General features: G+C 41.1%; 2 protein-coding genes across 28 annotated transcripts; one reads left to right on the forward strand and one right to left on the reverse strand.

Moving 5' to 3' along the window:
- Positions 1-30,287: 30,287 nt before the first annotated feature.
- Positions 30,288-64,499, reverse strand: PDCD6IP (programmed cell death 6 interacting protein). Of its 2 annotated transcripts, none has more exons than XM_084280059.1 (18): positions 64,206-64,499; positions 57,027-57,081; positions 55,228-55,297; positions 50,168-50,295; positions 49,633-49,786; positions 46,564-46,664; positions 44,000-44,089; positions 42,535-42,757; positions 41,670-41,793; positions 40,766-40,943; positions 40,255-40,366; positions 39,412-39,581; positions 38,543-38,791; positions 36,669-36,803; positions 35,666-35,760; positions 32,299-32,431; positions 31,742-31,953; positions 30,288-30,959 (listed from the first exon to the last, which is right to left on the reverse strand). In XM_084280059.1, the coding sequence occupies exons 1-18, from the start codon at positions 64,409-64,411 to the stop codon at positions 30,791-30,793; spliced, it is 2,604 nt and encodes an 867-aa protein (XP_084136185.1). In that variant the 5' UTR covers positions 64,412-64,499; the 3' UTR covers positions 30,288-30,790. The 2 variants fall into 2 exon arrangements, with proteins under 2 accessions (XP_084136185.1, XP_084136184.1); XM_084280058.1 differs by having other exon boundaries at positions 44,000-44,116.
- Positions 64,500-88,828: 24,329 nt separating this feature from the next.
- Positions 88,829-234,924, forward strand: CLASP2 (cytoplasmic linker associated protein 2; the record flags this gene model as incomplete). 26 transcript variants are annotated; one of them, XM_084279686.1, is made up of 42 exons in its annotated part: positions 88,829-89,121; positions 102,014-102,092; positions 112,711-112,814; positions 116,300-116,391; positions 116,718-116,793; positions 118,281-118,378; positions 125,843-125,913; positions 145,640-145,786; positions 163,877-163,956; positions 168,045-168,137; positions 169,000-169,145; positions 170,337-170,472; positions 173,685-173,755; positions 175,657-175,716; positions 177,828-177,905; positions 178,483-178,650; positions 181,248-181,303; positions 182,439-182,609; positions 185,829-185,852; positions 188,622-188,639; positions 190,562-190,663; positions 190,798-190,824; positions 193,790-193,816; positions 195,810-195,980; positions 196,919-197,026; positions 201,116-201,178; positions 201,862-201,968; positions 204,309-204,332; positions 204,784-205,028; positions 205,491-205,554; positions 210,721-210,884; positions 211,663-211,741; positions 216,757-216,900; positions 220,763-220,906; positions 221,347-221,453; positions 222,271-222,424; positions 223,132-223,360; positions 228,585-228,778; positions 229,594-229,722; positions 231,240-231,446; positions 232,531-232,647; positions 233,724-234,924. In XM_084279686.1, the coding sequence occupies 42 exons, from the start codon at positions 88,927-88,929 to the stop codon at positions 233,808-233,810; spliced, it is 4,656 nt and encodes a 1,551-aa protein (XP_084135812.1). In that variant the 3' UTR covers positions 233,811-234,924. The 26 variants fall into 26 exon arrangements, with proteins under 26 accessions (XP_084135812.1, XP_084135793.1, XP_084135813.1 ...); XM_084279667.1 differs by lacking the exons at positions 190,798-190,824; positions 193,790-193,816 and having other exon boundaries at positions 163,859-163,956; XM_084279687.1 differs by lacking the exons at positions 190,798-190,824; positions 193,790-193,816.
- Positions 234,925-250,357: the final 15,433 nt, after the last annotated feature.

Here is a 250,357-nt window from a genome sequence, read left to right on the forward strand (position 1 = left end):
AACTGCAATCCCCCAGGTGCATTGGTCTCTTCCAGCATCTGGTAGTCCTTGCTGGTCCCTTCTGACACACAGACCAAGGACTTCAGAGACCCAGAAATCTCCTCAGACAGGTTAAGCTCCTCAGACACCCCCACAGGTACCTCTCAGCTCGTAAGTGTTGCCATCACCTTTCAGCTTCACAGAGCTGACAACTCTGGCAACATCTCTGAAATTAAGCAGGCCAGGTAAAGCATGGTCCTGTGTTTAACAACTACCAAACAGCTCCAGGCCCAGGCCAGAAGGTATTAAAGACACCTAAGGAACTGTATGGAGGGTTACGTGTTAAAGCACGTAATACTCAAGAGCAGCCATCTACTTTCCAGTGGAACCAGTAGAAAAGCTGGAAAATGGAAGCTGAATCAGGTGCTACCTTGCAATATTTAGGTGAATATTACAAACCTGTAGAGCTTTACTGTGCAGGCTGAATTGATGGAAACATCCTTTACTTCCCTGTCGTCTAATAGTATTAAAAAAACAAATGAAAAAACCCACCCACTGGATTAATGATGGACACAGACCAGGGACAATCTCTTCATTTAGGAGCAGCAGAAAGTTTAAAACAACCTTCAAGTGTCATCAGAAAAGCAGCGTAGAAATTCTCCCTCTTCCATGACACAATTCTGTCAATTAACTGAAAATAGCAATTACTGGCCCTTTTCTTTATTATTTGTGAGAAAAATCAAAACTTTCTGAGGATGATAAATGGCTCCTCAGAAAATGCAATACTCAGTTCTGCTAAATTTGCACTTTTCTGTTGATTTTTTGTTGGGTTTTTTTAAACCATTCTTTCACACAGGCTATGCAAAGAAAGAAGTGGGGGCTGCTGGGGGAAAGAGGAGCGGCAGGACACACATCATGGAAGGAAAATGCCAAGGAGTGGTTTAAAGAAGAATACAGAGCTTTTCTCATTTAACTCACTGACCAGGGCAAAGATGCTTTCCCATACCTTCATTAATTAAACAGGGAAGTTAACATTGTTAGCACCGTTAGGAACAAAACCTCATTTAAGTTGTTCTGAAACAAAACAGAAAGAAAAAGCCAATGCATTCAGAGGATGACCTTTGAGAGTTCTGGCTTCATTAACATTTCAAACAGCACAGCACAAAATTAAGACAGGAAATAGACTTGCAATGCTATCTGACTGCAGAAACACATATCATTAACATGCCCATAATTACAGGATACCGATGTTTGTGTCCCATTGTCTCTCCTAATAATCGTGTAACATGCAAATGGGATTTCTCCTAACAAAACAAAAGGGGATTTTTAAGTTTATTCCACCTCTTCAGCATTCTGAGAAAAGCCAAACGAGCCCCTGTTTTGGGCTTTGAAAGGGATGCTCCCCATGCCTGCCCTCCCAGGCTCAGGTAAAATATTTGCAGAAGGTAGATACAGGCTGCACATAGAACAGAGAATCCAGTCATCCTTTCCCTTCCCAAAGCAGCAAGCTAATTGGGAAGCTACTAGCAGCCCACGGAGACCTTACAGAAAGAGTTCAGATGCTTACAATCACCCCTTCCACTTGACCTGATAGCATTAGCAGATCCCATTCTGCAGAAGGGGATTGTTTTCCCCAAGACCCGACAGCAACACTCTGTCCATCCCTAGCTGTTCAGAACGCCGAGCTTTCGGGCCATTTGCCAGTGCCTGCTGTGTGCCAGGCAGAGGCAGCCACACTGGGCATGAGCACATGTCCCTGACTCTGCCCCACTCCTATGGGGCAGGTAACTGAGCCTGCGCTTTTAGGTGCTTTGGGATTTGACATCTTGGAGTAGAAGGGAAAACAAGCCATCTAAACCAAGTTTTAACAGGCAAGCTGAGTATGGACACATTGCCAAATTGCTTCTTGAGTTCCCATGAACTTCAACCTTCCCTTGGACACACAAGTGATAATCTCCAACTCTGTGAAACAGGTTTAGGCCCATCCTGAGACTGCAATCAGTTAACTAACATATAACTCACTGCCCAGACAGGGAAGCAAGCCGCTTCTGTGGCAAGCAGCTGCCATCACAGCCAGCTTAGCCCGGGTCTGGCTGGTGCGTGTTTCCAAGGCAATGCCCGTTCATGCCTAATGGCATGCTACAGCCCTTTATAGGGTGGCACGCCAGCCTGAACACTCATAGAGACACCCCACGTAACAGCATTTCTCCTACTGTTTTCCCAGAAGTATCCTGCAGCCTGTTAGACCTCACTGGTGGGAAATACCAGCCCGAAATTCAGCCCAGACTCAATTTCACTCTGTGTTCCTGTGTTAGATCCATCCTTGTATTCCCAAGCCGTGGCACCTGTAGGCTGCTTGGTCACCCACCAGCAGGTTGTAGGACTTGTAATCCCTCTTATGTCAGATCAGCTTGAAAAACCTATTAAGAACCAACCCTGCCTTAAGATAGAGAAGACAGACACAGTAAGACATTCTTGAAAGGGTCCTGTCTTTTCCCGGGGCAGAATGTAGGGCTGGGTGAGACAAACTCATGAAGTGTCACTGGCAGCCCTACAACTCCATGATGAAGTCAAAAAATGCATATTTTCAGCCTGTTCCCCTTTTCTATGCAAAGTAACTGAAAGAACAGGGTATGCAGTTTCCTCTCTTGTAAGGGACTAGGGGGGATTATCTAACCTCCCCCTCTCTATATTAAGACATCGTTTAGATTATGAGCTTGCTTACAAAGTCACAGAAGAATCAGACAGATATTTAGCTGGCTGATTGTTTTGGTCATATAATAAGCATGGATAAAATAAAATCCCATGATCAAGCTGTTCTACAATTACTGCTGTGCCACAGATTATGTCACCAACCTACTAAGGGCTAAGGAAATAATTATCATGGGGCTGAGAGACTTAGTAAACAGCAGAAGTTCAAGGATGAACCAGATTTGTTGATCCCAGCAGAGAACTATAATTAAGATGCAATATTTCCTTAAGTCCATCCTCCCTTCCCCCCCCTTCCCCCCCCCCCAGTGTTTATCTGTATTAAGGCGGCAGTTTATATTTTGCTGTTCTCTAGATAGCCAGTGTATCTTACCAGCAGGCAGGTAAGATTAAACTGTCCATCACAACAAGCTGTCCTCTCCCTGTTCTTATATTATCAAAGCCTACTGAGATTAAAGCCACAGGAAACTGGAGTCAATGTGTTCATTTGCTCAAGTTCATGGTCTTAGGAAGTTAGAGTCCTACACACCTGTAGTCTTCTTTAATAAAAAAACTCCACAAAATCCCCTAAATTCCCTTATCAGTAGTGAAAAAGTTTGAGAAACATTACGTGCATTTGCTGAACTCACTCATGAACATCATCCAGTATCTTCCCAGGATGTCCTAGCGCAGCAGACAGCCAGAAAAGAAACATTTCCAGGGCTGATCTGTTTAAAGAAGAAAACTTGACAGGATGAAGTAGCAGCAGCTTTCCTTTCCACAGGACTCTTACCCAACCTCTCCTGCACATACTGGTCAGCAGAGTAGTCCAAAGGCGAGAGGCATTTCAAAATGCTTCGCTGCTCCACACACCATGACCCCAAATCCCACATACTTCACTAAAAGTCATTACTACAGCTTTACTATATCAGTTACACATGATTAGTCACTATTGATCTCAATAATACATGCACGAGGTGCTTCTTGATTCATTACTAATGAATCCTTCCTAGGTTTGAAAACCAGAAGAGTCTCTGTACTACGCAACTGCCTCATGTTTGCTCTCCAGTCTAATATTCCTGTTGTCCATTTGCTTCACTAACACTCTTCAGAACTACAGCCATTGCTCCAGTTGTAAATTCACTAGGACCAGAACATCCCCTCCTCCTGTGACATACCACTCCTTGACAATCAATTGAGCTGATTTAGGAAAAAAAATAAAAAAGGTCTTTGTGCTTTCCTTGGGATTGAACAGAGACTACAAAGCCCAAGATGACCACACTAGAATTTAAAAAAATACATAAATACCTCAGCATTGCTGGCTAGCTCAATGTAGCCTTTCACAGCCAAGGCCAAGCACTCCAAAGGTATTTGAAGCAAACTTTTGTGACTGGGTCCCAAGTGGTGTTGAACACCTGCAGTGAGTCACAAGCACCTGTACCTCAGAGCCTTCAGGTGAATTAGTCAGTGTGAGCTAATTCAAGTGGCAAAACTCTCTGGGGCCTCCTGACACCATGACTGTGGGAACAACCTAAGGGACAAAGGGAAGAATAAGTGGCTGCACCGAGAAAGCTACTGCTGGGAACTCTCCATAGAGCTCCACGGCCGAGCCCAGGTACACCCCACAGTTTTATTTGTGGTGTAAATAAGATCCATCTCTTTCACTCTGGAACTGCACACAAAAGCCGAGAAGCCACCCTTCCAAGCTCAGAGTGATACAGGGAAAGGAGGCCCTCTAGGATGCCTGCATCTTTTTGTGCTGCCTCTGCAGACCAAACTGCCTTTGGATGCTCACTGACACAAAGCCCTATTAACACACAATGGAAGGAATTTAGGGGAGCATTTTTCTTAGAAGCCTTTACTAGATACCCTTTATCATTCCCAGTCAAAGCCACCTTTTTCTACTCACTAAAGCCCCCTGCTACTTAAAAAGCACAACTGCCTCAGGATAGATGTGTCCCTACATAAAGAAACTGCAGAACGCAAACTTTGCGCCCATCCCTTCACTGATGAGTCACGTCCTCAGGGGTGACAGTCAAACATAGATAAATGAAAAGCTTTCACAGCTCAGAGGACAGAGTGAAAAGGCAAAAGAGTGGAAGAAGGAAGGGCTGAAAATGTTTGCTCCTCAAAAAGACTGATATTTAAATTTGCTGCTTCACCCATATTAAGCAGCAGCATTAAATCTTGTACATTCAGACGTATGTTTGAGTCAGGAGGAACAGGCTCAGCAATTCCAGCAAATGGGAAACTGCTGAGGACAGGTAGGCAGAATTATTTTTTCAGCTCTCTTGTGCTAATCAATATAGTATATAACCACCTGTGGGTCAGTTTTCTCCCCCTTTTAACAGGGATAGCAGTAGCTATGCATCCTTATGAAACTCCTCAGCAGCTTGAGACTGTAAAAAAAAAAGGGGGGGGGGGACACGACTGAGGAAAGCCAAGCCTTCCAGTTTAATAAACAATTCCCAGTACTGCAGTGGCTGTTATTTCTGCAGGGTATGGCTGCTGAACAGGATCGAAATCTAGATGCTTCTGGATCAGAAATAGAGAATTTCATGTCCTTTTCTTTTGCCCATCGACCCTCATCAGCATCCCTCCCACCCTTAGGTCTTGTAGCCCACATTGTAGGCTCTTTTTGAGACCCTCTCTGGTGGGAAAAAGCATAGCTTGTAGCAACCGTGTTAAAGTCGATTGCTGTTGTGCTTAAGCTCAACATTGACCTGAAGTGCCCAGAATCATAGAAGAGAATCACAGAATACATTAGGTTGGAAGGGCCATCTAGTCCAGCCCCCCTGCAGCAAGCAGGGACACCTTTAACTAAATCATATTGCTCAGAGCTTCATCAAGCCTGACCTTGAATGCCCCAGGGATGGGGCCTCCACCACCTCTCTGGACAACCTGTGCCAATCTCTCACCACTCTCATAGTAAAGACCTTCTTCCTAATGTCTAACCTAAACCTACCCTGCTCTAGTTAAAACCATTGCCCCATGTCCTATCACCCCATACCCTTACAAACAGTCTTTCCCAAACTTTCCTGTAGGCCCCTTCAGATACTGGAAGGCCGCTATAAGATCTCCCTGGAGCTTTCTCTTCTCCAGGCTCAACAAGCCCAACTCTCAGCCTGTCTTCATAGGACAGGTGCTCCAGCCCTCTGACCATCCTTGTAGCCGTCCTTTGGACCCACTGCAAGAGGCAATGTGCCACTGCACACAATAAGAATTCACTGTCTTTCCCAGGAAACTCAGCTCGAAATTTCACTGTCCATGTAGCAGCAATTTTTCTCAGAATCTGTACTGACTTAAAACTCAAAGAACAGCATGCCCAGTCGATGATTCAGTAGTAGAAGTGCAGAAGACCAAACGTACAGAAAGGGATTCCTCAGTCCACATCACATTTTTCTGAAGGGAGCATTGCTAAAACATGCACGCTTTTGTCAGGATAAGACTAGCTTTCACTACTGGTACAGCAAGATGTATTAGTGAAAAACGTTTTCAGCAAAGGATTCCTTTCACAAGATGGCCAAGGACTGATAGGACAGAGGCCAGTTTATAAAACAACAAAAAAATCCCAACCAAAAACTGTGAAGAATAGGAGTCTTCTGTTTCTTGGCAGGACTCAGCAAGTGATATGCTGCTCACCACCATACATGTAATTACTCACGCCAAGCACAAACAGAAACAAGGAGACAAAGCCAAGAAGAGACTCTGGTATAAGTTTGTGGGAAGCTTTTACACAGCAGGGGGTCATGCATGAGATTTACAGAGAAGCCAATGAATGGTAAACCACCCCTCCACATTCCCAGCAATGTGGAATCTAATGAACAGAGGCAATACCATAGCAGCAATCCACATCAAATCACAACAAGCAGAGCACAGGATCCCAGAAAAGACCCCAGGCCTCAAGGGACACAACTAAGGGTGCACTGAAACTTACTGCTAATCCTCTCTGCCCATCAAACGTTTTCCAGCAGCAATCACACAGAAATCAGTCTACCTGTTAAAGTACAGAGACAACAACAGCAAAAATGTTTCCAGAAAGAGAGCTTCCTAAAAGAAACCCAGCAGAAAAAAAAAAAAGAATTTAAAAAATTTAAAATCCCCATCCAGCCCTGCTGAGAACCAGCTTCCCTGCATAGATGTTAATGGGCAATAATCGAGAATTTTAATTCCCACAGACTTCAGGTGTTCAACCCTAATCAAATATACTTACAGCAACATAAGGAATGAGAAAGAAAAACAAAACCCTGCGTTGTGACAGACATCCATAGCACTTTCCTAGTCAGGTTAACAGCTGGACAACCAGCAAAGAAACCAGCTGGGAGGTGGCCAGGCTTGTTATCCTGCAGCAAAGCTGCTGTAATTTAGCAGGCACCGAGAGAAATCAGCAAGATTTGAGACACCTGAGAGATGACATTTTTGTGATAAAGGAGAAGAAAAAGCCTGATTTCTCAGGTGATGAATGGAAGGGGTAAGAGTGTGATGCAAACACCTGCAAACATCAGCAGCTCGGCAGCCACCAGCCTTTCATACCTTTTGTGGAGCCACAAATTAATCCACAAGGAACCCCTACGCAGGAGTGCTGGATCCAGCCTGAGCTCTCTAGCTCCAAAATGAACTGTAAATGACTAATTAAAGGCCAAATAGTATTATCATTACTCACATTGCCCAGTATTTTACGCCATGAGTGGTCCCTTTGGCTTCAATTAGTTGCTATCCTGATGGGTGCTGACTAAATAGCAGATAAATGCCCAGACTTGGCAAATTCTGAAATACGGCCTTACTGAGCAAATTTTACTGCTGGATTCCTGGTAGTTGCCTCACTTGAGGCAAGCAACCCAGAGCTCTGAAAGCTCCCAATGTCACCCTTCTCCTTTGCAGAATCAGCTTTTTTCCTGGAGATGGACCCTATATGAGCCATACCTGCACCAGTCTCGGTGGGACCTGAGGAAGCAGCTGGCTCAGGTGCAGCCTCAACACAGGGCTGCAAAGTTCATGGAGTGCCTTCCCCCCACCTCCTGGCAAGAGGCAATTTTGTTAAAAACCCCCAGTGCTAACAAACAGCAGCATTTGAAACATGACATGGAGGAGCACACTGGAGAAGGTTTTTTTATGTTTCACTTTTAACTGTGAGGAGAGGCGGGATAGATGCCATGATGTCAATTATGCCTCAGTGCAAAGCCTGCTCAGAAACCTCCAAAATGTTCCAAAGAGGCATTTCAGAGCTACTCATCAGATGTATCTTCTGCACTGGGCTGTCTGAGTGCCAAGCACAGTCCAAACCAAAAATACCTATGATAGCTATAAATCCCCAGGAAGGAAAATACATAAGAATCAGTTGATATTGTTAAATTTCAAAGTTTCTTTTAGTAACTTCAGCAAAAGGGGAAAGAAACCTTATTTTTATGGCATCTTGTAGCACATTAAACACAGGCTGAATGTTTTGTATTTATTAAGCAGCCATTCCAACTTGCACAGGAACAAGAGATTGGTCTGCATTCATTTCCCTAACATCTGTAACAACACAACAAAAAAACACCCTAGTTTTTTAGTTTCTCCTCCACCCCCTCCTCAATAGATAGAAAGGTTTTTCTGGCCCCTGTGTGCACAGGCCAACAGAGGGTCACTGGGAGGGAAAGCAGGCTTGGGGCCAGCAGCATTACAGGAAAAGTCGAATTATTTGATGAGGAGTTCCCCTTTTCATCTGCCACTTCCAACCCTATCAATTGCTCAAACAGCTTTTGCCACCTCAGGTGATTTTTGCCAAGCAGAGTGGACTTAGTTCAGTGCCAGAGTGCCCAGGACCACCCTGGAGGTCCCCATAAAGCTCCAGGCAACACCTCTAAGACAGGAGAGGGCCAAATATGCTCCCTGCATCCCCCTCAGGGACTGGGCGGTCACGCACAGCTTGTTTCCAGCTTTACCGCTGGGCTTATTTGACAGTTGGGTAAGAGGATTTGTCTCCCCTGTGGTAAGTAGGGGAGCTACATAGGAGCTCAAATTACAGAAGTTTTAAATATCTCATGAGCTTTTTTTCCAGCCTGAGTCTTAGCCGGTTGTCAGACAAGCAGCAGGTGCCTTTGCTCATGAGATACAGGGGAAAGAGGGAAAGCATCCAAGCGAAATAAGAGCAAAGCAGGCTTGGACTACCCTCATGCGTCCCTTCCTCAGATCTTCCCTGGTTGGAGGCTCACCATTAGAGGCCAAGCTGCCTATAAACCAGGGACAGCAGTCCCACTAACCAGCCCCATCTTGAAAACAGTGTTTTCTTTTTTTTGCCTTTGTATGACTGAGCCAGCAGTCAAGAAAGCTGCCAGTGAAGACCTAGAGGTCACGTTAGCGACACCACCTGGGGTAAGGAAACCGAGCAGGTAGAAGTGTGAAATTTGTGTAGGTGCATCAGCAAAAGGTCATCAGAATTGTCATCAGAAGCTGAGGAAAACACAAGTTATTCAAAACATGAAGCAAGCACTTCCTAAGCAGCCAGTCACAGAAATCGACGGACCCATTTTGCTTCTCAGCCATTTATAATCACAGAGAAGAACGAAAGCCCTGTTACTTTTGAAGCCTGTAAACACTTAATCATGCCAAGCCTCACCATTCTTCAAAACAATCAGCCAACTCTCTCCTTTCCTCAGCTGTTGTCTCCCAAAACCCTGAACCTTGGGCTGCGCACGCACAGCTTGGATCAGAGCTGGGAGATCTGAACAGCCCCAGCAGTGACAGAGCATCATCCTTATTCACAGAGGGCTTTGGATGACTGAGGAAAGCTCGTAAAACAAGACAAACATAGCAAAGATTTTCCTAATTAAATGGAGACCATCAAAAGTAATTTAAGTTTTTAAAGAAACATTACAGCGTTTATAAAGGGAAGTTGATGCTGTTCAAATGGCTCCTGAGAGAACCATATGAACACTAAGTTTGCAGCATCTAGAGTATGTTTGTCTACTGGATACTTAGTAATATATCAATGCACACTTATTAAAAGTGAAAACATACAAAAACCTTGGCAGTCTAGACACCCACTGTGGATTTAACACGTACTGTTCCTAAGTCTATTTATTTTCTCACATGCCTAGAGCACCCCCAGTAAAGCCCAGAAGGCTCCAAGCAAAATCTTCTAGGGTGGAATACTACTGTCATAGGCAGAGGTAGAAAATAAATGACTTCAGGTGCTTTGGGAACATTAGTGGTGCTGCAGGCAGAGAGGCAGGCAGTGGAAAATAAATACAGCTAAACAGTAGGAAATAGATTACTTTTGCTCCTTCAGCTTCCCACTGGGGAAGTGGATGGCAAATACAAAGTTGGAAAGGGCTCCCAGAGTTACCAGCATCCCCAAACGAGGACACTATCCTCTTTCCTTCTAAAGCCTTCAGTTCACCCTGCTCACATTGTGAAAAAACAAACAGCAAGCTGTGGTGAAATCCTGACTGCCACCACAAGCAGCACTTGGGTTGCCTGAGAAAACCAGGTCCCCAGAAAAGAACAACAGCAGGCTAAAATCTCCTTGAATTATAAAGAAAATGCAAAGGGGGCCTACAGACCCTTTGTAAGCACCCACCCTTGCAGGCACTGTCATTCTGTAGATAGAAGAGAGACAACACCCACCTTCACCTCTCCTGCAGGGACCTCTGGACCCTTTTCAGAGGGAAATCTCATTTACATCACTAGATTTCATCTATAGAGACCCCCTTAACAGCTCACACATCACCACTGGCAGCACAATGCTGGCTGGTTCAGCCTTAGCCCAAGCAGCCTGGGCTTTTCAGAAGACAGTTCCTACACAGCCACCACCGTACAGGGCACACACATGCCAGGCCTAACACAGCAAGCAAACTAAGCACTGTACTCTGCACAATACAGACCCCAGCCCAAACCTCAAATTGCAATATACCTGGTCAGACTTTGCCCTCCACATTGGGGCCAGCCCCAGCATAAGCTCAGTGAGACAACACACCCGCACATACCTGCATAGCTCACAGTAGCAGAAACCAGCTGCTCCCCAAGCACAAACAGCAACCCGGGCTGGGTGAAAATGGAGCTTCTCCATCGTGGTCGGGGGTGGAAGAAAAACCTCAGGTGAGGCCAATTGGGTCCATTAAGGGGCTGAGGGCTTGGCCATTCCCAAATATTCAGGCACTTCTGCCTCTTCAGGTTTTTTACATCAGGTAATTCTACAGGAAATGTAACCACCTTTTATAAAGGAAAAGAGAAAATATTCCCATGTAAAACTTCAAACCAAGGGTGAGAATGGCCAGTTTGGTACTTCTCTTTAAAACCTCATGCTAGGCCAGAACTTGGAGTTGGCAGCACACTCACAGGAGGCAACAGAGAAGCCTCAGTGAGTACTGCAGCATGTTTTAGTGGTGCCACAAGCAACAGAAAAAGGAAATATGTGATCATTCCCAGGTTTCTCTCTGTGCTCCTAAGGTCTTTGAAGCAGACACCATCAGCTTCTCCATTAAGATGCAACTTTTCAAGTTGCATTTCATTTTTTTTTTTTAATTTTGAGTTGTACTTGATTTTTAACCTTCTTTATGGAGAGATTTTTTTTTCAAGTAGCACTGTAAAAAACATAGCAAGGAATTTTTAAAAAGTAGCAGTTTGCATTATTAACATGAGTGAATTTTAAAAGTCCAGATTTACTTTTAACTTCTTTGCTTCTCTATTATTAACTTTGCTGTGCGCTGTACTCGCCATAGCCCTGCGTAGAAATGTGCTGAAGTAATTTAATATGAAGATGGAAAAGGCTTGGATAGTTAGGGCGAGTTCACATCCATCTGTAGAAAAAAGTGGTCTTGCAATCTCTTTTGACAACTAGAAATGAAAGAACATCCCTGCATCTATTCTTATCCGGAGATTTCAGAGCAACTGAGGATTGAGCAAGGTTCGGGAGAGGCTGTCGGCATGACCCTAAATCAGAGGAGTGCAGAGCAGTAAAGTCCATTCTCCCAGGAACAGACAGACCCACCTTTACTCAGAATAAGGCATATCACACCCTCTGCAGCCAGATGGGACTGAAAAATGGGTGCCTGCAAAGAAACAAAAATAAAGAAATACTAGATAGGCGAAGCACTGTGCTCGGGGTGACTTTTCCTCTGGGAGCATTCAGCAGTTGCCTGTCCTCGCTCCCCAAGTGGCTCTGATTCCAGCTACCACCTGTCATAGGGAGGTGCCTGGTTGGCACCCTCCAAAACCTGGAGGGTCAGGTCAGTGTGGTGGTAGGAGCCCCTGGGGCGAGTGAGCCCAGGCACCGTGTGCTATTGGCACCCACTGCTTCCAGTTCAAAAGCTGCTCCCAGCGCTGGGGGAAGGTCGGCTGCTGGAAGGTTGGGGCTTCCCACGTGCAGTGTCGCAGCGTGGTGCAGACAGCCATGGAGAGAGAGTGGGTGGACAGCCAGCGGGGTGCAAGTGGAGAAGACCTTCTGTAACTTCAGGAAAATGTGATTTCATTGCACCATGCTGCTAACAGGCAGCAGCGGTGAGGCTGGAACAAGCTGTGTGTGTTTAGGGATGAAAGGGGTTTTATTTTCTTACGAAAAAGGGAGAAAGTGCTCCATTTATGAAAATTTTACTTTTAAAACTGCTTCTCATCTAGAAGGGGAAGCCAAGAGGTAGCTGTATTGAAACAACGAGACCGAGAGCAGGCTGAATGCCTCTGCAACAGCCAGAAAGTGTTTGTTTTCTGGGAAAGAGAAGGTTAAAAAAGGCTTCATGTGGAAGCGGGAAGACTTTATGGCATTTACAGAATTAGCACAAAGAAGATGTCAGTGGTTCAGGATATTGCTGGGATGGACTGAGGTAGAACTGCAGGAAAAAAGAAAATGGAAAAAACAAAAGCATTTAAAATATATACAGTTAAGCTACCTAAACAGTGACAACCAAAACACTCAGGTGGTGTAAAACTCTCCACATCACAGTGGTTAAAGAAAAACAATTATAAGGAGATTTTAGACTAGGTACCATGCCAAAATAGAGCAAACATTCATTAGTGGCTATTCAAGAAGGGTACTCTGAAAAAATGTTAATTAAAAAGGGCTTTCGATTAATAGAATGCAATTTGGAAGGAGATGCTTAGGAAGAAGATCAAACCTCTGCTTTTGGGTTTATCGAAACAGTCATGAGGTCTAGTCTAGGAGCCATAATCAAACTGTGTTGCTCATTCCTGATCTGCTGGGACTCTTTGGGGGGAAAAGGTGATCCAAGCTTTCCAACAGTGGAGAGCTTCCGAACCACCCTGTTACCAGGAATAAGACACTATTAAGCTGAACCTGCAGCCCCAGGTGAGCGACAGAAGAGAAAGATCAGCATTTTCTAGTCTGAGCATTTGATCTGAGGCAGAAGTGTCATTTGCTTCTCAAGGGGCTGACTACAATCTGAAGTAAAACCCTGCCATTCTGCAAAACACATTCCTCCCTTCAGTCCTGACGTGACCGCAGCAATGGTCATACTCAGACACCATCAAACTTTATTTCAAAGCGAGTCCACTTGCAGATGAGATGTCATTTGGGAAGCTGCATTCTGCTGTATGCAATTCGTTAGAGAAAAATACCTTGAGAGCTAAGTTCAGGCACTGTGAAAATGTCGTAGCTCTAATATGAAGGAAAACAGGGCAGAGGAAGAGAGCGTCTCTCAGGGGGAAAGCAGGCTCAGCGATGAAGGAGATAAGACGATTAATAGCTGAAGGAGAGCAGATCAAAGGCTGAAAACTAAAAATCAAAGAATTAAAACAAGCTACCCAGGCAGGTGCCAAAAACACAGAGCAGGGGGTACACAGACCAGAGCAGGAAGGAAAGAAAACAGCAAGTGGGCTCGCTTTTGACCTCTCTTGAAGATGAGAGAAGAAAGAAACCTGAAAGTCAGGCTGCCGTGCAGAGGGCTGCAGGGAGAATTGCAAGTGGCAGAGTCCAACCGGAGCGTGTCACAGGCAGGTGGCAATAAGTGCCCTCCCTGCCTTTGCCATCTCACAGCCAACCCAAACGATGTCACTGGCTTTGCCAGTGAAAGACATTTCATGACCTTTCCTCAGGACAAAGAACATCCGAGCCTCAGGACACCGGCGTGCACACGTGTGCACGGTCCTGTGTCTGAGCGCAGATCACCTCCCAAAACGGACTTTGGGAAAGTTGGAGACTTCCTGGGGGAAGGGCAGAAAGTTTGATTTCAAAGCTGTCAACAGAACTGGCACTGGAGAGCTTGATGCACAAATATGCTTTAAACAATAATGCTGACGTGCACTGGACAGTTAGTAACGAATACATATCAGAGAGAGAAAGCACACACCCCCTCAGTACTGCTGGGGCAAAAGGCTCTGCGAATGTCATAGGGTGGAAAGATGCAGGCTGCAGTGAAACGTGCACCTCAGCAAAAGACAGGCTACAGTGGTATCTTCAAAGATGAAAAGAAATAAATCACATGGGAAACACAAAACTCACGTAGGTTTCGCTACTGAAGCTCAGCAGTACAGACACAGCTGCTCATCGGCCTTGAGTTTTGTACACAAGAAGCACAAAAGCTAGAGGATTGTCTTGCCAGGTAAGCATCCCTGCTAAGTAACCCTGATTAATCCATCATATTATGACAGTGTTCTGAAAGGATGAGCAATGCTGCGAACTTCATGGTTCAAGGCTTCACAGTTGAAAGAAATCATCTCTTGTCAGCTTTCTGCAGGCTCAGTCAACTCCACAGATACTGTATCACATAGGTTGAAATCTCATTTCAGTTAACAAATGCCCTTGTTGGCTGACTCTAGAAGAGTGCCTGGGAAAATGTATGAATGACATATTGTGTGCTGAATGATGCCCTCATGCACAGCAGTGTCTTTGAGGGATGCACAGAGAACATGAGAAAAATAGTCACACAATAACAAAATGGTTTGGGTTGGAAGGGACCTTAAAGATCATCTAGTTCCACCCTCCCTGCCATAGGCAGGGGCACTCTCCTCTAGACCAGGCTGCCCAAAGCCCCATCCAGCCTGGCCTTGAACACTGCCAGGGATGGGGCAGCCACAGCTTCTGTGGAGCAACCTGTGCCAGTGCCTCATCACCCTCAAAGAGAATCATTGCTTCCTAATATCTAATCTAAATCTGCCCTCCTTCAACTTCAGCCATTATGCCTTGTCCTGTCACTATATGTCCTTGTAAACAGTCCCTCTTGTAGGACCCCTTCAAGTACCGGAAGACTGCTATAAGGTCTCCCTGGAGTCTTCTCTTCGCCAGGCTGAAATCCATTGGAGAAACAGGATCTTAAACCATCTTATTGATGGTTTAAGTCACAAGAGTGTGACATGGGCATCAAAATGTCTGCTGAAGGGGGTTAGAGAGCAGAGCAACACGGCACATGGGATGTTCGTGCAGAGACACCACCAAATGTCACTGCAGTCTTTCCTGGTCGCTGGATTTCCTCAACACCAAGCCCCAAGCAGCAGAACTGTTGCATGAGTTGGTGACTTGGAACTGGGACTGGGTACTCAATGCTGGATACCTAGAGCAGACTTAGAGAAAAGAAGCCTCCAGGGAAAGGTTTGAACAGAGGCTATCTAGCTGGACTGTACAAACTACACGCTACACAGTTTGAACACACTAATAGAGTCAGAAAAATAGCCTCTATCGGTCCTTACTTCCCCTGTAGCCTACACACAAATGTTTTCATTAAGGTATTAGGTACAGCTCATTATAATGGTGTCAGGATATTTGATCAAGCATTACTGTTTACAGCAAGGGAAGAGCACTAACAGGAAAATTGGAGGTGCCTTTTCAGAAACCCTGTGACTAACGAATTGTAGAAATCCATACTCTCTAAAAAAAACCCCAAAGCTTTTCCAGAGGGAACAGCATGACCCCGTTGTGACAGTGTGGAAGTCTCCCCATTTTGCCTGAACTGCACACACCACAACAGTTTTCAGTGTGGAACTCTCCCCATTTTGCCTGAACTGCACACACCACAACAGTTTTCAGTGCAACAGCGTTTACCTGTGTATCTTTTAGTCCTCTGAAGAAAAAAGCACCCCAGATTTGTCAGATTCCCTGAATTTCATACTGAACAGCCAACCAACTTCAGAGAAAAACAAATTTATTTGTTTAGGGATTTTTTTCCCCTGGCAAAGCAATGTGGCAAGTTCTCAAGCAACATCTTGGAAATAAAGTCACAAAAGAAAAGTGTGATGTGAATAAAGGCAAATCTGGCCTGTACTTGGAATCTAATTTTCTACCAAGGACTTATTTAAGGTTTCTCTGAGACACATTTTAGCAAAGATACTACTCATGTCAGAGACATGAGCTGCATCGAAATACAGCAAGGTATTCCAATTAACTGTACCTTTCAGACATCCCTTAATTGCAACATCCAATGGCCGACTTGAAGAGAGCTGCCTGCCAAAGGGGACCCTGCTCTAGGCTCTCCCTCACACCAGTGATACCTGCAGTTCATCAAGGTGACATGTTGAAGCTTCAAAGAAGGTCCTGGGTCCCCAGTTTTCCTCCTTTCTTGCTAGTCAGTTTACAGAGGCTGATTGCATTTACAGCCTTGATGAGCTCGGTGAGGTTGTGAGCCCACAAATTAAACGTTGCTTCAGCCTGGGAGGAGATATAAGAAGCCATTTTGGCACTTGGGTGCTTTACACCCACTCTGGCTGGAGGATCACCTTTCCAACCCCTCTCCACATACACACACACACACACACACACAGATCTCTTGTGTTACATTAGCAGCTCACTCCTGGATCTGTAGTAACTAGTAACTTGTGTATAATGAGAGAGATCTGTTCTGAGAGCTCTCTCAGGCTGAACCTGCTTAGGCACCCCCCTGCGGTGATCCCTCTATCAAAAAATCTTATTAAAAATTGTGAGTGATCTAAAAAGTACAGAAAAAGGAGGTGTAACAAGAGGTATATAGAAAAAAATGGATAACAAGGAAAAAAGCAAGCATGTAAGCCTCAGAGGATGGGTTTCTTAGCACAGGCGAACCTTACATGCTTTGTCAGTAGGGCCTGTACCCACATCCAAGCACAAAGCAAACCCCCACAGGTCATCCATAGTGCCATTAGGTAACTTCATCACCAAAGTTTGGGTTAGAAGATAGTTCATATCAAGGAAAAGGGGAAAAAAAACCAACAAACCAACAGCAAAACATAGAAATACATTTTTGACACAGACCACCAATGGGCTTACATGTCTTGCCTGAAGCCAAACTGTCAAGTAAGACTGTGGCAGGCAACCTCTTAGATTACCTTGTTTTGAAATTTAGTTTCCTGAAAAGGATCTGTGATGCTCTGGAGTGGGCAGAATTTACAAGCAACTTCATGAGAAAGCTGCTAAAAAACCCAACATCTGACACAGGTGTCAACAGCTCGCAGATGGAAAGGGTGAGCAGCCAGCTCAGGCTGGTTTTGCTGAGGTTTTCACCCATTTTTGCATGACTTTGTCCAATGGGAAGTAGGTCTGTACTTAGGTTTGGCAAGAGGTGAAGGGATTGTTATGTGCCTGCGTTTCACAGGGACGAACTTGAAGCACACTTGGCGACTCCGCACTTCGCTTACCTTTAAACTCTGTCTCTACCTCTGAGGACCACGAAGCTCGTGCTGAGAAATAAAAACAGCAGAAGAAAGAAGCTTCTGAACCCACATCAAAATATTTGAAAAATCTGATGGGGAGGCAGAGAGCACAGGAACTCACAGTGCAGCCCTCTTGTCAGGAGTGTCTTGGAGAGGTAGATCTGGCAAATTAATGTTACTGGGATGGGTAAAAATTATATCATGCTGGGAAGAGAAAGGAAAAAGCCCAGTAGCAAAAACAGAGATGGAAAAAGATGTTAAGAGTTCTTCACTGCAGCACTTTACTTTCTTGTAATGTTTTCCCTGCAACTCCACGTACTGGCGTCTTTTGATCTATGTGTCCTCCTTGATGTTGGCTCACAGAGGGCTGTAAGGAGACGTGCAGCGCAGAGCCAACCAACTAGCTCACATGCAGACTGGAAGGAGACAGGAATCCGCACACCAGGGACCAACACAGCAAGAGTAAAAAGTGCCTTGGCCTTTATCTACTGGCATCCTGATGTTGTCTGGAGCACAAAAAAATTGTGAACCAAAAAGCATTTTCATCTCCATTTCAGGAATGCCCGTGCTATTGATCTGCCTGACTCGGGAAGCGCCAAGTAGACTGATCAGGCATTCATGCCAGCTACTGAAAGGCACGTTTGCCAGAGCGATAAGGCAGAATGCAGGACTGGTGGTGCTTCAGAGAAGAGAGAACAACAACAACCCACCGACACTAAAAGGCCATCTGGAGAAGGGAAGAGGTGCTCCAAACCCACCAACAGTCAGCCATCACAGGGTACTTACACAGTGTTTACACCCAAAGACTACCCCAGGCTCAGAAACACCTGTTTTCCTTCTTTTTGTATTTTTACTTTTTTCCCCCTTTTACTCTTCTCTCTTTTTTCCTCTTTTTCTCCTTTTTTTATTTTTTTATTATTCTTACCCTTTTTACCTTTTTTTTTTTAAATCTGTGACACTAACAAACAAAAGCAACTCCTGACTATGCTGCAGAGCCTGCCTTCACCTGCCTAACCTTTGCCACCCCACACACGCAGTGGTAAGCAACCATGGTTCTTTGCTCTTGTGGGAGACAAGACACATCCCTTGTGAGCTACAACCAACAAACCACACGACCGCCGCTATCTTGAACCTGAACTCCCACCTGACATCCTGCTGGCTAAATATTTGGTATGGGTGGCAAGTTATCAGATATTTGGGAAGGATGAGGAAAACTAGAATATTAAGGAGGGTCAGTTCAGCTCTGGCCCCAGGTGGTAAACGGTCCTGGTTAGCAGAACTTTAAGAACTTAGGAAATGTGCAGGTGACTGGGAAAAAAAACCAAGCCAATAATCCCATTCTCTGCTAGTGACAGTGAGCTGCTGTGCTGGTGATCCGATGGGTAACTCAGTGGCACAGAGACACTGCCTGAACCTGCTCTGCCGAGAAGCAAGTTTCAGCTGCTGGTCTGCGTGTTGACTTTACCCTCAGCTTTTCACAAAACAGCGCCCTAAATCTGGTAAAGCTGCTGTAAGTGAGTGAAGAAGAAACTTCTGATTTTTTTTTGATTTTTTTTTTTTTTTTCGCTCAACCCCCTACTTCTCTAAACTGCCACAGAAGAAACGCTGGGGTTTTGCTCCCCGAGGAGGGAGGCTGGCTGCGGCGTTCCCCGGGCACCCCCTGCCGCCAAAGCCCTACCGGCATCCCAGCAAGCTTCATCCCTTTGTTTAGGTCTCTTAACAACAGCTCTGCAGAGGAAAGACAGACCTTGTCCAAAACATATTTTTTTCAATTATTTCTTTATAATTATTTTTTTAAAGCTACCCACTTCCATCGGGAAGTATCAAACATTAAATTTTTGACAGTCATTAACAAAGGCATTTGAAATCTCATTGCGGCTTCGAAGTGTTTTAGCATCTTGAAGCTCAGCTATTCCTCCAAAGGTCTGCCGGTGCAGAATTAACCAGAACATACATCATCTCCTTTACAGGCAGCATCGTTTCTGATATCTTCACAGATAACCGCATGGATCAGGAGGATTATTGTGGCATTAACTGCTCTGATTACATTCCCTACAGTTTAATAACAAGAGCGCTGAGACTGTAGGTGTATCAACAGAGTTTTGGATTTGTGAGCAAAGAAAGTTGGGGGTTATTAGCAGAATGTGAGAAAAGAAAAGGTCACACACTCAAATGTGCCTCTCAGGATATAGCTGATATAGTCCGTGGGGCCAGAAAAGTGATTTCTCAATACAACATCATGAGTTTTCTGATAAGAAAGCAATAGGGACTTTGTTAGGAAAGCCATAGATCCATCTTGTCACATCCAGAGTGCTTTGGCTGTGAACTTAGCCCATAAAAAATATAAGGCCACAACATTTTGCAATATCTGCCTTTTAAAAATATTAGCTAGGGTACGCACACGGTTTATGTTGCTGTTTATCTGCTGGTGTCTGCAGCCATAACTGCAGTAGCTCCTGGATTTTTATTTTAATCAATAAGAGGAAACTTAACTTTAGATGGAAATAAAAAGCTGGAAAATGGGGTCTGGGCAAAATGGCGGCTGTTAGCTGCACTGTTGTTCCTTCCCTCTCATGTTTTTCCCGAGGAAGTATCCTGCCCTCTCCATGGAAAGTTTTTGTCAGTACTTCGTGGAGGAAAGCAGCAAGGTAGCTAAAGAACCTTACAGCTAAAATTACAACCTACCAATGAGATTAAACTTCTTTTTCCCAGGCACATTTACCGTAGATAATACAACAGAAGTTTACAATTCTATTGTTCCAGCTCCCCAAGCTTGCTAAAGTGCAGAAGACAATCTGCAGTTGCTTATTTTGTATCTAAGCAACTGTCAGGCTCTATATCTACTAATAAGAAAGGGTGTAATTATATGCTGCTACTTTAATTAGCAGCAGATGCCTATGTTTATGAAATAAAATGTAAGATTTTTCTGAAGTGCAGAGTCTTGCTTATAGGCAATCTGCAAGAGCACTTCTGTCAGCTTCCCAAGGCGTCGTGCGGCTGGGGCAGCTTCCTCGGGGCAGGGCACAGGGCACGCTCAGCCACCCAGAGCCCAGCTGTCCTGAACCCCTGTTTGGGAGGGATGGAGGGCAAGGAGACATTGGTGTCTCACATGCCTTTCCAACACCCCCTAGTGCTCTGGCATGAAGCAGGTGCTCACCCTTGATTCAAAGACCAGCGCTACCAGCCCACAGTCTGCTTTGGGCTACCTGTTCCAATGCCCCTGGGACTGCTTTGTGCGGGACACGGTTGCTGAGCAAACAACACGGGGTGGGGGGGGGGAAGAATCCTTCACACGAATTTCTGATATCATCGAGGTGCTTCAGCAGCACGTAGTGATGCAATGCAGCATTTTTCTTCAGCAGGAATAAGAACAGGGGATGTTGCTGAGGGTCTGGCTTTAAGTGTAAGAGAAAAGAGTGGCAATGAAACAAAATAAAACCCACAGTCTTTCAGAAACCCATGAAGACACATGCATACAGATCATATAGATGAGCATAACCTTGCCCAGGATAGAAAATACTTGTTAGATGAGTCTCTAATTTCCATTATTCAGTATTTTAGCCTTGTTTCCATGGAAACAGCACTTGTGCAATGATGCTGTCCTGCAAGGGAATGAGTGGATGCGCTCATGTGTATGTACATCTGTGTATTCTCCTCCTGGCCTCCAGCAACTTGGAAAACATTTGCTAGTAGAGTTGAGGTTCTGAGGATAATTTGATGCAAGGAGTTTTGTGAAAGCATCCAGTTAAGGAGAAGTGATGTTGTAAGGTCTCCAGCCAAATAAACCTCATTAGACTGTAGAGATCATGCATGAGAGGAGAATGAGAGAGGCACCACCGCTGTAGCTGCTGCATCTCCAGAAAATTTCTTTAACTAGGAAAGCTCATACATTTTTGGACATCAAACACTGTGGCACACCACCTGCCACAAGGCACGGATCCATGGGAAATCTGTTCTTGGGTTGGGAAGTCAGGGATCCTGTTGAGAAGCTGTCAAAATGTCAAAATTCTGCCTGAAGGCTTGGGATGCCAACAGAATAACCAACGTCTGCCGTGCCTGTTCATCTTTTGGGGTGCTTTGCCCTGCCACCTGCACTCTTCAGAAAAAAGGAAATGAAGGAGTCGACCGGCCTTGGCCCATCTCTTCATTCAGAACGAGCTGCTGTGCTGCCTCTCAACCATGCACCCAAGAAAAAAGACCAGTTGGATCATCAAGCTAAACTAGGGGGAAATTCTGAGCATCCCACGCAACATTCCTCATTTCAGGCAGAGATGAAATCCTATAGCATACCTTTAAATTCATAGTCTTCATGCCCCTCTTTTGCTGTGGCTAATCCAATTACAAGACCCAAATTACACAAGACGGCGCCCTAGCAGGCTGAGAGAGCACACAAGCATGTAAGCCCCACCTTTGTCTCCTATAGCTGCACTTCCTAATCTCTAATCCGCTCTCCGCAAGAACTGGCAGCCATTTCTCTGCTCGCCGCGGCAGAGGCTGTCAGCAGAGACACGCACCAGATGCTTCCCCACAGAGCCCAGTTTTGCTCTCGCCCCGGCTCTGTGGCTCTCAACTACAATTCAAGGTCGTTCTGGTCGTGGGTTCCTGTTTGGATTCGGCCTTCCCCACGCACAGCGGTAACGCACGGCCGGCGAGGCAGCGCTTCCACGTCAGGTATCGCTCAGAGCACGTATGGAGGCAGAAGGGTTGGGTTGAATGAGGCAACTACTGCCTGGAGCATTCGCATCCACTCAAAAGCTGTAGGGGTTAGTTCATCACGTAGGATGTTCGTCATAAAGCCCCATCATCAGCCTTATCTGGACTATGTTTAAAGAAATTATCCACGCTTAAGGTTAGCTGCCTAAAACTGCTGGGACCTGTATTAATCAATGTTCTAGAGGAAGAAAAATCTGTTTACACCCATGGTCATTTTCAAAGTGACCTGTATGACTGTTGAGCAGTATTTCAGGGCTCTCCACAACAGGGGCTTCGTACCTCCTGCTACACACATACAGACAGTTTCAGTAACCCCGTGTGCAGGTAATGGTCAGTAACAGGTAAAAACCTCCCGAGTCTGCTCCAAACCCCAGCACATTTTCTGCTCTGTGTGATACAAATGTTATTGCAGCTGTGCAGGGAAAAGATCTCCTCCCATCACCCCAGAAGCCAGCAAGCACGGATCCAGGGAACAGTACGCCAAGGCACAAGAAGTTCCTACTTACTTTCCCCTAAGTTTCCAGCTCACCTCTTCACATTCCACAGTGGGTGAATTTCTGCACAACATGCAGCCACCATGAAGTCTCAGGAGGTAAAGAAAATTAGGTACCCAGGTAAATTCACCCTGGGCATGTGCTCTTCCTCTGCCATAACCAGCCCGTTAGTGTGCAGAGTATTCAGGGACTCATTGTCAGCTCTACATCATGGTAGAAACACGTTAGGTCTCCAATAGCACGGCCACCTTCAGGACTCTGCTTTGGCTACCCAACAGCATCAACAGTTATCCAGCGTAGTTGCCTGTATCTAGTAGAGGGGGAAGGGGAAGACTTCTGTGTCTGCTGTTACCTCCTCATCAGAGCTTTGGAGAAATATTTGATAATTGCAAGGTTATTAGCTGATGATGTAAGCCATTGCTTTCAGTATTTCACACAACCTCCTGCCCCCCAGTTAAGAATAATGGGGTGTAATTTCATGGAAAACTGCAGTGGGAGCAAAAGGACTCTGTTATGTGCCCCCCTGGCAGCTCTGCAGAGAAATACCACATGCTTAACACAGCCAAAGGTGTGAAAAAGACCTCTAAATCCAGCAAACAGTCTTCAAGAGCCTCGCAGGTAGCGTTTCAAGGGCTCTAGTATCTTCACAACGATCTCTCTCCGTAGCACGGCAAAACTTCTTTCTTCCATCAGCTTCTATCATTTCATCTTGACCCTTAACAATGCTGCTCGAAAATTTTCCACACAAAGCTGGCGATGCCGCTGAGATGCGGGGATTTAACAGCAGTGCAGCAGGGTGTTGGACAAGTTGGGTTTAAGTTATGCCTTTCCACATGATGCCACCTAGTGTGCGCTGTGCAGGAGCTGCCAGCCGGCCTCTGTCACTTCTTCCCTGAAAATTCGGGGACAGGCAAGCACACCACAAAGTTTTGTTGCCTTGAAAGCAACAAGAAAAATGTTGCAGCATCGCTGTATGAGACCACTGGAAAAAAAAGAAAACCCACCATGCCGGGAAAGGTTGTTTTTCACTGGATCTACATCTGTTCCTGGGCTGGATTATGTCCTCCTTATGGAAATGAATACTTCCCGGAAACCACTGACTAATGAAAAATTTGCCAGTAGGATATGAAATATAACTAGTGGCACCCAGAGGCTGAAAAGAGAAGAAAGTCAGCTTGTGTTCTGAAATAAGAAGCTCCATTTCCCTTAAGACACTCCTATCTACCAGCAGCTCTTGGGCTCTTGCACCTTGACCTGCTTTCTCTCCTTTGCTGGCTGCGGGGTTCACATCGCCCCTTTTTTACCTACAACACTAGAGACTGGCATGTAAGCACCTACCTTGATTCTTCTACTCCAACTGGTCACTCGATGGATGAGCCTACCCATTTCTAAGACCCAGCTCCTCACTGCAGCCACCCTGTGCCAACGCTGTCAAACCCACCTGACCTGCTGCATCCTCCCACTTTCTCCTCTAAAAGACCCTCTCTGCTCATTGCCTATCCCTAGGCTTTACGCAGCTCTCCAGACACACTGGAAACCACTTCTTGGAGTTCTTTTCTGTAACGTTACTTCTTCCTTCACCCAGGGCAAAGGGGAAAAAATAATTAGTGTCCTGCACCTTTAAATTGCTTTTCTGAACTCTCTCTCCCTGCCTGTACAGCTAAAGCTCCTTTTCCCCTTCCTTTTACCACCATTGCTCACTCTCCTCTTTCATTTACTTCGCGAGCCCTTCCAACGTGGTTCCTGTTTTCCTTGTACCACCCAGTGTGCTACAGTTGATGACTTTGTGCTGCCAACATCTTAGGGCCTTTCTTCCACGTTCTCTCCTTTTCCTACTCATTTGACAAGCCCGCTGTTTCCTCGGCCACCAGCTGTCCCTCAGCTTTCCTTCCATATACTTCTACCTCCTTCTCCTCTCTGACCACTTTGGCACCTTCCCTCTCTGTGTGTTTTTCATCCCCCTGGTGCAACATCTGCTGTCAGCCTTGTGGCCACCCCACACTGACAGAGGCGTTGCTGCCAGCGTGTTTTTCTCCTGCCAGCAACATGTGCTCCTTCTTTTGGAAGCGGGTCACAGTAACACCCACCACCTGCCTTACGCCAGCGTCACTCCCTGACAGCAGTGATTTACACCAAATCAGGTAACTTTGTGCTGGGGCAGGTAAGGAGTGCACGCGCCATCTCTTGCTTATCATGTCAGATGAGGGGTGGGAGCTTAAACCACAGTGGGCAGATGCAGAAGGAGATGCAGAAGGAGACTGTCCAGGTGTGCAGGCCAGAAGTAGAAAGTACCTAAAAGCTACTTGGCTCCTGCAGAGCGATAAAGCAGTTTAGGATGACTGTGAAGTCCTGCCTATCTCTTCACCTTCACAGCAGGGCGCTCTGAGTCCAGTTTGCAGCTGGTCAGGATGGTGGGTGCGGGCAGGTGACGCAGTTGCCCTTGCGCGTGGCTCGTTCTACAGCTCAGGCTCCAAGTCATCGACCAAGGAGCCTTCCCGTGCCTCCACGCGTTTAAAATCAGCAACGCTTCACCAGAAGCGATTTGCCCGTCCTTCTGACGACACGAACTCACAAACCTCCTTTCGCACGCAGCCGCGCGGCGAAGATGATGGGCTGGCGAGGCGAGACGCGTCTCCGTTCTGTGATTTCAGCCTGCCCTCTGCTGCAGGATCGGCACACAACACTCCGGTCCGCTCACCCCCACACCTCTATTTCCTGGGAGTGATGACGGCCGGGGCTCTGCCCACCTTCCCCAGATACTCAGCTCAGAACAGTTTTGTTTAACCCGGTGGAAATTGAGAGCTCCGACACGGTGTGACAGCGAGGAGAGTTAGAAGTCCTTGGTAGGAAACACAGAGCGAGAACTAAGGGTTAGGCAGGCACAGCTTCGCAGAGGCAGCGCTGCCCTCAGAGCTGCAGGTGTGAGGGAGCTGATGCTGCACCCACAGTTGCCCCTCGGTGGCGTGTGCTGCACCCACTGCCCCTGTCCCACACTGACAAGCCGGCAGGCCGACAGCAAACCAGGGTCGGATGCAGTATCCTGTTGGCACTGTACCCACCAAAATGTAGCTCTGTCTTCTACTTCAGGCCACTGCTCTGTTCCAGTTAAAGCCAGTTTGGGAAACGGGGACAAACTACCACCGCACGAGAGCACACCCTCCTGGTGTCTGCAGAAGAAATGGCTGCCAAGGTTGAAGGCAGAGGGCAGTCCCACCACTAGCAACATCCCAGAGGTGGGGTGGGAGAAGCCGTTGGCCCTGCCTTGCTTGTACAACAGCCCCCGCACTCATTCGCTCACATCAAGCAACCAAACCCCCCTTCTCTGCAACTTTGAAGCCCTCCATGCTGTGTCACAGGACTATGGTTACTTGAGATCTCAGGACGAAGGACACCTGAGGCATCCTCCACTCAAGGTCAAGGGTTACTTGAGGTCAGAGGTTAGGTGATGTATCTTTCACTCCAGGTCAAGGGACAGAGGTTATAAATCCTTTAGGGCACAGGACCAAGAGTAATCTATGTCAAAAGTTGCTCAGGATCAGGGGACAGGTGTTGAGGTCAAAGGTTACTTAAGGTCAACAGAGATCAGAGGACAGAAATTACTCTAGGATGTTACTTCAGATCCCAGGACAGAGGTTACTCTAGGTAAAAGGTTACTCTGTCAAGGGTTACTTGAGGTCTCCAGCACCCACACTGGAAGCCAGAATGAAGTCTCCAATAGGTGTTTGAGACCCTGGGACTGTCAGCTGTGGACATGCACAGACACATGCCCAAACCCTCATCCACTCTCTGAGCCTGCAGACAGGGAGGGCTGCAGGGACCACCCCTTTGACTGCCCTGCCTGCTCAGTCACACCCTGCACACAGCTGGCAGGCACAGGGCTTGGAACTGGCAACCTTCCCACCAGGAAACATGCCGGCAGTTTACCCACATGGAGAAGGGCATAACAGCGCACAGGGGTGCTGCTTTTAAGGTAAAAGTGTAAATGCAGTGAGACAGGGCAATGCCAAACACCTGATGGGCTGGACACTGGATGCTCCCCAAAGGCACTCTGTCACTCCCCTCCTCAGCTGGGCAGGGCAGAGGAATTGTAACAAAAGCCAGCCTCATGGGTCAAGATAAGGATGGGGAGAGGTCACACACCCATCACCACCTCCGGCAAAACAGACACGACCAAGGAAATAAATCAATCTAATTTATTACCAAGCAAAGCAGGATAATAAGAAATAAACCCAAATCTTAAAAAGCCTCACCCAACCCCTCCCCCTTTTTCCTGGGCTCAACTTTACTTCCAGTTCTCTCTGCCTCCTCCCCAGCAGCACAAGGGGACAGGGAATGGGAGCTGTGGTCAGTTCAGTTAGTCACACATTGTGCCTGCTGCTCCTTCAACCTCAGCAGGACTCATCACGCTCCTCCCCTGCTCCAGCACAGGGCCACTCCCATAGGAGGCAGTCCTCCAAAAACTTCTCTAACCTGAGTCCTTTCCCCGGAGCCCCAGAGTGGGTCACTTGCACGGAGTGCAGACCTTCAGGACCAGACTGCTCCTGCATGGGTGCCCCACAGGGTCACAAGTCCAATCAGCACACCTGCTCCAGTTCAGGCTTCCCACAGGGTCTCAGCCAGGTGTCTCCACCTGCTCTGATATGGGGTCCCTTATGGGCTGCAGGTGGGAATCTACCACCAACCTCCACGGGCTACAGGGGGACAACCTGCCTCACCATTATCTTTCTCCATAAGCTGCAGGGGAATCCCCACTCTAGCACCTGGAGCACCTCCTGCCCCTCCTCCCTCACCCACCTTGGTGTCTGCAGAGTTGTTCCTCTCACATAATCTCACTCCTCTCTTCGGATGCTCTTCCCCCAGCTTTTTCCCCTTCTTACCTCAGCTACCCCAGAAGCACTACCACTGCTGCTGATGGGACCAGCCTCGCTCAGCAGCAGGTCAGCCTTGGAGCCAGCTAGCATTGGCTGAGAAGTTTCCAGCAGCCTCTCACAGAAGCCTCCCTTGCAGCCCCCCACTAACAAAAACCATGCCACACAAACCCAAAGCAGGATTTAAGGTGAAAAAGCTGAAGGAACCAACAAGAGCAATTTGTGCTGGAGACTTGGTACTGATTTTGCCATGGAAATCACTTTTTCATGCTTGGTAGTAGGTGGTTTTTCTTTAAAACCTAGTTAATAAAATTGGTGGCCTTCATCTCCCAAGGGTTTAGAAACATCACCCCATTTTATTTAAGAAGAAAACACAACAACTGATACATAGTTGTTACTGTCAGGGACTATTACACTCAATTATGGGAACAAGAGGCAAGTCATCATTCAGGATTCACAGTAACGCTGATGTTTGCCAGCAAAAGTTACTATAGTTCCACATTTTGAGTCCAAACAAGAAAAATCTCAACCTCAGACCAGTATTTGTTTTACTATTAGTAGAACATAAAGGCATAAGATAAAGTACTTAGAATGGGGGTGGGTAGGTGTGATTTTTTTTTTTAATCTATCAGTATTTAACTACGACAAACAGGATGTCATTTTTAAAAAAGAATAAATTAAATTAAAACCCCAAGGAGTGTCATTTATCTACTGTGAAAAATTAACTGCCCATAGAAGCCTCCAAGTGCTTTGCCCAGCAGTCCCAAGCTGCCTGAAGCCATGAAATCCAGCCCAATGTGAGTTTGTGGAAACCAACTTGGAACCCCAGTTTCTGCAGGCAGGATGACCTCACCGTTCCCTCCTCATACAACCAAAGGTTTTGCAGATAAACACACCCACCAGGACTGTGAACACAGCTGGTATTCCAGAGCAGTAGTTGTTCCTGTGCACACACACAGGCTGCCATTTCACTATGCACAGTGCCTTCACCACAGCACAAAGAAACACTTACCTGGGGGCCTGTAGCTTCTTTCCATCCTTTCCAAAACAGCACTTGCCTGAAACCAAAGGACTCCAAGAGAAAAAGCCATGAAATCAGGTTTTCTAACTCAGTTTTTTTAATAAACTATAGAAGAACATGATAATATTTCAACCAAAGTCATGACAGCTGCATGCTTAAAAGCAGATACATACATGTCTCTGGAATTTTAGGGTGGGGAAAAAGAAAAAAGAAGGAAAATGTTCATGTGAAAGCTGAACATAATGCATAGATTTCTATACATACTCAAACAATAGCAGACTAATGCAAGCAGTAACACAACGGAAAAAATAAAGAGTTTTAACAGTGATTCCAGAACTACAAAATTTTGAAAAGGAAATTTCAGTTCTAGGAATCTTTATGCTCAACCAAGTTACCTTTTCATACAGCATTAAAATAAAGCTCCATAAATCGAGGCACTAGAAACAAACTTGCTTACAGGACAGCTTGAATGCATCTAATGTGCAAACCAAAAAAATAGTCTACAGGCCACCACGTACTAGAAACTTGGAACTTAAAAGGTTGCATTAGGCTCGCACTCGCTCACACTGACACAGTGAAATTAGTGGAAAACTACTGTTTTTCTCAGTTAAAAGTAAAATCAGGTTCTGATTGTTGGTTCCAAACAGTTAGTTACACCTTCCTAGCTCTTTCTCATCGTCCTTGCTTGCCTCTTATGTATTTTCATCAGGGGAAAAAAAAAAACCCCAACTGGAGAGGTTCCTGTGCCACCCCATTCAGCAATGTTTGTGAAGAAACATGAAGCACCTGTCCTTGTGCACAGCTGTATTCCCTTATTTCATCCTGTTCCCCCACATCACTGAGCATCTACCAGGTTAGTAGGGATGGTTGTGTCATTTTTACCTTTTCTGTGGGGGTCAGGGAGTATTAAAGACCAACAGTCTTCCCACAGTAACTGGAATGATCGCACAGCAAGAAGAACTTGAGACAGAAAGAAAGAAGCTCATATGGATACATACGCTGCTTTCTTCAGGAGGAAGAGTATTCAAGATCCAGTGAGGTTTCCACCCAGCTGCTACAATAACTGGCACCCTCTAAACCCCCTACATTAAAACATACCTCGACATGTTAATCAGGCACTTAAATAGGAAAAGAACGCAGGAACATTTAACATAGGTATTGTGATACCTGTTCTGTAAGGCCAGAACATCTTGGATGAAGCACTCTGGGAAATTAACTGTCCCACAGAACCAAGCAACTCCTGCCAAGGGCTAAAGCAATGGAGACTCCCTCACCAGACAAGCATGTTAATAAAAAGACTGAGAGATGGTTAGTAAATATTTGGTAGAAGCCATTAAGCACAAACTTCTATTTTTCACTATCTAATGCAAAATGTAGTGCAAGGTTATTGATCCCTTGGAGAAGATGGATCCGAAAGTAAACATTCAATGTGCTTTAATTTACAAGTTGTTTTGTTTTTTTCCAAAAAAAAAAAAGTTTCTCCACTGATAACAAGCTCCCTGAGGGAATACATTTTAACTTTTTTCATGGGAAAAAAAGCAATCATTTAAAAACATAATCTGGAAAGCTCCAACCACCAATAGTTGCCCTATTTTGAGCCACAAAACATTTCTGATAAATGTTTCTTTGGAAAACATGAGTTAGACCAACAAGTCACCATTCCTGTAAGAGGGACCCTGATCTCCCTTAAGCAGTATTCTGCAGATGAGATTAACCATTCTTTTAAAACGCTAACAAACATATTTTTGTCTGATATGCTTCAAAACTATATGAAAAGTCTACCTGCAAGACTTCACCTGCTAATGGTTCATTCTAGACTCTGTCACAAAAACACAGAATCATGGAAGAGAGAGTGGAAATTTAGTTGGAAGGCTAAACACATGAGAAGTTACCTTTATGTTATGCAAGTCAAGGGACAAATGGAAGAATCCACAGACACACAAAACATTTTGATGGTAATGAGAATGCCAAGTGTTTAAACCATTCTTAAGTAATTTATTTTTCTTTACTGACAATTTACAAGGCCTTGATTATTAGACAAAATAGCGTATTTTAACTAAACTCAAAAAAAATACAAACTAATAAAGAGTGTAGAAGGAAACGCTATATGGTTCCATAGAATATCTCACACCCAGTGCACACACCGCTTCGTTTTTCTCCTCTGAACCCTCCTGCTGCTTCTAGGATTTTTGCTAAGAAACCTTTTGGCCTAAGCCACCACACAGTGTAGGCTTTCAGACCACTGAATTAGGATCTAGTTCTGGCATTAGTCTACAGTCTAAACCACTGTGGCAGATCTTTCAAAGTGTTTAGTGTAATCAAAGGCTGATCTAGACATGTTTGAGCAGTTAACAACACACGGGAGTTACAGGCTGCATACAGTTCAGGATGGTACGTTAACCGAAGCTAAAGAGTTTTAGTACATTTATTGCCAATTCCTCCCCAGTTTTAACAAGCAGAGCTTCTTCGTAGGTACATTATTGCTGAGAGTAATAAGGCTGTTGAGGAAAGGGGTATCCAGGTTGCTGAGGTGCTGGATACGGTGCTTGTCCAGGGGGTTGATACACAGGTGAGGGTGCATATGGTAGATTATATTGACCATACATGTACGGATTATAGCCCATTGGCATCGGCATCTGGCAATATCTGTGTGGGGGGATAAAAGAAAAAGCACACTTTAGTTGCCAAACACTCATGATGATAGTTTGCAAGTAACAACTCATTAACAGATACAAAAAAGACACAAAAAGACCAGCAATAACTGCAAAAGCTTTCTTCTCATTTTCCTTTTTGTGCAGCAGGAAGCACGGTAACTTTCAAGGATCAAACATGAAAATACTACAGAGCATGGGACAAAGGCAGACAGAAGGTGGAGTAAAGGCAACTTGGTGGAACTAGAACCCATCTAAACTGAGTCTCTTACATTTTGTATCACTGTGCACATTTTGACATTTGCTGAGCCTGCTACTGAAGGGCAGAGCAGCTGCCTTCAGTTCCTCATGACTCCAGAAAGACGGAAAAAAGCATCAGAAGCAAGCACACTACCCAACTCAAATTTTTTTCCTGCATTTTCCATCCTCTTTACCAAAATGTGAAAAATAAGATATTCCAACACTTCTGAACTGGCTATGCAAGGACTGGCAACAGTCAACGAACCACAGTTCAAGAACTGCAGCCTTGTCTCCCTCTTCCTTTAAAAGAAGCCAAACTACAAAAACTTTGAAGTGAACCCTCCCACAAATGGTACCAGCAAATGATACCAACAAGAATTACATGATTAAAACTTTTTAAAAATAATCATCTCACTTCAAACACAGAGCACATCTTCAACTATAACAATAACTGATTTTAAATTGTTTCATGCAACAAACAAGTGTTTTCAGAAAACAGGAAAGCAAAAGGACTGCTGAAATATTCCCACTGCTTACCCTGGGTAACCTGGGTAAGTTGGGTAAGGAGGTCCCTGTGCCTGTGAAGGCGCAGTGCTTGCTGCAGGTGCGCTGGCTCCTGGGGGAGGAGTAGGAGCAGGAGCAGGAGCAGGAGCTGCAGCTGTTCCAGAGGGAGCTGATGCTGAAGAGGAACTGCTTGATGCAGAAATCACTGGTGGTGGTGGTCGTGCTGGTGGCTGTGGTTTAGTTCCCTAGGAAGAGAAAGTGAATTAAGCTGGAGGTTCTTTCAGTAAGTACTGGAATCAAAAGCTGTGGTTAATTAGTTTATTTTAATTTTAAATATAAATTCTATATTTAGGCTATATATATAATAATGTGAAGCATCTGAAGAGCAATAAACTCTCAAATTCAAATCCATAAATTATGGACACCAATAGTACATAATACACTTCTCTGCAAAGTCTTTATACTTGGCCCTCTATTTCACTTCTATGCGTTTCCAAATGTACCAATATATTAAGGAGTCCCGATCACTTTGGAGTGCCTAAGTACAGACCACCTATTTTCTACCTGTTAATTCCATAGCACATATTTACCACCATGGTTCTGGGTGCTGGAGTAGGAGTTGATGATGCAGCAGGCTTGGCCCCTCCAGCTGATGTGGTCTGATATGTAGGCAGAGGAATAGCAGGAGCACTGGGTTCCCTAGCAATGCTTTGCTGCAAATCTCTATTAAAAACAAACATACAGCTTCGTTTAAGAACTGTTTGTTACACACTTCAGCAAGCTAAGCTATACAGATGAACAGAGCAAATCTAGTATTTAAAGCACGATCACTGAGCTAGCTGAAACTAAACCTGCAGGTCCAAGTTGCTTCCACAGAAACAATGCTCTAGCCAAGCCTCTGATTAACCAATACATTAATTTTCTTATAATGTCTTTGTGTTCAATACTGGGTATAATCCAGTGAGAAAAAGGATAAATTGTAGTCATTTTTGAAATGTAAAGAGATGTTAAAATAAAGAAGAAAAGCAATGCTGTATTTCTTGCAGATTGTCCTGAATTAAATACCATATATCTCACAGACCCGTTCCAAAAAAAAAAAAAACCACCCAGAGAGACGTATATGAAAAACTGGCAAAAATCTGAATGGCTCTGCACAAGCATTCAAGTTTTCTATTCTATTACCTCTACTGTTGGAATTACTCTTGGTAAGGCACTTTGGCATGTGAATTCGGAAGATATAAAGGGAGCTTTGGTGTCATGTTGTACTACAAGTTGCCACTGAACAGCGTAATTCTACAGTCAGCTGTAATTCTACAGTCAGCTGTACCTCATTCCTCCAGAGGAATGTGGTGCTTTTCTCAAGGCAAAGATTGAGTATTTGAGATTGGGCAGTTTCTTCAGAGATGCCTTAAGAAGCATTTAAAATTTCAGACAGTTTTGTGTTAAAAAAAATGATAGGTAAGCAATATATAACAGCCAGAACTTGATAGCTGGCACTCAGAAGACAGAGGAGACAGAAAAAGGCATAGGTTCCTGTTATATAGCATGAAAGTAGAGCTCCAAAGGAGAAGAACATAACTGACAACTTTTCCAGAAACTTAGTAGAAAAAGCTAGACTGGAATGAAATCTTCAAGAACACTGTCCTTCAGAGTTAACCCTGCAGTAAAAAGGAAAGGTGAAGAAAAAGCTGGAAATAATGTTGATACTCTGTTACTTATGCATATCTCAAACTATTTCCTGCAGACAACAGAGTAGCTATTTAGGACTGTATTACAGTGAAAAGAACAAAACCAAAACATCTTAGACAATGATACAAGGGACCAAAGTAACAATTCTCTTTAAACTACACTGCAAAGACCTATGGCTAACAGAGCAGTGATACCATTCCAAGTAAAGTATATTCTGGCCACAAAGTAACCAAGCACATGAAATGTGAAGCCTGAAAGACTATTAGAAGTGATCCTGGGCAATCACGGGCAGAGGGGAGGGGGAAAGGGCACGCAGGGAGGAAGTATCTCTAGTTCTAAATGAGAAACCACCTAAACAATTTTTTTTAATTGAAGATGCAGCCCAGGCAATTATTTTTAAGAAATTCAGACCTAAGCTTTGGCTAGGCAGCCTACAGCTTCCAAACTGCACGACTGCAGGAAGTGGAAGGGGTTGCATACAGTTAGCACGAGTTCCTGTGCAAGCACCACGCCCAACTGAAACAGGACGGTTCTACGGAGGGTGAAGTTGGGACAGGTAAAATTTGAGGGCCGAGCATCCCGTTCACAAAACGGTACATGCACAGCACCACTGTGGTGTCACCACCTGAAACTTTGGTACCACCCAGCCCGTTTTATACAAGGCTATGTGCTTGGCTAACGCCTTCTCAGTCACACCTTCCTCTTGAGGAGCACCTAACATCGTGGCTGAAGCATATTATAGTAGCCTGATCCCACAACAGGGGGAAGGGAGAACGGCAACCCTGGGCATTCTCCTTCACACGAAGGATAAAACACACTTCTCAGCAGTGTAGCCAACCCACATATCTAAACTGATGAAATATCAGATGAGATCAGGCTACGGAGCAGAGGTGGAGTACCAACATTGCCCACCACCATAACACTGGGCCCGTGGAAGACAATTAAATGCTGAAGCATCTAATTTCTGAAACCAAAATGACACCAGGAGACAGATGCAGTAATCAGATGGATTCCTCCAAGGAGAGAGCAGAATTAAATAATTAACAGGCGCATGCCAACAAGAATCATAAGACGAAACAGATTTATGCTGAGCTGTACACAAGAACAGCAGAGCAGACTCCAAAGTAGATTTTTCCATTTATTTCTCCTATCAAATGGTGTCCCTCAAAGGTCTTTGCTGGGACTGGTGCTCTTTAATATCTTTATGAATGATATTGACAGTGGGATTCAGTGCACCCTCAGGAAGTCTGGTGATAACACAAAGCTGAGTGGTGAGGTTAGTGTGCCAGACAGACAGGATGCCATACAGGTGGACCTGGACAGGCTGGAGAAGTGGGCCCAGATGAACCTTATGAGATTCAACAAAGCCAAGTGCAGAGTCCTGCATCTAGGTCAGGACAATCCATTATCCATACAGGTTAGGAGATGATGTGCTAGAAAGAAGCCCTAAGGAAAAGGTCTTGAGGGTACTCATGGATGAAAAGCTGGGCATGAGCCATCAGTGTGCATCTGCAGCCCAGAAAGCCAACTGCATCCTGGGCCTCATCAAAAGAAGCATGGCCAGCAGATTGAGAGAGGTGATTCTACCCCTGTGCTCTGGTGAGACCTCACATGTAATACTGTGTCCAGCTTTGTGGCCCTCAACACAAGACAGACGTGGACCTGCTAGAGCGTCCCCAAAGGAGGGCCACAAAAATGATCAAAGGGCTGGAGCATCTCTCGTATGAAGACAGACAGAGAGTTGGGCTTGTTCAGCTTGGAAAAGAGAAAGCTCCAGGGGGAGCTTATAGTGGCCTACCAGCACCTGAAAGGTGCCTACAAAAAAGCTGGTGAAGAACTGTTCACAAGGGCATGTAGCAATAGGACGAGCGGTAATGGCTTTAAACTAAAAAAGGGGAAATTTAGGTTGGATATTAGGAAAAAAATCTTCAATATGGGGGCTATGGATTACTGTCACAGGCTGCCCAGAGATGTAGTGCAGGCCCCATCCCTGAAGATATTCAAGGACAGGCTTGATGGGGCTCTGAGCAACCTGATCTAGGGAAGATGTCCCCGCTTACTGCAGGGGGGTTGAACTAGATGGCCTTTAAAGGTCCCTTCCAACCTAACACATCCCATGATTCTATCACTTTCCCAGTTTTTCAGGGGAGGGAAGAGCAGGGTTAGCATTAATGCAAAGAGAAGGCGATAAACAAACATGTCCCCAAAGGTTAATTTGTAGATAAAAACCTGTTTCTACAATACTTAAATAAAGCACTGAAATCTTACTTCAACAGTTCATCTCTTTCAGTCTTGCGAGCAAAAACAATGTCACTGCATTTGTTTTGGAATTTCAGCAGGATTTCTGTCAGCTCATTGTAGAACTAGTGGGAAAAAAAAACACGACACCACACCAAGAGGCTCAATCAATACTTTCAGACTCTGTGATAGCATATTTCTACATATTGATCCAGCTACAGGCATTATATTTTTACAGCACCCAGAGCTTGACATTCTAGGGGTTCAGTAGTGCCTTTCATTCTGCTGTTCAAAAACAGTTGTTTGTTGTCCACCTCCACTTTTTTCAATTTTTTAATATATATGTGTGTGTGTGTGTGTATAAGTACACAAATGGTTTAAGACAACTAGAAAATATATTGAAACCAGAACAAAACCAGATCACTTCTGGTGATTATTTATTTTCGAAGGATAATAATTTTGCCCTTTAATTTTACTGCCCTCAGTTGCATGCATTGTATTTGTATAGACATTGCAGAGCTTTATTTCCTTATTTACTGAGCTGTCAGTAAACCAGGAAAAAGTATTTAATACAAAAGCAGTAGGACACATTCCAGAAGCCCAGATCAAAACAAGCAAGTTAAATAAAGCCCTCCTCATCTCTCCTTATATATGCAGTAGCAGCATATAAACCACAAATTTTATAAGGTGATTAAATACCATGGGAGAACAGATGAAAGAATTCCTCAGATAAAATGGCTCTTCTGGGTACTTCTGCATCAGTTATTCAACTGTAATTAACACCTTTTCCTATTTTAACATAAAGCAATGCTCATAAAAGCTTACTTCTCAGATAGGAACAAAGAAGTGTTTCACAGCTGTCAAAACAAATCACAACTGAAGCAACTCACTGTCCTCACTTCAGTAGCAAAGTCCTCAAAAACGTACCTCTCATCTAGCATGTCTGCAAAGTTCATTGTGATTTTTGATTCACGTCTCATTGTGTAAATAAATTTTTAAAAAGTTTTTTCCAATCCTTTAAGCATTACCATACCTTTGTGCCTTCTTTTAAGTTGGCTACAAGTTCCACAAAGTTGTCATTTGCTACAGCTAAGTTCTTCAAAACTTCTTCTCTTAAATTAGATTCATTGTTTGATTGTTTCATCTTTGAAAATTCCTGATGTGCATTCTTAAAAGAAAGGGAGGAAAAAATAAGCAGTGAGAACAATGCAAGCCAGTTCCACCCATGATTCTGTAACTTTTTTTTTCCTGCTGCTCGCTGCTTCTGTCCCCTTTTTCCAACACCCACTTTTCCTCATTTTCCAGCCACATCCTGTACTTCCCAATACCTGCTGCCTACCAAGCACAGTGGCTAGTTTATAACTACACAAGTATTAATTCACTGGCAGTAGGTATCAATTAATTATCTGTTCTGTTGTGGGTTGCCTTCAGCTGCCAGCAGCAGCCAAACTTGGAACACCAGGGCATTCCAACTGTCCTGTTTTTGGCTAGGATGGAGTTCATTTCTAATAGTGGATAGAATGCCATGTTTGGGAGTTAGGCTAAGAGCAGTGCTGAGAGCACCCTGATGTTTCTAGTTGTTGCCAAGCAATCAAGGACTTGTTCAGTTGTTGGTATTTCCCTACTAACGAGAAAGGAGGGGACACAGCCAGGATAGGTGACCCCAACTGGCCAAAGGGGCTATTGCATGCCAATTTATGCTCAGCATAAAAGGGGGGCTGGCTGGAAGAGGAGCAGGCGGCTCCAGGATGTGCAGTTTTTGGGGACAGTCTGGTTTCTCAGGACAGCTCTGGGCTGTACGGCCTGAGCTGTGCAGTTTGGTGAGAAACTGCATTGTGTATCACCAATTTCATATATCTTGTGCTCTAAAGTCCTGTTACCATTGTTATATCTATCTTTCTGCTATTCTAGTAAACTATCCTTATCCCAACCTGCGGGGTTTGGGTTTCTTGGGTTTGGGTTTGTTTTGTTTTTTTTTTTTTCTTTTTCTCTTTCCCTTCCCTTCCCCCCCCATCCCACCCCTCAACTTCCCCCCCTCTTCCTTTTAAAGAACATGCAACTTTGTGGTGCTCAGCTCTCAGCTGGGGCAAAACCACAACACCAACGAAGTTCTCTCTCACAAATATCTATGTTCAAAGATATCTGAATATAAAATCCTTGACAAACACAGGCCACATGATTGTTTCAAAACATTTTTTCCCTTTTGGAAAAGTGTTTTATTCTTGCAAGTACAAGCTGCAGTCAGAAGTTGCAAGTTAACTTGTGCACAAATAGGCACCATTGTTCCTCAAGCCACTATTGCCACCTGTCCAAGCACTAAGACTTTCTCTTTTGCCAATGTTTCTGGCATTGAGACATTACCTTTCTCTTATAAATTTAGCCTTGTCAGCAACATTAATCAGCTCTGGGAAATTCTATTTTTTCACTTTGATGAGCTTTGTACAGGTTGGAATTAAAGCACATTGTAAATAACAATTAGGAATAAACCAAAATATTTTCCAAAGACCCAAAATGTCTTCTAGTAAATAGTAGACAGGTCTCCTGTTATCCCAAAAAGAAGCATTAAGATGGAATGAGTGTAAAAAAACAAACCCAGAAACTTCTTACCAAACCATTTAAACTTCTTTCAAGGGCAAAGCCAAATGCAGGATTGGGCCAAGCAAAGGTCTGAGACAATTTACACTGGAGCTATGGGAATGTCTGCTAAAAATTCACCTTCTTTCCAGGGAGCACAAAAAGACATCCCTGTATTTTTCAGTGATCAGAGAAGTAAAGCAGTATCAACTGGCCTGTGACCAAGTAACAAGCAAAACACAGTAGAAAGCGAAGTGATATTTCTCAAGTACTGGAAAGGTAGCGGAATCATCACCTCTTTAGTTTAAGATGATGACATGCAAGGTGTTGTACCTGAATGTTTTTGAGAAGCTCTTCCTGCTTTTTCAGGGACTCTTGCACTTTCTGTGTGTAACTTCCATAAATTCTGTCCAACTCAGTGACAGAGATAGCCTCCTCATTTATAGCGCCATCCTGCGCAAGCGCAGTCAGGAATTTACTTGTCATGTCAAAATTCACACTTTTCAAGTCATTTTCCAGTTGTTCTCTCTCCTTCTTAACTTCATCCAGATTGGCCAGCAAAGTTCTTAAGACATTAACCACCTAAGCAATAAAAATCATCAGAAGTTAGCATCATTTCGCAGTCCTGACTGATGCTGGCAGCACTACTCGACAAGTTTTTGTTTTTAAGCATGTGTAAAATGACAAACCAAAACAAAATGCAAAGGAACAGATATGTGAGCATTTCTCAAGCTATATTCTCCTCAAAAGGTCTGCTTCCACTAATAACACTGAATTGCTACAAAGATTTTTAAAACTGCTTTGAAAAACTGATCAGATACCTTCCAACAGGGCATTCTAAAAATGGCAGCCAGATACACTGACTTCAAATCCTTCCTATTAGAAAAATACTAGCATTACTGTCAACGAGCCATTACTTTCTTGGAAAAACAAGTTGATGTTAACTGCCTAATACTCTTGTAGCAGTCAACCAGTCTTGCTGTCCATGGCAATTGAACCTGCTATCACAAAGTCTAAAATATCACTCTAGCAGATTTTACATAAAAAGACAACTTATTTTCCACATGTTAGTTACCTCCTGTGTCAGTTGTTAGAGAATCAAAAGCAGCTAGGGATCAGCACCCACACCAATTCTTGTAAGTTTACTTTGTCACACAAATAGCACCTCTATTCCAAATAATGAGACAAATGTAATGCTTTACCTCACTCCCTTGTAACGTTTTTGCCGGGTTGGCAGAAGGAATGGCTGCGTTCAGTTCTGCCTCTGGCTTACACAGCAGCGCAATCGTATCCCGGTGTGACTGATAGCGCTCTTTCACCTGGCCATCTGCTTGCACAGCTTTATTCAAAATACTCTGGTAATTGGTTCCCTCTGGTGGTGGGAGGGGAAAAAGCATTTGTATCATTTCAAAACTTGCTTTTTTAATTGAAGTTTAGCAGCTTTCATGCTTTTCTTCATACACTTTATAAGCCCTGCACATTCTCACGATTTTAAGACTTCGAAATGAAACTTATGCTCCTAAGGTAGACACCTAAATTAATTCTCCAGAGAACACCACAAAAGTATAGGAATGAACACTGGTTTGAGCTACTCCCCAAATTTAAATCCTTTTAACTTTTCCAAACGAAGGCAGCAGTACTGGTTCCTCGTTAGCTTCAAAACATTGCCTATTAAGTGCATTAGAAAACATGCTATAAGTCAAACTACTTGGGGCCATCACTAACTGCTGTGGAAGAAAAATAAAACACAAAATCAAGAAGAATGCCTTGATGAAGAAATACAAAATAAAGATGTTAATACACAAAGACTAATACACTAAAATATTTAAGAGGTAACTGCAACCAGATTCTTAGGAGGGCAGCCATTTTTCGTTACATATCGTCCTGGTTTCAGCTTGCGGGTAGGACATCTTGGCATAATTATCTCCTAATTTGAAATTTGTATCTTTAAAGATCAGAGCATTATAAACTACTTCAACTTACACAATGAGAATGAATATTTTTAGAGCAACTCCAGAATTCAAGGCAAGAAACATGAACTTTACCTGCCCTTAAAGGCTTATAGAGTTCATTGGATGGTGTTCTCTGCCAGCGTTCTTTGAATTTTGTTCGCAGGTCATTGTCAGTATTTTCTTCTTCATCTAATAATCTTAGTGACTACAAGAATAAAAAGAAACGTTACGTGCATTACAAGCCATTCTAAACATGAAATAGCTACACAATATACAAGTAGTATAGAAAGTACAAAGAATGATTGTACATGCTTTAAAAATTTAACTGGGCAAATAAAAACCAGCCATGAAAGGCACAAATCACCCAAGCTCTTCAAAAAGCTTCTCCTCCTCCCTCACAACAGTTTTTAAAAGGAAGGGAATATCCACATGTGACAGCACAGTTTTGTACAAACTAAACACATAAATGGCATGTTTTCAGAGTACTATCAAGGTTACAAGTATTTGGGATAACTTTGTACTTTTTTCCTTTTGAAATGACAAAAACTCAGTAATGGTGTTTTATAAAAATGTTGTACTGTTGTACTGTGATTGCTGAGCTTACTTCATCTAAAATTTCTTTGTTCCTTTGTAGCAGTTCAGGCAGATCTTTGATCAGCTGATCAACAGTCTGAATTCCTCCCTGTTCGATCACCGACTTGGACTTGTTCAGAATAGACTGAGGAACGGTATCTCCAGACACATCTTCGATAGCAGCAGGAAGATTGAGGGAAGCCAGCACACTGAAAAAAAGTCAACATGCTAAATAGCAACTGGTTTGTACTATTAGATCATTTTATCCTGTAAATAACACTGCTACCCAGCAATCACACAGACAATTGTAATGGAAACAGAGTATAGCATATGCCTGGGCAGAAATTTCAAACTGAACACTCGGAACTTATTCCTAGTGTATACCTCACAAAAATGAGTTTCAAAGCTTTTAAAAACTGTATAAATCTTAGTCTTTTAGCACTTATAAAACATGGCAAACATTTTCAATAGTAACTATCTGGTAGATAAAGAACCAGCTGCTTTGACTTACATTCCTGTCTTTCAGCTTGATAGAAATAATAATAATAATAATAATAATAATAATTTTAAAAGACAGTATTTTGGCAGGAAAAAGTATCATTTACTGTGTCACTGGTACAATCAAGCTGACTGTTGGAGAATGTTAAAATCCAAGATTAATGGAACCAAAACTTTTTCTGAGCAAGTGTCAGACTGCTAAAGAATGAGGAAAAATTAAAGACAATTAAATATTATTTGTTTTTTAATACGTCTTCAACCTTAACATCAGCAGCAAGTTGGTTCTAAATACCTCAGCTACAGCCTGAATTTGCCAGCCCTTCATATAGTAATAAAAACTGCTGCTGCAATCTGGATGTCGGCAGGCTGCAAGGCAACAGGTGTTTATAGGCTGCTCCATAACCCCTCTTGATAAATTTACAAGAAGCCATACTTACCCATTTGCCAGATTTGTGGCTTCTCTCATCTGGGCTATTAACCTGTTTACTAGATCTGCCTTTCTCTGGTTATAAACGCTCACAGACTGCTGAACTTGCAATGGAACCATCTTCTCAAACAGGTCTGCAATTAAAGTAATATAAATTAGTCCAGTTGCACTGTGAAGGTAGAAGGACACAAACGTCTTCATAGCTGTTGTGCACAGACTGTACTACAGAGACTGATCTAAACAATTTAAGATACTCTCCTTATTCTGCAAGACAGCTTAAAAAAACCTATTTCTACAGATCTTTAGGTTACACTTCAGGTTTTAAGACGGATTTAGAAATAATTTAAAGGTCTTACATTTAAAACAACTGTATGATCACAAATCAGATTTTCTTTATGGTTTCATTTCTAATTCTGGGGTTTTTTTTAAGGAAGAAAATGAGAAAGGATAGGGGGGATCATTTTTTTTGTAACTCCCCTGTAGAGCACACAAACTGCATTTTTTCAGCTTTATGGAAGACCACCAACTATATTTGTGGAGATATTACAGTTTGATCCTCTTCCCTAATATTAGTGTCCCTTCTGAAATTAAAAACTTGGTTTAATATAGAAAATACAGATGCTGAGAAAATCTTTAAGAGAAGGGCACACTGAAGAGAATTATTTTCAACCTGTAGTTGAAGATCTCCCAATACTTTTTAATCTTCCAACAGTAGAACAAGCTGGGAAAGACAAATGGCATTTCAAAACCACTGCTGTGCACTGAATATAGTTCAGAAGTAAAATGATTACTTTTTTCATGGTACAAGTAAACTTTGGTGACCACGTGTTTCATGAGGTAACAACTACCCTGTGCACTCCACATATTTCACTTACCAGTGAACTTCTGACTGAGGGGAACCACAACTGGTGTAGACTTCACAAGACTGGCTTTGCCAATAGACTCCAGATCTTTCAGGTCAGGAACTCGGTCATGGTAAATGAAGTCATTGTCTTTTTTGGCAGCTGTCAGTGCACGGTTGATTTTGTCAACCAGATCTTTAACATTTATATATTCATCGTAACGAGATGACACTGTTTTCACCAAGTCTGCTGCATGCTAAAACAAATGTTAGAATTAAAACATTAGCTTTTTAAATTTTCCCATTCATTTATACTCAGGAAAACAGAGAAGTTTCCCTATTAGCCAAATAACTACTGCCAACACATATGACCAGTATTATTATTTCTTTGAGGAAGTATTTTCCCTCTTACATATGAAAAACGGAAATTTTGTTCATCAAAATAATTCAGGTTCATTGGGGAAAACAAGCCAATCCCACAGTAACAAAAAAAAAACCCAACCCCCAAAACTGTAATATAAATTAGTATCTCACAATAGCTTCACTATGAGTCCCCCAAAATACTACGGAAGTACTCCTGAGTTAAGAGGCAATAACACTTAAAACATCAATTTAGGGAAAAGAAAAAAAGGAGACAGAGAAGCTGCTGTCATTTCCACACTTCATGAAACCCACAGCTGGCTTTTGCAGGTACTGCAAATTGTTTCTCAAACCTTGCTCCCATTCATGAAGGAAGGAGCCAGTACCCACATCTGCCACTGACACCCATTTTGCTTTGAACTCATAAGCTACAGAAACTATTCAGAAATCCTACTGCACGTTAAAACAAAACACAAGGTCTGCTGTCCATACACTTGTGTCTGCTCAGCCCAGATGAACCCTGAGGTATCTCCTTGTCCTAAATCCAATTTACTGCAGAAGAAAAGCAAGACAAAACACTTTACTTTGACTGTATCTGTTCGATCCTGATCACATTTGTGTTGTGGATGTGTAAAACCAAAATGCTACAAAGCGATGTCAGCAGAGGCTTACAGAAGCTCACAATTAAAAAATGCAAGCTTCTTGGGATTGTGAAGTAGAACCAGAACTACATTAGAAGTGAAGAATATCTGAAACATGTTGAGATTTTTTGCCACTTTCCATTGTGCCATAAATCACACAGCAGTTGCCAGAAAATCAGAGAAGAAACATATATACTTTAATTTGGAAGAATTTACATGAATCTCTCCCACACAATTTAATCCATCTTTCTTCTAGCTTTTAAAAAGCAAAATGAGTGTATTACCTTATAGCAACTGCATTTTTCAGGAAGTCGTAAAAAATGTTACTAACCCTCTAATTTAGATCAATTATGGAAACAGTATTTTAATAAACTATGGAGAAAAGGATTTAAGTTTCATCTTACTAAATGCATTAAATGAAAAGACATGAGATTTTAATTTCTGGCTACATGCTGTTCATTAAACTGTGCTAAAATAAGTAATAAAGAAGTTACCCACCTGCAACCTCCCAATTTCTTCACCAAATTTCTTCTGCTGTTTTGCCAGGATGGACTGGTGATATTCTGCATTGGCCTGCATAATGCAGTGCTTTGCAGCCAGAACAGGAAACACCTCCTGGAAATAAAAATACTGACCAGGGGAAAGTCCAACCACATTAACCACCACAGACAACATGGGATGCAGGAAGAAAAAAGGAAGAAGAAAAGGAAATTAGAATCACCCAATTAATGGTTTAGATAGGTTAAAACATTAGAGGTAAACGTCAGAGACCACGTGACTTCACATGGATTGAATCCAGTCTTTTTTGTTTAATCTGTTGTTGCAAAAATTCTCACCATTATTTTCGGTGGACTACAATTTCAATTCAAGCCATGAAGTCACAACATTAACTTCAAAGACTAGAAATGCATGCATATATTAGAAAGGATAGTTGCAAGAACACACCCAAACGCTCCCAAGTCAAAGCCAAGAGAAAGTGTTCTTAGAAGAGGAGGAAGAGGGATAGACAGCACACATCTCCTCTTTTTCATGTGGCTTTTTTTTTTCATTTGTTTGGTTTTTTACACAAAACAATTACACCTAAAACAGCAGCTGGCCTACCAAGACAGTAACTCTGAAATTATGAAAGCAAAGAACAAACGAAGAGAACCAAATAGCTATTTACATGGAGAGCAATTTAGAAAACTTAAGAAGTACTTCTTAGACTTTTACATAAATACACTTATCTTTGCAGATAAGAAGTACCAACCAAGGCATCAAGAAAACATTATGCTGCAACCCACAGAATATGCATGGTCTTGAATCAAGGATTAGTGTTTTATTTCTGAAATCGAGAAGCACCGGAAGACCAGAGTGATGTTCAAAGACCTCAGGATATCAAGACCTGCATCACATTTGTGCAAAGTTGCTGTCTCCCCAGAGAGATATGGGGAGAAAAAGAAAAAAGGTGTAAATTTGGACAAAAAAGCTTTCTGGGAGGCTTTGCAACTGGAGCCTGATGCATCATCAACCTCTATTTCTCACTCCTAAACATCTAACAGTTCTCAGAGCTGATGTTAATTCATGGAACCAGCAAATCTTACTATGTTCTTTCAAATACCCAACTGACAGTTTACTGTGCAACTGGAAGGGGAACAGTTGTTACAGCCCCTTCTAAGCCATACATCAAAAGACAAAGCAATGACTTCATTATATCTCATTGCCTCTCAGAAATCAATCAGAAACATAATACCTAAGCGAGAAATTGGCCCTACCTGTAAAATGCCACGGAATGCCTGAGAGGGAACATGGGCATACATAAGAGAACCTGGGCAGTTGCAGCCAAGCAAGATACCAGTTTAGCTTTAAAGAATAACTTTTGTTTTACATCACACAGTAGCCTTTACCCATATAGTTCCTATCCTTATCAAGATTCTCTTCTGCATTAAAAAGAGGGGGGTAGGTAGGGAATTACCCCATTTTCCACCAGCAGGAACAAAGTGCCTTTAGCAAATACTGTGGCAACTGTTTGACTAAAATTGCACAGAACCAGACATCAACCACTTGCATTTGCTACTAGTTAAAATATCTTTGGTGAGTTTTCTTGTGTATTTTAAGTAGACCTACTCCATTTCACATTCTATTTGTAACAAGAAAAACCAATGCAAGCTGGAGATGTTATTTTAGAGTTTTGAAACTATGAATACATAACTGAAAATTAACCACAAGGAATGTATCTCAGGCACACTCACAGAAAAAGCACTATGGATTCTGTAGTATTTTCTACGTCGCTAGACAGAAATTTCAAGAGTCTAACAATGTCAAAAGTAAATCTTAACCAACTTCTGTAACACTGCACTAAAGTTTTTCTCCTACTATACAATTTGAACAGAATTTATACATGTGATACGCTGAAAACTCTGTCATTTTTAAAGTACTCATTAGACAGTACATAGCCAAAGGAGTACGGGGGGGGAAGGGGGGGAGGAATTCCTTCTGCATCTCCCAAAAACAACACTCAAGTGAACAGACAAGACTAAACTGAGATAATTTACAAGTATCGAGATTGTTTTGAGGTGGAGGAAGAGAAGTCAGGCAGAAGGACAGAGGACACACACAGACTTCCAGTCGTGTTTTTCATTAACAACAACGCAAACAGCACCGCTGTATTCATGCTGTCAACATCAGAGAAGATTTCCATTAAAACATTAAGACTGGAAGCCAATTAAGGCCCATTAGAAAGCGTTAGTTTCAAAAACAGGTTTAGTAAAGCATTAAGTACTAAGAAGGCATCCCTGAAAGCTACAACAGACATTTCAAGTTCACTTTACATAAAACATGTGGCCAAGAAGCTTACTTTGAGTATTAAAATTTTACTTATTAAAAAACCAACCCCCAGACCCTATCTTTTGCCTAAATTTGTCACTGTTTTTCAAATTACAGATTCATTTCCCTTCAATGTAGCAATATGTTAACATTTCCTGATGATAAGTTTTAAGTTTATTTCATCAAGTTCATTGTAAAGAATGACTGTTATTCACAGTAACAGCAGATCCCAGATTACTTCCGTGAGAATTACTAACCTTGGGCAAAGTATCTTTATATTGACATTGTTTGTAAGCATCACCATAGTAATCTGCAGCTTGATTAGCTAGTTTAGCTATGATGGCATCTTTCATTTTATCTGAGGGGGAAAAGGAAAAAAAAAAAGAAAGAACAATAACGATTATTATACTTTTACAGGCAAACAGGTAAGTATGTTCTAGCAGCACCAACTGTATGCTAATGGTGTAGCTTTACATTAGAGCTCAAAGTTAGGTTCCCATTCTCCTCTCTTGACATCTAGCAGCAGTTTCCACAGTTTCTACTTTAATCATGACCCTGAAGGTTCAGTCAGCTGTGCAAGAAGTCTTTTGGCAACTGCCAGCGTTGATGCAGGATTAAGAGTGACGCTTTACCTCAGTCTAAAGGCGAACTGCCAATAAAAGTCAGTCCCATTCTACCCCCAGCAATTTGCTTCCCGTCCTTCCGTTGTGCCAGTGCAAATATTTGTGCAGCCACAGTCAAGTAATTTAGCTGAAATGTAGTTAAACAGCTATTTTTTCAGCAAGATCTATTATTTAACCCAACTGTATTTCTGGACACAAAAAATTTGCAGAATTGCAACGGAAGAGAAGGGACCGGTCCTTTCCACAACAGTCCATGCCACTGTTGTTAGCTTAGAGTGAGCACGTAAAACTGTTCCTAAACATAACCACAGTTTCTTCAAGTGCTACTTCATATCAGAGTTGCATGTGTACTCCCTGCCTCACATCGTCACCCTGTTCCTGCAGCCAAAATAGTTGAAATGGCAACATGGTGCTATTATCTTTACCCCCTTTTATAATCACCTCCGGCCTGCACTAGCAATTTGGCTTTCTAACAGAACGGGCAGTCAACGCAAGCTTTGGCCATGCACTCTAAATAGCTGCCCTTAACCAAGTATCCTTTGATTCGGGTGTTGATAGTGTACTGGCAGGTTGGTAAGGGTGAGTGTGGAGTATGGGGAGATTACAAAGGAAGTCTGCAGAGTATGCTTAATTGCCAGAAAGAAATCAAGAGAATTCCCAACTGGTTTGCTTATTCCAGCACATTCACACAACTATCTATACCACCTCAGGTATGAGCTATGTCGTAATATATTTACCCATGTGATAAATGCATTTAAGGTATACTAGGGCAAACTTTTCTCTGTGGAACAGGATTTAGGTGATTAACAGATAGAAAGGAACTTATTCCTTACTTCACTAAGTATTGCTTTGCTAAAGCAACTTACTTCTTGGCTAAAATGTTTCTGTCTAGTGTACTAACTATTTAATAAAACCCAGAGAGATAAATGAAAACCTAAATAGATAGATCTTTCGCCACCAGAACCTTTAGATTTATTCGCCTATCTTTAAAATATTGCAGGTACAACACAAACCTTGAGATGGAATAGAAACCACATAGAATCAGACAATGATTTGGGTTGGGGAGGCCTAAAAGACACTTAAAAAATAATTTCTGAGCTATTCTTCAAGTTAAGACTTGATCTGTAGTTATGCAGTGGAGTCAAATCTGACTGACCAGTTTGGGTTTTGCCAAACAATTCAACTTAATTTCAACTTAAACTCAGTTCTAACAGGAGAAGACACTACCAGCTGCTAAGCTGATAAATTGACTGCATCACATGACACAAAAAGCCCCCAAAAACTTTCAAGCATTTCAACCTGAAAAACAGATTTCTGGAAGTGATCATGTTGTCAAACAAAATCATGTTCACAAACATCTTTCCTGCCAGGGAAAAGAGCTCTCTACATCTGGAAAAATCTACAGCCTCCGTAGTCAACTGAATAATTAACCTTACTGTCCTTCTAACACTGTTAATAAACCTGGGAACTTTGGAAAAGAGACAAAAAATTTCCATTTGCTGGGCACATGCAGTTTTGGATCAGCCTTGCTATTTCTTTCATGTTTTGAATAATAAGATATGAGGTGAAAAAGAAAAAACTAACAGAAAGATCTATTTCCTACGCAAAATGAACTAAACACATGCTTCTGCTCTGGAGAAACATCAGAGTATACCGAGTTGGAAGGGACCCATACAGTTCCCAGCGTGATAAAGGTACATAAACATCATTATCAGTTGGCTGAAGGACAAATCTCATGAGCAACAAATCTCACTGAGATTCTCCTAAAGACAGTAAGGCTACAACAATTTTCAGGAATCTTCCCTGTGAAAAGAATAATCATCCCAGTTAAGATAACCCCTGCTTTCTTCCACTGTATTCCAAACAACATGGGGAGAGGAGTTGGCAGGCAATCACATGTGACCTTTATGGCAGTTCTACTTTCAGATACTTCAGTTTCTAGATACACAACTTCCTGTAAATACGGAGAGAAGAGCAGAATAGTAAAGACTAAGAGCTCTTGTACCAAAGATAGTACTGTTCCACATAAAAATTCTTTGAAGCAAAACTACAACAATATGGTATTTAATAGTTGTGTTAAAATATGCAGCCTCTGAATCAGTATTTCACGATCAGTATTTAACAGTTGGGGGTGTAATTCTTGGTTATACTGGCAGAATTTCACTTCCCAAGATAAATGGGGCATTCTCAAAGTTAGACTGGATCATAAAGCTCTTCTCAAGAACAGAAGGAATCAAACATAATTTGTTCCTCCACAGCTCTTAGGAAGCTTCCTTTGTTTCCTAGCACAGGCATATCTTTCCATCTAAACTCTCATTAAATCATTCCCCAGACAGAGGATAAAGAGTTGTGCTAAAACCCCTATGCACCATTTGCAGTGCTCTCAGTTCTTTAGAGGGGAAAAGGAAGAAATGTGACCGAACAAAAGCCTTTGTACAGGTGAAGACTGATGGTTTTGTACATAAAAAGTCAAGGCAAATGGGACAACCACATTGTCAGGTGAACCTTAGACAACTTCTTAAGTGGAATCTGCAGTTTGTGGTTAATGACCTGAAAGAAAGAGGTGGGCAGGGAATCAGAAAAGGGAAAAAAACACCTTCTGAAAAACCCCCTTTGTAAGCTCTTACTAATTTAAAACACTTGTAAGTTCTTGTGGAAGTTATAGGGAGCACACAAATATGTAAGCAGAAAATTAAGATATACCTCTTGTAGCTTTCAAGAAAAAGACTTCTTGGGCTTGAGCCAACATAATAAGACTGAGAGTTCCAACTGTATCTGGAGAGATGTCCACTGTAGGTTCTCGATTCAAGGCTGACAAAACAGTGTCTTTAATGTGTTGGAAAGCACCACTTGCAAACTAAGGAAAACAAAATAATATACTATCATTCATGTTGTCAAACAGATTTCTTCATCTTACAGATACAACACATACAACAACTAAAATTAAAAAACCAAAACACTTTAACTACATAAATTGCTGAATCTTAAGCTGAAAGTTACCAACATATTTGGTAGGAGGGGTATGGGGAACTACATGGAATTAAATCCCTTAAAGCTGGTAAAAATATGAGTGAAGACTCAGTAGTTTGCCAATCCACCTTTGCAATTAAGAGGGCAAAATGTGCATGTATATTTATGTATGTGTACGTATGTACAGCTTTAAAATTGAGAGGTACTTATTTCATGTTGTAAGATAAATAATTCTGAATTCCTAAGCACAAGCAGGGACCCTCTGTACCTGATAGTGCTTGGCAGCAGCTTTCAGTCCTTCATCGTTATCTAGATTCTGTTCTGCTGCAATCTGGCTTGCCAGTGCTCCACAGTTGAACAAAACACAGGTCTTCTCATATCCCAAACTTGCCAGAGCTGCAATCAAGACAGTTACCCATACAGTTAAGAAAATAAACTTCAGTACTCTAGTATCCTACCCATGAGGCCAACACTACTAACATCAGTACTTACAAGTAGTAACAGCTTCAAGAAAAACATACAAAACCAAACCAAAACCCCACAACCAAGAAAGCCCACACAACAACCATACTAAACTTTTAAGTTTGAAGTCATCTTCATTCCGAAGGCATTAAATGGTCTAATTTAGTACTTCCACTAAATGTTTCAACACCAAGAACTACAGAAAGTGGCATAAAGCAAAAATTGGTAGTATGAAAGTCAAACACAAAATAATTTTCAAGTCTAACTAGAGTGCAGTTTTTTTGGCTCCCAAAAATACAGAAACACAAGCATTTCTGAAGGATAATCTGAAATAGAAGCTTCCAGGTATTAATCACTTTTCAATAACTGCCCAATTATGTGCTCTTACTGCATCTTGAATGCAAGATTAACTGCTTTTCTCTCACTGAGGCCAAAGATTTTTTCAACGCCCTGTCTTGCTATCAGTTCAAATGCAGGGAATTTTTCACCTCCCAAAGCTCTTGTTTCAGACTGAAAATGCTGACAACTCTGTTATACACGTACTGAAACAGCTCAGGATTTACCTAAAAGTTGTGCTCACTAGACAGCAATGTGGCCTGTTCAGACTCAACTCCTGTAGTACTCCATAGTCCCAGAGGATGGAGCCCACACTTCTAGAATGAAGAGTACCTGAACAGGAACCATTTTGAATCTATTAATTGCTTTCAGAAGGTTATTAGCCACATGCAAGCACTGGAAAAAAAAAAATCTAGAGACTGCAGATACTAGTTCCCTACTACTGTTAAAATGTATCCAGGCACTCCTCTTGGAGAATACAGAAAACTCAACTAGTCGATTCTCAATTTCACAAACCCAGGTACAAGTTCTAAGTTTTCCTTACAACATGAAGGTAGTGAAGAGGCACATTTGTTCAACTTCACTAACACCCAGCCTCCTTATACCTCTACATATTTATCTATCATACCTCCAGAGCTCCTGTTAGCACTCCCTGACCTGTGTTAAATTTTCAGACAAGCAGCCACAAATCTGACATGCCGTTTTTTGCCATTTTGCTTCTGAGTAAAAAGTTGTACAGTCTGTACACTGAATTTCAAGAGAAGTCATTTATCTAGATCATGTCTCTTCTGTAGCTTATTTTACAGAATTTTTCTACAAAAGGCTATCTTGTACAACTTGCACATCATTCAAAAAAAACTACGACACAAGAAAGAAAATATGACTTTAAAGTTTCTGAAGTGCAAAATTACTTCATGTGCGGAGTTACTTTATACTCTGGACTGCATCTCAAGTATGATTTACTGCAGTGAGAACAGCTGCTTAGCAATATAGATTTTCCTCAGACTCATCTGCTTACAGCTCTACCTATTAACTTAAGCCAACAACATATTTCAGATTACATGCCATGCTGTGAACTAGTCACTTTTCTAGCAGCCACAGTATGTGTCAGCTACCCCAGTGATAAAGTCAGGCTCAGTGAGAGCCAGAAATCTCCAGTCACTCCCCTGCATTTTGGTCCCATGAAGTCAAAGGAGTTTTACACTGAAGTTCCATCTGGAGACAGCATTGCCTCCTCTTAGAGGTCAACAGAAATTCTGTTCCCTCAGTAACTGAAAACTTTGTTTCACATTAAAACCCCACTGCAAATTCTGATCTGAAAGAGGTCCACCTACACTACAGTTAATGTGGAGAGCAGCATCTGGGTAATGTGTGATACAGCACTGTAAAGGTATATACTAATAGAATCCTTTTGTTAATTTCCTTCCACTGAGACCGGCTTCAAAGTTTCAAAATAAAATTTATTCCACTGCTTGTTAACTGAGCATCATACATCTCAATTAAGAATTTCTTTGATATTTCACATGGATTGTTGCATAAATCTCTGGCCACCTGCCTCACAGATAATTTAGACAAGTATATAATTAGGCTGCAGACAAGAAAGCCTTCTCAAGCTGCTGTAACACGACATTCATCCAAATTCTCAGGGTAATTATCAACAATGACTATTGATTCTTTACCTCACAATTATTATTGGCAATTCACAAACTATATTGAAGTCACAGTTAAATTTTCTGAACTTTACTAAGAAACAGGTTCAACCATTAAATGGTAGCCCCAACAAAGACAGGACCTACCAAATTCTGAAAAAAAAACCCCAAACCCAAAACCCACAGTGTCTTGAGGAATGTGTCCAGTTATCCATAAGAACTTAGAACAGTTAGAAAATAAAGCAAGGAAAGGTGTGCACCACCTACTTACAGAGAGGAATGCAGTGTGTTGTTACACACATAGTTCACACAAGCACATATATTCAGAACATGGAAAACTACAAAGACTTTCAGTAGTTGCTAACAGACAAGTATATGAGAGACACAAAAACTTGGAAAAAACCTAAAAGAACACAAGTACTCTATAGAGTTTTTTCAGGCTTTGTCTGGAGCTTTGAAACTGCAGTGGTCATCCTGCAATAGTAGCCATGATGAACTCAGGTATAAATAGAAACACTAAAGAATGATGACACACAACTTAAAACAGCTCCTCACTTAACTGAAAAGGTCTTAATTTCTCTACTGGCAAGTGTTCCAAATCCATTTAATGATCCTGAACTTGCAGTACAGAATTGTCCCTACATGACTGAAACAAAGCATATACTCCAAGTCCTTACATTCCAGGAAAGATTTTTTTTTTAATTTCCAAGTGTTCAAATCTGTATGAAAATGTTTAAGAAGGGAAAGTGAATAATCTCAGGGCACAGTATGATCCTTCTATTCTGATGAAAATGTGATACCAGACTAGGTTACTGAAGCCAGCTACTATCACTCCCCTTCTTCTGGTGGGGTATCACTCATAAGCATGTTTCATGATGATCTTATCCATTTAGAACTCCAAGAGCTGGATTATCAAAAACATACTGCTGAAGCTTAACATTAACTTGAACTCATCCAGCTCTGGGCTGTCCAGTTCAAGAAAGACAGGGAAGGATTAGAGTCTCCAGCAAAGGGCTACAAAAGTGATTAGGGGATTGGGGCATCTCTCCTGTGAGGAAAGGCTGAGAGCTGGGTCTATTTAGCCTGGAGAAGCCTGAGAGGGGATCTTATCAGTGCTTACAGATATCTAGAGCGCAGGTGTCAAAAGGATGGGGACAGACTCTTTTCAGTGCTCCCCAGTGACAACAGGCACAAACTGGAACACAGGAAGTTCCATCTGTATTTGAAGAAAGACTTCTTTACTTTTGAGAGTGACAGAGCCCTGGAACAGAGTGCCCAGAGGGGCTGTGGAGTCTCTTTCTCTGGAGGCATTCAAAACCCACCTGGACATGATGCTGTGCAACTTGCTCTCGGTGATCCTGCTTTGGCACCATGTTGGACTAGATCTCCAGAGGTCACTTTCACCACCTAACATTCTGTGACCCTGTAGTTTTGAGAATGTCAGCTGGGGTTGCTCCCAGAAAAAGTTGAGAGGAGCATACAGCACAACTATTATCAGACCGCACATTTATTTGTGCCTCTGGAAAGCTAATATTAAATCTCAATTTTACAGAAATTCTTTGCATGGTGCCCACGTAATCATTACCAATGTTGAAGTGATTAATCTGTTACCAATATAGTTGAGCTCAGCTGTAAGCTATGTTGAGAATACTAGAAAGACTATTAGCAATTGTGGGTATGTGTGGCAAGGTTTGGGACAGGGTAGAGGGGGGGAGGTCTTCTGTAAGAAGCTTCCCCCGGGTCTGAAAGCGGAAATATCAGCTGGCTGAAGGACAGACCTGCTGCTGACCAATGCCAAAACAATCCATGATGGTGGTAGCACCTCTGGGATCACAAAATTAAAAAGGGGAAAAAAAACCCAAACCTGCAAGTAGCTGCTTTTTGCCACCAGGGAAAGGAGTGAGAAGATTTTAGAAACTGCGCAGACACCAAGGTCAGTGAAGAAGAGAGGGGAGAAGGCCCTCCAGGCACTGGAGAAAGAGATTCCCCTGCAACCCATGGAGAAGACCATGGCAGAGCAGGTTGTCCCCTGCAGCCCGTGGAAGATGATGGTGAGCAGAGATTCCACCTGCAGCCCAATAAGAACCCCATGCTGGAGCAGGTGGAGATACCTGAAGGACACTGTGACCCAGTGGGAAGCCCATGCCTGGGCAAGCTCCTGACAGAATCTGCAGCCCATGGGAGAGAGGGGCCCACATTGGAGAAGGTTTGCTGGGGGAACTTGTGACTCCCCGGGGAACCACAGTGAAGTAGTCTGTTCCTGAAGGTCTGCACCCCATGGAAGCCACACTGGGGTAGTTGGTGAAGGGCTGAAGCCCCATGAAAGGACTCATGTTGGAGAAGTAGGAGGAGAACTGTCATGGGTGGGACACTATGCTGAAGCAGGGCAAGAGTAAGGAATCCTCCCCCTAAGTAAGGACGAACCAGCCGAGACAACATGGGATGAACTAAATGAAACCACCATCCCCCGTCCAACTGTGCTGCTTGTGGGGGGTAAGAAGGGAGAGATATCATGAATGAAGCTGATCCCAGGAAGAAGGCAGGGGCAAGCAGAGGTGTTTTACGATGTAGTTTCAATTCTCTTTATCCTAGTCTCTTCAGATGGGGGTGTGTGTGTGTACTAAATTACATGCACTTTATCCTGCGTAGAGTCTGTTCACTCATGACGTTGATTGCGGAATCAGCTCTCCCTGGCCTTATCACAAATCCTGAGCCTCTCAATATGTATTTTCTCTCCTGTCCAGCTGAGGACAGTGACAGAGCAGCTTTGGTGGGCATCTCGCCTCCAGACACGGTCAACCCACCACCACAATTCAGCTAAATAACAATATTCTAAAAAGTTAGTAGCATTAATACTTGTAGTTTCAATACAATCACATACCCAGTTTGGCAGATCCTCCAAAAAGTGATCCTTTATCAAAAGCATCTTTCCATGTAAATGTTACACAGACCTGAAAGTTGTGAAAAAGAAAGTTCTTTATCTCTAAAACTACATATGAAATCTTCAGAAAACATCCCAAATTCACTTATCTATCCTTTTATTCTCCAATTGCATAAAACATTTATTTGTAACATTAAGACATTCTGGAATTTTCAATAAAACATCAACACTTACTTAAAAAACAACAAATCCTACCTTCTTTCGTTCTTGTTAGCTTGCTTAAAGCATTTCAAGCAGAGAAAACAGAAATTCTCAATCTTTTAGCTCTGTTCATATTGCAAGTGACAGATAAATTTATTTCCAAAACAAGATATTCCTCTCCCAAGAAGTCAGACAGTCTGGTATAGTCAAAGTTAAAGGAAACCACCCAATCAGGCCATTTCCATTATTCCAATTTGGTAGCATATTTGAAACTGTTCTGTAATACCAAAAGTCACTCACTTCAATGAATGAATTTAATAGCATCATCAAGAACTGCACTCAGGAGAGAGATGGCAGGCAAAACCAGTGTGTTAATATTACACTTTCAGCATGTATTTCATAAACGATGCAAATACTTTACAGAATCTACTCTAAAGTTGCACAATTTGATTCCTTATTCCGCTGCTCACACTAGTTGTACACAACAGACATCAAACCATAAAAGATAGCCAAAGTCCTCATTTTAAAGTAGCTGGGGAGTAGAACTTCAGAAAGAGCACAGTTCTGTTTGATAATGTGTTTTCCTCTAGGAGTAATGCTACTTCAGGAAGTTCTGGTCCCCAGCTGTTTACTGCTGCTTCCACTACTTCTTCCCTTTGACGTGACAGTTAAAAATTCTGCAGAACTTGCTTTTCAAGTTATCCACTTTTCCATGTCCCAGGGTTTGCTGAGAACACCATATCAAAACATGTGCACACCAAAAACTGAAGTGCAGTTCTTGGATACATGTGAACACAATTACAGGCAAAACTCAAATCAATTTGAGCCGTATTAAAAAATATTCCCTTAACCTGTAACCCTGAAATAAACTTTTTTCGTTTAATCATAAAATTATCATTTAAATATAACTTCATTAGTAAACAAATGTAAATTACATCCTATTTGTAAACACACCCAAAGAAAGCCTACATCTTTGTCCACCAAAATACAGGAGCCTAACTATCTATTCTAGTCTCCATCTGAGGAAGACTTCAATAGGCAGGAGCTAAGCTGATTCTTCCTCTGAAGAAATATAATAGATAAAAATCCCAACAACAGCCACAACCCTTAATGAAACCTTATCAATATAAAAATTGGTAATTTATAGACGCAGAGGCAGGAATAAAGTGGCACACTCTGAAGTGGGTTATTCTGTTAGTTGTTGTGAATGAAACATCTGTTCTGCTTCAGAAACCAAAGATAATATTCCATCCATTACTAAACGTTTTCCCATATAAATAATGTTTTTAAAAGGCTTTTTAACTAGTATGAAATAGATTTCTTGGAAAAAGTCTATCAGCACACCACACTCTTTCTGACCTAAACTGAAGTGATCACTAGTCAAAGTCAAAACATTATTATATCTGTGAAATAAAGGCAATTAGATATATGTTTTAATATAGAACATATGTAAGCACCGACTAGAAAATAAACATCGATTAAGAAAATGAGGCCTAAAGGGTAAATGCCTTGCCCAAGAAAAGTACTGTTTAGTGCTTTAGGTACAGGCTTGGAAGTCATACATCATACGTGCCATACATGAGCTTAAATCTTCTTACCTGATTTTCAGAGAAAGGAAATTTTGGTTCAATTGAACACAGCTGATCATAGTATCTACAAGGAAAAAAAGGTAAGAAGCAACTATTAGATAAATCAAATTAAGAGCTTTGTTCTTTACACTGACACGTAAGGAAAAATGGCACAGAAATAAACTGTGAAGCTCATTCGTAAGTATGGAGCAGACAGAAATTTTGCCTAAAGGGATTTTTTTTCAGTAGGGGAACAAGTTCAATCAGAGGTAGTCCTCCACAGATCAAGTGGAAACTCTGTCTCAGTCAGCAGAAGAGAAAAATAAGGCTCAAAGAGATTAAATGCCTTTAATTAAACATGAAACTGACCCATTCCACTTCCTGATGAAGGGTGGATTAGAAAAGAACGTCACATAAAATATAATGTATAAATTGTATAATGTATAAATGCAGGAAGACAAAGAGTACACAAAACATTAAATCATGCTGCAAAGGTAATTAAATACAGCATTTAACAACATGAACAAGCTACACTGCACTCTTGATCTGAGCATGACAACCCACTCCCCTACAATTCCTGACTCATCTGTTTAAACTTTAACGTCTTAGAAACAGGTGCCATTTGCCTTGCACAGTATCAGCTGGAGAGCCTTATCCTTGATAAAATTCTTTAGTTGTAAGCTGTTTTCATTACGTATATTGTAGCAGTCAGTGAATTAATGCCAGTATTTTGTCTGCTCACAGTGTTTAGAAAAGAATGCCAGAAGATAATATAGCAAGTATAGCCTAGTCCCCCACGCCACCTTATCCAGGCAACAGCCTGCAATTCAAAGTCTCCTACACCTGCCCTACTTGTTAAACACAACAGGCTGGATGCACAACAGAAAACCTTTAAACTGCCAACTGCTGAGAACATGTAACACATGAAGCCTGTTTCCTGTACTTTTCATGTAGCACTTGCCATATGGGTGGATGCCCAATATTATATTGGTCAGATTCTTTCTAACAATTTACATTCACTGTACTAAGCACATTGTAGCAATGAGTTTCACATTGTGTGAAGCAGGGTTAACCTTGTTCCTGTATCCCTACATTATTAAATATTAATGACTATTGATCTAGACATGAAACACATGTACAAGGCCTATGTTCTGCAGGCAGTAAGTGCTGGTTTAAGAATTCAAGAAGCATTTTTAGGAATCACATAAAACAATTAAAGCTGTGTTAGCATATTCTTCAGTGAATTGTACCTGCCAATGTAGATAGGTTTATACATATACTACAGGTTTCTGACATCAACTGAGCCACTGCAATTTAGAATCACAAACTGGTTTGGGTTGGAAGGGACCTCGAAAGATCACCTAGCCCCAGCCTCCCTACCACGGGCAGGGACACCCTTCACGAGACCAGGCTGCCTAAAGCCCCATGGAGCCTGGCCTTGGACGCTGACAGGGAGGGGGCAGCCACAGCTTTTCTGGGCAGCCTGCACCAGCACCTCACCACTCCCTCAGTGAGGAATTTCTTCCTTCTTTCTAAGCTAAACCTGCTCTCTTGCTGTTTAAAACAATCACCACTTGTTCTATCACTAAATGCCCCTGTAAACAGCCCCTGGAGGGACTGCTTAAGACACAATATACATATTTAAAACACAATGTACTGAGCTGTACCAAAGCTACAATAATCCCTAACAGCAACTCAGCAGGACTTCCAGTAAGAACTGAAAGAAATTGCTCCTAAAGGGGGAAAAAAAGTCTGCACATGTTTACTGTAACAGCAGTTTGATCAAGATTTTTACTTTTAATAACTTACCAAGTATGTAAAAGGCATAATAAAACCAAAACAAACCCCAAACTTCAATGTAGATTTTAAAGCTAGCGCTTCTCCCTGTCTACACAAATCCACAAATCTGCATCCTACCTCACCATACTCCAGCATTAAGGCTGCTAATACAAGAGCAGCCATTATGAAGTCAGGTTTTAAACATACCTCCCCCAACTTAACTTTATAAACCAACAGTGTTTTTTCAGAAAGAACTAAAACTTTTGCAATAACTAAGTGTGATAGTTTGATATTATGTGATAGCACAGTAACTAATTTCTTCCAACATTTATGAAGCTAGCATGTGAAACATACCTGGCTGTATTAGAATGACGATGTATTTTTTTGTAAAATGTTTTCATTTGTCTTTTCTTCATCTTTCCTTTGACAGCCACACATTGAAAATACATACCACTTGAAATGAAGCAATACTTAAACATAAAAAATTGTAACTAAATCAAAGTGACCTACTATCCACAACTTAATCTATACAAATCATACACAACAGCATCCTTTTTGTTGTTTAAGAAATGCAGCTTTGCATGTTGGCATTCTCTCATCTGTTTGGGTTTGGTATTATTTATCACACAGTTCTAGTTTTTCTTTCTGTTTCCTGATCAGTTTCAGTGATACAGATTAAAACAAGCAGTACAAAAATTATTCCCAATACTAGCATTGAGGATCACTTCAACTGGCACATTTAAATGTACTGCCTTCAGCTGGCTGCAACACTGTCATTTTTCACACAGTATCACAACGAAAACAAGACTTTCCACGCTGCCTTCTCCTGCCTCAATTTAATTTGGTTAGCAAAAGACACCAACCAAGCCAAGCTGTCTTCCCACATTCCACGACTACCCTGTCCTCATCTGCCAGGAGCCAGGAAGCAAAGGTTGCTAACTGGCCTTGCGGAGTCGGGTGCACCTAAATGCTGCCTTTCTGCGAACAGACTATCCTTTGTATGTCAACTGAACCACAAAGAGAAAATAAACCAAGGAGGTTTATGTTCCTCCCAAATATGCACATTGCTGCATTTAACACCAAGGAATACCAACAACACAGGGCTTTTTGTCTGGTCGGTTTTAAATAAGTTCAGAACTTACATTACTATTTTCTTTACTATTTTAAGCATGTGATGTCATTTCTTTTTATTACATAACTCGAAATTCTAGTCAAGATTTAAGAGGTCCTTAAAACTCTGCAGACAAAAAAACCCAACAAACATGTCGAATCATTTAGTTTTGTTTAGCAGTAGCTAAACACATATAAAGATAAAAATATATAAACTAAACATATATAAATAAAATGGTAAACAAACATGTTAACCAGAGAACAGCATAAAACCAGCAGTACAAAGACAGAAAATAAACATTTAAAAAATGCCTACAGCTGATGCACAAGTCAGTTAACACACTGACTGAAGGACGAGGGTAAACATAAATGTGTTATTTAAACCAAAATTTACAGTCATCCCTTACTCTCAAGACACAAAGAATTGAAGTTGCCAGGCAACACAGATGAGCATTGTGCCTTTGGCTGTGCCAGAGCAATGAACTAGGGAAAACCAACCGTGAGAGCATATCAATCGCCTGAGTTCCCCACTGCAATGAGAGGGAGGGCAGGCTTCAGCAACACAGATCTAGTTCTCCAAGTACAGCTAATCCTCCACGACAACAGGCATTACACACACCTAAACACTAGTAAAACATGAGTTACAACAGTCAGGTGAGTTGAAAGTCGAGGTTTAAATTAGAATTTTAAATTAAAATATACGTATTGCATCTAGAATCTCACATACTGCTCATAAAGAAAACTCACCTTCAAAAGAACTACGAGACCAAGATCTGCTCTTCTAGGTAAGAGCTGGAGTCTTGAACTCACAGCTGGAAACCAGAACCACAACTTCTAGCCCCCAGAGATTGACCATTCAAAAGAAAACCACACACCCCTCCTTCCCTTCTAATCCCCCCCCCCCACCTTATTCTTTAAAAGAACTGCAAGAGCTGTTAGCAAAATTAAATCAATTAAACCACCACCCGACCCCTCCAGAAAACGGAAATTAAGTCCAGGCTATCTTTAATAGTAAGAGAGGAAGCAAGGAACCCCTTGAAGCTATAATTATACTCAAAAGAAGGAAAAAAAGAAGAGAAAAAAAACCCCACTAAATGAAATCTGCTATGACAGAATTTAAGGGGAAACATCTGTACTAAACTCACCTACGTCACCCTTCAAAGCACTCATTCTCAGAAAACAAAGAAGGCTTGGAGGGAAGCTGAGGTCTTTCCCAGTTACACTGTGCCCCTTTTAATTGGTACCTCAAATACTTCTCCAAGGGAAGCACTTGTGTTCCTCAGTCGAACCACAGCGCACCACTTTCAATGCTTTCCTGGTTAGCGTTTGGCTAGGAAACAGGACTGCAACTGAATTCGTTTCTCTTCCAATTCAGTTCTCTTCCATGAAAGAAAAAATTCTGCAGTAACTACTCAGCAAAACGAGGATTCTAAAGATTACAAAACCGTGGGCAAATCCAAGATTAATTAGCGAAAGATTAAGCCCTGGTTTCTCAACAGTTAAATGGCCTGCAATGCTCTACTAGGTATTATAGGCTATAAAAAGCCACACAGAAGAAAATGCATGCAAAGGGTATCCACATCATAATCAGCACTTCCAATCTTACTTCACTAACAAACTAGTTTTAAACTCCAAATTTAAAGAAAAATCTTGCTGAATTTGTTACTTAAACATAGACTGAAGACAAATCTTAAATACCATGAAGAAAATCCTGGAAGTTGGAGAGGGAATGGAATTTTCAGAGGAAAAACAAGACACTCAGATGCTTGCACTCTTTCAATCACAAGGCTCAGCTGAATAATTCCAACTTTAGGGTGTGCAGACAGACTGGCTTTTTAAAGTAACTGCACCTTACAAAGTATTAACAGAATATATGTCTGAATAGTCCTACAGAATGAAGAAAAACTTCTCTTCCAGGAACTGTTAATGAATAAGTGGTCAGGACAAACCGCTCAAGTTCTTAAAAGCAAAGGCAAAAATAAGTATCTCATTGTTTATCTAATTTATAGTTAATTCAGAGCTTCATCTTATCTCACTTCTACTGTAAAAGCAAAAAATATTCTAAGGTGATACAGTTTAGAACACAGGTGTTTTACAAGAGGAGCTTCTGTGACACGGGGACATCACTTGTTCACACATAGGATGGCACCAGTGCAGAACCACACTCAACACCTCCTGACCACTACAACAGCACCTGGGCCAGCTGAAGACATCTGCTGACAACTGATCAAGAGCAGGGAGAACAGATCCCTGCATGTGAAATCGACTCTAAAGGCAAACTGGCAATTATGCAATTGCAAGTGGTTTCTCTTCATTATTCAGAGAGAACACTAGAGATGAAACTGCATACTATGGCTTGAAATAATTTAACGACCTAGCAGCATTAGAAGCAGGAGGTCCCACACAGCCCCTTGGCTTTCAAGCAACACTACTTTTATACCCCCTTTTGTGCCAGCCCTGATGTTCACCTGACCTTCTACTGAATTCACTGAAGTTGATAACCTGTCAGAAAGCCACATACACCTTTTGCCTTCCATTTCTGGTGTTAAAAGAAGCACCAGAAATGGAAAGGGTGTTCTCCTTTCAGCAGTGCAGAGCTGTCAGGGTGAAGTCATATGATGTGGCTGAATTTCACAAGTTGGTCATAAATCTGATTGGTACCATCAGGAAAAAAAAGAAAAAGCTCAATTCCAACCTTCAAGGGAAGATAATAACATGCCTTTAAATTTAGCAAGCAGTCTCCCTTTCGGTTCATAGCTGCTTATTATTTCCCTGACCTTCAAAAGCCCATACACAGTAGCACCTCCAACAGCATACACAGCAATAAACAGGAATAGAACAGGAAACTACAAAGATACTGTAGAACATCATCAGTACAGTCACAGCGTTTGTAGCCCAAACACCCAGCAAAGGGTTGATAAGCTCAAAAAATATCACTAAGTCATTTTACAAATCTTGCCTCCTATTTAGTACGTCACTTGTTTGTTTTCCATTCCTCATAATTTTTTAAAGTTTATAAATAAAGAAATTCTAGTGGACATCAAATGTGTTTCTACTTTCCACTTGTCCATGGTATTACAAAACTGTGTCATGTCCAGAAGTATAATTTCTCCCTCTATTTGAAAACTATCTTTTTTCCTTCTAAAAAACACACAAACGCAACCCAAACTTGTTACCCCTATGTAACTACTCATATTCTGGAACTGCAAATCTTTTGATCCCAGCTTCACAAACAGATGTGTGTATTTAGCATTAACCTAGTGAATTAATCACAGTGATCTCAGTGAGCAGATGAGCTATAAATGGGCTCACAAGGCTTCCAGGGTAGAGAAACAGAACAGGATTACTACACTGAGTCAACATGCAACCCATAAGTGCTCTGAAAAGATAGGGAAGAGCAAATGCTTGCGCAGACGGCGGAGCAGTTAGTCCTAAAGCAGGTTGTATGCAGTTTACTGGGCAGAAGGCAGATTAATCTTTTGCTCATCTGACCTATGATAATCCCAGTGCAACAAAGGCACCAGTAAACTTTCCGATAACGAGCTATTTGTGTTAAGTAGAAAAAAAAAAAAAAGGATGTGACTTTGCAAGTACATTAAACTGCTAATCACAGAAAAGTGAAGGAAAACATGGGAGTAAAAAAAAAAAATAGAAGAAAGCTATAAAGCTATGAGGTGTAACAGCAAGATGTAACACCGGGGGGAAAAACCACACCTGCTCCCTCCTGACAGGCAAAACAGCCTGTTATCTCTACCTAGATCCAGCCGGGACTGGCACGTCACGAACCCTCGGCAAGGGAAGTTGGTCGGGACAAGGCCGCCTCGCAGCGCCTCCCCCGCCAGCCCTGCGCTGCCGTCATATGACACCCCACGTCGCACAACACCCGAGCCGCGCGCGGAGTGTGGGGGGGGGGGGGAACCCCGGGGATGCCACAAGACAGTCAAGGGCTAGGGCGCCTGTCCCAGGCACAGGCCCGCGGCGGGCACGCAACTCACAGACCGCCGGAGCCGGCCCGGCAGCCCCGGCCGCTTCCTCCCTCTCGGCGGACGGGCCGCTCCGCCCCGCGCGGGCCGCCCACACCTGGGCCCGCCCGCACCTGGTTACAGCTCCGCCGCGCCCAGGGCCTGGGCCCGGAGATACCGCCGCGCCCCTCAGCCGCACAGAGCAACCGGGGAGGGGGGGAAATGCGCTTCCGCCCCGCCGGAAGCGGGAGAGAGGCAGGAGGTGGAAATGGGGGCCAAGCTCGGCGCAGCGGGCAGCTGAAGGGCCTGCAGCGGCGCGGCCCGGCCCGCCCCCCCCATCCCTCCCGCTCGCCCCTACCTGAGGAGGGTCTCGAGCGCGCTCTCGTGCTTGTCGAGCGGGCGGCCGAGCGCGCTCTTGCGGAGCTTGCTGAGCTCCTCGGCGGCGCGGCAGTGCTCGGCCTGGGCGTCGCCGCCCGGGTAGCTCTGCTGAATGAACTTGCACAAGGGCTTGGCTAAGTCCACCTCCGAGGCCTTCTTCAGCTGCACCGAGATGAAGTTCGTCATGGCCGCCGCCGCGGGAAGCGGGCCGCCGTCACCGCCACTTCGCGCTCCTTTCCCCTCTGCGAGCGGCCCGGGCCGCCGCGCGCTGCCTGCCTGCCTGCCGACACCCCGGCCGCAACCCCCGCGCTTCCGGGATCGGCGCGCGCGCGCGCTGCCCAGCCCGACGCCGCCCGCTCGCGCCCCGCCCCTCGCCGTGTCCCCGCCCTCCCGCGTTTACTCGCGCAGACGCTGCTGCCGGCCTGAGGGAGGCGCCGCGGCGGCCGGTGAGGAGGGGAGAGGAGCGGAGAGGAGCGGAGAGGAGGGGCAGTAGGGGGAGTGGTGTCAGCCCTGGCTCCGCCGCGGAGCTCCGGGCCTGCTGCCCGAGGGGAGGTGGGCACGGCACGGCGCTTCTCAAGGAACTTCCCCCGCCTGTGTTCGTGGGTCGGTGCAGCCGGCGGGAACCGCGGGTCTTTGCCGAGGGGAGCGGGCCCGGCTGCCGCGACGCGGGTGGGTGCTGGAGGAGGGTGGCTTGGGGGCGTTTGGAGGCCCCGGCCGGCGGGCAGCTGGGGTGCCGCCTGTGGAGAAGCGTTCTGTGGCGAAAGACGCGACCGCCGACCTCGGCGGTGGTAAGAGAAATTTGGCTGGCCGGCGGCATTAGCTGCCACCCGCCGGTAAAAGCGGCGGCTCCCGGAAAGCAAAGTTGGTGAGAGGCCCGGCTTGTAACGCCGGGGAGGGAGGGGGAGACAACTCGCCCAAAGAATCGGTTTTTAAACATTAAATGTAAAAATAAAGTGAAAACATTCTCTGTAGCGAATGCTGAGACGTCTCAGTTGGCAGTGAAGGCACAGATTCACACGTTGCTGTAATTACGGACCTGTCACCGACATCACACTTGCTTTCTGCTGACTCAGCCCAGCGTAACTGACATAGACAAAGCAGGCAGTCTGCACGGCTGTCTGGTCTGAAGATGGAAAAGGAATGTTCAGCCCATGTTCTCGTTTCCCCCTTTCTTCTGCCGCTTTTTCCAGACAGCTAAGCCTTTTCTTGCTACGTAAGCCTCAAGGTGATGATACCATAAAAAGGAGTGGTAAAAGTGCCTTTTAAATTATGTAAAAGGGTTTGGTCTCATGTAGCAGACCAGGAGTTTTGCTGCAAAGCCCTTGATCCCTCCCTACTGCAAGCGTATTATATTAGGTAGAGCTGTCTTCTGTGTCATCTGATGAATGCCTAAAGTGATGGCATAAGAGGAGAAGGGTAGAGCCTGGGAAATCAGTCTTGACTGCTCCTGTCGCCACTGGGAGGGGCAGCTCCTCCAATATTAACAGTCCCTGTTAATATCCAGAGATGCTTTGGCAGCAGCCCAGGCACTGCTGTAGGGAAAGAGGCCGATGGAGTTGTCTGCAGCTTCCAGTCACTTTCAGTGGGGCCCAAGTGGTTAACCTTCAGAGCCTTTGCCAGGTTGCTTCTGTTAGAAACCTTTATTAAAAGTGAATATATATGTTAACTCTTCCGTGGTACACTCTAGTCTCCCTGCACTGAGTAAACACTCATCTCAATTTCTCATAGAAATAAAATAGAAGTTGACATAATTATATATATATATATATAAATAAGGTGGTTTTATCATACAGTGAATACAGAGAGTAAGCTGTCCTGCCTTGTTCGTATCTGGAGATATGAATTCCTTACTGGTTTGGGTTTTTTCCCCCAGGTTTGATTGCCCACCTAGCACTTGTAAGCATTTGGTCTCTTAACCTGAGTCAGCTTTGCACTGACTGCATTTTCCCTTCCCACAGAAAACCTCCACTATCACAAGCTAGCTTAGATCCTGATCAGCTTTAAGATATATATTCAGCCGGGCAGTTGCCCCCCTGTGTTTCCAACATCAAGACCTTATGGAGTATTGTTAGCCTACACATCATAGCAAGATACATGACTGTCTATATGTGGAAGGTGGAAGCCATTAATACCTTCCAGCGTAACACTCATAAACACGGAAAGGGTGTGAACAGGGAAGGGCAGAAACTGCAGCTATGAGATCATAGTTCTACTTTGGAGCCACGGTGACCTTTAGATAGCCATTGCTTAACAAATGCAATGACTGATATTTTGCATTCCTAAACTGTCCACCAAGATAGAACAGAAATTTCACCGTGTCTTAGAGAAAGGTCACCAGAACTTCAAACATACAGATGATGTCCTTCTTTTCCAGCAGATTTCTGAAGAAATCAGTACTCCTTGGAAGGCTTTCTACTGATTCTTGCAATTGTAATACTGTAGGCAGTAATGACTTGTAGCCTTGTTACCTCTGACTAGTTAAGTACTATTTCCCAATTTAGAGATGAGGAGGCCACGTAGTAGTTATCAGTGAAGGGGCATAATCTACATCTTCTGACTCAGAGTCCTGTGCTTTAAACAGACCGTACTTCCTTCTTCAACAAATAACAATAGTACCTAAGGGAACCACTTTAAAACAGATTTCCCCTAAAATGTTGGAAATAATACAGCATGAACAAGTTAATAGCCATATTTAGACGTTACCAAGGTCACTAATAGATTTTAGTGCAGGCAGATCATTAGAAGTCACCAGTTTCCCTCTTTTTTCCTAAACAGCCATTACATATATATAGATCACTGCAGTTCTGCAAAAGCATTTCTAAAAGTTAGATTTGCTTTCAGTATGCAAACTGGCTGTTGTGCACGCTCCATTTTTACACAGAAAACTGAACTGGGATGTTCTATTTTATGCTTGCTCTCTGTTCACAAGCTCTGTGTACAGATAGTTCATTGGTGCAGGATTTTATTCTGCATTTCCTGTATTTTATTCTGTAGGTTTTGATCACAATGCTTTATCCACAGTGTATGGGTTGCCCTGTAGCAGTGGCAGTAATTGGCAAACAGATGCTATACTAAACAAATCAAAAACTAGCAAAAGGAAGTGATAGGTGACCTAATCATTCATGTCATTAAATCTGATGGCCTTTTGCTTAAAGCTTCATTTTTTCACTCTGATCCTATCCTATTGTGATACTTCTAATGTTGTCTTTTGTTGGCATGTGGTAAGACCAAATTGTTTATCACTGTTGTCTTTTGACTGTGAGTTTCAGGAGTGATTATTGTCAGTTACCTAAATGAGAGAGTGTGGAAAACAAATTGTATGTCAGAAGCAGCTCTTCTTGGATCCGAATAACCCATCTAGTCCCACTGCACATGTAGAATAAAATGTAAGTCTTATGACCCGTGAATGAAATTTCTCCCTAACAGTCCATAATCAAAAGCACAAGGAAGGATTCCTACAAGTTTTGACACTCATTTACCTTTTGTTTCAAAATGTAGAGGAGGAACTATTAATCCTGTTTTCCTCAATTTGGATTTATTAGAGTCTTCTGCTTCTCATAGATGAGGAGGGACTTGGACCAGAAGATATATATCGATAACAGATGCAGCTGAGGAGGAGCTGTGCCTGTCTTTGTGCTTGTAGAGCCACGTTCACAAGAATGCTCGATATACCATCCTCCTGCTGTTCCAGTGCTAAGTCAGAAAAGCACAGCTTCAGTCTAAATGCCAGGTGTGATACAGGTCAGGATAAAGAAATGAGAGCCTGGAGAAGTGGGGAAAAAGGTCTAAATCAGTACTGTCCATAAACTTAAGGTAGACACTTACGTATAATGGTAATTATAACAAAGTTGCCTTTCACCCGCAAGCTAAATAAGGGTAGTGACTATGAATCACAGAATCACAGAATCATAGAATCATAGAATGGTCTGGGTTGGAAGGGACCCCAAGGATCATAGAGCTCCAACGCCCCTGCCACAGGCAGGGACACCAACCTCCAGGCCTGGATCTACACAAGGCTGCCCAGGGCCCCATCCAACCTGGCCTTGAACACCTCCAGGGACGGGGAATCTACTACTTCTTTGGGCAGCCTGTTCCAGCACCTCACCACTCTTTCTGTAAAAAGCTTCCCCCTAATATCTAATCTAAACCTTCCCTCCTTTAGCTTTAGTCCATTCCCCCTTGTCCTGCCATTATCTGCTCTTTTAAAAAGTTGAATCCCCTCCTGCTTATAAGCTCCCTTCAGGTACTGGAAGGCTGCAATGAGGTCCCCCTGCAGCCTTTTCTCCAGGCTGAACAAGCCCAGGTCCCTCAGCCTCTCTTTGTAGGGCAGGTGCTCCAGCCCTCTAATCATCCTTGTGGCCCTCCTCTGAACCCTCTCCAACAGTTCCACATCCTTCTTGTATTGGGGGCCCCAGATCTGGACACAGTACTCCAGATGGGGCCTCACAAGGGCAGAGTAGAGAGGGACAATCACCTCCCTGTCCTGCTGGCCACTCCTCTCCTGATGGAGCCCAGGATACCATTGGCCTTGCGAGCTGCAAGAGCACACTGCCTGATTTTTGCTTGAGAGTGTGCTGGCAGAAGGGTCTAGAATAAGAAGGGCATCACATGCATAGCTAGTGGCATGAAAAGAACCTTGTATAATGAAATAAATGGCAAGCAAGAGGAGGAGTGGGGATCAGAGAAGGCTAAAGAGAAGATGGAGAATATGAATTTAGATGACATATGAGAGATTATGCAAGGCCTGGCAACTGTTGACCTAGGTAAATATTTTTACCTGCTGCGTTCTAGATAGACAAGAGCAGAGCAAACAGGGAATCCAACCAGCATTAGTGCATTATTTTCCAGAAATGGTTACAAGAGCATTACCTATTAGGCCAATTACAGTGCAGCTGTAGCATTTTCCTCAAGTCTCAGCAGGCTTCAGAAATGTGCCATGTTACTGATGGCATAATAATAGTTAGTGCCTGTGCTTGTTACTCAAATATATCATGTAAACAAATGTTACTCAAATATACCATGTAAACAGGAAGAAACAGCTCCTCACTGTCCCACGTCATGGTTTGTATGAAGTTATGAAGTGGGTCTTCATAATAACACCAAAAGCATTGCTAAAGTTTTTCATGTATCCTGTTAAAAATCTGTGGTAAAATTATGTGCAAGATGTACAAGTAAAAACAGAGAAAAAGCTTATTTACAATGCATTGAATAAAACTATTTAACTGCTATCACCATAGTCCTGTATACTGTATGTTAGGATACAGCCACATTCTGTCTGCAAGATACACACTCTCTGCTTAAAAAAGTCAGTGTTTACACAAGTAATTATACTGATACAAGGCACTGCATAAATGTGTGGTTCTATAGATATACAAGTCAGGTAACCCTCAAAATGGGCACTTTACTCTTAATGAGAGTGTGAGGATATAAATTTTCACCTGTTTCCTGTCTTACTGGTTATGGGGCTACTATGCATTAGAAGAGGTGGATGTAGTAAATGTCATCATTTGATCCTGGGCAGATTGCATAGATACTTAATCCAACCTTCTGTATAAGTTTCTGAAAAATCTAGAATCATACATGGGTATGTGACTCGGATCTTTGCATGACAACTGTGTAAGTAACACATTTTGGTGCAATATATTGGTGTGCAGTTTGAAAAAAATTCAGATCCTTCCTCTGAAAGTTTATTGCAAGAAGGAGAAAGATCTACCTTGGTTCAGCACTGAACTATTGATGCTACTTAGAAAGCCATTAATTCTACTGTACATATATAAGCTATGGTGTTTTAAATAATTTTTACTCTTAGGAATGGAAAACAAAGTACCCGTCATATTGCATTGAAAGCAGATGCAAACATCTGCTTTTTGTAATAATGGACTAAATTTTGCCTTACCTTGCAATTACTCTGGGTATGAACACTTCCTTCAACTGTCATAGGATTTCCGAAGCCCCAAGAGGAGATGGGCAGCTTTCTATTGTTATCACATCTTTAATTAAAAGTTAAAAGAAGAAATTATTAATGACCTTGAAGCACTCGTTCTTGCAATGTATCTTTTCCCTAATGATGCTGTGTTTTTACTGCTTCTAATTTTAAAATAGTAAACAGGTGAGAATTAAGTATGTGATGCTATATTCATTCCAGAAGAGTAATGAGTCTTAGCTTTTACAAATTGTTCTTACAAGCTTGGCTAATTAAGGTACCCCTTAAGATTTGAAAGTTAGAAAGTTTTCACTTCTGTATTACTAAATAATGTAAATGTATCTATAGTAGAAAGTAACAAAATAGATGAAAGATAACTGGGTAACTTTGAAACTCTTAATTATTGCAATATGGGATATACCTAAAGCCACAGCTTGATTTTATTGACTTTAAAACATTGCTTTCTTTATTTAAAGCATTTCATAAGGGATTTTGTCCAAATATGTCATCAATTCAATCCAAGTATTTTTGTGCACCAAAGGACAGAGTAGCCTTCAAAGAAGCAGAAATTAACATTTGTCTTTTGCTGGCATTTTGCAATATGTAATTAAATTTTACATTGGTTTTGCCTGTATATTCAGTGCAAGAAAAATACCTTTTCCTATTTGTTACATTACAATTACAAAGTTTGTCTAGAAAACTCCATATATAATTTGAAAACTACTAGGTTTATTATATTGAAGATATAAATTAAATCTGGTTAATTGAGAAAGATCCTTTATAAGTCATCAACTTACAGTTTATTTCAATAATATTTTCAATTTGGAGTATTTCTTATCCCAAAAGTATTTTATAACTCTGTTTTTGGCAAGTGAGAGGTTTATACCACTAAAAAAATCCTCTCTATTGACAGTGAGGTGTTTTATTGTCAGCATTTTAGGTGGAGAAGTAACATCTGTCCTTTGGCTGGGGGCATGTGCTGCTGCTCATGTGACTACAGCAGTGGCTGCCCTAATGTGCAGCGCAGCTCTTGTTGCCAGGTTGTTTGCCACCTACTCGCTAGTTCACATAAACAATGGGGGGGCTGGAGGGCAAATCATATGAGGAACAGCTGAGGGAGCTGGGGCTGTTTAGCTTGGAGAAGAGGAGGATGAGGGAAGACCTACAACTACCTGAAATGGAGGTCGTAGAGAGGTGGGCGATGGTCTGTTCAGCCAGGTGACAGGAGATAGGACAAGGGGAAATGGCACGAAGCTGTGCCAGGGCAGGTTTAGATTAGACATTAGAAAAAATTTTTTTACTGAAAGAGTTGTCAGGGTCTGGAACAGGCTGCCCAGGAAGGGGGTTGAGTCACCTTCCCTGGATGTGTTTCAAAAAAGGGTAGATGACGTATTTAGCGATATGGTTTAGCTTAGGATGGGAATGGTTGGACTTGATGATCTTTTAAGGTCTTTTCCAACCTTGTGATGAAATCTATTACGTAGAAAGTCTGGGGGAAGAAATTGCCATTATGTGCCGGACGGAGCAGAATAACGCTGCTGCAGCAGTATAGGGAGACAACAGTAGGGCCCAAAGCCTAATTTTAGGTCCAAGGGGGATGACAGGCATGGAAGGAGGAAAGCAAGAACCTGATTTAAAAGCTGCAAATTCAAGGTTTCTCCTTCTAATATGGGGATTGAATGAATCCTTCCCCAGCAACACAGTCCAGGTCCTCATTCTGTGGGAAAAACCTACTCTGGTGCACGTCAGTCTAAGATGAAAAAATAAATAAATAAAATTGAAAGATCAAGCAAAAGGCAAAAGACCCTGAGATCAGAGTTGTTCCGTGGTCCATCCAGAGAGGGGTTTATGACTTTTCCCAGATCAAAGTGTCTCCTTAACACCGGCACTGAGAGGCTTACAGGAAGCCGCCTCTAGTAACAATACAGGGAATCCACTTAGGAAAGTGATGAAGGTCCTTACGTCCTGCTGTTAAACTTGTCCATAACGCGAGGTTTTTATCTTGCACGCTCCAAACATAATGAATCAGAACAAAGTTTCTCTGTTACATAATGTAACAAACACCAGTGCAGGCAGCTCTTTAGCAAAGTTTGGTCTCACCACAAAAATTTGGGGATAAAGAAATGGCGACAGGATTTGCCGACAACACTGCCAGAGGATTCTTCCTAAGAATGTTTGCTTTGCAATGTTCAAAGGAGAAATGATAGACAAACTTGCACTGGCGCAGTCTGCAAAAAATGAGATGCAGAAAATGTGGTTTAATCTTCTATTTCATCATTCCCCTGGCTGTATATGAATGTGTGTAGTGCAAGCAGGCAACAAAATCCGGCACTAACAGTGTGCTTTGACACAAAAGAGGGAAGGAGAGGGTGATTTGATCAAGGGCATTTTAACAGTACTTGCCTTTTTCTGATTTTTAATTTAAGTTTGCCCATCAAAGGAGACCACTGGGCTTGTAATTGTGGTAGGACATCCATAGGACATCCCAGAGTCTGACTCAGACATTAAAGGGGAGAGACACAGGACGAGCAAGTTTGTGTTATGAGACTGCATTTTAGTTGACTCGTTTGTGAAAGCCGTATGAATTAGGGCAGATATCAGCTCACTGTTTGTCATATATGATTCATCCTGGCATGAAGTATCCAGACACGGCTTGACTACTGCCAGTACCTAAAATGCTACTGTAAGGAATTAATGAATCCTGAAGTTGGTCTGCCTGACATGCCCTCTGAAGTTCCAGGAAGTCCTTGCTGTCACATGCACAAGACTGAAGTTTTTGTAATGAGTCACTTCTAGGGCGGAAAAGAGTCAATTTTCTTAACTGATATTTTCTTTTGTGGAATCAGACATCCAACTGATTTGTGTATGCAACACTTCATCCACTCACACTGACAGGTATAAACTGTAACGTCACGTTCCATTCAAACTAGTACTCCTAACAACACCGTTTCCTCTCCTTTCAGATACAGAGATGTTGACACACACAAGTAAGGTATCTCAAAGAACATGAGAAAGTTTATTCCTGCTTCAAGTATTATGTTTAAACGAATGCTCAATTACTATCCATTCTCCATGCATGCATTGACAGGCTTATCAGTGGTCACTTTTACAGTCAGGGGGCACTACCTACAAACTACTTAGCTAGGAATTTGAAGACAACTAGGCATAACTGACATTAAATTGTCCTTGGAATCACTCTAGGACAACAAACAAATTTCACAAAGTAAAACAGAAAACCACTTCTTTACCAATAGAATCCTTCTGTGACTCTGCTAACACCAGATGTGCATGTGTCAGTCCACTTTCAGGCTCATGTTCTCGTGTATCCTTTCTGTACCCCTCTATCTTCATTTGTTTCTAGCATCTGTTTCCTCCCATTTTTCACAGGGTTTAAAGAATATGCTTCAGACTGGTTAGCTACATGTGAGTCATCATAGCAGGTCAATTCATTTTCCCATGGCATGTTTTGTTCCACCCCATGACTGCCATTTTTTCCATTTTAATCTTACCAGTATTACCTGCTCGGCACAGCAGTTTATCAGTGACTAATGAGGTACTTATTTTCAGGGATGAAGCAGCTAAATTATTTTTTCTTTACTGTGTAGATGATTTAATATGGCTTTTCATTCAATGCACCTAGTGTTTATATGCTAATTATTTAAATGTTCTGTTTTATTGGCCAGAAATGTATACAGTGATTCAGCTGTAACCAACTCCATCTGTATAAAACTCACATAAGGTCCAAATACATGCACCTGAAAAAACCAGCTCAGTGACAGATGGGAAATTTTATTCATGATGACTTGTTTGTGAAGAGCAAAGATAAAAATTAAAGATGAAAATTTAAGGTTCACCAGAATTTTTTATTCAGAAGTGCTATAGTTGTCCCAGTAATTTGCACTCTTGTGCTGTGACAGCATGCTGGCACTGAATCTCATCAGTGACAGACAAAAAGTTTGCTCCAGCTAATTTTCCTTCTTGTTTTCAAATATACTGAAATGGAATAATAAATTGTGTTCGAGAATGGCATAGTAGCCAAATTATACACAGGGAAACTGAGGAATTAAGAATGGTGATTCTGTAGGAGGCAGAAAAAGGAATGCTGTAAGGAATGGATGGTGATGACTCAGAATACTTGTGAAAAAGCATCAAGTTCAGGGTGTCCTGTTTAAGTCGAGCGCAAAATTTTTGGGCTTTTCATAGGGAGTGCAGCTTTATTTGCCATAATAACCTAGTAAATAACTATAGCTGTATGCAAGGATTTTGCAGAGATGTAGGAACACTTTGTAAATCTGAATTAATTGCAGTAATTGTATATTTATAGACCTATCTTAAATACAGCAGAGAAGTTACCTGTCAGAAGAACTCTCAGGCCAGGCCCAGGGAAGAACAAGGGATTTCCGCTTTAGTAGTGTACATTAACATGTTGCGGCCATTAGCAGTCCCTGTCTCTCCCCTTTTACTTCTCTTCACGTTCCCAAATATACCTGTACCAGAAGAGGTCTTCCCAAAAAGTGAAGAAGTTATTAGACTGGTAGAATTAGCTAAAGATCTTTCCGTGTGCGAGCCAGCATGAAAGCAGTCTGAGGCGCGGCCGAGGGGTTTAGTACTTGTCATGCATCGTGCTGAGAAGTCCTATGAGAAAAATAGCGATTAAGGTACAAGTTAGGGCAACTCTCAGGGGAGCTGGATTTTTTCCAGGGACCAAACTGGCCCTGTGGAATCTTCAGGACAGAGATAAATATGTATTTCTTGCATTTGCTTTCTGCTCTGTACTGTGCCTGAAAGGAACGAAGCTGTCTGAGGCTGTCTCGGTTTTCTGGTGTCGACAGTATTATTGTGCTGCAGGGGAAGAGCACAACTGTGCAAGCAAATAAAAGAAAGTGCTGTCTGAAACAACATACAGTTGTGAAGAGGCAAGAGAGGAAGACATGAAGAGATGTAGAACACGGCTCCTTACCTAACGTGCAGAGACTCCCGATGTAGCCCCAGCAGAAGTACTTCTCAAGGCAGAAGCATCTAGAAGCACTGCCTGGCGCCAGTTAGCTCTGGGTTACAGAGCTGTACAACTCATGCCATTGTTACTATCAAGGAAAAAAACACATCTTCCCTTCTGTCTTAACAAATTCACTTATGGAAGGGAATGAGAAAAACTTTTTAAAAAGATTACAGAGGAAATCACGGTCCTACCCTTACACTCAGCACTCCTTAAATACGTAGGGGGTACCAACAGAAGTGATCAGGAACTCCTTTTAACCAGCCACAAGTTAAAGGTAAAGGTACTGATGTTCATGCCATACTTTTGACTTATTGCCTGAGAGGAGCAGTGCTTCTTGTGAATCTGCTACAAACTACACACACCACGCTGACAAAACCCATCTCTCAGCATCAAAATATTACACTGTACAAAGCCAGCAGGTATTAATCTGACACCAGATTTTCTCCGTGTTCCAGGATCAGCTCTCCACAACTACTGACACCTGAAGCAAAACATGGTGACCAGAACACATTTGAAATTAAGTCAGATTTTATTGTATAATAGACCTTTATCAGAGTGGGAAAAAATCAGGGCTCATAAAACCAACTGCTAGTTAGTGGTTATGGAAAGAAAGTCAATTTGCAATTAAAGTGTAACGGCGGTACGTTAAATAGGAGTGAGTTATGGCAGCTAAACTTAATTAAAGCTGGAAATATTTAAAATATCAGAAAGAGTTTTATACTAGAACCACATGATGAGTTTTGACTTGATTGCTCTCAGAAGGCCCCTGCTGTACAGCCCTTCAGGCAAAACACCTGCTGAGGTCTATATGCATATGAAGAAAGACTACAGACTCATTTTAAAGCTGATAAGACTGTCTGGGCTCAAGCAATGATTCCATAGCCATTGCCCCAGTGAGATAGAGTTTGCATTGTCGTTTAATGGGGTGTGCCTCTTCGATGAAAAATATTGTTTGGATGCGTTTACATGGACTGCTGGACATAATTATGGCTTGGGAAAACTCTTTGTGGTAATTGTGTTCTTGGATTTTCATGTAATGATCATGTCTTGGCATGGAAGGTCCGGAGTACACCTGGAGCTGTGGTTTGCAATAGAGGTTCTGAGATCTCAGCTGTATTGCCTTATTAGAGGGGACACTGCCTGAGGCCAGAAACCCTGACTGTCCACTGTCAATTATTTAGGCACACTCGGAGGTACTGACAGAGTAACCTAGCTAAGCTAGCAGAGGATCCTCCTCCCATGTCTGCTGGTATGTTCTGTGAGGAGGTCTGGGACGATCCGCTCTCAGCTACTGTCGCTGGAATAGCATATGCCCTGCAGGGCCACAGCACATGCCCTGCAGGGCCACAGCACAGCCTGCATCACTTGCCTTCACCTGTGACGTCCTCCTGCAAATATTCTGCAGCACAGGTGGTATGTTCAGCTGTCTAGTTGGCCAGGCTGACTACACCCTCATGCTGACACGGCACGAGAGATTTCATACCACGCACCAGCTCCAGAAGGGCTGAGCGCTTGGTGACTGTTGGAGCCAGAGTCCACAGTGCACCTACAGCGACAAGCGAAGCACAGTGTTGGTAGCTGACAAGCACAGCCACAGCAGCTGTACTTCTGTTTTCACTATGGTTTTCACTTGCAGCTGCAGACCTTCCTCCAGCAATTCCAGCTGGAACCCACTGCCCAGCAAGATGCTCCAGAGCTGACTGTGAGAAAGTCTGTTTGGCTACAAGTTATGTTACTAAGGACAACAAAGGGATATTCTCCTGAATAATACTCTTTGAATAAAATTCCTGGCCTGGCCAGGAATATGGTCACATAACCACACAAATACCACCCTTCCTGAATGGTGCCTTGGAGGCAGCTTTTGGCTTGCAGAGACCCACATCTTTAAACTTAAGGTTGCACAAATACACACCCAAAAATGCTCTCAAAGCTAGGAGGTTTGATTTCTTTTTTTCTGATCTGACTACAGCGTATCCCTATGTATGGACATCCCTGTAATGGACTGGAAGCAGCCTGCAGTGTGAACAGGGATAGAGTAACCTCAAATGCAGTGTAGGCATAGCCAGCGTATCTGCTTCATTCTCCAGGCTCAAGTTAGCATTTCTTGAAGCAGCATCAAGATATCAATTACATTGCCTCGAAGAAAGAAAATGTTGCCAGTCTCATGTGTCCCAGTGAAGCCCAGAGAGCACAGTCCTTGTGGAACTTCCAGGATCCCGGGCAAAAGAAAGTAGTGCTACAAAGTGCCAGGAATGTCACAACTACTCTAAAAGTCTTCTCAGCAAAATCTGATTGATTGATGCATTGATGGATTGATTCAAGTGTTTGTTTGAAGAAATAAAATCCATGATTGGGAAGCATTTTCCTTTCATCGTACATACTTCAGGAAAATGAGAGCGGGGCATTCTTACTCTTTGTTGAAGTATGTCTCAATTAATTTTTCCAAAAATACATAGAACTGGATGCTAGTTTTGAAAATGTCATCATGCCCCAGGATCGCTTTCATAAATATGAGGAATTGTAGGCATTGCCAAGACATGCTTCGTTCCTATTTTTGGGCATACTTCGGAAGTTCTTACTTAAGCAACATTCAGGAGAAGTTGTGCTTAGGTAAGGACTGACACTAAGCCTCATCATAACAGGATTTTCTGGATTTCTGAATCTCAGCCCTAGTCTACAGCTCAAGTTTTGAAACTAGTCCTTAGACTTGTAATGGTTCACAGCATAACCGCAGAGATGAGTAGAAGTGAACTGTGGGTGGAAAATCAAACTCTTGTGTTGAAATTTTAGATGTTGTCATTCAGGTCCATCTCAAATGTAAATCTGTAGTTCAGATGGACTGGTTCTACTGCTCTTACTCCTCCTTTACCATGAAGCTTTGTGACAGGAGTGGGGTACAAGTTCTGCTACGTTCAGTACCAGATGTTTAAAGCATTTAAGACATGGAAGCCCTGACATTCTCGTACACATACAAAGCATGTGCTTTTACACTTCAGAAAATGAGAGAATATATACTGGGGTGAGAAACCAGTTTATTTTCATTGTGACCAACAAATCAGAGACCACAAATACACCATTAAATCCACAGCATGAGGACCCGAGGTGCAGTCCCCCAGCAGAGGTCTGCCTGCCTGCTGCCGGAGGGCAGCACTGACGTGGTGTAGCTGTGCAGTCTGGGATCAGACGGCGGTGAAAAGCTGGTGGGTGAGGAAGAGCTGTGGGAAGCCTCGCTGGAGGCCTCCCCACTTCATCTGGGAGATGCATTTAAGCTGCATCCCTGGCCCTGGGCCCCTGCCTGAGGAACACGGATGCTGTGCAATGTCCCAAGCTGTGTACCTCACTGAGTCAGATGCCTGGCTTGACCTGGGACCTGCCTTGTGACTGCAGACCCGTCTGGCACTGCCAGGGGAGCGCTCTGCCGGAGCAGAGCATGGCTTTGCCTCGGAGGCCCCTTGCCTAGTTGCTGCAGGGCTTTGTGTCTGTCCTCACTTTGAGCACTGACACGCTTGCTCACATATGCACTGGGAGTACGTTCCGGAGAGTCCGTAGCATGGGATATGTCTTTATGCAGAAATACCTGCGTGCAGGAATTTTTATTTCATTAAGAAGTTGTTTCTGAATAGGCTGCTTATTGTCTTTAGATGCTGGCACTGAAGGCAGGAATGTTTCTGCTGTGAGTCATACGATATTAAAAAAAAATTCATAATGGAGGCATCACAGGCACCACGGTTACTCAGTTAAAAGAAGATTAAAAGGAGTCCACTCCCATGGCCCACAAATATTGCTTGGCATTTCATATTAAAAAGTTACCTTATAGCATTGCCTGTATAATAACGTATTTTCCTTGATTTGTCTATGGCAAAATAGTCCCCCAGACCTGCAGTGTTGGTGAGTGAGCTCTCTCTCAGTGCAAAGATAGAGGCTCTAAAAAGGGAACAAAACCCCTATTCATTATTTCACTCTTAAAAAATTTTTGTCTGTTCAAAGTGCCCGTGTAGCAAATCTGTACAGTCATTTCTCTAACCATTTCTGTTCTAGAGCATAGAAATGGTGAAGTACCTACATTTTTAATTAAAATACTTATAAATTAGCACCTAAATGTTTTATGAAACTCTTAATTGCAACCGTATGGATTTGGGTCAATAGCTGTAAAATTCTTTTTTTACATATATGTCAAAAGGCATCTGCAAACATCAAATAAATTCCTGGCTATAGAATTTGATGGGAAGTAAACAGAAAATTTACTTTTCAATAAATTCAAAAGTTCAATAAATGCCAAAGAAAAATTAGAAGTTGTACAGAATAATTATTTGAAAGGGGTTGTATTTTTTACTGAAATGTGTGCATGTAAGATTATATAACAATGTATCATTTAAGTTCTGACAATTATATGACATTGTAATTATAAGAAACTTTTATGCTGTGCTGGTGCAGCCTCACCTTGAGTACTGTGTGCAGTTTTGGGCACCACAGTACAAGAGGGACAAAAAGCTATTGGAGAGTGTCCAGAGGAAGGCAGTGAGGATGGTGAGGGGTATGGAGGGGAAAACTTATGAGGAGATGCTGGAGTCCCTTGGTTTGTTCAGCCTGGAGGAGAGGAGGCTGAGGAGACACCTCATCGGGGTCCATGGCTTCCTGATGAGGGGGAGCGAAGGGGCAGGTGCTGATCTCCTCTCTTTGGTGACCAGTGATAGAACCCAAGGGAACAGCATGAAGCTGCGACAGGGGAGGTTTAGGTCAGATGTTAGGAAGAGGCTCTTTGCTTAGAGGGTGGTGGGGCACTGGAACAAGCTACCCAGGAAAGAGGTGACAGCACCCAGCTTGGCTGAGTTGAAAAAGCGTCTGTACGATGTGCTCAGCCCCATGCTCTGACTTAGCTGGCCCTGTGTGGAGCCAGGGGTTGGACTCAATGATCTGTATGGGTCCCTTCCAACTCAGGATATTCTCTGATTCCACATACTCGTTTACAGAAATTCCCCCAAAATACCGTCTGACACTTACATCCATACCAAATTAGCACTTTCCATGTCCGAAGGGCAGACAAGGAAAAATAAAAGCAAACCTGATCTGTAACAGCTGCTAGCTTGGCTTTTCTTTTTCTGTACAGCATTATCAGCTATAAACACAGTACGTAAAGTTTCGAGGACATGCCTTTGGGTGGGAATACTTGCGAAGATCTTCCAAGAAAGGTTACCACGAGAGGGAGCTCTTAAGCAGCCAGAAAAGTTTGGGTTGGGGCTTTTTTTGGGGGGGGAGGGGGCTTCAACATACAAAGGAAAACTATGTCAAAATCAGGCAACAGACAGAAAAATCAGTCAGTTTAAAATACTCCCCAAATATAAACATGCTAAGTTCTTCATGGGGAAAAAAAAAAAGAGAGCACTTTAAACAATGTATATGTGACTTCATGTCTGCATTAAACTATGTATGTAAGGAAAACTTGATCTCATGAGGAAGAACCCTGCGGCTCTTCTTTGCCTGGGAAAACCTTTCTTGATCAATTCTGGTAATGCAGGAGTTACTCAAGTGAGTGCTGAATCGGGTCCTATTTATAGCAGGGTTTGCATTACAGAAAAAAAAGCAAACAAACTGGAGGCCAACACACCAGATCACACGTGCTCTTCCCTTTCCCTTCCAGTTCCCATGCAGTGAGAAAGGGGTTGCTTTGCGTAAACGTGGGCAGAGCCTGCCACTGCTCTGGTACAGTTGCTAGTGGTAGTTACTCGGGTGAATATCAACACCCTGTCTGGTGTGGAAAGTCATTTCCATGTAATGAGAAGGATCCTGATCCCTGTGGTTGTTCACATTCTTCAGTGCATTTGCTCACTGTCTTCCAAGCTTCCTACCAGATAGCAAAAATGCCATGACTTGTTTTGCAACAACAGAGATTTTTTTGCCTGTCCAAGGCCAAAATACACCCAAGTTACACGTCCCTTGATACCACTGTGCAAGTACACTGTGTGCTCCCTAGGTTTTACTTCTCAGGTCAGGCCAATGAAGTCTTTCGGATCCTCTTCTAGTTCTTCTGTATGGCTCTTACAAACAGTAGCATGACAACAGAGAAATCATTGCATCTAGATTAAAAAACTGCTTCTGGGTATTTTAACTACAAGTTTAATCAATTCCTTAAGTTCAACAATTGAGAAAATTTTGGATCAATGGACTATTATGTTGAGCTATTGCCCCCCAAATTTTCCCAGCGTGACACAGAATCATTGCACAACAGTTTTACACAGAACACTTGCATGTCATCTCCCACCAGAGAAATTTCAAGACAGAAAAACATAATTGCTCAAGGGCTGACAAACTGAAACAGAGGCAATAATTCGCTTGACGAGCCACAGTTAAATACCTCTACCAACAGAGACAACCATCTCTGCCACCACACAAAAATGACATAAAGGACACTGAGCTATGTAGCAGTGCTTTGAGTAATCACAGAATCACAGAATTGTAGGGGCTGGAAGGGACCTCAAGAGATCATCGGGCTCAACCCCCCTGCCAAAACAGCTCCCTAGGACAGGTTGCACAGGCAGGCGTCCAGACGGGTCTTGAATATCTCCAGAGAAGGAGACTCCTCAAGCCCTCTGCACAGCCTGTCCCAGGGCTCTGTCACCCTCACTGTGAAAAAGTTCTTCTGCATGTTGGTGCGGAACTTCCTGTGCTCCAACTTGCAACCATTGCCCCTTGTCCTGTCTCCACAGACCACTGAAAAGGGGCTGGCCATTTCCCCCTGCATCCCATACTTAAGATACTTATAAACTTTAATTAGGTCCCCCCTTAGTCTTCTTTTCTCAAGGCTGAACAGTCCCAGCTCACTCAGCCTTTCCTCACAGGCGAGATGCTCCACGCCCTTATTCATCTTCGTGGCCCTTCTCTGGGCTCTCTCCAGGAGATCCCTGTCTTTTTTATACCAGGGAGCCCAGAACTGGATACAATACTCCAGGTGGGGCCTGGAGAAGACATGAGGGACTAAACATGATAGAAGTTGCCACTTACATGTTAACTCTGACACTACTTTCTTGACCTGTTATTACTGTTTTTCACTACCCATGGGTTTTCATTTGTTCTTCCTTCTCTGCATCACACACAAATTAGCAAATGAATCATAGAAGATTTATCAGGCTGAATTACTTAATTGCAGTATCTACATGTTAAAACATATTTGACAATAAGAAACAAATTAATGCCTTGGAGTAATCCAGTAATCAGGCATCAGTCAAACCCCCCTCACACCCTATTTCTGTACGCAAATTGCCTTGGCACGTACAAAAAAAATACCAGACTACTAGTTTTGGGTTCTGTGTCCTAAATGAGCATATGAAAGCAATCTACATTAAATAACAAATTTCAAGAACATCCAGGGCACAAGACAAAATGTACCAGGGTTCACCGAGTGCATTTTGGATACAGTTAAATCTGATTTCATCTTTAAGGCCTTGTGAGAAAAAACGTGGGTACTTCAACTAGCTTGGGACATATATTGCAACAGCATCAAGAAGAACTTTCCCTCATGAATGCATTGGTTTGTATTCTGAAGGTACTTAATACTTCTTTGTTCTGATATTCTGCATTTCAGAGGGAGGAATCCAACACAGGGATAAATTCAGCTTGGAAAGATAAACATTGTCCTTTTGCAATTAATGTGTGGAAAGATGCAAAATAAATACCTGTATGACATGGATAACAAGAAAATACCCAAACAACCCTCCCCCAACCCCACATTTGTGCTTAAAATAGCATAATATGGCACTACTATACCTCCTGACAGTATCAAGAAAAACCTTGATGTACTGAGCTCCAGCCTATGAACAGATGAAAGCCTGCAGTAATTCCAGAGTGTATTAAAAGGAGGTGTATGATTGAAGGCCACCAGATCCAAGACGCGACCTGAATGTTTGCTTCAAGCCACGCAGGATGGAACACGATGTCAAAGTGCCATCCCGGCTGCTGAGGAATCTGACAGGAATGCTAAGGACAACTTCCTCATAGATTTTCCTCAGTGTCAATTTAGGCTACGTCAAGTGTAACTTACTGGAACTTTCTGAGTGACTCATGTTAAATTCACTCTAGTTTTATTATTATGGTCTGCGCGGGCTATTTTTTGATATGGACCTTTTAATCACAGGGCTTTAAAGGGATTTTTTTTTATGGTTCTTTCAGGGATGGGATTACATCTGCTGTAAAGGAGGGATTTTTCAGCAGGGGAAGTCAGCCTGTGGAAGTAGCTTTTCTGCTGGAATGACTGACAGGCCTGCTACAGAAGATCGATAACTGGGTTGCACGAGGTCTCAGCCTGTTAAAAGCTACTGCTAGGGGAGGAAAGCGGGTAGAAACAGAGCCTGGAACACGCTTTCTTATCAGCCTAAGGCAGGGAGAGGGTGGCATTCTCCCTCCCCAGCCTGTTTTTCTGTACGATACTCCCCTTTTCAGAACAGGACGTTACACGTGGCAATTGTGCGGCACACTCATATGGGGTGGGGGCGTAGAAACAGGTTTGATGTGCAATTCAGGTTGGAAACGCGCCTCGCTGGATTAGTGTCGTTCACCTCAGCTCCTGCTGGAATCGCTGGGGTTGCCAACAAGTCATAGTCAGAGGACTGAAGGAAAGTTTTGATTCTGTGTTCAATTACATGGGAGCTTAATTGCTCTACAAAACATTATGCATTGTACCAATACACAAGAGTAGCGGATTTACCCTCACATGCTTGCATATCAAAAGGAAGATTGCATTCCAGTGGAAGCAATCCCCTTAACTGGGAATAAGAGGCTTTAAAAGATCTTCAGCTTGAAAGAAAATGCCTTCTTTTTGGAGCCAGGCCCACATCCCTAGGTATAAAGTCCACCAGGACTTTCTGAGAACATCTAATGACAAAACTGTGTCTTTGGTCCATGCTGGAGGACTGCTCTAGATTCAGCATCAGAGTGCTACTCCTGCCCTGCTTAAAAACAGCTGTTTGTGGAATCAAAATGCTGTTTGCAGAGGAAGAGGTGAACCCAGATTTGTTGATCCCACACAACGGAGAATTCTGTTCATTGCTAGGATGCCAAAGGAAGTTGGCCTGATTTTATCTGAACACCTCACTGATAAGAAGGCAACCAACTTTCTAGTGCTGTATCAGCGTCTGTAGAGTATAAAGGCACCAGCGCTGGCAGGTCCTAACAGAGTAAACCTGCTGGTTTTAGCAGCTGTGAGAGTTAAATTTCTTCATAGTAGCTGGCAGGGGGCTGTGTTGGGGGCCAAGTTCTGGTTTTGTGCAGGAAACAGTGTTGACAGCACAGGGATGTTTCCCTTACTGCTGAGCAGCACTTACACAGAGCCAAGGCCTTTTCTGCTTCTCACCCTGCCCTACAAAGGGTGGGGAAGGGACACAGCTGGGACAGCTGACCCTGACTGACAAAGGGAAAACGCATACTGTATGACATCATGCTCAGCAGGTAAAGCTGAGGAAGAAGAAGGAAGAGGGGATGTTTGGAGTGTTGGCATCTGTCTTCCCAAGTAACCATTACCTGTGATGGAGCCCTGCAGTCCTGGGGATGGCTGAACGCCTGCCTGCCCATGGGAAGTGGGGAATGAATTCCTTGGTTTGCTTTGCTTGTGTGTGAGGCTTTTGCTTCACCCATTGAACTGTCTTTACCTCACCCCCTGAGCTTTCTGTTCTTTGGATTCTCCCCCCATCCCACACGGGGGAAGTGAGGGAGCGGCTGTGTGGTGCTCAGTTGCTGGCCGGGGTTACACCACAACAATGAAACACAAAAGTCATTCTCTGATTTTACAGCAAGGCAACTATTTTCTCACGTGTTTTCTAAAAACCCCTTATTACAGGAAAGGGAGTAGACAGAAGCCACCTATCCCAGCATGGCTTTTTGCCCTTGACATAGCTTTGTGATGCCGTCTTTGGGCTGACAAAATAGTTTTGACATTTTAAGTGTGTATCTTTTTATACTTTACCCTCCTCCTCAGCTTCAGTGGTACTCACAGCAATCAGATTACCTACTCAGCGTATTTGCTTTGAATCAAGAGAACTTCAGAAAAGCTGGTGCCATGAGCTTTACCCTCTTGTTTTGCATAGAATTTTCTATCTTAAGAGATGGACCTTAATTTGTAATATAATTAGAGGTGAATTTTAAATTCCTTGGTTGGGGGGGGGGGGGGTGTCTGAAAGTTTTGTGGACTGAAACCATTTCCAGTTCTTGATACTGCAAGAGTCTGCTATCATCTAATCAGTTCTTTTCTATTTAGCCAATCCTATTAGATGAAGTTACTTTTAACTTACTTTTTAACTTTCACAGCAAAAAATTAACTTTCTAAACTTACACCCCCCAGTGAATCAGATTCTATTGCACTGAAAAAAATAAAACAATGCAGGTTTATTTTTCTGCTATTTTCCATTTCCAGCAATTCCCTTGAGTCCCATTCTCAATAAAAGCAGTTAGTAGTAATCCCATCTTCATAATGATAGATTAGCAATGTATCGTCATAAACGGTGTTGCACACACACAGGACTAGAACTCAGCTCCATCCAAAACTATGGTTCTTTATATGTGGACAGGGAAATGCATTGTGAAAACACTGTGAGTGGTTCACAATCTTTTTGTTAAACGACAGCAAGCTTGATGCAGAATACATACATTTCTGTTTCAAAGGCATCTATCAACTTTTTAATCATTTTCATTATTGTAATGCCTGGGGCGTAATCAAGCATGGGATCCCAAATCTGCCACATCACACCAACATACACAAAAGGCTTCTGGTGGTCTTGCCTTCTGCTGTGCCTCTGTACATAGATCTTTTTTTTTCCTCAGATCGATTCCCTCAGCTAGCCCTCTGCAAGGTCACACAGATGTCAGTGCCTGGGACAAAAAGGGAAATGCAGAATTCCTGAGATTGGGATCTGTGAGAAGCAGGCAAGCAGGACCACTGTAGCACCAATGTAGTTTGGTTTACAATGCTGTGAAACTGCAATTTGCAGGCGTGGTTCCTCAGTCAGTTTATACCTGTCTAAATCCTGCAGCCAAATGAAGGGAGTACCTCAATTTCCTACCGTCTCACCCTGCCCCAGCGTTAGGACTAATGAGGCACGCGAGACAGACAGACTTTGCTGTCTTGAAACTAAGCTGAACTTTCATGACACGACGGCTGGCTTTGAAAGAGGTCCCACCAGCCCTCGTCTGTCCCCACCTAGCTTCTGGCTGGCTGCTTCTACTTTCCCTGTGCCAATTCTGGCACTTACTTAACCCCAGAGTGAGGCAATTTAGGAATCCGGATCAGCAAAAAGTTAATTCTGTGGGGGAAAAAAACCCCCACACATGCCCTGGCTTTGGTGTAGGAAAAGGAAGGATTGTACACATGAGAGCAGGACCTCCTGTATGAACAGCAGCTTGTAGGTCAGTGTAACATGAAACCTCCCAGTATCAGAGGGATGGGAGACCAACATCATGGACATTACACTTCCCATCTACAGAGTCCTATGCATCTACCCTTAGGACCTGTAAGCCAGCCCAGCTCATTGACACCAACTTGATCATTTAGCCTGTTAAATCTACCAAATGTGGTCAGCGAGGACAGGACCTGGCACAGGGGACAAGGGGGCCCAAGCAGCACAGCTTGTGCATCAAGAAGAGGCTTCCTTTCCCCTTTCCTTTTCCTTTTTCCCCTTTCCTTTTCCTTTGTCCCCTTTCCTTTTCCTTTGTCCCCTTTCCTTTTCCTTTTTCCCCTTTCCTCTTTTCTTTCCTTTCTGGTTCATTGCGCCTCTCCCCTTTTTCTTTCCCTTCTCTTTTCCTTTCCTCTCCTCGCAAGTGAAAAACCACAACCGTACTTTCAGAGGCCTTTGGGGCCTCAGGACCCCACTGCCAGGGCAAGGGAATGCAGGATGGGACGCCTTTCCCCTCTCATCAAGGGGATCTGGAACAGTTTAAACTGCCCTTGAAACACCGCCTCAACTCACAGCTTCCCCCACAAAGGGTTTCTGTCTGTCGCACGCCATTCCCGGCACTCAGCATGCGAGTTCGCCACACTGCAGAGTTAAACCCCGCAGGCTTTAAACACCGAGACGGCTGCCCGGGGGTCGCCCCGCCGCCGCCAGTAACCCCCAGCGAGGGGCGGGCAGCGGGCAAAGCCGGAGACTGCGGGGCACCACTTCTGGGCACCGAGCCGGCCCCGCGCAGGGAAGGGCAGCAGCAGTTTCACTGCCCAGCCTCACACAGCCCCGGAGGAGAGGCAGGGCGACAACCACGCCAAGGCACCCGGCTCCCCAGACCCTGCGTGGGGGAGGGAGGGAAGCACCCGGCGAGGCGCAAGAGCCAGCTCGGGGTGCCCAGCCCCGCAGCGGCCTCCTCGCCGGCAGCCCGCACTCGCTCCCGTCCTGCCGCAAGCGAGCGCCCCTCACACCGCTTCCCCTGTTTCTCAACACTTTCTCTTCTTCCTCTTCCTCCTCCTCGCCCGCCGCCGCTTGTCCCCAGAGCACCGGCTGGCACGACCGGGACCGCCCGCGCACCGCCGTCCCTCCTTCCCTCCCCTCTGCGGGCAGCAGTGCGGCGGCCGCAGCCCGACCGCCGGCCGAGCGGGGCGGAGAGCGCATGCGCTGCCTGCCGCAAGGGGCCCGCGGAGCACCGACGGGTGGGGTGTGTGTGTGTGTGGTCTTGCTGGCTGCCAGTCTGCCCGTGTGTCTGGCCGTCGGTCCGTCTGTCCGCCCGCCGCAGCGCGGGGCGGGAAGGGCCACACGGGCGCGGGCCCGGTAGACGCGGGAGGCTGGGGCAGCGGCGTGGGCGGGGCCGCCGCGCGCCACGCCTAGCCTCGCTGGCGCCGGCCGGGGCGGCCCGTGGCGGGGCGGGGGGAACGCGCAACTTCCACGGGACGGAGACGGCCCCCCAGCCCGGTGGAGGAAGGCGCGGCGGGGCGTGAGCGGCTCCGCGGGGACTTGCTCGACCCGGCTAGCGGTGGGGGCCGACGGGAAAGGGGAGCTGAGAGCGGCGCGGAGCTCCGCCGAGGCGAAGTTTCGAAGTCGCCCCGCGGGCGGGCGAGCGAGGAGGAGGGTCGGAGGCCGCGGCGCTGGGAGCATGAGAGGTCCGCCCCGGCCTCGCCGCTGCTGCGACCGTGAGAGAACGGGCCGGTGCCCGCAGCGGTGAGAGGCGGCCCGGGGATCGCTCCTCGGCGCCTGAAGGCGGGAGGAGAGAACGGAAAGCGGTGGCGGCAGCAGCAGCTTCCGCGGGGACCCGCTCAGCCCACGGCTGCCCGCCCGCCGCCGAGGTGCCTGCTCGCCCCCTCCGCCCCACAGGGCGAGCTGTAGCGCTTGTTCTCGTTCCCAAATTCCCTCCCCTCCCCGCCGGGGGAAGAGGGGAGGTGGCGGCAAGACGCCCTCTCGGGATCTTTTAAGACGACGCGGAGGCGCCCGGAAAGCCCCGAGACCGAGGGGGCGGCTCCCAGCGACCCCTCCGCCCGCCGGGCCGCCGCAGCCTCCGAGCCTTGCGTGCGCCCCCCGCCACCCCGTCTTCCCTTCCTACTTGAGGCTTCACCTTGCGGGCAGGCTCGGGGAGGAGGCCGGAGGAAGCCGCCCGTGCCCCTGGCGGCGGCGTGCGGTGCGTGTGCGCATGGAGGCGCCGGGCGCGGAGCCGGGGCTGAGAGGGCGAAGAGAGGCTTCATGAGCGCCGCGGCCCTGCCTGGGATCGCCGCCTCGCCGGGCGTCTCCCACCCCCTGCCGCCCACCCTGCCCTGGCCGCGCTTCCGACCTTGAAGTCGGTGGGTTCGTCTCCGAAGAAACTTTTCCGCAGCGGCCGAGGATGGAGCCCCCCGGTATGGATTATTTCTGCGACCAGGTACAGCAGAAGGACGTGGGCCGCAGGATGCAGGTCGGCCAGGAACTGCTGGAGTACCTGAGCGACCCGGTGAGGTCCTCCGACCTGGAGCAGGACCAGCAACGCCTTGACAAAGTGATCGACGAATTAACAGGATGGGTCAACTCCAGTAATTTTAAGGTAAGGCTGGCCGGCGGGGCTTGGTACAGGCGGACCATGATTCATCATGATAGGGAGGCATAGACCTCCGCAGTACTTCTACATCAGATACGAGCAGAAATAAAATTACATTTACACCTGGCTGCTCCCCTCCCCCCCCCCCCCCCCCGCCATCCCTCCCGCCTTCTCCCCCCCCCCCCCCCCCCCCAAAAAAAAAGGGAAATTCAGAAACTATAGAGGTTTGGTTAGCATTTTCTTGTTTCTACTCCTCTGTCCTAGAAGAAGCACTGATGATTGGGGTATTGTTTATTCTGGTTTTGTTTTCATTACTAATTAAATGTTTTTGCACGTATATATCCACCCCCCGCATAACAATTTGGCAAACTCAGGTTGTGTTTCTTATTCTGAAACGAGATAGGTGGTGATTTTTTTTTTTTAAATTTATTTTTTTTCCCCCCCTTTTCTCTACCACTCCCATTCTGTGGTCTCTGTACTGGGGTGTAATGTTTCACGGGATGGCCATTATTTTCCCTAGGCCCCGAAGAGTGCTGTTCCAGCGGGTTTGTATTAACGCCCTTTTATACCACTGAAGGAATAATTTGCGTCTTGGCGTTCCCACTGTAAGTTTTAAGTCTTTTATGTCGTCTTGAGGTGACTTTCCTGTACGTGGGAAGTTGCATAGTATCTTTACAGCAGCCCAATGATGACTCACGTTTCGCTTTGCTTCTTCCCCCCCCCTCTAGCTCCCCCCTACCCCGCCTTCCCCGGCTGCGTTTCAGGCGGAGCCACAGGGAAGCAGGGATCGCTCCTGCTCCCGTCCCTTGTAGGAGCTGTAATTTTTCCTGCAGCTGCCCAGGCGATAGTAGTTTCACTACCAAGGACAATCGCCTTCGCACTGGCGATTTTATTTTATTCTTTTATTTTTTTTTTCCTCTTTAATTTTTTCGGTAGCGCTGGGACGGGCCCGCGCTCCCGGCGTTGGGTGGCGGTGTTGGCCTGCGATGCCCAGCGAGATCCGCCCTTCCCGCTTCCCATGGCTCCCTTACCTCGCTGTCTTGCTTTCTGAGATGATTAACTTGCACTTCAGGGCCTTTGAACTTGATGTAGTTAAGTTACTGCAATTTTATATATATTTTTTTTTATTCTTCTGTTTGCTTAGACTCCGGAGGCCGCCGTATGAGTAGCTTATAAGGGCAGTGTGTTCATGAAGCTGGTATTATTATGATTTTTTCAGTTCACTTTAGTGCTGTGTACTTGCCAAGGTTTGCACATGGCACTTCTAAGTTTGAGGTCTGAAAATAATGAGGCATAAGTCTATTTACACTTGTTTTTTAAAGTATATTTGTCATTAAAGGTCAGGTTAGTTTGGGGAGACAATGTGTGTTGGGCAAGTGTAATCTATTTGCCTTTAAATCCTTGTTTGAGGGCAGTTGGTGGTGCTAATTGATTACTGTGAAACCATAGTGGTCTTAAATAGCTTTTTTTTTTTGTAAAGAGGACAGAATAGCTTACTTACTTCAACAGGGTAATGTAAAAGTTTCTTCCTGCACTTCTAAATTGATGAAATTGGGCATTCGTTATTGAAATTTTATTTTTTTCATAACACTAGATGTTCCACTTGCTGTTGATGTAAGGTGACTTCTTTGCTGTTAGGACTGTAGGATGAATGAGGAACATGTGGTGCTCCAGATCACAAGTCTGTCATGCAAGATGAGGTCGAGTATTACCAATTCTAAGAGGTTTTTAAAACAGCTTGTCCACTTACTGGTGGCTCTCTATACATACAACGCTGTATTTCAAAGCATGGCATAGACATTATGTTAATTGCAACAGCACCAGACCTTGGATGTTTTGCTCATGATCGGTTCCAGCATTCCTGTCTCTGGTGGTGACTGCCAGCATCTGCTGCTTCAAAGAGAAAATGAAAAATATATTTGGAAAACTCTGGTTTGCATCTTGCTTGTGTATTCTGCCCTATGCAGGCGTAGGTGTTACACATTTAAATGTTAGATCCGAGTTTGCTTCTAAATTCGGGGCCTAAATGTTGTCATACAGGAATGTGTACCACAGGCTTATGTGTATTCTCAAGAAAACCATCTTTATTTTTTATTTGCTGCATTTTTAGCGGTTTGTTGGTTACCCTTTCCTCTGCTGAGGAATGGATATGTAGAGCACTTAATGCTACTTACCATCTCTTCCTTGTACCTCACTGAAGGTCTTGCGGGTTGAAAAAGGCCTGAAGTAATTAATCCCTCCCTGTTGACATGGCTGTTTAATTGACCAGTGATAATGGCTTATTTACCAGAACTGCTGAGCCAGATGAATTGGAGTGACAAGCGGGGAATACTGGGGGTGGGGATCATTATTTCCAGTGTAGGTGACCAGTGTGGATAATGAGGGCATAACGAATGTAGCTTCCACTGGATGTGCTGTATTTTTCCTTTCCTTGTGATAGTTCAGCTCCTGCATCGAGTGTACTCTGCTGACCATACCGAAAGAAAAGATAAATGAACTGGGAGGGCTAAACTCAACTCTCTGTTGTGCCTGAGAAGAGAAACTCACTGTGAAATGCCACCCTCAAAAGTTTCTGCCTCTCATAATCAGAAGGGGAAGGATCTGGAGGGAGTAGGCATACGGAGGGTTGAGTTGGCAGGCTTGATAACGAGCGGGGAGGAAAAAAAATAACAAGTTTTCAGTAAACAAGTGTGAAATTGTTATCAGCAAGGTTAATGTAATTTGTCCCAAAAAGATTTTGGCCATCGAAATAGCACTTTTGCTTTTTTTAAAGTTTGCAGCTATTTGTAGTGGTTTAATACCATTCATTAATTCCACTTCATTGAAGTGGAAAACACAGTTACCAGTTTGAGTTACTGGTAAATCAAAAAGGTGAGTCTAGCAACAAAATCTGTATGCCTTGACTCATCTGCAAACTGTATGGGGTTCTAGTGAGAGCTGGTTGGAGAGCATGGAGAGTGACTTAGAGAGAGAGAGGGATGTGTCGTCTTTGAAGGCTGACCTCAACTGTGCATTGTAGGGACCTCAGGTACAATGTCTATAAGATCAGTGATAAATTAACTCCCAAAGACTGTTGTAAACTTTGCAACACCAGGGAGTACCCAGAAGATGTGTACTTTTCTTTTGGATCTCATTAGAATAAAAGGCTTTTGCACTGAACTCAGAATTGTTTGCTGCTTGTCTTGGTACTGTGATCAGATTTACCTCATGTTGGTTGGGACTGACCTCTCCTCCTACAATATAGACCTTGTGTTTTGGGGTGTTCAGTTCCACTTTTCCCCCAAATAACTGCTTTCCTTAGCCTGTGAGAAGCAGTGGATGAAAAAAGTAAGGACAGTGAATTCTGAGATGTTTTAGAGGAGCAGGTAAGCTGGATGCAAAGTATTAAGAGTTGGATGATGATATTTTGCTGGTATTTGTTCTCCTCAAAAATGTGAAATATTTGGCAAAGTTGAAAAATTGGAAGAGTGCTGTTTGTGTTCAGGCTTTTGGGTGAATTTCAAGCAGTAAATTAATTCCCCATCCTGAGGGTATTGCTACTGGTAGATATTTGCTAGCTTTACTGGGTTAGCCTGGATGTTCATCTGTGCATATGTGAGTTTTAATCAATGCATCTCTTGTACTTCCCTTGTACTCAGTAGTGACTTGAAATAATGACAAGATTATTTAGCGTTGTATAGTTTGGTGGCTCTGCTGCTCTGTGACTCAGTCTGGAAATCTGCTTTGAACTTCAGCTGAAGAGATGTGGAAGAGAGAAATGTTACTTGTCAAGTAGAGCTTTGAAAGTCTACTCTTGGGTGTTAGCATGGTGTGGTGGTTTTTGGTGAGCTCAAACACCACCCCCCACCCACCTCCACCCCCCCACCCCCCCCCCCCCCCCCCCCGCAAAATGAGAATAGTTATTGCTCAAAAAAGAAGTTTTGAGAGTAAAGCCATCTTTTGGTTCCTTATGCAATTCAAACTTGGTAATGAAGTATTGAAAACCTATGACTAAAATTGCAGTAGCCTGTCAAAGTAGTCTTATGTGAGAAGAGAAATCGGTAATACTTGTGTTTGTGAGTGATCTTTGTCAGTATTTTAGTTTGTTTTATTCTGTGACTGCAGTAGAAAAGTTATTAGTGATCACTGTTTTTATCAGAGCAGCAGATTGTTTGCCACTCAAGGTATTTCACGGGATCTGGTAGTGTGGATAATCTGTTTCTTTTAGGCAAATCCTTGGAGTTATCCTTTATTCTAGGCTTCCTGTAGAGTGAGATTTTTCATAGCTGTGTTTGTTTCAACACCAAATACTGACAGATACAAAAATGCAACAATAAGACTACTGGTATTTTAGCGTTTCCTTGCTTTGGCAAGCTTTTATTTCAGTTTGTCTTTAGTTCAGCAAAAGGCCTGCAGGAGGAGCTTTTGGTTTCCAGGAAGAAAAGGGATGGTCTGACCTGTAATCCTGCAGGTAGTTTAGACAGGGGGTTGGGATGTTTGTCTGAAGTCCTTGCAAAGAGGTAGCAGCAGGTTATAACTTCGTTGACTGCGTGTGAAGCGTGTGAGGTGGAAGCCAGGATGTAAAATTATTTGAACAAAGTGGAGATCCTGAGATCCAGGGAGGCGAAAAAGTTCAGAAATAAAAGATGTGAAGTCCTCTGTTCAGGTAAGAATAATTGAATGCACAAATGCAGGATGTGGGGCATGTGAATAAGTAGTGGGTTATTTTGGGTCTGAAGCTGAACGCGAGCCAACATACGCTACAGAAAAGGCAAATGCTGTCCTGCAAGTTACAGTCCTACAACTTGCAACAGAAAAAATGACATATGAGGATCCACCTTGACCTTTATTTTTCAGTTGCTGCATAGATCTTTGTGTTTCATTAGTCTTTGTTAGCAAATAGTGGTAATTTAAATGTCTTTGTTGGAGGAGAACTGTTTGACTTTGAGCTCTTTGCTGAGGTTCATGATTCCTTTCTTGAAGCTGTTTGTTTCATCTTGGCTATGTGGGAACTGCTTTCTTTATTTCCATGCAGTGAGAACGTGGCTTGATCTGTCCACGTGTGAATCCAGTTTTAGTTTTCAAGCTCAGTGATTTGATTCTTTTTGAGTAATAATTACTGCTTTTTTCATGTATGATTTGTTCTGTTCATAGGCTGTTAAATATTAGCTCAATAATCAAGCGAATCTCCAGAAGACAAGGGAAACTTGCAAGTTTTAATTACTTGGTGTTTAATTAAAACTCATTTTGTCCAGCCTTTTAATTAGGAGCGTGGAATTTATAGTCGGAGACTCTCAGGCATCTCCTCCAGAGGTGGGATTGACAGTTCTCAATTGTGTTTGGCAGCTTCATTGTGGGTAATCCAGCCTAACTGCAGTCCCTGCTGGAAAAGCAGCTCTGCTTCTGCTGTAGCCACACGGTCTCACCGCCGTTCTGGAGGCAATTAACTTTTTGTGGATACTGAATTCATTTTCCAGTGTTTCAACGTGCTGATTTGAGTGGTGCCACAGGAGATTTAAGTTCACCAGATCAAATATGCCTGCAAGTCAAGAGGGAGAGCAGGGCTATATCCCTCTTTGCCTGCAGTCTGATTTGGGTGTGAACAGAGGCCCTTTCCAAGCTCCTCCATCCTACAGGGTAGAACTCACAGCAGACGTCCCGTGTGGGCCATACAGGGTTCAACATGTGTTTTTAACAGCATTGCTGACTTAAGCAGCTGCTTTCCCTGGTTGCTGGATTGCAATGTCCTGCTGTGCTTTCATCACTTGGGTGCAGTGGGGCTGCACAGTGAACAGGCTCAGGGAAGAGCCCGGCTGAGATGATGCTCACTCATGTTCGTTTGTTGGGCTGGGTTCATGAAGTGGGGTACTGTTCAGCTGCATGAATACGTGTCTCCTCACAGCATAAGAGCTCTGGTGCAGGGGTAGGAGTAAGTAGCAGAGAATGGGAACCACTGTGTGTTGAATTTAACTCAAATGAGAGGAAATGGGAAAGAAAATGAGACCTTGGACACTAAAAGAATGGTATTCTTCTGGAAGTACCAAGTCCTAAAATAAAGTGCTTCTTTGTTTTGGGCCTTCGACCTTAGAAAGGCTTGCAAGTGCACTTTTCTTGGAGAGGGGGGAAAAGGCTTCTTTTTTTAATAAATTATATATTCTAAAGAGAAATACCATACATCTCATTGTCTTCCCACTGAGCCATGCTTTTAAAGAGGCTCTGTTTTCAAACTTTTTCTACTGCAGCAAATAGTTTAAGCCAGACAATCTCAAAAAGAAAAGGGCTTAAAACCTCAGATGTTGCTGCATCATGGCTTTTTTGTTTTACACTCACTGTCCTTGGAGGAAAAAAACCCCACCTTATGGCAGCAGTCAAGGGAGGAACATTTAATCTATGTATGAAGCAAAATGTAGACATCCTGTAATGGATCAAGCTGCAGGCAGCACACAACACATTTTAGATTGCTGATCGTTGTTTTGTCTACAGAATCCAGAACAATGTGGAGATCACACTTTCAGTTTGAACTCAAGTGAGTTTGAAGCCCATGAGAGATTCAGAAATAGTAGAAGGTTGTAAACAAATTTCCAGTAATCGTTTTGAGTCTTATGCTATGTGTTCTTCAAAACTGGGTAAATGTTTGGCCAGGGGGAAGTTTTTGGAGGGAAGGGAATGTTCCCATCATGGGGGGAAGTGCAGTAAAACAGGTATTTTAAAAGCTTTAATAGTGTTGACAGCACTATGCTTGCTTGTTTTAGCTGCTATACAGGAGAGGTCAAAATAACAAGGGCCTTCCAGATCTCAGGCTGTTGAGAAGGACCTCTGAAGAAACCAAGCCTTTTCAGTGCTGAACTACACTCACCAGTCTCTAGATAAATACGGGTGATTCATTTGGTAGTTTTCTAGTAGTGTGGTTACTTGCACTGTGACGCTAAAATGATTTGTGGTTGGCCCTCAGAGGGATTATGAAAGGAAGATTATTATGAGAACTTTGGTAGTCTGTATCCCTTTTGAGACAGTGAGGGTTACAGCTGATGTGAGCTTTAATAGTAGCAAAGATTTGATGCTCTTGCGAGAATCTTAGCTTAGCTTGTGGTCCAAACCAGTTGCAGAACATTGCTTTTTAAGTCAGTCAGTTTGCTTTTTTAGGCAGAGGAGCCTCTGCATTCACTAATGAACTTGCGAACTCAACTGTTGAGATTGAAGAATTTGTTAGATTAGCAGCCACCCTTCTGTCTCCTTGCAAGATGATGTGATACACATTTGAAAGAAGAAAGAAACCCCATAGACACTTTTGGAAGTGTGTCACTTGTACACTTGGGGATGAAAAAAGAGAAAGAATGCAAATACTGCTTTCTTGTCAGCTAGAATACCTGAAGTATAGATGATGTGTGTGGTAGCTTCAGCAGGCGGGACTGCAGTTTTGGCTGCTGTCAGCAGAGGCAGCTGCTTGACTGATGCCGTGTGGGAGGATTGCAGCAATGAATTTTCCTGTACAAGGGAGAATGGAGACTGAAGGTGAGCTGGCCAGGACTGAAGAACTACCTGGGTTGATGAAATGACACAAAAAATTGGAAATTTCCTTCTGCCCATAAAGTCAGGGGCAGTTTTTAGGGTCTGTGCAGGCTTTTGGGTTAAGGGAAGGAATGGAATGTGGGTAGATGTCAGCTAAGTGGGTAATGTGGAGAGAATTTGAAGCAGTAAAGGGAACAGAAGTGATTGAGTGTCCTGTGAAATAGAAGAGGTGTATTCAGGGAGATGAGTAAAGACAACTAGGAATAAAAAAAGTGAAGCAGAAGAGACAGCACATGTCTCTTCTACATGTGCATACATGTTTTTGTTTCATGCTTACCTACATACAAGTTGTTTGGGATTCTTGAGAATTGAGGCAGTACTCCTTTGGCCTTGGCTGACAATACTTGTAATCTTCTGATGTTCTTGCATTGTGGTGCTGGAACAAAGCTTGTTCTGGTAGGGCATAGTTGTTTGGCATGCTGTTTTGAGTTTGTCAGTTGATTTAGTGATACCACAGCTGTCCCCATGGCGACAGGAAATCCAATTCTTAACTTCATTCTTTCAGAGTTCCATATAGTGACCTCCATAATACCCCCATTAGACTCTCATGACTAGTTTGCAGATTATGATCTGCAGAATCAGTATTTCCATATACAGTTCAGAGATCCTATGACCAAATCCAAGGACATTCGTATTAAGGTCATTTGGCAACTTCTTTCACTAAAGATGGTTTTCTGGCAGCGTCCTTCCCCTAGACATTCCCCACAGGGATGGGAAATCACATAACCACAGTGAGAACAATAGTAAGCATGCATAGTTAACCGGGTATGGTTTGATAAACAGTATTCCTTTTCCATGGAAAGGCTTAGATACCTTGAACTTGCCCACAGAAGAGCAGTGCCAGTGCTGGAAAGAGCACATAGGAGAGATGGAAAAGGGACAAGCTGCAGAACAAGAAATCAGGCCAATTCCTAATCACTGTCTCAGTTCATAATCTCATTTTGGTCGAAACAGCTTGATTTCACTCAGGAGTCTGGTACTTCCTAGAACAGATAAAACATTTCCCAGTTGGAGTAGCAATTTGGTTGTGTTCTGGGAACTCAAGGATGGTCCTGGATACGGGCTTGTTAAACAGTGGCTTGATGACTAACAACTCTGGTTCAAATAAGCATGAATTTCTTTTCCACTATGAGTCTCAAAAGCAGTGTTTAAAAGCATCAAACAATAGTGAGCTGATGAATCAGTCTCAACACACAAAGGCTCATTATAAGCAGCAGGCAAAAGGCTTAATGAATGTGGAGTAAGAAACAGATCCAGTGATTTTAATCCCAGAGAAATACATCCATCATTGAAGCTGGTAGAGAAACAGTGTTGATGATGGTGAGAGGTTTTTCTGTTGATAGTGGAGGTATGTGGTCCCACACAGTGTTTGAGACCTTGGAATCTTTTTTTTTTCTTGCAGATAGTTCTGCCTTGACTAAGGATTTTATTGTTTTTAATGCTGCTTGTGTGACCCCATTTACAGGACTCCTCTCAAAGGGCTGCTTCAGTGCTGCACCAGGAGTTGCTGAAAATGAGAACACTGTCTATGAAAAGGTTAAGACTGAATTGCAAAAAGTAGTTTATTTGGTATACTCTATAGTGATATGTTTCAGCTGACTTGTTCTGAAATGTAGAATGAGCTAGTTTTGTAACCAGAGCAGTTTCCCATTCCTTCAGCCTGAAGTCACATTGTACTTTGTCACTCTGCAGGTATCATGACGTTTCATATCTGCTGTCTTTTCAAAGCTGCTGACCAAAGTCCTTTAGGAATTTGTATGACCTAAAGAATAGCCATCATGTAGGTAGAAGATTGCTCCTTTAAGACAGTAACCTGTTCCCTTAACTCTTTTCTGTAAGGACTCTCATTTAGTGGCTGTTAAGAGATGAGAATGTCCCAGCAGTGTTTGTTACTTTTCTGTTTCTGAAAGATGGGGTTAGTCTGGTATCTCACCTACAAAGGTAACCTTTGAAGCTTTATTTTATTGTGCAGTCTGAACAATGTACTTTCATACAGCAAGGATGTCACAAAGCTACTCATTAAAACTGATAGTATTTACTGAAGTGGCTTTTGTATACTAATTACTAATTAAGTAAGGTTTGATAGACAGTTACCAAAAGAACCAACACCACATTGACAACTGTTCGAATAGTTTATCAAGATAAATGTGACTGGTGTGATAAGAGGTGATTAAACTTTGCCCATTCTCAGGGGAGGGATACAGAAATATGGAATATGCAGCTGTTATCTTAGTGGGTGCTCTTGAGCAAAATAAAGTACTCTTACACAAATAAAATACAGGCAGTTGGCTGCTTTGGCAATAAGAGTCATGGTAGGGTGATGTCCTGGGTTCACCTAGGATACAGTTAATTTTCTTTCTAGCAGCTGGTTAGCGTTGTGTGTGGGAGTCAGGGTGGGAGCAGTGCTGATAACACAGGGATGTTTTAGTTGATGCCAAGCAGCCAGGGACTTTTCTGCTTTTTGTGCTGCCCTGCTAAGGAGAAGGGGGCAGGGGGCAAGGGGCAACTAGGAAGCTGGGAGGTAACCCAGCCAGGGCAGGTGACCCGAATTGGCCAAAGAGGGTGTTCCATACCATGATGATGTGCTTGGTATAGAAGGGGGCTGGTGGAGGAGAGGTGCATGGCTGCAGGACACGTGGCTTGGCAGTGTTCTGGCTTTGCAACAGCTCTGGGCTCTACAGTCTGAGTTGTGGGGTTCGGTGAGAGACTGCATTGTGTATCATCACTTTTGTGTATTTTGCTTTGAAGTCCTCTTATTCTTAATTCTCCCTCCCTGTGCTGTTCCAGTAAACTGTCCTTATCCCAGCCCTCAAGGTTTGTCTCTGTCTTCCCTTTTGTCTCCCCCGGCCCTGCCAACCTTTGTGTGTGTGTGTGTGAGTGGGGATGTGAGTGACCAGCTGCGTGGTGCTCAGCTGCCGGCTGGGGCTAAACCATGACAGACAATAGACGTTTCTCTGGTAGTTATTAAGCCTATGATCCTTTAGATATATAGAGGTTAAAATCTTCCACATGGACACTATTTTTACCCAGGTGAGCCTTCAAAAAATATATCACTCTGCACAATCAAAGCCAGCCAACTGAAAACAAAACAAAACCTTATACACCCCCCTCCAAAAACTGGAGACTAAGTACTGGAGGGATTAGTCAGTGTTCTCTATTTTATTAAAAACTCTTCTGTGGGATTAGTAATTAGTAGATCTGTCTTCAGAGTGGTAGAAGCCTTCAAGAGTGTTTCAGAAAGATGGGAGAGGCACTCCATGTAGGTACTGCTGCAAACGAAAGACTGCAGTTTGTGCATCAGTAGAGCCCCAACTTGCAGCTGTCACTGGAAGACAAGTCTAAGGTGGGACCTGTAGTCAGGAAACAGAAGCATGGTAAAACAATGGGTATCCAGAATGAATTTCTCATTTCTTTTAGGCATGGCTTTTTATATCGATTTTGTCTCAGGTCTTGTGTAGCTTGACAGCCTGGAAAAGAATGTAAAAGGAAAGCTTTTGGGAAGACTTGACACTTCCATAAAAGCTGACTTAGACAAAAGTGATAAGTTACCAATCACAGTATTCTGTTTTCTCATATGGCATAAATACTGTCACTTGTTGGCACTATAGTACTTGCCAGTGATGTCATCCACTCATATTTGCTATTTTCTTTTGTAGTATGTATTAAAATTGTGTAAATTTCCAAGTGAGCTGTACTAACAGGGAACTAAGTTTAAAAACAGATCTATTGTACTAATAAGCAATTATTAAAAACTGGTTAGTTATGTAGTTGCTTGAGCTCCTAGACTTTATGAGGACCTTACTTGTCTAACTTCCTGCCGAAACAAGGATCTCGTGATCCTGTGTGCAAGGGCCCCATGTGTTCGCATCTATCTCCGGTCCAAATTTTTCTGGCCTGTTGTCTAGTGTGAACAACTGTGGCAGGTAAGGACTTTGAGACAGGATTGTTCAAGAAAACGCAGTTCCAAGTTTTATGAAAACAAATAGAGAATAGAAGCAAATAATTCTGTTCATGTCATTGGGGGGCAAAATTTGCAACTGTGAGTTTTACAAGAAGACACAGGAAGAGAAAACTTAGGAATGCCCGTGCTTTGGGAGGTGCTTCCTTTGGCATTTGCACCTTCATAGGCAGCAACTTGAGTTATCTACAAGATGTGAAAAAGTTATGGTGTTGTTAGTGAGCTGTTATAGGAAATGAATATCAAAGTCTTGGAACAGTAAGCAGGGTAGTTAAGGGTGTTAAGAAAAAGAGTGTCCTGGTTTGTTAAATTAGTTTAATTTATTATTTTTGATCGTGTTTTTGTTTCTATACTAGAAGGTATTGCCCTCTCATCAAATCTGTGCTTACAGATGAGAACTTCCTCATAATGCCAGTAGTATTTCAAATTCCCATTTGGTTTCTGATGGTTTTATTTTATTTTAAACAATAACAAATGGAGAGAAATAAAACTTCCCTAGCTTAACAAGCAGGTGGACAAATGGTGTGGTCTGAACTGTTGGGGATGACAGTATTAGCTTCACTCAGTTGTTTTCTTTTGGGAGTTTGGAAAATGATGTAATGACCTTAGTGGATGAGTTAAGTAGCCAGACTGAAGTAAGCCCTTAGCATCTGGGGAAGGATTTAAACCATGGCTGTGGTTTTTGTTTTGTTTTGTGTTGTGGGGTGATGGCTTTTTTCTTTTCTTTTTTTTTTTTTTTTTCCCAATCTGTATTAGTACTTACCTTTAGAGGCTTAGTTTTGCATTTTGAGTTGTTTTTAAGAGTCTCCCTCTGTGACATCCCCCTTCCTCTCTTCTTTGGTCTTTTTGTTCTTAAGGCATTCTGTTTTATTTCTTACAGCAGGTTAGAAGTCCGGTAGAGGAGGGAAGGCTTAAAGCCTTACCAGTGCCTCTTTCAAAGGAACTTTGATTTTCAGTTAATAGCGAGTTAGACCTCTAGAGTCATCTTGTAAAGAAATCAGAACTGCAGTCCTATTACATGATCCAGAGAGGAGGCAAAAGCTTCTGCCATCTCCTTAGTCTTCATAATTATTAATTTGAATTTTAATAATTTGTAGTTGAAAACACATTGGTTTAGTAATACTGATTTACTTTCTGTTTCAAGATAAGCACTGAAAAATCTGAACTGCTGTGGTATATATAAATGTATTTGATCTATTCCAAACATATTCTGTTAACTTTGCCTTAATGAAAGCATTCAAGGAATTATCAGCTCCCTAATTGGAACTCTATTTTTAGGTAAAGATACAGTCTTTCAGTATGCTTGTGTATATATGTCTAATTTCTTCAAAATACATTGTGAAGAATTCTTTAGTGATCTGTTTTGTGTATCTAATGCTTTTGTTTCGACAGGTAGCATTACTGGGATTAGATGTTTTATTTGCCTTTGTCAACAGACTATCAGGACGCTTTAAATCCTATATAGGAACTGGTAAGTGAAATATAACTTTCTTTTTCTTAAGACCAAAATATGACACCCTGCCCCCTTCCCCTGCTGCAGCTGAAGTAGAATATGTTGAATAAGATTTATAAGCTAATTACAATACATTGGTAGGCATCTTGCTGCTGTAGTTGGAATTTAAATAATTTTATAATAACTTGTACATATTCATTTGTCATGCAGTCACTGATTTCTAGCTGTTGGTTGGGATTTATTAAAGGTTCCAGGAATATCTTTTTGGTAATTAGTTGTTTGCTATTTAGTTTCTTGCCACTCCCATACTATGTAATGGCTTACCACTCCCCAAGACAGTCATCTAAAAATCACATTGGAACCTAAGTGTTACCTTGAACTTGTGTTAAAGATTGAAGGTTTTATTTGCAAATCACTTTAATTAGAACCTTATGTCTGCTGAGGCTTGTGGTCTCAGAGGACTCAGTGGCCCATGTCCTGTTAGATAACTGGACTGTAGCTTTTGGTAGCCTGAACTTTTTATGGGATGAAAACAATACTAACTGTTATTCTTGTGTGATATGTTTACTCAATTTAATTTCTATTTAATGATGTATGTGTGCCTGAGTAAAAGCAGTTGTTCTGGAAAGTATGAGCAAACTATGCACCTCAATTCATTTTCCTGCTGTCCTTTGAAAGAGGTAATTGTAATGGCATTAACATTGGTGTTGTATCACTGGCTATTTTTAACTGAAGTTTCTAGCTAATTTCCCTTTCAAAAATTTGTGTAAACTAGCTTGTTCCCACATTTCCATCTATCTCATTGTTTGACAAAATGTGAAGCTTCCTCTTCTTTATATCTAGCTCACGAGTTAGGAAATCAGCAAAATTTGAAGGTTTAGGAATATAAAAGATAGTTCATGTCAAGTTACTAAATTCATTGGAAGTGTGTTTCAGGATGCTGTGGAACTGTAGAGTGCGACAGGACTTGAATTTTGCTGCAGAGGGTTTTTCTTTGACTCACAGGTACTTTTTCTAGTGGGCAGCTTTCCAGCCACTCTTCCCCAGGCCTGGAGCATTGCATGGGGTCATTATGATGCAGGACCCAGCACTGAACCTTGCTGAACCTCGCATGGCTGGCCTTGGCCCATCGATCCAGCCTGTCCAAACCCTCCTGTAGAGCTGTCCTACACTCAGGTAGATCAGTACTCTTGCCCAAGTTGGTGTCATCCGCAAACTTCATGAAGGAGCACTCAACCCCTTTGCCCATATGGTTGGTCAGGGTATTAAACAGAGCTGGCCCCACTACTGAGCCCTGAGTCACACCACTTGGGACTGGTTACCAGTGGGATTTAACTCCATTCACCAGAACTCTCTGGGCCCAGACGTCCAGCCAGTTTTTTACTCTGTGAAGAGTATGCTTGTCCAAGCCATGAGCAGACAGTTTTTCCAGGAGAATGCTGTGGGAGTACTTTCAGTTCAAGTATTAAATGTAACCTCTTTGTTAATCTGAATGATGAGATTTGCTTAGAAGAATGAAAAAATAAGCTTCCCTTCCCCAACTTCTGCAAAGTTTCTATAGTTAAGCATGTAAGAACAAGTTCTATGTGAACTTTAATTTTAGCTTCCCCCCTCCCCCCCCCCCCCCCCCCCCCCCCATCTTTGTTAATGTCCAGTTAGGGTCGTTGTTTTATGTGAACATAGTTAATGAGGTTGGCAATCATGTATTTGCAATTCCTACAAATGATATGAGGAATAAAGATAGATCATGGTATCGAGCCTGAAAATGATGGGAAATGTGGAAGCAAAATACTTCAACCAAGTAATAAAGCTCTTAAAGCCCCAGAGGAAGAGTCCTAGTAGTATTTTCTGTGGTAGGCATTTACTTTCTTCCATTTTGGTCATACCTGAGTGTATTGCTTTTCAAAGACAAGCATAATATAATTAAATTGCCTGGAAAATTTCTTCCTTAGCAGTTATTGTAGTAAGTTATTGTGGGTACTTGCGTTCTCACTGAAGATCAGGGTTGTACCATGACTACAGCGAAGGGAGATGTATATGTAAAATACCTCCCTACTCACTTTTCTGCCTTTTTTTAAAATATAATGACTCCTGTCGTCTTGGTGAAGTTTAATTTTTTTGTAGCTGCGTTTTGTCATGAAATACCTGGAACCTTGAATATGTTTTTGTCTTAATGAAGAACGTTATGTTTTGGTGACCCTGAGATGTTTTTATCCGTGATTCAGAACTCAGTAAACGGTGGAAGTTTAATAGCATATTACCCACCTAGAACATGGCAAAAGATACTTTCCCTCCTGTTTAATTTCCTGTTCAGTTACGATGAGGATAGATTTCTTTGAGAGCAGAGGAAAATAACTCATGTGACTGAATATTCACTCCCATGAGCATTACGGGCTTTTTGCTCAGGAGCAGGAAACATGAATGCTTTATTATTGTTTCCATCTTTCCAGCATGTATATATGCCATAAATTAGGTTTGGGCAAAAATCAATGCAGTAGTTGTAGGAGAGATGCTTTCCAGTATTCTGGGGAGCATGTTAGTGATCTTTGTATTGAAGTATAATGTCTGATAAGAGACTTAATTCAGTTTCCTAGGCAACAATCTAATGTTGCAGCAACAAGGTGTTAGTTACCCTTTTATGATTAACCACATTGCTTGCTCTCTGCAGCTGGCATCAGTGTTCTGGGCATTTGGACACGCAAATTTGGATTCTGTCTTTTAGTATTTCCATCTAAGATGCCCTAGAAGTACTTTGCAGGCAATAAGTATCAGGGTATATGTTAGTTCATAAGGCTGTGGCTATATTCAGGAAAAAATAAATCAGATGAAAGACCGTTTGAGTGTTACATCTTTCACTGTTTAAAACTACTGCTTGTTCTGTGATTAAAAGAGATTATGTAAGAGTACATAATTACCCTGTCACAGTCTCTTTTCCCCGGTGATGGCATTAATTATTAAAATATTATATGTTAAAAACAAAAGAGAATATTTGAAGTATGGGAGAATGTGACTGGATGATAGAGGTTCTGGGAAAAGTCTCATACTTGTAGTTTTGCTTTCTAAAAGGATCAAATGTTATTTTGCCCTCTCATCAAAGGAATGGGAAATAAAAAAAATAACAAAGGTATAGGGAATATTTTTCAATTTTAATCTGGTATTACATTACAATGAGTTGTTCTGCATATATGGAGCTGTCTGTTGGTGCATGACATAATCATGTTGTCAGTCACATGTTACAAAGTATATTGTAGTTATCTGCAAATTAAAAGAAAAATACTTGACACTTAAAAAACCCACCCAGATATGCTTTATATGTGTATGTATGAATATAGATAAGCATTTTACACATAACCCCCCATATGTAAATGTGTGTTTATGTGTGATAGCAGTTTCAAATTTTTCTTATTATAAAAAGAAGCCAGTGGGCAAAAATAACATTGGAAGATAGTTGTGGTGCTGTATACTAAGATGTGAAGCCAATTTGAAGTGTTTAAATTCTTTCCCAGGTGGCTTCTAGAAGTGGGGGAAGAACCCTTAAATTAGACTCTCCAGAATAATTTAAATGCTCTTTCAAATTTATTGTCATAATTAAACTTCCAAGTATGTTGCTGATTTAGTTTAAAGCAGTTGTAAGGGCTTGCAGTGTGCATTAATTTTTTGAGTGAATTGGGATTAAAAGTGTTTGGTACAAGAATTTGGAAATACTTGTTTGAATAAGACTGCGTTTAGATAAGTAACACCCAAGTTCTTAATTTTTGCCTTTTTCTCCTTATTAATGATTGAAGCATTTGGATAGAAAAGACTGTTTAATCAAGATGGGACTATTCAATAAGTGAATTAAAGATAAATGCTTTCCTCAGCACTCTGAAAACCAAGAACTGTTTTTGCATGAGCTACTGTGGATATATAGCATGTAGAAAAAGATTTGGCCTTCGCTTTTAGGGACTGACTTTTTTATTAATTTAATTTAAATGTTGACACTAATAGCATGGTCTACTGTAGGATTCCAGATTACAAATGCTTGCAGAATACCTAAACATAAAACCTGGCATAATTTGGGGACCTTTAAAATAACCTGACCTGTGTCTCTGCTTCAGGACTGAACTCAGATGTTAAAGAAAACTTTGAAATTAAATCAAATAGTTCGATGAATTGAATTCCTCAGATAATGTAAAGCAGACTTTGCTCTTTATGTGGAAGAAGTCTTTTCTCAGAAAGATGTTGTTGCATCTAAGTGCAAGTCAAGTGTTTTGTCTGACATCGCCTTTTCATTTTACTGATCTCAGGCAAAACTGTTACATGTGTTGTAGGATTTTCTTAAACAGTATAATGCTGGATATTTCAGACTTCTTTTTAGAAGCATTTAGAGGAGACTCCAGTACTTGTAACTTTTTTTTTTCCTGTGGAATTGATGCTTTGAATTGTTTTTCACATTTAATGAAAAGAATAACTTCCTGCAGCATCTCAGAAAACTCTTAAATTTTCTTTGGTCTCCTCCATAGTTAATTACCATAGCTAATTGTTACGGCTGATTTAAGATGGGATTTTTATTTTCTTAATCTTGGTGACAGATTCCCTAAAGCTTTAGTGAAGAAATAAATAAGAATCTGTGCAGCCTTTTAAAGCTCTTTCTGTCCTGGCTGAATAGCTCTGGAATTTGTTGGTAGTGGAATGACTCTTACCTGAAGTGATCCACGCTTGAGTGATAGTCTGTGATTCAGGAGTACCATCTGCTTGCTGTCTGTGGGACGCTTCACTGTATGACACCTAGAAATGCAGTGCCATTCCACAAGAGTAGGGGAAATCCTAGTCTTCCTTGATTTCCTTTTGGTTCTAATTTATATTAGTTCTGTAAAAAACTAAGAGGTAAAAAAATTGCGGAAGATGACATTAACATTTGCTCTCAGCCTTGTAGTTTTCTCGCTGGTCTAACACACTGCTTGAGCCTGTTTGGACTTGAAGGCCAGCTGGCTTTGGCCTTAACTCTTGCATTTCCTGGTGGTAAAACAACTACTTGAATTCGATAAATGTTTATGCTTTCTTGTGTTAAGACCCCGAAAAGTTCCTAGACGTATCATATAAAAAGAGATGCAAGGTTTGAGATGGCTTTTGATTAAACTTACTGTGGACTGGACTTTATCTTGAGGAAGGGAGCAGCAAGGCTCTCTGAGAGCTTCCTAATGATTCCTTGCTCAGAAGTAGACCTTGGTGCATGGGTCTGTCAGGAGACTCTGGGTTTCCCTCCTGTGCACCCTACCAAGAACAGACACTGCTGTAATTGGAGAGGCAGCAGTTTCTGCTCCTCTGTTCCAATAGCAACAGCTTCATGCTGTTGCCTGAGCTGGCAGGGTTTCTGAGAAAACTGGGAAGAGATTTCTGCCTTGATTTAATCTGCTTCTGTCCTCAAAGCCTTTTCGTTTCATGTCTAAGGCAAGAAGTCAGACTTTTTAGTAACAGAATTTTATCAACACTGATGATGTTTCCTCAGTAAAGATTCTTGTTTGCTTAATGCTTTTCTGTAAGCCTCTGCAGTAGACCAGACATGAACCAACATTATATAGTTCATAGAAAGGGGTATACATGAGAGGGTGTACCTAAAATGGGCATTTACAATGAAGCGGGTGTGAGTGGTCAAGAAAGAATGAATAGAGGAATCTGGGAGCAGCACTACAAACTGAAAAGCTCTGTGCTTTTGTCATAACAGAAGGAACTCCGGTTAAAGTTTAACAAAAGGAAGTTGTTTATGCTACCTATGGCGTTCTTTGCTGCAGGGGCTCATGCATTTAAGCTGCTCAGGATTTTTAAAATACATTGGGTGCCATTGTAGGCACTGACTTCTGTGATGTACTTGTTTATGATCTTCAGTCTGGGTAGAGGAAATTAAATATTTAGTCTCTCAAGGCCGTATGTGCTCTGACTGTTCAGGCTGGCTTTGGCCTTAACTCTTGCATCTCCTGGTGGTAAAACAACTACTTGAATTTGGTAAATGACACTTTGTTTAGGTTACTGTGGCAAGTGAAGGAGGACAAACAATGGACAAGGGACTGATGGGATAATAAACTGTTAGGAACTAGTAGAAAAGTAACTATTATGCAATCAGAAAGGAAAAAGGCATAAATAGCAGCTCAGTGTTCTATGGAATACTTTTACTAACACTTCTAAGTTTTCCTCAGTAATCAAAACTTGTAAAATTGTGGTGCTACAATGTAGAAATCTAAACAGGTAAAACTCAGGAGTGGCTGGTAGTGATAGGAAACTTGGAAAATTTGCTGAAAATGTGGTGAAAAAGCAAATTTAATAGGATATAGTGCTTCTTGGCTCTGCAGAAAATAACCAGGAACTCGAAAAGGAATCAGTGTCTCCTAAATTTGAGGTAATGTTTCTCTGGATATCAGCAGAAATAAATGAGAGGAAAAAAGTTGTCATCTGCTGCTAGGTTTTCCAAAATACCTTTGAAATAATTAAAGTAACTAGGCAACAGAAGCAGTAGGATGGGTAAGGTTAATATAAAACAGCAGGAGTGCGTGACTCCATACGGAATGTGACAAAACATGTACTGCACTGGATAACTTACGAGACTACCACTTTGAAGGCTGCCTTCCTGCCTGGTCCTACTTCTCCTTCCTCACCTTTCTTTTAACTCCAGCATCTATTGGAGGTCATTTAATTTGCAGACTGATGCCAGAAACAACTAAATGCATGTATTTGCACTGCAGCATAAAGGACAGTAATTGGATAACGCTGGTGAGAAAGCACAGGAAACTGAAAGGAGAAGTACCAGCCAAAATAATCGCTCAGTTGTATTTGGAATGAAGTTGGAGCACTGTTCTTCATGGTGTATCTTCTGGCCATCCATTCTTATGTGCTAGTGCTCTAATCTTCTAAAGCAGAGACTTAGTTTTTGGTAAGGGGTGCCTTCGTATTGCAAGTATTACATCAGCTGTTCCTGGTAGGACAAGAAACCTGACGAAAGCTTGTCAAGATAAAAATCTCTTTATAAAATCTTAGGGCACAAACAACAGCAGATACTTCCTAAGGTGTCAAAACCTCCACAGGCTGTTCCTGTTTGCTCTGTTCCATGAGCACTTAGGTCATGCTTTTGATGGACACGTATGTATCAGCTTGAATATCTGAGTATGTCCTTGGTTGACCTTGTGAACAGACAAATAGCGGTACCAGGGGTGGCGTGGGCTGTGAAGGGGTTGGGATAGCGAGTAGCCAGAATTGCTGCTTTCTAGTGACACCACTGGCTTAACCTGATGTAAAAGCCTGTGCTGTACTGTCATCTCTGATGCACAGCTGTAATTGCTGCGTCTGAGTTCAGTGAGGTTTCCTATGAGAAGTCAGAGTTGCTTGTGCTCTGTGGCTTTGGCTGGGCAGGACTAGAGAGGAGCAAGGAGAGGCCAAGAGGCTTGGAGTAGGGGAGGGAGACAGATGATCAGCAAAACTGGATGCTGATTTGGACCCAAGTGTCTCAAATGTCAGAATTTTTAGATAGGGACATGTGTTACCCATTAGTTCATGAAAAAGACAGGTAACACAACTCTGCTATTTTTCACTATAGGTCTCCCAAGACACATCTAACATTTGAGAAAAAGTGATGAAGGCATTAGGAATTCTGATTTAAATTAGTTTGGTTGAAAACCACTTCTGCTTGAGCTTTCTGAAGCTTCATCAATAGACAACCAACTTCAAATAATTCCCTTTCGGAACTTGTTCTGATAGAGAAGATGAACTACCAATCTGAAAACCAGCTGGTGGTTGCCAGCTTTCAACAGCCTAATTGCATTTGTCTTGTGCAAACTGAATATATTGTGCCTTTTATGGGGTCTTAGAGAAACTTAAAGGTAACTAAATCACTCTTACAGAGATTTAGGGGGAAGAAAGTCAAGCCTGCAGACATCTAGGACCTTTAGCAGCTCCCACAGCAGGTTGTCCCTCTGTCAGAGCTCCACAAGTGACAAAGGCTGCTGTGTTCAGTAGCTACGCACACTGAAATCTGCAGGCTGTGTCATAGCTTAGTTTAACTCGATGACTTCACCTCTGTTCAGCAGCTTCTAGAGCTGTTCTCTGTGCTTGCCTTAGTGAGTTCAACGGAGCCCTGGTATCTGTGGCTCCGTCAACTGACTCAGCGTGCTAATTAGTCACAAAGGAGCTGGTGTTCCCACAGGACTGGCACTCGCTGTGTTTCCCTCTGCTGGAACAGCTTCACAGTGGCTCTGTTTCCCTCTCTGTAAAGCAAGAGTTGCCCAACAGTCAGGTTAATGTAGCAGACCTCACTGGTAACATATGGTATGGAGGAAAAGGTCAGTTTAGGAGTGCTGGAAGTAGTAATGAAAAGTACTGTTGGGAAGAAAAAGCTTAACTGGAAAGTATCTGAGTGGTTAGAGGTGTAGGGGAGATGTCAGCTGTGCACTCTCAAAACTCACTTTTCTGTGTTCACAGAACGGGAAAAAAAACTCCACCCAAAACCCCAGCCCAAACCCTGCACCAAACAAACTGTCAAGGCAAAAAAAAACCTGCACCCCAATAAAATAACAACAGAAAACTCTCAAACCAAACTGAAACCAAACTGTAGGCAGATTGTAATAATTTACTCAGAGGAGAAAGGAAAGAGAAGTTAGATGAAAAATACAAAAATTTGTTAATGGCAGACATGTCAGTGGAATATCCAGCACCAGTAGAATAAAATATTCATATTACAACAATTTGAAAGTGTTCAGATACAGCAGGAGGGGGAAATGAATTTCAACAATGTATTTGTCCAGCAATAATCATGGTACAGAAATGGCTGCAGCTTTTAATGCAGGGACAGGGGACTGAGGAGACCTCCTGAGTTACTGGTTCTGTTCCCTTCCTTTTGCTGGCAATGCTATTGTTTAGCTATTACTATAAAAAAATCCTTATGTACTGTTAAAATTCTTTGAAATGTAACCCTCAAAAGATAGGGTGATACAGTTAGTTCTTCTGTCAGTTAAAGAGGAAACTTCCAGCAGTCAGCAGCTGAGAGACGACATCTCGGGCATTCAGAGATGTAAAAGCAAACTCAGCAAAAGGTGATTTTAGCTGTTACTTTATCTCTTTTGTTGTTCTTGTTGAAACATGAGCAAGTCTCTAAAAGACTCCAGGTAAACATTATGCTACTTTTAGAAGTTTGGAATAGACAGCATGGTAATTGCAGATTTAACCCCAGCTTAACTAGAGTGCAGGAGCAGGGAGATGGCCTGGGTATTGGGGTTAACTTCCACCTAGATGATGTGACTGATATTTGCAGCTTTGGGAAACTGAATCAGGTCAAAGTTGGAAAAGACCTTCAAGATTATCAAATCCAACTCAGCCCTACACCACTGTAACCACTAAACCATCTCCCAAAGTGCCACTTTTACCTGTTTTTTGAATACGCCCAGGGATAACCACTCCACCACCTCCCTGGGCAGCCTGTTCCAATGCTTCACCACTCTTGGTGAAGAAATTTTTCCTAATATCCAACCTGAACCTCCCACGGTACAACTTGAGACCATTTCTTCTTGTCCTGTCACTAGTCACTAGGGAGAAGAGGCCAACACCTGCCTCACCACAACCTCCTTTCAGGTATCTGTAGAGAGTGATAAGGTCTCCCTTCAACCTCATCTTCTCCAGGCTGAACAGAGCTGTTGACAGGTAAATGTTATTGCTAGCACCTGACCCTGCTTTTTCTAGGTGGTGCTTCATGTGCAAGTACAAACTTTAAAAGTGCTGTCTTACTGGGGGTGACATCACCACCAGTTCCATGTCAGTTGTACCTCCTGAGGGAAGGTGACCCACCCACTGTCATCAGCCCTTGTTTTGAAGAACTGGCACCAAAAGCACTTGTCGGGGGGAAGAAGAATCTCACAGAGCGTGTGCGTAGGTCCCAGATAGAGGGCTGGGAACCAGTATAGCTGGATGTCTTGTGCTATGCTGGTCTAAGCATTCATCCAGATAACTTTGCTAAATATTGTAACATCAATTTGTTTATCAGATGTAATTAAAACTTCTCTCTGGAGAAGCAAATGAATAGAATTGCTGAGTCCTCTCATTTTGAGTGAGTTAGGATTTTAAGGATGTGAAATTGTCAGCTATCGTGCAATTTTAGTTGAATATTATTCAAGGGCACTTGTTTTAAGATAGTAACTTTTACTGGTAGTTGCAAGTAAGGCCAAGTTCACAGGAGATATGCCGTGTGAACAGAAAGACTTAAAACTTTTAAAATTTTTGAGATTAAACGGCAAAATCACATTGGTTTGAAAATGTTTTTTCTTCCTACCCCAGTTCTTTCTCACACCCTAAGTCCTAGCGTTATTTTTCAGAAAAAACAGATACTCAGATGGTGCAAGCATACTTTTTGTAGATGAAACTGAAGTCAGTTCACACGGTTTTTAAGACAGGAAGCTTTCTTTTTAGCCTGTTGGAAGATACTATTTCAGTCTAATATATCTCATAGATACATTTCTTCAATTTCTTTCTTGTAACATACTGTGAAATACATCTGAGATTTTAAAATATTTCGAGCAACTGAAAAATCAGATGTATCTTAAATCTATTTCAAGGAATATCTGTAATTATTAGAAAAATCTTCACTGGATGCTTATTTATTTATTTTTCCTTTCTCTTGTAGTTCTCCTGCCATTGATAGATCGTATGGGAGATGCCAAAGACCAAGTTCGAGAGCAAGCACAGAATCTTATACTGAAATTGATGGATGAAGCAGCACCGCCCATGGTATGATTACCTAATGTAGCTTCAGATGTAGGCCTCCAGTGAGCTGATGACTTATGCATGAGCTCAACTTTGAATATGTCACAATGTTATGGTGACTGTTAATGGTGTAAACGTTAAAGATGTTCTTAATGGATTGACACTGTTGCATTGCTCAGCGAAAGATATCTGGCACAGTGCAGTTCTGCAGTTTTTGTGTATCATAGCTAAGTATGATACTTCTACTCAGTACATTCTGAGTAGATGTTTTCATGTCATGTGGCAGGATTTTGTTAATTAAAGCAAGTTTGAAGCAACCTCATAGGTTTGAGTTTGCATAATGAGAATAAATAAGTTTGTTTAGCTCTGAATTTGCTTTGCGCTTACTTGATCACGTAGTAGTCCTGCAGTGGAGATGGTGCATTCTGACTTGGAAAATCTGACTTTCTGGTGTATGACAGACATGCTGTGTGAACCTTTAACAAACTGAGATTGGGCTAAGTTTCCCTCTGTCTCATTGTCTTAGGTTGAAGTCTGAGTTAAGCAAACCTTTTTACAGTTCTTCAGGGTTCCAAGTGTTAAATCTAGTAATATCTACTGTACGAGTCCGAAAAATGTGGGATTTTTGAACAGAATTGTATTGTTTCAGCAATGATGTTATTTGGAACTCTGGAAGACCCCGTTTGTCAATAGGAACTGTTATTGAAGTTTTTAATTTCTGAAGAAAAACTGTTTCTGAGGTCATTAAGTGCACAAGTTAATAGGAAATGTCTTTTATTTTGTTAATAAAAAAGATTCTTTTGCATGCTAGTTCCTGGCTTTGCTTATTCATAGATACAATTTTGAATGCTTGTGTGCAGGAAATAAGATTGGACAGACTTGATCTGCAGTGATAAGAGTGTTGTCAATTGCTTTATTTGCCTGATAGGAAAAACAGGTCGCATGTTAGGCAACTACAGAAACATTTATCTCCCTTCAAGCATGAGATATTTTCTCACATGATTTGGTTGCAGATCTGACTGGGATTTAGGCATCAAATAGTGTCATCCACAAAAATATGCCTTCAGCTTTTCATGAAATCCAGTGGTGTTTGTATTCGTTGACAAGAGACATCGCAGCCTGTTTTCATGCCAGAGTGCAAGTAGTTCGGGTGACGTGTTCCTGTGCCCAGGATGCTCTGATGTACCTGGCATGCAGACCTGAAAGTACCCCTACAGTAATAGCATTTGGGTTAAAGCACAGCAGAGCATCTTGGTGACAAGTGCAGTTGAACAATTGCTGATAAAGAGTATGGCACTAGTTGCTTCACGTGAGGCTGTCATCATGGAGGAGTTTCAGATTACTGGTCTGTCTGTGTCAGTTTCTGGAGGGTTGTTAGGTTGTACGCTGGGGTGACGGAAGGAAGCTTCCATACTCTTTGAAGGTTACCCACAGCGTAGGAAAGAATGCAAGGTTCATGAGGTTCAAGGAACAACATGTGTAAATTACAGGAGGGATGGCTCTTCTGGTAGGTCCCCTGGGGTAGGAGAAACCTGTCTTCGGGTGTCTGCTTCCAGTACAGCGTATGTGTCATGAAAAATTTGGATGAAAAGCATCAATCCTCTTCACAGCAGAAACCAGAACAGAGAAGTCTTTCCTGTGCCTCCAACACTGAAATAGAGTTTTAGGCTCCTTTGCTGCAGAGAAATGTCCCTTTGAAGAACTGGGTGGAATCCTTTTTTAGGGATAAGACCTGTAAGTTTTTTTTCCTGATGAACTCATTTGTCTGTTTGAGCCTTTTGCTAAATAATACTTAATTTGTCCAGTTGTCAGTTCCCTTTTCTTGTTTTAAACGTGTTTCTGTTCTGGATGGTGTTTGGTTTTTCTCTTTGTTTTTATGAGAGAGAAATAGATGTTGCTGGTAATGGGCAGGAGAGAATACAAATAAGAATATAGGTGGTATAAATGCATCTATATGGGACATTGAAAGGTTGACACCAATTGTTGCTAGCAGGCCATGAGAGCTGAAATTGCTAAAACAGCCATTTGAATTTCTGGTCAGAAGAACTCAGTTCTTAAAGTTCGCTTAATTTAGTGAAAATCTAAATTCCTCTTTAGCTGGATTTGTTTCAGTACAGTAACCTTCCTACCTGTATTTTTGTACACCTAGTAAGGAGATTTCCTTTTTTCCCTGTTTGTCCAGGACAGTAGGTTAACTGGAAGGATGTTTTCTTCCCTAAAATCCTGTTCTTTGTTGCTAAGCTGTGCAGCTTTGGCAAGCCCCATCCTGCTTGTCTAAGGTCTGTTTTCTCTAAACGTAATGAAGTATAAACCAAACAAACAAGAAACCACAGATGGGACAGAATGATGGAGCAAGGCTCTAATTGGAAAATTTTATGTCTGCTGTGAAGTGTGCTACCTCATTAATCAGGAGAATGCAGTATTCCCTGCTTTTACGCTGTCTGCTCGTGTTGATCAGTAGCTGTTTGAGTTTGTTGTGGTGGATTTCCCCCCCTGGAAAGCCAAACACGGTTGCAGTAATTTATATCTAACGTGTTGTAGCAGATTAGCATGGAGTCATTCTGTGTTGCAGTCGCACCTCTGGAGAGGTAGTAGGAATGAGGGTGGTGCTCAGACTGCAAAATGTGGGATTGCCAGTGTGCAGCCATCACTAGGCAACCTTCCCCGCGGATGCTTGCGGGCTGGCCCGGGCTGTCATGGCAGCGCTGCAGCTGCGGGAGTTGCAGTTTGAGTCTGTGCATCTGCTCTGAAACACCACCGAGAATCCCAAAGGCTCGTAAGCTGCTTCTTTACACTTTTTACACCGTAAGGTGCAGCTAAGAGAACGGCCAAGGAGATGGAAAGGTAAAAGGAGAAATGGAGGAGGGAGAGATTGAAGGCAGGCAATGAAAAACGAGTGCGCAAGAAGGTAAACGAGGGTTTAGCGAGCCAAGAGAATCGGACAACAAGAAGCGGCAGTGGCACAAAAGGAGGAATGAAAGCAGGACAGAAATGGAAGTAAAGTAATTGGAATCACTGGGCAAGAAATAACTGAAAAATGAAGAAATAAATTAAAAGCAAAAGTGGGGGAGAAGTGGACAGCAGGAGTATGAATAAGGACATGCTAAAATGGATGAGAGGGAATTTCGGCAGGGAAGCAGAACACGAAGCAAAAGAATATAGCAACTTCTGCTTGAGTCAGTAGTTTGTAGCGTTAATGTTTGGTCTGTGTTAACTGTAACAATTCTGTATTGTTTTTAAAAGCTGTTTCTCAAACAATACAAGTACTCAGATTTCTGAAGGATGTTTCTTTAGAAATTGCGTTTGGCATAGGAATAATCCGTGTTGTGTTCCATACTGTGCATTTTATAACTTAATTTTATCTGAGAAGTGCCTTTACTTTTTCAGTGGACCTGTCTTCTGTTGGTCTTTGGTTCTTTTTAACTACGATGAATGTAATTATAAAATATGTGTAGAATGACATTCTGCTGTGCTTCTGGTAATCACAGACCATTCTTCTGTTTTTCTAGTACATTTGGGAACGCCTTGCCGTTGGTTTTAAACACAAGAACTACCGATCCCGAGAAGGAGTGTGTTTGTGTCTTATTGCTACCTTAAACATGTAAGCTTTTTGTTTCTATGGAGACTTAATGATTCTGTCTTTCTTCTGAATGTCATTTTTCTCTGAAGCTAATACTTTAGGAACTCTGATCTGATCTAAGTAATAAATGGGAAAAATCAAAAAACTTCTGAGCTTTCTGAAAGAAAGACTAAAGCTATAGTGTTTTTTGTCTAATTTAAAAGTAGACAAAGGACTTATGAGAAATGGAGCTTCATTGATATAAATTTGTATTTCATCAGTACAAAGCTAAGAGTTCACTTCTGTATGAAGTATTTTCTGTATGAAGTGTTTTCTGTTTTAAAAAAAGTAATTTTTTTTTTTTTAAGTTATGGTGCACAACAATTAATCCTCAGCAAGTTGGTACCACATCTGTGCACAGCATTTGGTGACTCACATAGTCAGGTAAGGATTTCATTACTGATGCTTGAACAACTGTATTTTAACACAGGAATGAAAGTGAAATAAACGTAGGCATTTACAAAAAGCCCATAGGCTTGCTTGTCTACAACAGATTTACTATTTCCTACCATGAGAAACAATAAACCCGTTTTCTTCTGAATCACTTCACCCATTGGAAGATGAAAATGGAGTTGCAAAGGCAGCAGTGTTGTTGTGTATTGGCCCCTTCAATTTGATTTCAGGGGTTGAGGGTAATCATAACTCAAAAATAGTTGTTTGTTATAGAGCATGTTGAAAGACAAGAAGAGGGGGGAATTGACTGGAAGAATTGCCTCCAGAAGGAACCTCTACATGAGACCTGTATTAGTCTGCCAAATTTGCTAAATATAACATCATCACGTGTAGTAATTTCCTAGATGGAACCCAAATGGCATATGAGCACATGCAAGGACAGTTAATCAGTTAATTAAGCGAAAACATCTGCAGTGAAAATCAAGATGTAGTTCATAATGTTGACGTGAACTTCAGAAAACCTTCAAATGGAAATGGATAAGATCTTTCCTGATTTATCTGAAGTTGGGTCTGAGAAAAAAGATGAGGAGCATAATATGGAAGAAAGCAGCACTGGTAGGAGATGGGAAAATAAACAGGATAGTCTTCTAAATTTATTTTCTGGGTGCAGCAAAGTCCTTGTCATCTTTGTGTAGTGTAGCATTTAGTCTAGAGAAAATCTGTTAAGAATTTGTCTTGTTTGTTGATCATTAGTAAAGATATAGTTTGTATCTTGATAGACCAATTGTGGGTTCAGCTCAAACTGTTACACAGACCAATACTAAAGTCATTCCAGTCATTCTTTATAGAGAATAGTGGCATGTACAAACTTGCATTTTTAGCAGATTTGATTGTGTTGACTGTGGCTTAAAATTTTTAAACAGGCAGTCTGCCTCCTTGCTTTTATTGTTCTTTACTTTCCCCCTGTCTTGTATTACTCCCTTGCTTGTGCTTATGTGGTGCCATGTAATTCCTGTTGAAGGAAGTAAAGAAAACGCTCATCACTCTGGCCCATTCTTGTGGGCAGTCAGGTCCTTAGTCTCCAAAAGGACCTCGCTGCATGTAGAAACAGGTGAAAACAAGATGAAGTGTCAAGACAGAGTGCAGGGACTAACTTTTGGAAGTATGGCCTACTGTGAAAGAGCCTTGAAGAAAGCACCTTTTTTTTTCCACAAATACTGTTCTTATGTCAATCCCAGAAATTCCCTCTAGAGCTGCTATTTCTGGGATTTTTCATTCACCATCTGGAGATGTTCCAACTTGGAACAAACACCAACTTGAAATAACAGTTGTATTTCCTTTCCATCCTCACTATTTCAACTGTTTCATGAAATGAGTTGGCATGGAAGTCAATAGGAACGGAAAGATTAGTGGGTTGCCAGCAAATATTGTTTTGGTTTCTGTAACCTTGAAGTTAACAGTTTAAACTGTGCTCACAGGTGAGAGATGCTGCTATAGTAGCCATTGTAGAGGTTTACAGACATGTGGGAGAGAAAGTACGACTAGATCTTACCAAGAGAGGAATTCCTCCTGGAAGGTGAGTTACCAGTTTTGATTTTATAATCCATTCTGTGTTACTGATCTTTATCAGAACTTTAAACTCCTTAAAAACGTTGGTTTTAAATTTTTACAAAGCTTATTTTATCTTCTAGTTAACTTTACATCTATTGTGATGTTCCTAGTGTTGCTGACTGTTCTTTTGCTGTTGTCTTTTCTGCTTGGACGAGGCATACAGGTGCATGGTGGAAAGCAGCTTTATGTTCACAAGTTAAAATCCCTTGACTTGAAGGGAAGCTGAGAGCTGAACAGAAGTAGAAAAAAGTTTTATAATTAAGCAAATATGTACTGAGTGCAATAGGGAAATAATTAGAAAATATTTAAATATATAAATCTTGTTCTGTGTTTTAAAGTTGTTCTTCAGCCTCAGTGTATAAGAGTCTCAGCTGAAACAAATAGATACTCTTCATGTGTGTGCGAAGAGAACAAATGCATGTGTCCATGTGTGAGTGTGCAGTGAATGTATGACAAATGAGCAAGCTACTACTTTCTTAAAATCAGTTATAATGGAAAAATTGTCCTCCCTTGCTTCTTGATCATTACATCAGACCAATCATTTCCACCCTAGGTGTTTGCTGGTGGGCTACAGTTAAATGAGAGGTGTTTCCGAAAAGCTACTTCCCGATTTGAAGTTGCAATTTTGTTCAGTGAGAGAGAGAGAGAAGTGTTCAGGAGTGTTCACTGGTCTAACTGTTACACGTGCCATCACAGCATACTGGATGTTTCCTGCAAAACATACAAGGAAGTTTTGAAAATGCGTAATTGCTCTTTTTGAAAAACAATTCCCATCTTTAAAGGCTGGTCTGTTGTGTGTAGATTAGTTTATATGAAATAAAAGTAGCCATTGTTTTCTTGCTACCTTGGTAAGCATTTGTTTACTTAAGAAAGCTAGGCAGAACTTGGAATTGTATTTAGAGGGAAAGGCTGTTTATACAATAAAATCTTTCAAATTCCTTATTAAAACAATTTACTGTTTTAAAAATGCATTAACCCCTTATTAACACACCACTTTGAGTCTTGATCTCACATTCAGCTTTATCAAAATGAAGAAGAACCTGCCAGATGGTGTCAAGAGAGAATATCAGGGTGGTGGATACTGTGCCTAGTCAGACTTTTCCAAACAGATATTAGTCCTAGTTTTTAGTGATGGTTTGTAGGATATCAAAATAACACATGAGAATTGTGTTGGATTTACTGTTTCCCATTCCAGACAGGCTTCAGCCTACTTGGACAAAAGCTTATCCTGCCTATGGGAAATGGTACAGGTTCTCTTCTGTCTAATGGCTGTGACAATTTTAGGCTATTAAGGGATTATATGGTTCCCATGGGAGTTGAAGCTGTATTATTACAACAATTCTAAAAATTGAGTTTCATAGCAGATAATTGGAACATATCAGTGAAGATCCTTCTCGCTTGAAGATAGGGTCTTGGACATCTTTTGGGACAGAGAATAATAGCAAAAGAGTGCAGATGAAAGTCTTTGTTTGTACTATCACCATTGGGTTCAGCACTCATCCTGTTCACATTTTCATGCGACACAAACTGAGTAAATCTTGGGATCCAGATAGGATTAAACACCATAGGAGCCTTGTATCCTCAGGGCAGTCAACAGCTTCTAATTTAGTTGCAGAAGGTGCCACATGGTTACTTCTACTCTCTGAATCAGCTGAATACAAAATTCCCCCTGATCTGGAAGGAAGCGTACTTGCACCATTTGTATTTACATAAAGAAGCAAGGCTCTACTCTCGGTGCATGTTAAACAGGTTGTTGCCACTGAATCTCAACGGGTTTGTGCCTGATAGACAAGGCTGGCATAAAATAATACATGAGCTGAGTCTGTGCTGTGTCCTCTGCAGTAGTTTTCAGGTTGGGATGAAGGGGGGAGTTAAGCATGAGGCTGCTAGGCGCTGTCCCATCCATCGCTGACAGAAAGCAGAGTTTCTCTAGCCCCTTCTTAGTCCTTCACATAAGTGACAAGGTGGCTGACAAAGCTCAGGAAAGACAGATTAGCTCTATGGTAGATCAGACTGTTGTTGCTTCAGAGGCAGACCTAATTTAAGATGTTTCTTGCCCAGTCCCTGTCAGAAGATTTCCCTTCGCTTAGATGCATTAAAATTTTCATGTGGTTATGCAGCAGCTATGATCTGTGGGAAGAAACTTTTGATGTAGAGTATCATCATTGTTTTGAGGAGAATCTGCATTCATATTGGTGTGGCTGGGTAGGTTTTAAGGGTTTTAAGTATTACAGATAATCTGTGGTTCAGACACAGCTGCTTTCAGTTGTTGAGTTCAGCCCTAAAGAACTGCACTGCAGCTCCTTCACTGACGGCGTGACAGCGCGTTAAAAATTATGCTTAAACAGAAATATTCACAGAAAACCCCATTACTTCAGGATTTGGTGCACATGTGATGCAATAAAATCTAGGCATGTTTAGTTTACATAATAAATTACACATTAGAGGTCTGTGTGTTGCTGCCTGAATGCACTCTGCCCTAAAGCACTGAAAATAAGAGCTCGAGTCTGCTGAGAGGAAGGCAGGAAAGTTAATCAAGCATTGTTCTGAGAAATTGTTCGACTTCCTTAAATATGCAAATGGTATATACATGTTGTGTCTATATAAAGCCAAAGGTAGTCAGTAATTTAATTGCAGGAGGCTTGAAAGGTTTTGTACGTTTTGCCTTTGTGGAAAATACAGGATTTTCTAGAGAAGGGCGTTGGACCTGCTGGACTCAAGGTAGTCAATAAAAGATGATGTATCTTACTTTGGTAGGTCAACTCTACTTCCTAGTACTGTACATTTTCTTCAGTGTGTTTTTATTCTTTGCAGAGACTTTTGAGGCTGTTTATAAATAAAATCAGCAAGTTCCTCTTCCTGTTTATTATTTTCCAGCTTCCGTATCTCAGAACAATATTGTGCTTTTTGCCTGAAGCACATTCCCTTTTCAGAAAAATCTGTATCAAGTCACTGGGAATTTGGATGCTGTTTTCCCTTCTGTTAAAGTTGCTGCCAAAGAGGTTTGACTGTCTGAAAATGGATGTTCTATTTCTTGTTCTGTGAGCCAGGAGTAGTGGACAGGTTTTGTTCTCTGTGGGCCAAATTGAATTTGTTACAGTGTGGAATCTGTGGCTGATCTTCCCTGAACGGAAATCGTGTATGTGGCTCTGGGTAGCAGTTGCTTAGTCTAAGTGTTAAAAGCTTTTTAAAATCTTTCAGGAAGTCATCTGGCAAGTTTTCCACTGTTGCTTGAGAGCCATAAATGTATAGAAACAGCTATTTGTTTAGGTCTTTCACAGTATGCCTTTCTGAATACCCCATTTTATGTGGTATGCGCATTCTGCTTATCTGTCTAGTTATAGATGATATAGATGAGGTCCATCTGTGTGTCCAGATGTGGACACATGGCTGTGTGAGATGCCTTTTTTTGAAGGGGATACTAAGGGGAAATAAGTGCAATGCTTCATATGGGCCATTTCCTGCTTTAGACTGGCTTTGGACATGAAGAATAGACTAGTTAGCACTCTTTCTTCTTCATCCTTGTGCTATTGACAGGGGACTGATGCGGTTTTTGCCTCTTCAAGATCCACATTTCCATGTATCCCCCTCAGTCTCTCATGTGAACAGTTTAATTCCATCAAGCATGGTCACAAATAACAGCTTTTCAGTGTAGAAGCATAGTGCATGTTCTTTGCCAGCATCTGTGCTTCCATGTGTGTACATGTCAGTGTTAGAGGGGTATGTATTCCTCTCATTGAATGTAATCACTGCAATATGTTAATCCTTTGATAGACACCTGTCGCCTGCTCTAAGAGAGGGTTTAGGAGGTTACCAGGAAACACCGATTTAAGGTGCTATAACCTCAAATTTGTTCACTGAAACAGCAAGTCATACAGAAGTGGCCTGCTGTACTAAACATGTGTTCTTTCTCATTGGGGATTTTTCCCCACTGCAAGTTGCTGAAGACTTATCTGAGTCTTTTTGGAGGAAGACAACATTACTTCTATTCACTGGTAGCACAGTCGTTCTACTGACTGATGACTTCACTGATTGATTATGCATGTCATATCTAGGCTTGGGCTTGCAGATAAAAGATGAAGTAATCATAGAATCTTAGAATGGTTTGGGTTGTAAGGGACCTTAAAGGTCATCTACTTCTGTACCCCTGCCATGGGCACGGATGCCTTCACTAGATCAGGGCGTCCAAAGCCTCATCCAACCTGGCCTGGAGCACTTCTAGGGATGGGGCTTCCACAACCTCTCTAGACAACCAGTTCCAGTGCCTCACCATCCCCATCGTGAAGAATTCCTTCGTAACGTCTAATCAAAACCTGCCCTCTTTCAGTTTGAGGCCATTGTCCCTTATCCTGTCACTATGCTCCCTAGTGAACAGTCCTTCTCCCACTTTCCCGTGGGACCCCTTTAAGTAATAATGGTGCTCTTCTCAAAGAACGTTCCATGTTGCTGATGACAGTGAAACCAGTCTTCACCCAGCCTTGTTAACTCTGATTCCTTTTGACCAAGCTTGCTTTTGCCAGGAGCGAAACTCCTGTAAACATTCTGAAATTGATGGCGGTTGCAATCATTTTTAGAGACATCAGCCCATACTTCCTTGCTGCCTGTGGCTGTGAGAAGAAATGAGAGAAGATGGTAGCATGAAGAGCTGGATGGGAGGAAAGGGAGGAGGAAACTTCTTGTGAGAGTCATTGCAAAGTAGTAGTTACAGTTCCTGTAAGCTGTAATAGAGAGCAGGTTAGATCTACAGTAGTGCTTAACCATTTTGTCAGCTGTGTTTTACTGGATTTTTTTAATAGTTATGAAAAAAAAAATACTCGAAAGGTGTGCCTCTGGCCCTGAAGACATGCTTTGAAAGCTTTGAGAATGGAAGTATTGTGTTGTTCTCCACCCTGCACCACTGACTGGTCAGCACTGGATGCTACGCAACACATTTTTTAATGTTCATAGTATTTCAGATATTTGAGAGGCAATGTGTTTATTGTGTTAATGTTTTTAAAAGGAAACATTTCATTTTTTTTTCTGTTTAAAATGGTCAGGAAAATGTTATTTGAAAACAAAGTTCAAAAGAACAGGAGACATTTTTTTTTCTTTTGAATTCTCTAAAATATGTTTGCCAAATGGGTAACATCAGCCTAACAGGATATAAAAAATGAAGTGAAATTTTAAGGGAAATGTGTTATTCTCTCTAGTTTTCCCATTCAGTTTCTAGCAGGATAACAATATAAGCTTCTCTCATGTAGTGTTAAGTCCTTGTTGACTAGGTGTTTAGTGTGGAATCCAGCAGTGTTGAGGGGAACTGTCAGTCACTGCTGAAGAGTAGAAGTACTTCCTGTGGTCTGTATGAAACTAATGCATTACCGTGTGTATTGATTCTCGTGTGACCTTTTCACTTTTATACATTTGAAAGTGCATATGCAATGTTAATGGGATTCCACATGTCATTAGTAAATGCTAGTTCCCAAAAAGCATTTAATATCATAAATAGTAGTTTTACTTTTTCGAGTTTAAGTGCAGAAATCCCCACAGTTGGATATAAATCATCTTTGTTTTATAAATAGACCTTTTAATGAAAAGATGGAGGTTTAATATGAAAGCAGTGTAGGCTGACACTTGTGAATAGCTGCCGTTTCACACGTTTTGCTGTGGCTGTGATGGTTGTAAATATGCTGGTGACACAAAAAGGAGGAGGATGATAGGTTCCAGAGGGAAGACTGACAAGTATGTTAGGGAAAGATTATAGAAAACTACTACTGAGCTACATATAGCAGTTCTGAAATAGGTTGAGATTGTGGAATAACTGCTGGCCTGTGTTATGGGACTTACGTGATTAAGGGTTTGGGGTGTTTTAAAAAAAAATTGTTTCTTCAGAAGTTTGCAGTAGGGATGTCCTTTTTTTGGAATTCTCAGCTAAATTCGGGTAGTTTGTGTGATAGGCCTGTTAAGTGTGGGACAAATTTGCTCTGTAGCAGATTGCTTTGAAGTATTTGGAAAGTATAAATAACGCATTGTGAGAGTCTAACACGTTACCAAGTGTGGGGAAAGGCTTGGGCTTTTTATGCTGCTGTCTGGCTGCGTGTCGTGGTTTTTATCATGTTCTTGGTTACTAGAGAAATGAGGCACTGGTGAATGAAAGGGGCACACAGTGTGTCAGAGAAGGTAGACTGCAAGGTGAGGGTGCACAGACTCTCTGCAGGGGTCACTCAGTAAGAGTGGTGTGTGGGGAAGGACATGGCAGAGTTCAATCTTTGTGTGTCCTTGACTTGGCCTCTTTACATACTGTCAGAATTCTCTGTACCCAAACACTGTTCTTGCCCACCTTTCTTGTTTTAGCTTTAAGTAGTTTGTGAGTTGTGAACACAGCCTTTTGGGGTCTGCTCTTTTGGCAAATTTGGAATTGGGTAGTACAGTCTCTAGTACTGGTAATGCAACTGAACTGTACCTGCTCGGAGACTTGTGGGCTACTGTGAGGTTTGTAGTTCATAGCTCTCTGCATCTAAGGTCAGGATTCAGTCCTCCCAGTCTTGTAACTAAAATTTCACATGCATGTTAGATGTTCCCACATTATGAGTAGCCTAAAATGCAGAAAAGACTTCGGTGAAATGCAAGAAAATGTTCTCACTTGTTTGCAAGTGAACAGTGTGTTATTTATGTCAGTACAAACCCATTGCTAGCCTCTTGCTTGTGTTTTTGGTGTGAGATACTTCCACAGATTGCATTGAGTTTTGGGCAAGAATGGCTGCTTTGACAACGTTCTTTCCAGAGCAGAATTTCTACCTTTTGAGACTAGATTGCAAATCTGGAGTTTTTTTAGATTAGGCTTTTTTTTTTTTATTGCTATATGCATGTAGCTAAGCACTTGCAGAGTGTTTTCTGCCATGAGGGTTTAAATTAGTGGGATGTGTGGTGATCTGTAGCTGAAGTGTTACGTGTGCCTGAAGTTTAGAGAGAAGTGGTTTATATTTTACCCAATAGAAGGGCTGACTGGTACAGAAGTGTTTTCAAAACAAAACTGAGGAAATCTTGAGGACCAAAATTTTGAGTAGAATCACTAATTATCTCAGAACAAATTAAAATAGTAATCCCTATTTTTTTCCCCACATGAACATTTCATAGTTCAAATTGTTGCCTTTTAGCGTTGTGTATAAATAGGGTCATCTGAAACCAATATATACTATTACTGAACTGGAGCTTCAGAATTTTAGTTATTTTAAACCATGTGATACAGATGTTCAGTTTTGTTCCTTGCTAAATTGACTTAGTTCTCTCTGCATTTGTATGAGGATGCTCAACTAACAAGGGGAGCCCTCTAGGAGCTGTTTTTAGAGACTCTTTATATGTAGTAATAAACATGCATTTCTGTGATTTCTGTTTTTACTAGTAACTGGGGGAGTTTCAGATGTAAAATTGTTTTTGTTGTTTTTCTCTGCAGGTTGCAAACAATCTTTGCAAGATTTGATGAAGTAAAAAATTCTGGAAATATGATTTTAAGTAGTGTCAGTGGTGAGTATGAAAAATCATATATTTATAATCACTTCAGATTAATACAAAATAGTTAAATGCTAGTATTATCAATTTGAGATAACTAGAAACATATGTAAATATTAAGAAAATGAGACAGTGAAACAAACATACTGGGTTACTGAAAGAATTTTCAGTGTACAATGGGAAAAGGTGTTAGAACTGCTTGGAAAAAAGCAGTGAATCCTTAACAAGTTACATGTGTGCTTGCTCAGTAGAGGATACAAGAATCTGCAGAGTGAAGTTTTCACACACTGGGGAAAAACTCTAATGAACCTTTCTTTGTCCTGTGGTATATCTATAAAAGAAAATGGTAATGTAGTGATGAATGCATTTGATTTCTTCTCAGTTGAAATGATGAATAATAATTCTAATACATGGACTTTTAAATCACAGAAGTGGGTGATTGCAGCATTCAGACACTTAAATATTGAAGTTAAGACTTTGCTGGGTTTAAGCTTTTTATTGTTGGTAGATTTCATGAAAAGACAATCCTTGTTGCTTCCTACTGCATTCTTGATACAGTATTTTGTAGTATAAAAGAGAGAACTCATTATTCTTTCTTTAAACAATAATTTAAGAAAAAAGGTTGCATAACAGCATAACAAGGGAAGTGTTTGGCAGTGGCTTGAATATAGTTGTTTTTGAAAGTTTCATTGTCTGTCTTCTGCAGTAGATCTTGTTTAATAAGCAAAGGTTCTCTGATGTTATTTTTAATTTCAGAGCAGCTACCTTCACTGAAAAGCAGGCTCTGCTAAATCTAAAAAGTGCAACTGTGTAAGAGTAGAAAGATTGAGGGATGCATATGATTTGTAAATGTACTCGAACATACCTTTTCTTCTTAAATATTCTTGCCCTTTACTGGTTAGTGTGGAAACAGGACAGACTATCACTTCCAAGGAATGTGTTTTTACAACCTTTTCTTGGATGTAGTGAGAGTTTCCTTGCTGCATTCTGCTTAGCAATACAAAACTGCTGCTATTCTTGAACACTTAAAGAATGTACAAATAGATTTGTAAGGGTTAAAATAAAAGGAACCAAAAGAAAGCATACTAAGGGGGGCAGGGGAATGTTTTACATAAATGTTATGTTAGGTTGTAAATTTGGTCATTGTGGAAGGGTAAATCACTGTGTATTTAAAGCTAATACTGCTGCATAGGTTTGAGAGGTTCAGAGATGAATTTTATTTGGGGTTTTTTCCTGTGCTAATTCCCATGAGAATGGGGAAAGCTACATGAGGGAATATAAATGCATTGAAATAATTTAAATATATATTAAAATCCAAGTACAGCATTGGTGGACTACTTTACATAGCACTTCTGGGTGCTTTTCTCTCTATTTGAAGACAGTCGATTATTTTTCTTTAAGCCATTTTTACTTCGTCTGTAAAGTGTGGATACTAATGCTGATCTACAGCAGTGTAGACCATTTATTTTGTCTTGCAAGTGGCAATTTCCCTGTAAAAGTTAGTATGATTCTGTTTTGCTACTATAGGAGAAGAATACCTCTAATACACTGGTTTCAGTACTTTTCCTTGAACCTATTTTATCTGTTGCATCCATCTAGACAATGTGTTTATGTTAGTGAAAGGATGTTCTTCCATTGTTAGCATTTTATCTTGGGTTTATCCTTCATTATTCTCTGAAAACAATTTTTGTTTACTGCCTGCATGTGTAGATCGAAAGTTACTGTTGAATTCTTGTAGCCTTGTTACCACCTTCTCTTTTCAGGAGCTTCATCAAACACCTCTGGATAAAGGGCAGATTTTAATGTCTAAATACACCTGTTAGAGTGTTGAGGATCTAAATTTAAAAAAAAACTTTTTAATGTGCTCTAAGTATTTTGGGGCAGGTTTTGGGATCGTAGAGTGGAATAGGGTTTTGTTTCAAAGAGGGGAGGGAGAGGGCAAAGAACTGTTCAGTAGGCTTTCATGTGATTAGACTACTGCAGCTCTGTAGCAGACCTTTTTACCAGCAAAAGGGAATGGCTTTTTGCCAGATGGAGTTACTTTCCCAAATAAGTTAGCTGCACTGGTGTGGATTCTCTTCAGTGTGTGATGGTTAGGAAAGAGCTTCCTAATACAACTGTGGAAGATGTCAGCTTCTTCGTAGGCCTGAGCAGTGCTGCTCTGGTAGTCAATCTTTGTTGTGTTGACCTAGTTTCTGAGAACCCAGGGATGTGGTTTAGGTTTCTTGTATCAAATAATGTCAGTTGTTCAGTCTCTTTATTCAGCGCGTACTAAGGAGGAAGAAAGAAAAAGGACTGAAAACCTCTAAAGTTGCAGCTTTAAACAATCTGAGTACAAGTATAATTTCTTCAGTACTTCAGTAATCATAACAAATATATATTTTTAAAAAATGTTTGCACTGGCAAACACGTGACAGGTTTTAAAAATGTTGTATTGGCATGCATAGTTATGTGGGAGAAATACAGGGAGAATAGGAAGAGCTACTGTACCTGCAGTCTTAAGGACACTGGTAGGATTAAAACCTCGTTATCCCTGTCACTATGTTAGAGTGGACTTAATGTGAGCAGTACATTAGTCTTGTGTTGCCATCTTTCTTTATCAAATCTGATCCGTGATGAAACTGTAAAGAGAAAAGCAATGAGTTACCACTGGAGACTGGCAGATCCTCTTAGAGGGTAGATGAGGTGCAAAGCATACTGAAACAGGTATGGATGGGGATAATTTGGGCAAGATGTAGCCAGGAGTTCTCAAAACCCAGCAGATGAGAAGGTGCCGTGTCTAGCAAGGGGACTGGGCAGATATCTTTGTGCTTAATGTCATCACACTGCTGCTGACTTGCCTCTCCTACTGACCTTGATTTTTTTTTTTGGTTGTCTTTTAAAATTACTTTCCTCCCTTTGCCCTCAGATGTGGATAGTAAAACCAGACATCATTTCTTCAGTGTGAATTATGTGAATGGATTAGCAGCTATAAAAACTTTGGGGTTTGTTTACATTTATAATGATGTTGCATAATTAAGAGAATCATATTAATGTGTTTGCCTGATAAGCAAAAGCTTACATGTGCTGCTAGTTTTGCCCTTTAACTCCATGAGAAATAGGTGTATCCCTGTAAACTGGGGAAGGCTCTTTAAGGCACCTCCCCACTTTCCAGCAAATGAATGTTCATTTCTATGGAAACAGAGCTGGCAGCCAATCTCAGAGCTGCAAGAGCACTTGTTTCTGCTGCCTGAGATTTGTAAATACTGTTTTCTCAAAGAGAATTTAAACAGACTCCTATATCGGGTAGTAGTGTAAATTTTGAGAAGGGCAATTAAAAGTAGGGAAAATAATAATATCAAGCTCTCTACTTTGCTTCTTTCAACAGACAGAATGATTTGAGCTGAATGTAAATTGTACATCTCTACTCAAGCCATCCCATTTTAATGGTATGCCTCATAGTGTTAGCTTTACAGAAGTAAAACGTGACAGGTAGTAGGATACAGGCACGTTACTACCATGGCTGTGGGGGAGCGGTGTTATGGGTGATAAAGGTGCTGTCAAGGTATACTGTCTCCTTAAAAAAAAACACCCCAAACCAACCCCAAATAAAAATCCATAGTGCAAGTATGCTTCTGGTTTTCCACATTTACGCTTTTGTTTTTTATTTCCTTTTGCTGTTTTCTATTTGGAAATGCAGTTACTATGGAGACAGTGACGACATGCTCTGACCCAGCTCACCAGTGTGGCACAGCCTGACTCTGTGTAGTTTGGGAAATATGGAAGCTGGTGATGGCCACCATGATGATTTTGTACAGGTCTTTCTTGCCAAGGCTCTTGCTTGCTCAACGCAAGCGGTTGCAATTTATCCTCATTACTTTAAACTTCAGCTGCTGTTCTTGCTGGCTTGTAATTTCCAATGGGAAAATTTAGTGACCAGTGGAGCGTGTGGGCCTGTTGAAGCCTGTTGGGCAGTGAAGGGCCTCAGCAGGCTGATGCTCCCACAGGCTTCTAAGGAACTTACAGGGGGCTCTAGCCCCTGCAGACGTGTGGGTTAGGGCTGCGTGTCCGTGTCTGGCTGCGCCTTCAACTTTTCCTCAGGCAAGAGGAAATACATCGGAACTGCTTTGTACAGATCGCTTTGTGGGGCTGCGCTCTTTCTGCCGTCGGTGCGTCACTTTAAGCATCGATTTTAGGGGAATAAAATGGAAGCAGAAGCTCAGGTTTCGGGGGCTTTCACTGTGGTAATAACCCCCCCCCCCCCCTCCGCAGGACGTTCTCCGGCGGCTGCGGCGCGCAGGCTTTAGGAACGCTGTTTCTCCGGGACGTTTTGGGGGGCTTTCCCGAATGCTCCCGCCCTGCAGCATCTTCCTTCCAGGAGCTGCCACCTGCTTCCCCGGCCTTCGTGTTCACCTGCCGTGTGCTCGGCTTCCCCTCGCGGCGTGCCCACCCCGACCCGGCAGCCGCGCGGGAAGCAGGCAGCCCCTCCGGGGGGTGTGGGCCTGCGCTTCCCCACAGGGCAGGGCCGCTGCCCGGCGGCGGCGGGGCGGAAGGGCCGGGTAGCGGGGGGTGGGAGGGAGGGAGCGGGAGTGGGGGGGAACCCCGCGGCCACGTGACCGCCGTGGCAGGGGTTGGGGGGGAGGAGCGCAGTAAAAGTCCCCGGTGGGACGGGGACGGGCCAAGCGCGGTGGCGATAGGCGCGACGGGGGGGTTCCCGCGCGAGGCGGGACTGCTATTTTGAAGAGGGGCGGCGGCGGCGGCAGTGGCTGTTGCGGCAGGGAGCCGGCACCCGCCGCGCCTGCCCTCCCGCGGCACCGCCGCGGCATGATGGCTGTGGGGGACGGTGAGTCCGCGCCTCTGGGCACCGGCGTTGCCCCGTCCTGTGGCGGGGGTGGTAGGAGGGGGTCCGTTGGGGGAGGTGGGTGTGATGTGGGGTGAGGGGGCGGGAGTTGTTTGCAGCCCGGTGGAGGCGTGGGGGGCTGCCCGGGGAGCGCAGCCTCATCTGCGGCCAGGCGCACGGGTCAGGGCGCTGGGTGTCCGCAGGGGCCCGCCGGCGACGAGCGATGCGCTCCGCCAAGGGGGCAGGCGGGCCGCCGGGCTCCGCTCCTCTTCCGCCTCCCAAAGGCAAGGTTTGGCTGTGTTAAGTGTGTTGAGCCTCCGGGTACGTCAGGCTGACATCTTACCCTGGTGCAGTTCCTTTCCGCCGGAGCCCATTGCTCACGGCTGGGATGTCCCTCGGGCACCGAGCGCAGCCGCTCCGGCCCTTCGGTAAATTCAGCTGTGCGCGCATCTCCGGGTTGGCCCGGGACCTGGATTATTTACCCTGCAGGCGGGTTCAGCTCTGCGTTTCTGTGTTGGCGTTCTGTTCGCCCCCCCTCCTCGTCCCGGCGCTGCTGGTGTTATCCACCCAGCTCCGCCACATAAGCCTGAAATGACTACACCGCTCTGTAAACAAGAGTCTCTTAAACCCGCGCTGCTTTGTGAGGAGATTCATAGGCTTTTCGGCGGGGCCAGGGAAGAACCGCCTTGCTTTTAGGGCGAGGAGCAGATATTTAATAAAGACGTGGGCTTCTACTACGTTTCCTTCGCTGCACAGTGTGTTGTTACACAAACCGGCAGAAAGTAGGTCAGTAAAGCAGTACAGGCTGTGTTGTTGTGTTCTGATTAAAAATTGGACACGTTTCCATCTTCTACCGCTTCTCTTTGTCTTGTGTGACAGCTGGGTGCTTTGATCTTAACTCGAAAACTTCCTATAGACGCATTTTTATTTTCGGGGGAACTTGAGAGGCGTTCATTGAACTGGCAGCAAGTTTAGGGATGGAATAGGAGGGCTCTGCTTTTACAAACGGTTACACGTACAGTTTTAAATAAATTAAGAAAGCCGGTCATACAAAGATCGCCTATGTGAATCTTGTATCTGAATTTAGTAAAATATTACCAGGAAGAGTCCTGAGAGAGACCCTTTTTAAAGGTGTCTTGAAATGTGTGGTTTTCCTCTCAGTTTTTTTGATACGTTAGAGGTTGGAAGAGAGAATCAGCGTGACCAGAGCAGTGGAAATTAAGCCTGGACTGTATAGTTTTAAAAAAAATTGGGCAGCCCTCTGGTTGGGGTTTTGTTTGTCATCCAGAAGATGCAAGGGAAGTCGTGGTCTTTGTAGAAGTGAACGGGTATTAAGCTCGCTCCCTCTTGTCGAGATTTATTTTTTCTCTAGGAATGTTTTTCTTGGTCTTTTGTTTCCTTCCTGTGAGGCAAGGCAGCTCTCCGTGGCGTAAACACGGACTGCGGTAACTTGCAGATTAAGGATGCAAGTTGTAGCGCGTTTAGAAGTAACTGTATTCCCTAGGCAAAGCCATAGGATTTTTGCGGTTCTGTAATGGTCGAGGCTTCTGAAGCAAGGGTGGCTGTGAAGCTCTCTTCTGTATAATTTAATTCGTCATTAACAAAGGCACTAAGAACAAAGTACTGTTCAGGCAGTCAGCTGACGTTCTGTGTAGGAGCTTTGAGCAGTAATGCCAGATACAATTAACAGTGTGTAGGATGATTATGTAGCTGTTGGTCTCTTAAAACTACTGCTTACCACATTTACAAGGAATTTAGTCTTCTGACATTGTGTTATGAAACTGCTAGGGAAAACAAAACCTTAGTTACTCTTAAGAAAGCTTGATCTTTTTTTCCCCTGAATTTAAATATAGGCTTTGCCATGGGCTTTTGTTTTGCAAATATCCTGTATATCCTCCTAATCTATTAAGCGTGGAAGAAACAGCCCGGTTTAAGGCCAGTGGTTCTGTAGCCTTTAAGAAATGACTTTTCTTGACAAAATGCCACTTCATTGTGGCCAGGACATTTGTGAGACTGATGTTCTGGAAGGTGGTGTCCAAATACTTCAGAGAACAGAACTTTATTTTATTTAGTTCCCGCACTTCATCAGCCCAGATGTGTTACAGAATGCCACGGAATGTGCTTGGAAATGCTATACAGAGCTGGTAATTTCAACGTTTTACCTTGAATACAAGTCACTGGTTTAGTGTAACCTTTTGAAATTTGTGGGGGGGGTGTGTGTGTGGGGGGAGTGTTTCTTGAGCACAAGCAGAAATGTAAATAAAATGTGGTGCTTAACTGTTGAGTCTTAATCTGATTTCTCAAGTGAAGATTAAAGGGAAGAGCCAGATTTTCTGTTTGCCCCTGTGTTAACTGTCTCAAGCTCTCCAGTCTTTTTTTTTTTTTTTTTTTTTTGAAAGGACAGGGAGGGGGAAAAAAATAGCACTGTGTTTGTGGCCCAGCAACCATTTGGACTGTTACTTCTGCTGTGCTGAACTGAATGAGTGCCAATGGGAAGGCATGCACTGCCTCAGTCTTGAAGGCATTTCACGTACTTAGGTGAATGTTGGTCTGTGTTTGACGTGTGAGTTGTGTCCTGAGGCCACTGAGGGGAAAAAAACCAACCCACCAGTCAGGAACTGTTCCTTGCTCTGGATTTCTTGTTCCTTGGAGAGGATAATGCATTTCTGCCCTTATCCGCTGATAACCAGATTAGGGTGTTTAGGAGGCTGCTAACGGAGTCGCAGTGTGGCACTTTGTGGTGTGTGTTTTTTGGGGGTTGTAATTCAGGGGCTTCTGTCGGTGCCTCCTCACCCTGCTGTCAGTCTGTGCTATGCTACGTAGCTATTTCATAGGTTAGGGACTGTCTTGCTCCCATTGGGTAAGGTAATTGGAGTAAGGACAAGATTACCTGTCTGAAACCATGAGGGACCATGAAGTGGAGAACAGACATAAGTTTTTCTTATGTACTAAACATATTGCAGTACCAGACATAAGGTATTTGAGGGATATCTAAAAGCATATAATCAGCTTTGTGAGAGAACGTATTTGGTGCACACGTCTGTTGTGCTGTTATAAACTGTGCTATTTTGAAGCATGTGATGAATGAGATAAATCTGCTTCTTTATTAGTTGATTTTTATTTAAATGGCTTACAGTGTAATGATGTTTCATGACTTCAAGCACTTGTCATATTACAGATGATAAAGCATATATAACTAGCTTATGAGTAGGAATTATCCTCATATCTTACTACATATGCATATCAAATTGCGGGTTTTGTCTTTTTTCAAAATACTTCATTAATGTATGCATGGTCCTAGAGCACAAGAACAATTATCTTCTATTCCCTGATGTTCTTCTGAGTAGAAGGCTGTCTTGCTAAGTCTTTAATCTGATTAGCAGTTTCTGTTAAGTGTGGGTGCTGTACAGCTTTAATATTTTACTTTTGACTGAAAAAAGGACTGGACCTGTTAAAGGTGCAGAGGTACCCTAGGTATCACTATATACCTTGTGATCTATGAGCCATTAGCTTAATTTAAAAAAATATATTACTGTAGTGCATATGCATTTCTGATGTCTGTTTCTGTTTTTCCCTTCCTCTTGTAGGAGGGGAGGAGGCTTTTCAAACCAGCAGGGTCCTGTGAATGATGGTAATAAAGCAATTACTACACTGGACTAGAAATTTGGCAGGATGTAACTGGTGCTTTGTACCATTGAGATGGTTCCTGGAACAGAAGTTATAGATAGTAGCAGAAGTTTCTTTTGGGGAATAGAAATGCATTGCTTGTTCCCTTTTCGTTCTTCTTTGGGCCTATTTGGTTTTTTGGGAGGTTTTTTACTTGCTGGCTGGGCCTGCACTGGCTCCCTTCTCTGTAATTCCTCCTCACCACTCCTCTTGTTAGCAGTTGGTGGGCACGTTGGTTTGGAAAATGGTTTTACTTGCTCACTGTGCCGGAGAGAGGAAGGTCAGATCCACTGAGTTGGAATTCGATTGCTGTTCTGAATCAAACCAGTGCAAAGCTTCTTTTCAGGGTAAGGTCATGTGCTGCCAGTGATTAACATAGGTTCTGAGTAGTGTTTTGTCTGTAAAGCACATGTACTGTTGCTAATAGCAGTAAAAGAACAGCACAGTAAAACAACTGGTGGGGAGAGGGAGGGAATGTGTAAACAAAGCAAGGGCTATATGAAAAGACACAGTTTCTACTTAAAGAAAGGGAGAATACAGCAAGGCTCAACACGGTTGTCCATATTAAAGAAGTTCAAGGAGGAAGTATGCAAATTGGACCATTTCTTAAAAAATAAAGCTGCAAGCATATGACAAACACCACAGGTTTTTTTTTCTCCAATCCAGTATGGATTCTAGAGTGGTAACTGCACTTCATTTGATCATTTTGATTCATTTTTTTTTTTAAATGTTCCAGCATAACAGCTGCAAGTATGTTTTGTCTTCCTGTTTCTAAATGACACCTTAAAGTGTCAAGGAATTTTTGGTATTCGGTGCTGGGGAACTTGGGGGTGGTTATTGTTGTTTCTATTAAAAATGAAACAACACCCCGCTGAAAAGGTTTCCAGATACATTTATCTGGCATTGGAAAGTACTGGTTGCCTTTGGATGCTGGTTCCATTTGCTTTTAAAAGTTGCATAAGGGGCCGGGGGGGGGGGAAATCCGATGGTGTTTCAGTTGATTTGTTTTGAAATACCTTTGATTATTCCAGATTATTTTAATATTATGGGTAGGTTGTTTTTTTTTTTTGTGGGTGGGTTTGTTTTTGTTGGGGTTTTTTTGTTTTTTAAAGGTAAATTTTCCAATAAGCATTAGCATTCCCATCAGCTCAAGGATGAATTTGAAGTCTAGTAAGGACTTTTTTTGGCAGATGTTGCAGGACACTTTCACATGACTAATTGGATATCTGCCTTGCAGGGTTACTTTTCATTTTGGTTATCTGTTAAATATGAGTAGTTGTTCCTTACTGTCATATGTGAATTTTAATAAAGTCTTACTGTATTAAATACTGATGATCAAGTAAGCTATAATTGGATCATTTCAGGTGTCTGAACTGCCTTCAGAAGTGAAGGTTCTGCTGTAGTACTAACCTGAAACAGAAATTCCACTCTGTATATTGCATTTCCGAAAGTACCATAACTTCTTAAAGAACGGTGATTTGGGTTTTTTGCATTCTTTCTTTTCCTAACTCCTTCATCAAAATACACTTTTGTAGCAACTGCAAGAAAGAGCCTTTTGAGAACCATCTCTGCCTGTAGATTCTTACAAGTAACTACAGTTTAAAAATCAAAGCAGTTGTGCAGCCGCATGGAGTATAGGCAATGAGATTTTTGTGGTTACTGGTTTAAAATTTCTTTGGTATAGCTTCACATGTATTTAACTGATGTGAAAATTCTCTTCAACTGAGAAGCACTTAAAAGCCTTCAAGTTAAGCTGGTTGGAGCCTGAGGGAAGTTGAGTAGCAGGGATGCAGATAAGTAGCAACACTTTTAACAGCCTGCAGAAGAAAGTTGCTTTCTTCAAATTAGATATTTTTGCTTTCATCGCATGTCAGGAGCTCCATGGTGTTCCACAGTCGTAAAGAATTAGCACAGGTAGCTTTATATTTGCTAAAATACGCTTCTGTTGTTACGGATTGTTTTGTGTGTTGACCTGGTAGAAGTCCTTTGGTTGATCAACTTATGCAATACGAGGTTTGCTGTTCAACTTAAAGGTCAAGAGCATTTCTGTGTAGGTTGTTTTGGTCTGAAATCTCCCAGCTTTTTGCAAACTATTTACAAACACTGAGAGAAGCAGGCAGTATGTTTTATTTTGGGACTGGATGATCTCACAAAAGCAGATGAGAAGAGGCAGCTACTAAAACTGCCTAGCTATATATACCAGACATATTTGCCATAATTCTTTAATGTCCACTTACAAATACATGAGGTAGGGAACCAGTTGGTCAGTGAGCTCAAAGACTGTTAGCAACCTATTTTATTCTGTGCTGTGGCTTGCATGTTTTCATGTTCAGAGATGAATATTATTTTCTAATTCCTGAACTGCAGGGATTTAAAGTAAATTTAGAAAGCTAAATCTCACTACATCTTATCTGCTGTGTGCTCATATTAGAATTGTAAGTCCTAGAAACAGAAAGTATGTTTTATTTGTGAGTCTGCCTTGGTGGTTTACATTTTCAGCATACAAATTAAGTTTAACATACTTTTTAGCATGGCAGATTTCTTTAATACGAGCGTTTGCTGCTAAAATAATGTCTCTGTTGATAGAAATAAACCTGTCACAGTTGGCCTCTAATAGTAAATCACAGTTTAAGCCCACTGTTTGTAAACCTTATTGATATTACAGGTTATTTATCACATGGCCCTTTTGCTGTCACGTATATGGGGGAATTAACATGGTCCTTAAGTCTGACTCTCTTAGCTTTGCTGTGATGTAATTGATCAAAAAATCAAAGCATTAAACTCTTTAAACGTTTGTCTGAATGACTTAAGCCAGGCATGGTTTCTTCCTCGGTGTATATCAGTTATATGATAGACTTAGCTACTGATACTAACACAATGGTCCTTTTATTTTCTCTTGTTTCTGAACTTGAATATATCAATAATGCTGGTCAAATCAATAAGTTGTGGATAGTGGATTCTAAATATAATGTCTTTTCGTAATACATGCGTTAGTTTTAGAATAGGTTATTGGTTTTATTGAAGAAAACATTAATTCTATCAAGAGTAGATAGTTGATACACAAGCAAAGGAAATTTGTGAAGAAAGAAACAAACTGACTTCTGGAGCATCAGTAATGAAGGTGGCTTCTAATGAAGCCAGGCCTACTGAGGAAGGACTAGCTGTGGAGACTATTGTAAAGGTGAATAGCACTGTGTGTACTTCAGGTATAGATTTGAAGCTGCAGGTTTTTTAGAGGGCAATTTAAGCTACATAGTGAAGTATTAGGTCAAAAATGAGGTGTGAATTCAGGCAGGCTACAACAGTTTAGCAACTGATAAAATAAACACAACTTCTGACACAGATGATCAATCTGTCTCATGGTCCACTACCAGGCACCCAGTAAAAATTCTCTTCAAACCTTTAATTTCTTAAGGGTTTTTTTGTGGGCTTTTTTGTGTGTATGTGTTTTGGTTTGGATTTTAAGTGAACTACCTAATTTAATTTTAATCACTGTCCGGATAGAGAGACTTTCTGTGGGAGTACTCATTAATTTACCAGAGGTCTTGATTGCTTCAGAAGTTACTGCCCCTCTCAGCTTTACTTCTAAGATTTCATTGGAAAGTAAAACACCTGTGCTGACATAGGTATATTTTAATTTGTGCTGAAACAGAGGAGTAGCACTCCCATCAATTTGTGTTACAGCTACTGAGTCAACCTATAGTGCATTTAAATTGTCAGAAAATGTCAGTCACTAATTTCCTCTGCAAATCATGCCTGTGCCCTTCCTATAATTTTTTCCTTCCCCCCACCCAAAACACACATTACTTGTTGACATTTCATAGACTCATAGAATGGTTACAGGTGTAAGTGACCCTCAAGATCATTGAGTCCAACCATTTATCCAGCCCTACTTGGTCCAACACGAGACCATGTCACCAAGTACAACATCTACTCTTCTTTTAAACACCTCCAGAGATAGTGACTCAACCACCTCCCTGAGCAGCCTGTTCCAATATCTAACAACTCTTTCAGTAAAGAACTTTTTCCTAATATCCGACCTAAACTTCCCCTGACACAATTTAAGACTTATTTCCCCTTGTCCTGTCGCTAGTTACCAGGGAGAAGAGACCAACCCCCACCTCATGACGACTACCTCGTAGGTAGTTGTAGAGAGCAATGAGGTCTCCGTTGCTCTAGATGAAACATGGGGTGTAGCGCAGTGTGGCCTAAAGCAATAACGTAGCACAAATATGGAAGTACAGTAACAGTAAGTGTGTACTTATTAAAAATCTTGCTCTTTATTCATGAATCCTATTTTAGGTGTTGACTTGTCATGAACTCTAGAGACCTTGGTTATCTTCCTCTTCCTCTTTACTGATGAAGTTGTGCTTTGGTTACTAGGAGGTTACAGACTACAAGGTGTTGATTCAGGAGGCTATTGAACATGCATGAGAGAAGCTGTAGTTCAAGTGAAATTAATGATTTCTAAAGTACAGTAATACTGGCTGTGTCTCCAGTTTTCACTAAGTTGCTCTGATTAGCAGTTGGGAAATCTGCACATAGTCCTTCATGAAACTATTGAGAGAAATGTCTAACTTATTAGCATCATTAGAATAGGCCTGTGGGAAATGTGGATAATGATTGTGGCAAGTAACATTGCCACTAAGTATGTCTTTTCTGAATGTCTCTGTCAGGTCTAGTCTATTTTTTCCAGTTTTCCCCCTTTTGCCCCATTCATTGATACTGCTGTTGGAAAAAAAAAAAAAAAAAACAAACAAAAACCAAACAAAAAACACATCTGCCTTGGGCTCTTTATAGGCTGTAGCCGATTGATGGACACAGGAGAGCTGTACTCTGGCCCTCTTGAAAAGTTAGGGAATCGCTATCAGAATGTGGTGTTGGATCAACAGCAGACGTTTAAATGACAAACATTTGCCTCATTCCTGTTACTGACCTGGTGCTTGCTGCCTTTTTGATATTTAAAAAAAATACTCTAGGGTGCTGGAACTGCCTCCAAAACTAGCATATGAGGAAATAGTCTTGGCTTCACAGTTGACTACAGGGTGTTTTTTCTTAACCAGGTTGCAGTATTTGGTTACTTTTCTCATTTTTATCGTTTCTTCCCCCGTTAGTGAGATGGCAGTCAACAAGGGAATCTCTTTGGGTAAGAGTTTGAGATTTGCTGACGAGCATCAGAATGTGTTGCACAGAACATGGGAATTATTTGCCAGTACTGAAATAGGTAGGGTTGCCTCCTTCAGGAATGCAAGGAGAAGCAGAGGCGGCATATTGAAGTAAAGTGAGATCTGTCATGTCATGTTATTTCTGTTGATATGTTGTATTCTGAAGAACCATACCCAGCATTGTGGGAAGTAGATGACTGAGAGTTTGTTTCCTTATGGTTCAAGATCCCTCTAACTTCTGTGGCACAGGGAGAATGTCCAGGAATTACATTTCTGTCATGGATCTAAAACATGTAAGGTGCAATTCAGCTGCCCAGTCATAGGTATCTAATGCCACTTGAGATGCTTTGCAGTATCTGCACTAGCCACATGGAGCAAAGAAGTCTGGCCTGAGTCCTGAAAGAGATCTGTGCCCTTCTGGAATGTCAGCTGGCAGTCAGAAAGGATACCGTAGACTGACTCAACTGGTTTTAAATGACTGTGCTTAGGCAAATGAATCCTGTCTTTTGTGTCAGGACAAACAGATTCGGACTGCAGGGAATGCCTGATGTGTAAGGCATAAAGTGCTCACTAAATGATGCTGGGCATTGGCTTGAAGTATGGATTAGAAGGATCAAGTAACCTGATGCATTTGTAGTGCTCGGGGCTTCATTTTCATGCTTGACAGAAATTGTTGTAGGCTGTACCAGTTCATCTGGAATTGAGCTAACGATCCAGTCCCAGATGTTCCAAGTAATTGATGCAGTCTATGTTTGTAAATCACTGAAGGGAGACTGGCAGTTGGTGTCTTGGTAGGCGGTAGGCGCAGGAGGTGGGAGTGACTTGGGAAATGTAAGGAGTTCATCTACTTGTCATTGTTTTGCTTGGGCATGACTTTGCAATCACGTCATTATAAACAGTTTGTAGTGTGGAAGAGGAACTGTAAGCAGTAGTTCAAAAAACATTAGTATCTGTTAGCAGTACTTGAAAAGGAAATTGGTATAGGAGGGGCAAGTTTTTAAAGAAAGTCAAAGTTTAAAAGGGATATTATTAAAGATGCTGTGTTCTTTGATTTGACAGTTGTCAGCCTACTGTTGCAGACTGCAAGTTGGTGTTTGCAACCCTAGCAATGTTAGATATGTAAGATGTCAATATGGGTAGACTATTGAGATTTGCCTTTATGGCCACATTACTGTAGGAGATCCAGGGGTTGGTTGGGGTTTTTTTTTTTGGCCCCTGTGGTGTTACTTGGGGATCTGCTTCAAGATTAATTAACTTCCAATGTCTCATCCCAAGTAGCGTGAGTAGAATATGGAGTTTCTATTTCTACAGCCATGTAGGTGATAGATACTGCAGTTCTTCCATTGCTAACTGTGACTTATACACTGTTAGATATCAAATGTCATGTTGACTCTGTGAATCCTAGGACCAGCTAAGGTAAAGGTTTGAATTGCAGTAACTAAATATATTTTAATCTTATTTAAAAATAAAATATTTTCCCTCAAGATATGAAAAGTTTTGGCATCTCCTTTATCCCTGGTTACATCTGTAATTACCTTTTTTGCTCTGTAACTAAAGAAGTTGTTTAGAAGGTTTCCGTCTTTGGAGTGCTAGAACATTCTTTGAGTACAAAGTTTGATTGTAAATGCTTATCCTTTGATACCTTGTCATACTTTAAAAAACAGATAATACATATTTTCAATCTGGCCCTGGAAACAGTGGTGTAAGACTCAAAGTCCATAACTTTTAGTTACTTTTAGCACAAATTGCATAGTTTGTTTCTTAAGAATTTTAGTGTTTAAACCTTTGTGATAGTTCAGTGTTTTGGTCTGTATTTCTAACTGAACGGCTGTGTCTGGATTTAATCTTAGAGCAACTTCAGTAAACTGCAAGTTTTGAAAGGGGAGGGTAAACTTCGGGGTCTGATATGTCACACAGGTTGGTTTGGTGGTTTTATTTTCCCAGAAACATTCCCCGGTCTCTTCTGAAATGCTTTGCACAGCAGTTCATAGGTACCAGTTCATTTGCTGCACAGTACCTGCAGAACATTCCTCTGCGGTACAGATCGCTTTCCTGTATTAGAAAACTTCTAAAGCATGGAAGTTGAAATCTTGAGGTTTTGGCTTTCTGAATACAAGAGGAGCTTTCTCTTGAGAGAAATTTTCTGTATTAAAGCATCTGGAAGAGAAGTTGTTCCAGAGTGAGAAGATTTGCTGTTCTTCATGAGCTTTTGGCAGTACTGTATTCCAAGCTCTTCTCTGTGGGGTGTGCTTACCTCCAAAACTCTTCTTACCCATTGCGATTTAAAATTAAGATACTGAGTGCAAGCACAGTCGTGTGAGTTTTAACTGAAGTTCAGTGTCTTTGATTAGTGGTGTATTTCATTTAAGATGTTCTGTACATTGCTAGCAATTCAAACAGCTTCTCATTTCCACTTTTAGTAGCTTAGAACTTGGTTGTAAAATGCTGTTTGGGTAGTGCTTTCTCAGCTGTCAGGTGTATTTGCATATGTAAGATCCGAGACACTGAAAGCATTTGGCCTTTAAAATTACCTAGAATGTAAATAACCTACATGTTTGCATCCAGACCGATTTATACTTTTAAGTACCAGTTATCCTCAGGCCTCTATGACTTCTGTCATAGAAACCAATTTTGCCTGTGGACTGCATGGAACTAACATTACAGGCACAGTTTGATACTGAGAGCACAACTGCCAACACCCTCTGTACGCTGGCTGTCAGGAGCTCCAGCCCCGGTCCTGTGGCTAAGCAAAGGCCGCACGGTAAACAAGTTTGTCTCCGCTGGATTGAGCAGCATCACACCTTGATTATACCCTGCGGAGTAACGGTTGTACCTCGCCCTGGGCTTCTGCCTGCCCGAGTGTATGGAAGCGCTGTTGTGATTGATACAAGCAAGCGTATTGTTGGACGTGGGTGAGAGCACATGGGAAGCAGATCCTACCGGAAGCAAATACAATGCTTTTGTTTTGCCAGCTGCTATAAATAAGGACTTCAGGTTTCAGGCCTACACAAATATTGTTAGGCTTCTGTCTGAAAATGGAATGTCCCTAAAGATCAATTGGAGTTAATGTTGTTAATAGAGCTGGAGGGAAATAAAAGCATCAAGGCCCAAAAGGGTGGAGAAAACCTCCGGTTGCTGTAAAAGATGGTACAAAATTTTCTTGTTTGTGTGAATTTAAAGGCAGACAACAAAAAAATCCCATAACAGAAGAAAGTCTCGCTTGTTAATTTTATACGTTTCACAGAAAATCACAGAATGGTTTGGGTTAGAGGGGCCCTCAGATCATCTAGTTCCAACCCCCTGCCAGGGATAGGGACACCCTCTGCTATGGTACTGAGCTGTGATCTTGGAACACTGTTAGTGGCTGTACTTTAGTTTTTAACTTACTTTAACATAAAGAATGAAAAGTCCAGTTAAGAGCACCCAGGTATTAGTGATTAAGATCAGTTTGGTGTTTCTCAAAAATACTCATGTAAAAAAACCCCAAAATTTAAACGCTGTCTCTTATGTGGACTGACTGTATGAAACTATTTCATAGCATGGGTTTTTAATTCAGCATTAACAATGTTTTAAATGTATGAAAAAATATTAAGTAGGCAAAGTAATTTGATGATATTATCAAGTTCATTACTTAATAGATTATTTTATAATTCACACAGCATGCCAATAGCTGGGAGTATTTGGGTTTGCATTTCTCTGAAATTCTATTTCTGCATTTTGGGGTTGAGCAGTAACTTCTGCAATTCTCCATCTTCAGTACTCCATAATGAATAGTTTGGTAAGAATAACATTATTTTACCTGAGGCACTAGTTCCCATAGTACACTGTTGTGTGCTGGTGTTGAGGTTTACTTTGATTAGGATGTTTTGCCTAAATGACTAAAACTCTCCCTTACTATTTTGGAAATTGTGCTGTAAATGACGTTATTTTTTCCAGTGCTCCTTGTGCAGTATTTGCCTATCAATACTGAGTCGTCATGCTGTTGGATAGTGACATGAAAGTCTAGCCTGCTTCATTATCAAACCTAAAAATATATGCAGGAACAAAACCATTTGTATTTGAAAAGCTTGCTTTCACTTTTAATCGGTTTTTATGATAACATATTCATGCATCAATTTTGAGCTCTTCTTGCTGCTTAAAAAACTACAGCGTATTTCTCAGTGCTAGTTGAGAATTACTGGCCATGTTGCAGGTATCCTAGTGTTAAGCGTTGCTATTTACGCTTCTATGGTTGTGTTCAGTTCATTGCATCAATCTGCCCTTTGGATTAGTGGTTTCCCCAGTTCCGAAATCCTGATGTCTGGTTCTGTGGAAGATAGATACCCACAGCAAAAGCAGCAGGAATCAAAATGTATTCTGCCTCAGCCCCTGTGCTGGGTGGGAGTGCCGTTTCCATGGCAGCGCACAGGCTCGTGGGGGGGAAGGCCTCTTCTTCCCCCCTCCTTCTGGGTTTTACATATCCAAACATGATAATTCTTAGCAAAATTCTCTTTAAAATCAGTGTCTGTAGGAGAGAAGGAAATCACGGTAGTGAAAATGGCCAATGGACGCCCAGATGTTTCTCTTGGTGGTTTATTTCTTCTTTTGTGGTGCAGATCTGTTAGTGCAACGTCCGGCTTTCTGCTAACGCCAGAGAAATGCGCTGCCTTATAGCGGCGGCCGTGTCGGACTGTTAAATGTGGGGTGTTGTAACGTTTGGTGGTGCTGCTGCAGATGCTGTTCGACAAAACCTTGCTTTACGCTTTTAATGAAATCTGCTTTCCTTGGAGAGGCTGTGTTATTAAATATAGCTGACATTTCACCGGGAGCGTGTTCTGAATAAGCACAGGGTAAATAGCATTCCAGAGATAACAAATCTTTGCAATTAATTTTATTATTATTTTTTTTTTTTTTAGAGATGGCAGGCTTTAGAGCAGGTAATATGCTAAATTGATCATTCATTACTAGGGGTGCAGCTGTGTCTCAGCCTCGCCCATTTTATTTATTGTAGGAACCACAGGCTGATACGTTTTCCGTGCTCAGACTTACAGATGAATCCTTCATCCCTAAGCGGGTTGAGAAACCATTGCTTTCTGCTGTTGGAATACGTTGGGTGTGTTTTGGTTTTTTGAAGGCTGAATGTTTTGTATTGAGACTGCGATATTTAGTTGCTAGAGATGAATTTGTCGCTTGATTAAAAATACACAAACCTGAAATTAGAGGAAAAAGGAGTGCAAACCCCGGAGTATTGTCTGCCTGTCTAATTTTTTAAATGCAGGATCAGAATAGTGGCAAATACTGTGTGTGGGAATGAATTTATTTGCATGGAGAATTTTCACCTTTTCCTCTGGCGGTGGCTCCCAGTAGATGATGTCACCTTGCAGCTCATTGGTTGTGCGGCACCTAGTGCAGGGAAGGGAGAGAAAGATGCCGGCACAAATCTCCGTGGTGGATCTAGGGTGTTTGCGAGCGGTTTTTGGTGGAATCTTTGATTAGTATTGAGAATTTACTGCGTGTGGCCATGTGAGGTGCTGGGTCCGTCCTAGGGTGAGGGGATTGAAGAGCTATCAGAGGAATGAGGCGGCTGATCTGCAAGAGGATCTGTGATTGTAAGTTGAAAAATCTGGGTGGAAGGAAAGACAGGGAGTGCTGGTTAGACACATTGTGGGAGGATGTGTAGCAGAAAATGCATGCATGAGTAAAAGAAGAAAAGGGAGAAGCGTTTGTGTTTGGTAGACTGGAATGCTAAAAATCATATTAACGGCTTTCCTTTGGGGAAAATACTGAGAAATGGGCAAAAATATTCAATCTCTGCAAAGATATTTTCCCTTTGTGGGAGTGACTGTGTAGGATTCGTTTTTATGTTCGGTTTTACAGTGGTTAATTATGAAGGCAAAATAATATTCTGTAAGAACAAAATGTGTAGAAAATGCTGTTTATTTCTCATTGTCATTTTATTCCTAGGTCAGAGACAGAGGACAAAGCGATAAATATTTGGGTTGATATATTCATTTTGTGAATTTCTATGAAGTGTAAAGCAGAAAAATTGATTAGGAAATAAATATGCATCCATTCTAATAGTTGTATTTTTAATTAATGTGTCCTTTTCTAGACAAAAGCTTTGATGATGAAGAGTCAGTGGATGGAAATAGGCCATCATCAGCTGCTTCAGCCTTCAAGGTTCCTGCACCTAAAAAGCCAGGAAATCCTTCCAACAGTACAAGAAAGCCGGGATCAGCTGGTGGGCCTAAGGTTGGAGGTAATGTAAAGCTATTCAGATTCTAATCGGTGTTTCCCAGAAACCTTGCCAGAGCAGGGAAAAAAACCAGAGAACTTTGGAAGGTGATGTTTAATTCATGACTGCAGTATTTTTGCAGTGTTGAAAACAGTAAGGGACCTTGTTTTATGTGATTATTCGTGTGTAAAGGTGTGTGCCTGTCTGTGTCTTTGTGAATGTACATTTAGTTTATAAAGGCCTCTCACCTTATAAACAAAATCAACATCTGGAGATAGCAGTTGTGTTGCTAAAAGGAATATATGGGTGCCGCTAATGGAATTCACACATCACTTACTATATATATAAATATACTGTGAAATTCTGTAGTAGGTCTGTGTAGATGGAATTTTTACTGTAGGTCTGCACTGTTTCACGTGACCAGAAAGGACCCAGCCATCAACCATATACCTCAACAGAAGTGTGTATTACACCTGAATGACTTTTATTATTATTCCTTAGTCAGAATATTGTGAAATTGATTGTGAAACATATTAAAAATGAGGGCCAAAACCCTTGCCAGGATATTTTTGCATGCTCAACTTCAAAGCAGTATAATGATAATGCTTACTAATTATAGTCCTTGAACATGGAAATCCGCAGTTTTTTAGGGCGGGGGTAATCTAACAAAAGCAACTGTTTACAGCTTTTTTTGATGGCTCATGTACACATTCAGAAAAAATTATAATTTAGTGGAAACATACCATGTTTCAGGTATGACTTTCTTATGAATAACTGATTCTTTCAGTAAGGGTTTTTTGTAAGAGTAATATTTTATATTCATATTATTGTAACATTCCCTTATGTGAACTGTAAAGCAAAGATAAAATCTGAAATAAGATACACATGCCAAACAAGCTGCCTTAATTATAACTAATGTTTTGACAATTTTCTGTTTTTCTAATGTGATATTCAGAGTTCCTCATAAATAGAGAAGATTCCCCATAGGGCGGGATCAACGCTGCCATAGTATAACTCAAAGCTGATAGCAGCGTGAAGCAGAAGGTACCATCTAAAAGATGGTGCTTCTTAAATGTACATCTTAAAGGAACTTGGCTCATGAAATTGACTCTTAGCATTTGTTATTATTACATGAAAATAACACTCTCTATATATTACAGCAGTGTGCCCGGGCAGCCAAGAAGGCCAATGGCATCTAGGCTTGTATCAAAAACAGTGTGGCCAGTAGGTCTAGGGAGGTAATTGTGCCCCTGTACTCGGCATTGGTGAGGCCGCACCTTGAGTACTGTGTGCAGTTCTGGGCTCCCCACCATGAGAAGGACATTGAGGTCCTTGAGCGAGTGCAGAGAAGGGCAACCAGACTGGTGAAGGGGCTGGAGGGCAAATCATATGAGGAACGGCTGAGGGAGCTGGGGATGTTTAGCCTGGAGAAGAGGAGGCTGAGGGGAGACCTACAACTACCTGACAGGAGGTTGTAGAGAGGTGGGTGATGGTCTCTTCAGCCAGGTGACAGGTAATAGAACAAGGGGAAATGGCATGAAGCTGTGCCAGGGCAGGTTTAGATTGGATATTAGAAAAAAATTTTTTACTGGAAGAGTTGTCAGGGCCTGGAACAGGCTGCCCAGGGAGGGAGTTGAGTCACCTTCCCTGGATGTGTTCAAAAAAAGGGTTGATGAGGTACTTAGGGATATGGTTTAGCTTAGGATGGGAATGGTTGGACTCGATGATCTTCAAAGGTCTCTTCCAACCTTGTTATTCTGTGATTCTGTGAATAATATCTACTTTAACCTGAAGCATGGTGGGTCTGGTAGCAAGACCAACGTATTACCAGAACTGAATGCTCAGGAGTTCCTGTTTCTTTCAGTATATGCTTCTTTTAAGAATATTTCATTTAATGTAGGAATTTTTCAATGTAAAATTGTTTTTCTGTATAGACTTCCACTTTAAATGCTCTGCAGTAAAAACATGGAGGTAGGAGATCAGGAGAAGTGAAAAGAAGAACAGAGTAACCCCTCAACTGGTTCTTCTGGTTGTCTTAAAATGCCGTAGTAAAGGATGTTGAAAACACCAAAAATGTTACATTGTTTTGCCTCCTTTTCCTATATTGCCAAACTTCAGAAAAATTAATATTGAAAGATATGTGGAATAAGGACAAATTTTAAGCATGCCAGAACCTTTTGTCACTCTTTGCTTTATGCTATCTCCTTTAAACTCTTGAAAATACTGAGGAGTGTTGACATGTGCATATTTTTCCCCTGTCTGTATACAGAATTTTGGGTTAGATGTTTGGCTGGCCTTTATAATGTTGATTAAATTGTTCTTTAAATGCTTGTCTGTATGGGTGTCTATGGTGTGGCTGTGCAGATGGCTCAAATGCTTGACTGTGGAGAAATTTTGCCTTAATAATTTGTAGAAAAGATGTTATGCCTTCTATGCTTCACCAGATCACTAGAAGGTGGAAATTTGTCTTCCAACCTTCAGTTGTTCTTGACTACCTCTATTTTTTTTTCTCTTGTTGTCTATCAGGGAGGAACTTTTACAGGTCTGTTAACCTGTGCACAGATGTCTTTCCTTACATAAATAACTATATACTTCTTAGTTTAAATGTTCTTCGATTTTTTTTTTTTTTCCTTCAAGCTTTTCTTGAGGTGACCCTCAATCTTTCTTCTTCTTTGCATTTTCCACGTGCCACCATTGATCAGCATGGCTATTACCACTGGTTTAATTTTTAGCAGTTAGTATTTAACTTCATTTTATTCCAGCTGGTTGTTATTTGTATGGAGATGGAGGAAAAACATTGAAAGATAATTTTTGAGGTTACTAGTGCTTAAACTGGTTAAGTCTAGTAACAAGCTTTCTGGCTTATGGAAATGTTAGATGTCTATGCTGTAAGAGTGCCTTACTCTTCTGCACAGTATTTACAAATCCTCCCATCTCCTAGCCTAATAAAGAACATCAGTGAAGGTGCCAAATATATCTCTTAAAGAAGTAAATTGAGCCATAATCTCTTCCAGAAATGAGTTGCCCATAACATAGTTCATATGAATGATACTAGGTCAGACAAGAGGTCTGCATAGCCCACTGTCCCATCTAACAGTAGTTAGAAATGCCTACTAGTGACAACTAGTGAAACGTAGGGCAAGTGTCTAGAAGTGTAGTGTCAGTATAGGGCAAAATGCTGGGTTTAGAGATCTTTACTCCACAGACAACCATGGTGTTTGAAGAGTCCACTTAGGGCATCTCATTCTGCTTATCTTGAGGCCTCATGGATCTTAACAGCTACAAACAAATCTTGATGATTTTTCACATCTGCTTTCTGTAGAATCTGCTTTGCAGTCTGAAGTACTTCTGATGCTTTTCTCTAGCCCCAAAATTGCCATCTTTATGGAGCAAATTCTGCTCTTGTTGAGTTAGTAGGGCTCTGCAATATTCTGCAATCCCAAATCCTTTTGCTTACCACTTCATTCCAAGTCTGTAATCAGTGGGAATGTCTCTTCTCCCATTTCCCTTATAAGCACTGTAGCTCATGGCTGCAGGTATTTCAGGCTCATGACCGTTCACATCGTGGCTCTGCCACCTGTGGGTCCTGCTTGCTGAAGTTTTCTCTGGCTCTTTTGAATACCTTGTGTATGTACTAAGAAGTTGCAGTTCAGCCTTGGAGGAGGAAGTGGCAGCAGCTTCATTAACTGTGTTGCTTTTCCTTTCCTTTTCACAAAAATCTACTGAGTCATGTCAGTAACCCACAGCTGAAGCAGTCCTTCGCTTCAGTTTCTTCTTTTCAGGCCTCTGTGGCCAGGCAAAACTGCTAGTGCAGGTATAAATTGTGTAGAGCATAGACTGAGATGACTGCAAGTTCCATTTATTTAAATTGCCTTTTACATTCCAGAGATCCTTTTCCTAGGATATTGCTTTAGAAAAATACCTTTTTTATCAGCTGTAGATGGCAATAAAGTAAGTACAGCTTTTTTCCTGGTTCCAAAAGGAAGTGGAGGCTGTCCTGTCTTGAGGCTAAGAAAATTAAACCTCTTAGCCATGCTTCTTGCTTCCGTTCATGCTTATATCTGCTGAATTATACTTCAGATGCCTGGGTACTTGGCTTTTCATTAGATATTCTATGGAGATGTTTCTTATTGAAGAAATGGGTAATTCCACCACTGACCAGATAGTCTGTTAAAGTGAGAGGACCCATCCAATATGCTAAAAGGTTTTTTTTTTTTTCCTCTGTGTTGGGCATTTAATGTAGGAAATGCAAAATCATTGTCCAGTAATGTACATGGGAAATAACAGTGTCTTACTATGGCTAGAATTCTCTTTGCTTGTGTGGGAGTGACTGTGTAAGATCTTTTCCTGTTGGCTGTAAGAGTGGGAGAGCTTGTAGAACTTGTGCATTCGCTGACAGGTGTGATGAAGTCTGTAGAAGACAGCTTGCCAGAAAAGTATCAGAGCAGGCAGCTGTAGCAGGGTACTGCCCTGAGAGCTAAAATTCCAGCAGTCTCTCATCTGACGTTCCTTCTGTGTGTGATGAATGAGAAGTGATGGGTCTTCACCTTAACAGGGCAGTGCTTTGTTTGGCATATTCCCTATTCCATGGTCAATACACTTTACCAGAGATAGTCTTATGCCAGGAAATGCATAGCTGATCTACTTACTTGTGTCACAGTTGCTTTCAGCTCTTCATTCAAGTGGCAGAGCCTCTGGAAATACCCCTTTGCTCTCAGGCTTTCTTACTGAGAACGTGCACAGTGTGTGTTCTACCCTTGCAGAAATGGATACTCACGGGCTCTTTCTTGGCAGCCTGGCAAGCGGCTTTTCAGTTGTGAGTGACACCGTAATTTATAGTAGGAAAAGACTTAAGTAGAGTGTGTTAGCCAAATGAGCTCTATTCTTGTCCTTGTGCTGTTCAAAGATCTTTTGTAGGGCTTTGGCAGGTTCTCTTGCAAATGTGAATTCCCTGTTCCAAGTCTTCTAGGGAATTGTTCGCTTGCATGCTACTCAGAAGCTTTATATAGTCTAGATGTTAGTAGGAAACTTGAGTCCATACCTCAACAAGAAGATGGCCTTCCTTTCCCAGAATGTCAGTAGTCTTTAAAATGGGTTAAGTTTAGGCACGGTGGTACTTCAGGAGAGCCAGGTGGCATTTGGAGGGTAAAGCTTGCTGAGGAAGCCCAAAGTTGTGTTAACTCGTTGTTGTATGGTTTTATGGAACCTCTGTAGGGCTGGAACGTCATTCTTAACGTTGTCATGTGAAGCAAAGTGGACTTTATTGCGCTTGCCTTCCGTGGGAAGATGCTGTACTTTACTTATGGTTCATTGGCCTTTTTTTAATCTATAGTGTATTGGCCAGTTGGTGGTGTTATGTGTTACTTACTACATACAACTAACAGGGTGGTTATGCTTTTTGAAGCGTAACAATTGTCCAATGACAAACCAGCAAAAGGGGATGTTATTAATTGTTATAAAGTGTCAGCATTACTGTAACTGCTTTTTTAAAAGTTGGATTAAGAATAATGTTGATGCCAGGCATGAAGAATATGAATTGAAACCCCAAGGATTTAGAGCACTGTTGTTATTTTCTATTAAAAATGTGTGCATGCAAAACGAGGTTTTTTCCCAACATACACATTGTGATGTTGCCTTCTGTTCAAAGGATCTGGCCCTTCAGTGAAGACTGTAACTGTGCCACTTTGAGGTTTCACGCTGTCATTACTTGAAACAACCTTCAGTTTTAGGGTGGTCTTAATTCTTAAAAAGAAGCCTTCTAAAGTTTGATGATTGCTCAAAAAAAAAAAAAATCCAGGAAAAATGTTTCCTTTTAGGTGGAAATAAAATAACTAGAAAACTGGGGAACCAGGTGAGTAGCTTTGGCAGAAGCAGGCTGTGAGAAACATAAAAATACTGTATGTTTTTGGTAACTGTAGGAACACATTCTTAACCACAGGAAGATATTCCCAACTTTAGGAAATTGAAGTTTAGCTTTTTTATGAGTCTAGAGTGTGTTTTGTCAGTGTCATAATGCTTCTCTTTTCCTTCTTGGTAATAGCATTACAGTTCTTAAAGCAGTAATGAAGTGGTACGGTTTTTCTTCTTTCAACTCAATGTTGTAGCAGAAACTTTGAAGCGTTAGAGGCTTTAGTAGAAGGCTCTGCATAAAACAAATGTTGTATTGAAAAATGGATACTTGCCTTCTGATGTTGTAGCCTAGTGAAATGAACATTATTAAAACTGCATACTATAGTTTTTGTTTTAAAAAAATCAGAAGGGTTTCATAATTGTGGAACTGCAATTGTTAGTGAATGGACTTGAAATGAGGTAAATTCCTTGCTTGCTGTATCAGTTGTGTTCAGACTCGTGAAGTTCTGTGTTTATTTGCACCAAAAAAAAGCTTCATAGTAATCAATGGCCAAGCTTTTCTTTTAACTTTTGAATTCTGCAGAAAATAAGTTCAGGAGTCTTTCACTATTTGTGTACCCATCATTAAGTGGCTTCCAAAGTGCCGCAATTGTTGCGTAAAATGGTCCATGATTTATTTTTCATTGTTCTGTATTGGCCTTTTGTATGACATAAAACTGCTCACAGATAATCTTGGTCAGCAAAGCATCCCTGACTTTCTGTGGTACTTGCTTCCCTTTTTGGCTTCCAGGTTGTTGTGAGCTTGAAAGATTTTTCTGCAAGTTCCCAGCTGAAATCAGCCTTTCTGTCTTCCTGAGCACCCTTAGAGATGAGCTTTGGTTATCACTCTGAGTGAGAGGGCTTGTGTCAGAATGCCTGTTTACTTCCTTGTCCATCTTCCCTCCTGAGAGCTTCCTGGCCATGGAAGTGCTGGGTTGCAGTCCCACAGTCATGAATTGCAGCTGATTTAAACCCAACTTTAGGGAAGTAGGAGGGCTTCCAACTTTACAGGTTCTCCTGGAATTGTTTGGTTTGGTTCTGTTAATTACTCCCCTGAGTAGCCCTTGAGGAGGATGTTTCCTTGCATGTGATCAGTGACGTGTTCCCCTTGTCCATGATAAATGCCTGTCACTGGGGTTTCCATTCTTTTAACAGATGCTTTGCTTTGCAGTTAGCCTCAGTAAGTGGATTGGAAAATCAGCCTTCATGAGGAAACTGAAGCGAAAATGAATTAATATTCTAAATTGTTCAAAATGTTTAGGTGTGTACAAACACCTATGTACATATACCTTCATAGACTATATAAATGTATGATACTACTGTTCATTAGTATCACTGTTTTCTATCTGTCGCCCTAGGAGAGTTGGCAGATAGTTCGTACTACTTCAGTTTATTTTGCACTAATTTATAGAAGTTTCAATGACATTGTAGGGTTTATTATGTTGGTATAAGCATGATGTTGTACCTGATTCCCTTTCTCTAAAGGTCAAAGGCTAGTAGGCAGCTTACAAATGGATGGAATAGGAAAAGCAAGTAATTATGAGGTCTGGAGATAAGAGCTCATTGTTCATCTGTAATGTTGTTTTGACTACCTGTGTTGTAGTCCCAAACATCCCACTAGAGATCATAGTGGTACCAGGCAGTGGTGGGAATAAGATAGAGAGCCCACCCCTTGTTTAGTTTGTCATTGTACTGATTTTTCAAGCAGTAAGAAGGGGAAACAATTTGCTAGTATTTTCATATGGCTGAATCCTGAAAGAGAAAGAGGAAGGAGAGAAGAGGAACTGGACTGAAATCAGCTGACCTTTGAGTCCTTATGGAATGTGGCCATGTTGAAGAGTAAGCAAAGACAACCCTTCCAAAACATTCCTGCATTGCAGCTGTGGAGGAGGAGTTGCTCTGCAAAGTGGCGGGTGCAATTCTTCCTTGTAGGGCTGGGGAGCTGTGAGGGTAAAAGATGTCTTAAAAAAACCCAAACCTGTTTAATTTCTTTGGCCAATTATATAAGCTTTCCAATAAGAGAAGCATGGACTGCAGAAGTATACGAGGCAATAGATTTTGAGACATTTCAGCAAAGGCACAAATGTTAGTTGCAACAAGTGAAATGCTCTTAAAAATATAGGAGAACAGCTGTATGTTAAAACCAAATCACTTTGACCTTCTGCCTTTCACTTGTGAACTTTCAGAAGTAAAAGATACAAATGTGTGGTAATATCCAAAAACTGTAGTTGCATAGCCTGTTCTGGCAGGCTCTGGTAGTTCTGTTTTGTTTTTAATGGAACTACTGTTTAAATGGTATTCAGAAACATATTTAAATGGTATTGCAGAGAAGTGACAACAGTAATGAAAATGTAATTTTTCTGAAACCTTATACCACAACAACTCTAAAAAATCAGTGTCTCAACCCAGTCTGTCCTGCAGCACAAAGTATAGATGATAGAAATGATCTGTTTGTTGCTCTCAGTAATTTCTGTAATGCAAAACAATCAGTGCGATTTCCCCTATTCAGGTATGAGACAATGAACAGATTTAAAGTAAAATGTAAATAATCAGTTATTAACAAGCTATACGAACAACTGAAAGTATTGATAAAAGGATAACTTTACAGCTTACATTTTGAAATGGGACAAATGAGCCAGGATCTTAAATGTGTGTTGTTTGAAGTATGTGTGAAAATTGAGTCCTTAGTAAAGAAATTGATGAGTGCTTTGGAAGATAACTGTGTGAGCAAGAATACTTGTGTGATTTGAAAGATGACTGAGCTTACAGTGGAGTAGAAACTGACATTAATCAACTGTGAGATAAGCCTAAAAGAAATCAGGTATCTGTATTCTTGCTGCTTACGGAACTGATAGTTTTATTTCCACACCCAGGGTTTGGTCTTGCCTAGTGCATGCCATCCAAACCTCCTGCTAGGTAAAGCACTATGAATTTCTTTGTTGTGTGGTTGTCTTGTTTTATACATGCTTCACAGATGCTTGTGACTTGATCTCTGGAGTGGTATTCCTGACTTCACATACTTAGGAAACTGTGGTAGATAGGAATTGAGGCTAAAGTTGTTAAAACTGTGCACTTAGTATTAGGAATTGGCTTCAAATGCTATTGACTGCATTTCTCAGGTAACGTCCTATTCAGTACACAATTCCACAGGAACTTCCATGATAAAGACTTCGAGGCATGCATGCTGATGCAGTGATCTTCAGTCCAAGTAAGAATTACTTTCTCCTTCTCCTTAGTACATGAGTCCTTTCTTTGCTCCTGATTAATATGACACACCTCAAGGACTGAGTTGCGCTATCCTAATAGTTAAACACCCTGAACCACCACCTTCCTTGTAAGCATTGTTCACTCCCAATTTCTTCTGGTCCTTCCTGCTCCTGCTCTTTCCTGGGGTGAGTAATTGTATGGATAGACCTGCTTAGCATCTCCATCTTCAGAGACAGAACACTCACTTGCTGGGTGGAAACTTCTGTTCATGTGCAGTGTCTGTGGCACGTAGGAGGAATGCTTAATGAACCAGGCATGATGCAGGTGGGATCTCCAGTTCTGTAAGCATGTCTGCCAAGTTCCTAATGTAGGTGGTAAAGTAAGGAATAGAAGGTATTTTGCTGTTTTGTTCAGTTTGTGCTGCTGTTCAAGCTTGAATAACTTTCTGGGTGACTCAGGGACAATGACTTTTGGCACTGGAGGAGCTGAGGTGGACAAGGCAGTTCAGAATGAATGTCAGTCACTTGGGCTGAACATGACAGGATTCATCTGTCAGTTTCCTTAAAGTGGGCTTTCTAGCAAAGGCTTTTCTACTTTGCAAAAGTCACTTGCTTATAACTTGATTGTCTTCTAAGCTGGTTTAAAACAACATGAAGTCTTTGTCAGTTAAAGCTCTGCCATTTAAAAAAAGCTTATTTGGATTCTGTGTTGTGCCTGATGTTAAACTCTAATTTATTCTGAAATTATTTAAAAAAAACCCTCCTGTGACTTGTGTTGAAACAACTGAGTATGTCTGCCCAGTGTTCTTGTCAAAGGCAGTTCAGCCTAAGTTAAAGTCATTTTAGCTTAAGTTAAATCATGGATTGCAGTGACTTAAGAGTCTGGTCCATGTTCCTTTTGCTGTTCCTCTTCTTCCTCCTTGCTCCCCTCTATGCAGGTAATAACTATCAGGCAGATGTATTGAACCACCCAAGACAGTAATCTCCCAGTTCTCCCAGTGGTTGCCTAAGTTTTATTTGTGAGGTTTGTCTGGTAGGCAAGGCGTGTGCTTTGCAAAACTGCTGAGAATGTAAGTTCATAACAACAGATGTTTTTGAGGATGGGGAGTTACTTATTTCCACATGAAATTAATTTATTTATACTTTTTTTCCTCAGAAAACAGACACAAGGCAGCTGGAATTCTGCTGATGCAATTTTTTGTCTAAACTAAGATTGCTACTGCTTTTACTGGCAGAGCTGTGGCAGTTAGCAGCATGATCTGTTTCTTAGCTTGTACAGCAAAGCCAGTAAGTGGCACAGAGTTACACCAGCATAATCATGCATTGGCCAGTACAGTTTATGCTGTGAATAGAACTTGGTACAAGTTGTTATGCTAACATAATTTCATTTTAATTAGTCTAATTATATGCGTTCTAGAGGATTTACCAGTGCAACTATGTAGAAGTAAGTCTGTCTTGTTTCGAAAAAAAAGCACCTTGTCTAGTATTCATGGAAGTGTTTCCATCTGGAGCAAGGGCTACTCCTTTGTTGCTCTCAAATTGTTTCATAACTTAAGCAAGCAACCTAAAGGCTGTATTCTTAGTCACTTGCTTTATTTTTATCTGAATATTTGACCCTGAGGAATAGGTCTTTTACTTGTCTGTTGGAAGGCTTTTATTCAATTTATTTGATGAAAATCCAAAGATCAGTCTTTCAAACGTAGAAATGAGAACACTTAGAACATTGGTAAATTAAGACCACCAGTGTTTCTTGTGTCACAGTGTGTGTGTGTGCAGTATATCAAATTGCTTTAGATACCACGAAGGAGGGAATTTTCTGAGATTCTTAATCCTCACTTTTCCAGACATTTGGTTCTTGGTTTCCCGAAGCAGAATTGCAAAAAGTGGTTCAGAACAGATGTTATTCTGGACTGTGTGTTTAACTGTAGCAGTAATCTTACACCTGGAAAGATAAAGAGATTCCTTGAGTTACTGAAATTCAGTCTGTGCATAGGGCTTCATCAAAGTTATTTTCTTAAAATTCACTCTTCTCAGAGGTGGCAGTTAACATTGTGAAGCACTATTAACTTAGCTCCCTCCCCAATACCTATTTTAAAGTAAGCGATCAGTGTTATCAAATAGTAATAAGGAACTGACCCAAGGATAAGTAAGTAGATTTTGTGAAGGTTATTGGAAAGGCACAGAAGATTCAGGAAAAATCCTAGTGTCAGAGACGTAACAAAGAGCAGAGTTTATATTACAAGAAATAATTAAATATGACCTTCGTAACAGCTGCCTGCTAGAACTGGGAACAGGATTTGGTGATGGAGCACTATCTCTGCCCATTGCAAGTACCATACTCAAGAGCTCTCTTTGCAAACAGTTCGTTTTTTGTCATTGTGTTTGATGGGGATTCCAAAAATTGTTTCCTGCATTCTACAGGAAGCAGCATCTGATTCCTGTAACTTGATTCTTTGTAGCTCGTGTGGGTGTGTTTGCTTTTGGTTTTGTATCAGCACTTTGTTTAGGTCCTCCCCACATTTAGTGAGAAGGGTCTTGGTTCCACTAGGTTGCCTTTCAACTTGTTTTTGAGTATGTTTTGTCTGACTATTGCTCTCCTCCCTTCAGCCTGTGCTTAGGCTTTCAGCAGCTGCACTGTTTATGCGGCTTGGAGACATTTCCTTCTTTATCTCCACAAATCCATTTGTGTTCCAGGTCATCCGTTGGATTGTGCTGGCACATCCACTGGATTGTCTGGCCCCGCAGTGAAGCAGACCAGGGAACTTAACGTCATGGAAACCATTCTTCTTGGCCAGTTTATTTTGTTCTCAGTTTAGCCACTCCCTGTTGTGATTTGCTGTTCAGACATACTAGTGCTAGAATTAGGGTGGTTGGTAGGAGTGAGTGGGAGTTGCTGGTCAACCTATTACACCAAGAGCTAAGTATGTGAGCTTATCTTGCCTGCTTAGCCTACACTGAAATGAAGCTGCTGTCAGTTCTTAATTTACAGCTGATTGTTTATTATTCAACAAAACCAAGAGGGTAAAAGCACTTTATTTTATTTGAACTCCAGACTGATCCGCATACTTCTGCTGCAGGGTCTAGTAGTTAAATGAAACTTCTGATTTACTTGAGATGTGGGTATAGATTTAGGGGTGTTTTTTTTTCTTTTGAGAAAAAAGTCAGAGACCACATCTCATTCTAGCTGTGTTCTCACTAAGATACTCTTAACTGTCTGCAGTTAGGGAATTCTGAAGGATAAAAGTCATTTCTATAAAAGAACCCTTTTTAGAGTGTTCTAATGCTTAATTTGTGATGTATCAGAAAATAGATACAATTTCTTTTGTAGGGAAGTGTGTTGAGAAAAGCTTTTAAGAACAAAAAGTGAAACAGAGCTTCAGAGTTTGCTTTGTCACCCCTAAGTTTCTGTACCAGTTTTGAAATTCCCTTTTTCACGGGGAAATTTTTGTTCTGAAATGTTGGTCAGAAGACCTGCAGAAGCAGAAAAATAATAAATATGACTAGTAAAGGTTGGCTACCAAATATAAGTTGAACACTTTAAAAATGTTTAGACCAGTGCTTTAATTGTTTATTACAGGTAAGCATGCTTGGATTAAATGGGCTTTTGTTTCAAAACAAAACCACCAGTGCAGTATCACTTGTGGCATCTTTCTTCTTGTGTGTAGTTTTCAATTGTTTTGTCATCCCATCATGCACAGCTTTGTATATACTGGGGGAGATCATCAAGGTGGTAGAACAAGTGAGCAGTCCCAAAGTTGTCGTGATTATCACAGAAAGATTTCAAACGATTCAGTTGGAAGAAGGGATGAACTCAGCTGCAGGAACTGATTCTGCAGAAGAGAGAGTAATCTCTTTGCTTGCATGCAGTATCCTTTCTGGTGCTGAGCTGTTCACAATGCTGAACTCTAAGCCTTGTGACTGGAAAAAACCCCAAACCTTTCTTCAAAAAAAGACTCCTGGGGTCTCACAAAATTTTAGAAATATTTAAATTTAGCTTTAGGTGACATCATCTTGTGTGCTTCCCAGTCGGCAGGGAGTGGTTTGTTACCTTTGCTGCTCTCCTGAGGCTCATTGAACTGAAGTTTAAGAAACCCCCAACAAACCCAAGCCACAAATCCACAGTAAAACTTGGACATGCTTCATGTGCAATAATTTACTTCCACATCACGTCTGATCGCTATGCTTGGTTGATACTCTGCAGCTTCCTGAAGTGCAGCTTAGGCTTGCAGGTTTCCGTGTGCATCTGTCTAAGCAGAGTGCTTGAAGGACAAATATAAGTAAAGATTATGAATGGAAACTAACAAATAACATAGATAAATTTCTGGTGTGGATTCTTTGCCCTCTTGTTCAGATGCTTTTCTCTTCTGGGTCTCAGCTGAGGGAGGCTGAGTTGGGTTCAGTGGGCCAAGTCCCTGGGGTAGGGTAAATGTAAATTGCAGCCACTTAAGAAAAAGCCAGTTGATGAGGCTGTGAACTGTAGTTATCTGCTGAGCATTTGCAGATGTTCAGTGCAGTGGTTGGCTTGTAGTTGTTTATAGTGCTCTTGCCATTAAGAATGCAGTAGTTGCACTTGTTTGTACTTTGATTGTGTGTTCTGTGGGTAAGGTTAAGAACATGTGCTATTCAGTGGAAGGTATTAACACTTGAGAGGAACTTCACAAATTCATCATCACAGGTTGGTCTGAGGACGTAAGTAACAACAACAAATCAGTTCATCATAATGTGTGCTCTGTCAGATATGGCAGCTTTGAGGTAGTAAAGCTCTGCTGTTGCTTTTGTGGAGGAGACTGAAGTCTACAAAAGCATGAGAGTTCCTTTGAAGGCATCTACTTGTTTGTGACTACCCTGAATGTTGTTAGCTTAGTGAAAGACTTTCTCCCGAACTGGGAAAGAGCAGGATGAGTTCTGTCATTTTTTTGTCTTCTCAGAAACAGTGACTTAATAAACAGGATTGGTAAATATACCTACAAAGAGGTTGGGGAGGGAAAGGTTGAGGGATGTTTTTCCTCGTTGTGCAGCAGAGTTTTGGCATGTACACTATAAAGAGAAGACAGTTACTTCAGACATTATTTTGGTAAGCATAGGTGGCTATGCACTTGAAGAGGAGAAATATTAGGGAAATAGAAGTGAATGTGCCATTAAAAATAAATTTTTTAATGTCACCAGCCAAAAAAAAAACCACCAGCAGGTTAAGTTTTCTTTTTATTACCAGGAAAAGTGGCAGTAAAACAATTTTCTGGGAGTGTTAATTTCAAAAGTGGTCTGTAAAAGTGAACTGGTGGTTGAGACTGGGGAAGGTGGAAAATTCTGTATGCAGGAACTATGTCAAATGGATTTTACATAGTAGTCTGCTCTTCCTCTTTCTCTTTAAGCAATACTTATATTACTTTAGATAAAGAATTTTATCTTATTCCTCAGGATGCATTATTGGATGGTGTTAAAGTGATGGAAAAATCTGTTTTGTAGTCCATGCTATTGCCTGAATTTTAAAGGGCAGACTAAAGACGCTGTCTACTTACTTAACAAGGCAATTTCATGCCCTTTACAGTGTACAGGAGTGCAATATGAATACTTGAAATCTACAGCTTTTCTATGGATTTCTGTTATGGTCTCTATGTGTCAGTTTTTACTGTTTGATTTCTTTAAGTTTATTCCCTTGGCAGAAAAATGGTTAAATGATAGGTGGGAATGCAAAGTAATTTTCCCCCTGCTTTAGCAGTGGCTTTTAGGTATTTACATAACTGAATAGTAATACAAGAGTTGCATAAACTGTTAATTGCGGGGGAGGGGGGGGAGTGGAAGGTGGGATTGTGCCTCTAGTGTCCTGGGAACACTGTAGTCTTACAATGTTATCAGGTTGCAAAGAAACATGTGGTATGAGCTTCCTAGGGGTTTACTGTGTTGTGACTAAATCAGTGAGTTAGCTTTCGTTAAGTTTGGGTAAGAACAGAAACCTTTTTTGAACTGTGTATATAATTCTAAACATTTTAAAAACTAAGTTCTTCAAGCATATGAAAACTATGTTTTAACCTTGAAAAACTTTAAGGTTTTTTTTTCAATTTAGACAAGTATGCACTATGTGCTGCATATTCACTGTGATTATTTTGATGCTATGAGATTTTCTTAAATGTCGGAGCGTTTTGGGAAGGACAAATGAGGTAATAGATTGAGCATCCAAGTGGCTCTTTGTACCATCTGGTTTAGTATGGTGTCCCTCTGCCAGATTCTTTCTTTCCACAGTTCTGCTCTGACCAGGGCATCCTCCCTTTTAGGAGCTGTAAAAGATGGTGTGGCAGAAGGGTGTGTTCTGCTCTTCCTTTTCTTAGCCAAGCAGGTTCTCATTCACGTTGTGAAGAACAAGGACTTGTTCTCTCTGCTGCCTGGAAGGAGGGGAAATAGGCAGTTATAATGTCTTTCCCTTCTGGCTGCTATTGGCAATTATGACACATGGTGTTGGAGATACACATGTAGAAATGTGTTATATACAGCATCTCTTTACAACATCCTTGAGCTTAGTCTGTCAAAATTTCTTAGATGTTCCTATATCATACTGCAGGCAACAAGGCCAAATTTTGCTAGATAACACTTTGGAATTTTTTGTACTAAGCAGCTGCAGAGGCATGTGAGAGGTCTTACTCTGCCTAGCAGTGTTGTGATGTAGTATGTTAACCATCACATTTGTAGTGGTAGTGAACCCTCATGTTTCCAAACTGCACAAGTATACAAACACAACAGAGATAATTCCTTGCCCTATAAAGAAATGATCAGGGACTGTAAACTCTGACATATTTAGATGGTGGCACTCTTCAAAGAAGAGTTTGATTAATCAAGAAGTCCTAGCTTTCTGTTTTAGTTGACCACTCAGCCTTAACTGCTTTTCCCTTGTGGGTTTTTATTTGCTCTGTTGTTAGTGAAATATGTGTCTTCTCTCCCTGATGCCTCCATTTCATCTGTGCTGTGCAAGTTAGGGAGGACATTCTGCCACCTGTCCTGTTGGCCTCACTGAAAGAGACCAAGACCCTCATTCCCAGTGCTCTTTTGCTGTAAAAAATTTTACGATTTTTTTCTGTTTTGTTCACCAGAAGTAAACATTCTACTGGACTGATTATCTCCATGCGGGTAACATGTTACATTATCTGCCAGATTCAGTTATTAAAAATACATAAGGATTCTGCTAAGCTTCACCTTGGGAGGTTTAGGCTTCTCAAACAGTTTTAGGCCTGTAGTATGGCCTGGGTCTGATGACCTTGTTTGATTTGACAGCAAACTTGAGTTTGCCCCTTTAAAAAAGAGCTTTCTTGGTATTTGCAAGAAAGTGAAATCCAGACACTGTTTTCAGATGGTTTCCTGGCTGGATGCCAGTTACCCACCAAAGCTGCTCTATCACTGCCACTGCTCAGCTGAATGGGGGAGAAGGTATAATGAAAGGTTTGTGGGTTGAGATAAGGACAGGGAGAGATCATTTAGCAATTACTGTCACAGGCAAAATAGACTCAACCAGGAATAACATTAACCTAATTTATTACCCAGTCAAAACAGAGCAGGGTAATGAGAAATAAAACCATATCCTAAAACACCTTCCCCCACCCCTCCGTTCTTCCAGGGCTCAAGTTTATTCCCGTATTCTCTACCTCTTCCCTCCGAGTAGCGCCGGGGTTGGAGAATGGGGGTTGCAGTCAGTTCATCACACGTCTCTGCCACTCCTTCATCCTCAGGAGGACTCCTCACACTCTTCCTTCCCCTGCTCCAGTGTGAGGTCCCTTTCACAGAAGATTGTCCTCACTCAACTTCCTTTAGAGTGAGTCTTCCCCATAGTTCTTCACAAACTGCCCTAGCATGGGCCCTTTTCACAGGGTGCAGATCTTCAGGACCAGACTGCTCCAGTGTGGGTCCCTCATGGAGTCACAAGTCCTGCCGGCAAACCTTTTCCAGTATGGGCTCCTCTCTCCATGGGCTGCAGGTCCTGCCAGGAGCCTGCTCCAGTGCAGGCTTCCCGTGGGGTCACAGCCTTCTTCATGTGTGGTCCTCCACAGGCTGCAGATGGAATCTCTAACTCCCTGTTGTCTTTTGTGGGCTGCAGAGAGACATGATCTTCTCCAGGGGCTGTAGCAGAATTTCTACTCAGGAGCCTGGAGCATCTCCTCCCCCTCCTTCTTCACTGACCTTGGTGTCTGCAAAGTTTCTCACGTCTTCCCACTCCTTTCTCTAGTGGCAAAAACCCCTCTGCCAGATGGTATTGGCTCTGTCAGACCTAGGGGAAGCTTCTAGCAGCTTCTTGCAGAAGCCACCCTTGCAACCCTTTGCCACCCCACCACACTACCAAGACCTTGCCACACAAACCCAAAACAGTATGACAGTTCTTTAGTATGTATCTGGAAGGGTTTTGGGAGCTTCCTCCAGGTGATGCAGTCCTGTAGAATGAGTGCTCTGAGAAGGAGTTCAGATTTTACTCCAAGGCAACATTCCCTTCACTGTTCTTGATTTCTTTGTTGAAGTTCTTAGAGCTTTGAGAGGTAAATAAATCATGTAGGACTACTATTCAAGCTTTAAAAAAAATCCCCAAACTCCAGGACTGATTGTGGCATTATGTGTTAAGGTGAAAAGTCATCCTGAGGAATTCCGTTTAATGAGAAATAACTCTCACTTTGGTATATACTCTGAAATTCCATGCATTTGAGGGGGGGAGTATTAGTGTTATCAGGATGCAGGTCTCAGAAGTCTGTGCTAACAGCTACTAGGGATTATTGTACTAAACATGTTTCCAGATAAACAGAAAAATTAAAATAATAAAATGAAGCTATTAATTTTGGCAAACCAAAAACTGTTTGGAGTTGTTTAATTTTTTTTCTTATTCGTGGTGAAATCAGATTTCAAGGTCTGCTTTACACAAGATGAATGTTCAGGGGTTTTTTAAGTCATGTTAAATGTTTGAAAACAGGTATTGTGAAAGATGCTAATGTTGGTTTGAAAACCTTGGTGTATGTTACATAATGTTTAACAGTATTTTACATTTATGTAGGTTCCACTAAAGAAGGAGGAGCTGGAGCTGTGGATGAGGATGATTTTATTAAGGCATTTACAGATGTTCCTACTGTACAGGTAAGCTGCTGTGTATCCTCGTGTTTGTTTTTAGAAGTAGGCTATTTGCTGTACTATGTGCTTAGCATACTTTTAAAACTTCAATTTTATGGTCCTCTAAGCAAGTGTTGTTTCTTTTCCTTTTTTCTGAACTTAGTCTCCATGGGAAGCACTTTAACTTCTTCCAGTTAGTTACCAAAAACACCCCTCTCTTCTTCATTGTCCTACCAATTATCACATTGCTTTTCAGCTGAATTCCGTTATTACTTTTCTTAATCTTTTCCATGGAGCTACTGAGAATAATAATATGTTTTAATAAGAAAAAGATTTCCATAATGTTTGAAAAAATGAATACAGGCAAATAATTTAAAAAGCACAAATCCTATTTTCAGATGTGACTGAATTGTAATGATGAATGTCTGGCATGCATACCTTCATCTAAAAAAAAATAAATTAGTGCCTTATTTGAATACTAATGAACCTGTTGGATTCTGAGTTCTTAGAGGAGAGATCAGATTTTAATTTTACGTTCTTTGAGTGTGGGAATAGCACATATTTGGTCCTTTCACACATTTGAGTCATTTAACGTGCTTGTTTCATCCTAGACCTATTTTGAATAAGCTTTTCTTGAGCTGCTGAGGTGTGGAAGGCAACCAAAACCTCAGTCATCCATAGCTGTTAAACATCAGGAGGATTTTTATGAGTCCCTTTTCTCAATATATACTTTTGATCTATTTTTATTTCCCAAGATGACAATGTAGTTAGTTGTTAGGTCACAGAATAGCCTGGGCTGGAAGGGACCTTAAGGACCATCTAGTCCCAACCCCTTCCATGGATAGGGACACCCTTTACTAGACCAGGTTGCCCAAAGCCTCATCCATCCTGGCCTTGAACATTGTGAGGGTGGGAACAGCCATAGCTCCTCTGGGCAGCCTGTGCCAGGGCCTCACCACCCGCACAGTGAATAATTTCTTCCCACTACCTAATGGAAATCTGCCCTCTTTTAGTTTTAAACCATTGCCCCATTTCCTGTTGCTACATGCCCTTGTAGACAGTCCCATCTCCAGTGTTCCTGTAGGCTCCTTTTGGTGGAGGAGGGGTGTGCTACAATAAAGTCTTCCCCTCTTCACAATGAACAAGCCCAACCCTCTCTGCCTGTTTTCATGGGAGAGGTGCTCCGGCCCTCTGATGATCTTTGTCCCTCTTTGGGACTCACTCCAACAGCTCTATGTTTGTACTGGGGACTGGACAAAGTACTCCAGGTAGAGTCTCACAAGAGTGTAATAAAGGGGAAGAATGAGCAAGTTTGACCTGCTAGTCATGCTGGTTTTGATGCAGCCCAGGATCCAGTTGGCTTTCTTGGCTCCAGGCACACATTGCTGTGTCACGTTGAGCCTTCTCGTCAACCAGCACTCCCAAAGTCCTCCTCCTCAGGGCTGTTCTCACTCCATACTCCATTCTCCACCCAGCCACATGGGATTACCTCAACCCATGTGCAGGACCTTGCATTTGTCCTTGTTGAACTTCATGAGGTTTGCAGAGGCCCACCTCTCAAGGTTGTAAATGTCCTCTGGATGGCATCCCTTCCTCTTTAACTGTAAGCAGAAATACTGTCTGCTTTTATGGAGGAACAATTTATCTCCATGGTTCCTGTCACACTGAGGATATCTTTTGTCCTGTGACCTAAGATCTGTATGTTTCTTTGCCTCTCCAAACTGTGTTAAGGATTCTTTAGAGGAGCTCTTAGTATTATTTATCCCCATTATGTTGAACAGAGATATCGCACAGTAGAGCAAATATGCTGCCTGTAGCATATTCCTTAATATTTGCAGTTCCAAGCAGAGTCCTCTAATCACTCAAGTTGCTTAATAACGTTGCAAGAACAAAAGTGGGGTAACTGTCCTTGACAAGCACATGTGATTTTTCTGACTGCTGATGACCTGGGAAGGTAGGTGATTCCCAAACTGCAAGAGGTGGAGGAGAAAGACCCACTTGTCTTTACTAATCTCACGCAGACTGAGGTGAGGGTGAGGAATGTGACCTCAGAAGGACCTGTTTGTTTCATAGTTGAGAATGTAAGAAAGACCTTCTGGGCGGGGGGTAGGGGGGCGGAGGATTTAAAAAAATTGGGGTTATCCTTAAGAATAATGACTTCCTACTGTCTAGCTTCATCCATCTGGTTGTCAACAATCTGTTCTTTCCACAAAAAGGCAGATCCCATGTTCTGAGACAGTGTTAATTCCTAAGGAAGAGAGAAGTTTCTTTACTAGATTCTAAGAAAAAAGTATGTTTTTATGACCTGCACTTTGTCAGGTTATTCTAAAAGCAAAGGAAACCTGTTAGAATTGGGAGAATGAGTTGTTTGTACACTATTGGACCCGCTCCTGTGTCTTTCTGTTTTCATTACATTTGTGGGTATTAGTGGTGGCTTCAGTGAAAGTAAGGAAGGGAACTGTGTTATGGAAAAAAGGATCCAATTCTGGATCAAGATTAAGTGCATCTGGATTAATCAAGTAAATTGAGGTTACTTACGGTGAGTGTATGCTTAACTCATTCTTAAAAGCCTCTGATGGTGGATCTGCCCTTCCAGTAACCTGTCCCAGTGTTGGGAGCAGGGTATCATACGGTTTACTCATTTCTAGTTTGTAATCCCCATATTGGAAATACTTCCCACCTGTATAGTTATTACTCTTATTTGTGTTTGAGCTTTTAATTTTTCTGTCTTCGATATCACACTTAATGTTACGTGTGTGTCTGTTGCCCTCTAATGGATGTTAGCAGTTTATGAAGATGAGTAATTTTCAGATACAGTGTCTTGGACCTGTGTGACACAAGGAGAAGTGTAGTTGTGAGAGGATTGTGCCTTTATATTATAGATTACAGCTATCATGTTTGAACAACTCTGTTTATTTGCTTCTACTTAGGTTGAAAAAAATTCTGTGTCTGGGTTGTCAGGAGTAACTCCCATTAATGGCAAGAATTGTTTTTTTAAAAAGTAAATATTTTTATAGAAGTCTGATGTGGGAACTGATGAACAAAAATGTATTATGTCATTGACTGAAAACAGAATTTCATTTTGACCTTCTAAAAACATGATTAGTCAAGGTCAAGGAAAGCTATTAAACTGTTACCTTTTATTCCTCTGAAACTAGTATAGATATGGACAATCTTGACAATTTGAGAGGGTTTTTTTTGGTTGGAAATACAGGTCTAATTTCATGACAGGATAGAATTAATCTGGTCAGATAAAGTTTTTGGTTAGTAATTTACTTCATGTCCTCTTCAACATGCTATCAATAGGGGGGAAAAGCCTTTAAATTTTGCATATTCAGTGGAAGCAGAAAAAAGCATTCTATGGCTTATGTCTAGTGTAGAATAGAGAGGAAGACAGTTTATTTCTGTTATTAATATGTTTTCATGACTATTCTTTGGGGGTTTTTTTCTTCTTTAGACCTACTCCCTTGTACATGTGCAGTTCACTAAACATATCCATAAATGCATTAACTCATGTATTACTGAACAGTGACTGATGTGTGATAAGATTGGTCAGGCTTCAGTTTTGCTGGAGTTACTGGGTAGATGATAAAGAGATTGGACTGGAGGTGGCTCCTTGCATCTATTTACTGACTGTGTAAGTCAGGCAGTGCTAGGCTCAGGGTAGTAATACTCTTGTAAAGAGGAAGAGAGTCCCTGTTGCAGAAGAGCTGCATCATCCATTGGTTATCACAGTAGTAGTGGGTATGAAAATGAAATTAAATCGCAGTACTGTTGTAGCAGATTATCTAAGACCTCTGCTCATACTGAACTATTTTAAAAAAAGAAGAGTTAACAAAGTTCTTGGTATGATTAGATCATGACAAGGATGACAGGTGAAATCTTGAGCAAAATGTTAATTCTTCAAATTTTTCTTTTAATCAATATTCACTACTCAGTGATATCCTTAAAGATTTGCCTTAAAATGCCAATTTATACCTCTTACACAGGTCTCTGGAACTTTTGGAACTTGGAGCAAGATTTCCAGAATTACAGTTGTATTTTCAGTCTTAGGCAGTTTTCCTTCATGTTACTTGGGATGTTAATAATAAATTTCTGGTTCTTGAATATTTTAGATCTATTCTAGTCGAGAACTTGAAGAAACGTTGAACAAAATCAGGGAAATTCTCTCAGATGACAAACACGATTGGGATCAACGAACTAACGCGGTAAGTCTTTTTATCTGGTTTCAGCTTTGGGTGGGTACGTTTCATAAAACACAGGCAGCTGGGTGTTTTTGAAATGTTTTTTTCTTAAAGTAATTACACCCCAGCTAATCAAAGTAATTTTCATTGAAAATTTGAAACACTGAATTCCTATATACCAAAAAAGTTTGAGCAAGTGTATTTCAAAGGTTGAAATACAGTTGTGGTTTTGCATCAGCTGAGAACTGAGCAGCATGCATTTCAGCCAACATTGAAGTGAAGACTTTGCTAAAAGCCATCATATATGTTTTCAGTTGGCATTTATGTAAAATTACATATTCTGCTGGTAAGGTGCTAGCATTAGTATCTTTTTTGTGTGACTAAGATAAACGCTCCACATGGAAGATTTAAATATGCGGGTTTGTGTTTAGCAGTTATAGTTTGGTCAAGTTTATGGCATCTCACAGAAACCCAGAATCACAAGGTTGAAAAATACCTTTAACATGATCAAGTCTAACCATTCCTGTCCTAAGCTAAACCATATCCCTAAGTACCTCATCTGCTCGTCTTTTAAACACATCCAGGGATGGTGACTCAACCACCTCCCTGGGAAGGTGATTCTTAATGATTTGGAAACAGGTATGTGAACAGAATTATGTACTTGTATATTTGTAGACTGAGATTTGGATTTTTTAGCTCTGGAATTAATGTAATAGATTTTTTTTTTTTTGGTATCAGTTTCTTAAATTACTGACAAATTACTTAAAAGTGATGCTTTGCCTTAAAGACTTACCTACATACCTACTTGCATTGAAGCTGTTAGTTTTTTAGTTTGAAATGCATGTTGGCAGTGTTCTAAGCTAAAGGCCTTGAATTCTTTTTGTAGCTGAAGAAAGTTCGGTCGTTGCTTGTTGCTGGAGCTGCACAGTATGATGGATTTTTCCAGCATTTACGGTTGTTGGATGGTGCTTTCAAGCTGTCGGCCAAGGATCTCAGATCCCAGGTGGTTAGAGAAGCATGCATCACTGTAGCGTAAGTATAACCCATGTGCATTTGTACACATGGCTTGATTTTAGGATGAATTTGCAGTGTTGTGGGAAAGGTGATCCTGTTGGGCTGCTGTATGCTGTGAGCTAAAAAGAGTCAAGTTAGCATCTGAAGCCGTAGAGAAACATTTCAAGGCGTCTGTTCTTTTAGGTGATACATGTAGTCGACAGTCCTGTAACGGATTGCATGTGAAGAACAAATTATCATCGCTGCTCTGAGTGTTTGGTAGAAGTTGGTACAGATTGCTGTAATATTGGGGGTTAGTCTTGAGAACAATTATGCTTGGCTGGTTGGCACAGGAGGACTTGGATAACAGGATTACTTGGGATAACAAAGGGAGCTGCTCAATAATATTTTGAGCTCTTCTGCTGGACGACTGTCGAATTCTCTGAGATGCAACTAAAAAAAGACAAAACCCAAGTGAAAGCTTCAGTAAAGCTTTGTACATGGTACATATCTTTCTGTGTCTGTAATAATTTTAGAAGCTGGGCCTCAACAGAAAGAAGATCCCCATCCTTATTGTGGGGACTTTCATTAAATTCAATGTGGGTGAAAGTGCTTCATTTTTACATCAGAAGTTTTACACTTCCATGTTTTCTGTAGCTTTTTTTGTCGTCTTGACAGGCATTAATGTAACTATCAGTGGCCATGTGGAACAAATATGCCCCAGAGTTCACCCTTGCTGTTGTGGTCTCCTGATTGAACAGACCACCCAGACCTCTTGGAGCATACAGGTGTCCTTGCCGGGGAAATTCAGGCTTGGAGAAGATAATGCTAACTTCTAACAGGAAGTTAGGAGTAGTGTGAAGTGCTGTGTAGAAGTCCTCATTCTGCACTCAAAAAGAAAAATCCTGAGCAATAAATCTATAATCTTTTGGAACTTACGTGCTCAAAAGTGTGTTAAAAAGCAGAAATAGTACGATATTTTATGTGGATATGAGAATTTTAGACTTTCAAATTGTGGCATTTGTGTTTGGTTATGAAATGGAGTTGTTAGTGTTCAACCTTTCAATGTAACAACAGAGTTGTCCCACAAATCCTGCATTTCTAATGAGGCAAGGACTTGGAAATCCTGAAGTCAAGAAACTCTGTTGGTTAGAAAGATAAATCTGTGAAATGTACAATGACTAAGAAAAGAATTTTTGTTAATAAGCTTTATTTCTTTTTCCTAAATAGCCATCTTTCAACTGTTCTGGGAAACAAGTTTGATCATGGCGCCGAAGCTATTGTGCCTACTCTTTTTAATCTGGTTCCCAACAGCGCCAAAGTGATGGCAACTTCTGGGTGCGCAGCCATCAGATTCATTATTCGGGTAGGTGTTCCTCTCACTTCATGTGCTATCCATGTTTAGATAGTGCCTTTTAGTAGAACTAACAGCAATTCTGAAATGCAGGATTATAAATCAGACCTTCCTGGAGAAGTAATTTTTCTCACAGCTGGACAAATACTATTTATTATCAGCAGCCATTACTATTGTAAAGGTGGAGAAGGTATGAAAAGCAAGTTTGTTTCCAAGATTTTTTTTTTTGGTAACATGTGAATTGTAAAAAGGCAGGTTGTATTTAAGAGGTTAACTGTGTTTAACTGCCTTTTTGGAGAAGACAAACTTAATCTAGTAGTTAAGAAGCTAGTAATAATTTTAAAACAACAATAAAACTATTTCTTTTAAAAAAAAATTAAAAATTGGAACTGTGGAGTTAATAAAATGTTGAAGAGGCTGAACACAGGTGGATCAGTATAGAAAGCATAAGTTCATGGAAAAAAAGCCCAGTAGGTATTTTAGTCCTTGGGTTTAAGAACTTTCAAGAGTCCTTAAAGCCATAGCATATAGAGGAGGGGAATGCTGTATACTAGGTATTTTTTTAATTGTCTGTTCCTTATGCATTTGCTACTGATTGTTGTCTGAAGCAAGATATTTAGCTAGATTTTTGAGACTTGTACTGATACTTTTTGTGTTTCAAATAGAAATGGGAGGCTGCCTGTAGCTTCTGCATTAAAAGCTGCGGTGTTCTTAATGCTAGGCACTTACTGCTCTTCCCTCATATGTCATTCCTGGTTTTAATTTTGTAAGTTGTTGGAAACAGAAGTGGTTTAATCACACCTTTTATTGCTATACTCAGTCTGTTTTGGAGTCTGTTCTTAGTCTGTCTACCCATTCCTCTGAGAGTGTCCTGTGAGATTTCTGTGTTTGCTTTGCATCAGCACTTGGGCTGGGAACCATTGGCATCTTTTCCCCAGACTCTTACAGTACTGTGGGATGGGATGGCTCATGGCACAGAGTTGAGTGTGGAGGAAGGTATACACCTTCCATGGGATGGAAGTTCTAAGAGAATAATACTCTTTGCAGTGGTATTAAACGAGCTCAGGCATGTGAGAAACTTCTTGTGTACGGGAGCCAAATCAAACACCAGAAAACCAGTATGAAGTTAAAATTCACCAATTATATTAAATTGGCTTTTTTGGTTTAGGTCAGTTGAAGACAAGACTACACATCAGCTATAGCTGCCCTAATTTTGCTTAAACTTTTTATTTTTAACAGTAATTTAACATACTAGATTGGAGGCATAGAAGTAGTAGTGTCCAAATACCCAACCAATAAATATCTCACATGAGGTGTTCTGACAGAAAATTCATCTTTCGGTGGAAAAAGAAATAAATACCAGAGTCAAATGAAATACAATCCCACTCTCCTTTGGACTAATTTACTTTGGATTAAATGAGGGTTGGTCAGGGAGTGTGAATTTAGGGAGTGAATATTTAGGGCCCAAGCCATTACAGCTTTTGGAGTCAGCGTTTTGCTCAAAAACTCCTGCCAGAATCTCCTGACAGTCAGTTCAGATCCTGGTGCTTTAGTTCTGAATGCTCTGAGATGGACTGTACCTAAAACAGAGGGAGGCTGAATTATACCAGTGATCTTGAAGAGCTCGGTCTTGTCTTTCCCCTTCCTTGGATTTCACATTTCTTCTCCAGACTGTTCTTATGCTGTTGTCTGAGTTCTCTTTCTCAAATCTTAGTAAATCAGGAACCAATTTAATACAAAGAAAGACAGAACAAAGCAGGGGGAGGGTGTGTTGTGATGAGATGGCATAAAATCTTTTCCAGATGGAGGTGGGATTTAGCTTGGGCAATTGACCCGCAAGGTGCGTTGGGAGGAAGCGTGTGTCATTACAGCTCTAAAGGGGTAACAGATGAAATGTGCAGTCATAAAGCTGAATGAAAGGAGCCTGTGGCTTTGATTCCTTTGCAAAACACTTTCTAGAAATTGCAGTGTCAATAGCTCCAAAGACTTGGAATATACTGGTTTCTTCAGCTGTAAAAACGTTTTATTCTTTCCCCTGAGACTACTTATTGTTCCCTTTCTGGCGGTCGTGTGCCACTTTTCAATTTGAGAACTATGCAGAACACAAACCAACCCCCTAAAACCCTGTTTAAAGGTATATCAGTGCAGATACAACTGTAAGGCTCTTCCAGGTATTTGGATGAATTCCCTCCTAATTCTGGAGTTGGCAGTACTCTGAAAGCTGATAATTATGTCTCTGCTTTTTTTTTTGGGGTGTGTGTGATTTGTGTGTTTCTATCCCACAACAAGAACATCAGGAGAAAGTTTATCATGTGAGATACTAAGAATTGTTCAGTACTGTACTTTTTAAACATTTTTTTTACAGGATACAGTTTCGTACTGTATCAGGGACTGTTCTAGAAGTTATGTCTTTAATTGGGAAAGTAATAAAGAAATAAACTGAACATGGATTTATTAAACCATGTTGCTCGGAATTAAAAGGTTAATACTCTGTGTCTGCAATTAGTTAAAATAAGCTGAAGTAAGGCTGCTTTAATTCCAAATTTAAGTATTGCATTTGTATTTAAGGTAGTTGATCTTACCCACTTTAAATGGTTGTTGAAGGATTTTCTTTTCCCATGAGGATTTTTGGTGTTTCCCTGTAGATCTTTATATATATATATATATTTATAGAGATATATATTCTTTTATATATATATATATCTATAAAAATAGAAGCTTAATTATGTTACATGTCAAGCTTTTATTATTGTGTTGATATATTTTACATTAAAAGGAGTTTTGTCTCTGTACCACTAATCATATTGATCACTAAAAGAATGCCCATAGTTTCAGATTGATTTTCTTTTTTCTCCTTAAGTCTGAATTTTAAGATGGCTATGTCTATTTATTTTTTTTTCCTGTAGGCAAAACTACAATGACATCAGCGTACAACTCCTTTAAGGAGACACATTTGACCCTTCATTTATGACTTCTGACAGCTAAATATCACATATCATTATGTGATTATTGATGGCATTGGAAGTGCTGTTTGCATGACGTTTTGGAAAGAAAATTAGATTTAATCAATTCATGTGCTAGGAGCAGTCTCTAATAGCATTCCACATTTAGTTTCAGTAAGCATTATGAATGCCATTTTTATTATGTTGCTGATTCTGTTTGACTTAAGTGCAGTACAAATTCAGGAATGCTTTTATCATTAACTGCTTTGTTCTCTTTTTCAGCATACCCATGTTCCACGACTCATACCTTTAATAACAAGCAACTGTACCTCAAAATCAGTTGCGGTTAGAAGGTGAGCATGTTATAAATAAGGCTGTTATTAAAGCTGTTGCTTCTTTAAATATGTTAAAATAGACAGATTTGAATATTTATGGCCATTAACTCTGAATATACAAAACTGTTATCTGGTAAGCTGCAAAAATTAATTTCAGCAAGGTTATATCAGATGACGTTTGAGGAATGGTACTTCCTGACGATTTGGGGGATGCAGACTGTGTCCTCCTACAGAATTTATTCTAACTTATAATGTTCCTAGCACTCATTGAAAAAGTACTTTCTGATTTAAAACCAGAAGGAAGGAGAAAAACCTGTAGCTGAATCTGTGTTGCTCAGTCTAATGAGAATAAACAACACAGGCATTGAGAGGCATTGGGAGAGCATGAAACAGACAGCTCATGTCTCTGAAAAGAGACAGCCTGAGCTTATTGGTTGCTGTTAGGGCCAGACTTGACAGGTCTACTGAGGTTAGCTCTTGTCAGAGCACTATAGTGTACTGTGTGAGGTGTGTGTGCCAACACCTCACTCTACTGATGCCTGCAGAACTTTGTAACTTCTGTGCAGTGTGTTTTGAATGCGTCGAGCTGGGCTGTCTGATACTGTGCCCAAAATAATAAACCTCCCACGCTGGGAACTGTGGGTTTGAGACAGTGGCTGCTGCCTTAGATAGGACATGGTAGATCAATGTGTCATGTTTAATAACTGAGGTGCCTCTTCAGCATGTTGCTTTTTTCCTAGAACATGATACTTGAACACTTGGATTGGCTCTTGAAAATATTACTTGGGTTCTGACAGAGTGGAATTTTTGGTGCAGAATCTCCCAAGAGCAGTTAACGCTATTTCTGGACCAACCCAGATGATGCTGACCTGTTATAACTTGTGGTTTTACTGCAAAATGGTTCACAGGGCTCCAGTGCTTCCACTCACCATGGCTTTGATGAGGAACATCAGACTGTGTAGGAGGCTTTTGGTACTGTGCTTCACAATCCAGTGAATGAGGGTGGCCAGAATGGCATTGTTCTCATACTGACTTTTCATTCCTTTGGAAAGACAGAGGAAGACTATATCAGTTATAATAGTGAAAAGCCTTTCAGGGTTTCTTGCCATGCCTTTAGGTGTCCAAAGTATTTAAAAATGAAATTTGCCCTTCCAGAACAGCTCAGACATTGAAACATAACTAGAAAAATTAGTAGTTCCAGACAGTAGAGGCCACCACCTTTTGGAAGACTTGTATCTCCACCTTCCTAATCCATGCTGCTTTGATTTGTTCACCAGTATCTAACTTCAGACATATTTTAAAGTGTGTCTAGCTAATGTCTGTCTGCTGAATTGTCAAGAATTCTGAATTAATAATGAATGGGGTTACGTAACTTAGATTGTACGGTGCCAGCAAATCTTGAGGAGTGCTTTCAGTACAGGGAGCCTGCTGTTAATCATCTCGTGTTTTTCCTTGTGCTTCATACTCAGCTATGCCAGATGAAAGTGTGGGAATAGTGTTTGGGGCAGAAGTAAGCTGCCATATAAACATTATATTGTGACTTAAAAGCAAAATTTTTAAAGTATTCTCTTTCTTTTAATATTAAGATTTTATAGTTTGTACATTTTTTAAACTTTATTGATTTTTGGCTGTGTTGGACCTAATAAAACTGATATAGCGTATGTGTAATAATGTAACAGGTGGCTAATTGAACCACACCTGTGTTTTTTTACCTTATGTTTCATTAGCCTGCATGTTTGCTTTCTATACAGAATATTTTAACTTTGCAGTAAGGTGACCAATGTCCTTATTTTACAGATAAATATACTTTTGTCTTACATACTTGTTGCCCTCAGGGAGAAAAAAGAAAGTTACTGTTTATTCCACAAGCATGTTAGAGAAATGAGTATTAATTATAAATTTTTGTCCTGTCTTTCTAGGCGCTCCTTTGAATTTTTAGACCTGTTGTTACAAGAGTGGCAAACACATTCACTGGAAAGGTATGGGGCAAGTATGTTTTTTCCCAAGAGTAAACTGCTAATGAACTTTGAGAGAAATCTTTTTGTTGAATCCTTTAATTGGATTATGTTGTTTGGTATTGGCCAGCCTTTCTAGCACAGCAGGTCATGTGTCTCACTCAAGTGCCAGGAGAAAGCAGAGCTGTGTACTCCAGCCTTGATGTCATGTTGCCTCCTCTCCTTACCCCCCTCTTCTCCTGTACTGTATGTGAGCAATGCATGCTCAGAGTTTCACATACGTATCCTGTGCAGCACATCTGGACAGGTAAGCATCCGTCTCGTCTCCTGCAAGGAGGAGATTGCAGAGAATCATAGGATGCATTATATTGGAAGGGACCTTTAGAAGTCATCCAGTCCCTGCAGTAAGCAGGGACGCCTTTTACTAGATCAGGTTGTTCAAAGCTTCATCAAGCCTGAACTTGAATGTCTCCAGGGATGAAGCCTCCACCACCTCTGTGGGCAACCTGTTCCAGTGTCTCACCACCCTCCTAGTGAGGAACTTCTTGCTAAAGTCTTCCCCTTCTATGGTTTAAAACCATTGCTCCTCATCCTATCGCTACCTGCTCTTCCAAACAGTCCCTCCCCAGCTTTCATGTAGACCACTTCAGGTATTGGAAGACCACTATAAGATCTCCCCATAGCCTTCTCTTCTCCAGGCTGAACAAGCCAAACTCTCTCAGCCTGTCTTCATAGGAGAGGTGCTCTGACTGTGGACCTGCACCAAGAGGTCCATGTTTTTGGACACAGTACTCCAGGTGAGGCCTCACCAGAGTAGAGGGGTAGAACCACCTGTCTTGATCGACTGGCCACACTTCTTTTGATGCAGCCCAGGATGTGGTTGCCCTTCTGGGCTGCAAGTGCACATTGCTGGCTCATGCCCAGCTTTTCATCTGTCAGATCCCTCAAGTCCTTTTCCGTAGCCTGTATTGGTAGTGAGATTGGTCCAGACCCAAATGCAGGACCTTGCATATGTCCTTGGTCAACTTCATGAGGTTTGCATGGGCCCACCTCTCTAACTGGTCCAAGTCTCTCTGGATGACATCCTGTCCCCATGGCGTGTCAACTGCACCACTCAGCTTGGTGTCATCTGCAAACTTGCTGATTGCATTTGCAAACATGCATTCATCCTACTGTCTTTGTCATTGATGAAGATACTAAACAATACTGGTTACCACTTCTCTCCATCTGGATATTGAGCCATTGACTACTACCCTCTGGACGGGACCATACAGTCAATTCCTTATCCACCAGACAGTCCACCACTCAAATCCAGATTTGTGTGCTTGCCATCAAAGAAGGAAAGTAGGAAAAAACTGGAGGATGACACCTGGTAATGACTAGCACACTGTAGCTTTTCTGAGTAGATAGGAAAGTAGTACATGCATCAGCTCTACAGAATGCATACTGTAAGCACAGGCTAGACCCAGAGGGACTATGGGTCCTCTAGAGAAGGCTCATCCAGCTCTAAAAATCACCTTTCCATAGCACCTCAAGGTGCATCTGAGAAAGGAAGAATGGGGAGATCATTTGATTGTCAGAGTGTTTGTTTTTTGAAAATAACAAAATAACCCCCCCAGAACTAACCTGTGTGACCCCTCAACAAACAACCCCCCAAAGTTGTTGAATTAAAATCTTCTATCATCACAATTTTTGGTTGTTCTGACGGGTCCTTTGAGCATGTGTTGAGGTTTAGAACTCACACCAAAAGCTTTCAGAGGTGGATTTCCAGGAAAGCAAACCGATTAATCTTAACGTTTTCCTTTTGCTTATTATTAACATAGTAGAGAAAATAGTTTTTCCATTTCAGGAAATTAGGTGTGTTTAAAAAGAATTTTAAAAATAACATTTTAGGTGTGATAGGTGGACGTGTCTCTGAAAAGTATATTGTAATGCTTTTGGACTGAAGCAGGAAGCTTACCTAAACCTTTGCAGAATGTACATCGTTGTGCTTAAGCATTTGTTTACTTGATATCTTAAAGAACAACTCTCTCAGCTGCTTTTTACTTTAGAAAATGTTAATTAATGTGTGAAACTTTACTACTTAAAATAGGATTTGGAGAAGCAAAATAGCATGAAGAGTGTTTGTCTTTTAGGCACGCAGCTGTCTTGGTTGAAACGATCAAGAAGGGTATTCATGATGCTGATGCAGAGGCAAGAGTGGAGGCAAGAAAGTGAGTTCTGATTATATTTTGCTCTGAAAAATTCTGTGTTTTACATGGCTGATAGAAGGGTCTGATGGAAGGTGAGCATGTAACTGTGACTGAAGAAGAGAACACAAGTTGGGTTGAAAAAAATGTTTATTTTTTTTGAGTCCTGAACTAGTATCTTGTTTGTTTTGAAAAAGTCAAAGTCATTCTGAAAATTGAGGGAGTTAACACAGTCATGCAGCATTTGAGGATTCTATTGAAACAGAAATCAGAAATTTTGATACTGCTGCTTAATTATTCTTCCTCCCTCCCCCCATCATTAAGTCGTTAAACAACTGCAGCACTGCAGCTGGTGAGCACCATGGCAGAATTTCTCTTGCTTCTCGACAGAATCAGAAAGTGAATGTGAGAATTTCAGAATTCTTAGAAGACTTAATTTATTTTGCAAAGATTGAGTCAGTTTGAATGTATTGCATGCATTTCATATTTCCAGTCTGAGTTTGTTTCCCTCCCACCTTCATTCTGTAATCTTTACTTCCTCAGTCCACAATTTGAAATAAAACCAAAACAATCACATGTGGTTATTCTCTTATTTTTGCAGGGCTTATCTGGGTCTTAGAAATCACTTTCCTAGTGAAGCTGAGACACTCTACAATTCGCTTGAGCCACCCTATCAAAGAAGCCTCCAGACCTACTTGAAGAATTCTGGCAGTATAGCATCTCTCCCTCAGTCAGACAGGTCATCCTCCAGCTCACAGGAGAGCCTAAAGTAAGGGTCACTTAACTGTTCTGAGCTTATAAAGAAATAAAAACTGTTTCCCAAAAGCAAAGGAGCCAGACTTTGGTGCTGTACAAGAAGCTGCAATTGTATTTTGTTGCTTTGGATTGGTTTTTTTTAAATTGAAAAAAAGTCCTTTTTTGTGTTTTGCTATGTGAAGGTTTTACTTCGGCAAGGTGAAAAATAAGGCCAGGAGTTAACTGGATTTTAGCAGGCTGTTCTTATTAGATATTTATTCCTTAGCACCACAATACCTTCTAGGCCATCTTGATGTCCAGAATTCTGGTCCATTAAGTCAGTCTAGAAAAGAAATAATATTGATGTTCCTTTTTCTAACCCTTTTCACTGGCAAGTATGAGAGACATTGGTGGTGAGATTTATTCAGATTAGAGATCATTTTTCTCCTGTCTTAAATGTATTTGAATGTTTATTGGCAGTATTTTGCCACTATGCTAATTACTAGAAGGTATATTAAAATGTGTAGACAATTGAGAGATGTATAGATTAAAGTTAGTTCAGGTACCAATAGCAAAAGAAATCCACTGGCTCTTCAGTAGAAATGTAAAACAAAAGTTATAGTATGTGGTGATTTTTTTTCCCCTTGAAATTCTAGAAAGCTTCCACTACATATTTAAACCTTTTAAGATTTCAATTTAGGTGCTTCATTTCCAAGCAAGAGAACTTGTCTCTTCACTTTTGACTTCAAAGCAAAGACTGTTTCGAGGATATTTTAAGTTTGGGGTTTTTTTCTCTTTTGTGTTTGTGGTGTGTTTTTGGGTTTTTTTCTGGCAGCTGCCTTAAATACCAATCTTGTCAAATCTTATCTCTTGTACAATTATTGTAATTATACAAAATATTTCAAAAATAGTCTGTAGGCTATTGCTAGCACTTCATTTTCCATAAGCAAATGCTTATTTAAAATCTTGTTTAAATTAATCTATAATCTTTGTCTGAAAATCAAAGTGCTGTTAATGTGTTACTAGTAATAAAATGTTAAAAACTAAATTTCAGATCAATTAGAATCTTAAACTGCATTTAAATCTCAAGTAAGTGGTACTTTGTGCAATATACATAAGTACTGCAATACAAAAAGCAAAGAGTAAAATAAGAGATAAACAAAAGAGGTCATGATATTGGAACTTATTTAAACTGCCTTTTTCACTGATTTTGCAGTTAAATGCATGTTGTTGTCCCTGTGTTACCCAATTTTGTGTTTCTGGATTCTAATATAGATGTGGATGAACTTATTAAATATGGGCATGATTTCCCTAAAAGTCTTGATTCCCTATAAATTTTGATGCTCTGAACTTTTATAGCTCTTACAGATCATTGATCAAAAATGGTTATAAAGAGGATAGTGGAATGAGAGGAAAGTGGTCACTTGTGCCTACCTTTATTCTTTATGAAATGCTTAAAGGAAATTTCAATTGCAATTGATTGTGCAAGTGCTGAAATTTTAAGTTTTCTTTGCCCTCTGTTCAGGGCAGCTTGTGAGGTCATGATGCACTCAGCAGCTCTGCTGGGACTCCTCCACTTACAGCAAAGTATCTCCACAACACAACTTAGTAATGTCAGAAAAGCAGTTGCTATTCATAATAAGCTACGGCTACATGGTCTTCTGTTGGGTAATAGTGCTGACCTCTCTAACATCATTGAGCAGCTGAGCTAATAACTCAGAGGAGTACATAATTTTATGCATCTCTCTTCTCTCTGCTTTTTGGTTTAAAACTAGAGGGAGATATTTTTTACTAAAGCTGAGGCATGAGACTGAGGCTGTAGTTTAGCTATTGATGAAACAAACAACTATTTCATCAAATACAAGCCTTGCAAGTCAGATACATACCTGGATGGCTACAAAGGAGTCAATAAAGTATCATGCTTTCTGCTAATAGTCTTTGGCTTTTCCTTGCTCCCAGTGACTGCATTTACTCCTTTCTGAGCCAGGCAGAAGGAAGAGCAGGCCCACAGTTGAGTAGAAAGAATTTTGCTTCAGCAGCTACCTCTTTCTGCAGTAAGAATAAAGGGAAATGGAGAGACAGCACAGCGGGAAAGATGTGGGATGCTTCCCCTTCTAAACGGTGGGCGGCTCTATCATTGAACCAGGGGAAATTCAGTCTAGCTGCTTGGAAGTTCCAGCAGTTTTCTTTTTAATTTGTAACTCAGTTCTTGGGAGATAGAGGACTGGGGGAGGTTATGAATTGCACCCCTGTTTTCCTTGTGGTGTGTCTGCAGTTACCTAATTTCTTTCATAAATCACGTTTTTTGTGTGGCTCCCCCTGTTCTTGTTTGATGATTTAGAAGGTCAGCCCAGTGGGTTAAAACCTTGTACTGACAGCCTGAAATGTTTCTGTGACCAAGTCTGGAATGTCTGTGTTAGCAAAGCGTGTCTGTTGCTAACTAAAGGATTAATGCTGTGAGAGGAAGATGTGATTTTATAAAATATAAACGATGATTGTGTTTTCCTTATAACTCTGTGTTTAATGTGGAGAAAAAAGAACAGAAGAATTTTTTTTCTTATCTGTTACTGTTGCCTTTTGGATCTGATACATGAGACTGACTTACAGGGTTTATTGACCTTTTTTTTCCAGTCGGCCTCTATCTTCTAAATGGTCTGCAGCCAGCCCAGCAAGCTTTGCAAGCAGAGGTAAGGTGGTTGCTATATAATGTGGTGCACAATAACTATTCTTTATATTCTTTACATTAAAAGTTTGTAATGTAGCTTAAACTCTTTACTGTCTTGAGCATTTACCCTTTTTCCAAGTTGAATAATGTTCTGTGTCACTATAAACTGTACCTGGAGCTAAGATTGCCTGGTACTTGTTTCACATTTTATCTCTCTCCAGTTGTTGCAAGTATAAGATACAATTTGCTGTGTATTGGTACTATGAATCGATCATCTGTCTTAAGAGTTTTGTCATGCAACTGTCACTCTCAAACAAGCAAAGCATTATTCTATGATTAATCATGATTATTAGGCTTATGGCAATTGTAAATGAAGGACTTGTGTGTTTTGTCTATTCCCACATGAAAAGCTGCTGCTCTTTATAAAAACCAAAACCACAGGTTTGTAATTCAAACAGTTTAATTTGTCTTGAGTTTTCAGGATTTAATATCTTCGTTCTCTTTTCACATATTGTGTCTCTAACCCTTTTGGAGTAAACAGTTGAACTCCCTTTTACAAATGGCTAGAACTTGAGAGTGCTTCTTTCCTGGATACTGAAACTGTTAAGGGGGAAGTCAGGGTTTGAATGCATATAGCAATGGTTAAAATTCACTGCAGTGAGTAGTTCATATTCAGTAAGTAACAGGAGATGAATATGAAATATTTTACAGAAGATTAGACCCTAAAGCAGTTCCAAGGTATGCACTCAGCTTGCCTGTGACTTTATCTTAGCTGAAGTGAGGGAATATTATCTTCCCTCAGCATCACCAGGGATGATGTGAATTTCGTTATGTTTATGAAACATTCAGTAAGATTTTCAATAACCGCATAAAGGTTCAGAATTATGTAATTTGTACTGGGGTGGGACCACATAGTTTGTATTTATATAATGGTAACATTTCATGCTGAATAAATACCACCGTAAAATAATCTGAATTATATGGTAACACCAGGTCTAGTTTACTTTTTAACCTCATTAATGCTTTGTTTAATATTAACTTGTTTTTTGTACTTTTTGCAAGTGTGCTACAGTAGTAGAAAATGTTTGCCTCTCAAATATAATAATTTACAAATTCATTTGTCTTTTTTTAATTTATTTTTTTATTTCCCCTCCCAGTTTCAGGCAGCAGCAAGAGTGTCCCAAGCCCAGGAACTCTGCAGAGATCTCGCAGTGACATCGATGTTAACGCCGCCGCGGGTGCAAAGGCCCGCCATGCTGCTGGGCAGACAGCTGGAGCTGGGCGCTTGTCAGCAGCCGGTCTACCTCCAGGCTCTTACGCTTCGCTAGGTAAATCAAACGTCTTTACAACACTGTGAAATACTTCAATGAGGTTTTTGATGAAACAGTTACAGGGAAGTATTACTACATTTAAAAAATTGTTAGTGTTTTTACTAGTACTGGAGTATTGCAAGAGAGCAGGTGTTCTGGAGTAAGTTACCAACTTCGCTAGAGATTTTATTTTTGATGTGATGGAAGATTGTGGAAGAACGTATTCGTACTGCACTCTTTAAATGAGTTAATCTGGAATTAAGTATTGGAAGGAGTGGTACTGTGGGTTAACAGCAGATGGAGTTCATGGCATTTTTGTTTCTAGAAGTAATAGATCAAAGAGCATTAGGACTCTTTGATTTTTCCATTTTTCAGCTCTTTTTAGCTGAATTTTTACAAGAGACATCCTGACAGTAACTGGTGGCTTCTTCATGTAATACAGAAGCGTTTTGCATCAACGTAAAAGATTTCTTCCTAAGCATGTTGATGAAACTGCATGTATGTTTATATCTAGGTGACAGTCTTTAATTGATTCGAATATTTGCTGTTAGACATAGAAATTGCTACAAATTACAAGAGTGCAGAAGAGTGTTTGATAGTGGTGGAGATGGTAGGTGCTAGAACCTCCGTGGAGTAGGGAAGGAAGGTGCACATTTCTGTTATTCTTTAGGTTATCCATACTGTAAGGATAGCAATGGAAGTAAGGTTCAGGGTTCAAAAAAAGTTAGGTTTCTTTTCTTCTTCCTGGCTTGTGGACCAACTAGAGCACTCAGGAGGCATGTCCCAGTGTCAGCATTGCTGAACATGATCACAAGAGAGGTGGAGAAACTTTATTGTGCTTCTGATTTACCTTGTGTTTGGGGAGACGTTAGGATACACTTAGGCTATGGTTTTTAGAGGTTTTTTTGGCTGTACTTTTTAAAATTGAAGTTTAACTTGAAAATATTTTAATTGAGTTGATTATTTCTTCATCAGGTGTACTTGAAATGGTTTGAATACCACTGATTTTACAATTAAGTTTGTGTGTGAGCAGTGCTGACTAAAAGGAGTACTTGCTACTTGAAATAGTGATTTTGGGTGTGGGCTCCCTCTTGTGCCCACAGTAGATAACCTGTTTTGTAGCAGGTGAACACCAAAGTTGGGCTGGCTGCTTAGTTTGCTTAGTGGAGGAAATAAGGTTGTGTTTATGGCTTGGAGAATTCTCAGTTTCTCCTAACTTTATGCCTAAAAGCCTGAAACAGGTTAATACTAGCGGAAATATTCCAAGATCAGATTATTGCCTGTTTTGTTTTGTTGTGCAAGGACGTATTCTAAATCTAAGCCAGAGCTGGAGTTCAGCTGTTGTGAGAATTAAAAATGACAGTGGTAGAAGTCAGAAATAGGTCAAATGGAAAGCAAAGAGAGAAGTTTCTCTCCATTCATCTGTGTTCTTCGTGCTGCTGAATTGAAGAGACTACTTTGCTCTTAAGAGTTTCACCAGAAATTAATGTTTGATTAGAGTATGGGTTTGCTTTCAGAACATTTTAAGCAATATGTGATTCATGCCCAGAAGTTTGTAAGCAAGGTTTGAGAAGGACACAGAGCTTTTCAGAGATGTAGTGATGGGTTTATGCAGGAAAATAACAGAAATAAAGAAATTGCTTATTATCTTTGTAGTTAGTAGATCTGTTAAGTGGGGGAGAGGAATACATAGGCAGTTGAGTCCAGGTGATATTCTTTTGAAGGATTTGAGTAGCTGAAAGGTTTTGCTTTGTTAGCAGATGTGGTCTGTTGTGGAGAAGAATACAGTGGTAGTTTGAAATGGCAAAGTAATGTGATAATAGCAGTGTATAACAAAGGCAAATATTATTGTAGATGGTGTTGGACAGGGATAGACAAGGAGACCAAGGTGTACTTACAGACACCTTGTACACAAGGTGTACTTTACAGTCCCAGAAAAGCAGCACTGCCTGATTGATATTGGCTCATTCTTCTAAGTATATTCAGTAGTGATCAGGTAATTTAAATGACACATACCTGTCCCCTCTTACTTGTGTAGAGAGCGTGACTGTTGTCTGGTTAGCAATGAATTAACCGTGGAATCCACCTCAAGTTACTGTTTGCTCTTACTTTTTGAAAAATAGCCTTAAAATGAATGGGGTGTGAGTCCAAGCATGTGCAATGTTTCAGAAAGTAGACTTTCTGAAGGACTCTGTTCTTTTTAAGGGGGTTGTTTATGCTAAGTCCAAGCTTGAGTGACAGAATTGCTAAGATAAGGCTGACCATGGCACTGAAATGCCTAGGAAATGTTATCATATTTCCAAAATGCTTTCCATATCTTCTCAGGTGTTACAGTCAATACCAAAATAAATAATAATGTCACCTCTGTAGCTTGAATTTATTTTCATTTTCACCCTTACTTAGAGAAACATCCACCTTTTACTTAAACAGCTGCCAAATTTAGAGCCCCAGAGGACCTTAAATACATGACCATAGTAATCTGTAGTTTTCTCCACCTGTCTCTTCCCTTTTTATTAAAAGAACTCTTGCTTACTTATTTATGTTTGTTTCATTTTTTTAAAAGACTGTTCTAGAACCACAAGAACATTCTCTAGTTGTTCTAAATGTTGAATGTCTCTGACATCCTTAACTATTAATGTTCTTTTTGAGGAGATTTGAGCTGTAATTACATCTGTCTCACACTAAATATTTTAATTTTGATTGTTACTGTCAGAATATGTATGCACTACCTTCTAGCTGAACTGGTAAATCTTTAATGCTTTTAAAGCAGAGTAGAACTTTCTCCCGTTTCTCCTATGTCTTTACTGTGATGTCTTTCTCCCTCCTGTCCCTTACACCAGGTGGGGCTTCATGTTCAGTAGCAGGCTTCATAAGAAATAGAAATACTGTGGTGGAGTAATGATATAAATATGTACTGCTGCTTCAATAACTGTTGACACTAAACATGAAACAGTTCATAAATATTTTACTTTAAGGGTCTGCTCAAATCCAGGTAAAATGGAGAGATTGAGCATCCCTCTGCAGTGTACTTGTACCTTGTTCTGTAATTTTGTACCTTGGATTGGGAGAAACCAGCCTTACTTAAGGTAGCTTATATGTGCATGAATTAGATAAACATGTCTGCTGTATTTAATATTAATGTATTTTCCTTAATTAATGTTTTATGACTCTGCTGTGAACACCTTTATTCTAACACACTAAGTTTTCCATGTTTCTTTGCCTGCTTTTTCAACAAAGAGGATACTTCTGACAAGATGGATGGTAAGAAAATGTTTAGTCTATCCTCTAATTCTATTAAATATTTAAATAAGTGTCTTGTATGTAAAATTATTGATGTGTAATATATTTGTCCGTTCATTAACACAATACTATGCTGTTTTCATTAACCTCTATGTAATCTTTATGTCTTAATAGATGTGCTATTGCTGTATTTGTCAGTGGTTTTGATGATTGGTCTATATTGGCAACAGAAACTTTATCAGAGATTGAATATTAATCTTTTTTTAAAAAGAAAAGCCCTCTTAATTACAGACCAGTTCTGTAGTTGATGCCCTTTTTTAACTGGCTCTGCTTCCTTTGTATTTCATATTTTTACCTATAAAGTCAGATTTTTAGACTACTTGTCAGAAAACCAGTGGGAAAGCAGAAGATGCTTGACCACATAACTAACAGTTTTAAAAAACCCCAACAACCAAGAAGATGATCTTCTCTTTCAGTAGTGCTCTATCAGAATCTAGTCTATCTACTTAACTTTTCAGTGCCTGTAAATCGTGTGACACAATGCAATTCTATTAAGGAAAAGTGTTAAGACGAACTACCTGGCAAAATAGCTTACCAAGTATTCCAGCTAAGTTTTAGGACTTTTTTTCTTAACTTACTGTATTATACACATGGAGGGAGTTGTCATATATTTTATCCAGGCTGCAAAGCAGTTGAGAATCAGGCTTCATGTAGCAGTTGTCTGTTTCAGGTATGTGCAAGTACTGCTTCCCGTATAATAAAGTGAGAGCATCCCAGCTTGATGCCTGGCAACTCTAGTTCTGATTTGTTGCTGCTGAACACTCAAATCAGCTATGCTTGCCTCTTATTTAATACTTCTTGTCCCATGGTTTTATTAACCGTGCATGTTTTGAAGAATTAGTAGTTTACTGACAGTAAAGTAGGTGATATTTTTAATAGAAATGGAAACAGTAAGAGGGTAGATGTTCAAAGCCCAGATTCTTGAATCATTTTGAATAACATGAGGGAGGTTTGTGCAGAGTAGTAGTAGCTGTCTCATTTCCATACCAGATTTCCTTATGTTACATACAGCGGGATTTATTAATAGCTATCTGGGCTAAACATTTCATCTCGAGCTTCTGCAAATTGTCACCAGCAATAAAGGTCCTTAGGGCCATGTGTACAGGTTTTTTTCTCCTGTTCGGATCAGTAGTCACAACTAAAGGTGTCCCACACATCTGGTTAAAAATATTAGGGGAAATGCTACCCAATTGATCAGAAAAACAGGATTTTTTTTCCTTAAAGTTATCCACAGGGATGAAATAGAATGAACACATCTTAGCTGTAGTTGTATGATACAGCTGCTCGCATGTAGCCACCACCAGGAAGAAATAATCATTTTTTCTTTTTCCACAAATCCTGGCCATACATTTTTACTACTTCTTTCACTAGTAATACCCCAATATCAATCACTGTAGGTGAGCAAACTCCAGAAAAAGGGGTTTCATAAACCAAAAGTGAATAGTATTCTGTTGTTTATCTTTTAGAGCTGACTGTGAGCCTTCAACTATCCAAACTGGGTGGGAGCAGATGGATGGAGAGAGGAAGGGGAAGGAGAACCACCCTTTTTAGGAGCAGCTAGCTTATGCTGACTTAGGCGTTGCATAGACCCTGCCTTCCAAAATACAGCTCTGGAAGACTGCTGGATTGGGAGAGGGATAGGGGATAGTTTAGAGTTTATTTACTTTTTCTTTTAGAGAGACTGGCAAATTTGATCTGGAAAACTGAGACACTCCTACAAACATGTTATTGTGACTGATTTTGTGAAGAAGCATTGAAATACACACTGAATTGTTTAGAAAGAGTTCTTAAAAATAAAGCCTTGAAGGTAGTATAATACGAGAAAGCAATAACTGTATTTGCTGAGAAAGTTAAGTTCAGGCTAGCCAAATACACTGACAGACATTTTAATCATTCTAGTTCTCTTACATGGTAGCAATGGCAGAGAGTGAAAAATGGAAATTCCCTTGGTTTTTTTAATTTGAGGCATTTAACATTCTTTTCACTACAAATAAGTATTATATTCCATGATCAGATTGTTTTCAAAGGCATGTAGAGAGAGGAAGGACTGCGGCTTAGATAGCAATAGCTTCCCATCAATTCCTAGGTGCTGATATCAGTAAAAAGATTTGTCAGACTGCTGTTTTGTCAGAATCAAGCCTGGTTAAGCCTGGCATACTTGTTCAACCATGATCTGGTTTCAGAAAGCTCACATTACTTTCACTTCTCTGAGCAAAACCTGATCTTGTGCATGTAGATGTTCAAAGTAATCATGGATTAAATTCTGAGAAACCCTCCTTGCTGGCAGTTCATAGCAAATTATCACTGTCCAGTATGGGAGACACTGTCCTTATGTTTTTCTCTGAGATAATTTGTAGCAGTATGATTTATATTTTTAAAACAGCTTGCACTAAAATATTTTTAATGTCTGTTTTGATCTGTACATATAATTTCGTTGACTTAAATTTAATAGATTTTTTGTTGATTTTTTTTTTAAAAAAACTTATTTTTGGTGGTTTGCAACAGTTTAGAAGTCAGTGACATGTATTGTGTCCTTGTGAATCACTTAACAGTACAGCATGGATATTCCTTGGTATTCTTGCTTCCGTTCAATTGTGGAGTTAAAATACAAAAGCTTTAGACCTCCTGACTTACTAAAAGTTGTCGAGATTCACAAGCTTCATCTCAGAAAGTAATTGGAGACACAGTACTGTTTGGAATATCATGTATTTTATTATTTTTTCTGTTTAGGAACAGCTTCTGAAGATGGTAAGAAAATATTTTGTTAGAATAGCTAATATTTTCAGCTTCATTTTTTCATTGATACGAATTAAGCTTTGAAAGTAGAATGTGGTCTTTCCGGGGGCTTTGTGGAGGTTCATAACTCTAGATAGCTTATGCATCTAATACTTGGTTGTCATGTAGTATTTTTAAAATTCTTTTGCTTTTATTTTAATTCTCAAGTACTCATCTGCAGTAGAAGTGTCATGGCTTAACATTTTTAGTGTGCAAATATGGGAGCTTTATAATTTTGCATTTGTTTTTTTAAAGCAAATCTTGTCACAGAATATTTCATCAAATGTGTTCATGCTCTGGGAAGCAGGTGCTACTATTACTCATCTCTTTGAGACCTGGGAATTAATTTTCAGTATGCTATTAACATTTAAACCTGTCATTAGTAAATGGATGTAGAGACTCTGAATGAGTTAAAGTTCATTTGCCTCACAAATACTAACTATTTTTTTACTGAAGTAAAATTGAACCCTGTTCCAAGCAATAATTTAACAGCATCAAAATAGTGGCACTCTGTATTCCTAAGTTTTTGGGCCAGGTTCTGAGTGCAGTTCCACGCCTTGCCAGTCTCACAGCACTCAGTGGGAAACATTGCCATTGCACGGGGATAACTAGTAGAGTTTGGACTGGTTAATCTAACCGTTCTTGCATACTGTTTTCTCATAGACTAGTGAATAACCTCCTTTATCCTGATTCTCTTCTTATAGACTCTCATCTATGGCTATTCCCTCTACTTGGATGAATAATGTTAACTTGGTTGGTCTCCAAATTCTGCTGTGGAGAGCCTAAAGAGGCTAGAACTAAATAACAGTCTGTGTACCTAATTCTTCTGGGTCAAATATTGACTCTACATGTCTAGAAAGTATTTCAGTTTGCTTGTTTTAAAAGTGGATTACTTGTTGAGCTAGATCCACTCTGTACAAGCTTTTTGGGCTTTGTTTTTGCAACTTACAAGAATTATGGTTAGCATGGTTTTGGGTTTTGTTTCATTTTTCTGTTGTTTGAGAGGTTGGCTTAGGAAATGCAGTATGCAACTCTGCTTCTTTTATGAATAATCTTTCAGTTACCGATAATTCATCCAACTGGGGTCTTCCTTCGTTCTGTAATTTCATTGCATACTCTGAATGCTATGAAAAGCATGGCTAATGCAGAAAGCTTTAACCCAAAACCAAGATGGTTTGGCATTGTAGAGAGAAGTTGATTTATTGGTTTAGTGGTAGATACTAAGTTTCAATCTGTCTCTTCCTCTGTTCTTTGATCTGCTCAGGAGTGTAATATTTCCTTATATCACGTTGTCATTGATAAGTACTTAAGTGTACTTAGTCTGTGCAAAATGCTGGAAAAAAGGATGAGAAATCCTGTAGAAGTCTATATGAATGTGGCCAGGAAAACAGCAGAGCCTTCAGTCACAGGAAAGCTAGTATTTAGCTTTCTAAAAAAAAAGGAGAGAAGTTAGGAAGAAGCCTCAGAACCCTATTCAAAAACTGTCAACATGTTTTTTTTGTAGTTCTGCAATAGGAAAAGTAGAACTACAACCACAAGTAATCATGAAAAGACTCTACCTGATACAGCAACATTAGTGTTGCTTATTGTATTTAATAAACTTCCCTTTTTCAGTATAAGCAATGTATTTATGTAGGAAGCAAGAACTAGTTAGTTCAGGGTGGTTAAATGACAACATGTAAATGAAATATGCAGTGTCAGAGGGGCAGTACTTTGATTCCTCAACTATTCAGTTTTTGGTGTTCAAGTTTCTACTAATTATCCCAAGCGAATTTTCACCAATTGAGTTACGTTTTGCTGCTTTTTTATCTACAGAAACTTAAGAAAGTATTAGTAAATGCTTTGCTTTCTACATTGCTGTGAAAAACTCATTTAATGCCATTTTTCTTTTATAGGTCGTGTACGAACTAAGCTTTCAACACCTTCTGTTGGTATTGGAAATTCTAAAACAGATTCCAGAGGACGGAGTAGAACCAAAGTGGTGTCGCAGTCTCAGCGTATGTATTCTCTGTATGTCAATTACACCTGATAGAGGCCAAATGCTTAAGCATATATTCATTGACCAATGGCTACAGTCAAAGTTAATTTAAAAATAAAAAGCTACATACTGAGTTGTTGTTCTGTGCCTTAGGTTCTTCATCGCCAGACAAAAATGAAGGTATTTTTTTCAGTGTTTTGGGTCAGTGGTATTTGCATGCTTTTCTAATTCATGTTGTTTTTCTCTGGACAAAGTCCTAGGTTAGGTCTCGGCCAATTAAATCAGATAATGTAGCAGGAAATGAAATCTACCCTTAAATTCTGTCTTCAGTTATAACTTCTCAACATTCTTTTCCCCCCCTTTCTGACCTCCCCATCATGAAACACCAGTAAACTTCTGTGTCAGTTACATAAGACACTTGGATGTGCCATGCAGAAGAATGGGTAGGCTGGATGGTGCCCACAAATTAAATTTTTTTCTTTTTTTCAAAATTACTTTTCAGCCAGAAACACCTGTTTTCATTTTAAGCTAGGCACCACTCTAGCACTTGTATAGATAATTTGTTTTACAGCTGTTAACTTTACTTACCTCTCCTTTGGAATAAAAACATTAAACTCTTAACTTTCTAATCAGTTACTTAGGTTATGTTGAATCCAAAGGATAAAACAAGCAGTTTACTGTATGTTAGCTAAGCCACAGTAATTCGCTTTGCGTGCTTGGAAACCAGAGCAAATGCAGGATTTCCAATCTATTTGAGCAGTCTGTCATTAATTAAAAAGACCAGATTACTTCATGTTCTTTGGCACTGGCTGACCTACAGCAGTTTGTTCACACATCTGATGTCTCCAACAGACCTCATCAGGCTAAGCTCTGTAGTATTTTCAGATTCTTAGCTTTGTCTGATTAGGTGAAATGCAATGAAATAAATGAAAGGAAGACTAGCAGTAAAATTAAAATAAACTAACCAGTCCCATAGTTTGTCAGGTCTGATGTCATAAACCCAGTAAAATATATAGATTTTAAATTTTCCAGTACAGTTATTACTACCCCTTAATGCTGTTTAATGACAGAAAAAATGTATTCCTAACAACGACTATGCTTACCATAAATAGAATTACTTTAGAGGTTAAAAAAAGCAAGTAGGAGAGTTTTGGGTTGGGTTTCTTTTCCTGTTTGAGCACATCCCACTCCGTTTCTGCAGTACTTAATTTTCTAGCAATACAGCTGGATCAAACCTGATGCAATGCTTGCAGGTTTTGTGAAATACTACTTTAAAAACTTCTGAACATATCAATAGGAGATAATAAAATCCAATAACAGAAGTTCTCTTAAGTCCTTCTTTTGCTTTGATAATGCTCTAATCCCACAAGTGTTTGTGGTATGAGAACTTTAAAATAAAGTCTAGTTATTAACTATGACAAAGGCTGTGCAAACCTTGGTTTATGTTTTCAGTGTTAAGATGACTACACTGTATCATTATCAAAGACCATTTGGATTAATATGTTAAAGGGGAGTAGAGTTAATTGTCCTGTCAAATCACTTTTTACCTTTATGAAAAGCAGTAAGTAGTATCTGTACCACTCTCTTCATTAGTATTAGGAAAGTTCTGAAATAAGCTTTTTAAAAATGCCTTCATTATTTTAATAGATTTGGTAAATTACTAAAATCTTAAGATGTTTGATAAACTGGAAGAGGGGTAAAATTTAGGTAGCAATATAAGGCTTTGGTGATGATCAGTCTTATAATAGTAATTGAACAGAATATATTTAGGGAAACAAAATGAAGCCTTTCCAGTTTCCTTTTATTTAATAATGACTTACCTCCCCAAGATAATTCATTTTTGCACAGTATTAATGTCTAAAGAGATAAGTTGAATTGATACTGAAATAACTAGATTTGTCTACATGTTATAATGTGTAAAAAAAAAAAAAAAAATTAAATGCATGGATGCATCTTTACAGCCTTTTATTACTACTTGTGTTCAGAACAGATGGCTTCAAATAGCTCATTATAACCTGTCAGTGGGGGAGAACAAGAATTCTGAGATGTTTTAAGGAAGATAAACAGGGCAAATGCAAACAGACAGGTGAAGGAAAATTGTCAGGCACTATGCCAGCTATTTGGGTGATGCTTCCTTATGTGACTGAAAATTTTCACTGCACTGTGGAGAGCAAGATGCTTGATGTTTCCACACAGGGGGTTGTTTTAGTTCCCCAGCTTATAGTAGGAAAATAACTTCATATTAGATTTAAGCTTTTATTTTTTAAAAACCACTGTAACACAGATGCTTTTGTAAATTTAGGGTTACAACTCTTTAGCACTTTTGTTCAAAGATCATCTTATGAAAGACTTGCAAATTTGAATGCTTTTACAAAAGATGGCTTTTTTAGGGTTTTGAAAGCCCTTTTCCTCTTCTATTTTTAAATTGTAACATAAAATAATGCGTATACAATCTGTAGCTCATTATTTTATTCTTAACTGTGGAAAAAAATCATTCAATTTTTTTCCTCTCCCTTCCTGTTGTCAGGTAATTCATCTGGGTGTGCTAAAATTACATTCCATTCTTCATTCAGAGAAAAAAGAATTGCATATCTGAATGGAAAGAAATTCTTACTACAGATCAAAGAGGAAAACCTAAAATTCTATGCAAGTCTTTTCAGTCGTGCCATTGTGATTTTTTTCTTTTTGCCATCCACCGCACCTGCAGCTCAGTTCCTTTACTGTCTGTCTCAATAAAAAAATGTTTTTGGCCTTGTGTGTAATTTCTGTTCAGCTGTTGAACTTCTTGAACCTTTTTGGCAATGTGATATTCTTTTCAAGTAATATGAAGGCTACAGTTTCATGTTGAGTTGAAATTTAATTCTTCAGTGCTATCCAGTTGTTGATTAGAAAACTGAAGAATTGTATTTGCTTGTGCAGCTTTGCTTCATTGCTTTGTACATATAGCATCTGAGTTTAGTTCCTCAACTGTGGAAGCTACTTAAAAGCACTGCTTTAGCATAACCCCCTTGTGGCTTTTTTTTCCTGTGTGAAATGACTAAAGCTTTCTTATTTCCATTTGCCATCCATTTTTTAATCTGCTCTGCTCCCTCCCTCTTCATGGATTATAAACCCCTACCCTAATCCTGCCTTTACACTTGTTCAGGATCACAGTCTGCTAACCCCATTGGTGGTAAGAGTCTACGGAATTTGTGTATACATCATTGTTTGATCACCTGTTTGACATACCTCATTTAAGGGCCCTATTCAGCAGAAATTCCGGCGTGCTTTTTCCCATATTCTGCATTTACCTGATTGGATGTAATCCCTTTTTAGGAGGCAGTAGAGATGGGAGGTTTTTGCCATTTTGGGAATACTGTTTCAGTTATCCTTTTTTCATCCTTCTGTTTGCTTAGATCTGCTACTGGTGGCAGCACTAACAACAGTATGACAGTGCTGCAATTAGCATAATATTTACAGGCTACTAAGCTTTGTTTGGTTTGCTTACCCTATAGTGGTACACTTTGCAGGTCAAACAACAGAGAGATAAAGTATTAGCATGATAGGCTGCATTTCTTTGTGTGCTCTGAGTAAGTTTTTCAGGTTTCTTACCTACACTGAAGAAAACCTTCTAGGTCTCTGGCACAGTGAAAAGTTTTACAATATTTTCATTGTTTTAAAGGTATATAGAATATTGGAGGCCAAGGAGAAGGTATCATAGTATCAGGTCTGAGTTGAAATGCCATGGTATGAAGAAACTGCCAAACCATTTATTTTTGCAGACCACAGCAATTTTATAGCTTTGCCTATTCTTATTATTTTTTCTTTTATTTTTTTTTCCCTGTAGAAATTATGCTTGTTTTTCCAGGCTATATAACATTTAATTTATCATTTCTGCTGAATAGGTCCATAGTTTGGAAAAGGGATTTTGCTAAATAATCATTTCAAGTTTGAATTCAAACAATGAATCTGAAAGTATATGCATGGTACATTTGTTTTAGTTTTCTCCCTTCCACCCAAAGTATTTTTCATTTTGTTTGGGGTTTTGTTTTTTTTCCCACACAGTCAAGCTTTAATCAACTTGTGTATTTTATTTTTTTAAAATGTGCATCATAAGAAGTAACCCATGAAACTCACTTGAGATGTTGCATGCTGAGTCTATAGATCTGATAGCATAGCTGTGGTCATACATAACTGATTATTTTTAAAATATTTGTGGAAGGTTTGTATCTGTATGTAACTAACCTTTGATTATAGCGATGATTTGCTTTTTATTTGGTCAGACTTCTTGAATTCTGCAGCTGGAAAAATGTATTTGTATCAACTGGTGGTATAAATTGGTTAGAACTAGAGAAGAACAGATTCTTTGTTAGGGCTCAGAGCTTCAATCGTTTGTAACTGAAAGATTAAAATTAGGGATCCATGACTGGTCTCTGGTAGTGAGTAGAGTGTCTTGAAAGGAACTTTTAAAGCACTTTGTAACGTACAGTTTTGATTAATATAAGATGCTTAAATATGTCTTGGGGTTTTTTTGACTTGGTTTAAAACTAACTGAAAATTTTCCTTAAATTTGTGGGATAACCTCCAAAGAAATTGAACATGAGTATTTTTACTGTGTTCAGTGACATTTTATTTAACTTCTCAGAGGGCAGTGCTTGAAGACCCTATGCTTTTAAAAGCAAAGGAGAAGAGTTTAAATTTAGGGAAATGATTTTATTATGACATTGGTTGCATTGGTAGAGCTGCAATAATTATGAAACTACTAGTTGTAATCTACCCCCTTTCTAGCAATTCGGGTTTTGGTTGGGTGTTTTTTTTTTTTCTTTTTTAGTAGAAAAGTGATTAGTGAGACTAAGTAGCTTAAAAAAACAAACACACCAATGCTAATATCAGAGACATTGGAACTGCTGATGAAGACTAGAAATACTATTTAAGGTTTCTTGAGCGTATCTAGTGCTAAATATTATGCCAAGTGCTTCTTTGCATTGATAGTCTGATCTGCCTTGTATGTTGTGCTGTAAGAACTTGGACCAGGGTTTTCTGTTTCACATTTTTACCTTGTAAGTTTTCCCAGACCATTTGAATCTACCACCACTTTTCTTACTAACTTGAAGCATTTTTTTTCTTTTTAACCATGGTTGTTTGTCTTCTGTGCTGTTACTTACAGTTATTCATTTTGCCTGCAGCTGGCAGTAGATCTGGGTCTCCCGGAAGAGTTCTGACAACCACCACCCTTTCCACTATGAACACAGGAGTTCAGAGAGTGTTAGTGAATCCTGCAGCTGCACAAAAACGAAGTAAAATCCCACGAAGTCAGGGATGCAGTAGAGAAGCTAGTCCTTCTAGATTGTCAGTAGGTAAGAATCGATGAATAACTCTTGGTTTCTTTATAGCCCTTCGTACTCTAAGTGCTGGATATCCATAGCTTGTGTTTAGTTGGATGATAAAATTTAGAATACATGCTGATAAACATTTAAAGTGTGCCTGTTTCCTGAGATATACAATAGTGTTTTAAACTTAAGCTGAAACTTTAAATTTTTGTCTGTCAGAATTCAGTAGTTGTTTTTTCCCTCACCTCCCTGTCCTCCTCCTCTCTTCACTTTCTTCACTTCTTACCCACACCAAAAATACCCCCATCCACTGAATGAAAGGGTGATATCATTTTGAAGAGATTTTTCTCCCATTACTGTTGTGTGTCTTCTGTGTAATTGTGGGTGCATGTGTATACTTCTGTGATACAAAAATAGACATCAGACTCCTTAAACCTTACTGTATAATCCGATTACCCTTTATTACAAACAATACTATTGAAAAATATCCGTTGATTTTAATGGCATTGCAGCTGTTCTTTGTGTTGTGTTTTGATTTTTACCTTAGCCCAATTAAATTCCCATTTTCCTCCTCAAGAAAACTCTGGATTTTTTCATTTGCGTTACTGTTGATTAACTTGCTCTTGAGCACAAATTCTGCATCAGTACTCTTAGTATTTTTTTGTTGCTTGTTTCCCCCTTGTCCTGTTCAAGAGGTTTTTCAACCATTCATAAAGACTTGGTAAATGCCCCTTTTTAGCTGTGTAAGAAATGGTTTCACTGAACTGGCTGCACTTACTGTAATCCAGCACAATCGGGAAGCGCGTGGAGACAGTTACAGCTTGTAGTATGACACAGTCGTCGGTGTCTTGTCTTAGATCTGCGTCTTTGATCTTACTGCAAAACAGAATTGCATTAAAACTGCAACTTTTCTTGTGTCTTCTCCCTTCTGTGCTGCTGTTTGTCTGTCCCCTGAATCATACTAGCGCGAGGCAGCCGCATTCCTCGGCCTAGTGTGAGTCAGGGGTGCAGTCGGGAGGCCAGCCGTGAAAGTAGCAGGGACACAAGCCCTGTCCGCTCTTTTCCACCCCTTGGTAAGTACACGGAGCCCCTTGTTTTGCATGGCTGTCTTTGCCCTTCATTATTTGCACCTAACGAATCCATGCCTCCTTCATTTAGCCTTGTAGCTAGCCACCATGATTTTTCCCTTCCTTTGGCTCACTCACCACTTAATTTGATGAAGAATTGGCCAATGTGTGAATGGGTTGCACACTTGAAAAATAAATGCTTTGCTAGCTTTAGTCTTGTCTTAAATACCAAGTCTGGACAGGTGTGGGATACTCAGCATCTAGATTCTTTTTCTGAAAGGAAAATTCTCTTTTTGGAAAATTTGTGGGGTTTTGGTTTTATTTTTTAATTAATGTGCTGGTTATGGCACTCATTGCTTGGGTGCGGTGAGATAATCTGTTTCTCACTGACCAGCTAGAGCAATGAATATAGTGTGGCTGTCATCCTCTGCCTTTCCCTGCATCAACAACTGGGATTTACTCAAAATTGCTCCCCAGTCTAGGAATCACTTCAGTGTATAAGAAGAAAATACACTTAATTTTTTTCTCTTATTGGCTATTTTGTCATCACTTGTATTATGTGAAAAAAAAAATCAAAATTTCAACTTTCTCCTGTCAAAGGCAGTAAAAATGAAGGGACCAATCTTCTGAAGCAGAGCTGTATTCTAAGGCTGCTTTTCATTTTCTAGAAATGAACAGGACCTGTAGCAAAATATTTCTACAAGCAGATGACCAAAGTACTGTCCCCAAGTTTACTTTTTATCGGTGTAGAGCAAGCGATAAGTAATTGAAGCAGCAGCTGTTGTTACCTAGGGAAGAGGAATTGACACCTTTTAACATTCACACATGCATTAGTCATGATCAGTCCTCATTTCTTGAGCTGCTATGAGCAGAAGTTTTGTTTTCACTGAATATTTTGGCTTATTAGCCTGATGCTTCAAAGATTTTTCAGGGTTGTCAAACTGTTGTCTCTTTCTGAAATGTCAACAGGAACATTAATTAAGAAATGGTTGGTTAAGGCTTAGGGATGCTTCTTTTCCCCATGAATCCTTCCCAGGGTTACTGTGAAGTTGGTAGATGGTAATTTTTTTACATTCGGAGTTTGGGGTTTTTTGATTGTTTGGCAGCACAGAATTGCATCTGTAAGATTGTGCCTGAAACTAGTCTCCTTGAGTTGGTCTCCTCTTCATTCAAGTGTAGCTGTGCAGTACTAACTGTTAAGCACAGTCTGAAAATAGTAAATCCCTGGTTTCTGTCCCAGGTTGAGGCACCCGACTGTACTCCTGGTTAGCATTGGAAGCCTGTTGTGGTCTGGTAAAACAAGTGTGCTTCCTGTCAGGCGTGGTTTTATTGGGAAAATACAGATTAATTGAATGAAAGCTGCTTTGATAACTAATGCTAATTGGCCTAGTTGCTATTTAATTGGGAAATTAAATTAAAAGTAGACATTATGCAGGGACTATTAGTAAACATTTCTTTTACTGAAACACAGATGGTAGACTGTGTTATAGTACACACATACCCTAATTTTTCAAAGAAAAGCAGATATTTCCCAGATGTTTTTGTGCTGCTTTTGCTACTTTATGGCTTAACTTCAAATACATACATGTGAGATCTGATTTACATTTTATATTTGGTCAAATGTTTGTTAGTGTAATAAATCGGTAGTAAAGTAATACCATCAAATGGGTCATTGGGACAGATGCTAATTGAGCTTTTATTTTTATTGATGGAGTTTAATTTTTGTATTCAGATACCAAAAAACTACCTCTACATACACAAGAGGTTGAATTGCCTGATAGCACATAGCATGCAAAGTAGCATGTATAGGAAGGAATCCAGTGGTGTTTAAAAAAACCCCAAACAACAAAAGGCCTTTTTCTGGGATAAAGAAAATTGCTAAGATTTGTTCTAAAATGACTTCTTTGAATGATTTTAAATGTCATTCAGTGTTTTTTTGGATCGGTTTCGTCTTACAGGATGCTATTAATTTCTATAAAAATACTAAATATAATGGTTTTCAAGGGTATAAGTAGAAGATGAAATAAGGCAAATTCAGCTCGGTGTTTGTAGCTAGAGACAGTTTTACATGGGGTTGGGGGGAGGGATGTAATTTCTGTTGCATCTTACTCTCGGCGCAAGGTTGTAAACTGGGAGAAAACAGACCCTTTGAGAAGCGAATGATTTGTGAGTTGGATGGAAATGCCTGTTTTTCTGTTACACATAATTAATATTAAATATCATACTAGTATCACTTCCATATTGTAGGTAAGAAATTATGCTGGTTTAAGTCCATTTAAAATCTTGTTGTGATTAATCTTTTTTAAAAATGAAAAAACAAAAGTAAGTCCTTGTACAATTTCTGCAGCTTGAAAATATGCTGTGGTATGTTCGATCCAATACAGTGCTTTCTTTCACTGTCCTAAAAAACTTATTCAGTGTATTTAAAATGTGTATGGGGACAGGATTGTTACCAATTCTGAGCCTACAGATTGAATTTTTTACATGTACCTTGAATTTTATGGGCATGTTGATGGAAAGAAAGAGAAAGATCTATCCCATTATTGCTTGTATTTAAAGCTCTATCAGCTTTAATGTCTGTGTTTTGGTATCTTCTCTCCTGTCTCAGTTTCCATACTGGGACATGTTTTCTAAAGACCCAAGTACCCCACAGAGCATTACTTCCCTGCCCAAACAGCTTCATGCAGGTTTAGTTTGAAGTGAAATGTATTGATGTGTGTTATGCAAGGAGTAGAGAACTTTGTGTCAAACCCACAGTGTTGCTTCTGGGACCTTTACAGGACTTGGGATCATTTTGGAGTTCCCTCAGGTTAAAAGAGGTATGCGTCACCAAATGTGATCTGGTCCGTAGCAGGGTTGATTCAATGGGGCTCTTAAATTGCCTGTGTTAATCAGAGTAAAGGATGATTCATTTGATTCCTGGTTTCTATTGATACTACTTCATGTATCCAGAAGGTGTAAAATATTTACATTTACAGTTATTTATTAAATCATACCTGGCTGTATAATTCAACGTAAGTGAACTGAAGAAAGAAAATTACTTTGTTTAAAAACATGTTTGATTTAAAATTTGCTTAAGAAAGATAATATTAGTAATGGTGAGTTAACTTATTTAGAATCTAAAAGACCAGTTTTATACAAGTTCCAGAAGAAGGGTACTCAGTTTTATTCAGAAGTCCTCAAGGATCTTTTGATCTTACTTTCCATAGCTCTAAAGTATATAATGAGCTATAGTAGGTAACATGGAATCATAGAAAGGTTAGGATTGGAAGGGACAGTAAAGATCATCAAGTTCCAATCTCCTGCCATGGACAGGGACACCTCTCACTAGACCAGGCTGCTCAAGGCTGCAGGCAGCCTGTCCTTGAACACCACCAGGGAGGGGACATCCACCACCCCCCTGGGCAACCTGTTCCAGTGCCTCACCACCCTTCCAGTGAAAATTTTTTTTCCTAATATCTAATATAAGTCTACCCCCTTCCTATTTAAAACCATTCCCCTTCATCCTTCAAATTGAAATGAAATAATTTTAACTTTCATTTACATAAGGGTAAGTTTGAAGTGAGGTGAACTTACCTGCACATAGGCAAGAACAAATTCTACAGATTGTCAGCTGCCAACACAGTGAGTCTGTGCAGGACTCGCTTCTTGCAGATAATGGTGCACGAGTTCTGGCTCTGATGTGAGCACACGGAGTTCAGTTAACTCTACAGTGGAAAACCCAGACCAGTGGAACTTTTTTAGATACTTCTGAGAGTTCTGCGTGTGTGTGTGAGTGTGTGTGTGTGAGAGCATGTGTGTCTACGCATTTTTTCTTCTTTGAATTTAATCATACATGCTTCTGATCTGCTCTTGATCTTTTAAATTAAAAAAAATGCATGAAATGTCCAGTGTATATAAACCAATATAATCCTTTGCAATCATATTCTCTACAATCAAAGAACTTCTCTAAAGCTTTGTCTTTCTGTTTAATACTGAGTTTCTTGTGCTAAAGCTGAATCTTTTTGACAATCATGCTCTTGTTCATCTAAGCAACTATTCCAGCACTTTGATTCCATGGTAATAGATAGGGTTTGTATGATCCTGTTATTGCAGCTTCCAGACACCACTCCAGATCCACTGGTGCCCTCTACGCTCCTGATGCTTATGGGGCTACAGGTGAAGGATGAGTACACTTTGCTGTCATCTGTGCAGTCATCCTGGATTTTTTTTTTTTCCCCACCCACTTGGTTATTCTCTTAGTTCAGTTGTAAAAAGCATTATTTATATTGAGTTTTGTGGTTTTAATAATCCAGATAGATGTGTTTATGTTGCTAGGTTTCGTCTCCACCCTCACCCTCCAATGTTAATCCTTTTCTTCCTTAAAAACAATCATTTTATTTTTACTTGCAGAAGAACTTTTCTTTAGTTTACCATTTTTCAGTATTTGTAGAGCATTCTTTATGCATGTAGTTTTCTAATCAGCTCTCTCAGTAGCCTACCTATGTATTTGCTTTCTTTTAAAATGAAAACAAAAACCCAAAATGAAGAAGACAAATTAAATTTTAAAAGAAAAGGAAACATTCTTTCCATTAAAAGCATTGCTTTGTGGGATCTCTTTCCCTGTGATATTGGAATAGAATGTTTGTATATGACTCTTTTTTTACGTAATTTCTTACTTTTCTCTGCACCACTGAAGACTTCAGAATGAAAATAACCAGTGTTTTAGTCACTACAGAATTTCTTAGAAGTGATAAGCAAATGCTTTTCTTCTGCTTGGGTTTTTTAAGTGGCTCTGGCATTTATGTCCCACGTTGCCATTCTGACTGAATTCTTTGTATTCGTGTTTCTTGTTACAGCAGGTACCGGCTTTGGGATTAGTCAGTCGAGTAGATTGTCGTCATCAGTTAGTGCCATGCGAGTTCTGAACACGGGCTCTGATGTGGAAGAGGCGGTAGCAGATGCTTTGGTAAGAATCTCCCACTTACCTTCTGTAGGACACGGACTCTTGAAGTGCTTGGTTACCTATACATTGAAGTATGCAAAAGAACTTGTCATTCATTATTTTATTGGCTTCTAGGTAGAGTGAAATAGAGAAACTGAATTGCTAGAGGTACAAATCACTTTTGAGAAACGTACATTTCTCCATGGCAGACAGGAAGTAGCCTCAGATTGTTGTGTTGGAGTGGCCCAAGAATAACTACACAGCGGTTTTGCATAACAACCAGACAGACTTTTGGTTGAAGGCTTGTCAGGCTTGGGAATTAATGATAGCTAAAGTACTCTGCTTATCATGAGCCTGGGTTCCATTTAAAGTTGTTCTGTCTGATTAACATGTGAGGCTGATGCTGCAAAGATGGACTGATGGCTTGGCAGGCAGCATTTCATAAGTTTGGGTTTGGTTTTGTTTTCAAAACGTTACTCTGAATTTAAAATCTGTTAGGCCATTCCCTTTCTTAACCTTTACTGTTCTTTACAAAGGTGGGTTTGACACTTACCTCTCCAGCTCATTTAGCCAAACAGAAGCCATCATGCAGTCTGCTATTCTGACATTTATAACAGCAAGCTGAAATCATCAGTCAGTCTAAAATACAGACAGTCTAAATCAGATGCATTTGTAGCAGCTATTGTGTACTCTTTGTATATCGTTAAATACTTGTAAGTACCTGCTACCCAGTTATCAGAATGCTTTAAGGAATTTGTTGTTAGAAAGGAATTGTAAAAGATTTAAGTTGTTAAAGACTATTTGGAACATCAATAAAAAAGCTACAAATTAAATAAAAAAAAATACAGATACGAGTAAAATTTAAAAGGGAAAAGTCTGAAGAATTTTGCCATGTCCTTAGTCTAGTAGTTTATTAATTTCTTGGTTAATACTGCCTTTTTGGCACATTAGTTTAAAATTCGTGTGCCTTCGAAGTCTTGTTTGAGAGGTCATGGTAACATGCAGTGTTTTTCCCCCTTGCTGATACTGTAAACTTGCAAAAAGTTTTCAGCATTGTTGGGAGGGCTAGTTCATAATCTTGAAGTCTGTATGGATTTTGGAATAGGGAACAATCCCTGGACTTGAAATGTCTTTGGCTGTAATTTGAAAGCTGGTGCTGTGGATTTATCCGCACTGGTGCTACATGAAGATCACTTTTAGCAGCTTTATAGCTTATTCAAAGCTAGCTGGGCAAAGTATGTAGTGACAGTATAAATTGAGGGTTAAATCAGTGCTTCCAGTGACTTCTTTTGGGGCTTGAATGTGTCCTGTGTTAATGACGTTTGTTCGTAGAAACTGATTTGTGCTACTGGAATCCAAAATAGTGTGATCCCCTAGAAATGTTAGAGAAAGATGAGTTGCTGTGTGTTAGTTACAATCTATAATTACAAAGAAGGATCAGGAACAGCGACATTATTACAGTTTTTGCATGCCTGGTTGTCTGCCATGATCCAAATGTACAGGTTGTCCTGTACAAATGGCTCCGTTTAGATGGAAGTCTAAATCCTTTACTCTCTTACACGTGCATGTATGCTTACTTTGTTGACAATAAGCTTGCTTGTGACATGATTTATTGACTAGCTTAAATTGTGATATCCTTTAAATTACTCTACAGTCAGAAATGAGAATCATGTGCAAATGGCAATGATAATTAAGGAGAACACAATCACACTACTGCTTTGTTGAGTATGTAATGAAACCAAATTTTTAACTGCTAGCTTCAACTCCAAAATTTGAATGGCAGTTATTTTGCAGAGCTGTGTTTTACTTTCTAGGATAAATAGCTTTTTTCTTTTTCTTTTTTTTTTTCCCTTCCCCCTTTGCTCTTTGGCATGTTGTGTTTTGTTGGCTTGTTTTTGTTCTAGGGGATTTGATTTTGTCCTTTATGTAATTAATATTTTGTAGGATGTTGATTGCTGTAGTAATTGTTGCAGTGACAAAACTTAGATATTGAATGAAGTGAAACAAAAAGGAGAAGTTGATGGGAAAATAAAGTTTAAATGATGTTTCCATATTTAAACAGCAATTGATTGTACATGCTAAGTCTTCATGATCAAGTAGCACTGCATAATACACAAAGATTTTGTCAACGAAGTCTTTGTGATCAAGCAGCAGATAATAAATAGTATTTCCCTGGAAATGGAAGCTTAGCAAACTACTTATTGTCAATGTGTGAAATGCTGATGAGATACAGAGAGGTAGGAGCAAAATTTACAATAAGACTGTATGTTTTCCAGTGGCAGATAGATTAATAGTGACGATGCTGCTATGCCTTACATCCCTGTTCTCAATTTCTGTTTCTTTTCAATAATTTACTGCTAACAGCTCTTAGGAGACATACGGACTAAGGTATAGAAACTATTTTCCTTCTTCAATAGTTTAATATTTTGCTATTAATATACGTGATACAAAGTAAGTTAAAACAAGCAGAATATGTGGGTTTAGACTCAATAGTTGCATTCTGTAACATATGTAAAGTTAAGTGAAATAACTAACTTTCAGTACAGTCTTTATGTCACCCTATGGTACAATTTTACGGATTTTTACAAGTAAACGTCTTGTCAAACACATGTCTTCTCTGTAATTAATTTGCTTTTATATTTGGAATACTGCACAAGCCATACATCAGAGTATTTTTATTAACTCTGATTGACCCGTTGAGCAGTTGGAGCCATTTGTTCCCCCCAGGGAGTAGGGTTCACACCAAACTGTTTGAACTGTTGCTCTTCCGACTGATGATGGATATGCATGCCATCTCTGTGGAAAATCAGTACTAACGTAGGGTGTTTCTGTATGACAGAAGAAGCCTGTGCGGAGGAGATACGAGTCCTATGGGATGTACTCAGACGACGATGCCAACAGCGATGCATCAAGTGCCTGTTCCGAGAGGTCCTACAGCTCCCGGAACGGAAGCATACCAACCTACATGAGGCAGACAGAAGATGTGGCTGAAGTCCTGAATCGCTGTGCCAGCTCCAACTGGTCAGAGAGAAAGGAAGGCCTTCTGGGCCTGCAAAACTTATTAAAGAACCAGAGAACTTTAAGGTAAGAAGGGGAGGAGGAGTTGAGGAAAATGTTGTTACTTCTCACAACTTACGTATAGAACCTGTCTAAAAAGCTCAGTTTATGAAATTGAATTTATAATCAAGATATTTCTTGCAGTACAAAAGGTTCCTGAAGTGCTTGTAGCTAGTATTGATGTTATTTAGAATTTTTTCTAGTTGTGTAGTAATGCAGATGAAACGCTGCACTATTAGCTACTCAGAATATATTTTTTTGTTAATATAATCTGTTAAAATTGAATTAATGAGAATTTTATGTTGAAAATCTCATTTTTAGATGAAATATGATAATTTTTTAACCATATCTTTAAGAACTGCTTTTATTACCTTCATTTACTAGATTATTTAACTCAAGATTTACAGTGGATTTCCCAGATTGCTGTGCACTAGTGTTCCTGTAGTACTAACAGGGCAGTTGACTAACGTGTTGTTGTCACTTTGACAGTCGTGTTGAATTGAAAAGGTTGTGTGAAATCTTCACAAGAATGTTTGCTGATCCTCACAGTAAGGTATGTTTAGGTTTTTCTTACTTGTTGTAAACATTTGAAAATGCATATTACTAGGAAGCCAGTTATGGTGAACTGGCAGCTGTATTTGCACGTGTAAAAGTTGCACACACTGTATTCTATAAGAAGTCCGTGGCATCAGATTTCAATCCATTTAATTACAGTGTTGAACAAGATAACTTTCCACTTTTTTCACAGGATAATTCAAACAAAGGTTAGTTTCATCTAAAATGTATCGGAGTAGTTCAACAGTTTGTGCTAAAAATTTAGTAAGTATTTTTAGGAAGTCATGTTGTTTACAGAGGCCACTTCAACAAGAGTAATGGTTTTCTCTCAACGAAAAACAAAAGTCTCTGATGTGGTAATTTAAATCCTAAAGAAAATGGTCTGACTAAATCATCTGATGAGCTGTACTGAATGTGTACTTAGTTGTTTTCTAGGTTTAGTATCAACTTATGATGCCTGCCTTGAATTTTGCAGATAGAGCTGGCAGTTGAGACTGCTGAATAATTTTGAAATCATTGTTAGCATTCAGTAAGTTAGATGGAAGCAACACTTCAGTGTGAAAGAAAAAGAAATGTTTTTTTCACCTTTACCAAGGTAAAGACAGAAATATGTCTGATGTAACAAGGAAAATAAACCTTCTATTTTTCCAAGACCATCGAAATCTTTTTAACTGAGTGACTTCATTTGATAGTGTTTTTAGAAGTTTTGTAGGAGGAGGGTTACTAGTACAGCTTCATTTTAATAGTAATTTCGCTTGGCAGAAGGACTGTAGGTAAATTAGGAGCTAAATAAAGTTATAATGTAATAGTTATTATGTAATAATAAGTTATAATGTTATAATATATTGTATTTTTTAAAAGAAAGTATAACTTCATATTTTGTTGGAGTTCTAGATTTGTTTAGAAGAAACCTTGTCATTTATGTTGGGTGTACCACATCCCACTTTATGTCCATAATTCAGAATTGATAAAATGGTAACTCAGAACATTCAGAACAAATTAGTTATTTCAGAAGTATCGGCTTTTCCCAGCAGAATTCTTAAAAACTGTTTTGTTTATCTGGTAACTTAAACATATCTTTAAGTCTTCCTTATTGCTGCAATGGAAAACTAATTTCAGAATGATAGGAGGTTTTGACAGGTTACCTTTGTGTTTGCCTGTCCTTAGTTTTTCCTGCTGGAAAAGCTTACTCAGCTACTCTCTGTGTGTGACAGTGCATTTTGGAAGAAACTTGCGTTGCACACAGCAAGGTGATACTAAAGCTGCTCACACACTATAGAAATCCAGAAGGAAAGAAAGAAGTCAAGCAGTTAAACAGAAACTGAAGAAAACATTCCACTAAAAGAACAGTTAAGTCCAAGGAGAGGGAAGAAAATTAAATGTTGAAATATTCCTGTTTTTCAATGAAGTAATGACAATATTGTGAATAGCAGCTTGGTTTAATTTTGCTTGTTCTTGTGTTAACTAATACCGCAGCTACATGTGCATCAGAACTCCCCAGGATACTTCTTTTTGTAGTGGGAGAGCCACTCCAAAATTTAGTTGTATGTGTCAGAATGGCATTTTAGCTTTTCATTAAGCCTTCAGGAATGTTACTTTTGAATTATTCTATTTCATTGCTTTGTTTACTGGTCATTCTGACATAAAATAATCAAAATAATTTTGGAAAGCATCCATTCCACTCACTGAAAGGTTACCTGGTTTTTGGTGTTGCAAAACCATTAATGGTTGTCAATATATTATTAGAAGGTTCCTTTAAGTATTAATATTTCATGACCTTTGAATTTTTTACCACAAACATATACACAAATCTCATCTTAGAGTCTTTTTCAGGTGTCTGTAGGAATTATTCTGTCATCACTTTCAGTTTGGTTTGGGGTTTTTTTAAGGTTTACTTTAACATGCTAGTAGGGCTTTGCTTAGAAAATAGAGTACTAATACCATTTGGAGGAGAAAATGGGAGAATGGTTTGAAGGACTTGGCAAGTGTTTACTTTAAAATGCATTGGGTATCCCAATAAAATTACTCAATTTATCACAAAAGTTTTGAAATACCTTTTTTTTTGTTTTATTTTGTGTTATATTCCATACAGGAACTTTGTATCGATGCCCACTAATTTGTGTGTTTTTATCTTTTTCCCTTTTTGTTGTTGTTTTGTTTTGTTTTTGTTTTTTTGTTTTCATTTTGCATGCTGTCCCCTGTGTTGGAACTCTCGTTAGAGAGTAAGTTGGTTCGATATTTGTTGGAAGCCTAACCTTACTTGCATGAATGTGCAGTTAACCCTTTTCCTCTATTTTTCTTCCCCAAAGAGTTCATGCAGTGTCAAGCCTTTTGCAATCATAAAATGCTATATACAGTTATGTAAACTGTGTGGTAAAGTTTCGAGATGTGCTTTAGCTACTAATTAACTGACATTCTTTGGTTATGCATTCCTGCTTTGTATTGTGGTGGTTGGCACATCTGAAATAATTCACTTTAAAGGTGGATCACTTAGAGTTATTTTCATATCTCTTTATTTCTTTCCACTATCAAATTATTTAAAAAAATTCAGCTTTAGATGTTTGACTCTAGAATTTTAATTTACATCATAAAAACGGAAGCTGCAAAAATCGCAGTAACCGAATGCATTGTTCAACATATAGGTGGTTGAGTTTCATTTTCCATTCCAAATTCATCATTTACCTTAAAGGCTCTCACAGCCTTCTTAAATTCCTCATGCTTTGACCTAAGACAAAATGGTATGATTTGTTGGTTTCGTGGGTTTTTTTTAAATACAACAAAGTGACTCAGCTTATTTTAGTCTTCTCCTGACTTTCACTGTGGTAAACCCAAAATCAAACAAAGCTTGAAAACAAAATTGTGTCCTTAATTATTTGTATTTTTAACAGCTAAAACATTGGCATGGGATCTCTCTAGTCTTTTTGCCTTAGTGATTCATAATTCACTTCATAATGATTTCAATTTACACCACTTCACATGTTCAAAGTGTCATAAGAATTCCATTTTACTCCATCATATAGGAGTTGGCAACCAGTTTGTTCAGCTTGCACATTTTAATGGAAAAGGGATGTGTGTCAGTGTCTGCAAACTGAAAGAAGCAGGTGCAGTTGTTACATTATGCTGAGCTGTATATTTTGAGGGTTTTAATAACAATTCTAAAACCCCCAGTGTGATCTTTATAGCACCAGATTTTTTTTTGTTGTTAGCCCAAGTTCAATATGTTTTCCCCTTATTTTAGGGCTCTGAAATCCAAAGACTGTCGTATTGTGATACAGAAAGTACTTTTCGGGGTGGGTTTGCCCCAGGTCTTCCAGTAGTGCCCACTGCTTGTGCACACTCAAAGTGGTTTATTGTTTCAGTTCAGCTGAACGCAGAAGGCCTTATTTCCAATCCCAAGTGTAAGAACTTCTTCCCATTGCTGGGAGAGTGATTTTTAAACCTCAGACTTGAATATGAATTCAGCCAGATAGCAGAGGAGTTCACAAAAAACATATTTTTAAAATTTTTACATTTGTCAGTGTAATTTGCCCCAAAAAAGTAAGTTGGTTAAGCATCTCATCCTGATGAGCTTTATGCTGAATACAGTTTACAGTGTTTTGTTTTTAACATGGTTTGTCAGTATTTAAGACATCTATTAAAAGCTTCTCCCTGGCCTTTTTTAGATCCTGAAAGAATCTGAATTTATTTTTTTATTTCCAGTGTAAATTCTGAGGCACTTCTTTTAACGATCCCTGTATGGATTTTTTCAGTTTATGGTGTGAATTTGCTTACTGTGGCTTGATTAGCAATGTGAAAAGACATCTGATACTCTCAGTGATGAAGGCATGCAGCAGCATGCACCTACTCTTTCACATGTGATGCTCTCGAGCGCTGAGAAAGCAAGCCCGCTTCTGTGGCCTAGTTTCTGCAGTCCTGTGAGGTATGATCGCAGTTTGGGGTCATCCATTCTCACAGACAGCAGCAGAATTTGGCCTTGCAAAGCTCCAGGTCAGCTGCAGAAGGATTTGGGATTCCAGCCCTGCCCCTGTAGCAGCTATTTCCGACCTCATACCTGTGTCATAAATGCTGAGGAAGCGATAACTCTCCAACCCGCTTTGCACCGTAGCCATACTTCCGCATCTGTACCCAGCCATGTGTGGAGCTGGAGTGTGAATCAGATGTGATGGTAGCATTTTCAGCCCAAGCACCTTTTTTAATTGTCAGAGAAATGGGAAAACCGGGGCCATAGTGGTATGGAGCAGATACATCCTGATTTCTGTGTAAGTCTTAAAAGACCATAAAATCAGTGAGATACTAAAAAGGCTGTTTAAAGAAAGTTACCTGTTTGTCATGCCTTGCTTTAACCCCTCCTCCTAAAAAGCCCTCCTTCCTGATACTGAGGGATCAATAAATACAATACACAGACCAATTTTATTTTTTTTACCAAATGCAGTCTTTTCAGCAGTATTTGTATTCAACCTGTTCAGTATTATTTGTTGAAAAAACCACAGTGGATAATGTGGTTTCGAAAGGACAAAAGCCCTTCTGTGTTTTAAACACCTGCCAGTCTGAAGTGTTTTGTGGGCTTTTTCCCTTCTCTGGTGAATAATTTTGTGTTTGGATAGCTGCAATACCAGGAGAATCTTGTTCTGTTCCACAAATATTTTATGGAAAGGAACTGGCCAGTTTTCATGATTTTGCAGTACGTAGAAATGCAGGTATTTACAGTGAATATTTTGCTGAAGAACTGTAGCAGATTTTTTTGGTTTTAGAAAGAAAGCGTTTTTCATAGTCTTTGAGGAATATGTCAAATGAGCCTCATGATAAAGCTTGAAAGGGTAAAAAATGAAGTTTTACTGAAAAAATTGAGGTTGCGCCAGCCATCACAGTAAGCATTTCTTTTCTTGACGAAACTGCATGGAATTACTTAATTGTCAAACTTCTCCAGAAGTCAGCTAACATTTCCAATCTACTCTTGTATCAAAATCCAATGAAAAAGCAAGACAGATTTCTTTTTCTGTTTTCTTTTTGTTTTGTTTTGTTACCTGCTTGGCTGCAAAACACTGCCTTTCTCTGCCTCTGATTCCCTTACTGCTTTCTTCTTTGTTTGTAAGTTCAGCATACGTCAGTGTCGTTTCCTCTTTGGCCCCATCCTACCCTCTTTCCATCTTCTTCTGCCTTTTAGGTGTTCAGTATGTTTTTGGAAACACTGGTGGACTTCATCCAGGTCCATAAAGAAGATCTGCAGGACTGGCTGTTTGTGCTCCTGACGCAGCTGTTGAAAAAAATGGGGGCAGATTTGCTTGGATCTGTACAAGCAAAAGTGCAGAAGGCACTTGATGTCACTAGGTAATGAGTTCTTAAAAAACCCCAATAATTTTTAACAAGCACTATAAAATCCAAAATAAAAAAACAAATCCTTGTCCTACTTCCAAGTTACTGGACTGATTTTTTTTTTAGTGTGGTATGAGATACTTGGAAAAACTCACAGCTAATAACAGGTCATGAAACTTCAATAAACCTTGCTGCTGAGGCAGCTGGGTTTCCTGAATGACTGTTATTTGAAAGGGTTTGAATTCTTAATCCTGAATGATTAACATGGTCCAGCTAATCTGATTCCAAAATGGACATTTGAGCCTTGTGTTTGTTGCCTTGTGTTCGGTGATGCAGTGCTTGTGTTTGAACTTCTTTATTTTGATATAAAAATAAATGTTGCAATATTCATCTCCCTGTGTCAGCAGGCATTTAAGGACTTATGGAAATAATGGATTTGCTGTCTTCCCTCCATTCTCCCCAGAGTTAACTAATAGCCTAACCTTACATGATTTTGGGGGCTACCAGAGCTGCCCATCCCCAGCCAGTTTTATTTTGAAGTGAAATCTGGATTTTTAAAACAGAGTTAGAGGGGCTCTGACCTACTTCTCATCCCCCATTCTCTGAAGTACAGCACCCTCTAGGCCTCTGCTGAATAATTTGGTAGTTGCATAGCTTTAGAATCAGAATACTACCATATAATTATTACATAATTCCTTTGAACTTACATTATTATTGAGGGCTTATTTTGCACTCGTAACAGGTATTAAAAGAAAATTTCATGTAACTTAATGTGATTTGGTTTTGTTTACAGAGAATCTTTTCCAAATGATCTACAGTTCAGTATTTTAATGAGATTTACTGTTGACCAGACCCAAACACCTAGCCTGAAGGTAAGGATTTTTAGTTTTGCATTGCAAACAAAAATCTTCATTGATAAACATTTGCTAGCCTTAAAATTTGAATTTCGATTGTTGTTTTCTTTCATTAAAAAAGGTTTTCAATTAGTGGATTTTGTTTTTGTAAACTTTCAGACAGTCAAGCCAGCACTACAGGACCAGCTTCGGTCTTTTTGGAGCTCAAAGGTTTTTGTCTGAATTATTGTTTTTATTCTTAACCCTGTGTCAAACTCTTACGGTGTTTCCAATAATTTTTATTTGAATGCATTGGTATGCTGCTACTAACCTTTGCCAGAAACTTGAAGCATGCAGTTGTTGAGTTTTAAATACTACACTAGTATGAGAGTGTTTGCTGCAAGAGACATCTAATAAAACCACAGTACAGTAAAAACGAGCAACAAAAATGTGGCCGCCTAACATCAAGCTGGTTATGCAAACTCACTCTATCAAGTTTCTTCTAATTTTATGTTTGTGATTTCCCAGTCCTGTTTACCTAGTTCATACATATATATTTTTTTTCCTGTGTTCAGCCTGATAGGTCTTGAATTAATTTAAATTATTTCAATATTAATAAAATCCTGAGTTACTGTATTAAAAATCAACTCCCTTTGCGCTACGCTTACTTTTCTGAGAGCAGTGTGTGGATTTGTAATTACACACATTTGTACATCAGAATCTGGAGTCCACAGACCTGCCAGTATAATGGACAAGTAAAAATGTATTCTGAAGTACATTTACAGTTCCAAAGAGAGTTGATTTTAGGTTAAATGCATCAAATCCTAAGAAGATTTACGAGTGATGTAAATGGGGAAATAACAAGCATATAACTGGCATTTTCTGCTCTATCCTGCACGCAATATTTTTACATACTTTGGTACTGTGCAAGAATATGACTCTTCCCAAGTTATGTTGAACCTAAAGTCACATGAATATGCCTCTTTTGTCTACAATACAGTAAAACTTACATTTTTAAGCTTTTGAGGACAGTTGATACGTTGACCCCTGTTGCTTCGTAGAGCTGTGTTTAAAAGGGACTGCTGTCATTTATTGAAGACAGCAAATGAGGTAGTAAAAATCAGTTTGTTGCTTAAATAAATCCTTAGAACAAATTGGTGTTGGTGTTGTTCTGTGTGGTTTTCCTGCTTGGGAAGGTGAATTTGATGGTTGAGATGTTCTTTTTCCCAATATGGTAGTATAGCTGAGAAACGTGTATCGATCGTGTTTCGAAGTGGAGAGAGTAGATTTGGAACAAGACCTAGACTCCTACTAGGCTTGAGTTCAAGAATATTCAGGATGTGACCTTGAAGGAATTAAATCTGAAACATTTAATGGGAAGACATTCTGAAAATAATTTCCAGTACTTGAGAGAGGCTTCTGAAATCAAGATGTTGGTAAAAACTACCTCCATAGAAGAACACCTGTCAGTTTGAAATAAAATCAAGAGTATTTAAAATGAATTTTTGGGACAGTACAGTATGTAACTCTTTAAGAGAAGGTAAGCATTTTTTCCAAATGAAGTGGGATCTACCTACTTCCAACTTCGAGGTAACTTCAACCTCAGGATCCAGGCAATGAAGTTGAACATAAATTGCAGAAGTAGCTTTTTAGTATCTACATTCTTGAATATTTTAAGTCCTGTCCTTAGTGTACCCAGATGTCTACCATGAACTGATAATCCTAGGACACCACTGTGTTTCTTGAAATCTTCAGCTTTTGTTCTTACCCTCATGAATGATTGATTATTTTATTGCGTTGTGCGCCTTTGTGCTTAGGTGGACTGAGAAACAGCGTTCACCCTGACAGGAAAAATCAGAGAAAGAATTTTCAGCATCCTCAAAGATCATCAGGCATAAGAAGGGATGATAGGTCAGAAATTTGCCCCCTCTGCTTTTTACATGCTGGTAGTACATGATTATGAACCTTCAGAGTAGTAAGCTGTCATTGTCGTTCTTAACCTTACAAGCACAGCTACACCTTGGACAATAGAAGTCAAGCTTTTAGACTGGCCACAGAGGTGGGGTTGGATAGCCAGCCAGTAAGAGAACCAAACATAAAGGAGATGCTGTTCTGCTGATCCAATCCATGGAGGGTGCAGCGCAGTGTGTTGTGCTGCATCTGTCTGTCTTTCGCTATAACTTAACATGCAGTTGGGGTGAATTGCTGAAACACAGTTTAGAGGTGCCAGGTACGTTTATCTGTTTTGACCAGCTGTATGGATGGGCACAGGGGTCTGCTTATCTAGACAGGGTATAATCTATTAAGCCTGTCTTCACAGGTGCAGAACATACACCTTCCAAAGGATAAGTGTTGTCCTGAGATACACTTCAGATCATCACTTTCATTTTTCTCAGGTTGAATACCACATGGCTCACACTGAGTGAGGAATTAAGCATTGTGAGCAAAGCTCATTACAACTTTGTGAACCCTTCTTGCCTTTGATAATGCTGATTCATTGACATAGGTTTTTGCTGCAGTTGATCAGGTTTTTTTTTCCTAAGTATTAAAATTTCTGGAGTGAAAAAAGAAGCAACCAACCAATGACACAGATTCACAGAGATGAATCAAAATTTGTTTTCAGTGTATGTTTTAGCAATTTGTTTAAATAATGGTAGAGACAGTCACTCCTAAGTATGCAGTAATTTAGGGCCAAACACATGGGCTGTGGCAGTCAAGTCACTTTGTGTGATTGCTTGTATTCAGTCTGAGCAGGAAAACACTGCAAGAGATGGGATTGTATTCTGATTTAAGTAAAACAGCTTTTCTATGTTCCTCTCTCCTTTTCTTTTTTTTTTTTCTTTCCTGTTCCATTAAAAGTTTCTGTTTTTTCTTACCCCAATGCAGCAAATCACACTTCGTAAATCTCATGTTTTTCACAATAATTTGCCTTCTGGCACTGACTGTGTAGTGTCCTTACAGGATTTCCTGAATCTCTGGAAATAGTTGGGTGTATTTTTGTGCCAGAATTTGTCATTTTGTTATCTGTGAAAGATCTTTCTGAAGCACTTCAGTTCCACTTATATCTAATCTTGCTCTGTGAGTGATAGTGCTAATTGTGGCTTGATCTATATTTCAGCTCACTTACTACAGCGGTGCTATACTTAAACAACTTGTCTCTTTGTGCTTTATGCTCTATAGGAGAAAATGTCTCAGTGTTTATAGTCCAGCAAAAGTACAATAAATTCAGCCTAGAGCAGTAGAGAAGAAGTCATAGACAGTGGTGTCAGATTAACAGCAAATATTCATCATAAGAGTTCCTGGAGCTGCTTTCATTGCAGTCAAAAATTGTTTATCTCTTCTCTGAGAGACATTAAATGGATTGTTGAAGAGGACTATGCTAGACCTTTTATTTCTAAATCTCAGCTCTGTGTATGCTTACTGGAAATAGTGACAAAAGTACATCATAAATAGATTTGCTGCTATTGGAGTGTACTTCAGGGTTGGTTTTTTTCCCCTGTAATAATGGTGTGACGTTATATTTGAGCATAGAAGGGAGTACCCCTCTCAGAATTTCTTCTCTCAAGAGCAACTAATCAAAAACACTCTCTTTAAAGACAGCTGTCAAACATCACTTCGGGTGTCTATCTCACTCTGAAAAGCTTTTTGAGTGCCAACTGTCTCCATTCATTTTCTGTTCAGCGCTCTTCTGTCTCCTGAGAGCTGCCTTCTTTCCAGAGATCTGTACAGTTTACTCTGGGAGTAGTTTAAACACTAAATAGTACTGATTTCTCTCAATTTTTCATTGAGAGAAATCTCTCTGGATGTTCTGCCACCATTCTTAACAGTACTTTTTTTTAAGGTGTGATACTATATATATTTAAACCATAGTGCTGTCTTAACGGTTTCACTTGGTTATCTAGAAATTCTAACTTTATACATATCTGCAAAAACGTGTAGCCTGACAGTGCAGCAGAGATGTTTGTGAGGTTTTTTTCCTTGGAAAGAATCTCACAAATAGTGTAGAGTTTATTGCACTTTTTGATACTCATCTACAGGAGAGGAAAACCTCCAGCTGTTGCTTGTTGTATAACTTTGGAGAAGTGGAGGTTTAACAGCTGCTGTGACAATAAAGTATTCATTATTGATCTACATGTGCCAGCTATCACCAGCTATCTGGTTTGCTGCAATTCATGGAAATAAAAGCAGCTAAGTTAAATAGGCCTAAATAAATGTTTACCACTTTGGCATGACAAATCTCTGGAGCAGCAGGAGTTGAGGAGATAAATATCTAGGGGAGGTAGAGGCGTAAAATTCTTTGCCCAAAGCTGTGCAGTGGTGCAATTTTGCAGAAACTAGAGAGAAGCTGCAGTCTGTGATATCTAAAACAGTAATTCTGTGCAAGGAGTAGAGGGAGTTAATGGAGTAGGAGGATGATGCTCAGAAAAGTGAGGGAGTAAAGCAGCTTTTCTGTCCTCCTGATAAATCCATGTCTCTATCTTCTAAATATCTTCAAAAAAAAAAAAAGAATGTGCATGTGACTCCTTTTAAGTCTTCTGTAGAAAGTCTTTTTTCATTCCTTTTTAGTATTTAATAGGAAGATTCTTGTGGCTTATTCTCAATGATGGTGACTGCTGAACTCTGGAGTTTTATCAGTGTTTAACTACATGGTAGGAACTAACAGTAACTGGTTATTGGTTCATCATATGATGTTTCTCATTTTTGTACTTGAAAAAAGTTCTTAATTCTGAATGACTTTATCGAGTGTTCTTAAATATTCCATGTACTTAGGTTAAATATAAACTTCTGCATATGCACCAATTTATGTATCTCTTAGTTGCTAACAGTGAAATCTAAGATTTCCATTAATATTTGAATTTCTGTTGAATAACTTCTTTCTTGAAATGTTATATCCACTTGTACAATGATGTATTGTATAGAATTTCGTATCAATTCTGAAAAGATGCTTAAACAGAGAAGAAAAAAAAAAGCATATTTATTTTAGGGAATGTGAGCACACTTGTTCGTGCAGCACACCATTTTTATTGTCCATTTGACACTGTTTCTCTTTGCAGGTCAAAGTTGCCATCCTGAAATACATAGAGACTCTTGCACAACAGATGGACCCAGGAGATTTTGTAAATTCAAGTGAAACAAGGTTAGCGGTGTCTCGAATCATCACCTGGACCACAGAACCTAAAAGCTCAGATGTTAGGAAGGTGAGTTTGCTGATGTACATCACAAGTACCTTGGCAAATGGAGAAGCTAATAAATCTTGCCTAAACAACAGCAAAAGTATTTTTAAGTTATTCTTTCAGAACGAAAAGGTACTTTTATATCCTTCTCAGCAAGCACTCCTAATTTTTCTGTGTAAAGTATCGAAGTTGACAAAGTAGAACTTTGCCAGAAATTATATGTTCAACAATATTTAGGTAAAAATTAAAATTAACATGTTATGAAACTCTCCATACAGGTTCTATTTTTATGTATTGTAATCTGTTGATTGTTTTTCATAATATGAGTTATAACTTGGTTTCAAACACTATCTGGTATGAAAATCTCTTCAAGGGACATTTCCTATATACTTTTAATATTATGTCAGAGACCACCCACTGTGGTGGATGCACATTCACAACAGGAATGGTAACTTTGATCACAAACTCAGTTCAATCCGTTGGATTTTTTAAAATCTGTTCTGTTTAACACAGGATAGGTAAGTAATTGTTGACCCTTTGAAAAAAGAAAGCTTGTGCTTTAAGGAAGGTAGTATCTAAGTGTGGGCCCTGTAATGCTGCCATTCCTGTGCAAAACATTCTTTTCCACAAAACCGTTGTGAAATGAAAAATAGTGTTTGTGACCTACATTGGTCTATGAGGGGTACGGGCTAACCATGAGCAATGTACTGGTGCAGTCTTTGGGCAAGGTTTCTAAATAGGCTTTCCAATTATAGAAAGCAATTTATATTTGAACACTTTCATTTCATGTGCAGCTTGATGGAATACAGGGGTTTTGTTGTTGTTTTTCTGATTGTCACCAGCCATTCTGGCTTTGCCTCCTTATCAGCTTGCTAACGCTTTCTGAATACTAAGCAAACGTGTTTACTTCATGACTCATGAGTTAAACCTCTTTGTCAGTTTGAGAACTAACTCTTCTGTTCCTTTTTTCTCTGTTTATTTCTGCAGTCTGAAGAGTTGGAAGGGTTTACTTGTTTAGATTGCTATTTTTAACGGAGGTTGAGTTTTGGCATCTTCTCATTTCTGGAAAGAGGACTGAAACTTCCTTTCTTTAGAAGGGATGTTTTGTGGGAGAGAATTGAGAGAAAATAGTGGGAGCTGCCACATAAAGCGTCATGTGAAGAGAACAGAAATAAAAATAACTTCCACAACTTCTTGATAACAGGAATGTTTGTAGTATGTAATTAAAAAATTTTGACTTTTCGAAGGAGATAAAATTTCTGTCTTTCACTTATGTAACTTCATGAGTAGGAGAAAGCAGTTATAGATTATATCCTATGGACTTTTCTTGCCTAGTGACATGTGTAAGACCATAAAACAGGAGGGGAATTGAAGCAGCACTATCTTCTACATCAGTAAAGTTTTAGTACTAAGACACGTGGCAAGTTGTCTTATCTGGTGGTTCATATCTCTAATAAGCATTTTTATGTCAATAAGTAACTGAATCGTGGAAAGAATTGGCAGTGAGTTTTATCATCTGGAACACCTTAATTATATGAATTTTTTTTTCATTTTATTTTTTCTTTCCATAATACAGTTGTTAGAAGTGGCTAACTGCCAAGAGCCTTTAAATCTTGAAAGTAAATTTCACCAGTAAGTAGCTTAAAAAGTTGCCCAGGTGGTCTAAAAGGCTTAATTCCTTTAACAGACCTCACAGCATGCTATCACAGGCTTTCTCATTTTATTTATTTTAATAAGCTGATAGCATCCAGTGTGATTTCTTTAAATTAAAAGTTTTTACCAAGTATATTTTTGTGCATTTGATGAGTTAGGTTTTTTTAGTAAAAATATTTCTAGTACTAAGTATTATGACATTTTTTTTTTGTTTTATTAGTCTTAAGTTGGGCACTTAGTGACATGGAGCTGCTTTCTGGAAGGTAAAATTCTGTTTCAAAACTTAGGTATCTTCTAAGATTAGAATTCTTGCGAAAAGAATTAAATCTTCCTAGATGTCTTCTAAGGAGAAATTATTTATGATCAGTATTGCAGACCTTTAAAGGTGTTATCTGTATGCCTGGGCTTAAATCTCAAGAAAGCTTATGCTGAGGAGAAGAACCACTGCCAGATATTACCAAATACTGTCAAATGCTTTTTTGTCAAGAAAGGGTGAAAGGAAAAAAAAAAAAGTAGATAATTACAGAGTTGGAAACTTTCTGTTAGTCAGTATAAATGTTGATGCTTTAGGTTGAGCTTCCTTCTGGGCAGACTATTTTATTGTCAGCTAAGGCAGACATAGTGTTATGGGATGGAGATACAGATAACAGGAAGGAGGAGGAGGAAGGTGGTAATTCCCAAGTCCTTGCTCAGTTTCAGGATTTGTTTTGGTTATGCTTTGTATCAGCTTCTGTTAAAAGACTGACTAAAAAACAACAGGAAATGAGAAGCATTAAAGGCAGATTGTAGAGGGCATTCAGGGTGTTCATGTGAAGGGAAGGCTGTCAGAGGAGAAGGGAATAAAAGTTAAAGAAAACAGCCGGTCACGAGTGTGTAAAGATAATTCGTGGCAGTCTAACATGTTAGGGGCTTTTTGTCATTAAATTTAATACTAAGATGTGTGCTGGTATGTGTGCTCATACCTTGGCTTTCCACTTCTAATTAAAAAATGCTACAGTTCATTGCTCTGGAAGCAAAAGGAGGGAAATAAATGTCTAAAAGAATTTTCTAAACTACTTGCTTGAAGTATATTGCTGCTTAAGCAAGCTGCCTATCATTCTGTCTAGCATGAGGCACTGGTTCTCTCCAGTGCATGGCAGACCTTGATGGTAAGCTGTATAAACTAGACATAGTTGGTTAATCTTACAATCAGAGTTTCATACTACAAAGAAACTATCAAACAGTTCTAGAGAACTTGATAATCTCTAGTGCTTCATTGCATGAGTTAGTTCAGTGGCTGTGTTGACAGGTTGGCCAGATGATCGGGTGAATATTCATCAGACTGTATGACCATTACTAAGCTATACTGTCAGCATTCCTTTACTAGAGGTAACCCACCCACTGTGTAACTTACTGTATTGCTTTGTCATTGAAGAGCCCTGATTTTTGATTTAGATAATTATGTATAGTAAAACATGCTGTAGGAGGAGGATGACATTGAAGATGAACTGTTAAAATTGAAGGTGTAGTAGACTGCAGACTCCAATAATATTGCTGACTGCATAACTGTTCCTAGCAGTTACCATCTTTAGGATAGGTAGTCAGCTAAAATACTCCTCTTGATATTTGTCTGTCTTAAAAAAGATCAAGGAAGCAGGGCGGGATGGGGGAAGGGTAACTAACTGTAGGATAAGTTATAAAGACTATGAGGTGCTGTGATCACAACTCAAAATCAAGTCTGTCTCATTCCAAATTTTGGTATCCGAGGGGTTTGGTTTTCTTTTTATTTCCTAAAGTGATAACTGCTCCATAATCTGTAATTAACACTTGCAGAACACAGGAGAAGGAATGCAGGCTTGTTCCTGCCTAGTTCATTCCATTCCTCTCTTTAAATTTGTTGAGTTTGACAGACCCTTTAATAGCCTTTTTGCGAATTCCTTCAGTACTTTGCTAAGTAAATAGGGATCTGGGCTGGGGGATTGTTGAAGAGCATGTTTCTGAAAGACCTCGTGTTGGGATAATTGCACAAAGTGTAAACTGCTTGTTGTGTGCCTGGATTTATCAAGTACCTGAACTTCCAGCTTACTTGCAAATAGGAATTGCTTTTGTTCTTATCTATTACCATTTTTATTCAAGCCTGATCAAGACTTAGGTCATCTTTCATGATTACCACTCATTGTAGCACCCCTTGCTGAATAAATTACTTTGGAAACTCAAAAAAGTAATGTATTCAATCTGTATTTTCCTTTTCCAGGCTGCACAGTCAGTGCTGATTTCCCTTTTTGAACTCAACACTCCAGAGTTTACAATGCTGTTGGGTGCTTTACCAAAAACATTTCAGGATGGAGCCACAAAGCTGCTCCATAATCATCTCCGGAATACAGGCAACAGTGGTCAGGTATCTGCACTTCTTACTATTCTTTCTGAAGTTACTGGTGTTTTGAACATAAGCCCAGTTCACTAGAGTTATTTTGTTAGAGTTGTATTCCTCGCCTATACCAGCAGGAAGGCTGGTATAGAGGAGGGGAGGCAAGCCAAATCCTCTGTCTTAGCCAGTGTCGTGCTTTATGGAATTCCTTTTTCTTTTTTCTCTGAAGAATGATACCTTCTGTGTTGCTTCTGAGTGACCTGATAAGTTTGAATGTCCTTTTTAAGAATAGTTTATCTGTTAACTTACTCATTTCAGAGTTATACCTAATTTAAGTTGCTAGTAAATGGTTAGCCAATCCAAGAAACGAAATAGAAGCTCTTTAAATGTTTTTGGGCACTAGAAAATAAAGTAATAAGTTAAAAGGGAAACTGAAGTCCTACTGGAGTATGTTTTCTCATGTCCTCCAGGGATCAATGGGAAGTCCGTTAACAAGACCTACTCCACGCTCCCCGGCAAGTTGGTCAAGTCCTCTCACTTCCCCAACCAATACGTCGCAGAACACTCTGTCACCAAGGTAATGTGTGCTGGTATTGCTATGGTTCTGCATCTGAGGCTTTATTAGATGTTACCCAAATTCATAGCCCCAACAGTGAAAGCATGGAGTGAATTTCACACAGTGACAGATGCTGAAAAGTAATCCCCCTCCCTCCAGGGAATGCCAGCACAGTGAACTGCCTCACCTCTCTGGCCTGAGGTGGGAAAGGGCTGTGCACCTTGGAGTGCAAATGGATTAGCAGGAGAAGGAAAGGAAGTATTTGTCTCTAACAAATGATAGAGTAGGTGAGCGAGGTCAGCAAACCAGATCTAATACTGGGGAGACTAAAAAAATCTTAGCAGTATGTAAGTCCATAAGTCTTTAGCATTCTGGTACTGGTGTTGCCAGCAAAGTGGATTTTATGATTTTCCTTTTAGGAATCCACTTACTGTGAAAACTGTTGATTTCATCAGTCCTCCTGACTTTAGAACTTTTTTCCAGAACAAGAACAGGGTAAAAATCCCAGCTGTTTATAAGAGTAAATGGGAGCAAAAAGACACTGTTTCTTCAGGCAGAAGCTGCTACATAACGCAGCTCTTCCTGGCTACTCCCAGAGCGCTGTCTGTCAGCAACAGTATGCTTACGTGTCCTTTAAGTGTACAGTACTATGGTTCGGTTCTGTTCTGTTCTGTTCTGTTCTGTAGAGAGACAGCTTTCTTCCTTCATGTGTTTCAAGAAAAATAATATTTTTATAGTATTTCTTGAGTCTCTGTAGTTCCACACTAACGTTGTTTAAAAATACAGGGTCACAAAGTAAATCCATCTTAATTCCTGTGTCTTTCTCTGTGGCCCACAGTGCATTTGACTATGACACTGAAAACATGAATTCTGAAGATATTTACAGCTCTCTTCGTGGAGTCACTGAAGCCATTCAGAATTTCAGTTTCCGTAGTCAGGAAGATATGAATGAGCCTGTGAAGCGGGACTCCAAAAAAGAAGATGGCGATGCGGTGAGTATCTAAACCCAGTGTGCATCTTGGTGTCAGCAAACAGCCCAGTGACTGATTTATTACAAGTTGATAAAGCATCTTTTCAGTAAGTTTGTGTGTTAGAACTTCTGAAATGGGATGTTTCTCCTAAGTTACTTCGGGAAAAACACGGTCCTAGCCGTGAAACACATTTTGGAATTTTAAATGAAAATTCTGAGTAGCACTGGCTCTTTGTTTATTTACAGTGTTAGTGATTTAAGAAGGGATTATCTTGCAAAACAGCTGGAGTTCAGTTTTAGAGGTCTGCACCTTAATACATGCTTTTCCAGAGGGTTCATTCTGTACAAAACCTGTGGGTTTTTCAGCACTACACACGGTATTTTAAACTTTGGTTTCAGTGAAACTTTGGCTCTCAGATTTATTGACCTTGCCAACTATTTATATGCTTAATTGGGGTTTTAATTGTTTAGCATCAAACTGGAGACAAAATACTGACAGCTGTTTCTAGCTCATGAAGTTTTTTTACATTATGTCCACTTTGCTTTTTTGGGGGTTGTCTTGAAGAAAAGCAGAGTTCAGGGAACTGTTTCTAAGCCGCTTTATTTGAAGGCTAGTTTGAAATGTTTGACGTGTGTAAGCATATTGTTGCTGCATAGATGGATCAGTGATGTGGTTCATGTTAAAACACGTGTGTTTCATGCGCTTGTGTGATGTTTCTTTTCCTGCAGATTGGCAGCGCTTCTGGAATCGTAGACCTACGAGCTGGAAGCGGTGTGAGTGATACAGGCCGAACAGCTCTGGATAACAAAACCTCCTTACTCAACACGATGCCTCCCCACTCCTCGCCGCGCTCGCGGGACTACAACCCTTACAACTACTCCGACGGGATCGGCTCCTTCAACAAGTCCGCCTTGAAAGAAGCCATGTTCGACGATGACGCAGAGCAGTTCCCTGATGGTAAGCTTCAGGTTGCATCATCCTGTGCTAGAAGAAAAATGGTGAGAACTCCTTTGCAGCCTGTCCTAGGGAACCTGCTTTGGCTGGGGGCGTTGGACCCGATGATCTCTCGAGGTCCCTTCCAACCCCTATGATTCTATGATTCCGATCTTCAGAGTTCACTTTCTGAATTGATTATTAGCAATATAGGTATCACCGGTGCCACTCCTTCAAGAGGTTTTTACAAGTGCTGTGTTTCAAGTTTGTCTCTTTGTCAGTGATTCTTTTGAGTGACATTGTTGGATTACTTGGTATTTGTAGAGACTAAAGGTAAGAATGAGACACATACGGACCTATGTTATATGCTTCTGGAAGCATGGCCAGTAGCAGTATTGTCAGTGTAAATTTCTTTACCAGATCACTCTATTACTGAAATGTAAAGGGAGAAGAAAAAAGATTTACAGTGAGGACATAAAACTGGATCAAACCAGTTTGGGAATTAAGCGAAAGATTAAGTATTCTGCTAGTAATGTATTTGTATTTGAAACATGGCATTGGCATTTTCTATTGACTAAACATTCTTTAAAAAAAACCAAAACCAACAACAAACAAAACCAAAGAAAGCCCCCTAACCAAAACTAACTTTTACCAGGAAGGTGGTTCATTTAGCCCATGTGAATCAAGGAACTTGAGCTGTTTTGTAGACCTCTAGAGCTTTATAAAATACTGCTCAGTGTATCTTTGGGTAATTTTTTAATATCTAAATTTTGGGAGGGTTCCAAAGCATCACTGCTGTCGTTAGCTTAAGTAGTTGTAGGTGGTTTTCATAATGTGATATTCATTATTGTTGGTAATTTTGGTTATAGATTAAAATATTTTTTTTAAGTAAACAGATTTTTTAATAGTGAGGGACAAAGAAATTTTCCCTCCTCCTGACTGTTTTGCTTCTGTCATCCAGCAAAGATGTGTTACAGAAACTGCTGAAAAACAAATAGCTTCATTTCTCAACTGTTTCTATAAGGGTGCTTTTTTCAGCTATTCTGTAAGTTGGCTTTAAGTTTGCATAAAATGCAAAACCAAATCTACATGAGGTGCATTTCCTTTTGTTTTCTTAGTGAAGAAACATATGACCGATTACTGTCTTCTGCAAAAAGATTGAGGGGAAAGCAAATTTTTACATAACAATTCATACAAATACCAGTAGTAATACCTCTGTCATCCAGGTACACAGCCAGTTTATGATGGAGATTCTCTACTACAGGGATCCTGTTGTTACATGGGATAAGCCTCTTTATACTATCTGACAACATATTTCTGGATGTTGCATTAAACCAATTGCAATCTGTGCTGTACCAGCATGTTCTGGTTTTGTAAAAACTCGTGACTGGATGAAGTGAAGCATCCCCACCTAGTATTAGTTTGTCCTGGTTGGAGGAGGAGTTCTGTGCATTATTCATGCCTGCTCTTTAATGGATCTTAACAGAGCACTTGAAGTCATTCCTGTGTTCACCCTTAGTTTTCAGTTACACCATGTGAGTTCTGTCATTTCTGTGTCACTTTTAGAATTTAATCTAAGGTAGTTTCTAAAGATTCTGCATGAAAAAGAAAAGACAGTGCTCTGCGAAATGCTTTGTGTCTGTGATTCCTCAGTTAGGAGTTGCATGCTTTTCCTGTAAACCTGAAGCACATGTTGGATATTAGATACTAATTTTCTGAAACTCCACAAAATTGCCACCTGTTAAAGACACAAAGTGCAGCTTTTACTGGACTCTCAGCTATCCTGTCGTGTTACTGGGAAAAAGATGCTGAAATACAGGGTTTGATGGGAAACCTTAGCTACTCATGTAGTCCCGTAAACAGCACTGAGGTATGAACACGTATTCCGCAGATCATTTGTCAAACAGTTGATGATAATTTCTAGTGGAGGGGATGCCACAATGTACCCCACGAAGCCATTTGAGTGTTTTGCCTCCCTTAAAATAAAAATGTTGGAGAGTAGCAGCCTAAATCTTCCAATCACTGCCACTATTTTTTTTTTCCCTGCCAAGTAAAATGCTGTTTATGCAAAGCATAGAGAAACCTGGCTCTGTAAGGCACTTCCAGGCTCATTAAAAGCAGAGCACAGAAGTGCTCCTTTTCAAAGAAGCCAATTTCAGTTTACTCAGACTGTGTTTCACAAACTTATTTCTTTTTGCCTGACACTTTGTATGTGGGCTTAAGATTTCTGCTTCTGTGCCTTGCCTTACATTTACCATCTTCTTTTCTCTCAGACCATTTCTCTGATCTGCCAGTAGAATTCTTAATTCCTATTCCCCAGAATGTTTGTGGCCACTCTTAAAGCAATGTCATCTGCTGATTCAGTAAGTGGTCTCCTTTATTTCTCCAGTAGCATTAACAAAAGCATCAGATAGAACCAGGCTCTGCACAGTCCTGAGCAGGCACATCTCTTGTTTCTTCCTTGATTCATAGAAAGCCATGTATTTACAGTCCAGTCACCCTGCAAGTGAGTTTTGTACCTGTTTGTCCTGGTTTTGGTCAGGATGGAGTTAATTTCATTTGTAACAGCGGATGAATGCTGTGTTTGAGAGTATAATGGGAGTAGTGCTGATAACACCCTGATGTTTCTAGTTGCTGTCAGACAGTCAAGGACTTTCTCAGCTCTTCATGAGAAAGGAGGGGCAAAGCCAGGACAGGTGACCGAGCTGACCAAAGAGAGTATTCCATGCCAGTTACGTCCTGCCCAGGATATCGGGGGGGCTGACGGGAGGAAGGCCGGGGGCGGCTCTGGGACGCGCGGTTCTTGGGGGACGGTCGGGTTCTGGGACGGCTCTGGGTGGCACGGCCTGAGCTGTGGGTTTGGTGAGAAACTGCATTGTGTATCAACAGCTTCATATATTTTTGCTTTGAAGTCCTGTTAGTATTGTTACATTGTATCTTTCTGTTATCTTAGTAAACTATCCTTATCCCAACCCACGGGCCTCTTAATTTCTTGGTTTGGGGGTTATTTGCCTCTTCCTCTTACTTTTTCCCTTTCCTTACTTCTCACCCCCCCGCCCCTTCCCTTTAACCTGCTCTTTTCCTTTAAGGAGCAGGCAGCTGCGTGGATCTTGACCCTCAGCTGGGGTGAAACCACGACACTGTTTCATTGGCTTTTTTGGCCACTATGTTTGCGTAGCTTCTGTGTTAAGATGCTGTGGGTGACAATAGGAAAATCTTTACTAAATTCAGGATATATCTACATGCTCCCTTTTAACACCCTACACTATTTATCTTGTCAAAAGGATATTATTTGATTGGTTTGAGAAGAGCTGTTCTTCATCATTTATACCTCAATGCATATTTTAATTAATTCAAATGAAGGACTTGTATCTTCTCACTTCTCATTTGTATTGTTTTCTTTCTGAAAAAAGGCATTTTGAGAGCAAACTTAAAATAGGTCTTCTTTCAATACTTCTCCATTCTTATCTGGAGAACATTTGGAAATGAAACACTGGGTGCTAAGTCATATAGAAGAATGGCAATATGGGCAATGGAAAAACAAGGCACATCTCTCTTGGTTGTCCTAAGGTTTTTATGGAATTCCAGCTATTTCCTCCACTGATGGAGCTTCTTTCTTCCCGTTATTCCTGCATGGACGTGGCTGCTACCTTCTCTTTATCCCTTCCCTCTATATGTTCAAGGTGCCACTTGTTTTATTCTGATACTTCTGCGGTGAAAATAACTGTATTCAAACAGCTATGGGTATTAAACATTATGTGTCAATATGCACTCCCCAGAATGGGATCTACCACAGCTGTAATACTCATGGTTGGCTAGAACAAGTGTAATAGTTCTGATAATAGAAGGAATGATCTTGCTTCTGTGAAAGTGATTGTCCATTCTGCTCATCTGTACTAATTAATAACTTGCTTAATCCAATTTCAGCCTGTCCTTCAGGCAAACATTAATCCATTTAGAGAGCCTGCAGAGCAACTGCATGAATGCAGAGGCGGTCGAAGCACTTGCAGAAAAAGCGCTTCTGCTTTCTGGTGCTCGTGCTCCTGATTATTCATGCAAAACAGAATGCTCGTAGGAATGGTGGTCACAAAACCCCTGTGGTTTTTAAGGTAATTGATACGTGATTTTCACATACCCAATACATGGTGTTCAGCTTCTCCCTGTTTCTTGATGGGGCTTTGGGCAACCTGGTCTAGTGGAGGGTGTCCCTGCCCATGGCAGGAGGTTAGAACTAGGTGGTCTTTAAGGTCCCGTCCCACCCAAATCGTTCATTGTGAGGTGCTTTGTAAGGCATCTGTAAGTTACACTGTTAAATACAGTAACAGAAGATGTTCAAGGGCTGTAGTTTCTCAGTATATGACCTAATAAAATTTGTTACGAGGAATGTACTTAACGTGTTAATAAAATTAATAATTTTAGGCAACATGCAGTGCAGGAACATTTGCATTTTATGCCAATATTTTCAATCTTCCTTTCCGGAAACAAAAATGTACTTGGCTTTCTTAAAAGATAAATGGATGATCATGTAATAAAGCAACAACTTGATAGTTAATTTTCATTAATTTAGACCAAGTTTCCTGACTGTTTGCAGATCTCTCTGTTTACAGTCCAGTGTTTACAAATACAGGTTGCATTCCTAATGCATTTTTCCATCATAATGGAATCCTCTCTAGTCAAAACCAAAATCCAGAGCTGCCCAGTAATGACTGCTATCAGGAGGCTCTGTGGGACTAATGGCCGTGGTTTCCTCCTATTTCAGCTGGTTTATACCAAGCGTCATTCTTGAGTACTTTTTTTTCCCCTGTTTGTGTTAGCAGCCTAGCTGTTGCTGTGGGACCGAAGTCTTAAGTGATCCTATAATACTGATGGAGAAGAGACAAATCTTGTATGGAAGGGCCGTGTGGGAAAGGTGGCCCTTTGTGTATGCATCAGATGTTAAAGGACGCAGAGTCCTTACCATTTTGTGTATTGCAAGTGTAAAAAATTGCTGTAAATTAGCTTACAGGGTATTTTTGCAGTATCACTGTAGGGATGTTTTGGTGATTGTAAGCTTGTTCATCGGCGTTGGCTGCACTGAAAATATAGTAGCCAACCTGTAATCTTTGCAGACAGATTTGGTCAGAGGGGAATAAAATTATGCTAGAAAAGCCAGCTCACCATCCTAAAAAACACCCCCCAGCTGTCCAGCAGTCACTAATACTTACTTGCAGTGATCTGAGAACTTTGTTTGTGTTTTCCTTTTTGGCAGAGCCTCCCATGGACCATTCTGATCTGGTTGCAGAGTTACTGAAAGAGTTATCAAACCATAATGAGAGAGTTGAGGAGAGAAAGGCTGCCCTGTACGAACTCATGAAGTTAACTCAGGAAGAGTCTTTTGGCGTTTGGGATGAGCACTTCAAAACAATATTACTTTTGCTGCTTGAAACACTTGGAGATAAAGAGGTAAATTCAGATTAATCCAGTTAAGAATGTTAACAAGGCACCTGGTTTACTTCCAGTATCTCTGAAATTTGTATGGGTTGTAGAAAGGGTACAAATTCCAGTTGGTCTTGAAGAACAAAAACTGTGGAAATACAAAAATGTTGTGAAGTCCGAATGCCCTGATGGTGAAAAGGACATCAGTGATACTTTCTCAAGTGTTCTTACTTGCTGATTCTCATGTGATAGATTAAATGCAAAACTTTTCACTGGGATTCAAAGCTTTTCTGTTAATAGCCTCTGGTAGAGTCTAGAATATCAAAACATCATGTGTGGCAAAGCATTTAAAAACATATCTCTAAAATACAGTAATGATCATTGATAAGAAACTGAGTTCTATGTAACTGTTCTCTGCAAGGGCCATGTTTTTGAAATTACTGAGGATCAAAGAGATACTAATGCTTGGGTTTTATTTAAAAAAGAAAAAGAAAAAATGTTTTCCAGACTGTATTTGCCTGATATGATGGCAAAGGTTTGATCAGCGCTTGTGAAGAGTAAAACTATGTGCAACTCACTGTCTGGGTGCTGCAGATAACTCAGGTTAGCAGCAAGTTTATGAAGTCCCACCTGAATTATCTGCAAAAAGAGAAGTTGAGAAGATTAAGAAAGTCAAAGATTATTTTCTAGCTTTATTTGTTACCACTGGGTTCACCCTGTATATATGCACAGAGCACAGTGTGATGTTTTTCCATTATCAAAGACTCTGCTGCTGAACAACTGTTATAATGTGTGTCTGTTTAAAGATCCGTAACTTGCTGATCTTAATCTTACATCTTTAGCATGCAATTAGAGCTTTGGCATTGAAAGTTCTAAGAGAAATTCTAAGAAACCAGCCAGCAAGGTTTAAGAACTACGCAGAGCTTACAATCATGAAGACGCTAGAAGCGCATAAGGATCCTCACAAGGAGGTTAGTAATCAGTTACTCTGTTTGTTTGAGGTTATGACAAATCAGTACAAAATGAAATGTCTGCCCAAAAACCGTGTAAGAAACTTATCAGCTCTTCCTGAGGAAGCAGTGTGTTTAATAATCAGGCATTTGGCTGTTACTAGTTCATACAGGTATGCAAGAAAAAATTGAACTGCAGGTTTATACTCAAAAGCTCAATATCAGCCTTGGAACAATTGCCTCGGGTGGTGTCCAAGAGGACACAGTAACCAACAATGTGTCATAGCTCTTCAAGGAGAAACTGAAGGAAGTTCTTCCTTGTATGACATCTTAAGATATAGGTGTCCTGGAGCTTTTGGGTTTCATTAAGGTTCATGGCTGAGAGATGGAATTGAACATGGCAAGGAATTGTTAGCCTCTTCCCTTTTCAGCCAGAGGGGCTTTGAATGTGGTTGGGGGGGAACATGCAGGAATGTACCAAAGGGAGGAGTTGGTTGTGGCCAAGAATAGCAAGGGGATTCAGAAGTAGTGGGATAACTAATCTTGCTCAGAAGTGTTTGTGATGCAAGCACGCACAATAAAGGATAATGCATGTCGATAGAAGAAACATGTACAGTAGCCAATACTAACCAGTTCACATCCGTGTCACTGACCCTTTGGAAAAAAATCCAGGTTTATTATTAAATGAGTACATCTTGTTCCTGCCCTCCCCACGCAAGGCCACTTACTCTGTGTGCACCTTACTGTGGAGTTACAGAGTTGGCCTGCAGTTCCTCCTATATCAATGACTTTTGTCACTCACCTGATACTCATTTCTCCTTTCCCTGCACCCACTTGATTGTTTTTATGTATACTGTATTTATTACAGCATCTTGTCCCCATGCTTTCCCTCTTGCTGCTGATTTAGTACAGCAGTTTGTCTTCTCAGAGGGCAGGTACCACAGCTGCACTAATAGGAAAATCAGATATGAATTCCCTCTGTCGTGCCCATGTTGCATCCCAAGCTGCTTGCCTGTTGGCGTCGTACCTGATAGCTCATGTTGTGCCTACTCTTCACGCTTAAAGTACTCCTGTCACAGATTCTCTCATACGTAGAGGGGCTGAGAAACAGCTGGATTGACTTCTAGAAGTGGCAATCCAGGCACATCAGTGAACACGTTCTTGAGATGAATGTGAAAACGTATCTTGTCCGTGGTCACTGACCTCACCAGCAATAACAGATCATAACACAAGGCATTGCACAATAGAGGCATTTCAGATCCAGTTCAAAAAGCGGGTTTGAAAAACAGGCATGCATATTGCTGGTGACACTGATTAGCCACAGAATATTGGAAGAGCCTTGTCTTCAGTGAAGTGTGTCCAGCAGTTGGAATCTTGTAAAGAAATTGTCAAAGGGCTCTTCATTCACATATTGCTGTGGTAGAAATTGTAGAGGTCTGGGTAGGAAGTTTTTATGCTGAAGACCATTACTTACAGATTACTGACCATAGTTAACAGTCTCTTGTAAATCACCGTTTCATATCTTATTCTTTCAATAGGTGGTGAGATCTGCTGAAGAAGCTGCTTCCATGTTGGCCACTTCCATTAGCCCAGATCAGTGCATCAAAGTTCTTTGTCCAATTATCCAAACTGCTGATTACCCCATTAATCTGGCTGCAATCAAAATGCAAACGAAAGTCATAGAAAGAGTATCTAAAGAAACCCTTACTCAGCTTTTACCAGAGATTGTGCCAGGTCTAATACAGGTAAGCAGAGAACAAAGAAGGAGGGAAAAGAAGAAAAGAAACTCCATATATAAAAATTGCAAAAACTTTTAAAAAATAACATTACTTGGGTCTCAAGGATTCTGTTCCTCTGACAGCTGATGGCTGCTTTGACCCACAAATAACTCAGATAGTGGGAACAAACTCTTTGATTGGGTGGTAGCTAAAATATGACTGTGGTTAGAACTCAAAGGAAATCCAGGTAGGATATAAAGTACTGGTTATAGTTAGGCTTGGTAGATAGTTTTTAGTTACAGTATGTTGTCGTTTGCTCTTTTTCCAAGTTGTATTCCTTTGGTCTGAAATTGTCCATGTGGTGTGACTGTATAATAGTAGGGGCTTGTTGCTTGGGGTACAGGCGAGGCAAGAGGAAAGCAGCAGATTTGGGGAAGGTTAATAAAACAAGGATATTAGAGGTTTGTCTTTAAGTTCTCTCCTACCTTACCTAGAGCCAAGATAGATAAATTTGTACATGATGGATAAGGACAGTTCAGAGTCTGACAGCTGCAGATTTCGGTCTTTAATGGGTGTGAACCAGTGTAACACCTGTAGGAAGGTGGAGGCAGAGAAGAGGACTTTTAAGAAGGGGGTGCAAGTGAGACAGCCAGGCATGGGGTACCAGCAAAGTGGCAAAATAAACAAAAATCATTGAAAGAGTGAGATGAGAACCGACTGAAGAATCTTTAGCTGTTAAAGGACTGATTCTTTCAGGGCAAGGTGGCTCTAAATGGAGTGGTCTTCTGCTTGAGTAAATATCTGTATAATCTAAACCCAATCTCTCACGTGCTGCGTGGCAGCAGCTCTGTTTTCAGTGGAACTTGTGAACAGGATTGTGTGGGTTTTAATTTCAGTCTGGAAAATGATTATCAATGGGTGATTAATAAGCAGCCCGCTTTCCGAGTGCGTGCTCCGTGTTTAGGTTTCTGTTGGAATGCGTCATTGGGCTACACGAGCCTTCATTTACTGTAGACTTGAATGTATTTATTATAGTAAATAAGTAAATAGCTTTCTGAGGCTTTTAATCATTAACTGATAAGGTATTAATGTTAATTTTATTGCTTTCTAGGGTTATGATAATTCAGAGAGCAGTGTTCGTAAGGCATGTGTTTTCTGCCTCGTAGCCATTCATGCAGTAATTGGTGATGAACTAAAACCGCATCTCAGTCAACTCACTGGCAGTAAAGTAAGTGAAAGAGATACCACTTAAAGACATCTCAGTTCATGGTTGCATGTCTGCATTTGCATTTTGGTTGTGGTTGCCAGGAAGTTTCATAAAAGTATAAACTCGAATGAGGATATCGGGGCTACCGACACCCTCTGAGGGTTAATAGAACTTTGTGGTGAAATGTTTAAAACTGAAACTCCTTAGATCTTTCCTTATGCAGGGGTGCAAACTTTAGCATTAAGAAGAATACCAAACTATGATTCTTACTGCTGTTTAATGGATTTAGTTGCTGCTTGTATCCCTGGTAGAAGTGATCATGGTTGTACTCGGTGTGGCTTTTCCTATCTGTATTTCTTGTCTTGGTGTACCTGCAGGTTCTGACTGGAAAGCAATAAATGTAACATGTAGATGTTACATGCAGCAGTTTTATTTATTCCCCCTCCTTGTTACTTGGCTTCCATCAGTCCTTTCTGTACCTCTAATTTGAATTAATAATAGTAGTAATCAGTCTGGGGCCCTTTTTGGTTCAGGTTATTTATGATTTTACTGACATGTTTTACATATAACTGTTTGTATGCAAAAAAAAAATCCATGTTAATTGTGCATCTCATTGTCCTTGGAATAAAACAGGACAAATGATTATGTAGAACTTTGAATAAGACAGTTACACCTTAAAAATGCTCTCTGGCAGCGATTGTGTTTGAATGTGATTCTAGACACTATTAGAAACTTTCAGTGAGTACCAACATCAAATCTAACTAGAGGCTTAAAACCCCAATGTTAACTTAAAAAAAATACAAATAGCTACCTTATATAGAACAGCCTTGTAATTTGAGGAAAATACTCCACCTACCTTAGTCTAGCTGCCTTGGATCATTCTGTCCTTCACATTCTTGAAGTAGTACAGGGCAGTTTCCTTGTGACAGATTTTGCTGTGTCTGATGTTTTTGTGTCACCTTTGTATAAACTGTGCAAAGTATAATTTTGCATTTGGGAAAGAGAAAGTTATTTAGTGTCTCACTTGTTGTACTGTTCTTGTAGTCTGTGCAGTTTGCAAACACTAAACAAAGTGAATTTCTGGCTTAAATTTGCAGATGAAATTATTGAACCTTTACATCAAACGTGCACAGACAGGCTCTGGACCAGGAGATGCAACAGCAGATATGTCTGGACAAAGCTAATGAAGCTGACAAGAGTTAACCAGGTCTCCTAAAGCAAGGGCAAGACCCTCTTCAGTGAAAGGAAAATTCTTACATACAACTTTTAGAACTTTTTTTTCTTGGATTTTTTTCCTTTTTTTTTTGTTTTGTTTTGGTTTTGTTTCTTTTTATTTCCTTTAACCAACAGCTGTCCTCAGCCTGCATGTGACTGTTGCAATAGAATTATTCCAAATCCAAGGAGAAACAGTATTAACATCAGTTGATCAAAGCAGAATAAAATTTCCAAATAATCTAATCCATCAGTTACCCTGTTTGCAATCTTCTGTGTCTTCCCATTAACTTTTGCCAGTGTTACTGTGTTTAAAAAAAAAGAGAGAAATTTTTTTTTAATGCTAATTATAAGGTATGCTTTAAGCTTCAGAAGTTAAAAATAGAAATTCTGTTGCTTTTCTTCAGCTGCAGATAACAACATTACTTTTTTTATTGCTGTTCTGTTTGAGTACCTATCATGTCCTTCGCTAGAAACAAGAAGTGATGTGAAACAAGGCTGAACTAGTCTGAACTGCAGCGAGACTCGTTCACTGTGTTGGTGGTTCATCATCTTTATTTACAGCTTGTTTGGGATATTCTGGAGATTGAGAAATACGCCTATAAAAGAGAAAGAAAAAAAAAAGCAAAAAAAAAAAAAAAAAAAAGCAGCTGGATTGATCCAGTTCTGTAAAAGTGATATTGTTCATTGGTTGTATGTTTGTTGCATAAATAAGAATTCAGTGTGTGCAGCAGAGGACTGGCACAACCAGTACCTCCTCTCGTGGAAGACAGCCCTTCCAGGGGAGCGTTGCCGACCTGGTGGTAGCGTGGCAGTCTGCTTTTCTAGCAGCAGAGTTAATGGTCACTTGATGGACGTGAACCATCCTTGTCACCTTTCGTTCTTCAAGCAGGATGCTTCAGAATGGAGTGCTCTGCCCAAGCATGCTCAGTATGTATTTATCTTTATCACTAGAATGTTTCCTCTCAACCTAATTGCTGGAACGAGTAGTCTTGTATTGTAACTCACATGGGATTTTACAACAACAGTGCAGAAAACTACTTACTCATTACCTTCCTAAAAGCACCAAGATTTTCTGCACTGAATTTAAAGGGGTGGGGGGGGAGGGGTGGGAGAATAGTCACAAATGCTATGGATCTTGCCACCTTTTAATTTTAAAAAAAAATATATATATTTTGGATGAGTTGGGAAAGCTGCACCAAATTATCTGCATGATTTTCTTGAATAGCATCCTCAAGACCCATCTGGATTAAGGTGTGGAAATGGTTCCAGGGTTTGCTTTTCCATTTTTTTGAAGAAGAGTTAGTTTATTGTGAATAATGGTTCTTTGTATTTATGGACTCGATAATGAAAGAGAACAGAGATCAAGTAAATGTGTCCCTAAATGTTGTATTTTTTTTTCCCTTTTTTTTGGTCTTGGATATAAGCAGCAAGCTAATTAACTGAGAGCTGGGATGAAACAGTGCCCTTCCCAGGAACAGTGGAACTTTTTTTCCCCCCTTGCTTTTTTTTTTCCTCATTTGCTTGTGATGTTGTCTAATTGTCGGAAGTGTATCCTGATAAGAGAGAAAAGAGCAGTGCCAAGGATGATGATCTATGCTAGGCTAAAATTCTCTCTACCTCTTCAGGGTGACTAACTTTTGACTAAGCTGCTGCATATAGCACCCGGTAGAAAAACTTACCTACAGAAGTTATTCTTTTTTTTTCTTCCAAATCATCACTTAACATGTATTCAAGATTCTGTTCTTCATCGTTGCAGCCAAATATCGTACAAAACTACTTATTTTACTTGCTAGGAAACCCTGAAAAGCAAAACTGAATAACAGTTATGTCAGAGGCTTGTTAGGTACGTGAAAAGGTCGTTTTTCACTTCAGTTTGAAGTGAAAGGGATAGAAAGAGCTAAGATGTGGTTGTCAAAGAAGCTATGCCGTTGCTGAGGTTTATTTGGAGGAGAAGTTGTAGAAATATATGTAAAGACTTAAAACCAAGACTGTCATTACTCATTGCTAGCCCTTTTTAGCAGCTACATCAAGAAAATAGTATCTCCTCTTTCTTTCCTTCGTTACGTGTAACATCCTTGTTGTTTTCTACTGTTTAATTACATTGTGTATTTATAGTTCTATGCTTATCATTGTGCATATACTGGCAATAAAATGTACATAACATTACTTAAAAAAAAACAACTTAGCAATGTATACATTCTGGTTTTCTGTTTTATTTGATCACATGCTATAAGAAAAAATATAAATGTGATTGATACAATGATGGTTGGTTTAAAAAAAAAATTACCTTAATCTTCATGTTTTGTGTGTCCAAATGATGTTTCTTTATATACTTTTGTTAACAAATCAACTTGGCATTTGCGACCATGCTGTGAATATGGGTGCACTAGACAAAAAAAGGGAGGGGTGGGTCTTGGAATGGTATAGAAGCTTTATGCACACCCGCTTTCCTTCATCTAGGCAGGTCTCTTTGTTTGCAGTTTCATTAACCTGTACATTAGACATTGTTTGCATTTTAATTTTTTTAATGTTTCAAAACTTATTTTTCAGTTGAAGATCTTGTAATTTACGTTCTGATTATACAAAAGATCACTTTAAAAAAAAAAAGACACAAATTCTAAGCTTAATCTAAGTCCTGCTTTTTCTACAGGTGATATTTATTTTCAGAGGATCATTTCAAGGTGACTGCTGCTTGTCATCTTTTTGAAGATGCTATTTCATACTGAAAAAATACGTTATTGAAACATAACAGTATATATTCTGGATGAAACTAATTTTTTTTTTATGTATAAACAAAAGTTGGTCAGAGAGAAATGTTTTTAACCCCTATATGACTGAATTTTTTTGCTCCAGGGTGGGGGAGGAAGATATTTAGACAAAGTTTATCCCTCAGTTTTGCTTCTAAGCCATCTTTAGTATTCTCGGTGTGGATATCCCATGTATAAAAATATATATAAATGCAATATATTTAAATGAATATTTTCCTTATGATATGACTAGTTCTGTTTCCAACAAAGGTGGGGCTGCTCTAGTGGATGGAATCTGTTTATGTTGCACAGAGCCATCAGCATGTAAGAATTTGCAACTAAATTTATTTCCACTGCAGCCACTTACCAGATTCACTGCATTGCTTTTTTTTGTCTTCATTTCCTATATTATAAATAGTTAAATTTGAGGAACGACTGGTCATGCCTTCTGTTCCCACTGGAGGCGGTTTATCTACTGGATTAGCATAAAGATCTGGGGGAAATCAGGACAATTATAAGTTGCTGTTCTTTCAGAAAAGGTTTCTTTATGTTCTCTCTAATATGCTGTAAAGACAGGTCGTTGCCATCATTTGAATACTGAAATGTGATTCTTAAAGCTTGGCTTTGCGCTTAAAAAAAGGGGGGGAGAAGGAAAGTAAAGCTACATGCAGAATCAGGGGAGGAAATGCATGTCTTGGGTGTCTCTGACTTGGGTGTGGTTTGCTTGAAAGAATTTTGAGTACCGCCTTACGCTCAGCTGAATGAAGTCTTGGCCGGGGAGCCGGGACAGTCAATGTAACCTGAAAGGAGAGCTGGTCATGTACATTTTCCTGAGTTTGGTTGCTTGCTTGTTTTTGAAGATAAAGGTTGGAACAGATTGAGTTTGTCTTTATTATTTGCGGTCTGAGTCCCAGAGCAAAAAGAACAGGCACTTGTCACCCTGAATCGCTTACGTGTTCTCAGTAGCTTCTGCGGGCGTTCGAACATCGGAGCAGCTTCATGACTGTGCCCGGGTAAGAAGCCTGTGAGAACTGCTCACGATTTTGCCTTTCAGCAAAAGGATTCAAATCCTGAATATGCCTCTGTCCCTTTGAAAGCAGTCCCAGAGGAGGAGAGGATCTCGAGGAGTGGATTGGATGTGTTGAGTTGTGCCACAGTTGCTCCTGGTGATGGGGGAGTGAGAATGGTTCAGCCGGTTGTGGTGGCTCTCACTGTGCAAACACAAACCTAGAACCCAGTAGAGAGAAGTGTGATGGGGATAAAGAGAAGTATGATGGGAACTGGGGGATTTATCTACAGAAAGAAACCTGAGGTTTTCTCCCAGTTAATTAAAACAGCAGACTGATCAGTTTTGCAGTTGCAGTCTACAATGAAAGTCAATAATCACTCTGCTTTCTCTAAAGAAAACTTCTTACATCTCCCCCTTTACATTTTGTAACTAAGGCTCCCAGCTCTTTAGAAGCACACTTTAAAGATTTGCTCTCTATATTACAGATGTATTCTTAAACAGATGGAAATTTTCTTTCTTTTTTAAAACATGGAAGACTTTCAGTAGTGTAGGAAGCTTCAAAAACTTAATTGTGCCAGTCTGGCAAGTGTGGAAAAAAAATCAAACTTTTTTTTCCTTTCTCTATACTGTGCATATGTTTGTATATTTAATTATATTTAAATATATTTTAAGACCCCAGGGTTCCCAAGCTGTGCAGTATGGATTATCCCAGTTAAAGAAGTTTCTTCATTTGCCGATAGGATTCCAGGATAATGAGCACATTTACTGAGGTGTCTCCCTTCTGAGGGAAGTTTGCTGATAGGTAACTTCTGCAGAATCACAACTATGGGTGTAACTGCTCTTGGCAGTAAGTAACCCTTGGAAACTTTCAAATGGAATTTTGCAAACAGTTTTGAATACTGCAGGGTTTCTATCAAATACATTAGTGCTGTCTCTCTTGGTGTATTTTAGGTAAGTACAGTGGTCCTAAAGAAGTGTTATTTTTAAGGGAGTAAGATCTGAAATGACGCTGGATGAAGCCTAAAAAAACTCGGACTTGTTACCGTGGGCAGGAGGTAGAAAGGTAGTTAGAAGATGTTAGACCTGGCAGAGTACCAAAGCCACCCCAGGTGAAAGGGACTTTGTCCATTAGGAATGAGTAGGAGCTGAGCTGTCATTCCGTGTCAGAGCATGCAGGAAGCCTGCATTGCTGCAGTGGTTTGAGAGGCCAAGCACTGATCTATTTTTTTTTTAGGCTACTGAGTAGGCACATGACGAAGTGTAGAGCAGCAGAGTAACAAACACTTGAACTCATCCTCCTTTGCAGACTTCTCAGTCCTCAATGAAAAAAACCCAGCTCCATCCTCTGCCACCACCATAAAAGGCTGCTCACTTCAGTTTTGATGTGGGTGTGGTTAGAGAGGTGATGTTGCTGCCTAAATCTGTCTGCAGTCTCCATGTCATAGGTTCCTTTGCAGGCCTTGAAGTCTTCTTACAAAGAGCAGAAGAGAAAGAAAACAAAGGTAATACCTACCCTTTCATAAGACATGAAGTCAGGAAGATGTTTATTCCTAGGTTCATACCTCTGTGCATTGCTCACGCCCTCTTGGGTGTCGAAGTGGGTTACATGAGGAATATGGCTGCTGAGAAATAAATTATAGAGCAGTAACAGCCTGTGAATGCAGGCTCTCAGACTTCTTTCTTTTACTGGGGGATAGATCCCCCCAGGAAAGGAGCATATCCTGTGTTCTTCAGAAAAGCCAAACCACTGTCCTTGTAAACTTGCGCTTGAGGCATTGGAGGCAATCTGTATTTCTCCTTTATGCAGGAAGTTACTTCTCTGAATGCCTCATCAAGGAGATGCTGAAGCAAACCTGAGCACTGGGTCTGCTACACAGCTAATGCATCTCGTCAGAGTGATGGACGGGAGCTGTGAAGTGTTTAGTGTGCTCAGCACTGTTACACGTCCTGTTTCATGGAGCCAGATACCCTGTGATGTGTTGTCACATCTCTCTGCTTTTACTGTCCTAAGGTTTCTACTGGAATTTAGGAGGTCTATCAAAAATGTCCTTTTGAGTTATTTTCCCCCCATTTCCTTGTTGTGGTTGTTGGCAGCCCTGCTTCTCAGTAGTTCTTGTGTATCACAGAGGAAGGACTATTATGTGCAGCCATCCTTACAGTGCTTCCAGCGTTAGGCAGGCCCAGATTAAAATGTCCAAACCAATCCAACAGTCCAGAAGTAAAGGTGGCAGGTGGACATGGAGGATGTATGGGTGTCACTGCTAACCCTTCACTGTGCTAAACAGGCTGCATCGCTGTGACCAGACTGAGCAGTAGGGCCGGGCTGGGTCGGCTCCTCAGTGCGTCAGGAGATGTGTGGCGAGAACTGCACGTCAGTGCAGCAGTGGGTCACGTCCAGAAGTTGTTCTTGCTTCTGGCTGTTACTTGTCAGTGTCTCAAGTTCATTATAGGAGTGGCAATGGATACCACCCCGCTAACAGCCTATACAGGAGACAGAGCGCATACGGGGAAGGGATAGCAATAGGTGCAGCTCCCTTCACACATGCATGTGGTGGATCTGCTGCCCATCCAAGCAGGGAGCATCACAGAGACGGGAACACCTCACTGTTCTGCAGTGATTTCAGGGAACAAGGTCACTGATGCCTGGTGTGACGGGTGTCTTCATTCCAATGTTACCCTGCACTTGGCAGCAACTGTTACCCAACCAAAAAGAGACCAAAGAGGATGTATAAAAACAGTGCCACTTTCTCCTCTGTTTCCTGTTTCAGGGCTAAAGTACATAGGGATTGCTCCTTGAGGTCTCTGTTTAAACTGACCTAGCATTTTAAGCACAACTAAAATGATCACTGGACAGAAAAAAACCTTCCTTTAAATAGTTTTTTGGAGACTATTTACTGAATTTTCAGTGTCTTGCATGGTAGCTGATTTTTTTTTCCATGTGCTGTTGTCCATGGAATCATTTTTACTTGCTAAAAACAAAGAGCAAAGATGACTTCCTGTGTATATAACCAGTTTTTATTGGTTTATAACCAACATTTGATGTCATTTGCTGTAGTTCTCAGAAGGGCAATCAGAAAACGAAGCGAGGAGTCTGATCGCTCTATAAAAAAGATTATAGAGTTGAACGATGCCTTAGGAGACCTCATCATTTTGGATCCTGCTCATGGAAAAATCCAACAGCCAGAAGTCTTCTGGCATATGGTGCCAAAGTACTTCAGTGCAGATCCACTCGTTAGCAAAACATTAGCTTCCCCACCTTAAGTTTCAGGTTGGACTTTGCATGCCATACACAAGCCTTGAAGCAAGAGATGTTTGAAATAAATAATGTCTTGTTGTGTGTGTATACAATGCTCCTTCCCTGAGCTCTGGTTTAGTACTTACTGGGCAGATCATAAAGCAGGAAACAAAAACAGCCCCGTAACGCTAAACAGTGCAAGGTAAAAGAACTCCCCTTATTTGTCCCCAAACTTGCACGACCGTGCAACCACATACCTTTATGTCTAGAGGTTAGTCAAGGGCAGCAGGTGTGGGGGTGGGGAACATACGGTGCTGTATGAGGTGAAATACCAGGATTAAATATAACCTGGGAAGTGTATCCTGATTGGAAAACCCAATATACGCTGTGCTTGAAGTTTATGCAGGAAAGATCAGTCAAAGCATAAAACTGCAAAGAGAAGGAGGTAAAGAGATGCTGATTGATTTATTTGGTATCATTTCAATTCAGTTAGAATAATAACTTATTTCCAACATGTTCTGTCTAGTACTGTCCATACCAGGACCTCAAAGCTTCTACGAGTGATACGCCAAACATCATGTGGAGCCCAGGGTGGGGGTGGGAGAAGAGACAAATTTCCTTCTTCCACAGTGCTTTGGGGTGGAAGCCCACACACAAGGTTTGGTTCTGCCGTGTTTCCTGATGACCTCAGGGACAGTGGTCGCAGCGGGATGGGACAGGTTGTCAGGGCAGCTTTTTTGTGTCTGTTCTCAATTTTGAAACAGTTTGTGTGCCACGAGGGGTGCCCGTAACACTTGAACTTTGATGATAAGCAAGTACGTAAAAGCTGAGATCAGAATAGCTGCTGTTGTTTCATCCTCCTCTGCCAACAGATGCCTGCAGCAGCTTTTCAGATATAACCAGTAACTCCGTTATTTTCAGCCTCCATGAATGTAGTACTTGAAAAATGAAGGGAAGGTAGCAGACTGGCTGGGCACGTCTGCTGTGATGCCCCTGTGTTTTATTAAACCCCACTACTGCAGTTGGTGGGGTCAAAGCTCTGTGAACAGAGTGAGTGACAGAGAGGACTGAAATCAGAGCTGTAAAACACCTATTGTCTAACTGCTCACTTGCTGCCCACGCTCACCATCTACAGGGTAAACCCAGGCCAGGAGCCTCATCGCAGCGGCTTGCCTGAGCTCCCTGGGTGGGGTGGGACTGGTGGGCTGGTACTTACAAGCTGGCTGTCTTGATAGGAGAACAAAGTAAAAACTTGAGGTGTTTGTGTAGTCTAAAAAAAATATAAAAATTAATTTGAAAAGGGTTAGTAACAAAGTCCAGTGTTTTAAGGGTGAAGGAGTGCAGTTTCTTACTATATACAAGTAGATGTACGTATGTATGTTTGTGTATGTGTATATATGTGTTTGAAAAGGGCTGGAGACAGTGACTGTATTTTACAACTTGCCAGTAGATGGAGCAAACTGGATAGCAGGATGATCGGCTTTCTCTACAGTCACTGAAACCAAATTTATTTAAAATAAAATGCAGTGGTGATGGCTGGGGCTCACACAGCCCTTCAGGTCTGCTGGGGGGGTGCTTATGTCTTCATAAGCATAAGTATGTAGTTACATACAGACGTCTAAGTGGAAAAATTAACCTTGAAAGACTCTTCCAGCTCTCACCCTTGCTTGAGCAAAGATCAGTTTGTGCACAGAAGCAGGCCCGTGCTGTGACAGCCCTTCCTGAGTTACCCAGGTGCCTCTTTGGAAGGTCCCTTAGAACCACTATGGCAGCAGCCCCAGTGCTTGTCTGCTTTTCTGGACAGCGTCACTTGGGTGTTTGTTTCTCTCCCACACTTACAGCTCCTCTTCTGTTGTTGCTCTGGCTCTTGCTTTCTATTTGTGGTGTTTGGCGTTGAATAAGAACGGTAAGTTAAAGGAGAGCTGCCCCACGCTATTAAAAACCCCAAACTGACCATGCTGTTTGCATTCTTTTGACTGCTGCCTATGGCTGTCACTCTAAGAACTACATCAGTGTTGTTTTCCAGAACCTTCCTCCCTGACAGTCTGATGTTCGTAGCCTGACTGTTGTCATGATACCGCCATGCTTATTAGAAGTATCTAATATCATGTGGCATGAACTGCAGGGAACGAGCAACCTGTGCTTGTGTTCAAAAAAATACCCCCCTCCCTCCCCCCCAAGCCAGCTAATTAGCACTGTTCGTCAGGAGCCCTTCCTGTTTCGAGCAGAATGGGTGCCCTCTGCAGGTAGCTCATTTCCAGATAAGGTTTTTGGATGCCCCCTTTTATTTTGGGCTATCCAAGGCCTCAGCAGGACTGAGCAGGGCTGTTTGGTGTTTCAAAGTAGATACTGTGGTTCTGGCTGCAAATGCAAGCGAGACACTGGCCCTGAGACCCGAGTGACCAAGCAGCTGCCTTGCATCCGAATGGGTTTTTTCCCCTAAACGTGGGTGGGTGGGTAGGTGGGTGTTAAATTTTTTAAAGTCTTGTTTAATTGCAAGTAGGGAACTATAAAGTTCTGCTTGATAGTAGCCGGACACTAAAGGTGTCCAGGATGCACAGGCAAAAGGGACACAGACTAAACACGACTGAGAAGGCACCTTGCTTGCCTCCAAGAGGTCACTGTATATTCTACCCTTCTCCTTCTCAGTGAGTCACACTGATGCAGGTTGCAGCACACAGGTACTCCAAGCAGAGCGTGTGAAGTGGGAGCTGCTTGCCCCTCTGAGGCAGAGGTGCCGTGGAATTGCTCGTTCTCCTGGCTCCATAAGGCAGAGCTCTGCTCGGTGACGCTCTGAGCGTGCAGAGGGAGAGGAGGAGACCAAGGGGGATGGTGGTGAGGTCTGAGCTGTGCTTGATGTCACACAGCTTGCTAACAGCACAGCAAGGCTGGGGAGCAGGCAAGGAGGCGGGGGACACACACCAGCCACCTGCCTCTTGTGAATAGAGTGATACCTGCAAACTCGCCGGCAGCAGCTGTGGGTAAAGGTGTGAGAGGAACCCATCTGCAGCTTCAACCTGAACTGATTTGTTTTCTCTTTCCTCTCTCCCGTTGCTGCAGTGACCATCTCCTAGCCGAGCACAACACTTCAACTCATCCCAAAATGCTCTTCTGGCATGGCCAGCCTGAACATTACCACCATCACCAGTATCCCACCAGTAACAGCAGCTACCTGCGGTAAGAAAGAACGGGGATGACTTTAAATAATTACAATGCTGTGCCTCACAAGAGTGCAGAGCCTTTGCTAGTTCACCACTTCCAGCTCTCCAGTCAAGCTGGTGACCGTAGAGCCTTTGAGATTTGCTTTACTGTAGCTCCACGCTTTCCACAAACCCTGTCAGTGTACATGTGTGTCTGCTCAGAGCAGGAGTGTTGCATTGCTAAATCCCCTGTTCACAGTTGTGGCACTTTTTTGTTTGTTTCTTTTTCAAGTTCCATTCACAGTCCGTAGATAAAACTGTTTATATGATGTAATACAGAGATAGGAATACCCTGATGTTTCACATCTACCTTGATTACGTGTTGAAGCTCAGCTGACCTTTTCAGAGGAGGCCACAAAGATGATCAAAGGGCTGGAGCACCTCCCCTACAAAGAGAGGCTGAGGGAGCTGGGCTTGTTCAGCCTGGAGAAGAGAAGTCTGTGGGGGGACCTCATTGCAGCCTTCCAGTACCTGAAGGGAGCAGAGAAACAGGAAGGGATTCAACTTTTTAAAAGGGTGGACAATGGCAGGACAAGGGGCAATGGATTAAAACTAAAGGAAGGAAGGTTTAGATTAGATATTAGGGGGAAGTTTTTTACAGAAAGAGTGGTGAGGTGCTGGAACAGGCTGCCCAGAGAGGTGGTGGATGCCCCATCCCTGGAAGTGTTGAAGGCCAGGTTGTATGGGGCCCTGGGCAACCTTGTGTAGATCCAGGCCTGGAGGTTGGTGTCCCTGCCTGTGGCAGGGGGGTCGGAGCTCTATGATCCTTGGGGTCCCTTCCAACCCATGCCATGCTATGATTTTATGATTCTATGACCTGCAGGATCAGGACTACAGCAGGCTGTTTGTCGTTACCACTGCAGACACACTGATTAAATGCTTTGCATTAAAATTCTGATGCAATACGTAGTTTATTGCATCAGCACATTCCTGTGAGCTATGAACCAATTTTACCTCTTTAAACCACTATTTGTGTACTCAAGTTTTTTTCTAGAATTAAAAATGATTTTGCTTTGACAAGAGCTAAGCTCTCAGATTCCAGATAACCCTTGATGTTAATCTAGTTTCAGTGCATAATGTGGTTCGCTCTCTGTTACACTTTGGCTAAACACAACGTATGTAAACACAGTAGTGTTTAATCATCTGCCCTGACACGGCGTTTTGTAGTTTGTTAGTCTCACACCCAGTACTGTACCACGTTACTTTTGCTCGTGTAGAGCTGCTGAGTAGCATGGTTTTCTTAGAAACCTCTTCAGTTTTAGGTTTAAAAGCAGCAGAGAAAAAATGGAGGCCACATTTGTTCTGAAATGTGAATCTAATGAAACCACAGTGGAATCTTATAAAATTAATCCATTTCCATACAAAGGTCAGGGTGACTTGAAATTTAAACTGGCAAACACCAGGTATGTAGCAAACACAGTGCTGCTCCTATTGACTCAAGCAGTAAACCAGAGATGAAGAATGGCTGCTGGAGTTCCCTGACACAACCCTGTTCACAAGTGACACGTACGGTTCCCCATGCAAAGGGAACCAAACAGCAAAGAGGAAAGTGAGGATGCCCACTCACACCTCCTTGTTCAGCTTAGAGGAGGTGTGTCCCCTCCTGTTTTTAATCAGGGCCACGCTCTCTGAGGGCCCGTTTCCATCATGGCCTTGTTTTCCCTCATCCCTTCTCTCCATTTGCTTCTCTTTCCTCACCGTTACCCTCTCTGAAGTGGCTCTTCCCCCAGAGTTGTGAGCACCAGCCTTTAGGTTTGGATGGCAGCACACATCTGTGTTTTGGTACTGAAATATGATGGGGTGTGGGAACTCAGGAGGAGCTCAGGAGATTGCCCTCAGGCCCATGACCACAGGCAGAGGGGATTCAGGCCAATTCAGGCACTAGGCTTCAGTCTGGTCATAGCCAGCAAGTTGCTGGGCCCAGATGAAGAGCAGATGAGAAAGGAGTGTCCCAGGACTCCTTCTCCCACACCCCAAGTAGCACTGTACTTGGAACAGGTTCATGCAGAGATATGTGTGAAATCAGGCTCCTGCCCTGCATGCACTTACTCTGCTATACCAGTTCCCACTGGGGTGGGGGTGTCTGGTGACAGGGATGTGCAGAAATGGAACAGTGGGGCCACAGGGAGCATCATCTCTGGCGAGTGAGGCTTGTGGATTCCACCAGCTCAGAGGGTTAGAGAAGCAATTTGAGATCTTGGAATGCTTAACTCCTGTTTCAGACAGTGCTACCAGGCAGGCAGAAAGCTCTGAAAGCTTGGGAGAGAGCCAGGAGGAAACTAGCATCATTCTGTAAAGTGTTCAGAGTCTTCCAGCTTGCATCAAAACCAGGGTGGCCAGTAGGTCTAGGGAGGTAATTGTGCCCCTGTACTCAACATTGGTGAGGCCGCACCTTGAGTACTGTGTGCAGTTCTGGGCTCCCCACCATGAGAAGGACATTGAGGTCCTCGAGTGAGTGCAGAGAAGGGCAACCAGGCTGGAGAAGGGGCTGGAGGGCAAATCATATGAGGAGCAGCTGAGAGAGCTGGGGATGTTTAGCCTGGAGAAGAGGAGGCTGAGGGGAGACCTTATCACCACCTACAACTACCTGACAGGAGGGTGTAGAGAGGTGGGCGATGGTCTGTTCAGCCAGGTAACAGGTGATAGGATGCGGGGAAATGGCACAAAGCTGCACCAGGGCAGGTTCAGATTAGACATTAGGAAAAAATTCTTCACTGAAAGAGTTGTCAGGGCCTGGAACAGGCTGCCCAGGGAGGTAGTTGAGTCACCATCACTGGATGTGTTTAAAAAAGGGTAGATCAGGTGCTCAGGGACATGGTTTAGCATAGGACAGGAACAGTTGGACTTGATGATCTTAAAGGTCTTTTCCAACCTTGTAATTCTGTGCTTCTCTCTCCTGTAGCCTCTGCTCTCAGCCTCACTGACAAGCAAATATTTACAATGTAGGCACAAATTCTGTAATCTTGCTCTCAAAACAGGCTCACGTGCCTACCTCGTGGGACTCTCTGCATGGGGCTTATGTTGTCTCTCTTGCAGGACAGGAACCTTGTTAGGAAAAGAGCATAAAAATTGTACCACATGTGTGGGTAGTGTGTGGATTTTCAGTGGTTCCTGTTTGGTTAAAAGCACTCCAGTTCTTGACAGAATACAGACAGCATCAAATGTGACAGGTTTTTTTTCTAGTCAAGGCTTGTTTGCTGCTCGTAGAGAATAAGGACATCTTTACTTTTGCAATAGAAATTGGTATTCTTTATCTGCTTAGTCTCCAAAATGGCTTGACCCTGACACTACTCACCCTAAGTATAAAGCTGATATTTGAGTTTAGCAATAAATCACCCAGCAAGTTAAATTATGGGGAAGCTAACAGAAGAAAAATTAGGGTTAAAAATAATAATAAAAAAAAAAGCTATGGGACCAGCTACCATTCATACTGCAATAGGCAGAATGTCGACTGAAGTGCTTTAAAAAAAATAAATCCCAAGGTTAATTTGAAAACTGAAGAATGGAATAGAAAAAATGTTGTTTGCAAGGTTTCTGTTTGTAAGCACTACCTGCCTAAACTTATTTTTAACTCTTTTTGGCCAAACTTGAGACTGTGGCATCATAATCACAAAAACCAGGGATGTGAGTACTTGAGCTGATTTGCTCCAAAGCTGCAAGTCCCTGTGTCTGGGCTGGGTAAATCTGGCTGGCAAGGGGTGTTTGTGTGCACTGCTGAGCCTCAGCAGACGATCTGAGAAGGGGACTGACCAAGGAACCTGTCCCCAAGAAAGCAAACACACCACAGGCCTGAACATCAAAAGCAACAGAGAAACCCCCAACACACACGCACCCCAGAAAGCTTGGAAATTTGCCAGGGATTCAAATAAGGCTGAGGATAGGCACTGTAATATCTGCAATTTAAAAGCAACAGACACTTTGTGTCCAAAAAAGGTAAAGATAACATCTTCAGAAAAGCTAACAGCCAGGTTCCTTCCCGTGGACAAGCTTTACCCACCTTCTAAAGACTGAACTGCAGGAGATATGGGTATCCACTCAAAGTACCCTCAGCAGAGGCTGGAATTTATGTCAGAAGCAAACAATTTCCAGTATAAAAATCGTCAGTTTATGATCTTGTAACTGCTACATAGCTAAGTTAACTTAAGCACAGTAAGCAGATAAACCAGTTTTGCTGTGCATGTATCAGTCTGCATCTGGCTTCTCTGGTTTTGGATCCTGTCTTATCTCTGTCGTAAGCAGAAACATTTAGTTTCGTAAGGAAAACTTTTAGTTTTCCACAAACCTGCACATTTTTTTTCCCATCCCTTATAAAGAAGAGGTATTTTATGACCAGAAGGGACAGGATTATGATCTAAACCGCTAGTCTGTTCTTCCTTGCATCTCTCCTAAACTTAACTTAGGCTGTTATAATCCTTAGTTTAACTACCTGTTACAATCCTTAGCTTAACTACCTGGCTGTTACAATCAGTATGAATAATTTATTAAAACCTTAGTTGCCTCTTGGGTCCTGTCCTTGGCGAATATAATCTTGTTAACAGCATAAAATCAACCTACTTCAGTGATTTTTTTTTTTTTTACAAAATACACAATCATATTCCAGAAACCTAAATTTAATTCTATTTGGATATACTTGGATTTAACTGGGTTTGGCTGCTTATGGAGGAGAAAGACAATCTTACTGCATCTCCAAACCTACAAAACTGACCTCAATTGCTATAGAAAGAGCCAAGAAACAAGTCAAAGGCCCAAAAGAAACACATTGGTACTAAGCAAAGAAAATTCCATTATTGGTAATGCACTTTCCACCATACCACAGGTGGCTGCAGTTTAATCTGAACATGACATGATGCTCAGATGAGGCTCTGGACAACCTGGTCTAGCAGAAGGTGTCCCTGCCCATGGCAGGGGAGTTGGAACTAGATGGTCTTTGAGGTCCCTTCCAACACAAACCATTCTGTGTGGTTCTGTGAGCAACATTAGCTCTATCTGCTTGTTCTATGTCCCTTCAGAGGGGCTTCATCTCAGCAGTTAGGTGATAAAAGGGCTGACCTGAGAGTATGCTCCTCTCAGCTCCACTTATTTCTTAGTCTTGCCCGCTGGGGCTGTCTCAGCCTTCACCTTTGCAAATGCTTTAGTTTTAAGAAGCTGGAGACTTTGGGTCCCGGCCACAAGAGATGCTGAGGTTCTGTTCCTCACAGTGTAGTAACAGCGCGTGTGTTATTAGATGTTAAATGTGGAATGTTAACTGCCCTCTTCCACTGCAGCCGGGGGTGGGTTTTTTAGGGTGGGCTCCTCCGTGTTCTCTGGAAGAAGGCAGCTCGAGCTAAGGCAGGCAGGGCCAGGCACTTCCCTTCCATCACCCCTACTACCGTGCTCCGGCAGTAAGGAAGCGGCTTACTGCCATGTGAGACAACCACCCACCCGCCTTGCGTGGGGCTTGAGAGGGTGGCGGCGCTGGAGGAGAGCACAGGCCTGGGTGCTCCCCGGCCCTGCGCCAGCCCCTGGGCCCGGGAGCTTGTGACAAGCCTCCGGCCGCTCTCGAGGAGGCGGCCGGCGCTGCGACCACCGCTCCGGACCAGCGGCGGAGGGAGAGAAGAGGCGGTGCCGGAGCTGCCGCTCCCCAGGCAGGTAACGGCCGGTCCTGGCGCCGCTTCCCCGCCGCCTCTTCCTCCCCTTCCCGCTTCCGCCCAGCCCCTCGGCTTCCGGGGCGGGCACTCCCAGCATGCCGCGCGGAGAGAGGGAGGGAGGGAGGGAGGAAGCGCGCCGCAGCGGTGCACGACGGGCACCCCGGGGCGGGGCCGCGGGCCTTGTCACCCGCCGACGTCGCCGGGCGTGAGGAAGTGCCCGCTCATTGGCTGGCCCGCCTCCTCACCCCTCCCTGCCCTGCTCTGACTGGATCCTTCGGCCGGCACCAGCCAATCGGCGGCCCGAAAGCGCTAGCAGGCCCTGCCCCGGCAGCCGCTCGGAGGTGGGAGTAGTCGCCATGTTGGCGTGAGCGGCGGCGCTGCGCGCGAGAGGGGGCACGCCGGAGCGGCGCGCGGCTGCCGCAGCGGGAGGGCGGGGGCCCCCCCCCCGGGAGCGGCCCGTACAGCCCTGTGAGGCGGCTCCCCGGCGGGGCTGTAGCCGGCGGCGGCTGCCCGCGCTGCTGCTGCTGCTGCCGCCGCTGCAGCCTCCCCTCTGTGAATGATGCGGCGGGAGGCGCCGCTGGGCTGCTGGGTCGGAGCTCGGACGGTGGCAGAAGCAGCGGCGGCCCTGGGCAGCGTCCGGTCGGAGGCGGCGGCGGGGAAGGGCGCGGCGGAGGAGGAGGCGGCGGCCGCCCGGTCCC

The sequence above is a fragment of the Gallinula chloropus genome (genome assembly GCF_964237585.1).
Source record: "Gallinula chloropus genome assembly, chromosome: 2".
Classification (NCBI taxonomy): Eukaryota; Metazoa; Chordata; class Aves; order Gruiformes; family Rallidae; genus Gallinula; species Gallinula chloropus.

Excerpts from the sequence above, each read along its gene's own strand:
- PDCD6IP (XM_084280058.1), bottom strand. The coding sequence starts at position 64,411 with ATGACGAACTTCATCTCGGTGCAGCTGAAGAAGGCCTCGGAGGTGGAC. Across the intron at positions 32,432-35,665 it reads GAAAGAGATGAACTGTTGAA|AGATTTGCAGCAAAGCATTG; the intron begins GTAAGATTTCAG and ends TGTTTTTAATAG. Across the intron at positions 30,960-31,741 it reads ACTTACCCAGGTTACCCAGG|ATATTGCCAGATGCCGATGC; the intron begins GTAAGCAGTGGG and ends CCCCCCACACAG.